General features: G+C 41.4%; 1 protein-coding gene and 3 long non-coding RNA genes across 15 annotated transcripts; 3 read left to right on the top strand and 1 right to left on the bottom strand.

The window, feature by feature from the left end:
- Positions 1 to 18,095: 18,095 nt before the first annotated feature.
- On the top strand, positions 18,096 to 23,876 carry LOC147367089 (uncharacterized). The gene is made up of 5 exons (XR_015169165.1): positions 18,096 to 18,222; positions 21,952 to 22,036; positions 22,142 to 22,251; positions 22,541 to 22,650; positions 22,958 to 23,876. It is a non-coding gene; the product is annotated as an uncharacterized LOC147367089 (long non-coding RNA).
- Positions 23,877 to 64,974: 41,098 nt separating this feature from the next.
- Positions 64,975 to 76,040, top strand: LOC147367088 (uncharacterized). The gene is made up of 3 exons (XR_015169164.1): positions 64,975 to 65,227; positions 67,437 to 67,567; positions 75,806 to 76,040. It is a non-coding gene; the product is annotated as an uncharacterized LOC147367088 (long non-coding RNA).
- Positions 76,041 to 95,937: 19,897 nt separating this feature from the next.
- LOC147367087 (uncharacterized) lies at positions 95,938 to 137,659 on the bottom strand. Its single transcript, XR_015169163.1, has 3 exons — positions 137,423 to 137,659; positions 99,876 to 99,967; positions 95,938 to 96,352 (listed from the first exon to the last, which is right to left on the bottom strand). It is a non-coding gene; the product is annotated as an uncharacterized LOC147367087 (long non-coding RNA).
- LOC147367086 (transducin-like enhancer protein 1) lies at positions 135,534 to 228,574 on the top strand. 12 transcript variants are annotated; one of them, XM_086414372.1, is made up of 20 exons: positions 135,534 to 136,876; positions 137,658 to 137,758; positions 139,197 to 139,260; positions 139,374 to 139,418; positions 165,544 to 165,606; positions 167,180 to 167,254; positions 182,490 to 182,691; positions 183,442 to 183,458; positions 194,805 to 194,921; positions 198,355 to 198,408; positions 198,903 to 199,055; positions 200,471 to 200,615; positions 201,674 to 201,861; positions 203,277 to 203,353; positions 219,370 to 219,619; positions 221,332 to 221,579; positions 224,998 to 225,145; positions 226,736 to 226,886; positions 227,765 to 227,841; positions 227,985 to 228,574. In XM_086414372.1, the coding sequence occupies exons 1-20, from the start codon at positions 136,853 to 136,855 to the stop codon at positions 228,090 to 228,092; spliced, it is 2,307 nt and encodes a 768-aa protein (XP_086270498.1). In that variant the 5' UTR covers positions 135,534 to 136,852; the 3' UTR covers positions 228,093 to 228,574. The 12 variants fall into 12 exon arrangements, with proteins under 12 accessions (XP_086270498.1, XP_086270490.1, XP_086270497.1 ...); XM_086414364.1 differs by having other exon boundaries at positions 201,671 to 201,861; XM_086414371.1 differs by having other exon boundaries at positions 182,487 to 182,691.
- The last annotated feature ends 59,784 nt before the right edge of the window (positions 228,575 to 288,358 follow it).

Below are 288,358 nucleotides of genomic sequence, written 5' to 3'. Positions count from 1 at the left end.
TTATCGACTAACAACATCTCTCCAATTCCCCAGTCCCCGACCCCTGATAACTACCCTTCTACTCTCTGGTCTTATGAGTTCAGCTTTTTTTTAGCTACCACATACAAGTGAAACCATGTAGTATTTGTCTTTCTCTGTTCAGCCTGTCAGACTCTTGGCTCATTGGAATGGTTTTAAAAATCAGAAAGGTAGGTGTTGCAGCTATGGTCAAGAAAATTGGGAAAATAGTCCTGATCCTTCTCTGCTATTCCAAAAGCACAGTTAAAACTGACTTCAAAGGAAACCGATATTTAGATCAGTTCTGAGAAGATGAGAATTCAATCCGGTTCAACTGCTGCTGGAAACTGTGGATAACATGAAAGTAATAGTCAACATATACCTAGTCTTCAAGAAAGTTTGTGAACATTAAAGGGATGATAAGAGGTCAAAAGCATTTGTAGTGAAGTATTTTCATTCTTCCAGAATTTCATTGTGGTTTCTTTTCTAAATTGTGTTGTTTCCCATTAATAGGTGCTTCCTGGACTTTGAAAGACTGTAATTAGTGGATAATTAAGCAATGTGTTTTCATTAATAAATAGATTTTTAAAAGCTTGTTATAGTCCTTTAGTGAAGAAATTCTTAATGAGAAAAAACTTTGTTTACTAAGTTTAACATTGTGGTACCAAAAAAAAAACTAGATCTTTCATAAAAAGACCTGAACTGACTTCATTTTCTGCGTTTCACTTACAGAAGAATATGGCAACTTCACATTCCTACAATTGGACATTGGTTCCTTTGTCACATGGTAAGATTCATAGAGGGTTTCAGCTCTTCAGATGCTAATTAATTGGAATTGTTTAGGCTGCATTTGCACAATTTCTTTGCATGTCCCACGTTTGTATCTAGTTTTTTTTCTACTTGTTGTTGCCTACTGTGAAAGTAATTTCATCCCCATATAAAAGTCTTCAAGTACCCAAATATATAATTTCACCCATCAGCAAACTTTCAGAAAATCTTCAGCTGTTCCATGTATTTCTAAAGACACGTTCCTTTGAAGTGTAGTGCTTTTGTGAAAGCCTGCCTCAGAGACTTTTCAAATTCTATGATGTTCTCCACTATTCTGAGGATGCTATTCAGGGTGACGGCTGTAACTTCAAAATATATTGGAACAGACACATGAGCTTGGGTTCAAGTCCCAGCTTCACTACTCAGCACCTGTGTGATCTATGAGATTTTATTCAATCCTTCTAAATCTCAGTTTCCTTGCCTATAAAGAGGGATATAACAGCAACCTCATGGGATTACTGAAAAAATTAAAGAAGATGATATATGTATATATAAGCTACTTTAAAGAATGTCAGCATATAGTAAGCACTCAATAAATGTGACTTGCTATTGTTACAATTGTTTGGTTGGTATAAAGTAACTTCTTCTCTTTAAGTCTTCTTGTCACATCAGTTTAAAAATACATCAACATTTTTTTTCCCAGAAATGGCTGATTCACATTACTCTGATACAACACACTGGCTAACACTTGTTCACCTACAAATTGATCTTCACTCATTCAGTGTATTTATGCAATATCCACTCCACAAGTACTTATTAAGTGCATAGTTTGTACTGGATTTGGCACCTGGGAAAGAGGGTAACTTTTCCCAGTAATATAAGAATGTCACCCTTGCTTGTTAAGAGCTCACAATTTCATGGAAAAAAAAAAAAGATAATTTTTAAAATCACAATTTGGTACAAAAGAATTAGGGAAGTAACAGAGAAATCTTTTTCAAAGAAGATATCTTGAAGGATGAAGAAGAGTTTGTCAGAAGGATGGAGGCTGGGGGAAAATGAGAATCTGTCAAAAGTATTGAAAAAGTCAAGTTATTAATCAGAAATTGACAAAAAAAATGGTAACAAAATCGGAACAAGAGAAAGAAAATAAATGGTGGAAGAAGTATTCCTGAATCTAAGTATTGAAGGGGGCACTGAGATATCTCTAACTGACCACAGAGAACAACAGCTCTCAGAGATTATATTACATCTATTACCAAAATCTTATGTCTCTTTACTTAAAAAACAATTCGCTTTGGAGCTTCCCCAGATGGCAGAGTAAGAAGACTCTGAACTCAGCTCCTCCCATGGGCACACCAAAATCAACTACTTACAGAGCAACAGCCTAAAAACTAGAAGAAAAGATTTCTACCATGAAAGATATAAAAGAGGAGTCACACCAGATGAGTATAAGGGGCAGAGACACAGTACAGTCTGGAGCAACACTCCTGAAGTCAGCGGCCCACAAACAGCAGGAATATCACAAACTGCAGAGGTTCTTCCCAAAGAGTGAGGTGTCTGATCTCACATCAGAATCCTGCATAGGGAAGATGAAACCACAGAGCATCATGCTTTGAAAATAAGCTTATGCTTAGGAGGCCAGAGAGCCATAGGAGACAGAGACTCTTCTCTTAAAGAATGTTTATAGAAACTCACCTGCTCTGTGACTCAGCAGAGAGGTAGCAGTTGGGAAGGAGCCTGGGTCACATCCACTTGCTGATCTTGAAAAACCTACTGGAGAATCAGGAGGCAACTGGGACTCCCCCTGGGGATGGTGACACTGGCAACAGAAATTTTGGGGGAGCTCATTCTCTATGACGTTACTGGTGCTGGCAAGCATCATTTTGGAATCCTCCTTCTAGCCTATTGGCAGCAGGGGCTTACCCTGCCTCCCAGTTGGTCTCCAGCAGCCATGTGCCTCCAGGCCGTGCAACCAGCTCTCTGGGACCCAGCAGGCCAGCAGATGAACATTCAGGTTGCACAGCCAACCATGCAGAAAGCCTACTCCAGCCCACAGCAGGCCTACAGCAACTCTATGAGGCTGGGCCTTATAGCCAACCAGGCCAAGAGCCAGCTCTGCCTGCTGGAGCACCCACAGTAGTCAGCCTGCACAGAAGAGCACATAGCCCATGTAGGGGGCACCACTAGAGCATACAGCTCTGCTGACCAGAGAGGAGTGTGACACTGGGCCCCGTAGGACATCTCCTACATAACACCACTTCTCTAAGGTCAGGAAACATAACTGACCTACCTAACACATAGAATTGGGCAAAGTGAGGAGATAGAGGAATATGTCTCAAACAAAGGAACAACCCATGACCTCAGAAAAAGAACTGAACAAGATGGAGACAAGTAATCTACCCAACATGAATTCAAGGAAATGATGATAAAGTTGCTCAAGGAACTTGGTAGAAGAATGGATAAACACAGTGAGAATTCCAACAGAGTTAGAAAATATAAAGAAGAAACAAACAGAACTGAACAAGACAATAAAATAAACAATATTATAGAAAGAAAAAAAATCAGCAGTAGATTAGATGATAGAGTAACAGATCAGCAATCAGGAAGACAGAGTAGTGGCAATCACTGAAGCTAAACAGCAAAAAGAAAAAAATGAGTTTTTAAAAATGAGGATGGTTTAAGAAACCTTGGGGACAATATCAAAGTAAGCATTTGCATTATTGGTGTCCCAGAAGGAGAAGAGAGAAAGAAAAAAAGGGCAGAGAACTTATTTGAAAAAATAATAGAATATAAGGGAACAACCCCATTTACAAAGAACTACAACAAAAAAATTTTTAATTTCTAATGAAAACACAAAAAAAACCCAAAAAGCTAAAGCAATCTTGAGAAAGACAAATGGAGCTGGATGAATCAGGCTCCTTGACTTCAGACTATACTACAAAGCAAGAGTAATAAAAAAAAAAATTGTATGGTACTGGCACAAAAAACAGAAATATAGAACAATGGAATAGGACAGAAAATCCAGAAATAAACTCACACACCTATGGTCAATTAATCTATAACAAAAGAGGCAAGAATATACAATGGGGAAAAGATAGTCTTTTCAATAAATGGTGCTGGGAACACAAAGAAGACATACAGATAGCCAGTAGACACATGAAAAGATGCTCAATATCATTATCAGCAGAGAAATGCAAATCAAAACTACAATGAGTTACTACCTGTCAGAATGGCTGTTATAAAAAAGACAACAAATAATAAGTGTTGGCAAGGATGTGGAGAAAATGGAACCTTTGCACTTTGGGAAGACTGTAAATCCCATGGACGGAGAAGCCTGGTAGGCTACAGCCCATGGGGTCGCAAAGAGTGGGACACGACTGAGCGACTTCACTTCTTCACTATGAAAACAGTATAAAGGCTCCTCAAAAACCTAAAAATAAACTACCATACCACCCAGTGATTTCCCTTTTGGATATTTATTCAATGAGAACAAAATCAATAATTTGAAAAAATATATACACCCAAATATGTGCACTTCTATGTTCATTGCAATATTATTCATAATAGCTTAAGATATGGAAGCAACCTAAGTATCTATCAATAGATGAATGGATAAAGAAGCTATGGTATATAAAAATACAATGGAATATTAGTCATTAAAAACAGAATGAAGTCTTTCCATTTACAACAACATGAGGATGGATCAAGAGGGTACCATGCTATGTGAAATAAATCAAACAGAGAAAGACAAATACCATATGATCTCACTTATACTGAAATCTAAAACACAAAGCAAACAAACCAAACAAAACCATACTCATAGAGACTTCCCTGTTGGTCCAGTGGCTAAGACTCCATGCTCCCAATGCAGGAGTCCTGGGTTCAATCCCTGGTCAGGGAACTAGATCCCACATGTCACAACTAAGAGTTCTCACGTTGCTACTAAAGATCCCACAAGCCACAACGAAGATTGACGATCTCATGTGCTGCAACTAAGACCTGGCACAGCTAAATACATAAATAGGTGTTTAAAATACCAACAATAAAAAACATTCTCATAGATACAGAGAATGAACTTGTGGTTGCCAGAGGGGGTTGGGTAAAGTAGGTGAAGGGGATTAAGTATAAACCTCCAGCTATACAAAAAATAATTTATAGAGATGTAATATGCAGCATAAGGAGTCAATATTATAATAACTTTGCATTGGGATAGATGATTACTAGACTTATCGTGGTGATCATTTTGTAATGTAATGTGCTGTGCTTAGTCACTTAGTCGAGTCTGACTCTTTGCAACCCCATGGACTGCAGCTCACCAGGCTACTCTGCCTATGGAGGTTCTCTAGGCAAGAATACTGGAGTGGGTTGCCATGCCCTCCTCCAGGGGATCTTCCCAACCCAGGGATTGAACCCAGGTCTCCCACATTGCAAGCGGATTCTTTACTGTCTGAGCCACCAGGAATGCCCTAACAATATGGCACGCCAGCTATATTTCAAGTAGGAAAAAAAGCAATAAGCTTTGCCTCTATGAACTCCATTTTCTATATTGGCTACCTCTACTTTCATAAGATATTGATTGTTTCTTTCAAATTTATACTCTTTATTTACTAAATGATTGCTTATAAGTATAAATGATAAAATTAGGTAATTTTAGCAAAAAAAAAAATTATGCTCTTCTAATGTCAGTTCTTTTAAAATCTCTGCTTTAACTCTGTATTCTATGCTCACAATGGTCCCCAGGGCTACGTCAGCCCTTTGATAACACCTGCCTAGTATTGCGCATTCATTATGCACCAATCAATTCCCACTACCTCATGTAATCCTCCCAGCAGCCTTATGAAGAGTATCACTCTTATCCATATTGTGCACGTGTGAAAATGGAAAATCAGGGAAATAACTTGCCCAAGGTGACACACCACTGGTGACAAGGCGCAGACTTGACCGTAGGTCATCTGATTTCACAGCTGATGCACTCAAATGCCCAGAGCAGCGTTTCTAGCACCAAGTTTTAAACTGGAGCCAGGCAGTAAGGACAAGTTCACTGTCTGCTCTAAAAGGAAGAAACAAAACCCCCAAAGTCTAGTATAGTGACACCGTACACAGAGATGGCTTTATTACAGAATGGTTTTCTGTGGGATTATGTCTCACTTTTTCTTTACATCATATTGTCCTTATTTCTTGGGATGAGGACATTGGAGATAGTAGTTACTTTCTTCATAATGCCCTATTTAGAAAATATAAAACCCCCAAAGTTGGCATCTGATGTCAGCTTGTAATTTAAAATTTTTGTTTTCATTCCCAGAAATTAGAAAACCAAAATTTCCTACTTGATGAGAAAATATCTTCCTTCCCATAAGGCACATGTTTATCTTCTGTTGTCCAAATGACTAGTCATTGTCATCTTGAACTTTCAAATTTTCATTGCCTGGTTTTAAAGTGCTGTCACCTCTCTTCCCCGAACTTGGACCCGACCCCAAATTAAACGCACTTCTATTTATATTTATAGGAGAAGAGTAAGACAATAGATAATCTAATAGCATTCTTCGGCTGTGGTTTCCACAAGAGTGAAAAATTCAGTCTTTTCTTATCATAACTGGCTGGAAACACTCCACATTAGAGATGTCAAGTCATAACAATGTGGGGTGGGGGGGAAGCCCACTTTCTCTCAGAATGACACAATTCTTCTATAGAAAAGACATTCTTAAAAGCTGTTTGCAATATCCTACATTAATTTCCTCTGGTACGGCATCTCATACAAAGGGGTCTTATAAATGGATTAAATGTGGTTGGGTGCAAAAGCACAGTAAGCCCTTGTCAGATGCTCTGGAGGGTGGACGCCACAAACAGGGGCCTCCTTCATCAGGGTTCTCTGCAAATAGCTGACTTGAAGTTTTGTGACCAGTAATAACCTCCTTAAAAATAAACCACTTATACCATCTGCTTAACAGTGCACTATAAATTATACCAAGAATGTGTGCCTTTTCTTCCCTGGCAAATGTCTTCCAAGTTGACAAAACGATAAACAGAGGAGGGAGGCAGGGTTGGGCCGTGTGCATGCTTTCATTGCCGTCAATGTGAACCACCATTCTGCCTCTGCATCTCCCTTGGCAGAAATAAGTTTGGGATGGGGAAGAACAGAATCCACTTCAGTATTTCCAAGACCAAACAAGTCAAGGTTGGAAGGGGTTAGGTTAGAATGGGCAGGATGATGAGCTAGAATGAGCCCTCAGAGCTGGAGTGGACAAAAAGTATTGGTTGTAGTCCAGGCTTTGATTGCTGAGCCAATTAAGACATACATGCATGACTGCAAGAGGGATCAAACTATTATTTTTAATATCTAATAAATATGTATTAGAAATAACTTCTTTGACCAGAGTCCAAAATGGTTTCTTTTTATTGTTCAGTTGCTAAGTCCTGACTCTGTGACCGAGTAGACTGCAGCATGCCAGGCTCCTCTGTTGTCCACTCTCTCCCAGAGTTTGCTCAGATTCATGTCCATTGAGTCAGTGATGCTATCTAGCCATCTCATCCTCTGCCACTCCCTTCTCTTTTTGCGTTCTATCTTTTCCAGCATCAGGGTCTTTTCCAATGAGTTGGCTCTTCACATTAGGTGGCCAAAGTATTGGAGCTTCAACATCAGTCTTTCCAAAGAATATTCAGGACTGATTTCCTTTAGGACTGACTGACTTGATCTCCTTGCAGTCTGAGGGACTCTCAAGAGTCTCCTCCAGCACTACAATTTGAAGGCATCAATTCTTCAGCACTCAGCCTTCTTCATGTTCCAACTCTCACATCTGTTCATGACTACTGGAAAAACCATAACTTAGACTATATGGACTTTTGTTGGCAAAGTGATGTCTCTGCTTTTTAATACACTGTCTAGGTTTACCATAGCTTACCTTCCAAGGAGCAAGTAGCTTTTAATTTTGTAGCTGCAGTTACCATCTTCAGTGATTTTAGACCCCAAGAAAATACTGTCACTGCTTCAACTTTTTCCCCTTCTATTTGACATGAAGTGATGCGACCAGATGCCATGATCTTAGTTTTTTAAATGTTGGGTTTTAAGTTATCTTTTTCACTATCCTCTTTCACCCTCATCAAGAGGCTCTTTGGTTCCTCTTCACTTTCTGCCATTAGAGTGGTATCATAGGCCTATCTGAAGTTATTGGTATTTCTTCTGGCAATCTTGATTCCACCTTGTGATTCATCCAGCCCAGCATTTCACATCATGGACTCTGCATATAAGTTAAATAAGCAGAGTGACAATATGCAGCCTTGACATACTCCTTTCCCAATTTTGAATCAGTTCATTATTCCATGTTCTAACTGCTGTTTCTTGATGCACATACAGGTATCTCAAGAGACAGGTAAAGTGGTCTGATATTTCCATCTCTTTAAGAATTTTCCAGTTTGTTGTGATCCACACAGTCAAAGGCATTTGTGTAGTCAATGAAGTAGAAGTAGATGCTTTTCTGGAACCCCCTTGCTTTCTCTATGATCCAACAAATGTTGGCAATTTGATCTCTGGTTCTTCTGCCTTTTCTAAACCCAGTTTGTACATCTGAAAGTTCTCAGTTCATGTACTGCTGAGGCCTAGTTTGAAGGATTTTGAATATAACCTTGCTAGCATGTGAAAAGAGTGCATCTCTACAGTAATTTGAACATTCTTTGGCATTTCCCTTATTTGGGATTGGAATGAAAACATATTCCCTTAAAACATAGACTTATGCAAACTTCCCTGATGGTCCAGTGGTTAAGAATTGCCTGCCAGTGCAGGAGACACAGGTTCAATCCCCAGTCCAGGAAGATCTCACATAAAGCAGGGCAACTAAGCCCATATGCCACAACTCCTGAGCTCGCTCACCCTAGAGCCTGTGCTCTGCAACAAGAGAAGCCAGCACAACGAGAAGCCTGCACACCGCAAGAGAGTGATCCCTGCTTGGGGCAACTAGAGAAAGCTCTTGCAGAGCAAAGAATATCCAGCAGAGGCAAAAATAAATAATTTTTTTTTTAATGTAGAGTTAGGTGAATCTTCAGGAGGAGAATGCTCTTCAGAAAGGAAAGTCTTTGGGAAGGGTGAGGCAGGCATGTGGGGAAAGGAACAAGGAAGAAATTGAAGCCTGTTTACCCCAGAGGATCTTTCTGGCAAGATCTATAAAGCAACAACTTCAAAATTCCTCCAAACGCAGAAGAGCTTGCTTGGGGTACCCCTCAGATCATAAGAGAAACAATTTTTCCTGACACTTATTCTATAAGTGCTGTGCCTTGAATCACAGAGTTATTTAGTTTTAGTTGGCTCTTTCTTAGTTGAGTAACACAAGCAATAGCCAGGCTAATATATAAAACTTAATTGAGCCTTTCTCTTAAATAATTTTTCACTCTACAAAATGAGGCCAAACATGACAACAACAGTGGGGGAAAAAAATCCTCAAAAAGAAAGCCCTATGTTCAGGAAATGAGAAAATGAAAAGAAAAATCCTTGTACTTACACCAAATAAACTGTATTACATTGGGTGTCATCCAAGTCAAGATTTTTCTCCAGAAAAGTGCAAACAAGCTCATCTGAAATTAAAGTCTTCATTCCTCTCCTAGTCAGCAGTCAGTCTCCCAGAAGGTCAGTCTCCATTATGCCCTAAAGTACTAAGAGAAGGAAGTTCCACTGCTGGTTCCAGCTGGCAGCATTCTCTCCAAGAGCAGACTTCTCAAAGGACTGCATTACACTCTCATATGTGTGTGTGTGTGGAAGGAGCCAACAGCATTCAGGAGCACCCAGGGAACATTTTGGGTGCTAGTCCTAAAAGGCAGGGAACAGCAGATTGTCACTCTGTGGACAAGCTTCTGATTGTGTGAGAGGTGAGTTGCTAGCTTGTCTTCAACCGCTTCTCCTTCCTCTCAGGCACACTCAGTTCTTCTTCAGATAAGAAAGGGAAAAGAAACCGGAGTGACGCTGAGACAGGCAAGCTGTATACTTTGCATAATAGAAGGAGGACATGTGTCTAGCTACTTCTAATTCCCAGCAGCATGTGTTGTTCTTCCCTTCAGAAGATCATTCAAGGCAAGTTGGGAGTTGTTGATTAGAAAATATAAATATCAGTGTGTATGTGTATACACACACACACACACACAATGGAATATTAGTCAGCCATTAAAAAGAATGAAATCAGGCGCCCTTTGAAGCAACATAGATGACCCAAGAGATTATCAGTTTATCAGAGAAAGACAAATATCTTATAACATCACTTATTGGTAGAATCTAAAATTTGACACAAATTAACTTGTTCTTGAAACAGACTCACAGACATATAAAACAAACTTATGGTTACCAAAGGGAGAAGAAGGGGATAAACTAGGAGTTTGGGATTAGCAGATACAAACTACTATGTAGAAAATAAACAAAAAGGCCCTACTGTATAACACACGGAACTGTATTCATATATCTTATAATAAACTATAATGGAAAAGAAAAAATGAAAAATCAGTGTCAAGGTACAGAGAACACACTAGTGGTTACCAGTGGAGAGGGCAGCGGGGAGAGGCAAGACAGGGCTTGGGGAGTAAGAAGTACAAACTATTACGTACAAAATAAATCACATACACGGATATACTGTGCAGCACAGGGAATAAAGCCAATATTTTATTATAAATATAAATGGAGTATAACCTTTAAAAGTTGTGAATCACTATGTTGTACACTTGAAACTTACATAATATTGTAAACCAACTGTATGTCAATAAAAAAAGAAAAATGTAAATGTCAGGATGTTGAGGAAAAGGTATGTAGTAGGGGAATGAATAGACATGAAGCAGAGTTCTTTGGATACTGCTAAATGCAAACTCAGACTCAGTGTTGTGCTCAGTCCTCAAACAGTGGCCTCTGGCTGATATTTTTCACACTTCCTGGGCTTTATCATACTGCAGATACTTATTTGGGTACTTGGGCTTCAGTCCTTTTCTAATGATTATTTTTTTTCTTTTTTAAGTATCATTTCATCCAGCTAGAGAACCACAAGCACAGAAAAACTCAAATTGTCTAGAAGTTTAATTGTGTTTTCCTCAAACTTATCACATGTTTATCCCCACCCTGACCTCCATCCTTTTTTAATTTTTCTGATAACTTATTCAAGCATATTTTCCCTGGAACCAACAGTGAATACATCCCTTACAAACCTAGAATTAACTAATGTTGAAAATTTCTCCAGGCAACATTCCTCTGATTCCAACAGTCATATAGCAAACTCCGATTATGAGCAAAGCATCCCGTTACACACTTTGGAGAACATGAACACATGCCAGCCCTACGTTTTAGTTATCTACTGCTGCACAACAAATTATTTCAAAACTTAGCAACCTATTACCTCATAGCTTCTGTGACTTTGGAATGGAGAAGAGGCTGAACTGGGTGGTTCTAGCTCAAGGTCCCTCACAAAACTGAAAATCAAAGTGTCTGTAGGAGCGGCAGTCGCTACAAAGTTCAGCTCGGGGAGGACCCACTTACAAGCTTACTCACAGGCGCCTTCCCACAGGGCTGGCTCTTCACTTCTCCATGTGGCGTCTCATTCTCCAGGGCCTCCCTGGCAGGACAGCCCAGGTTGGAATGAGCTTGTTTGCTGAAAGGGACCCCTTCCAGGGCCCACGAGTGGGCTCTTGTCTAACACTCGCAAATGAATTATCCGAGGAGACATACACACTGACAAAGCCAAAGACTTTGCTGAAAAGAGGCGCTAAATGGGACAGCAACAGACTAATGGAACCCAAAAGAATTGCTCTGCCTCAAGGCTGGCCATCTTAGGTTTTATGGAGGTGGGGTTAGTTTCACGTTGTCTGGCCAATCATCATGCCTGTGCCCATTCTGGTCCAACTCAGGGCCCTTCTGGTGGAGCACACGTGTCCTCACCCAGGGTGAGGGTTCCTGGGTGGTTGACAGGGCCAACAGGCTGGTGTCTCCACCCTCCTTTTGGCCCACCCTAATTCTTCTGGTCCTTTTTTTGGCGGCGACTTGTCAGTTCCTTGTTCTTTATTGGGACCTCATTATGAGCCAATTTATCACATGGTTCGGCTTCCCAGGTGGCACTAGTTGAAGAACCTGCCTGCCAATGCAGGAGACTTAAGAGATGCAGGTTTGATCCCTGGGTCGGGAAGATCCCCTGGAGGAGGGCACAGAAACCCACTCCAGTGTTCTTGCCTGGAGAATCCCATGGACAGAGGAGCCCGGCAGGCTATGGTCCATGGGGTGGCAAAGAGTCGGGCACGACAGAAGTACTGCAGCATGCCTGCATGCACGTGGTTATTTTCCTGCCTGGCCAGGGTAAGTGGTTTCGCCCTACAGTTCCCTAACATTTACATGGTGGTCAGACTGGGTAGAAGGGGTGATGAGGCAGGAAGAGAGAGGAGAAAGCTGAGAAGAAGAGGAGGGATGGAAGGAGTGAGAGAGAGAAAGAAGAGGGAGGCAAGACAAGAGAATATGACCAAGATGGATACCAGTCATTGTATAACCTTATCTTGGAATTGACATCCCATTGCTTCTGCCTCAGAAATAAGCCTTACTTAGACCAACTCACACTCAAGAGGAGGAAAACAAATGTGTATCATTGAGGGCCATTTTAGAGGCTGCTTACCACACCCTGCCAGACTCCACATCATGGACACACATACAGTTACAGCAGATGAGAAGACATTTGACAGAGGTAGAAGGGAAATGGTCCGAGGCAGTAGGAAAAGGAGAATTTAATTTCATTTGGGGGATGCTGGAAAGGCTTCTAGAAAAAAGAAGTATCTGACCTGGGTCTCAAACAGACCTCAAAAAAAGTCATGTCAGGCAGCTGGGACAGCTACAGCAAGTAAGTGGTCTGGGAACTGAGCAAGCATCAGAATTACTTGGAGGGCTGGTAAAAGTGCAGATCAGTTCAGTTCCGTTCAGTCGTTCAGTTGTGTCTGACTCTTTGCAACCCCATGGACCGCAGCACTCCAGGCGTCCCTGTCCATCACCAACCCCCAGAGTTTACCCAAACATCTCCACTGAGTCAGTGATGCCATCCAACAATCTCATCCTCTGTTGTCCCCTTCTCTTCCTGCCCTCAATCTTTCCCAGCATCAGGGTCTTTTCCAATGAGTCAGCTCTTCTTATCAGGTGGCCAAAGTATTGGAGTTTCAGCTTCAACATCAGTCCTTCCAATGAACACTCAGGACTGATCTTCAGAATGAACTGGTTGGATCTCCTTGCAGACCAAGCAACTCTCAAGAGTCTTCTCCAACACCACAGTTCAAAAGCATCAGTTCTTCAGCGCTCAGCTTTCTTTATAGTCCAACTCTCACATCCATACATGACCACTGGAAAAACCATAGCCTTGACTAGACGGACCTTTGTTGGCAAAGTAATGTCTCTGCTTTTCAATATGCTGTCTAGGTTGGTCATAACTTTCCTTCCAAGGAGCAAGTATCTTTTAATTTCATAGCTGCAGTCACCATCTGCTGTGATTTTGGAGCCCCCAAAAATAAAGTCTCTCACCATTTCCACTGCTTCTCCATCTATTTGCCATGATCTTCATTTTTTGAATGTTGAGATTTAAGCCAACATTTTCACTCTCCTCTTTCACTTTTATCAATAGGCTCTTTAATTCTTCACTTTCTGCCATAAGGGTGGTGTCATTTTCATATCTGAGGTTATTGATATTTCTCCTGGCAATCTTGATCCCAGCTTGTGTTTCATCCAGCCCAGCGTTTCTCATAATGTACTCTGCATATAAGTTAAATAAGCAGGGTGACAAGATACAGCCTTGATGTACTCCTTTTCCTATTTGGAACCAGTCCGTTGTTCCATGTCCAGTTCTAACTGTGCTTCCTGACCTGCATACAGATTTCTCAAGAGGCAGGTCAGGTGGTCTGATATTCCCATCTCTTTCAGAATTTCCCACAGTTTATTGTGATCCACACAGTCAAAGGCTTTGGTATAGTCAATAAAGCAGAAGTAGCTGTTCTTCTGTAACTCTCTTGCTTTTTCAATGATCTTGTGGATGCTGGAAATTTGATCTCTGGTTCCTCTGCCTTTTCTAAAACCAGCTGGAACATCTGGAAGTTCATGGTTCACATATTACTGAAGCCTGGCTTAGAGAATTTTGAGTATTACTTTACTAGCGGGTGATGAGTGCAATTGTGCAGTAGTTTGAGCATTCTTTGGCATTGCCTTTCTTTGGGATTGGAATGAAAACTGACTTTTTCCAGTCCTGTGGCCACTGCTGAGTTTTCCAAATTTGCTGGCATGTTGAGTGCAGCACTTTCACAGCATCATCTTTTAGGATTTGAAATAGCTCCACTGGAATTCCATTACCTCCACTAGCTTTGTTTGTAGTGATACTTCCTACATGCAGTAGGAAGTGCAGATGGCTGAGTCCTATTTCCAGTTTCTAATTCAGTAGGTGATGGAGGAGGCTTGATCATTTGCATTTCAGGTGAGGCTGATGCCCTACGTCCAGAGACCACACTTCAATAAACTCTAGCTTGAGTAAGGCTGGGAAGTGGAGCCTTTTAGGAAAGTAACAAATAGATCTTTTTATTTGTCAATTTGGTCTGATTCAATTAGTTTCAAGATCCTGTTAGAATCAGTAGGAATGAAAGGCATTAGCCTTCCAAAACTATCCACTTTTAGTGCTGAGAGGGATTCAGAGAATATAAAGCCATCATATTATAAATGAGGAAAGTGAGGTTAAGGGATGGGCTCAAACAGATAGTGAGAGTTTTCTTTAAAGTCAAGTGGATTTCTGTGGCTCTCTAATTCAATGGCTCCTGAAAGAAATAGGCTAGAGCCCTCTTCCTTTAGAGTGTGAGTGCTTTCTACATGAAATGAACTAATGAGTTTGTGATCCACTCTCCCAGTAGAATACTCACACTCTATAAAATGCATGTGCCCATACTTTGGTACGGAAGGAAGGCTAAAAGAACTCTCTGAACACCTCTGGGTCCATTATTTCTTGGGCAAAAGGATAATGTAACTCCTGCCTGACTTCTAGCAATGAGATGCCTTCCCCAACTTCTGCCCTCTCTTAGCCTTTGCAGTCCTTTTTCCTTCACAGGGCCACAGGTGTACGCATTTGGTGGCCAAAACTTCTTTGCAAAACTTGGGTTTGGTGTGCTGTTTTCTTTTTAAAGGCTAAATAATTAGTTAAAAAAAATCTAATGCAAACTGGGATGAATCTATCTCAGTTCTTGAAATATGCTTTCTTTGGAAAGAGGGTAATGAAACCCTGCAGTTTGTTCCATGTAATGTGTGCACAAAATTAGCTTGATGCCTTTGTTCTGCTGTCTGAGCTTTTGTTACCTTTTATTTGACTGTACTTAGGGAACAGTATGAAGACATTTAAAAGAAGGGAATCTCATTTCCACATCCAAACATAAGTGTTTTTTAATCACTATTCCCCTATACCTTCGACTTCCTTTACTCTCACTCTTCTCCCAGTTTCCAGCCCTCCACCCTACTCTGACATACATTCTTGCTCCAGAAGCAGAAACAAAGATCCTAAAGGTAACTTAACTGTAACCTCTTTGCACTTGTGGTTTTTGCACTTGCTTCAGCACAGGTGTCTCTTGAACTGTGACATTCTGAGAAGTCCTAAAGCTCATCAACCACATTTCCTCCTAAGAGTTGGACCTGCCCTCTGCTGTAACCCTGAATGAGAAGGTAATCTACAAAGAGACAGAGGTTAGCCAAAACCTCACAACAGCTTCAGTCACTCAAACTTGGTCTCTGAGCATGTGTTGGTTAACTGGCATCAAGGATACTGTGTAGCTCATGTCTTCTTGCAAAGCTTAGAGGTGAGAATGCAGCAGCTGCTGCTGCTGCTGCTGCTAAGTCGCTTCAGTCGTGTCTGACTCTGTGCGACCCCATAGATGGCAGCCCACCAGGCTCCACCGTCCCTGGGATTCTCCAGACAAGAACACTGGAGTGGGTTGCCATTTCCATCTCCAATGCATGCAAGTGAAAAGTGAAAGTGAAGTCTCTCAGTCGTGCCTGAGTCTTAGCAACCCCATGGACTGCAGCCTACCAGGCTCCTCCGTCCATGGGATTTTCCAGGCAAGAGTACTGGAGTGGGGTGCCATTGCCTTCTCTAAGAGGTGAGAATAGCAAACTGTAAATACACTTTATTTGTTGCCTTTACCAATTCAACCACAAATTGCTTCCTGTTCTCCCACTGAGCACCGTTTAATGAGCTCTATCAGGTGTACAATGGAAGCAGTCAACCTCAGAGGCAGAGACAGCACATCTCATGAGCAACCACATAGGTCCTACCCTGCCTTTCCCACTTCCCAAGTCTTTGGACTTGACCAAGTTATTGAACATCTCCAGGCCTCGGGTTCCTCCACGACCTTGGTTTCCTCAACTAAAATGGTGATGATAAAATGGAGTTTAAAGATCATGGCCACTATGTGAAAATTCTCACTGTGTGTATACTTTAGTTATCTGATACTAAGCAGGTATTCAATAAACAGTAGTCATGATGAACTGGACAGTAAATTAAACACATGATTTTTCTCTCAAAGAAGCTCACAGTCTTCATATACATTGTTATTGAGTAAAAAAAAAAAAAAAGTCAAAAATGGAGTGACTTATGCTACATCCTGCATCACCAAACCAAGATTTATTTACAGTTTTGGTCCCTCCCAGAGATAGAATCTTAAACCAGTCCATCAGGAATCACCTAAATAACCCTAGTGAGGTTACCTGCCTGACAGACCCCTTGTTGTTGTTCAGTCACTAAGTCCTATATAACTCTTTGCAACTGCATGGACTGCAGCACACCAGGCTCCTCTGTCCTCCACTATCTCCTAGAATTTGCTCAGATTCATCCATTGAGTAGGTAATACTATCTAACCACCTCGTCCTGACAGACCCCTGACATCCCCTAAAGGAAAGTGGCCTGGCCACAACCAATCCACTTTTTGTTCCTGCTTCCATCTGCTTACAAAAGTCTTTCATTGTGTGCAGCTCCTTGGAGCGCCTTTCTATCTGCTAGATTAGATGCTGCCCATTCCATAACTTCTTGAATAAATTTTTAAAATTTAATTGCTTAATTTTGTTTTTTTAACACTGGCATGATTTGAGTTTTCGTTGGCTCAGACCCACTTCTATGTATCATATTCTCATTCCAGGTAAACTAGAGAAATCCAAATTTACCAAAACATTACACTCGGGTCAGCCTCTGACGTAAAAAACCTGTGTTGCCCTGAAATACCCCATGTGCTTTTTCCAATCAACACCAAGTTGTTAACAACAACATTATTTTCTAAGTCATTAGTAAGGAACTGTCAGAAAGGAATTACTCCTATTTTCTGGGGGTTGATAGAAAAAAAAAAGAATTAAAAAATGTTGAAGGCTGAAGCATCCGTCACTGATATAAATTCATCTGAAACAAAGATGACTTAAACAAAAAAATCTGTGCTGCACATAGACAAGGAAAGAGACTTTGGCTGCAAAATACCACCCCTCCCCCCACCATCTTCTCTGGGGAGACTCATGCCTCTGCCTGCTGTTCATCAATCAGCCTTGATTTTGATGGTGTGATTTTTAGTCAGCTGCCTCGATCATTTTGGCACAGACAAAAATCCTTTAAAAAATGTTACACTTCATCAAAGTGTATCATGAGACTTCACGGTCATTATCTCAATGGCCGCTCTGATGTGCTACAATTGGCAGAGACACAAACGGTAGGGGGTGTGTGAGAAGAAAGCCAGCATTTCGTGTGGAAAGCTGGCAAGCCTCGCCAAGCTTCTGTCAACAACTCCGCGGTCTGATCCGATGCACTGAGCGTGCTGATGATGCTCTTGTTTCTGGAGGAAGTAAACAAGAAAATGAATTCCACCGTGCAACACAGCCTCTTTGTATCTTCAAAATGGTGTGACTGGACCAGGGCCAACCGCGTTGAAAGTTTGGCCATTTATGTCATCAAGGCCCCGGTACTGATGGAGGCTTTGATTACGAGTTGGACCAGCTCTAAGACCCTTCAGGGGCAGCCACGCAGCAAATAAAGGCATTGATTGGTTGTTGGGTCAATCTAGCCATAAGGGTACAGAGCATAGCTCTTTTGAAAAGCCTAATGGATTAGCTACACAACCAGTCCCACTATAGGCCTTATTTTTCAAGTAACTTCAGGCCAGTTTTCCAGCTTGGCAGGGAACAAACTCTTCCTCTAGAGCAAGCTTCAGGGCTGTTCTTGTTATCAATAGTGGGCTCCAAGGATTAGACACAGCGGGCTTTACAATTTAATGAAAACAGCTGTTGAAACAACAATTAAGGCAAACAATAGTTTGCCTGGAAAACTATTAATTATGTAAAGTTATGCAGAAAGTGGAATACGCTTTTATTCAGGGCCTTCTACAGCCACCGAGCTGCCTTCCATTCCAGGGCTCTCAAGTGTCAGGAAGTGGGGGTGCTGGTAGGAAGCGGCTACACTGCCTGTGGAGTGAAATGTAAGCAGAGTTCCAGGCTGCCAGTTTGCTGCAGAGCAAGTCAAGGGTAAAACATTCAGGCAAAGAGTATCAGTTAAACATATATTACCTTGGGTACCACGGATCTTTTCATATAAACTCAGAGCTGTGTTTTCACAGGTTATCTGAAATTCATTTTGAGCCTTGAGGTTGGGATCTCTACTTTTACTTTAAAACAAAACAAAACAACATATTTCTATCATATGCCTCTTTTGGGGCCTCACCCTGAGGAGTTATGAACAATGGCATTATTTTAAAAGTTGTTAGTAAGGACTGTCAGAAAGGAATCACTCTCCAGGAATTGGTGGAGTTCCTTGTCCTTAGGAAAAAGTAGGTTTTCCTTCCATTAGGATGGTCCAACTTGGACTCTCAATCACTCCCCATCTACCTCCTCCCCCAGAACAGCTCTCCTTCCACTTTCTCTGCTTGCTGGGGCTTTTAAATTCATTGCTTCTCTCTTTGCAATTTCCACCCTTGACTAACAGTGCTGGGAATTGACTTATGGCCCTTCGCCTACCCTGTGTTCCACATCTCACTTTCCTCCCCATACGGGAATCACCAAGCCAAGAAGTCCCATTAAGAAGGTTATTAACTGTACACATAAACATTGCCTCCTGCCTACAGTTAGATTTATTTCTCATCACTTCCAAGTAACTGGCTTTAACACTCTTTCCAGCACGCCCAACACCTTTTATTTGACTATACTATTTTAGAAAGGCCTTTGGGAATTTGGTTAATTTCATGCTGCAACTTATTAAGAGGGATTTGACACTCTTTGATAATTCCAATAAACCATTAGTCAAGTCTCACTCCCTTCAGGGAAAGAATGAACACTTTATTAGTCAAAGGGTCTCTATTCTAAACATGTCACCTGAATTTAGTAGGGCATCTGTGCTGAAATGAATGCAATTGACTTTGTGATTGAAAAGAACTTTCCTGGAAACTATAAGAAAGTTGTCATTGGCTATTATCAGTAAGATAGCATCTTTTATTTTCCTGAAATTCTCATGAGGTTCCCCTGTGTATTTTGAAACAATCCAGTGAATTTGATTTACTAACCTGTGAATGTTAATAAAATAAACAGCACACACACCAATACACACAAACTTTCTCTAAAGTTCTTGATTTAGCCCTTTCTTCCATCCAGGACAAGAAATAGAATACACAATAATCTCCTTTCCTTCTACAAATAGTTTAAAAAATCTTGAGAGATCTTTATCTCTAAAAGTCCCCAGAACATAATTGAGTGTGCAAATGAAATTCATTACTAGGGTCACAAACAATAATCCAATTAACATGTATTTGCGTAATGCTTTCAAAATCATTCTAAACCCCAAACCACCTTCATCTTCAAAGCAGAACTCAAAACAAGTACCACATCCCAGCATAATCCAGTTCACACGTTTGCACTGGAGAGTACAAAATAGCATCAAGATTGCAAAAATAATTATTCCAGTTATCCAGATGTGATTTTTCAATCATTCTAAGAAATTTTTTTTAGCAGTTCTTATTCCGTGGCACCACTCACAGCTCTCATGCTGGCGCGGGGCTTACATCTCTTCATTATTAATTCAGCTCATGGAGCTTAATTGGACAAGGCTAGAGCGAATTTGACAAACATCACAGCAGCAGAAAAAGCAATCACTCTTTCAAGATGAAAATTTGTTTGATGTCTTACTGTGTAACTCATTTACTCTCCTCAGGAGTCATGTGACCTGAATGTTAATCAGCCATTGATTGGTTTCTCTCCTTGGACAGTCACGTGACTCGAATATTAATGGGCTGGCACTCGCTAGCTGTACTGTTAGGCAACCTTGTGATTGGCTGCCAGGTTAAGATACGGAGATAAGTGGGTGCTTGATGAGCACTTGACAGAACTTCACAGAAAATTAAGGCCCTAAAATAGCATGAGAAAGTCTTGTCAAATCAAGCATGATTATCATTGAATGCTTAAGGAATTCATCATCTGCATGAAATTGATACACTTCAGCACCAGCAGGCCCTGTAGTCAGCAGGGACTCATCAGATTTTTATTTATATGTGTTCACCAAATCACATTAATTCTGAGAGCTAAAACATGCTAAGGATGAAGGTTATTTTCTGTTCAATCTAATTTATCTATGACAATAATCATCACTAATAATGTGTCAAATTGGATTGCAGTCATTTTATGCATGCATGCTGATTTGGAAAATAGTGTTAAACCATCCTGCAGTAATTAACAACCGGTAAAGGTATGCCAGGCCTGAAGTAATCAGCATATCTAGATGGAAAATTAAGTTTTATAGAATGGATTTATAGATACATATCCTTATTTAATTCAGAATATAAATTATTCCTGGTAAAAGCCGACATCATTTTTATAACACCATTAAGACCAATAACGATTGAGGGACTTGCATCCCTAATTTGCTCCATCCTTCATTTTTTCTCTCATTTTCTGTGGTTAACTTTCTAATGGGTGTCACTTCCTTCTTGGCAAGTCCTCATTTTAGTTGGGTTTGGTGGAGCTAAGAGATGAATGAATATGCATTGGTTTAAGTGTTAATCATGGATGAAGGACTCAGCATCATACCTCTTAACACACAAGGCTTTATAATTACTGGCGGGGGGGGGCGGGGTGTTTGGAGGGGTGTTGGGAGGTAGGCGTTAGGGAGAATACAAAGGGGATGGTGGGGAAAGACTTTGGCCTTTTTGCTGTTTCTCTATTATTTCTTCTGGCAAAGGGACAATGGGAAATTTTGCAGATTAACTCATAAGAGATTATTGGTTCTTGGGGAATCATTTAAGCCTAAATTGCTTTTGTGGAAATACCTTTTATGGATCAGAAGTTGTGTTGTTGTTGTTTTAAATAACCCCTTGGTTTATGGAGTATGGGGAGTAATGAAATCTTAAAGAAACATTTAAACCCTTTGATGAGTGTGGCTAAAATGTTTGAGAGAACCATCACACTTCCAAAAGAAGAGCAAAATAAATACAGATAAATTGTTATTTCTTTCCCACCACTGTCCCCAACCCCCATCTTAATCTCCTGAGCGACCAGGACTGCCCTGACTCTCTCCCCCCTCGCTCAGGAGGTCTCTTTATTGATTAAATGAATCTGCTCCAAAGGCTGGCTCCCAGGCTCTTTGATCTAATCCGATCTGATTTTATCCTATCGCTTCAGCAGGACATCGGGGAATTAACAATAAGCAGCTTTACCACAAGTGTTTAATAACTCAACACAATCTCCTTATGGCTCCGAGCTGCTCATGCTCCCATCCAGTCCAGGCAAACAGTGTAACAGATTGGCCATCCCCCCCTGAACCTGAGGAATTTTCATGCACTGTGAAACTAATCGCTTCAAGTTCCTTCATAAATCACATAAAGCAGATTTTAGCATCTTAACAAATTGAAAAAAAAAAAAAAAAAAACACAGCCAGTAGAGTGGGGTGGGGGTAGGGTGGCAGAGAGGATAGGCCCTCCAGCTAAAAGAGGGTGGGAGACTGGCAGGCAGTATTACAGTGGGGGAAGGGGCAGATGTAAAATAACTTGTCTTCTCCTGCAATATGTTTCTCATCTCCTTAAATTTGAACATGAATGAAATAATTTGAGCAGGCTCAACCCTAACAATGCTCCAAGCTCACAGTGACCTTATTACTTTTTTTTTCCCTCTGTGATGGAAACGATGTGGTTTCAACAACAGGCCTCTTATTGTTGTTCCTATGACAGCTCTTGAAGTATGCAAGAAGCACACTATTGAACAAGGATTGTACGTCCTGCGTGATGCAGACAGCTGAGATGTTAGGCTGAAACGGTATGTCCCCTGGCTTTCAAACCAGGGTACGTGCATAAAGGGGCGTCTTAAATGATCATTCAATTACAAAATGCTGTTCTTGAAATGCTTTTTTTTCCCACCCAGGGCTGTCCAGAAATATATCTCTTTCTGTAAATTGTAGCTGCAGAACGGAGCAATATCTTACTCCTCTCAAAAAGAAAAAAAGCATCGTATCACAAGCACAGATAGTAAAGGTGATTCTCTCCTTTTGTAAGGCAGAAATTTTGATTCAAGGGCTCACCCCCATGCCGGCATAGACAGAGCTCGTGAGGAGCTGGGAGGCGAAATGGGCTTGTGAAAGCTGCCAGATTATTAGTGCCATGGGGAAAATATCACTCTAGCAGTAATCTAAAATAAAACATCTTTCAGTTGCTCTATTTAATACCTACCGTACATCAGAATTGCCTATAAAAACATGTTTCATAACAGAGAAACAGCCCTAGCTCTCCACCTCAGTCACTGTTCTCTCCATTACCCTGGCAGTTCTGCGATTTCTCGCTACATCAGCAGAGTAACGAAGTACCCTCTAACTGAACATCTGGGGGCAGCAGGAATTTTATGACTCAGGTTCAGGCCAGCTTACTATTACTACGGTAAGATCTTTTTCCACATCCCCGGGGCCCAGGGTTCTAACACACTCACATACAACTGGATGATTCATTATTGCTTTCCTAAGTAAACGCATCTATTTTTATATACTTCTCCATCCATGCCCATTCATCAGCATTCATACAGATTTTCCCACCATTACATGAGTTCAATATTTTTGAGACACCCCCACCCCTGAAAACAATCTACTCCAATTTCATGATCTACTCAATATGGAATGGAACACTAGCATGAATAGTGTTATTTTTTCCTTTTGGGAAATGACTCTTGTGTTACTTTTTTTTTTTCCAGATAAACTATGTCATAACAGAAAAATCCCTGTGAAGTTCTCCAAAGAATGCTATGCTACTTCCAGACCCTGCAACTATAATTATGCCTTGCATAATTAAGCCAGAAAGAACATCCCCTGCCAACTCTAAGCACCCCTGTTTACATCAAAAAGCAATAGCAAAATGTACTCTAGAAGGTTCTGGCCAAAGTAATTGAGTGGGCTGCCTGAGCCTAGCGCTGCTTTCTAAATATTGTCCCTGGGTTAGGAACTGGAGGGACAAGGAGGGAGGGAAGCACGTAAGAGAATGCGCCAGAGGCCTATTGACTTTTCCTGCCTGGGAATGATGTCATGGAGTTCAGTGACATTGGGGGCTGGTGTTGACTGAAGTCTCATGGCACATTCGCCCAGGTGCTTCTACTGGGGAGCTTCAGACCTGTCGCTCCATTACGTGTTGGCCTTCATATGCTCTGAATCCCTGAACTCACATGAAAAGGTTCAGAGCGTTAGGCCAGGGTGTAGACACATTCTTGACATCGAGGAGTACAAAGAGGATTCTTCTGCTTGCAGTTCAATCAGTCTTTCTTTGGAGCTTTCTTTGTAGGTTGCTGCAGCTGGAACATGAAAAGAGAGACACAGACAAACAGAGAAAGACAGAGAGACAGAGAAAAAGAAAAAAATAGCAAGGCACCGAGGAAAAAGGGGAAAAAAAAACAAACCCAAAACCAAACCAAAGCCACAAACTGAAAAAAAAAATCCCTATAAAATAGAAGTGTATTATGTTTTTGTGTATTTTCGAAATGTAGCCAAACTAAACCATTAAATGAGGATTTTGTTTCACAGAGTCTGCAAACTATTCAACGCTAACCCACTACACCAAGAATGTGGTGCCAACCAAAATATGTCAAGATTAGTAGTACTCAATAAAATCTCAAAACCAAATGACATGCAAGCTGTATTTCATGATTAGAGTGCTTCCTTATGTCAAGAACATACATATTAACTTGTTTAAACACAGCGATGGGCTGTCACTCTGTTTGTCAAAAGCAGAGGAAGGAGAATCTAGCGCTTCCCAAACCCATCCAGATGATGCTTCACACTTTCTGTCTTCCTGGCAGACAGCATGGACCCCATCCAATTAATCTCTACATCTGAGATAAGAGGAACTGAAGGAGAAAAGGGAGAAAGAAGGGGAGAGAGAGAGGGAGAGAGACCACTTCCCACTTTACCAAGTCAGGCAGTAAAAGCAGGATTTGCAATTGCTCTGCTCAAGGCCCTAATACAGTAGAGAACTGGAATTAAAATAAAAAATGCTTACTCTTTTCTGTCAAATCACCAAAATTATAAAATACAAGCACCTTGAAGCTTTTTTTCCTTAATCCAGAGAATAAACATTAGCATAAAGCATTAAGGTCTACCAAGGGCTCTTTTCCCTCACTGAATCCTCAACACTCTCCTAGTCATATATATATTATTATCCCCATTTTGGGCTTTCCAGGGGGCACTCAGTGGTAAAGAATCTACCCATCAATGCAGGAGATGCGGGTTCGATCTCTGGATTGGGAAGATCCCCTGGAGAAGAAAATGGCAACCCACTCCAGTAACGTTGCCTGAAGAATCCCATGGACAGACAAGTCTGGTGGGCCACAGTACATGGGGTCACAAGTCTGTGACTCTTTGAGCGACTGGACATGCAAGTACATATCCCCATTTTACAAAAGAGAGATGCAGTGATATGACCAAGCAGCTACTCCAGAAACAAAGAAAACCAGAGCCTGCTCACACTCCTGTTTCAAGCCACTAATCCAAATGGGAACTACACAAAACACAGTGTCCCTTTCTGCCTTGAAATGTGTGAGTTTGAGCAGGATTCTCAAATGTAGAGGAGTAATTATCTCATTCTCTGTCACCAGCAACGAACTGCTGTGCGCTTCTACTTGGCAGGAGGATGAAAGGGAAGCTGTTCTCTCATTTACAAAATACAGTAGTAAGATATGTGATTATGTTAGGAACACTTGAGAGGCACCTTTTGGTTGAAAAGGAAACACTAAAGCCTGCTTCATTTGTTATTTGGGTGCTTTTTCACTTGTGTGAGCCTGGCAAACCCCCATCGGTGCTAACACAGCCAAAGGGGCTGCTCCCGCCACAGACTGGAAGCTACACCTGCCTCCATCTTCTGCACTCAGCTGTCCCCCTACACCCACACAGCCTTGTTCTCAGGGGCCCTCTTAGTGCCAGGGTATCGCTGCCACCTTGTACCTGCCTTGGGGCAGGGTGGAAGAGAACTGGAATCCAAACCAGTGTCTCCTCTGACATAACCACAGTCTGGCTCCTTCCAGTAAGTCTGCCCTGCACACTGCAACCTGAAGGGGCCAGGGTCACCGAAATGTGGTGGTGATGCCCATTTCTACGCACTCTGACGTCCTCCTTAGCCTGATGAGAAACCAAGCCTTTCAAGATCTGGGCACTGTCTGACATTCCGGCTTCATTTCCTGACGCTCATTCACATGCACTTGACTCCAGCCATGCTTAACAGATGACTTCTATTATGGGCTGAATTGCATCCCCCCTTCATATGGGGAAGCCCTAACCCCTCAGTGTATGAGAATGTGACTCATGTATTTAGAGACAGGGCCTTGAAAGAGGTAACTAAGGTAAATGAGGTCATATGAGTGGGCCCTAATCCAACATGACTAGTGGCCTTAAAAGAAAAAGAGATAAGGATACAGGGAAAAGACCATATGAGGACACAGTGAGAAGGCACCTGTCAAGCCAAGGAGAGATACCTCAGAAGAAACCAAACCTGCAGACTTCTGGACTTCAGGCCTCCAGAACTGTGAGCATATTAATTTCTGTTTGTTTTAAGCCACCCCATCTGTGGAATTTAGTCATGGCAGCCCTAACTAACTAATAGCTTTTCATTCAAAGCCCTGCCATGATCTCTCATATGGCCCTGGAGTCCTGAACTCAGGTCCCTCTGCCTGGAATGCGTGTCCATTGAATATTGGCCTCATGGACTCCTCTTCATCTCCAATGTTCAATTCAAATGACAGGTCTCCTCCTCCACGAGGCCTTCCCAAATAACCATGGGCACCCAATAAAGAGCTCCTGTGTGATTACACAGAGGCCGTGATGTACCTCTGTTATGTGGCCATCTCCCAAACTTATCTCATGGCTTGTCCCCTAGTAAACAGTGAGTCTCGTGGAAAAAGGACACCCTCTTACTCACCGCCCCAGCCTAGCACAATGCCCATTAGAGAGAAGTCATTCAATTAATGTTTGATGAAAGGACAAAGCAGGGAGTGGAAGGAAGCAGCAACAGCAGTAGCAAAAATAACTAAACCTTATTGAATATTTACTATGTGCTGGATGTTAGTCTAAATGCTACACTTGTATCAACTAGCTTTATCCTCCCAACAAACCTATGAGGTAAATAATACTGATATCCTTATTTTACTGGTAAGGACCAAGGCAGACCAAAATAAGTAACTTGCCCAAGGTCATGCACAGCCGGGGATTTAAAACTATCTGGCTTCAGATACATCTAGAATGTCCAGGGACATTCTTAAGAGAATGTCTTTCAAGGAGAACTGAAAGGAGAAAAGCAAGAAGATAGGAAAGGAACAAAAGAAGGAAAGAAATCACCAATTGTGTAAACTTGGGCTAGATACTTAAATTCTTTGGAACTCAGTTTCCTCACCTGCTTATCTCAGATAAGTCTCAAGTGAGATAATACAGGAGAATACATTCTAATTGCAGAGAGCTGCAGAACTACACAGCCTCTATTTTCAGTAGCCAGAAGTCAATGAAGTAACCCCACAGGCCTTTGACCTGAGAATTTTCAGGTAGAGACTTCTTCATGGATAATCCTGAAGAGATAAATGCAAGGCAGAGAAGAATGGGGTAGTCAAAGATGAGTGTTGCAAAGAAATACTTCTCTGCCTCCCACCAGGGACCAGAAGTTTCACCGCCTTTTTCCAGACCTCTAGGAGAACTGGTTGGATGAGATGGTTGGATGGCATCACCGACTCAATGGACATGAGTTTGGGTAGACTCCAGGAGTTGGTGATGGACAGGGAGGCCTGGCGTGCTGCAGTCCATGGGGTCACAAAGAATTGGACACAACTGAGCGACTGAACTGAACTGAACTGAAGGACAACTATTCCTCCCTGGTAATCTCTTTGCCTCCAGGGGCCATGCATTCCAACTGACCTGGTGGTGGAGGGTGGGGGAATGGGTGTGGTAGCGGGGGGCGGGGGGGTGGGAGGGGGGTGGAATCTCTCAGGATACCCTACAAAGGTGCTGCCTCTGATTCAGAAACCACAGATTACATCCTTGAGAGGCTTACAGATCAATGTTGTGTTGAAATTTCAGTTTAGTAATTTAGTTTGCTGAACTTAGTTTGCTGGATTCTGATGTTACATGTGGGGTGGAAGAAGTTCCTGTTTTATTTTCAAAGTGGACTTTTCCGTTTGGGGTTTGCTTGTTTTTTCAATACTGTCTTCAATGGAGCATCTTCATCTCTCTTTTTTTCTGTGATTTAGAAATGCACTGAGCATGAAATAAGGACAAATACAACCTGGTAAGGAAACAGGTTTTGTTGTTCTTCACCTGCAAAGACTCCTCTTCTTTGGTGGTTTTCAGATGACCTACTTACCTAGGCAGGGAGAAAAATGGTTAAAGCACTAGGAGGAAATCAACTGTAAATAGAAAGTCTATGTTTATAATCCCCTCCAGAAGATTCCGCCTTCTCCAGCCACTGTAATCAACCCTGTAGTATCAAGTGAAGGTTCTTGATTATCTCCCTGTGGCATTATGTCTCACCACATAGCTGATAATAAACGGATAGATTATCAAACAAGATTACAGCTTTAGCAAATAAATCATGTTTTGTGTTGAGAGAAAATGCTTACTATCCCTATCTACCTGGCTAAATATTTACATATTACAGGCTTTCTAGGGTCTCTGTTCTTTCAAATCTGATTTTTTAAAAACAAGACAAAGGTTAAGTTAACAAAAAGAGAACACGCTGTGCTTCAACACCAAGCTACATGCACCTCTGGGAGAAAACAGGTGCTGCCAGAAAAGTAGGAATAAATCCAAGGCCTCAGGGGCTGGTTAGATCAGTGGACACAAGTGACAAAAAACTGACCTGGCTGTGTTAGCACTGAATCACTTCAATCATGTCTGACTGTTTGTGACCCCATGGACTATAACCCATCAGGCTCCTCTGTCCATGGGGATTCTCCACGCAAAAATACTAGAGTGGGTTGCCATGACCTTCTCCAGAGGATCTTCCCAACCCAGGGGTCAAACCTAGGTCTCCCACATTGCAGGCAGATTCTTCACCAGGGACGCCCCTAGGAGGAATTCAGATACCTACTTTAAAGGGAACAGGGAATTCTCTGGTCCAGTGGTTAAGACTTTGCCTTCCAATGGATGGGGTGCCAGTTCGATCCCTGGTCGGGGAGCTAAGATTCCGCATGACTTGCAACCAAAAAAATCAAAGCATAAAACAGAAGCGAAAAAAAAAAAAAAGAATATATAATAGGCTTTATTTTAATCATGCATTTCTGAAGAGACTCTTGAAAACTAAATAATTTTGAATAAACTCATATGAAAGATAAAAAAAAAAAAACGGAATCAATCTTGTAACAAAGCCAAAAGACTTTAAAAATGATCCACATTAAGAAATAAGTAAATAAAATAATAAAAGGAACATAAATGAAAGAGAATAGAAATCCAAAGTGTGCTTGCAGCTGTGTGTGTGTGTGTGTGTGTGAAAGAGACAGAGAGAAGGGGAGAAATGGGCTTGTATAAAGTTTCACACTGGCCTGTTGCTTTATACTTTCCAAAGCCCTTTCTCCTTCATTGAATGTATTCTTCCTTTTGTCTCCCCACAACCCAGTTTCTCCCTGTTTTTCCCAATCTCTCCATTTACAACTGACACAAAGAGAGGCCTAGGAGAAGATATACGAGTTGCAAAAGGACCTGGAAAGCAGGCCTCAAACACAAATTTTCTGATTCCTGATTCCGATTTCCTCTCTACTCCAGGGATGTTCTCCTGAAGGACAGAAATAGCAGAGATTTTATTTTTTTTTTAATGCTTTGTGTAGCCATATTGCCAAATCTCAAGTTGAATTACTATTAGGTTTAAGACTTATAGACAGAAATGGATGTAATATAAAATAGGAAACAGGAATTTTAAAATGCCTATCTTTCAAGAGAGGGAGAAAGAAAGAGAAAGTGGCTTGGGAATTGTATACGGGGGTCAGTTTAAATTTGTTACCATGCCAGGGAAGAGGAGAAAGCATGGATAACCAACCTGACTAGTCGTGGAGCAAGTTATTCCAGATAATCTGACTTCCTTCTCTTAATGACAGATCTCACAAACCCAGCAGGGCAATGAGATGGGGCTTTCTGCATGTGAAATTCAGAGAAGTTCTGGGTTTCAGTGTCTTTCACCTGCCACACACAGAATAGCACTGGGCTGACCTTCATTGCAAAGGAATTTCTATTCAGCAGTCTGGGGAGGTCCACAAAAGCACGAGGGCAAGGTTGCTCTGCACATCTCCCACCACGTTGTCATGGGGCCTGTCATCTTCCAGGCAAACGGACCGGAGTGATCCTGGAGTGAGAACGCTGCCTTTCGGGCACTGCCCGGGGAACCAGTGTTCCACACACACACGTTCAATATATACACCGATGCTCCACACACATACATGCTACTAATGAAGATTCTCAAGTGACAAAATAATGAACATAACACAAAATAAAAATATAATAATATATTTCTCTTTTGTAATGGTATGTCATCTATGAAACTTATCAAATAGAAACTAGTGAAATCATGACTTTTCCCTTTTAAAAATTAGAAATGTGAAAGGAGATAGAAGTTTTAAAAATACACGGAATATGATAAACCATACATTTCAAATTATCTAGTTTTATATATAAATATCAACAGTGAAAATACATGTTACATCCCCCACAATCTTCCTTTCCCCATTTCCAGAAGGATTTCCTCTATAGTGTGTGTCTTTCTAGTTCTTTTTCTACTTTATATATATATATATGTGCATGCTCAGTAGTGTCCAGCTCTTTGCAACCCCATGGACTGTAGCCCACCAGGCTCTTCTGTCCATGGAATTCTCCAGGCAAGAATACCAGAGTGGGTTGCCATTCCCTCCTCCAGGGGGTCTTTCTAACCCAGGGATTGAACTTAGGTCTCCCCTATTGCAGGCAGATTCTTCACCATCTGAGCTAGCTAGGGAAGCCCATTCTTGCCTGGAGAATTCAAAGGACAGAGGAGCCTGGGAAACTACAGTCCATAGGGTCATAAAGAGTCAGACACAACTGAGTGACTAACACTTTCACTTTTATTATAAATGTTTAAGTATTACATGTATTTAAGAATAATTAAATAGATATATTTTATACATAGTTTTTGTCACTTTATTATTATTTGTTAATATTAAATATGAACGAGCTTCTCAAGTTAGTAGACAGAAGTCTACTTCATTCTTTCAATCTTAGCATTCGAGAATATGTACCACCATAAATATTAAGTATTCTCCTACTGATGGACATTTAGGTCATTTCCAGTTTGGGGATAATATAATCAACAATGTCATAAACATTCATGTGTGTACTATTTTGTGTACATTGTGGAAATGCTGAATTGAAAGAAATGTCTGGTTTTAACTGCAACTCGTTCAGTTGTTAAGTCATGTCTGACTCTTTGCAAACCCATGGACTGCAGCACACCAGGCTTCCCTGTCCTTCACTATATCCTGGAGATTGCTCAAACTCATGTCCATTGAGTCAGTGATGCCATCCAACCATCTCATCCTCTGTCACCCTTTTAAACTCCTGCCCTCAATCTTTCCCAGCATCAGGGTCTTTTCCAATGAGTCGACTCTTCACCTCAGGTGGCCAAAGGATTGGAGCTTCAGCTTCAGCATCAGTCCTTCTAATAAATATTCAGGACTGATTTCCTTTAGGATTGACTGGTTTGATCTCCTTGAAGTCCATGGGACTCTCAAGAGTCTTCTCCAGCACCACACTTTGAAAGCATCAAAACCTCAGTGATCAGCCTTCCTTATAGGCCAACTCTCACATCCATACATGACTACTGGAAAAACCATAGCTTTCACTATATGGACCTTTGTTGGCAAAGTGATGTCTGTGCTTTTTAATACACTGTCTAGGTTTGTCATAGCTTTTCTTCTAAGGAACAAGTGTCTTTTAATTTCATGGCTACAGTCATCATACTCAGTGATTTTGGAGCCCAGGAAAAGAAAATCTATCACTGATTCCACTTTTTCCCCATCTATTTGCCATGAAGTGATGGGATCAGATGCCATGATCTTCGTTTTTTGAATACTGAGTTTTAAGCCAGCTTTTTCACTCTCCTCTTTCACCTTCAAGAGGCTCTTTAGTTCCTATTTGCTTTCTGCCATTAGAGTGATATCAAATGCACATCTGAGGTGTAAATATTTCTCCTGGCAATTCTGATTCCAGTTTGTGATTCCTTCAGCCCAGCCAGGCTAGTACTGTTGTTCAAATAATTAGCTACTGACAATAGATAATGCTACCAACAAGTGAAACAGAGCATATGTATTTCTACTTCTTTAAACTTTGCTGTAAGGACCCTGCAGTTAATACAATAATTCATCACTAGAAATTATCATATTTTATCATTTAATAGCATTTTTAAAAGAAATATCTGTTTACGTTGAATTTTACCTTAATCTATGTTCTCAGTTACTCTGTTCAATGGAAAACTTAGTCATTGGCATTACAAAACTTAATCCCCAAAATACCATTCACCACATAAGCTTCATGGACTACTGTGATGAAGGAAATAAAAGTCTGAATGACTAGTTTTACACACTGATATCTGTAAGATGACAAGTAATATATTATCCTCTCTACTTTTCTCACCACCATCTCCTTCCCCTTAAAATTCCTTGTCATTGAAAAGGGAGAGAACTAACTTCACAGAATCATATTCAAACCAAGAAGAAGAATTCTTTGTTCATATTTCAAATCTTCTGCAGAAAACGTGTGCTTTTTAGATCACCCACACCATTTCTCACTAGCACAGCCTCTTGAATGACTAACAATATTCAAAATAGAATGTACAGATCGTAGCTGCTAAAAGGCCAAAAAGAAGCAACTGTGTATAGCAAAGTTTTATTAGACAAATTAATCAAAGAATGTTATGTGGGTAGTTATCTTTGTCTATAAAAGGGAGGGGGTGAGAGGGACAATGAATTAAGGGGACTCTACAGCCATTTTCTGTTCATTTGCATACTGTAGAAAACTTTTACACTGAGAATGTGATCATACATGATTGTATAATATTTAAAAATAGGACAAATACCACAAACAAACAAAACAGAATGTTAACAATGAAAGGACCATTAGAGATGATCTAGTCCCAAATTCCTCAGTTGGGGTGAAATTGAAATTTGAGAAAGTAACTGACACACTCAATTGCAGAGAAATTCAGTCTCCAACTCCTGAAAGTGTAAGTGTTAGTCACTTCAGTCATGTCCAACTCTTTGCAACCGCATGGACTGTAGCCTGTCAGGCTCCTCTGTCCGTGGAATTTTCCAGGGAAGAATACTGGAGTGGGTAGCCATTCCCTTCTCAAGAGGATCTTCCTGACCCAGGGATCTAACCCAAGGTCTCCTGCATTGCAGGCAGACTCTTTACCAGCTAAGTCAAGAGGTGGGAAGTAGTGCAGAACTGCTCTGACAGCAGGCAGCCTCTCTTGAAAGAAAAACAAGAGAAAGATGCCAGGGCTTGAAATACGAATTAATCCAGAAACCAAATAGGAAGACTTTTGTTCATATACTGGAGGAAATAAAGAAATATACCCACTATATTCCTATAACCTAGAAATATTATTTTCATGTGATAGGGACTGAATCCACAAGCAATCTTTCAGTCTGCTGTTTGGCAGAATCCAAAAAGCGTGAGTTGCAGGGGGAACCAAAAGAGATGAAAAAGATATAAGGATGTGAGCATGAACGATTCTGTGTTCACAGACTTCTCTTCGTGTGCCCATACTCTCCTTAGATAAAAATCAAAACGGTATCTAACAGAACAATAACATAATACCATCAAACTATAAATACCAAAGTTAACTAAAGTTTAAGTTTCACATTTACTGAAAATCTAAACAAACTCCTTGATAATTAATCTCCGAAATGTATAGCTCTGCTTCAGATATGGGCACATAAATTATAATAAAGAACGTTGGTATGAAATTTGATTCTAAGTGCTTTTTAGTAAAGTACATAATGATGCATGCTGAGGAGATGCAGGTATATTTAATTGGATATCATTAAAATAATGATGTGTGTTTAAAATAATGATATATTAAAAAATTTTAAATGTAAGTGACTGAAGAACATGTAATAAAAAGTCAAAGCAGTAACTACTTTTTGATTACCTGATTATTCACAGACCTAATACCTTTCACTTTAACAAGTAACACAGTAATGCTGTAATAGTGTCACACTGGAGGGATCCAGGGAGCCTGCCGACAACGTGGGCCTTTGCTTCCCCCACTGCAGAGTGTGCTTCCAGGTCTCTGCTTAGGCCAACTTCCTTCATCAAAAATGATTTCTTCCAAGAAAGGTATAATTGATAATTGGTGAAGCTGGAAAATGGGTTCATAAGGGTCAGTGTATTTCTCCTTTTCTATTTATTTTATCTGCATTGGGTCTTAGTTGTGGCACGTGGGCTCTTCATTGCATCATGTGGGGTCTCTTGCTGTGGTGTAAGGGCTCCCTAGTTGTGGAGTGTGGGCTCAATTCCTACGCAGCATGTGGGATCTTAGTTCCCAGACCAGGGATCAAACCTGCATTCCCTGCATTGCAAAGTGGTTTCCTAAACTCTGGACCACTAGAGAAGTCCTTTCTGAATATATTTGAAATGCTAATTAATGGGGGAAAAAGAAGTTTCTACATTGGAATATAGGTTCTATAATGTTTGATAATTTTGTTCCTTTCCTGATGCAAAGGACATCACTTATTAATGTATCTGTGCATATACTGGTTCTTCTGCATGATACTCCCTTCAAATAAGTGGACAAATGTACATTTCTAACTCTTCAGTTCAGTTCAGTCACTCAGTCATGTCCAACTCTTTGTGACCCCATGAATCGCACCAAGCCAGGCCTCCCTGTCCATCACCAACTCCTGGAATTCACTCAGACTCATGTCCATCGAGTCAGTGATGCCATCCAGCCATCTCATCCTCTGTCGTGCCCTTCTCCTCCTGCCCCCAATCCCTCCCAGCATCAGAGTCTTTTCCAATGAGTCAACTCTTCGCATGAGGTGGCCAAAGTACTCGAGTTTCAGCTTTAGCATCATTCCTTCCAAAGAAATCCCAGGGCTGATCTCCTTCAGAATGGACTGGTTGGATCTCCTTGCAGTCCAAGGGACTCTCAAGAGTCTTCTCCAACACCACAGTTCGAAAGCATCAATTCTTTGGCGCTCAGCCTTCTTCATAGTCCAACTCTCACATCCATACAAGACCACAGGAAAAACCATAGCCTTGACTAGATGAACCTTTGTTGGCAAAGTAATGTCTCTGCTTTTGAATATGCTATCTAGGTTGGTCATAACTTTCCTTCCAAGGAGTAAGCATCTTTCAATTTCATGGCTGCAGTCACCATCTACAGTGATTTTGGAGCCCCCCAAAATAAAGTCTGACACTGTTTCCACTATTTCCCCATCTATTTCCCATGAAGTGATGGAACCAGATGCCATGATCTTAGTTTTCTGAATGTTGAGTTTTAAGCCAACTTTTTCACTCTCCTCTTTCACCTTCATCAAGAGGCTTTTTAGTTCCTCTTCACTTTCTGCCATAAGGGTGGTGTCATCTGCATATCTGAGATTATTGATATTTCTCCTGGCAATCTTGATTCCAGCTTGTGCTTCTTCCAGCCCAGCATTTCTCATGATGTACTCTGCATATAAGTTAAATAAGCAGGGTGACAATATACAGCCTTGACGTACTACTTTTCCTATTCGGAACCAGTCTGTTGTTCCATGTCCAGTTCTAACTGTTGCTTCCTGACCTGCATACAGATTTCTCCAGAGGCAGGTCTGGTGGTCTGGAATTCCCATCTCTTTCAGAATTTCCCACAGTTTATTGTGATCCACACAGTCAAAGGCTTTGGCATGGTCAATAAAGCAGAAATAGCTGTTTTTCTGGAACTCTCTTGCTTTTTCAATGATCCAGCGGATGTTGGCAATTTGATCTCTGGTTCCTCTGCTTTTTCTAAAACCAGTTTGAACATCTGGAAGTTCACGGTTCACGTATTGCTAAAGCCTGGCTTGGAGAATTTTGAGCATTACTTTACTAGCGTGTGAGATGAGTCCAACTGTACGGTAGTTTGAGCATTCTTTGGCATTGCCTTTCTTTGGGACTGGAATGAAAACTGATCTTTTCCAGTCCTGGGGCCACTGCTGAGTTTTCCAAATTTGCTAGCATATTGAGTGCAGCACTTTCACAGCATCATCTTTAGGATTTGAAATAGCTCAACTGGAATTCCATCACCTCCACTAGTTTTGTTCGTAGTGATGCTTTCTAAGGCCCACTTGACTTCACATTCCAGGATGTCTGGCTGTAGGTGAGTGATCACACCATCATGATTATCTGGGACAAGAAGATCTTTTTTGTACAGTTCTTCTGTGTATTTTTGCCACCTCTGCTTAATATCTTCTGCTTCTGTTAGGTCCATAACATTTCTGTCCTTTATCGAGTCCATCTTTGCATGAAATGTTCCCTTGGTGTCTCTAATTTTCTTGAAGAGATCTCTAGTCTTTCCCATTCTGTTGTTTTTCTCTGTTTCTTTGCATTGATCGCTGAAGAAGGCTTTCTTATCTCTCCTTGCTATTCTTTGGAACTCTGCATTCAGATGCTTATATCTTTCCTTTTCTCCTTTGCTTTTCACTTCTCTTCTTTTCACAGCTATTTGTAAGGCCTCCCCAGACAGCCATTTTGCTTTTTTGCATTTCTTTTCCATGGGGCTGGTCTTGATCCCTGTCTCCTGTACAATGTCACGAACCTCAGTCCATAGCTCATCAGGCACTCTATGTATCAGATCTAGTCCCTTAAATCTAGTTCTCACTTCCACTGTATAATCATAAAGGATTTGATGTAGGTCATACCTGAATGGTCGAGTGGTTTTCCCTACTTTCTTAAATTTAAGTCTCAATTTGGCAATAAGGAGTTCATGATCTGAGCCACAATCAGCTAACTCTTACCCCTGGTTAAATAAGGCCATCCATAAAGATGGATGCTTGTTATTTCGATGTCTCCCACCATCTTGAGTTACTCTTTGATCTCCTTCCTTGATCACCGTGTTTCCTGCATCAGCTCGAACCAATGAGTCACGTGTGCCTCATGCAGGCTTTCTCAGATGAGCAGGTGATGAGCTACCCTACTGCCCAAACATCTCATTACCTTCTGTCCTCCTCATCCCTGCTGTGACCTAAAACTCAGCTCGGTTTAACTCCCTGCAGGATTGTATGGGCAATTAGTGTCCTTGAGCACCCCCTCAACTCTATAATTCATGATCTTGGAAAAGCCAAGTGGCTTGGTTAAACTTTTTTTTATTTCTGCTTACATGACTAAGCTTCTCACATTCAAAAGGGGAAACTACGCTTATGGTGCCATATAACATTTCTGAAAGATAAAAACAATATTATACATGCTCTCTATACTTCTTGCTTTACTTGTTATGTTTAATAATTGATAAATTATAACCATGCTCGTAAATAATGCTCAAAATTCTCCAAGCCAGGCTTCAGCAATACGTGAACCGTGAACTTCCTGACGTTCAAGCTGGTTTTAGAAAAGGCAGAGGAATCAGAGATCAAATTGCCAACATCCGCTGGATCATGGAAAGAGCAAGAGAGTTCCAGAAAATCATCTATTTCTGCTTTATTGACTATGACTAGCCTTTGACTGTGTGGATCACAATAAACTGTGGGAAATTCTGAAAGAGATGGGAATTCCAGACCACCAGACCTGCCTCTGGAGAAATCTGTATGCAGGTCAGGAAGCAACAACAGTTAGAACTGGACATGGAACAACAGACTGGTTCCAAATAGGAAAAGGAGTAAGTCAAGGCTGAACATTGTCACCCTGCTTATTTAACTTATATGCAGAGTACATCATGAGAAACGCTGGGCTGGAAGAAGCACAAGCTGGAATCAAGATTGCCAGGAGAAATATCAATAATCTCAGATATGCAGATGACACCACCCTTATGGCAGAAAGCAAAGAGGAACTAAAAAGTCTCTTGATCAAAACGAAAGAGGAGACTGAAAATGTTGGCTTAAAGCTCAACATTCAGAAAATGAAGATCATGGCATCTGGTCCCATCACTTCATGGGAAATAGATGGGGAAAGAGTGGAAACAGTGTCTCACTTTATTTTGGGGGGCTCCAAAACCACTGCAGATGGTGATTGCAGCCATGAAATTAAAAGACGCTTACTCCTTGGAAGGAAAGTTATGACCAACCTAGATAGCATATTGAAAAGCAGAGACATTACTTTGCCAACAAAGGTCCATCTAGTCAAGGCTATGGTTTTTCCAGCAGTCATGTATGGATGTGAGAATTGGACTGTGAAGAAAGCTGAATGCTGAAGAATTAATGCTTTTGAACTGTGGTGTTGGAGAAGACTCTTGAGAGTCTCTTGGACTGAAAGGAGATCCAACCAGTCCATCCTAAAGGAGATCAGTCCTGGGTGTTCATTGGAAGGACTGACGCTAAAGTTGAAACTCCAATACTTTGGCCACCTCACGCAGAGTTGACTCATTGGAAAAGACTCTGATGCTGGGAGGGATTGGGGGCAGGAGGAGAAGGGGATGACAGAAGATGAGATGGCTGGATGGCATCACCAACTCGATGGACATGAATTTGAGTGAACTCCGGGAGTTGGTGATGGACAGGGAGGCCTGGCGTGCTGCGATTCATGGGGTCGCAAAGAGTTGGACATGACTGAGCGACTGAACTGAACTGAACCATGTTTTCACTAGCTTGACACAGATAATCTGGACTTGGGAAAAATCATTTTCAAAAACGTCAATTCCTCTATCCGTTAAGTTTTATGGCTTCACCACTTGATCTTAAAAGTGACTGTGAGGTAGAAGCATCTTCTTTTCACAAGCTTGTATAGGACATCCAGCGAACAACATACCATGGTAATAAAGATTAGTAAACTTTTGGCATTATTTTGTCTTATAATAACTCAATATCAACTTATATGGACTACAATGTCAAGCTTTTGATTATTTAATGGTGATGATGCAATTTATAAATTGCATTCCCTTATTCCTGTTTTTGTTCACTCATCTTCTCTTTACTTTGTTGCTCAATATCATTATCAATGGGGCTTCCCCGGTGGCTCAGTATTGAAAACAATCCGCCTGCAATGCAGGAGACGTGAGTTCAATTCTTGGGTTGGGAAGATCCCCTGAAGAAGGGAATGGCTATCCACGCAAGTATTCTTGCCTGGGAAATCCCTGGGACAGAGGAGCCTTGCAGGCTACAGTCCATTGGGATGCAAGAGTCAGATAGAACTTAGCAACTAAACCATCACAACCATCATTATCAACTTTAGGAAACAAAAGGCAAAAAAATAAAGGCAGAAAAAAACACAAGCTAACCTATAGTATCCATTTTAGCATCTCTCCAATAAGATTGTTTGAAGGGAAACCTGAAACAATTGACTAAAATAAAATCTCTAGAGTTTGAAAACCCATGCACAATCACCCTTCTTCCGATGCTAAAAGCAATGAGGGAGTTGATTTTATATCCCAAGTTTAACAAGATAACCACGAAATCCAATTCCCAAATACTGTGACTGAATTTTTATAAGATTTTCCAGCTAACATGCTTATATAAACAAGTACCCTGAGAGTATCCAGGATTTGACTGGATGTCTGAAAAATCAGAGTCTACATCCCACAAGAGTGCTTGCATTTTGAGATCTTACAAAGGACAGTTAAAAATCTAATTAACTAAAACATAATTTTTTATCTTTAAAAATTAAAAATTTAAAAAGACGGAGAAGTCTCCTCTCTGCAAGTTTTAACATTGCCAACTCAGTTGTCTTCATATTTCTCCCTGTTCCTTCACTTCCTTCTTGCGTACCCACTATCACTGACCCAGATCTCCTCCACCAGATTTGTGCATGACAGAGAATGGGGAAACACAAGGAGAGCAACGAAGGGTGAGGATGGATGACAAGAGCCAACAGCAACTTTGAGGGCAGGATTTAGAGATTAAGCCACAGGCTAAACACAATGTGGCCAAACTATTTTGCAGTTAGTGGGATTTTCTTCATTGTCAAGAGGCAGGAGCCAAACTTTGGAACATCACAGTTTTCCCAAGACTTAAAAGAAAGATAGCCTTGATCACACACATTTTCTTGGAATGTTTGTAGGTTAGAACTGATGATCTTCCCCTGGATGGACTTACAGGCCAAAATGCAATCAAGCTTAGGAGCTTCTGGCTCCAGTCACAACTGCAAGTGAGGTAAATACAGATTTCTAAATTACATCTTAGATCTGCCAGTGTATTCTCTGCTCCCCACTTCCTCCTCTGCTCGAACTTTGAGATTCAAATGACAACTCCATATTCTTTGAGGTACTGTAATCTAAGATTTTCTAAATCTCTAAAGCACAAGAGAAAGTATGCATGGGTCAAAATATGTTATATGTTATGCAAAAAAAAAAAAAAAAACCTTTCCTTTAGGGAAAGCGATGAGAGGTTTTTAAGCAGGATAATCATAAGACCAGATTTGGTTTAGGAGGATAGTTCTACTGATGGCAAATTCTTCCAAAATAATGTATAAATTTAATACAATTAACATAAAAATCTCAACAAGTGTTTTTGAGACATGATACAATTATGCTCAATTTTATTTGAAAAATAAAATGTGGTGGGGGTCGGGGGGTAGGCAAATCTCTGCTACACAAAAAAGTAAATATATAAATAAAGGAGCCAAGAGGAGGACTTGGCCTGTCAAACATTAAAACTCATTAGAAAGCTACCAGATTCAAACCAACAGAGCATCTTTGCTAAATTTGTAGTCAAATTGAAGGAACAGAATAGAAAGCCCAGAAACAGACCCAAAATTAAATAAAAATTTAGTATATGACAGTGTTGTCACCTCAAATCATTGGAGAAAGGTTGGATTTAAGTATAAATAGTACTGAGGAAAGCTAGCCAACCATTTTAGGAAAAATAAAGTTCAAAACACTGTCTCACACCTCATGCCAAAGATTTTCCTTAAAAACAACTATACAAGAATTCCCAGGTGACCTCGTAGTTAGGATCCCAGGCTTTCACTGCTGCGGCCCAAGGTTCAATCCCTAGTCGGGGAACTGAGATCCTACAAGTCATGTGCCATGGCCCCCCCAAAAACAAACAAGCAAAAAGACACAACTATACATCGTGACGGAGAAGGCAATGGCACCCCACTCCAGTACTCTTGCCTGGAAAATCCCATGGACAGAGGAGCCTGGTAGGCTGCAGTCCATAGGGTCACTGAGAGTCGGACACGACTGAGCGACTTCACTTTCACTTTTCCCTTTCATGCATTGGAGAAGGAAATGGCAACCCACTCCAGTGTTCTTGCCTGGAGAATCCCAGGGACGGGGGAGCATGGTAGGCTGCCGTCTATAGGGTTGCACAGAGTTGGACACGACTGAAGCGACTTAGCAGCAGCAGCAGTATACATCGTGAAACCACAACAATTAAATGATACATGATCAAGGACTTACTTGGCAACTCAGCGGGAAAGAATCTGCGTGCCAATGCAGGAGTCATAATTTCAATCCCCGATGCAGAAAGATCCCACATGCCTTGGAGCAACTAAGCCCCTGCACCACAGCTACTGAGCTTGTACTCAAGAGCCTGGAGCCACAACTACCGAAGCCTGCTCATCCTAGAGCCTGTGCTCCACAACAAGAAAAGCCACAGCAATGAGAAACCTGCCCACCGCAACTAGAGAGTGGCTCCCACTTGCCACAAACTAAAGAAAATGCTGTGTAGCAAGGAAGACCCAGCATAGCCAAAAATAAATAAATAAATACAATGTTTACATAAAAAAATTATATGTGATAGAGAGCCCTATTTCAAGTGAATCCTTCAAAGAAAGTAACACAAAGAGATACAAGTAGAAAAATAATAGAAGGATGTTCAATATAATTTGTGAAAGCAAAATAACTTGAATGGCTTTCAAAAGAAAATTATATAAGCAAATTATAGTACATTCATATAACAGAATAATATAAAACCACCAAAAATGATGTCGCTGTGTATCTATTCATTCAGAAAAATAACATCTATTAAATAAAAAGGGATGTCACCAAACAGGATTATATTATAATCTAATTTGTATATATATGTGCATAATCATAGAAGAATATTTAGGAGGATACACACTGAATTTTCATTTGGTAATAGGATTGGGTTATTTAACAAAAAAGTATTACCTTTGTATTGGGAATAAAATATAAAAGAGTTTGCATTTAGGGATAAAAAAATAAGATCAGGTCAGTAGTAGTTTGAAATGACACTGGAATAAAGATGACTGATGCTAATTTAGGAAGTTGCTGCAAAATTTTTGGTGATAGCAGATGAAAACCTGAAGAGGGACAAGGATGATGAAACTGAATCTGAGAAATATTTGGGTGGTAGAAGATGTCAGAACATGGTGGTCAACTGGACTTTGTTACTTGGTTGTCATTTAGGATGCCTAGAACTTAGAAAATAAAAAAGGAGAATACCACTGTATGATAGGGTAGGTGGGCAAGTCAACAGATAGACCTAAATCGCAGATCTACATAAATTGCAGGACTCTATGGGTCAGCTGTCCAGCAAACAGTTGGAAATAAGAAGCTGGAAACTGAGACATGGAGTTTTTTAGTATAAGCATACTGGTGGAAACCATAATCAAGGTTTATAAAAGCACCTGTAATTCTCTAGGGAAAAGGACCTCTGGGTCTGCATTGCTTCTAGAGCTCTTATCCTACTAGACTACCTTTTCCATTACGTGGGCTTTTATTTCCTTACATCCTAATCATCCAGTTTTCTGTATCATTAGGATGCTCACTTTGTCACAGTCTGGCTTAAGTAACTGCCCATCTCTGCTCTTTAAATCTTTCATTGGCATCCCATTTCATTTAGAACAAAATCCAAACTCTTGGCCAGGATCTACCATCCTACATATCTAGACTCATGCTATTCCTATCATTTTCCCCACTACTCACTATGATCTTGCCATTCCAACCTTCTTTCTGATCCTTTAATACACTGAGTACTTTCCCATTTCAGAGCTTTGTCCATCATCTTCCCTTTGCCAGGAAGGTTTTTCTTTGCCTTGTCTCACGACTGACTCCCTATATTTCAGACCTCAGCTCAAACGTCATTTCCTCCAAGGGGCATTCCCTGACCTTCAACTCTAAAGAACTACTCTCTTCTACACGTGGTCACTCTACCACACCACCACATTGTATTTCCTTCACAGAACTTACCTCTACTGAACATTATTGTTACTTGTTTATTGTCAATCTTTCCTTCTAGAATGTAAGCTCCATTAGAGAGATCATGTCACTCCATCACCTGTAATAGAGCCCAACACACAGCCACACAGCAGGCTTTCAAGTCTGTGGAATAGCTATAGAATGACATAATGATAAATGAATGAAGGATTGAGGCATTTACAGTAAGTAGCATGTACAGTGGAGAAGGCGATGGCACCCCACTCCAGTACTCTTGCTTGGAAAATCCCATGGATGGAGGAGCTGGTGGGCTGCAGTTCCTGGTGTCGCTAGGAGTCGGAAACGACTGAGCAAATTCACTTTCACTTTTCCCTTTCATGCACTGGAGAAGGAAATGGCAGCCCACTCTAGTGTTCTTGCCTGGAGAATCCCAGGGACGGGGGAGCCTGGTGGGCCGCCGTCTATGGGGTCACGCAGAGTCGGACACGACTGAAGCGACTTAGCAGCAGCAGCAGCACGCACAGTAAGTAGATTTACTATAAATGCTCCGTGGGCACAAAAGCACTGGACACGACTTAGTGACTAAACAACAACAAACAACAAAAGGCACTAGAGCTGCAGTCAGAAGGCAACGTTACTTGGGCTCAGTCAACCTCAATTTCCACATCTCCAAAATGTAGCAACTTCAATTTCCATATCTCTAATACGTTTACCCTGCCTATGCGTTAGTGTTGTCATGAGACTTCAATTCTTCATTCATTCATCAATAAATATTTCCCAAGTACTTTCTACGTGATAAGCACTGTGTCCATCATTGTATTCACAGCTATGAAAAGAAGTTTAGTCTAGTGGCACAGAGAGTTAAGTTTGTAACTTAACTCTCTGTAATTTGTAAGAAAATTACAAATGGTACAGTTCAGTTCAGTTCAGTCCCTCAGTCATGTCCGACTCTTTGCGACCCCATGAATCACAGCATGCTAGGCCTCCCTGTTCATCACCAACTCCCGGAGTTCGCTAAACTCATGTCCGTTGAGTCAGTGATGCCATCCAGCCATCTCATCCTCTGTCGTCCCCTTCTCCTCCTGCCCCCAATCCCTCCCAGCATCAGAGTCTTTTCCAATGAGTCAACTCTTTGCATGAAGTGGCCAAAGTCTTGGAGTTTCAACTTTAGCATCAGTCCTTCCAATGAACATCCAGGACTGATCTCCTTTAGGATGGACTGGTTGGATCTCCTTGCAGTCCAAGGGACTCTCAAGAGTATTCTCCAACACCACAGTTCAAAAGCATCAATTCTTCAGCGCTCAGCCTTCTTCACAGTCCAACTCTCACATCCATACATGACCACTGGAAAAACCATAGCCTTGAATAGATGGACCTTTGTTGGCAGGGTAATGTCTCTGCTTTTCAATATGCTATCTAGGTTGGTCATAACTTTCCTTCCAAGGAGTAAGCATCTTTTAATTTCATGGCTGTAATCACCATCTGCAGTGATTTTGGAGCCCCCCAAAATAAAATCTGACACTGTTTCCACTGTTTCCCCATCTATTTGCCATGAAGTGATGGGACCAGATGCCATGATCTTCATTTTCTGAATATTGAGCTTTAAGCCAACTTTTTCACTCTCCACTTTCACTTTCATCAAGAGGCTTTTGAGTTCCTTTTCACTTTCTGCCATAAGGGTGGTGTCATCTGCATATCTGAGGTTATTGATATTTCTCCCAGCAATCTTGATTCCAGCTTGTGCTTCTTCCAGCCCAGCGTTTCTCATGATGTACTCTGCATAGAAGTTAAATAAGCAGGGTGACAATATACAGCCTTGACGTACTCCTTTTCCTATTTGGAACCAGTCTGTTGTTCCATGTCCAGTTCTAACTGTTGCTTCCTGACCTGCATACAGATTTCTCAAGAGGCAGATCAGGTGGTCTGCTATTCCCAACTCTTTCAGAATTTTCCACAGTTTATTGTGATCCACACAGTCAAAGGCTTTGGCATAGTCAATAAAGCAGAAATAGATGTTTTTCTGGAACTTCTTGCTTTTTCAATGATCCAGCAGATGTTGGCAATTTGATCTCTGGTTCTTCTGCCTTTTCTAAAACCAGCTTGAACATCTGGAAGTTCACAGTTCACGTATTGCTAAAGCCTGGCTTGGAGAATTTTGAGCATTATTTTACTAGCGTGTGAGACGAGTGCAATTGTACGGTAGTTTGAGCATTCTTTGGCATTGCCTTTCTTTGGGATTGGAATGAAAATGGACCTTTTCCAGTCCTGGGGCTACTGCTGAGTTTTCCAAATTTGCTGGCATATTGAGTGCAGCACTTTCACAGCATCATCTTTCAGGATTTGAAATAGCTCAACTGGAATTCCATCACCTCCACTAGCTTTGTTCATAGTGATGCTTTCTAAGGCCCACTTGACTTCACATTCCAGGATGTCCAGCTCTAGGCGAGTGATCACACCATCGTGATTATCTTGGTCGTGAAGAAAGTAGGTAAAACCACTAGACCATTAGGTATGACCTAAATCAGATCCCTTATGATTATACAGTGGAAGTGAGAAATAGATTTAAGGGACTAGATCTGATAAATAGAGTGCCTAATGAACTATGGATGGAGGTTTGTGACATTGTACAGGAGACAGGGATCAAGATCATGAGACAGCAAAAGAGACACAGATGTATAGAACAGTCTTTTGGACTCTGTGGGAGAGGGAGAGGGTGGGATGATTTGGGAGAATGGCATTGAAACATGTATAATATCATATATGAAACAAGTCACCAGTCCAGGTTCGATGCATGATACTGGATGCTTGGGGCTGGTGCACTGGGACGACCCAGAGGGATGGTACGGGAAGGGAGGAGGGAGGGGGTTTCGGGATGGGGAACATGTGTATACCTGTGGTGGATTCATGTTGATGTATGGCAAAACCAATACAATATTGTAAAGTAATTAACCTCCAATTAAAATAAATAAATTTATATTTTAAAAAAAAAGAAAGAAAAAGAAAAAAAAGATCATCCCCATGGAAAAGAAATGCAACAAAGCAAAATGGCTGTCTGGGGAGGCCTTACAATTGCTGTGAAAAGAAGAGAAGCAAAAAGCAAAGGAGAAAAGGAAAAATATAAGCATCTGAATGCAGAGTTCCAAAGAATAGCAAGGAGAGATAAAGAAAGCCTTCCTCAGTGATCAGTGCAAAGAAATAGAGGAAAACAACAGAATGGGAAAGACTAGAGATCTCTTCAAGAAAATTAGAGATACTAAGGGAACATTTCATGCAAAGATGGGCTCGATAAAGGACAGAAATGGTATGGACCTAACAGAAGCAGAAGATATTAAGAAGAGGTGGCAAGAATACACAGAAGAACTGTACAAAAAAAGATCTTCACGACCCAGATAATCACGACGGTGTGATCACAAATGTTATAGCTGTTATCAAAAAGACGACGCACAGAGTGCCAAAAGAGCACATGAGAGAGGCACCAAATTCATCCCCAGGTAATCAGAGAAGGGTGAGTATCAGTAGAAATCAACTTGGCAAGGCGAAGGCCAGGGAGATAGGTAGGCAAAGAAAGAGAAAATAGTTCAGAGCAGAAACATTTGCAAAGGCCCAGAGTCAAACAAGGTCAAGGCATATTGATGAACTACATGTCACTCAGGAAGGCTGAGACTAGAAAGTAAGAGCGGTGGCAAAATTCAAGGGTTGAGCTCTAAAGAGAATCTAGATCCTGATGGGCCTCAGCACCAGCATGGAGAATTCGGAGGACTTTGGCAGGACCAACACAAAGAGGTGGTGGTGAAGTGGGGAGGATGATTAGGGCATGCCAGAGATGAGTCTGGAAACAGGGAGAAGCCCAATCAGAGAGGGCTTTGGATGTCATGTTTAGGAGTTAGACTTTTTACTACGGGTGATGTGGAGCTACTAAAGAGCTTTAAGTGGGCCAATGGCCACTCCAGCATGGAGGAAAAATGGAGGAAGACAAAATAAGGGACTCAGAGTTGTTAATGAAACTGAGAGAAATAATGGGTGGCTTGAATTAAGAGTAATGAAGTTGATGAATCAAAGAGATGCTTAGGAGAGAGAACTGATTGAGTGTCAAACCATGTTTGGAGAGGGGCAGGGATCAGCATGTTGAGGGATTCCACTCTTAAGTCTTTAGTAATAGCAGTCTTTCTAACTCAGAAAAAAGAGAATTAATGGGGCAGATTTCCTTAATGGTCTATACATTTTCCCTAAATTTTAGATTCTGTCTCCGATTATTTGTAAATACCTGGCTCAATAGAATTCTATGCTTAGTGATTGTTTGAGATGGGGTTGTCCAGGAAGCAGACTCTAAGACAGTTTAGTGTGCAGGATGTTTATTAAGGAGTTTCCTTGGGATTAACGCCTGTGGAAGGGAAGTGGACTCAGGACTGAATGAGGCAGAAATCAAGCACAGTATAGGCTCCATGACAACCTTGGATAATCTCACAAGGAACTCTGGAGCTAAACTGGCCTGCCAGAGTTGTCCCATGTTGGACTGAAATGGCCAGACCTTTATGTCTGTCTCAATCAGTCACTGGAATGTTTGCTGCAGGTCAGGTAGTCCCTGAAGTGGTTAGTAACTAAGAGTGGGTGCAGCTGAGCAGCTGGGTCAGTAGGTTCTTCATTGAAGGGAGATGTGGGCAGGCACCTGCATGTCACAGGTGATTGTAAGTCTGTTATTTCAATCCATCAAGGCCCTCAGAGGACACCCTGACAGCTCAGAAATATGCCACCCTGAACAAGTATGAGAATTTCTTCCCTTCCTATACTCTTTGAATATGTATTTATTGAAGATACCGTTTGTGTCCGGCACAGTGTTAGGCATCAGTTCAGCAAGTGAAAAACACAGGAACAGCCTTCATGGAAGTGATAATGCAATGAGGGAAACAGTTTTTTAGTAAGAAAAATATTGTACAATTAGTGTACTTTTCCAAAGAGAATGGAAATGAAAGAAAGTGGAAAACATGGGTAACTGGAAGGAGTCTCATTACATGGAGGGGCCAGGGAAAGCCCCTCTACAGGTCACCTACATTCCTTGGTTTGTGGCCCTTTCATCTCAAGTCTCTGGTGTGGCCTTCTTACTTCTCTGACCTCCGCTTCTGTCCTGTTAGCTTCTTACTCTGACTCTATTTCTGTCCCATTCATATAAAGGCCCTGTAATTACCTCTAGCCCACACAGATAACCTTCCCATTGGAAAATCCTTAACCTAATTCCATCTGCAAAGTCTCTTTTGCTATGCAGTGTAACAGATTCACAGGTTCAGGGGTTAGAGTGTGGACAGGCTTGGGTGGGGGGCAGAGGGGGGCATTACTCTGCCTACCATACTCAACTTCCTCACCTTTAAAATGGGTATAATAATAGGACCACTTTAGACAATTGTTGAGGAAATGAAATTCATATCAAATGTTAAGGGCACTGCCTACAACAAAGAAAACTCTCAATAAATGGGAGTGGCTATTTGAATCATGCAGATTTCCTTATCTATGCTACCTTCTTCCTCCCTAGTGTTTCTGCCTTAGTTCAGCCCCTCCTCATTTTTACTTTCCATAATCATTTGCTGTGTTCAGTTCTGCCTTCTTATACATACATCCCAGGCATCCCTTGTGACTCAGACAGTAAATAATCCACCTGCAATGCAGGAGACCTGGGTTCAATACCTGAGTTGAGAAGATCCTCTGGAGGAAGGCATGGCAACCCACTTCAGTATTCTTGCCTGGAGAAGCCCCATAGACAGAGGAGCCTGGGGGGCTACAGTCCATGGGATCGCAAGGAGTCGGGCACGATTGAGCGACCAAGCACAGTATACATACATCACTACACACCCACAAATCCAAGCCATGCTTCAGCAGTACGTGAACTGTGAACTTCCAGATGTTCAAGCTGGATTTAGAAAAGGCAGAGGAACCAGAGATCAAATTGCCAGCATCAGTTGGATCATCAAAAAAGCAAGAGAATTCCAGAAAAACATCTACTTCTGCTTTATTAACTATGCCAAAGCCTTTGACTGTGTGGATCACAATAAACTGTGGAAAATTCCTAAAGAGATGGGAATACTGGACCACCTGACCTGTCTCCTGAGAAATCTGTATGCAGGTCAAGAAGCAACAGTGAGAACTGGACATGGAACAAAGATTGGTTCCAAATCTGGAAAAGGGTACGTCAAGGCTGTATATTGTCACCCTGCTTATTCAACTTACATGCAGAGTATATCATGCGAAATTCTGGCCTGGATGAAGCACAAGCTGGAATCAAGATTGCCGGGAGAAATATCAGTAACCTCAGATACGCAGATGACACCACCCTCATGGCAGAAAGCAAAGAAGAACTAAAGAGCCTCTTGATGAAAGTGAAAGAGGAGAGTGAAAAAGTTGGCTTAAAACTTAACATTCAGAAAACTAAGTTCATGTCATCTGGTCCCATCACTTCACGGCAAATAGATGGGGAAACAACGGAAACAATGAGAGACTTTATTTTTGGGGGCTCCAAAATCACTGTAGATGATGACTGCAGACATGAAATTAAAAGACACTTGCTCCTTGGAAGAAAAGCTATGACAAGCCTAGACAGCATATTGAAAAGCAGAGACATTACTTTGTCATCAAAGGTCTGTCTAGTCAAAGCTATGGTTTTTCCAGTAATCATGTATGGATGTGAGAGTTGGACTATAAAGAAAGCTGAGTGCCGAAGAATTGATGCTTTTGAACAGTGGTGTTGGAGAAGACTCTTGAGAGTCCCTTGGACTGCAAGGAGACCCAACCAGTCATTCCTAAAGGAAATCAGTCCTGAATATTATTGAAAGGACTGATGTTGAAGCTGAAACTCCAATACTTTGGCCACCTGATGTGAAGAACTGACTCATTGGAAAAGACCCTGATACTAGGAAAGATTGAGGGCAGGAGGAGAAGGGGACAACAGAGGATGAGATGGTTGGTTGGCATCATCAACTCCATGGACATGAGTTTTAGCAGGCTCCGGGAGTTGGTGATGGGCAGGGAACCAAAGCACACTGCAGTCCATTGGGTCACAAAGATTCGGACATGATTGAGTGACTGAACTGAAAACTGACTGACACACCCACACAGACCAGCCTCCATACCACCACCAGAAGAGAACCACAGTGATTGTATTTCATTGACTCATTCACTTAGTAGAGATGTATGGGGTATCCACTAAGAACCATGCACCTACCATCATTGTCTCTATGGCCAATTCCTATGTCAGCAGGACATCTTGAGCCAGGTATTGAGTCCTGTTTACCTATTTAATAGTCCTGGGCTGCCGCAGGTGCTCCCAAAGGCCTGTTGAGTTAATAGGCTCATCTAGTTAAAGCACTCTATAGTTCTATGATTCTTTAAGGATAGAAGTCCTATTAAATTCTCATCAGAGGAACATATTTGAATTATTTTTAAAGCTGTTGAGGTGCTGTAAAAATTTATGACTGTAGCTCAGTGCATCCCCAAGAAGCCTATACCTCCCCACCTCCAGAGGCCTCCTTAGCAGAAATGCACTGGGACAGTGGGGCGGAGAGGGCATGGGTAAACTGTCAGATAAGCAGGCTTCAGAGCAGATGCTTCTCTGCAGCTTTTAGAAAGGAAAATCAAGTGACCCCGTGATGTGGCTACTATTTTGGTTAAGATATATTTTCTTTCTTTCAATGTAATCTCATTTCCTCTCTACCACCAAAGGGGGAAATAAAAACCCACACAAGATACCAAGAAGGGCCCTTCTCTATGCTTCCCATTCAAGAGTGTCTGCCAAACCAATTAATACCTTCTGAATGTTATCTCCCTGCTATGTTAATGTTATGTTAATAAATGCAATTAAGATAACATTCAGGAGGTGTTAATTGGTTTGGCAGATGTACATGAATAAGAAGCACAGATATTTTGCTTTCCCTATTTATGGAGGCAGGAAGTGACACAAAGTTGGACAAAAGGAAACTTAATTTGCCTCCAGTCTCTTCTGATGCCACTTAGGCCTTTTCTGTTAAGTAATATATGGGACTCTTAAAAATGCTAATTTAGATGGCATTACAAAGATGAAGTGATTGTCAAATGTTGCAAAAACACTGAACTTGTCTTTGGCCACAGGAATTAACTACATGGTATTTACTCTCGGTAAAACATTGTATATGCCATATATGTTATATATATATGTATATATACATACTCTTTGTTTCGTGTGTCTATAGCATATATGCAAATAAGCTCTCATGTTAATCTATAAAGCAGATTGCTCCAGAGGACTAATGCCTAGACTATTCTTGATATAATTAGTTATTTAATATATTTCAGTGACTTAATGTTCTTTAATTTACAATAAGATGGTAGCTTTTACTTTCAATATACATATATATACATTAATGTACCTTACTTGGCAAAATAGAGGTTTTCTCTGAAATTTATATTTATATAAATTTATACAAGTATAATCCCTGGTGGCTCAGACCTGGGTTCGATCCCTGGGTTGGGAAGATTCCCTGGAGAAGGAAATAGCAACCCACTCCAGTACTCTTGCCTTGAAAATCCCATGGATGGAGGAGCTTGGTGCAGGCTACTATCCATGGGGTCACAAAGAGTCAGCATGACTGAGCGACTTCACTTTCACTTTCATACAAATATTTATATTTATTTATAAATTTGTACAGTCTTGAAGCAAAGAGATGTTCCCTTGTGTTACATTATATCACCATCAGGGTCTCTGTGTTCATTTCTGGAGCTTGGCATTTGCCAGCGCATCACACGGCCTTTGGCAGACTTAGTCTTCCCAGGACCTTATCAGGACACACCTCAGACAAGAGCCCTCTAAGAGCTGAGATCTGAGAGGATGTCAAAGCACATCAGGGTTTCCATTAGGGTTCCTTCCAGTCCCGAAGGGCAAATTATCAGAGTCTACTTTGTGAACCAATTGGGCAGAACTAAACTAAAACTAGTTTTCAACCTGGACTTCAAAACAAATTGGAGGTACATTACCTCCATTCTAAGGCATCATCTATAAAACGCACCAGCTCGTTAATAAGGATTTTCCAGAGAGGTGGGGAAAGGAAAAGAGGAAAGAAAATAAAAGGAAGAAGAAAGATTCCATAAAATTTTATATTTATTGCAAGACTGAAGTCCAATTCCAGAAATGCTAAAGTGTGCATCTCAAATTAGAGTGTCAGGTAACCTCTAGAAAAACAGATAACAGTAGGTAGCTAGAACATAGCCACTGCTTTGTTTCCAGTGGATTGTTTAGAGCCAATATCTGTTTCATACTTCCATGATTCTTTGCTATATGCCTATCTATAGTCCTTAATTGTCCCTTCATCACTTTTCTCAATGTAATTTTCTTGGATCTTACATATAGAATAATGGGACTGTTCCTAGCTTTCAATCTGTGAGTATGGGTAATTTCTTAAGCAATAAAGGGTCATGACTGTTCTCCAGTGAAAATAACTGAAGATTGTTATGAAATATGCTTCTAACCTGTGTGCATGTTGCAAAAATATGTTTGTGATAGAATCACTGTGGCTCAAATTCTCTAGGTTTTAAAATCTTGCCCCCTACCCCCGTCCTAAGGCTAAGGAGGTGGAGGAATACTCCTGACTGCAGTGACACCGACTCAGTGATTTGGGACAGTCTGGTGAGGGCCTAGGCTTTGGGTGACTCTGGAGTGGCAGTGAAGCCTCGACACAGATTTAACTAAGAAGTGATTTCTAGATGATTCTGCTGTACCTTTAAGGTGAGGGTTGCTCACAGTGGGCACCTTCAGGCACCTTCAGGCCTGAAGAGCTCAGAAGGCCGCTCAAAGATTCGATCCTGCAATAAAATCTCATTCTCAAAGCAGTGTACTCTGGTCCAGGGTTGACAAACATTTTCAGTTAAAAAAATAAAAGCAGATTATACTCACTTTAAATTATTTCTATGTAAAATTATTGCATTTATACTATGTGGCAGAGATTGCAAATACATTCTATCTGAGGATAATAGGCTGGATTGTGTCCTTCCAAAATTCATAGTTTGAAGCCTAACCCCCAATATCTCAAAATGTGACTGTTATTTGAAGATAGGGTCTTTAAAGAGATAATTAAGCTAAAATGAGGCTATTAGGGTAGACCCTAATCCAATCTGACTGGTGTCCCTGTAAAAGAGGAAATCTGAACCCACAAAAGAAGTACCAGGGATGTACATGCACAGATAGAAGGTCACATGAGGACACAGAAAGAAGGTAGCCATATGTGAGCCAAGGCAAGTGGTCTCAGAAGAAACCAAACTTGGACTTCATCTTGGACTTGCATTCTCCAGAACTGTGAGAAATAAACTTCTGTTGCTTAAGTCATGAAGTCAGTGGAACTTGTGATGGCTGCTCTAGCAAACTAACACGCTGAATGATTGCTATTGGCTGCCTTAAGCACAAAGTTAAAAAGGATTCTGGTGTGGCAAACATGGGCATGGGAAAGGGAAGAGTGGAACACATGCTAGATTTTTAGCCATCCTTACTCCATGGGGAGGAATTGAGACATTTGATTACCTGTAAAATACTTATCATCACTCATGACACATAGTAACCAATGAATAATTTTAACTATAATCATTATTATTTTAAGTTTAAACATTTTTTTAATGAATAGGTCATTCAATGAATAGCATGTAAATCTTCAACTCCAAGGCTACTTGGTCAGTGAGAAAAAAAACACACACACAGGCACACACTCATTCCTGCAGGCTGCCTGCTTTAGTCAACCATTCCACCACTAATCCTGAAAAATCACTGCTCTGTTCTCCATCGCTATAGCTTTAGCTTATAGCTTATCCAGAATGACATATATAAATGGAACCACATCATATGTAACTTCTTGAATTTGGCTTCTTTCACTTAGCAAAATGACTGCGATCCATCCAGGTTGTTGCATGTATTGCATGTATCAAATAGTTCATTCTTTTTATGCTCAGTAGTGTTCCATTGCATGAAATGTACCACAGTTTGATTATCCATTCACTCATTAAAGGATATTTGGGTTGTTTTAGATTTGATTAATTTTGAATAAGGCTGCAATAGGTTTTTGTGTGAACTTAAGTCTTCAGTTCTCTAGAGTAAATACCCAGGAGTGGGATAGCTGGATCATATGGTAAGTATATGTTTACTTTTATAAGAAACTGCCAAACTGTGTTTCAGAGGGGCTGTATCATTTTGCATTCTCATAGCAATGCAGGAAAGTTTCAGTTGCTCCATATAAGACCTAGTATTGTTAGTTGTTTGTTTTTAATTTTAGTAATTCTAATAGGTGTGCAGTTTATATCATGATTTTAATTTGTCTTTCTCTAATGACTAATGCCTAGTGATGCTGAGACTCTTTCCCTACACTTACCTGCCACCAATGTGTCTCTCTTCTGAAATATCTGTTGAAGTTTTTTGCTCTTTTGAAAACTAGCTTGCTCCTTTCTTATTGTTGACTTTGGAAAGTTCTTTATATATCCTCAGTCCAAGGTCTTTGTCAGACATATAATTTGCAAATATTTTTCTCCCAACCTGGGACTTGTCTTTTCATTCTCTTAACAGCAATTTGATAATGCATAAGTCTAAATTGTGATAAAGTCTACTTTAACAACTTTTCTTATGAAAATCTTGCTTTTAGTATCATATTTAAGAATTCTCTAGCTACCTTAAGCCTACAAAGATTTTTTTCCTAGGTTTTCTTTAAAAAGTTTTATAACTTTATGATTTGCATTTAGTTTTGTTACCCATTTTGGGTTAATTTTGTACAAAATGTGAAGTTTAGGTCAAGATTCAATTTTTTTGCACATGGGATTTCAGTTGTTCAGCACAATTTTTTGAAGAGACTATCTTTTCTCCATGGAATGGCCTTTGTATCTTTTTCAAAACTCAACTGATTACAATTCTATGAGTTCATTTCCAAAGTCTCTATTCCACTCCACTGATTTGTATATTTATATTTTCATCAACCTCTCATTGTTTTAATAACAGTAGCTTTACAGTAAGTATTGATATGAACGAAGTCTTCCAACTTTGTTCATTTGCAAATTTCACTGAATATGCTCCTTTGCCTTTCCATATAAAATTTAAAATCACTTTGCCAATAAATGCAAACATGCTTGCTAGGATTTTTTATTGGAATTGCTCCAAATATATAGATCAAATTAAGGAGAATTGACATCTTAAGTATATTGAGTCACTGAATCTTCTAATCCATGAATAGTCTTTTTATTCATTTTATCAGTTTTAAGCATACAGATCCTGATAAATTTATATATAAATATTTACTGATTGATTTGGGGTGCTATTCTAAATGGTACTAATTTTCAATTTTTGTTTATTGTCATTACAGGCATACCTCAGCAATATTGTGGGTTTTGTTCCAGACTAACCAAAGCCAATGTCAAAATAAACCAAGTCACATCATGGTTTTTTTTGTTTCCTAGTGTATATAAAAGTTATATTTACATTAAACTGTAATCTATGAGGTTGTCAATAACATTATGTTTAAAAAAAACAAGTATATACCTTAATTTAAAAATACATTTTGCTAAAGAAAGCCAACCATCATCTGCGCCTTCAGCAAGTCTTAACAGTGACATCAAAAATCACTTATCACAGATTGCCCTAACAAATACAATAATGAAAAAGTGTGAAATATTGTGAGAATTACAAAAATGAGACACAGAAACATGAAGTGAGCAAATGTTACTGGAAAATGGAGCTGATAGACTTGCTCAACACAGGGACGCCATAAACCTTCAATCTGTAGAAAACCCATCTGTGAAGCACAATTAAGTGAAGCCCAATAAAACAAAGTATTCCTGAATAGAAATACAATTGTTTTTGTATTTCAATCTCATAGCTTGAGACCTTATCAAATTCACTCTTAAGTTCTAGGAACACTTTTGTAGATTCTTTGAGACCTTCTTCTTAGGTAATAATTTCATCTAAAAAGTTTTATTTTCCATTCTGAATGCATTTTCTTTTTCTTGCCTTGTTACATTGACTAGGAGTTCCGTTATGAATGTTCAGTAGAAGTGGCAAGGCAGACATCCTTACCTCATTAAATATAAAGTTAGCTACAAGAACCTATGGCCCAGGTTAATCCCTCATCAGGGAACTAAGATACTGAAAGCCACGTGGTGCAGGAAAAAATAAATTAAAAAAAAAAAAATTTCCCCTTGAAAAAACAAAATCCTGTATTTTAAGTTATGTAGACAGGAAAAATGTAATTTCTAAAACCTTTCCACTAGTCAAGTTTAGTGTAATAAAAAAAATTTAATCTCCAGCACTGGAGACATCATGCTGCTATGCTGCTGTGTATGTGCTCAGTCATGTCCGACTCTTTGTAACGCTATGGGCTGTAGCCCACCAGGCTCCTCCATTCATGGCATTTTCCAGGCAAGCATACTGGAGTGCATAGCCATTTCCTTCTCCAGGGGATCTTCCTGACCCAGAGATTGAACCTGCATCTCCTGCATTGGCAGGCAGATTCTTGACCACTAGCACCACTGGGAAGCCCTGGAGCCATCATATTTTCATTTTGTAGTCAACTGGATAAATTTTCTTTCATTCCACCTCTCAGAATTTTGTCCTTTTGAAGCAAGCATACAACCCAGGCTTGACAATGTTGTCTCTCATTTAACAATCAATTTCAGACTTATTCTTGGCAGTTAACAATGACCTTGCATTGCTGACACATTTCAGTGTGTGTGGCTGTGTATGAAATATTGCTATTTTCCTATATTGCTCTCCCCCTTGATCATCAATCTTGTCTTGTCTCTTGCTCTGCCTTGCGGCTCTGATTGTTTTTACTCCTTTGAAACCAACTGAGAAAAGTAGGTCCTAAAAGAACAGTCTACCTTTCTAGTCCTTGTTGCCAACTTAGAAAATTTCCAGTTTCTTCCTACCTGAATATTTTGTTTTGTTTTGTTAAGATATTATTAATATTTTCTTCTGATCTAGCCTAGACTAATCAAGACAGATCCACCAAATCGTCTTCCAAGAGGAACACCCCAAAGTTTTTGAATGCCATAATGGAAGATAGCGCCTATGAGCTCAGTCATGTCCAATTCTTTGCAACCCCATGGACTATAGCCCGGCAGGTTCCTCTGTCCATGGGATTTTCCAGGCAAGAATACTGGAGTGGTTGCCATTTCCTACTCCAGGGGACCTTCCCAACCCAGGGATCGAAGCTGTCCCTTATGTCTCCTGCACTGACAGGTGGATTCTTTACCACTGTGCCCTGTGCCACCTAGGAAGCCCAATGGAAGAGCATGAGGTTTTAAATAAGAACCACTGCTCAACCCCAGCCCAGCCCACATTTTGCATCTGTCACACTGTGGTAGGCCCTAGAAATGCAAAGAAAAATATCTGGTGTGTGATGGATTTTGCAATGCACTGCCATACTCCCTTTCAGGAAAGGAGGTGCTGTCCCAGCTGTAGAAAGTGATGTCAGCAAATGGTCTTCAGCTGCCAGTCTCTGCAAGGACTGCTTCAGTGATGGAGCTGCCTCCTCCAATGTCATGCCCCTTCCTGGGGCAGCCCATGCCCAAAGACTCAAGAATCACCAGCAATTTGCTTCAAATAAAACTTACTAGAACTAAAAGAACCTAAAAGAACTAATAGAACTTAAATTGAAGACTTTTCTTCCTAGCTCTTTGGAACTTGTTCTTTCTTTCCTCCAACAAGGTAAAGGATACTCAGCCACCCCACGCCAATTGAGAACAACTCTGAAAGGGCATTCAGCCCCAGAGCTCTTCACGGTGTTGAATGAGGCAGCTGGGTTTGCAACAGGATTTCTCCCTTGACCCACTCCTGTTTCCTCCTCCTTTCCACAGGTGTTGATCCCAAGGATGCTCCTGAATACACATCTTGTACACTAAAAAGAAGACTCTTGACAGTCCCTTGGACTGCAAGAAGAGCAGACCAGTCAATCCTAAAGGAAATCAATCCTGAATATTCATTGGAAGGACTGATCCTGCAGCTGAAGCTCCAATACTTTGGCCACCTGATGCAAAGAATGGACTCATTGGAAAAGATCCTGATGCTGGGAAAGATTGAGGACAGGAGGAGAAGAGGGTGACAGATGATGAGATGGTTGGATGGCATCATCAACTCAATGGACATGAGTTTGAGCAAACTCCGGGGGATAGTAAAGGACAGGGAAGCCTGGTGTGCTGCAGTCCATGGGGTCACAAAGAGTCAGACACGACTGAGTGACTGAACAACAACAAAACTAAAAAAAGAAGTCTGTCTCAGAATCTGCTTCTTGGAGAATCCAACCTGTAGTACAATTCTTGAAGCCATGAAACAATTTTAAGGTACATTAGGTAGACAGATGATTTCAATATCATATGATAAACACTAGGATAAATATGGGCTTCCCTGGTGGTTCAGTGGTAAATACACCTGCCAGTGCAGGAGACACAGGAGACGTGGATTTGATCCCTGGGTTGGGAAGGTCCCCTGGAGGAGGAAATGGCAATCCATTCCCAGTGTTCTTGCCTGGGAAATTCCATGGAAGAGGAGCCTGGCAGGCTACAGTCCATAGGGTCACAAAGAGTCAGACATGACTTAGTGACTAAACAACACCTACACACAAAAGCTATGGAAAGGAAGGAGGGAAGGGACAGGTAGTTCAACCAAGTGGACTCAAGTCCTACCGGAGAAGAAAATCTCAAGATTATTTCTAAAGGCTAATTAGGCTGTAACCAAATATTGAAGAGGGAACAAATAATCCAGATAGAGAAAGAAAATGCTAAAAGCAAACAGCAGACAGATATCCAAGGAATCTGGATACCCAGGCACCCATGAAGAACCACCAGCAACTTCGATCTAATAAAACTAATAGAACCTAAGAGAACAAACAGAACTTACATTGTGAACTAGGGATTAGCATGAGATAAAGTTAGAGAGAAAGTAATTTAAGAGCTTGGTCTTGATCCAGTAGATAATGGAGATTTTTCTTCCTAGCTCTTTGGAACTTGTTCTATTCCTTCAACAAGCTTTACATGTTGGTCCTTCATGAAACTTACTTTCATTCAGTAGGAATGCCTTGAGAAACCTCGTGTCTTATCATAATTCAGAATCTAGATATGAACATCCAACTCAGCATCTCCACTCCAAATGGCCTACAGGAATCACAAACTCAGTGCGTCCAAAATTAAGTTCCACCTGACATTCTAACACCTCATATTTCTGAATTCTCTACCTTGGTGAATGTTAGCTCTGTCTACCCAGTTGCCCAAACTAGAGTTCTAGGCATCAGTCTTGATTTCTTTCTCTTCTTCATCCTCCTAGTTCAATTCTTCAATGTCTCCTATAAATAATATCACTTTAATACATTTTGGATCATTCTGTATCTACCACTACTTCCTGAGTTCAGTAACAACTGGCTAATCTGTCTCCAATCTTACCCCTTTCAAATCTATTTGCAAACAACTACAAGAGTAATCCTTCCAAAATGCAAATCTGCTCATGCCAATCCTTGGCTTAAAGTTCTCCGGGGTCCCCATAATCTTTGAGATGAAGTTCAAAGTCCTTAAAACTCTTCATCATCTGACCAGTGATTTCACAGTTTCTGCTTCACCCACACTAAGTTACTTTAAATTCTTCCAGCTCTTATACTCCGACTTGCTTTCAGAATGTGCACCGGGTTTCACTCAGAGCCTGTCTCATTTTCCTGTCTGTCTCTCCTCTTCTCCTTCCTTTTACCTGACCATCTTCTATCAGGTTTTTGGGGCTAAGCTAGGTGTTAATTTCTCCATGGACTTTCCTCTGCCACTCTTATTCCTATCATGAGATATGTGCCAGATTCACAATTCTATTAATTTGGTTCACAATTCTATCAACTCATACTTACTTCTCTCTATCACGAGATTATATTGAAGGCAGAGAACACGTTTTATTCATTTCGGAATTCCCAACATTTAGCATAATATATAGCACATAATGGGGCTTCCTGATTCCTAGGTTGGGACGCTCCTCTGGGAAGGGATAGGCTACCCACTCCACTATTCTTGGGCTTCCCTGGTGGCTCAGATGGTAAAGAATATGCCTCCAATGTGGAAGACCTGGGCTCCATCCCTGGGTTAGGAAGATTCCCTGGAGGAGGGCATGGCAACCCACTCCAGTATTCTTGCCTGGAGAATCCCCATGGACAGAGGAGCCTGGCGGCTTACAGTCCATGGGATCACAAAGAGTTGGACCCTACTGAGCCCAGCACAGCACAGCACAGCATGACACATAATAGTTCACAATAAATATTTTTCAAATGAATGAATGAAACAGAATTTGATTTTTAAATACACATTCTGATGGCAATGTGGGTTACAGTTTCAAGAGGGAACTTACTGGAGGCCAGGAGACAGGTTTCAAGAAGTAGTAATGACCTAAACCAGAAAAGTGGGAGCAGAAATTAAGAAAAAAGGAGCTAGAGAGAGAAACACCTTGGAGGCAGAATCAGGAGAATTGGTGATGGGGTGTTGGGGGTGAGAGAAAGAGTATGGTACAAAATGATGTCTAGATTTCTGACGTGGCCATTAAAATAGTGATATGTTAACTGATTTTATAAGATAATAAAGGGCATAAAGATGTGGGTGTGATAAATTCACTCAGGGTATGTTGAGGGTGAGATATCTAGGGGAAATTCAGGTGGAGTGGTGGAGTTATATGGACATCAACCTATAGGATGAGGGGAGGAGTAGAAAGCATACACGGGATGGCACATAGGAACAGTGCAGGCAAGGAGGTGGAGCAGAGTAGGAACTCCCATTTTGCTACAGATTGTGCCGAATCTCTTCCTTTTGCCCTTTCAGATCCACTCTCTGCCCAGTCCCAGGAGACTGACTTATATTGAGGACTCCAGTGGGCTTCTATGTCCTCTGGTTTTGTTTGGATTTAGTCAATATGGGAGCCCACTACTATATACAAGGCGAGAAGAGTGAAGGCTGGATATTCATTCTCCAGCTTGCTCCTTGCTTCATCACTCCACTAAATGTCACAGCAACTTTCAGGTAGCTTCCTTATACAACTACCTCACCAGGATCTAGGAGGTGCCCCTCACCCCATCAGACCCAGGAGTGCTAATAAGTCACATGTTCTTAGCACTGGCCATTCCTAGGCCACACACACTTTGTAAACAGCCCCTTCATTAAATTCTCCTCAATTACCAGCTTGAATGTGTCATCCATTTCCCAAACAGACCCTGAGTGATACACAGGAGATCCTAGGAAAGAAAAGGACAAACGAACTAATCTGATAAACTAACTAAATGCAAGTGATTTAGTGGATTACCTTTCTGAAAGAGTCTTCTCTGAAAACTAAAGGAATAACCCTAATAGCAGAAATTCAGGTACCTAAGGCAAATGAGTAAGTGGTTGGTAGCCAGGATGACTGGAATGGGAAAACAAGTCAGAGTCCCCCAAATTAAATTTCAAGGAGGCACCTTGCAAAAGGCTAAACAGCTGTACAGATGCATCCCTTGTAGGTGTCCCTGGTGACATGGGATCATATTATAATAAACTGTGAGACTTAATAATGGCAGGGGTTACAGATAAATGGATATAAAATGCTGGTGGGTTCAGGAATGGATCTAAATGCACTACATTCTTGCCGACTTAGTGACACCCACCCAACCTGAGTCCAATAGCTGGGCATCAAAATAGAGCAAAAGAAATGTAGAAATTTTAGGAGCAATTCAGTTGTCTACTCCTGTGGAACCACAGATTAATAACACATATACCTTGCATTAAAGAAGGGATTTTGATAAATACATATGGCTTCAACATTATTTTTTTGAAAGCCAGACAATGGCCTTTCTTGAGGCTCCTCAAATGTATAATACAGGCCACTTCCAACTCTGCCTCAGTTCTGTGGCATCTTCTTTCACGTCTGAATTCTCTTGGCCATCTTTACTGCTCCACAGTTCATGAGAACCCTCTGAAGCAATTCCACTTGACTCAAGGCAGCTATTGTCAAAACTGTAACCACTCAGCAGTCCTTACATGGCTAGCTTGTTTACAGAAAGTGGCCAGATTGCAAATTTAATTTTTTTTCTATGGTTTATCCAATCAATCCTGCCAAAATGCAGGGAGAAAGAAATAATGGTGGCTACTCAAGAACAATTAAAACATTAACAGGTTTGGAAAGAGACCTATTAGTAACACAAATATGAAATACTTTTGATATTGACATTCAGGTCGTTAGAACCTAATGTTAATCAGGCCATTAGAACTTTATATCAACTTACCAGTTAGGCAAAGAGGGACAGTAGACCCAGGGCTGTGGGTTGATTATCTCAAATCAACAATCTAAATAAAAAAGAAAAATTCCAAACTCAGCAATAACCCAAGAGTTCATCTCTTCTAAATAGGAAAAGGAGTACGTCAAGGCTGTATATTGTCACCCTGCTTATTTAACTTATATGCAGAGTACATCATGAGAAACGCTGGGCTGGAAGAAGCACAAGCTGGAATCAAGATTGCTGGGAGAAATATCAATAACCTCAGATATGCAGATGATACCATCCTTATGGCAGAAAGTGAAGAGGAACTAAAAAGCCTCTTGATGAAGGTGAAAGAGGAAAGTGAAAAAGTTGGCTTAAAACTCAACATTCAGAAAACGAAGATCATGGCATCTGGTCCCAACACTTCATGGGAAATAGATAGGGAAACAGTGGAAACAGTGTCAGACTTTATTTTTGGGGGCTCCAAAATCACTGCAGATGGTGACTGCAGCCATGAAATTAAAAGACGCTTACTCCTTGGAAAGAAAGTTATGACCAACCTAGATAGCATTTTGAAAAGCAGAGACGTTACTTTGCCAACAAAGGTTCGTCTAGTCAAGGCTATGGTTTTTCCAGTGGTCATGTATGGATGTGAGAGTTGGACTGTGAAGAAAGCTGAGCACTGAAGAATTGATGCTTTTGAACTGTGGTGTTGGAGAAGACTCTTGAGAGTCCCTTGGACTGCAAGGAGATCCAACCAGTCCATCCTAAAGGAGATCAGCCCTGGGATTTCTTTGGAAGGAATGATGCTAAAGCTGAAAGTACTCTAGTACTTTGGCCACCTCATGCGAAGAGTTGACTCATTGGAAAAGACTCTGATGCTGGGAGGGATTGGGGGCAGGAGGAGAAGGGGACGACAGAGGATGAGATGGCTGGATGGCATCACTGACTCTATGGACGTGAGTCTCAGTGAACTCTGGGAGTTGGTGATGGACATGGAGGCCTGGCATGCTGCGATTCATGGGGTTGCAAAGAGTCAGACACGACTGAGCGACTGAACTGAACTGAAACTGCTTCTTAATTCACTAATTTCTTACATGATGTCCCTGACAAAGTCACTTGTTAACACAGTCAACATAAACAAATTGAGCACCTGCCAAGCATCATTTAATTCCAAAGAACTTTGGTTGCTACTTCCGAGGAACTCACAACACGCCTGTTCTTGAATGCTGACTTTCTAACATAAATCGTTAACATCAAGGTCTCTTGAACAGGTGGCGCTAGTGGTAAAGAACCTGCCTGGCAAGGCAGGAGACATAAGAGACACAGGTTTGATCCCTGGGTTGGGAGGCTCTCCTGGAGAAAGAAATGACAACCCCCTCCGGTATTCTTGCCTGGAGAATCCCATGAACTGCGGAGCCCTGCGGCTGTGGTCCATAGGGTCGCAAAGAGTCAGACACGATTGAAGCGACTTAGCACACACTCTTGAACAAATCTGCCTCCATACAAGTTCCAAAAGAGAGAATAGTTCTGTTTTCGAATATTTTTCATAAGTAGTTATACTTCTGTGCCACCCATTTCAATCTAAGTCTCTCTTAGGCAAAATATACCAAGTTTTTCCATCACCTCTATGCCTCAGTGTCCAAACCACTCATGACCCTGGTGATACTCCTCTGTGCACGTGTGTTCATCATATCCCCACTTGGGACTTCCCTGGTAGTCCGGCGGTTAAGAGTCTGTGCTTCCATTGCAGGGAGCATGGGTTCAACCCTTGGTTGGGGAATTAGGATCTCACATACCTCAGGGTTCTGGAAAAAAAAAAAAATCCCCTCTAATGTGAAGAGCTCAAACTGGGAGATACTTCCAAGATTTCTTCGGCTACAGCATGGGCACTGTATTTTCACTAATGCAGCTACAACCCCTTGACTTTTAAAAAATTCTCCTGTGATTCTATTATATGAGTATGGCTTTGGAGTCAGACCCCAATTTATATTGATTGATAATTTTGCAATCTTAGATAAGTTACTTCACATCTCTAAACCCTAAAAAAAAAAATCACCTGTGAGACATATACAAGTACTTTTTTGTGGATGAAAATGTATGACATATGTAAAGTCCCTGGCACGGTATCCAATACCTAATAAATGCTCAAAAACCATTAACTAGCGCTTTTAACATGACTTCTACTCTCACAGATGCATTCACTGTTTTCCTTTTTTCCCCTAATAAACTGACACCAAATCTAGTACCATCTATCCTGTATTTAACTGATTTTCTTCCTGTAATTTGACTTCACAGTTTCCTATCATAACAATTCATGTTTTCATCTTCTTGTCCCAGTTTATTAAGATTTTCTCTAACTTTTGAATTCTATTGTGTTGCACGCAGATTGGATAAGCCTGACCTTTAAGTCGTCATCCAAGTCACTGATAAAGCTGTGACTAAAGAAGGACCAAGGACAAAGAGCCCTGTGACATGCGAGGAGCCTTTCATCCAGGTTTACATCCATTTCCACTTTTCATCAGTTGTTTAATGAGTTGTGAATAGAGCTTACTGCACTGACATCTGACACACATTCCTTCATCTTTCCACAAGAACATCCTGAGAGAAAAACTGAGCTGATAAATTTGTGCCTGGCATCCCCACATCTATTTGCCGAGTAACTCCATTAAATAAGAAAATGAAATTTGCTATGACTTAGTGAATTATTACTGGCTCTTGATGCTCATTTTCTTTCCCAATTATCTGTAAGTCGTGTCTTTAATAATCCATAATTTTTCTTTTTCTCTTTCTCCCTCTTTGTGGGAGGCCAAATAATGCCCCTCCCCACAAGTACGTGTGTGCGTGTTGTTACTCAGTGGTGTCAGTTACTCAGCGTTGTCTAGCTCTTTGTGACCGCATGGACTGTAGCCCGCCAGGCTCCTCTGTCCATGGAATTCTCCAGGCTAGAATACTGGAATGGGTAGCCATTCCCCTCTCTAGGGGACCTTCCTGACCCAGGGATCGAAATCAGGTCTCCTGCATTGCAAGCAGATTTTTACCATCTGAGCCACCAGGGAATCCCCTGCCCCCCAACCACCCCCTCCCCCACCCCAATCCCCCAAGTATGTCCATGTCCTAATCCCAGAACCTGTGAATTTGTTACTTTACATGGCAAAGGCGTGATTAAGGTTAAGGATCTTGAGATAAAGAGATAATCCTAGATTGACCTGGGTGTACCCAATCTAATCACATAAGTCCTTAAAAGCAGGGAACCTCTTTTTCTGGGTGTGGTCAGAGGGAGACCAGATTTCCTAATACTTAGATAAAGAGTCAGAGGAGTGCAATGTTGCTGGTTTTGAATATGGAGGAATGGGACCACAAGGCAGGAGAACAAGGCAGCCTCCAGAAGCTAGAAAAAGCAGGAAACAAGTGTTTCTCTGGAGTCTCCAAAAAGGATTTGTAGTTTAGCTAACACCTTGATTTTAGCCCGTTGAGAACTGTGTTGGACTTCAGACCTTGAGAAGTTTAAAACAGTACACTTGGTAAGTCAGATGTGTGTGGGAATTCATTACAGCTACAGTAGGAAGTGAATACCTCCTCCTTCTCTGTTGTAAATGTATACTTTGAGTCAACATAAATTTTTCTTCAAATTCACTTTTGGCCAGTTGGGGCTTAATCTGTCCAAGGCATTGGAGCTCAGTATGTTTGGTGAATTACAGGAAATCATAAATCTCCTAATAATGAACTATCTTTATAGCTTTATTAATGCAGGTAACAATGAAATGTCTCCACATCAAAACTCAGAATGCTTATCATCACCATAACTAGCAACTGTATCTCTTGTTGAAAAAAACCTAAAGTTCTTCTTGTCTTTACTCCCTTACTCCTCTAAAGTAATTTAACAAAATCAGGTGCAGTTTTACTGAACATATTCTATCCTTAAAACATGTATAATAGTGTTATCATGGAAACTACCTTTGTGAGCCCGAGCCCAACTCTCACTTAAGATTTTTGTGACTTTCAGGAAATTCCCTGGTGGTCTGACAGTTAGGACTCCATGCTTTCACTATGGAGGGCCTGGGTTCGATCCCTGGTTGGGAAACTAAGATTCCACAGACCACACCACCTAAAAAGAGTTTTGTAACTTTCAATAGTCACTTCCATCTCTCTGCACTCTGGTTCTCATATCTAGAAAAATAAGGACATTAGACAGGATAGTCTCTGAGGTCTCTTTCTTCCTCTCAATTGCTGTGTTCTATGAGAGTACAGACCCCCCCAAAAAAGAAGTCCCTGTTTCTTTGCTGAGGGATAAACTAATTGAAGTTCAGTACTTCAATCCTTTGTTCATGCCAGTCCTCTACATGAAATGCACTTTTTTCTCCTTTATTTTCTCTTACCATTTATATCTCCAGCTAGTACAATCCTACTCTGCTTTCAAGTTCAAAATCAAATGCCACTTCTCCTGAAGTCTTCCTTGATCACAGCATCAGGAGCTCATCTCGCTCTCCTCTCAAACGCCCCAGCACTCATTGCCTGCCAGCTTATCACAGAGTATTATTCTTTTCTGTTGCAATGTCTTGCCACTCCAACTGGACTGTCGCTTCTTGAGGATGGGGATCATGCTCCTTGTTGTTTCCTCACAGCAGGTGTTGAGTATATATCCTGCCTTCTCTCCTATCAGAACAGAAGCGGTAGCCTACTCTTTCTGAACCCTTTCTCCCCATCTTCCAATTCCACCCCTCTGACTTCTCACAGACTTAGTGACATCCATTATCCTCCATCTCTCTTTTTCCTTCAACTTCTCTTCCAGCCTCAGTCCATTAGCTCAACTATCTTCTACTTTTAAAAAAAAGAAAAAGTTCTTTTCTCAGCTCCATGTCCAACTCTAGTTACATCCTTGCCGAATTTCAGGAAGGAGTTAAGTCATTCACAATTACTGCCTCAGCTTCTTCCTCTCTCATGACTCTCTGTGTCCACTCCAGGCTTGTTTCCATCCCATCATTTCAATGAAGCATACTTCCCCCAAGGTTACCAATGTCCTCCAAGTCATTACAACCATTAGATACTATATTTATCTTCTAGGCAGCATTTATACTATTGACTCTGACCTCCTTTTTAAAACACTATCTTCCAATATCTTCCCATGATTTTATACTCCTCTTTCTGCTTAGATGTTCCTTTGGTCTGCACTGCCAGCTTCCTTCTATTATTCACCTCTTAAATACTTAACTCTCTTAGAGTTATGTCCTACACCCTCTTATGCACTTGGTCTACAAGGTCTCTGTAAATTCTTTCAATCCCCAAGATTCCAAATGTCATGAAAAAGCAAATTATAGAGAAGTAAAGTCTTTGCTCTCCAGAAGTTTATATTCTATTGTGAAAAAAAAAAACAGATAATAGATAAGCAGACTAATAAATTAGAAGATAATTTCATATGGTAAAAAACTAGACATAAAAAATGTTTGCTTACAGAGATCATACAACAATAATTTTGTGTGTGCATGTGTGGCCATGTCCCATGGCTTGTGGGATCATAGTTCCCCCACCAGGGATCAAACCTGGGGCCCTGGAAATGGAAGTATGGAATCCTACCCACTGGACCACCAGGGAATACCCATAAAAAAATAAAATTAAAATTAAGTTGCTAATCAACAAATGTAGGACTCCTAAAATTCAAATCGACAATTTTAATTTAATGGGACATGTACAGATCTCCACTCTATCCCACAACCTGAATGTGTTCTTGTGCAGGCTCCTCTGAGTCCAGTGTGTTGATGACCACATGCTGTGTAATGACTCAGTGCTTCCGCCTCTTGTCTCCATTCAACTACGCAGAGCCTTCCTTCATACATCCTGTGATGAAGTCATTTGGCCTTCACTTGGTGAGAACAATCTTCACATATTAACTGCCTCTATGTGTGTTTTCCAAATCATTTGTCTCCAACAATTAAAGTGGCACTCCCTGGCACCTACAGAAATCTCAAACACAGACAAAAATACAGGCCCTGATAGCACACAGCAGCTCTCTGTTAAGTTGATCATCCAAAGGAATGAAAATATGTTGATAGTCATTTATTATTATTACCAAAATGAAAACACAAAATTAAATTCTTGCAGAGAACTCAAGGCCCCTTGAAAATACAACTGCAGACTTTCAAGGATCTTCAGACCCTAATTTCAGAAATATGAATGATGAGAAAGGTCCTTGACTTAAAATCAAAAATTGCAAATACATATTCCAGCCTTGACATTTATAACGAGTGGGCCTAGGCTATTTACATTACAGATTTGTTAGAAAGATTAAATAAAATCATAGTACTAAGATTATTTGTGAAATCATGTTTACAGCATTTTAGAAAATATCTTAGCCAGGTCTTCTGAAGACAGGATGAGAGTAAGCAGTGGGCTAACACTGTATCGGGAGTGATGGAAAGCAGAGGAGGAAAGTAAAGCAGAAAGGTTATAGCCATTGTTTTGCAATAACTTTAAATAGAGTATCACCTATAAAAATACTGAATCACTATGTTGTACACTTGAAACTAATATAATAGTAAATCAACTATTCTTCAATTTAAAAAAAATAAAGAAAAGCAGAAAGGTCTGTTGTTCAGCAATCACAGATAGGAATCCTGCAACCTTCTTTGCCTTGTTAGCTGTTTAGGTTACAATCAGAAAATATTATACTACATTTTTGCATTTAAATTATTTCTTTATTTTTGGCTGCACTGAGTCTTCGTTGCTGTGTGGGGGTTACTCTCTGGTTTCAGCGCACAGGCTTCTCATTGCAGTGGCTTTTCTTGTTGAGAAGCACAGGCTCTAGAGCTTGATGGCTCTGTAGTTTCATCACACGGGCTTAACTGCCCAGTGACATGTGGGATCTTCCCAGACCAGGGACTGAACCTGTGTACCCCACATTGGCAGGTGGATTTTTAACCATTGGGCCACCAGGGAAGTCAGCTATATACTCAATTTTATTATTTTAAAAATAAAGCTATTCTCTCCCTCTCCCCAAATTCTTCCTATAAATAGAAAGCATAAAACCTTTTACTCTTAAAGACTATTTGGGGGGTTTGTTTTAGTATAGTCTTATATTCCAATTATGGTCATGTGTACACGAAAGTATATTTGCTAGAATTTGTTGCCTGACTTGACAGGCAAACCTTGAGAAATGCAAACATGATGGCACACACGTAATGCAAGACATCTTATGCAAATGGTCCCAATCGAGGCAAAGCCCCATTAAATTAAAGAAATAAAACAGGTTTTGGAAAAAGCTAAAAAATATAACATCTGAAGTGTCTAATTGCCCTGGGTTCACCATGTGTATTAATCTTATTTAACCTGGAAAAGATAACCACAGTGAAAAATATCAAAAGGCCTGCTCTGTGTCCCATCATTTTTTCCACCCAGCCATTTTGCAATTTTCACTTCCAGGCTCTGTGCCTATTTTTAGACATTTAATAACACCTAGTATAAGCCACTGCATGTTAGGCATGAATTAATGAACAGTAATATCTAGCCTGCTGGCAACATATTGTGGCAGGGAGAGTCAGGCAAGATGGGTGGTGGAAAGAAAGGAGTATTTTGTGCAGAAGACTACACCAGAGACCTGCGTAAAGGAGCAATCTCTTAATGTGATTTTCAGACACCAGTCAGGAGAAGAAGGCTCATCCTGCCTAAGGGGCTTAGAACGTTCCACCCACCATCAGCACCTGGAGAGGCAGTCACCTCAGCAGGATGACAATGATGCCCTTGAACCTGTACAGAGGGAACTCCATCAGGCCAGGGGGCCACTGTGAACACAGCTGTCCTAGTGGGTTAGCAGAGGCAACATTCAGAAATAAGAGCTTTAAGGTAAAAAGTGGATGTCTCACACCAAACCAAATAAAATGAAAACAGTGGAGAGTACGCAGAAAAAAATCCAGTCCAGACAAGCACAGAAAATTCCCTTAGACACATGAATTTACAGTGGTCACAGCATCTTCTAGGAGGAACCAGAGGTAAACAAAAAATTCACTAAAATCCCTTACACAATAATGTATATAAATAAGAGTGTAAACTACTATGTATTTGGTTTATTTAAGAATGTGAGTTGAGTCATTCTCAATATTTTGCGTTCTTAGGAGTCCCAAGTTAAAATGAATGAATGAATGAATCCTATGGTTTTTGCCATATATCCATATCTGGATTAGGTTTTTAATTTCTGGCTTATATCAAGACTCTGGTTGCCAAGAATCAGATAAGGATTCTTTTCAGATCTCTGTGGAGTTATATTATATATAATATAATTATATATATTATACGTATATATAATTGTAGGAGGGAGGCAACAGCATGGAAGACCCCTCTGCTGGGTTCCTTCCTGCCTCCCACCACCAAACCCACATATAATTAATTATATTATTGATTATAATAATGTTATATTAATATTATATAATATTAACCTCCCTTCCTCCTTCCAAGAAAGAAACTCCCTTCTTGAAACTGCTGCTTTCCACATTCCAAACATGGGGTTCAAGAGAGCTGAACCATGTTCTTAGCTGATCCCATCCCACTGACACAATTAACTGGACCAGGCTGGGTCCCTGCCTAAAGTCAGGACAATCCTCTCCTTCCCTAAAATATTTCTATCTGGAATTAAGAAATAAAGTCAAGGCCCCTTTCGTGCTCTATCCGACAACAGTGAAGCTCAAGGTCTACTCAGAGAGAGGGATATGGACACAACCACAGGGAGCAGAGAGGAAGGCAGAGGGAGGGAATTCCCATAGCACTTTGGCTCCCAGTTTTATTGTTTTGTTTTGCATTAAATTTGACTGCTTCCTTGTCTTTCCCAAAGGATGACTTTTGATCCTGCCTTCAATTTACTTAAAACACCTCAATATTCTCCCAATAAACCCTTCCTTTCTGCTATACAAGTTCAATTTGGATTTCGGTTGCCAGTAACCAAGGGGATCCTGAGTAACAAGACAATATATTATTATCTCATTCTTCAAAGGATGAACATGAAAATGTACAATAGCTAAAGGACTGGTGGTATTCCCAGTTACACCTTTCTTTTCTCTAACCTTGATAGGTGGCTTGCCGTAAGCTTAATCTCAAGAATTAGGCTGATATCAAAGTGAAAAAAAAAAAAACCCTTCACATTGTTATACCACACTAATGAAAGGATAATCGCTGTAGGCAATAGCAGGAAACAGTAAGGGCTTTCAGAGGTCTTCTTTCTTTCATTCTTTTTATATCATTATATTTTTAAAAATCCTTTGCTTCTGAACTTTTTGCTCCACAGGCAGTGCAGCTGGGAAGCCATGGGTGGTCCCTTCCCCTCTCCCCAGGACAGCCACAGATGACTTGTCTCTTGGTCAGTGCCCCTAACGAAGCAGGGTCCGAGGCTGGGAGAAATCAAAGGAGCTATTTTTACAAAACAGGGGGTTTTTGTGCATGCTGTGCAGAGACAATCTAGGACTGTCTGGCTGGAGCTGGGACATCTGAAACAATTGTAGGAGGGAGGCAACAGCATGGAAGACCCCTCTGCTGGGTTCCTTCCTGCCTCCCACCACCAAACCCACAAATCAGAGGAGCACAGAGACATCAGTGCCCAGCTGGTTCAGAACAGCCTTTGGATCTTCCCTGGGAGACAGATTTGGGAAGCAGAAAGTTTTTGCTTTATTGGTGGTAGCTGTTACTGTTGCTGTTGTTTTTAGGAAACCTTAAGACAACACAGCACCACTTGACACTCCCCACTGTGTCAGTGCTTGGGAGGTAAGGACAAAGCACCAACCAAGGTGAAAGTGTTAGTTGCTCAGTTGTGTCCAACTCTGACTCCTACGGACTGTGGCCCGCCAGGCTCCTCTGTCCATGGGATTTCCCAGGCTAGAATACTGGGGTGAATAGCCATTCCCTTCTCCAGGGAATCTTCCTGACCAAGGGATTGAACCCAGGTCTTCTGCATTGCAAGCGGATTCTTCACCGTCTGAGCCACCAGGGAAGACTTGGTTGACCTAGCATCCCCTGACCTGGCTCCTAACACAGAGACCCATCCATGGTGAATGGGTCTGTGGGACTAAGTGCCACCCAGCAGGGCAGCCACCACCCTATCTGCTGCTGAGGCCCACACAGCAAACTATTATTTAAAAAAAAAAATCTGAAATCTTCACCACTTCTCTAGCCAAGCCAGTCACATGCACCCCACCTCCTCCTCACAATCTATACCATTGTCCCTCCCTTGCTGTTTGGCGGGGAAGAAGTATAAAGGCATTGCAATTCAGTGCCTGTTCCCCTTTCTTTGTCCTTATTGGTGGGCGTTTTCGGCAGTCTGAAGACTGGCCTGAGGTTAGCCAAGTGAACTCTAGTGGGTGAGATTTCTAGCTGTTGTGTGTGTGTGTGTCGGGGCGGGGTGCGGGGGTGGTGGTTGGGGGTGGGGTGGGGCGGGGTGGTCCTTAACAAATACACACTAAGAATCATGGAAAGAAATGCCCAGAAAGAACCCCTTCACAAGCAGGCCCTCTCTTCTGCACCGTGGCAGAAAGCATGATGCCTACACAGACAGCGTGGCTGGGTTTACAGTTACACAAGCCAGGCTAATTTTACAATGTGTCACTGAGTTAGTAGAGTGAGGATTATGATTATTTTTTATCATTAAAAATACTTTTGCTGAGTATGAAAATCAGTGAAGGTGTTTTATTATTTGAGCTGTAGTTAGATCCACTGTGTATTGCTTTTCACTGCTTTTAAACCCTTAATCAAAGATTTCATAGCCTTTGGGCAGAATCTTGTGGGTTATTTCACAAATGGGCTCCTGGATATGTTAACTGTGACTTTTAAAAGCTGGAATTTATAGTCAGGTGTATATTGTTTCCCTTAAAGCAGTTTCCTGAGGAGACAACAGTAATGCTGAAATTGTTTAAAGTCTTCTGGTTCCTCCCTAAGCACTGCCTAGAGGAAGAGCATGTGCTTTAGAGAGAACTAGACCTAGGTTTGAATTCTCACTTTACCACTCACGTGCTGTCTTATCTGATAATTAACTTTTCAGCCTGTGCTTTCATCTGTAAAACAAGGTTACTAAAACCTACCTTTCAGGGTTGTTGAGAGATTTAAAGAAGATAGTTAATGCAAAGCCCTGGTATAACTTGGGAAACGTATAAAAGCTAAATAAATAGTTACTCTAAAGCTTGCCTTTACAGCTGGCAATGCTTTTAAAAATATCCCCAGTGGATACAACCTTGGTTTTCTGGATTTTGAAATGGACAAAACTTCTTTAAATTTTTTATTTATTTCCAAGTCTGTTCCCATGTGGAAGGTGATCACCCTCCATACCAATTTTGGTCAGACATAAAGTTGACCTCTTATGTAATAACGCTGCCTTGGTTGTATTACTTGAAAATTGGTTCTGAAGAAAACTGCCAAAGAGAATTTCTGAAAGTGGTGGCATGGCCTTCCATGGTGATTATTAGCTTCTACTTCAAGTCTACACAGCTTTATCTGCTATGGCCCCTTGATCCCACCTAGAGTCTCAGATGCACAGTCAGTCCAGTCAAGGCCACTTGGCTTACCATTCATTTGGAGGCCTAACATTCCATTTCCACATTTACAAGGGTTGGATTCCTGAATGGGCCCTGCAGTCACTCTGCTGGCAACCAGATCAGGTGCCCAAGAGTGATAAATGTTCCCTTCTTAAGAAGCTGCTCTTACCTTCCTCTCAACATTGACCCAATTTCAACCAGATTCTTCCCAGTTCCCTGTCCTGAGAACTCAACTTGCTGAGACCTTTCTGTTCCCCCCAGTTCCCTGATCTCCCTCATGCATGTCAATTCTCCTGCCATTTGAAATAGGTCCTGCTATATAGAGGGGAGAATTCCTGCATGGAAATTTACCAAGTTCTTTTTTTGCAAGCAGTAGAATCAAACTCTGGCTTGTTTCAACAGAGTAATTTATTAAAGGATATTGAGACTTGACAGGGGATCAGAGAAGGCTGGACAAACAGGCTCAAGAAATGGGAAAGAATAAGACATTGACCAAGACAGAGTCCTTCTGGTGGGAACACCGCTGCCACCATCACTGAATGCTGGACTTCATGGCTTGAACCCTACCTCAGCACGGAGTATCAGATGCTGACTTGCTCTAAGTGACTGTCACTATACACCCCAGAAGGATCTCCACTGTGCCCAATTCCTTGCATAAATGATTTCAGTCTCAGAGTCTGAAGGGGGGTCAATTTGACAGGTTAATCCCTGATTACAAGCTGATGGCTTAGCTTTGAAGAAGCCCGAGAAGGTATCTTTGGCATTTTCAGGTTTTACCACAGGTGCTGCTGCTGCTGCTAAGTCGCTTCAGTCATGTCCGACTCTGTGCGACCCCATAGACAGCAGCCCACCAGGCTCCCCCGTCCCTGGGATTCTCCAGGCAAGAACACTGGAGTGGGCCGCCATTTCCTTCTCCAATGCATGAAAGTGAAAAGTGAAAGTGAAGTCACTCAGTCGTGTCCGACTCTTAGCAACCCTGTGGACTGCAGCCTATCAGGCTCCTCCATCCATGGGATTTTCCAGGCAAGAGTACTGGAGTGGGGTGCTATTGCCTGCAAAGGACAATTATCCACTATAGGTGTATGGTAACTAATTATCCATAATAACTAAATATCTACAATAAGTAATTACCCATGCACTGTCTGCTTTGAAGAAGACATCCTTTCTAATGCCATAAGCTTTGACACATTGGGATTATTAACATTTGAAACACATTCCTGGAAAGCCTTAAAAGAGTTTATACCTTTAGTCTTAGAATGTTCATTTCTCAGCCACTATAACGAGCACATAATGTGAAACAGACTAAGATTTCTTCAAAATTCAGAAATAGATAAACATAACAGGAAGGTAGTAATGCTCACAATTGGTAGAAGGTAGAAAAGTATTTTTTCATTTCTACTTTCTAGCTTTTTCAGATTATTATTACAAATGAGATGTATTACTATATATTATATATATGTATATATATATACATATATAGTCATGTACATATACATATATATATATATATGTAACCTTTAAAATATCCATTTCATTTCCTTACGGTCACTCTTGATATAAGAGTATATCAATTAAGTTAGCTCATTCTAGATTTTGAAAGACTAAGAGCCACATAGTCAAATGCAATGACCCACACAGTTATCAAAGTCACCTTAGAAACAACTGTGGGTCTTTGAGTATGGGCTGGGTATTAAATGATATTAGGTGATTATTTGGAGAAATGTATACTGAAGTCACAATGTCTACAATTTAATTTTCAAAGATGAGCAAAAATTGTGTAAAGGAAATATAGTAAAATATTAAGGGGAGACATAAGTGAAGTATTAAAAAGATCAAGAATAAGCAGACAGAAAAGGGAAAAGGATGATATAAAGGATGCAAATATTAACCAGAAGAAACACAGCGTAGCTATATTAGTATCAAAGTAGTCTCTGAAGCTGGAGAAGGAAATGCCAACCCACTCCAGTATTCTTGCCTGGAGAACCCTGTGGACAGAGGAGCCTGGTGGGCTGCTGTCCTTGGGGTCGCACAGAATTGGACACAACTGAAGTGACTTAGCATGCATGCATGCATTGGAGAAGGAAGTGGCAACCCACTCCAGTATTCTTTTTTTTTTTTTTTTCTTTTTAGTCAATTAACATTTTATTACATATTTTGCCTGGAGAATAAATTTCTGATAATACTATTCTATGAGTGGAATAAAGCACCGAGAAAATACATACTTTCAAAGACAGAACTTAATATATTGCAAAATTCTAAATTATAGCAGGTAGCTCAGTGTGCTTTCTTAATGAGATGGCATGCATGTCTCTTAATGAAAGCATCAAAAAATAGAACTTTTCAATAAATGTAATTATTACTATTGTCACTGTTATTGTTACTTGTACTACTCCTCTCTGATCTCTTCTATTTCATCACTGGGTACTTCCACCCATATTCTACACTTCAGGCATGCAGCTCTAAAGTTGCTAAAATACCTTTAGTTCAATATCCTTCCCCATCTTAAGTGTTTGCAATATATAGTCTGTACTCTGGTGGGATCCTTCTTCATCTTCTTTCCTTCCTTCATCTATATTTTCAACTTAAATTCTGTTTCCTCAGGGAAGTTCAACCTTAAATGCCTGGAGAATCCCAGGGACAGAGGAGCCTGGTGGGCTGCCATCTATGAGGTCGCACAGAGTTGGACACGACTGAAGCGAACAGCAGCAGCAGCATTCTCTGAAGCAGAAAGAATTCCTAGAGACAAATGACACTTCATTATGAGAAAAAGGTTACATTCACAAAACAGAACAATTCTAAGTTTGTATACACCTAATAACTTTGCCTCCAAAAATATATACATAGCAAAAACTGAAGAGAGAAATGAATCCATACTTTTAGTGAGAGATTTTAGCACACATTTTAACCCTCGGGAAATAACAGGGTAAGCAAACAGTCAAGCCAAAAAAAATCAGCATATCAGCAAATACATATGATTTGAGCAAGATTAACACACAGTGTGACTGATATACAAGGAACATTCCCACCAACAACTACAGAAAACGATTCCTTCTTCAAGTGCACTTGTAGCACTTGTAAAATCAATGAATGCTGGACAGCAAAGCAAGTCTCAGCTGCTTTCCCAAGACTGAAATCTCACAGAATCTGTTCCCTGGATATTGCAAAGTTATGCTAAAACACCAGTAAGACTGTGGACATAGAGGGGGAAGGAGAAAGTGGGACAAATTGAGAGAGTAGCATTGGAATATATACATTACCTCATATAAAATAGATAGCTAGTGGGAAGCTGTTGCATAACGCAGGGAGCTCAGCCCAGTGCTCTGTGATGACCTAGAGGGGTGGGATGGGGGAGGGGGGTGGTGGGATAGAGACTCAAGAGGGAGGGGATATATGTTTACTTACAGCTGATTCATACGTTGTATGGCAGAAACCAATACAACACTGTAAAGTAATTATCCTCCAATAAAAAAAGAAAAACATTAATATGAATAGAAATATAGATACCATTAATAAGTTAACTAGAAAGTCCACAAATATTGGAAATTAAAAAATACAACTCTATCTTGGGATACAAAGAAGAAATCACAAAAGAAACTAGAAAATACCTTGAACTGAATAATAAAGAATAAATCAACTCCTCTAAGATGTTTCATGCTACACTAGGCTGCTAAACAAAAGATAGTCAGTTTTTGTTTAGAACAGTAATATTTCTCTTATCCGAAAGAGAGATATACATGACCAGGTAAAAAATATCAAGGTCAACACTAAGAAACATGAATTCAAACTGCTTCAAAAAACAAGGGCCTAAAATTAAAAAAAGAAAAAAAAATGCCTATCTTTGGACAAGTCCTTAATTTGCCTGATGTCAAACAGTACCAAAGAGCTGGACATGACTTAGTGACTAGACAGCAACGAGACAGTATTAGGAAGGAAATTAGTCTGGCTGAAAGGTTCAAATGCATTTTTAATATGCATCTGATGGTGTTAATTCAGATTCACTAACCAGTACTTCTCTCTGTCAGAGCAAAGAGCAAGGAATAACTAAAGCTCTTTGGCTGAGTAACACATGACAGTACCGGAAATGTCACCCAGTGTAGATAAAATACGACAGAAGAGACGCTGTAAGTCTGAAATAGACTCAGAGAGCTTTAAACTAAGCATTTCAATAACCTGCACCATAAGGAATGAGTCCCTTGGTCAGGAATTTAGAAAAGAGACATTTGGTGTCTGTTTCAGGCTGCACATTTTCAGGGAAGAAGTCTGTTCTACAATCGGAACTCCTAATTTGAGCTCCCCCACAGATTACATGGCTTCCCTTGTGGCTCAGCTGGTAAAGAATCTACCTGCAATGTGGGAGACCTGGGTTCGACCCCTGGGTTGGGAAGATCCCCTGGAGAAGGGAAGGGCTTACCCTCTCCAGTATTCTGCCCTGGAGAATTCTATGGACTACAGTATATGGGGTCGCAAAGAGTTGGACGTGACTGAGCGACTTTCACTTTCACTTTCACAGATTACACTGTGTCCTTGGGCAAAGCATTACACGCAGCTGATCTTCGTGAAAGAGGGTGTACATCAAACATAATAACGCATGTGGATGTGCTTTGTAAACTGTAAAGGGCTGCCTAAATGTTAGTGATTACTCTGTTATAGTACTGTCCCAGCTGAACTTTTATTTAGGTCACTGCACAAGCACAAACATTCTTAGAAAGTTTTTTGAAGTAACCGCTTAGAAACTGAACACTCCTCTCTTCTGTACTATACCACTTCCTGTCCCTTTTCAAATTCTCTCTTCTTTGCAAAGAATTCTCTCTCTCTCTTCTTTGCATTACTTCTGTAATGACACTAACAGTGGTGGGTGAACGGAGCATATAATAATGTGGCAGACTCTGTGCTGTGTACTTTATACATATTATTATCTTTATATACATTAAACATACATAATATTATATATCTCCAACTCTTAAGATAATCTTTCAAGATAGAGACTTCAATTGGTAGCATTTAAGCCTGGGGTAGGGGTGAGAAGGGTGGCCTGAAGAAAAGAGGTGGTATAAACTACTCCTCTTTTTAAAAAAATACCAGGGAGTGGAGAGGTGGGACAAGCACACACATTTCAAGAAGGTTCCTGGAGTGATCTGTCTTCTCTGGTCTTTCATGAAAGGTTAAATTACTAGGTTAGTTAATCTGATCAAACTGCTAGAGAGAATAAAATTTGCACTTATATCCAGGCCCCTGCTAGCAAACTCATGCTTTCTGTACTATATCTTAACAAATCATATAATATAAATTTAAATTTATTTCTACTTCTTCATCATTAGGTAAATGATCTTTGTAGAAAACTTCAACTAGATAGCACAATTCCATCTGTAAAACAAACGTTAAGATCTAACTCCCGAGACACTGATGTATAGAACAGTCTTATGGACTCTGTGGGAGAGGGAGAGGGTGGGAAGATTTGGGAGAATGGCATTGAAACATGTAAAATATCGTGTATGAAACGAGATGCCAGTCCAGGTTCGATGCACGATACTGGATGCCTGGGGCTAGTGCACTGGGACGACCCAGAGGGATGGTATGGGGAGGGAGGAGGGAGGAGGGTTCAGGACGGGGAACACATGTATACCTGTGGCGGATTCATTTTGATATTTGGCAAAACTAATACAATTATGTAAAGTTTAAAAATAAAATAAAATTAAAAAAAAAAGATCTAACTCCCAGATTACAATAAATAGGCAGAATAACAGAAATAAGTTACATGACACCATAAGGAATCAGACAAATCTATCAATAGAATTTTATATGTTCTATAAGATGATGAGCCTGTGCTTTTCAAAAAGTTGATGTCATTAAAAAAGAAAAATTAGGGGAAGAGTTCTATATTAAAAGAGACATGGGGGAATTCTTTGGCGGTCCAGAGGTTAGGACTCCTCACTCTCACTGCCAAGGGCCCAGGCTTACATATACCCTGATGTGGGAACTAAGATCCCACAAGCTGTGCATCGAGGCCAAAAAAAAGAAAGACAAAAATCAAATTAACGTGTGAACCTTTGTCTGGAGAACCAGGATTTGGTGAAGAGGGCATTAAAAGACATTCTTGGGGTAATTAAAGCAACCTGAATGTGAAACAGACATTGTATAATTCTATAGGATTGGTACTAATTTGGGGGCAGCTCAACTAAGTTAGGTGTGATAATGGTATTATGGTACCTATGAGAGTGCACTGATTCTTGGAGATGCACGTTCAGTTACTTAGAGGCGAAGCATGAAGTCTGCAACTTTTAAATGGTGCAGAAAAATGCATGTGTGTATACGTAAACATATGCACATATACACACACAGATATAATCACACAGAACAAAAAATGTTAACAGTTGGTAAATCTAGTAGATATGAATGTTCATGCTACTGTTCATTCATGTTCTATTGTAATTAGCCTCTAATTAAAATAAATAAATTTAAATTTTTTTAAAAAAGGAAAAAATAAATAGACAAAAAGACTATTAGCTTCATCAATGTAGGACTGAAATATGCCAGTGCCCAGGTAGAGTGCCTGGCTCATGGAAGATGCTATAAATAATTGTTGAAAGAAGAAGTAAGTGGGGAAGGAAGGAAAGAAGGGAAGGAGATGGGGAGGGAAGAAAAGAGGGAGAGACGGGGGAAAAAAGAATGCCCTCCCTCCTACCATCACCCTGGCACCCCCAGCATGAGTGTGATGGTATACATCTTTCAGGACTTTCTTCATCCCAGGGATAAATCCATTTTTTAAAGTGCTACATTTGTAGAATCATCAGGTTTTAAAACCCAAAGCACCCTGGGGACCATCCACACCCTAGTACAGTTGAATAAACTGAAGCCTCAAAGCAAAGTCACCAAGGTCACGTGGCAGGGCAGTCACCGAGCCAGAGTCCTTGGTCTCACGACCAAATTCACATTGCGCTGTCTTGCTCCCATCATTGGCAAGACTCTTAATTTGCCTATTACAGTTTAAATGCAAACCCTACAAAGAGCCGTACTTATTTACCTTTCATTTCACTAAAGGAGAAGTTTTACACAGAATAGCAGTTTTGAGGACCTATCAAGCTTGTGGAGGGCTTCCCAGGAAACCCTAATGGTAAAGAACCTGCCTGCTAATGCAGGAAACAAAAGAGACGTAAGTTCGATCCCTGGGTCAGGAAGACCCCCTGGAGGAGGTCATGGCAACTCATTCCTGTATTCTTGCCTAGAGAATCCCACAGACAGAGGAGCCTGGCAGGCCATAGTCCGTAGGGTCTCACAGAGTCAGACACGATGGAAGCAACTTAGCAGGAGCAGCAGCAAGCTTGTGGAAGTACAATTTCTTAAATGTTTAAAAAGTAAAAACTGATGTCATGCAGTGTGCTAAGAGCTTCCATATGCATTTTATTGTGTTTAGTTCTCCTAATCGTGCCATGAGGCAGGCATTATATTTTATAAAATTTATTCCCTATGACCTGCCTCTTAGGTTAAAAGGTAAAGATAATCTCAAAGTAGAAAAAGCAAGAAAAGAGAAGAGAAAGGAAAGAAAGAATAACAAACAATTGGATATGTCCATGAACCTATGAGCATTTAATAACTGTATCTTGGTAAAATAGAATAATTATGCATATAGTCTTGTGATGATGAAAATTAATAAAAAGAAAGGCAAATTCACATGTCCAATAATAAACTGGCTTAGTAAAGTGACAAATCCTATGATAAATTATTTGATATGAAAAGAAGTTTTGAACACCAATTAGAATGTAAGTATTCAGAAGTTAAAATTTTCTAATAGGTAAGCATATATATGCACCATAATTTATTAGATAAAAGATAGCAATGCTAATGTAATTCATTTTAGGCTCAATAATAATATGTGTTTCATTCATTATGTCTAGCACGCCCGTTAAAAAAAAAAAAAGAAAAACTCTCCTCTCGCAAAATGAGCAAAAGGGGAAAAATGACAATAAAAATTGAGAGGAATGCTTTCTAACTGGTTTCCTTTTTTAAAATACAAATATTGGGGCTTCTCTGGAGAGCCAGTGGTTAAGACTCCATGCTTCCACTGCAGGGGGCAGCAGCTGAATCCCTGGTCCGGAAACTAAGATCTTCATGCCATGCAGCATGGCCATGGCCAAAGAGATAATAATAATAAATAAAATAAAATGCAAGCATTCCTAAGAAAGGTAATGCAATGCAATCTTTCCCAAACAACTTTAAGGCAGATGAATTTATCAGAATTTCCTAACTACAGATACTAAAAATCATGGTTACAGTAGGGACTCATAGGACAAGTTACTAAAAGGTGAAGAGAAAGGGGGAGAGGCAGAAACAAAAGATAAATGTTATTTTCTTAGCAAAATTCACCTGGGGGCTCATGGGAGAAATGGTTAATTCCAGGCAGGGGGCAGAGGAAGCACAAGATGAGTCATTTGCTATAGAAAGTAAGGTAGTACTTCAAAGCATCATGAAAACATGTCAACAAAATAAAATAAAAACAGATCGAAGGGGCTGGCCAAATCAGAAAATTTGAGCATCAAAATCCAAAAGGACAGAAATAGATCATAACCCATTGAATACCATAAGAATCCATAAGTTTGGACTTAAATAAGGAAAAAAAGAAAATGTAAAGAAGGAAAGCTCTTCTTTATAGCAAAATGACAACTAATAAATCTAGAAGTAACATCACTAAACAGTGCAAAGTAGTCAAAGAGAAATTTTACAGACAGAATATTGACATAGTCTCAAAATACCTCCCCAAAAAACACTTGTAATTTACCAGGAGAAAAGCTGTAACTTCACAGTGGAGAAAGCACCTGAACCAAGTGATCAAAGTTAATATTAATGGACTTCGGTACCCCTGTTATGGTACATTGACAAGGACAGGGCTTCTTCACCTCAGTGGTATCTCTGCCAAAAATATATAACACAGGTCTAAACATGAAGATAAACCCAGTCAAACTCAGAATGAAGAGCCTTCCCCTGCACCCTGACAAGAAGGACAAAGAAAAATAATGGGGTATTGATCTGCTTTTTTTAAAGTGTCAAGTTAGGAAGACAAAGGCTTAGAAACTTTCCCAGATTACAGGAAACAAAGGAGATATTACAACTCAGTACAATGCACTCTCCTGGACTGGATCTTGGTCTGGGGAAAAAAAAATTAACTTGTAAAAAGTTATTGGGACATCACTGAGATAATTGAGAAAATCTGAATTAAAATTTGGACTATGGCTTTTATCATGTTAAAATATCTTATTTTGATAGCAACCATAGTTGTTAAAGAGAATGTTATTCTTAGACAAATACCAAAATATTTCAGAGTAAAGGGTAGGGTGTCTTCAATTTACTCTCAAATGGGTCAGGAAAGAAACAGAGCGTGCAATGTAAATAGATTTGTAGAAACAGAGGTAGTGAGTGCAGCAAGATGTAAATAAATGTGAATCTCAGTAAAGGGGATTTCTTGTACAATTCTTGAAACTTTTATAGAAATTTGAAACTATGTCAAAATAAAAGTTACCAAAATGCTAAAAGAAAAAGTTTTCTGGGATTGACTTGACCATACACAATTTCCTAAGTCTCAACTTAAGTGACTGATAGGACCAAGTAGGAAGTTGTTGTTGTTTAGTCACTAAGTTGTGTCCAAATCTTTTGTGACCCCATGGACTGTAGCCTGCCAGGTTCTTCTGTCCATAGGATTTCTCAGGCAAGAATACTGGATGCGTTGCCATTTCCTTCTCTAGGGGATCTTCCTGAACCAGGGATTGAACCTGCACCTCCTGCATTGGCAGGTGGGTTCTTTACCACTGATCCACCAGGGAAGCCCAAGTAGGAAGCACAGGATGTAAAAATAATGTCAGTTCAGTTCAGTCGCTCAGTCGTGTCCGACTCTTTGAGACCCCATGAATCGCAGCACGCCAGGCCTCCCTGTCCATCACCAACTCCTGGAGTTCACTCAGACTCACGTCCATCGAGTCAGTGATGCCATCCAGCCATCTCATCCTCTGTCGTCCCCTTCTCCTCCTGTGGCCAATCCCTCCCAGCATCAGAGTCTTTTCCAAAGAGTCAACTCTTCGCATGAGGTGGCCAAAGTACTGGAGTTTTAGCTTCAGCATCATTCCTTCCAAAGAAATCCCAGGGCTGATCTCCTTCAGAATGGACTGGTTGGATCTCCTTGCAGTCCACCTGCCAAACCAAACGCTGCTTGACAGATAAGGTAAAGCTGATGTTAACAGAAATACTGTTAAAAGTTCTAAGGTAGAACTTTAATAAAGTTAAAAGTTCTGTACTAACTTTTTAGACCCAGGTTTTCTTGACATGAAAGGGAATAACTGTTCCCGAACCATCACAATGAAATGGGTAGGAATAAATTCAGCCATGTTTCTTTTTGGCCTTCTAATTCAAAGTCAATATTTTAATAATTTCTTTGACTCTCCAGTTGGTTGCTCTCAAGCTACAAATGGATCACCACCAATATGTAATTAAAGGAGAATAACAAATAGTTTGAATATAGATCACACAGGTGCTGATTACAAAAGCAAATGTTGTAGCAGAAGATTAAGCTCCCAGGAGGCTGGAGGTGTGCGTCTCTGCTTATTGTCATCATAATTCATTAGTGGTTGAAGTAACACTGAGATCAATATTCCTGCAGTCACAGGAATGAGAAAAAATGATTAGCACCAAAATAAGCAACAAAGACAGTCTCAAAATATTTCTCCTTACATAATTAACTAACCAGTCATTGTCATGAATTTTAAAACTGAGATTTTCTTAGCTGTTCCATGTTTAAGAAGTGGCACAGCTTAAGGGATCTTGAAAAGAACTATTATTCCCCTAGATAAGATCATATGCAAAAAGAATGTGTGAGGTCATCTTTTATCCCTTCATCTTCGTGGTACAGAAGTGGAAGGGAGGATGCTGGGATATGGTAAATAGCACAGAAGGCCATACAGCATGTGATGGTTTCACAAGTTCAGTCCTGAAATACACCTGAAGAAGATGTACAAGTAAGCCTTTGGTAAGATCTGTGTCTCAACCACTGGTTCCAATGCAGATTCCTGGGTCCCAGTTGAGGGGCTCAAGTTCATTAGGACTGTGTTTGGAACGAGGGATTCTGCATTTGTAACAAGTATTGCAGGGACCAGTCCTTGAGAAATATTAAGAGAGACAACTAAAAGGAAAAAGAGAGAGAAAGAGACAACTGTAACTGTTTTTATGAATTTAATTACTGTAAAACAATACTTACCGTGTTAGGGTAGTAAATACACCTTCAATAAATTGACCAGTATAGATAAAACGATACAGAGAAGCTTATGGTGATTCCTAACCCCCACCCCCAATTCCACCTCTTAAGAAAGTTGTTTTAAAGATTTTTAAAAATTAATTAATTAATTTATTTATCTCTTTTTACTTTTGGCTGTGCTAGGTTTTTGTTGCGGTGTGGGCTTTTCATTGCAGTGGCTTCTCTTGTAGCAGAACATAGGCTCTAGGGTGTGGAGCTTCAGTATTTGAGGCATGCAGACTTAGTCGCTCTGTGGTATGTGAAATCTTCCTGGACAAGGGATCGAATATGTGTCCCTTGCATTGGCAGGCGGATTCTTAACCACTGGACCACCATGGAAGTCCTAAAGACTTTTGCTTTTAGTTCCTCTGGTTGTAAACACCCCCCTGACTTCCCCTAATTTAAAAAAGTAAATACTGTTCTTTTACAATATACTCATATTTTAGAAAAATTAGAATAATGCATATTTGAAGTAGTGTAATTGGCCTATTAGGTAAGTACCAATTTTGTGCAAAATTTGAAATAGTTTAAGACTTGCCAAGAGTAATCAAGAATTGCATAATTTAAAGCTAGCAAACAACGTGTATGGCAGCCGTGTTTATCTGTGTGGCCATGTGGCATGCCACTCTAGCCAGTAATCAGAAGAACAGTGGAACTTGTAATTACACACTCCTTGATAATGAAAATTTGTATATGACAATTTTGGTGATTGGCTCCTGTCTTCCTGCAGCCGGCTCACGTTGGTCATTTCATTAACTCTGCACTAAGTTGGTCCCACACATTACATGACGGGATGTTTTGTACCTCAGTTACGAAGTTACAGCAGAGTTTTACTTGCCTCTGCCATGTTTTAACAGGAGCCTGTAAACCATGCTGCTATACAAACGTCTAGAAGTAATTCAAGGGAATTTTATATTATTTTTAAGGATTAATTTAAAAATAGTTTTTATCCTATAACCAGGTCATCTAAGCTTTCATCCAGTGGGAGCAAAATCCCAATTCTGAGAATATATTCTTAGGGAAGAGAAATTAGATATAATAAAATACCATCAAGAGGCCACATGGCCATATACTATGCTATGACTTTTGGAAAGAGTACTCTGTGGAATAATAGAGATAATTCTGAGAAAAAACTTAAAAAGCATTAAAACAGATATGACTTTGTTTGCAAATATAATCTTATAACTGGACATGGATAATGGAATGGGAAAAAATGCCATGACTACAAGATCATCAGCACTATAATGTGTCCTTAAGATTATTGATGCCTATAAAAAATAACTCCTGAATTACTCATTCTTTGAATATATGGGGTGTTTGGAAATTGATTCCTCTTTTCAATTTCTTGGTTATGAATGGCCTCCAGTTACAAAAGGTAAACATTTAGCTCATTCACATTATCTTCTTCTTCCTGCCAACTCCTCCCAGTTTGGGGCAGTTGTCATTATTTTTAAGTTTTGTTTTGGTTACCCTTGTAACTTTAAATATTATGTCATGCCTCAATTTCTCTTTCTAAAAACTTAAATATCTTTGTCTTGTTCCTGATCTTAGGGGGAATGCTTTCAGTTTTTCACCATTAAGAATAAGGTTTGCTCTAGGCTTATCATATATGGCCTTTACTATGTTGAGGTAGGTTCCTCCTACCCTTGTCTTGTTATAGAAGACTTGACTTCTCGTTATAGAAGTTGAGGATGTCAGTGATACTATTCTTCTCTTCATATTTCCTTCAGTTTGCACTTCCCACTTTCTGTGAGCTTCATAGTATAAAGTTTAATGTTTGCATTTTTTTTGGCGGCATAACCAAGATCTTCCTTACTCTGTCCTTAGGTTGACTGCAAGGGTTTAAAGCCAAAATACTTACATTAAGATTATGTCAACACCATGCACTGCCAGGCTAAGGAGCATGTTAGAGTTATGAACATTGCCCTCCTGCTCTAAAATGGAAGATTTTGTATTATACTCTAATTCCATTTCCTGTATTAAGACCCTTTCCACCTTCTTTCTTGGATAATGTCCTCATTCTCTTTAATATATATTAAAGTAACTCTTAAGAAAGAAGTCCTGGGAAGTAAACTTTCCAAGTGCTGGTTTATGTGAAATTTCTATATTCTACTCTCACAGTTGAACGACAGGTTGGCTGAATATACAAATTATTTTAAATTCAACTTCCCCCAGAGTTAAAAGGACCACTCTATTGTCTTCTAGCAGCCAGAGATATTAATGAGAATGTGGCTGCTCAATTTTAATTCCTGAGTCGGTGGCCTAATTTTTCTCTCTAGAAACTTTTAGAAATTTAATTTATTCTTAGAGTTCTAAATTTTTACAATGCTGTGTCCGAGTTGGTTATCTTCTCCGTTGGCTGCAGTTGGTCCTCAGTGGGCTCTTTTAATGTAAACATATATGTCCTTTTATGGGAAATTTTTAAATATTTTATCTCTAGTCATTTTCCTGTTATCATTTTCTCCATTCCTGAATCTTATAAATATTTAGCTGCTGTATTTCCTAGACTGGTTTTTGTATCTCCTCTTTCTTTCATACTTCCCCTCTGTAGTGGAGAATGTTATTTGTATCTCAACACCTTCTTTACCACAGTCATCTTCTTTGTCCACATCAGCTGATTAAAATAAGAATACCTGTTACTAACGACTGTGTCAGCCTGGAGCAGAACCTTAGTTTTTACGACTCTGAGTGCCTCATTGGAATCATGTCCACCCAACTGTTGATCTAGGTGGCATCCTCTTGGAGTGTTGATGCTGAAAATGAGGGGATGGAATTTTTAAAAAAAGAAAAAAGAAAACAAACAAATACAAAAAATCTTAGTAAAGTCCAATTGTGGGTATTGCTTTCCCCTCTTCCGACGGGCTCATCACTCTCTGCTGGTAAAATTAAATTGGTCTAACATAATTTGCAGTTCACAAAATCATGTTGATTACTACGCAGAACCTTGTACTCTTCTAGATGTTTGCAAATTGATTGTTTGATGATTTGCTTCTGTATCTTCCCAGGTATCCAAGATAAACTGAATAGTCTATAATTACTACAGTTGTGCTTTTCTCTGTTTAAAAAAAAAAAAAAACTCCATCTGCAGATTCCACTTGTCAGGACTTTCTCCTGTCCAACCTTCGTTTTCTAAAATAAAGGCTAGTGGTCTTGCAATTACATTTGCCAATTCCTTAAGTGCCCTGGGTTGTAAGTAATCAGGCCCTGCTGATTTGAATGTACTGAGCTTTCTGAAGAGCTCTTCAATCACTTCTTTCCCCTTGTTTGCCTTTGTATCTCCAATAAGATAGCACTTAATCTGGTTTAGTTGTCTTATCATTGCTGATTAAAAAGGAAAAAAAAAAAAAGACTAAAAGCACAGTGAAAGCCTCTGCTATTACAGTTATTTGTTAATAGATTTTGTTTAGCAGTACTTGTTAATAGTTTCGCTAATAGTTCAGTGGTCCAATTTGCATCCTATACATTCCTCCTGTATTCTTCCTTCCTTTCAACCCTCCCTCCCTTGGTATTTCTTTCCTTCTTTCCTCCCTCTCTCTTCCCACCCTTCCATTAAACTCTCTTTTTCTTAAATTTCTTATAGAGGGTGAGGTAGGGGAAAGGAAAGGGAGGAAAAACAAAAAAGGCAAAGAACTCCACATAACTTTATGACAGAGACATTTACTAATCCCCACATATCCATGTGCTTACCCCAAATTTTCCAGCATCCTTACAGTTCGGGCAAGAGGCATATGACTAGTTCTGGCCACTAGGAACTTAAGAGTCATGAGTTCCCCTTGCCCTCTCTCCTCCTGCCCAGGTGATCTGGAAGCCAAATGTTCCTAATGACAGACCAACAAAACGCAAGTGGCCTATAAGTCATCACTTGGTGACCAAGACCGCTGAGTCATCACTGGAAGGCAGTGGTCCTGGAGAGCCATCAGCCCCCCAGAGGCTCACACATTAAGCTGCTAAGATTTGGGGAGGGGGGAGTATTTTTGCAGCACCATCTACCTTATCTTCACTAATACAGTACCAATTTCTGGATTAGTCAGATTAGGTTTTGCCAAGGGAACAAATTAACCCTGAAATCTAAGTGGCTTAACATAACAAAGGCTTACTTCTTACTTGTGGTATGTGATTAGCTAGTCTCCAAAGAGGGCTCCCACTGACTCTTACCTCCTGGTAGTCACACCCTTATCTTAGTCACCTGCTACTCCATCTCTGCACTGATCCCATGACACACTTTAAGCAAGAAAATGAAGCAGAAGCCTTAGGAAATCTTGACAGCCTCTGCATTTGAAGTCATTCATGATATAAGAACTCTGAGCATCCCACTGCAAAGAGAGGCCATGTGCAGATGGCTGGAGAATGCAACTCAATGTGGAGGTGCACTTAGGTGTTAGACCTTAGCAAGAAGGTCATTCTCAGTTCAATCCCAGTCAAGCTTTCCAAGGATTCCAGCCCTAGTCATCCCAGGTGGCACAGTGGTAAAGAATCCTCCTGCCAATGTAGAAATGCAAGAGATGTGTGTTCTATCCCTGGGCTGGAAAGATCCCCTGGAGTAGGAAATGGCAACCTACTCCAGTAGTCTTGTCTGGAGAATTCCATGGACAGAGGAGCCTGGAAGGCTACAGTCCATAGTCACAAAGAATGAGACACGACAGTGACTGAGCACAGCACACATGAAACCCTAAGTGAGAAGAACAGAACTGCCCACTTGGGAAGAATGGAGGGAAGAGACAGGGAGTTTGGGATGGACATGTATACATTTCTATGTTTAAAACGGATAACCAACAAGGTCCTACTGTATAGCACATGGAACTCTGCTCAATGTTATGTGGCAGCCTGGATCGGAGGGGAGTTTGGGGGAGAATGGATACTTGTATATGTGTGGCTGACTCCCTTTGCCATCCACCTGACGCTATCACAACATTGTTAACTGACTGCAGTGCTCAGTTGCTTGGTTGTGTCCAACTCTTGCAACCCAGGGACTTGTAGCCCACCAGGCTCCTCTGTCCATGGAAATTTCCAGGCAAGAATACTGGAGTGGGTTGCCATTTCCTCCTCCAGGGGATTTTCTGGACCCAGGGATAGAACCCTTGTTTCCTGTGTCTCTTGCATTGGCAGGCCGATATTTTACCACTGAGCCATCTGGGAAGTCCATACTCCAATGCAAAATAAAAAGTTTAAAAAAAAAAAAAACAAGAACTACCCACTGGAGCCCAACCAACTCATAGAAATGTGAGATACAACAATAAATTGTTTTAAGTCATCCTGTATAGGATGGTTTGCTGGGCATTAGTCACTAACAGAAGCAGGGCACACATCCAAGGTTGGTGTACAGGGGTTGAGCTCCACACAGCCCCTCATGGAACCATGTGGATACCAGTTCTACCGTCTTGTATCTGCACCACTGGGAACATGTGACCTCCTTTACCAGAGAGGTGCACAGGCAAGGGAAGAGAGGACTGGGGGTTGCATACCAACTTTTAAATGCTTCTTCCATCTCTTTTCCCAGTCCATTGGTCAATGAGGAATGTGGGGGAGTAAATGGAGAGTCAAAGGGCATTAAATATCTCTGCTGCAGATCTTACCACCAATATTTTTTAATTGATTTTATTGGAGTATAGTTGATTTACAATGTGTTGGATTCTGCTGTACAGCAAAATGAATCAATTATACATATATATATGTTGTTCTGGAGAAGGCCCTGGCACCCCACTCCACTACTCTTGCCTGGAAAATCCCATGGATGGAGGAGTCTGGTGGGCTACAGTCCATGGGGTCTCTAGGAGTTGGACACGACTGAGCGACTTCACTTTCACTTTTCACTTTCATGCATTGGAGAAGGAAATGGCAGCCCACTCCAGTGTTCTTGCCTGGAGAATCCCAGGGAAGGCGGAGCCTAGTGGGCTGCCGTCTATGGGGTTGCAGAGTCAGACACGACTGAAGTGACTTAGCATATGTTGTTCTTCAGTCACTAAGTTGTCTCCAATTCTTTGTGACCTCATAGACTGCAGCAAGCCAGGCCTCCCTGTCTATCACCAACTCTCAGAGTTTGCTCAGATTCATGTTCACTGAGTTGGTGATGCTGTCTAACCATCTCATCCTCCGTCACTATCTTTCCCAGCATCAGGGTTTTATCCAGTGAGTCAGCCCTTCTCATCAGGTGGCCAAAGTATTGGAGTTTCAGCTTCAGCATTAGTCCTTCAAATGAATATTCAGGCTTGATTTCCTCTAGCACTGAATGGTTTGATCTCCTTGCTGTCCAAGGGACTCTCAGAATGTACTCCAGCACCACAATTTGAAAGTATCAGTTCTTCAGTGCTCAGCCTTCTTTTCTGTCCAGCTCTCACATCCCTACATGACTAGTGGAGAAACTACTAGTTGTTGACAAAGTGATGTCTCTACTTTTTAAATACACTGTCTAGGTTTGTCATAACATTCCTTCCAAGGAGCAAGTGTCTTTTAATTTCATGGTTTCAGTCACCATTTACAGTGATTTTGGACCCCAGGAAAAGAAAATCTATTACTGCTTCCAGTTTTTTGCCATCTATTTGCCATGAAGTGATGGGACCAGATGCCATGATCTTAGTTTTGTGAATGCTGAGTTTTAAGCCAGCTTTTTCACTCTCCTCTTTCACCATCATCAAGAGGCTGTTTAGTTCCTCCTCACTTTCTGTCATTAGAGTTCTGCATATCTGAGGTTATTGATATTTCTCCCAGCAATCTTTTTTTAATTAATTTTTTTATTGAAGGATAATTGCTTTACAGAATTTTGTCGTTTTCTGTCAAACCTCAACATGGTTCAATTCAGTCGCTCAGTCGTGTCCGACTCTTTGTGACCCCATGAACTGCAGCATGCCAGGCCTCCCTGTCCATCACCAACTCCTGGAGTCCACCCAAACCCATGTCCATTGAGTTGGTGATGCCATCCAACCATCTCATCCTCTGTCATCCCCATCTCCTCCTGCCCTCAATGTTTCCCAGAATCAGGGTCTTTTCAAATGAGTCTGCTCTTCGCATCATGTGGCCCAAGTATTGGAGTTTCAGTTTCAACATCAGTCCTTCCAATGAACACTCAGGGCTGATCTCCTTTAGGATGGACTGGTTGGATCTCTTTGCAGTCCAAGGGACTCTCAGGAGTCTTCTCCAACACCACAGTTCAAAAGCATCAATTCTTCAGCACTCAGCTTTCTTTATAGTCCAACTCTCACATCCATACATGACCACAGGAAAAACCATAGCCTTGACTAGACATACCTTTGTTGACAAACAAATGTCTCTGCTTTTTAATATGTTGTCTAGGTTGGTCATAACTTTCCTTCCAAGGAGTAAGCATCTTCTAATTTCATGGCTGCAGTCACCATGTGCAGTGATTTTGGAGCCCAGAAAAATAAAGTTAGCCACTGTTTCCCCATCTATTTGCCATTAAGTGATGGGACCGGATGCCATGATCTTAGTTTTCTGAATGTTGAGCTTTAAGTCAACTTTTCCACTCTCCTCTTTCACTTTCATCAAGAGGCTCTTTAGTTGTTCTTCACTTTCTGCCATAAGGGTGGTGTCATCTGCATACCTGAGGTTATTGATATTTCTCCCGGCAGACTTATCTCCAGCTTGTGCTTCCTCCAGCCCAGCGTTTCTCATGATGTACTCTGCATTTAAGTTAAATAAGCAGGGTAACAATATACAGCCTTGACGTACTCCTTTTCCTATTTGGAACCAGTCTGTTGTTCCATGTCCAGTTCTAACTGTTGCTTCCTGACCTGCACAGAGGTTTCTCAAGAGGCAGATCAGGTGGTCTGGTATTCCCATCTCTTTCATATGAATTCTATGAATTTTCTTATGATTTTATGAATCAGTCATAGGTATACATATATCCCCTCCCTTTTGAACCTCCCTCCCATCTCCTGCCCCATCCCACCCCTCTAGGTTGATACAGAGCCCCTGTTTGAGTTTCCTGAGCCATACAGCAAACTCCCACGTTACGCTTTTCATATATCTCACCCTCTCATCCCCTCTCCCCATGTTCATAAGTCTGTCCTCTATGTCTGTTTCTCCATTGCTGCCCTGTAAATAAATTCTTCAGTGCCATTTTTCTAGATTCCATATGTGTATGTTAGAATACAATATTTATCTTTCTCTTTCTGACTCACTTCACTCTGTATAATAGGTTCTAGGTTTATCCACCTCATCAGAACTGACACAGGAGTGGGATTGCTGGGTCATATGGTGGTTTATTCCTAGTTTTTAAAGGAATCTCCATACTCTCTTCCATAGGGGCTGTATCAATTTACATTCCCACCAACAGTGCAAAGGCGTTCCCTTTGCTCCACATTGTCTCCAGCATTTATTGTTTGTAGACTTTTTGATGAGGGCCATTCTGACTGGTGAAAGGTGATATCTCATTGTAGTTTTGATTTGCATTTCTAAGCTAGTGGAGGTGATGGAATTCCAGTTGAGCTATTTCAAATCCTGAAAGATGATGCTGTGAAAGTGCTGCACTCAATATGCCAGCAAATTTGGAAAACTCAATAGTGGCCACAGGACTGGAAAAGGTTAGTTTTCATTCCAATCCCAAAGAAAGGCAATGACAAAAAATGCTCAAACTACCACACAATTGCACTCATCTCACATGCTAGTAAAATAATGCTCAAAATTCTCTAAGTCAGGCTTCAGCAATACGTGAACTGTGAACTTCCAGATATTCAAGCTGGTTTTAGAAAAGGCAGAGGAACCAGAGATCAAATTGCCAACATCCGCTGGATCATGGAAAAAGCAAGAGAGTTCCAGAAAAACATCTATTTCTGCTTTACTGACTATGCCAAAGCCTTCGACTGTGTGGATCACAATAAACTGTGGAAAATTCTTCAAGAGATGGGAATACCAGACCACCTAACCTGCCTCTTGAGAAATCTGTATGCAGGTTAGGAAGCAACAGTTAGAACTGGACATGGAACAACAGACTGGTTCCAAATAGGATAAGGAGTACATCAAGGCTGTATATTGTCACCCTGCTTATTTAACTTACATGCAGAGTACATCATGAGAAACGCTGGGCTGGAAGAAGCACAAGCTGGAATCAAGATTGCCAGGAGAAATATCGATAACCTCAGATATGCAGATGACACCACCCTTATGGCAGAAAGTGAAGAGGAACTAAAAAGCCTCTTGATGAAGGTGAAAAAGGAGTGTGAAAAAGTTGGCTTAAAACTCAACATGCAGAAAATTAAGATCATGGCATCTGGTCCCATCACTTCATGGGAAATAGATGGGGAAACAGTGGAAAGACTTTATTTTTCTGGGCTCCAAAATCACTGCAGATGGTGACTGTAGCCATGAAATTAAAAGACGTTTATTCCTTGGAAGAAAAGTTATGAGCAAACTAGATAGCATATTGAAAAGCAGAGACATTACTTTGCCAACAAAGGTCCGTCTAGTCAAGGCTATGGTTTTTCCTGTGGTCATGTATGGATGTGAGAGTTGGACTGTGAAGAAAGCTGAGTGCCGAAGAATTGATGCTTTTGAACTGTGGTGTTGGAGAAGACTCTTGAGAGTCCCTTGGACTGCAAGGAGATCCAACCAGTCCATTCTGAAGGAGATCAGTCCTGGGTGTTCTTTGGAAGGAATGATGCTAAAGCTGAAACTCCAGTACTTTGGCCACCTTATGTGAAGAGTTGGCTCATTGGAAAATACTCTGATGCTGGGAGGGATTGGGGGCAGGAGGAGAAGGGGACGACTGAGGATGAGATGGCTGGATGGCATCACTGATTCGATGGACGTGAGTCTGAGTGAACTCCAGGAGTTGGTGATGGACAGGGAGGCCTTGCATGCTGCGATTCACGGGGTTGCAAAGAATTGGACACAACTGAGTGAACTGAACTGAACTGAATAATGAGAGATGTTGAGCATCTTTTCATGTGTTTATTAGCCATCTGTATGTCTTCTTTGGAGAAATTTCTATATAGGTCTTTTCCCCATTTTTTGACTGGGTTGTTTGTTTTTCTGGCGTTGAGTAGTATGAGCTGCTTGTATATTTTGGAAATTAATCCTTTGTCAGTTGTTTCATTTGCTATTATTTTCTCCCATTCTGAGGGTTGTCCTTTCTGGTCTTACACTTAGGTCTTTAATCCATTTTGAGTTTATCTTTGTGTATGGTGTTAGGAAGTGTTCTAATTTCATTCTTTTACATGTAGCTTTTCAGTTTTCCCAGCACAATTTATTGAAGAGGCTGTCTTTGCCCATTGTATATTCTTGCCTCCTTTATCAAAAGTAATGTACCCATGGGTGCATGGGTCTATTTCTGGGCTTTCTATCTTGTTCCATTGCTCTATATTTGTTTTTGTGCCAGTACTATACTGTCTTGATGACTGTATCTTTGTATTATAATATGAAGTCAGGAAGGTTGATTCCTCTGGCTCCGTTCTTCTTTCTCAAGACTGCTTTGGCTATTCAGGGTCTTTTGTGCTTCCATATGAATTGTGAAATTTTTTGTTCTAGTTCTGTGAACAATGCCATTCGTAATTTGATAGGGGTTATTGACTCTGTAGATCGCTTTTGGTAGTACAGCCTTTCTCACAATATTGATTCTTCATACCCAGAAACATGGAATATCTCTCCATCTGTTTATGTCATCTTTGATTTCTTTCATTAGTGTCATAATTTTCTGTGTACAGTTCTTTTGTTGCCTTAGGTAAGTTTATTCCTACATATTTTATTCTTTTTGTTGCAATGGTGAGTGGGATTGATTCCTTAATTTCTCTTTCTGATTTTTCACTGTTCAGTTCAGTTCAGTCACTCAGTCATGTCTGACTCTTTGTGACCCCATGAATCGCAGCACGCCAGGCCTCCCTGTCCATCACCAACTCCCGGAGTTTCATTGTTAGTTTATAGAAATGCAAGTGATTTGTGTGTATTGATTTTGTATCTTGCAACTTTACTAAATTCACTGATTAGCTCTAATTCTCCCAGCAATCTTGATTCCAGCTTGTGATTCATCCAGGCTGGCATTTCACATGATGTACTCTGCATGATCCATGAAGGGGATATAGACATATAGTCACAATTTTTTTAGATTCTTTTCCCATATAGGTCATTACAGAGTACTGAGTAGAGTTCCCTGTGCTTAACAGTAGGTCCTTATTATCCCCCTAGGATTATAACAAGATTTATCCAGGAGTCAGCCAACTGGCTTTCCCAAAATTGTAACCAAGGGTGTGCAAGACCAGCTCATACAGCTCAGAGTGTGTGCTCACAATTCTGCATTCTGTGATGCCATGTTGGTAGCTTGAAATCAGCCATGGTGGAAATACTTACATCACAGAAATTGGCAAGTGCTATAAGTCAAAACCCTCCTACCCCCTGGATGAGCTGGTTGTTAAATATTTACCAGACCACTGGTCGTACATAATTCAAAATATACCTATTATTCAGGCTGCCCTATATTCACTTGTTATAGGAAGAAGTTTGAAAACTCACCATCAATGGTCTTATCATTTTATTTCACATATCAAATAACAGACTGAACCTATAAAGATTTTTGTACAAACCTCAGTAACCTTCATCAACAATAAAAAAAAGACAGCTTGAAGTTGTCTATACGTAATCAGAATGTGCATATTTTTATAGTTAACTTCATTCTGGTACAGTATTGAAAATGCTGCTATGTAGTAGGCATAGAACATACCTATTTTCAGCTAGCATCAACAAGGATTTTATCATTCCAGTAATTACTGTATCTAATAACACTATCTTAGGTACTGACTCATTCTGGAAGCTTCAGTATCTTTTAGGCTTTAGAGATTATAAAACCAAAATCTTTTCTTTTAAGTCTTGCTGAAAGAGTTGATTCAGCTTCCTGTTCCAGGTCATTGACTCATTCTCTCCCAGCCTTCACCCTGCACACACACAAAGAAAGGCCATCAATAAGGTTCAAGCTTCTATTATGGAATATAAAGCAATAACGTTTGAAATAGCACCTTGGAGGCCTGAAGGAGTTAACACATCTTTCAGTAGTGCCTACTTTACAGCTCTGGAGTATTTTGGACCCTGAAAACCTGGATTATTATTCATTCAAAAAAAAAAAAGAAGAATCCAGTTAGAGGAAAAACCTCATTCACTAAGCAATAAAGGATATGCTTGCAAATAACTTTTGAAAATAAGATGACCGGAAACTTTTTGCTATAAACAGCAGGGATTTGAACTTAATCCTCACCTAATTATGTGGCAAAATAAAAGATAAGATGGTTCCAGAATCAAGGACACAAGTCAACTTCAAAATGCTGTTTCCTGGGCAGAACCCAGTGAGATCCCCTATGGAAAAATTCGATCTTTGCTAATCAGAACAGGAAGAAAAAGAAAGAAGTCTCACTGTATCTACCAACCAGTGTATTTTTCATCACAACCCTGAGAATTTTCTGGGAACTCTGAAACCTTTCTGAGTTTTAGAGATTATTCCATATGTTAATCAAGGTTCTTTTGATTATAGTATGACTGATTTTGTTTTCTAAAAATGTCCACATTAATATGCATTCTGCTAACTGCTAAGTCACTTCAGTCATGTCTGACTCTGTGCGATCCCATAGATGGCAGCCCACCAGGCTTCCCCATCCCTGGGATTCTCCAGGCAAGAACACTGGAGTGGGTTGCCATTTCCTTCTCCAATGCATGAAAGTGAAAAGTGAAAGTGAAGTCACTCAGTTGTGTCCGACTCTAGCGACCTCATTGACTGCAGCCTACCAGGCTTCTCCGCCCATGGGATTTTCTAGGCAAAAGTACTGGAGTCTGGTCACATGTTATTCTCACTATGTGATGGTAACATTCCTTCATTGAGAGGCAGCAGCCTTTTGAGCATGGGTGGATCTTTGTATTGATAACTTCCTCCACAAATATTAATATGATAAGGTGGATATAACACCACATGACTTGGGAAACTAGGTTATAAAAAGTGATACAGCCTCCACCTGGTCCTCTCTCCTTGGGTCTGTGCCTTTGGAGCCCTAAGCCTCGAGGGGAAAGTCCACATACCTTGAAGCTACCATGATAAAGAGACCACAGATGGATAGAGAGATTTCTGCATAGCTCCAACTCTTGTAGTACCCAGCTGCTTGAGTCTTTCTAGGCCAGGCAGTGAAGAGTTCAGGCAATTTTAGCCCCTGGCCTGCAAGCTGCACTCACTGAAACCAAACTGTAGCGGAAACAAGCTGTCCATGCTAAGCTCTGCTCAGAGTGCAGGTTTTTAGGCAAAATAAGTGTTCTTATTGTAAGCCACTAAATTTGGGAATGTTTTAAAATCAATTATGTATTTATTTTTGGCTGTGTTGGGCCTTCATTGCTGCGTGGACTTTTCCCTAGTCGTGGCGAGTGGGGCTGCTCTTCATTACAGTGCGTGACCGTCTTATTGTGGTGGTTTCCCTTGTTGAGGAGCACAGTCTCTAAAGTGCGAGGGCTTCAGCAGTGGCAGCATGTGGGCTCAGCAGCTGTGGCACACGGGTTTTGGTGCTCTGAGGCATGTGGGATCTTCCCAGATTAGGGATCGAACTTGGTGTCTCCTGCAGTGACAGGTAGATTCTTTACCACTGAACCACACGGAAGCCCCTGGGGGGGTTTTTGTTACACAGCCATTGTAGCCAGAACAGCAAGTAAGAGAAGCCCCTCGAGTTAGCATTATCAAAATAGTGGAGGTTAGAGTATAAAGGTTCCAGAGCAGCCAATGGCTGCCCAGAAGAGGCATGGCAGGGTCTCTGGATGGGTTGAATAGGAACTCAATTAGAAAAGCAGCAGAAGCCAATCAGCTACTTTGCTCCAGCGTCATCTCTTTTTCTCCTTCTGTCTTCTTCTCTGGTCTCTTACTTCAGGGCCCTCACCTGTCGCCCAGAACACCTGCTTCCTTCTCTCTGCAGTCAGAGTTCTGACTGCCTAGGGTGCAATAGCACAGCTCTTGAGTTGTGCGTCCTTGATTTAAGAGACCAGCCCATGCTAACTAGCATCCTTTCATTCCAGTGGTAAATTCCTGGGAGAGAGGATCTAATTGGCTGGCCTTGAGTCACATGTCTGCTTCTGGTGCCTTCTGTCAACTGGGCAAGAGCCACATTGTACCAACGTGGCTGCTACTCCCAATCCCCAACCTCCTGGAGAATTCTTAGAAGGGAGGCGCAGAGGTTTCCACATATAATAGGCCTTTTTAAATTCTTGAGTCTTAGAAGGCACTTTGGGTGTTTTTTTGGTTGTTGCTGTTTAGTCACTATTTTTAGCTGTACATAAAACTCTACCATGGACTCCCTTTTAATTGGCTTGTTATTTCTTTACAGACCTGCTTAAACAGCCTCCTCCCCATTCTCATCCCAACCTCATGGTGATCTGAAAGGGTCCTTCCGGATCTCTACAACAACAAAGGAAGTGGAGGAGGTTGATGTGACCTCAAGGAGACGGGATTCAATAATTAATCTTTTCTATTTCATTTTTATTTTTTGAGGCACAATTTCTAATGTGAACTTAACTCCTTGCTTTCCTACTTTTAGCTGTTAGGCCTCTGAGCAACTGGGCTGATTAGACATTATGGAGGCACTCAGGGAAACTGAGGATACTTGATGAACTTTAAAAACTTTCCTTCCGTTAACAATTTCCCTTTACCAACTATGGTGTTAAAAAGTCAGGATAGAGGTTATCCCCCAGGAAAGGAAAGACTCCTTGGAACAGAGCCTGGCCCATAGGACACAATGTTAACTCTTATTGCTATCACTACCATTACTATAAGTGCTATTAGGCTGTAACAAAATAAAACGAAAAAGCATCTCTGTTCCTGCCTTTTACTATTCCATCCACTCCAGCTCAACAGCACCTACAACAATTCAGCAGGCATTGGCTGATGGCCTCTATGAGTCAGATCCACACACAAAGACCCTGGAGGCATATTTCTGGCCATTCTGGGTCCCCTACTGCAGAGACTGACAGTGTCTGATGGCCGCATCCTTGAAAGGTTCTGTGGTTCATTTCTTCCCTGGGTCACTGCTGGTGCTGTTCAGAGTTTTACACATTCCAATCCTGAGCCAGGGCGAACCTAGGGAACTCCCCTGGCTGGGTTTCCTTGGTAGAGCCTGGCCAGGCGGGGAGGTGAAGCAGGACTGATCTGCTCCGTGTTTGTGCTCTGTGGCAGTGGTTGTGTTGTGTTTTCTTTCACCGCGGCAGCAGTCAACTTTACCTGAATAGAAACACCCTGTGCGGCCCTTTGTAACACCAGTATTATTTTAAGGAAACATAAGGAGGTGGGACAAAAGAAAATGGCCATTAATCAGAACTCCAGTCCCACACAGCACTCTCCACAACAAGGTGCCTTTAGAACCATCCATGTTGAACAGTTGTCTAGGGGTCATTTGTAACCAAGGCACTGAGCAGTGGACAGGACCAAAAATGATTAGTTACCTCCTTTGGGATTCATGGTCACTGCCGTCCCCAGTAACTCCTGTTCTGCAGCTTGCTTCTGGCGCTGCACCGACAGACAAGCCAGGAACTCACTGAAATGAAATTGGTGAAAAACGTAAGGGAAACACTGCTTCTATGTAGGCACGCCTAATGCTGTAATGACGGTCTAAGCCCAAAATGAAAACAAAACAAAAACACCATGACACTGAAGCAGTGTTTTTTCATTTATTTTCTCCCTCCCTTCCTGAATAAGCAGCTTCCTGAGACCACCTTGATATATATTCCTCTTCCCTTTCAGATACACAATTGGGTGTTTCACAGCTTGGTTTCCTCCTGTCCTCACCTGGGCAGGTGCACAGCTAGGGAAAAGGACCAGGAGAGCCGGGAGAACAAGGGCTGCAATTTGGTAGGGAGCAGTAGATCCCCCATCCCCTTCCCACTGCACTGCAGCCTTGGCATGTGGGGGGGGAATCTTCCCACTTGGTTACTTCCAGGCAGGGTCATCAAGTGTTTAAGGGCATGAACGCCCAGTCAAAATGCTTGGGTTTGAATCCTGGCTCAGTCACTTTTCTTAAAGTTTGACCCCTCTATTGCCTCAATTTTCCCATCTATAAAATGGGAATAATAATACCACTATTACAAGTACTTCCTAGACTTGTGGTGAGATTAAATGAGTTAATATCTGTAAAACAAAACAGAGTCTTGCACATATTAACCACCCAATAAATGTGAGCTGTTACTATTATTATCACCTTGGAATATCTCCAGATCATGGCACAACATCATTATATTATATTATCTCCAAGCTGCATACCATAAAACCACCAATGGGCAATCATCAGCTTGTCCTTTTGCTAGTTTAGTTCCTAAACACTGTCATGTGATCCAAGGTGAGACACCTTGGGCTGACTTAAGTCAGTGAAGACTAACGTGAGGTTCCAGGATTCTATTTTGCCAGGAATCCTAAGAATACTTCCATGGGAATTTTCAGATACACAACTACAGACACTCACTGTAGCATTATTCATATGGCGGAAAACTGGACACAGGCTACATGCGGGATGATCTGAGGATGATTAGGTCAGGGACAACAAATACTCCAAGTACCACGTGGCCATTAAGAGGGGTGCTTTTGATGAATTTTTATGACAAGCAAATGCTCCTGAAATAAGTATTAAGTAAAAATGCAGGCTTCAAAACTGTGTGCACAGTAGGATCACATTTGGTAACTATATATGCACATTTGCAGAGAAAACAAACGTCTAGGGAAATGCACGAAGACGCTAACAGCGGGCTTCCCACAGGTGGAAGAACTCAGAGCGTGGTTTTTATTTATACTTTTCGGTGTTCCATGTTTTACACACAAATACAAATTATTTTTATATTTGGGGAAAACAGTAAGTCATGAAACCAAAAATTTAATAAAGACTCTTTCAGAAGACACACGGAGGACTAACAGGAACTGAACCCTTGTTTCCTAAACTCCTAATCTATATTATTTTTGTAAGCCCCACACACCACCATATAAAGAGATAGGTGTTGCTAACTCTTTATCTTAGTTTTGCTTTGAAAAGAAGGAAATCGCTCAGTTAAGAAGAGAGAGAGAGGTGGGTAGGAGCAGTTAGGGAGGATAGCAAGGGCCTCTTAAGCTATAGGATACAACCTGGCATTGACTAATCATGACCACTTGTTATCACCACATTGCGTAGAAACATCGTCGGCCCAAAGCAAAATGAGAGAGAGCCATCTATCCTCTTTCGGAAGAAGTTAAAAAGAAAAGAAAGGAAAAAACACCAAACTTCTGGGGTTAAAAAGAAAGAAAGAAAAGGAATACAAATGCAAATAGGACATCAAACAAATCCAAGCAGACGAGTAACAGAATTCCCATGCCTCTGCAGGCAGACTCTTGCCAATAAACTGCCCATTTTGAATCCTACACCTAACGAAAGATTATTAAGAAGAGCCTATTCTGGAAGCACTCAGAAAACATCAGGGAATGCCAGGGCATGGGTACTGCCCTCTGTCTGAGGGACCAGGCCCCCGCAGCTGTATTCCCAGGAGAGAGAGTCTTGCAGGAGCTGTGCCTTGGCCTCAGGGGCAAGATTAATAAAATTAGGATTATTTATGATGCAGTAGTGATTTAATAATATTTTTCAAGAACCTGAAGGATTTATGTAGAGGAACTGCTGTTTTAGTAACTAAACCCTTTTGGATGGACTCCAAGATAAACCAGACTTGTCTGGCTTCCGCCCCGAGTCCCTCCACCTCTCCCAGTTTCTCTTGGCAAATAATCTCTTCTACGTCGCTGGAGGGTGATGGTCAAGGGGATGACCTTCCTGGCTGCTTTATCAACCCTCACCTCCACCTCAAAATATCTCTTAGCTCCTCTTTTTTGTTCCTTCAAATCTCAGAGGAAGAATCAAGAGGGGAGGGGGTGCCTTCTGCATGCCAGGAGCTGGCAGACACATTACCTCATTTAATTCCCACAAACACTTTGTGAGGTAGTCATAATTATCCCTATTTCGCTTGTTAGTGGATAGAAGAAATTTATCCTCTTAGCAGCTGGTAGAATTCCTCTTGGGGACAGAAGCAGCTTTGTGAGGAAATGCCCTTGACTAGCCTCTTTTGGCTGAAGGGGGTGTATAGGGAAATGGGTGGAGAATGGTGGTGGGCAGGGGCACTGTGGGCCCTTCACTCAGAAAGAAGGGAGGTAGATGAGAGGAAGAGGCTTAGAAAAATACTGTGGGGCACAGAATGACCCTATTCCCAAAAGTATAGCTCTTCAAATCTCCAATAAATTTCCTCAATTCATGAAGTGCTTGCTGAAAGAATTTTCTGAATGTGCTGGGTGGCATAGCGTGAAACAGGAGCCCCATGCGTTTCACCTGAGATGGTGACAGGTGGCTCCATAAGGAAATGTTTCCTAAATCAAAGAGTAGGAAGGGCCCACTTGACATCTGAGTTACATAAAGGTTGGGGGAGGGGGTGGGGATGGTGGAACTGAGGCTCAGAGAAGTTAATCAACTTTCCTAGTATCACACAGCAGTAATGCATATATTAGCAGAGACAAAAGTGAACTCAGCTGTTTATCTCCGATGTCTTTTTTTTTTTTTTTTACACTATTCTACAGGCTGCAATGACATGGTTTCTCTTCACCAAAGCCACCTCTTCCACTGATAAAGTCCATCACATGTAGGAAGAGTGTTGTTGTTGTCGTTCAGTTGCTCACTTGTGTTTGACTCTTTTCTGACCTCATGGATGGTAGCCCACCAGGCTCCTCTGTCCTTGGGATTTCCCAGGTAAGAATACTGGAGTAGGTAGTCATCCCCTCCTCTAGGAGATCTTCCTGACCCAGGGACTGAACCCACGTTTCTTGCATTGGCAAGCAGATGCTTTACCACTGAGCCACCAAGGAAGCTCACAGTAAGAGTTGTTGTTGCTGTTCAGTTGCTCAGTCATGTCCAACTCTTTGTGACCCCATGGACTGCAGCAGGCCAGGCTTCCCTGTCCTTCACCATCTCCTGGAGCTTGCTCAAACTCATGTCCGTTGAGTCAGTGATGCCAACCAACCATCTCATCCTCTGTTGTCCCCTTCTCCTCCTGCCTTCAATCTTTCCCAGGATCAGGATGTTTTCTAATGAGTTAGCTCTTTGCATCAGGTGGCCAAAGTACTGGAGTTTCAGCTTCAGCATCAGTCCTTCCCATGAATATTCAGGATTGATTTCCTTTAAGATTGACTGGATGGATCTCCTTGTCGTTCAAGGGACTCTCAAGAGTCTTCTCCAACACCACAGCTCAAAAGCATCCATTATTTGGTGCTCAGCCTTCTTTATGGTCCAACTCTCACATCCATACATGACTACTGGAAAAAAACATAGCTTTGAATATACGGACCTTTGTTGGCAAAGTAATGTCTCTGCTTTTTAATATGCTGTCTAGGTTGGTCATAGCTTTTCTTCCAAGGAGCAAGCGTCTTTTAATATCATGGCAAGAAGTAGTGAGTATTTATTGAGTGTCTACTACATACCAGGCATTGTTGCAGGCATTAGCTCATTTGGTCTTCACCACATCACTGTGCATTTGAGAGTATAATTATTCACATTTTAAAACATGGGAACGGCTGCTTAGAGAAGGTAAGACACTGGCTCAAACTCCTACTATGCTATGTGGTGAAACCAGCCTTCGAACCAGACTGTTGTATTCTCTCATCTCCCATCCCTTCCCACCTCCTTCAGGAACGATTTCTCTAATGAACCCATCTAATTAACCCATTCTCTCCCTGTCACATCCTGGGCTGTACCCTGGGATGGGATCCGGTAGAGTTTGTAGAGGCCGTGCAACACTGAACACAGAAGAGGCTTTGATGAGCTCAAGGTAAAATCACTGTCCACAGCTCAGGCTAATTTCTCTAAAGGGCCAGTCAGTAAACATCCTTGGCTTTACAGTCTCTGATGCCACCTACTCTGCTGCTGTGACGTGAAAAGTAACCATAGATGTAAATAAAACACAGCACAGCTGTGTTCCAGTAAGAATTTATTTATGGACACTGAAATTTGGGTTTCATATACTTTTTATGTATCACAAAATATTCTTCTTTTGATTTTTTCCCCCCAACCATTTAAAAAGGCAAAACCCATTCTTCTTCTCACAGAAGAATGGGAGGCAGGCTGGATTTGGCTCATAGGTGACAGTTTGGTGACCCCCAGTTTTACTAACCCCGCTCCTTTTTGGCTCTGTACCAGCTGGGTCTGTGTTGAGGCTGAACAGCCTGCAGGCTGGGCTTTGATCCCTCCTGCCTCAGAATCACACGGGTTCAGTTCCCGAACCCTGTTCATTGCTCTCATGAGGAGCTCTTCTCCAATCCTACAGCTTCTCCTGCTAAAGCAGAAGAGAAGTTGTCTGCTATCCCTGAAGGAGGAGGCCATAAAATAAGATGAAACTGCCATCACATAGATGACCCTGGTGAAGCTAAGCCCTGGGGACAGATTAAAGGAGGGTCACCCTAAGGCTACAAGGTTTGAGAATAACATGCTTCAAAAAGATGGAACATTGTAGAAGAAAAATCTCTAGGAAGAGTGAAGACATTCCTAAGAATCTGAGACCAAGGAAAGAATCCTGGAGCCAGAAATAGAAGTACATGAGGCAAAAGCCAGAGGGCAAGAGACAGTGGAACTAGGGAAGGACTGGAATGTAACTCAGCCCAGGGCCAGGGGGCAGCTTATAGCCAGACCCCTAGAGAAGACCAACACGCGCTAAGAAAAGACTGAGAATTCATTAACAATCTGGTATGTTTCAGGCACTATTGCTGGGTTCTTTATATTTATTATCCTATTTAACCCTTCCAACACTCTAGTAAAAACAACATTTTTAAAAAATCTCCTTGCGTTTATTGATATTATTTTACTTTTTGGCTGTGCTAGGTCTTCATCACTGCACACAGGCTTTCTCTAGTTGTGTGCTTCTCATTGCAGTGGCTTCTCTTGTTGCAGAGCACAGCCTCTAGCTGTGAAGGCTTCAGTAGCTGTGGCACACAGGCTAAGTTGCCCTGTGGCATGTAGAATCTTCCACACCAGGGATTGAACCTGTGTTCCCCTGCATTGGCAGGCAGATTCTTAACCACTGGACCACCAGAGAAGTTTGCATTTATTATTATTGATTGATCGTGCATCGTTCATGTAACAGACATTGGGCCAGAAGCTGAAGATATGTCACTAAGCAAAAACAGGTCTTGTACCTGCTGTCATGGAGACTCTAGTCAAGTACAGGACTTGGTAAATTTTTTCTATGAAGGGCCACAGTAATTAGGCATTTTGAGCCATAAAGGCTGCTGCAACTCAACTCTGTGGCCGCAGATAATATGTAAATAAGTGGGCATGATTGTGCTTCAATAAAACTTAAAAATGTATATATTTATTTATTTCTTTGGCTGTACCAGGTCTTAGTTGAGGCATGCAGGATCTTCGATCTTCATTGCTGCATGAGGGATATTTTTAGTTTTGGCATGCAAATTAATTGTGGCATGCAGGATCTAGGTCCCCCTACCAGGGGTTGAACCTAGGCCCCTGCCCTGGAAGTGCAGAGTCTTAACCACTGGACCACCAGGGTCCCTCGATAAAACTTAATTTACAAAAACAGACTACAGGCCAAAGCTGGAGATAGTTTGCTGACCCCTGGTTTAGGAAAAGAGAAATATTAAGCAAAGAATGACACAAATAACAATATTAAGTGTTATCATATAAGTTCCTCATAGTGGAAAAAAAAAAAAAAAACCTATAAACAGGAGGGATTTTTACTTATTTAGAGAGATCAAGGATTTCCTAGAGGGAGTGGACCTTACATCTAGATCTAGGAATTATTGAAGAGGCAGACAAGACTATTCCAGACAGAAGACAGAGTATGTGCAAAGGCCCTGTGGTAGAAGGGAGCATGAAAAACAAATTGAAGCAGATTTATGCAGTTGGAGCAGAAAGAGTAAGATCAGTGGACACAAGATGAAGCTGAAAAAGGCAGGTAGGGGCCGGACTACTAAGACCTATGGATCTCGTCAAGGAATTAGACTCTATTTAAACACAGAAACTATGGCACAAGAAGTTAAGTAACGTGCAGTACACTGTATAGCTAGTGAAAGACAAGCTAGAGGAGTCTGTTTATCTCTAGACCCAAATTCTGTATTCTGTTCACTTTGGTTTTATGTTTGCCTAGTGTCTTTACAAATTTCCCTTTATGAAACTCCAAATGCTCGCAACTAAACTAAAAGGAAAGGAAATTTTGTTCACACATAGACTAGAAAGTTAGCAATTCCTCGACATCAGCTGCAAACCAGAGAAAGCCTCATAGAGAAGTCCTAACTGCAGAGAAAGAAGTACAAAGATTGGGGATATCTGTGTTCTGTACTCTCTTCTCATTTCCGAGGTTCATGGAGACTTATTAAATTGTTCTTTATATTCCATGTCAAATAATGGTCTTTAGAATATCGCCAGACTCCTTACCAACTCTGACGTTCCTTCTTCATCTAGCCCCTGCCTACCTCTGTGGTTGTCATCACCACCTCATCAGCCTCTCTCCCCTCTGAGAAAATCGGACAACTTGAAAATTTCCATGAAAACTCCTTCTTTAATTCCTTCTGCTGGAAAGCCCTCCCTTTGTCTGGATACCTGCCCTTTTTTAAGAGTCAATCCAGCAATTACTCCTCAGGCCTCCCTTTCTGCAGGAAGCCTTCCTAGCCTCTTCCCCACCTAGCCAGAACACTGTGCTCCTGTTTGCTCCCGCAGGTCCCTGTGTTAATGGCTAACATCCTGAACTACTGCTCATGGTCAGCCTTCCCCACTGGACTCTGCCTGACAGCAAAGAACTTATCTGATAGGCATTTAACATTTTCCATGTAGAGGTTAACTTGCTGTTACTCCACTTGTTTCTGCTTCTTAATTATCCTCATATTTCTCCTTTCGAGTTCCTAGAGTCAGCAGTTCTCAAAGTGGGATTCCTGGTCTGACAGCATCAGCATCACCTGGGAACCTGCTAGACATGCAAATTCTCCAGCTTTCCTCCTTCTCACGAATCAGAAACTCTGGAAGGCCAGCAATCTGGGCTTTTCAGAAGCCTGCAGGCAGGTCTGCTGTGCACTAACATTGGAGAATCACTGCCTTGGAGGAAGTTACTGTTCATTAAGCTGCTGCTGGTTCCCTGAGCATGGCACCCAGTTGTTTTCAATCTGGAAAAGAAAAAGCGGAACTGAGGAAATGACAATTTAAGCTTTTATTAGGCTGGTGTTTTAGAGAAGGAACGTTCTGACAGAGCATTTCAAATATGCGACTGGTTGAACGAAGGCTCTCCTTCATACGCCTTTAAAACAAGGCTGATTCTCCTCCAGTCTGGCTCAGTCCAGCCTGGGTGTAATTTTGCTGAAGGGCTGGGGTTTGGATGAGATAACCTCACCACCTACCTTCTAGTGCTCAGGTTCTCTGCTTCTAGGATATTCTATACACTATGAACGATAGACAAGTTAGGAAGCAGAGCATTATTGCTAGGGGACTTTAGGCTTTCAATCCACAAGGAAGTATCTGCTTATTTTTTCCCCCCTCATAAGGTGAGTCTGCCACTCTACACTCGTAAAAAGAGATGACCGGGACCTTTTGAGAAAGGTAATTGTTTGGTGTTAGGTCATAAAAATGAATCCTTGCTTTGTTTTCAAAGGAACACGCTCTTCATGCAACCTGTACAAACTGAATGACAAGCAGGTGAGGTCTAAGATTGGAAAGATAAAACTTCGTTTGTTGATTTTTGGCCTAGAGCTGAAACAATGGGACAAAGGAGCGGCTTGTTGGTATAAGCCCCATAAAACATAATAATATTAGTCATGTAAACAGAAGAAAACAGGAGAGGCTTAATGAGATAAATTACACCAGTCACCACAGTAGGGATTAAAATATTCTGATAAAGCAAACACTAAAAGGTCCAAAAGAAAGGATAAAGGGAAGAGTGATAACTTCGGATTGGCAAAACAATGGATCCTTCTATCTCTCACAAGAGGAGCTTTCAGAGGCTGCCTCGGCTGACTGGGAGTGCCCATTAAGATCCCACTTTTCATCCAAAAAAGAAAAAAAAAATCTCCCTCTACTCAAACCAATGGCAGACAAAGCCAACATGTTCTTTTCTTCTTTTCTATTCTTTTTTTTACCGCTTCACAATTGTGAAGCAATCTATTTTGTTCTGGAAGTCTGTGAACAGAAAAAAGGAGCTCACAGGTTTGCAACTCTCTATTAGCATTCTCGAGATTTGCTGGTCTGACTTCCAAAGTGTTCCCCAGCCTAGGGGAAAACAGACAACTTACGGATGCTTAAGACTGCCCATGTACACAAATGCAAGTTTTTCAACTGGTTTCATAAGGACATTTGAACAACTGAAGTACAGTGCATGGATTTGTGCTGTTTAATAGGGCTTGGTGTAGACAGTATATATCTATCTATACCTATTGGTTTGGCATAGATAGTATATATTTGTATAGTTATCTTTTTAAAGTGTATATCTCTATCTATGAAGAAACAGAACTTTTTCAAAAGTTAGAACAAGTAAACTCTCACTGGCTCACACTTCTGTAAATTTCTTGGCAATGGTAATGAACGAACACAAGGTTGCCAAAAGTCAGTGAACATTTTAAAAACAACAACAGCAACAACCAGGCTACCAGACTCAGTTTTAGGTCAAGAGCTGACAATACAACTGCTAGAGGAGGACTCCATCTGTGCTTTTCAGGAACATCCTTCCTGAGTGTCAAAAAACTGAACCTCGGTGTTTTCAAAATAAACTTTTGTGGGTATAGTTTTTAAAAGTAATATGTACTCATTGAAAAAGCCCCCGATGCTGGGAAAGACTGAAAGAAAAAGGAGAACGGGGCAGCAGAGGATGAGATGGTTAGATAGCATCATCAACTCAACAGGCATAAATTTGAGCAAACTCTGGGAGATAGTGAAGGACACAGGAGTCTGGCGTGCTGCAGTCCATGGGGTCGCAGAGGGTCAGACACGACTGAGCAACTGCACAACAACAACATGTACGCATTTGTTATGGAAGATATTGAAAATGCAGAGATATTAAAGAAAAAAATTAAAGCAGCTTTGATTATAAGACCTACATAAAGTCACATTTTGGTTTGTTTCCTTACAGGCTTTGTTCTGTGCATATATTAAGATGTACACACACACATATACACAAATATTATCTAACTCAATATCATACTATGATATACTACATTTACGATTACACATTTATTATATATGTGTATATATATATACATTTATTATATATGTATATATTATATATGTATATATATTTATTATATATATTTATTACTATATATTTACTACTACAGAACCTACTTTTTTCATGTAACAACTATAAACATTTTCTTGCCAACAAAAACTTGAAAGCAAAGGTTGTAAATTGGTGGCCAATGAAAACTAAGATCATGGCATCTGGTCCCATCACTTCATGGGAAATAGATGGGGAAACAGTGGAAACAGTGTCAGACTTTATTTTGGGGGGCTCCAAAATCACTGCAGATGGTGACTGCAGCCGTGAAATTAAAAGACGCCTACTCCTTGGAAGAAAAGTTATGACCAACCTAGATAGCATATTGAAAAGCAGAGACATTACTTTGCCAACAAAGGTCTGTCTAGTCAAGGCTATGGTTTTTGGATGTAAGAGTTGGACTGTGAAGAAAGCTGAGTGCTGAAGAATTGCTGCTTTTGAACTGTGGTGTTGGAGAAGACTCTTGCGAGTCCCTTGGACTGCAAGGAGATCCAACCAGTCCATTCTGAAGGAGACCAGTCCTGGGTGTTCATTGGAAGGACTGATGCTAAAGTTGAAACTCCAATACTTTGGCCACCTCATGTGAAGAGTTGACTCATTGGAAAAGACTCTGATGCTGGGAGGGATTGGGGGCAGGAGGAGAAGGGGACAACAGAGGATGAGATGGCTGGATGGCATCACTGACTTGATGGACGTGAGTTTGAGTGAACTCCGGAAGTTGGTGATGCACAGGGAGGCCTGGTGTGCTGTGATTCATGGGGTCGCAAAGAGTTGGACATGACTGAGCGACTGAACTGAACTGAAGTGAAATACATCTGATGGGCTCACAGGGTGTTCAGACATGTGGAACTCGGCTGATCCTGTGTGATAGGACTGTGCTTCCACTTTACTGCAGTTCTCACTGTGCCCTGTGGTTCTCCAACTTAGACTGTCAGTTGCTGTTTACAATTTCTCTTATACTCTTTGAAAAATTAGGAACATGAAATAGTTCTCTTCTCCATGTCTCCATTTTATAGCCAGACTACTTTACTCCTATTACTGTCTGGCATCCAAATGTGGAATCCTTTTACTAAAGGATGCTTTGCAAAGGCTTTTGAAAACACTGCATTATATGACTTCCATAATATATTGATCCAAAATTCTGTTATTGGACATTCAGTTTGTTGATATTACAAAAAATACTAAAAGGGACATCATTTTACATAATTTTGAAAAGATGAGTTCCTAGAAGCAGAATTGTTTTTGAAGGGTAAGAATATTTTCAAACTTTTGATCTATACTTCCAAGAGACTTTTAGAAAAATTGCCCAAATACATTATACTAACAGTGGAAGACTTTTCTTATTTCCCTCTCTATACCAAATCATTACTTTTTTTTTTTGGCCAATTTGAGTTAAAAATGGCATTTCAAGCAGTATATTAAGTGAAACAAATCAGACAGAGAAAGACAAATGCTACATGATCTCACTTATATAGGAAAACTAAAAAGAAAAAGGCATTTTATTTTTGCTTAATATGTATTTCATATTCATTTTTTCGTATGTATTGATAATTGTATTTCCTTTGGGAATTGTCTGTTCATGTGTTTGCTCATTTCTCTACTAAGATAGTCATAGTTTCCTGAACGGATTACATAAAGTTTATATATTAATGACATTACTTGATCATCTGTGCCACAGGATTACCTCATTTCTTTTTTTTTTAAGATTTTTTTAATGTGGATTATTTTTTAACAGTCATCATTGAATTTGTTACAATACCTCTTCTGTTTTATGTTTTAGTGTTTTGGCCACATGGCATATGGGATCTTAGCTCCCAGTTCAGGGGTCGAACCCTCACTCCCTGAATTGGAAGGCGAAGTCTTAACCACTGGACCATGAAGGAAGTCCCTCTACATTTCTTATATTAATGTTTTCTTATGATCTCTTTTGCCTGCTGAAGCATATAACATTCAAATGTGGCAATACTTTGTTTTTTCCCTTTGCTTTTATGCTTACAAAGTGCTCTATCTTGTGATCAGGTAAAATTTCACCTCTATTTTCTTCTGTTCTTTTATGGCTTCTTTTTTTACATTTATGCTTGTAGTAACTCTCTTGCCCTCTCAGCAACATGACACAGGGATCTGCAGTAAAACATTCTGTTTTTTGGTTCTGTGCATTTCATTATCCAGAGATACCTATTACTTCTCTATATTCTCAGACTTATAATGGCTTCTAGCATTTTTGCAATCTTTTAAACAAATATTTCTTACACTGATATGTGCACAAAGGGTAATTTAGAGAATACCTTAACATGCAGTTGTCCTGCTCCCTGAGGTAGGTCCCAGAAATATGCATGTTCACCAAGCATCTGAAAGATTTTTTCTGCAAAGTGGTGTAGGAACTATTCGGCCTTATTATCCATTTGCACATGTCTATATTTATACATGTATGTCTACACAGATCTATCTCCACAACCATGTCTGTGTAGCCTCCACTGAACATCTTCAGCTGTGTATCTCCCAGGTGCCCCAAACTCAAGCCAAAGGAGAATTCATTACCTCTTCATTCAAAACTCTTCATCCTTTGAGCACCATTTTACTTACTGACAGTGAAAGTGAGAGGTTTCCCTGCCCCAAATCTGAATGAGAGATTTTTCCCAGAAGCTCTGGTACCTATCTGTGGATAATAGTATTTAGAAACTAAGACCTGGGCACTAGGTATACTTATAATTATCTTGTCTTCCTTTTAACTCTTTCCTTGACCACCATCCCAGCAGTGGGATTATTGGATTAGAGAAGATGAAATATTTTATGGCTCTTGATTCAATATTGACAAAGGTATAACCAGTCCATTTGTGGGCTCTGTTGGGATACATACCATTGCCTGTCTTCCCCCAGACAGTGTCAGTTGCTAATATTAAAGCCTTAGCATTACCTAACAGTGTCCTCCTGATATTAGAACTTCAGGAAGAGGTTCTGAGGTATAGCTCCTGTCACTGCCCTCTCTATTCCTCCAGGGATCTTTGCCATAAGGGAGAACAGACACACACTGAACAACAGTCAAATGGGGAAAAGGAACCAGCTGGGCAAGTGCCATGTCCAGCTCCCATACCTACCCCCTTCCAAATCAGTGTGTCTCTGATTCATTTGGAGAGAAAGATGGGGCCAAGACCAGGACTCCTAAACAAATCTCCCTACTTTGCTTTGTTTCCTTAGTCTAAACATCCTCAGAAGGCACCGGGAAGGCAAGCCTGGCCCTTCACAATAGCAGGAAGCAAAAAAGAAAAAGGTTAAACAAAGTTTCTTGACTGCAATGAACAGTAACAGAACCCTTCAATAAATGTGTCCTAGATTATCATGTTGGGGGGAATGGAAAACACTGAGGGTGGTGGCCAAGAAAGGGGTAGAAAGGGGGCAGAAGTACAAGGGCAAAAGGGAGCCCCCAGAGTTACCATCTGTGATGAGACGGGGGCTGGGGGCAATCCTGTCTCCTAGAAGTGCCACCAGGCACATTATCCAGCCATGTCTGTCCTCCCTTCCCTGTGATGAAGCCCACATTTGCCCACTCAAACTAACTCTACAGGAGACCCAAGAAGCCCTGAGAAAGAACAAGTCTTACTACAGGCTGTTTCAATTTCCTTAAGGACTATAAGAAAAAAGATGCCAGGGAAGAATCAAAGCAGGTGTGGTTTGTCTTGACAAATCTTACACCAGTTCAAAAACATGCCATTTCTGTGTTGTTGCTGTCTGTGAGTTCAAGAGAGCACTCTTCTAAGACTTTTCTCACGCTCTGGGGTGACAGGAACTCTGACCATTTCCAAACTGGACTTCTCTAGGTCCATCTCCTTCAGTTAAACCCAGAGGTTAGGCTTTGGCTCAAAGTGGTAGTCAGTAACCCACCTGAGGGGTGGCAGCCCCCAGGTTGAGGAATGCTGACTACAGAGTATCTCTGCCACCCACTAGCTAGTGAGATTTGAGGAAAGCCAGCAACTCTCTGACAAACATAGACAATGTATTAAAAAGCAGAGACATTACTTTGCCAACAAAGGTCCATGTAGTCAAAGCTATGGTTTTTCCTGTAGTCTTGCATGCATGTGAGAGTTGGGCCACAAAGAAGGCTGAACACCGAAGAATTGACGCTTTTGAGCTGTGGTTCTGGAGAAGACTCTTGAGAGTCCCTTGGACTGAAAGGAGATCAAATCAGTCAGTCCTAAAGGAAATCAGTCCTGAATATTCATTGGAAGGACTGATGTTGAAGCTGAAACTCCAATACTTTGGCCACCTGATGTGAAGAGCTGACTCACTGGAAAAGACCCTGATGCTGGGAAAGATTGAAGGCAGGAGGAGCAGGGGACGACAGAGGATGAGATGGTTGGATGGCACCATTGACTCAACAGACATGAGTTTGAGCAAGCTCTGGGAGATGGTGAAGGACAGGGAAGCCTGGCATGCTGCAGTCCATGGGGTTGCAAAGAGTCAGACACAACTGAGTGACTGAACAACATCAACAACAAAGCAACTTTCTCTGCCTCATATTCCATATGTGAAATAGAGATCCTCTAGTCAGAGTTCTCTAGAGATAAACAGAGTCAATAGGATGAGTATATATGTGTGTGTGTGTGTGTGTGTGTGTGTGTGTGTGTGTGTACAGAGAGAGAGAGAGGAGAGGAGATTTATCAAAGGAACTGGTTCACATGACTGTGGAGGATGAGAAGCCACATGATCTGCAGTCTGCAAGCTGGAGAACCCGTGAAGCCAGTGTGTAGTTCAGTCCAAGTCCTAAGGCCTGAGAACCAGGAGCATGATGTTGGACGGCTTAAGATATTTGTCTCAGCTCAAGCAAAGAGCAAATTTGCCCTTCCACGTTGTTCTATCCATTGGATGATGCTCACCCATATTGGTAAAGACTATCTTTACTTCGTCTACTGATTCAAATGCTAACCTCTTGCAGAATAACCCTCAGATACAGCAGAAATAATGTTTTAACATCTATCTGAGCATCTCATAGCCTTGTCAAGATGACACACAAAATTAACCAGCACAGGAGGTGATAACATACTGACTTTAGAATCATTGTGAAGAATAAATGAATTCATACATAAAGTATTTAGACGAGTGAACTCAGGAATGATGGCTAGAAAATGAAGATAATGATAAGTAGGACTATAAAGCTGCCAAAAGGCATCTTCCTTCAACCTGCCATGGAACCTGAAGATTCCCTTTTGATCACTCTTACAATTTTCAATGGTCCCCAAAGTATGCTTCAGGGGGTGCAAGTATTTCAGGGGCTGGGCCAAAGTAACTCACTGCTAAAACTGAACAATGACAGCCTTCCCTGAACCCATTCTTCACTAGCTGCAGACCAAATTAAGCTAATGGATACAAATTTTAAACTTAAATTTTCATCCTACTTATAAGTTTTTATACCTTTGGTGCTATAAGTGTTTGGAAGGAATTAAGGGGTAGAAAATAAATATTATTGGCAAAACTCAAATGCTTGGTTGCCCAAGCCTAGCTCAATAGCCAGATGACTTTTCATGAAACTATACTCAATGGTTTTTACTTTAGACTGAAGATCTGTGAGTCATTTTTTGCTAGTAATATTAGTTTTTATGTATATGAGAGAATGTATTTGGTTGTGCCCTAGCATGAAATAGAATCAAGGCTCAGTGCCACCTGAAAGAATGAGTCCCTTGGTCAAGTATCAAAGGTCGTCATTGGTACCATCTCCAGGAACATGGCTCCACTAATCCCTACAGGGCTCACTGAGTGTAACAATCATTTGACCCTTAGCATGCAAGGGCGGCAACCGAGACGAGCTACCGCAAGACTGAGGTCAGGGGCGGCGGCCCAGAGGAGCAACCCTACGTCCAAGGAGCGGTGGCTGCGCAGGGCGCAGGAGGGCCGACAGGAGCTACTACACATTCAAGATCAGGAGGGGCGACCTTGTCCAAGGTAAGGAACAGCGCTTGCTTTGCTGGAGCAGCCGTGAAGAGATACCCCATGATCAAGGTAAGAGAAACCCAAGTAAGACGGTAGGTGTCGCAAGAGGGCATCAGAGTGCAGACACACTGAAACCATAATCACAGAAAACTAGCTAATCTGATCACATGGACCACAGCCTTGTCTAACTCAATGAAACTAAGCCATGCTGTGTGGGGCCACCCAAGATGGACAGGTCACGGTGGAGAGGTCTGAAAGAATGTGATCAATTGGAGAAAGGAATGGCAAACCACATCAGTATTCTTGCCTTGAGAACCCCATGAACAGTATGAAAAGGCAAAATGATAGGATACTGAAAGAGGAACTCCCCAGGTTGGTAGGTGCCCAATATGCTACTGGAGATCAGTGGAGAAATAACCCCAGAAAGAATGAAGGGATGGAGCCAAAGCAAAAACAATACCCAGCTGTGGATGTGACTGGTGATTGAAACAAGGTCCGATGCTGTAAACAGCAATATTGCATAGGAACCCGGAATGTCAGGTCCATGAATCAAGGCAAATTGGAAGTGGTCAAACAGGAGATGGCAAGAGTGACTATTGACATTCTAAGAATCAGCGAACTCAAATGGACTGGAATGGGTGAATTTAACTCAGATGACCATTATATCTACTACTGTGGGGAGGAATCCTTTAGAAGAAATGGAGTAGCCATCATGGTCAACAACAGAGTCTGAAATGCAGTACTTGGATGCAATCTCAAAAATGATAGAATGATCTCTGTTCGTTTCCAAGACAAACTATTCAATATCATAGTAATCCAAGTATATGCCTCAACCAGTAACACTGAAGAAGCTGAAGTTGAATGGTTCTATGAAGACCTACAAGACCTTTTAGAACTAACACCCAAAAAAAGATGTCCTTTTCATTACAGGGTACTGGAATGCAAAAGTCAGAAGTCAAGAAACACCTGGAGTAACAAGCAAATTTGGCCTTGGAGTGCAGAAGGAAGCAGGGCAAAGGCTAATAGAGTTTTGCCAAGAGAACACACTGGTCATAGCAAACACCCTCTTCCAGCAACACAAGAGAAGACTCTACACATGGACATCACCAGATGGTCAACACCGAAATCAGATTGATTATATTCTTTGCAGCCAAAGATGGAGAAGCTCTATAGAGTTAGCAAAAACAAGACCAGGAGCTGACTGTGGCTCAGATCATGAACTCCTTATTGCCAAATTCAGACTTAGATTGAACAAAGTAGGGAAAACCACTAGACCATTCAGGTATGACCTAAATCAGATCCCTTATGATTATACAGTGGAAGTGAGAAATAGATTTAAGGGACTAGATCTGATAGACAGAGTGTCTGATGAACTATGGACAGAGGTTTGTGACATTGTACAGGAGACAGGAATCAAGACCATCCTCATGGAAAAGAAATGCAAAAAAGCAAAATGGCTGTCTGAGGAGGCCTTACAATTGCTGTGAAAAGAAGAGAAGTGAAAAGCAAAGGAGAAAAGGAAAGATATAAGCATCTGAATGCAGAGTTCCAAAGAATAGCAAGGAGAGATAAGAAAGCCTTCCTCAGTGATCAATGCAAAGAAATAGAGGAAAACAACAGAATGGGAAAGACTAGAGATCTCTTCAAGAAAATAAGAGATACCAAATAAGAGATAAGATAACATTTCATGCAAAGATGGGCTCGATAAAGGACAGAAATGTTATGGACCTACCAGAAGCAGAAGATATTAAGAAGAGGTGGCAAGAATACACAGAAGGACTGTACAAAAAAGATCTTCACAACCCAGATAATCATGATGATGTGATCACTGACCTAGAGCCAGACATCCTAGAATGTGAAGTCAAGTGGGCCTTAGAAAGTATCACTATGAACAAAGCTAGTGGAGGTTATAGGATTCCAGTTGAGCTATTTCAAATCCTGAAAGATGATGCTGTGCAACTGCTGCGCTCAATATGCCAGCAAATTTGGAAAACTCAGCAGTGGCCACAGGACTGGAAAAGGTCAGTTTTCATTCCAATCCCAAAGGAAGGCAATGCCAAAGAATGCTCAAACTACCGCACAATTGCACTCATCTCACACACTAGTAAAGTAATGCTCAAAATTCTCCAAGCCAGGCTTCAGCAATACATGAACCGTGAACTTCCAGATGTTCAAGCTGGTTTTAGAAAAGGCAGAGGAACCAGAGATCAAATTGCCAACATCCGCTGGATCATCGAAAAAGCAAGAGAGTTCCAGAAAAACATCTATTTCTGCTTTACTGACTATGCCAAAGCCTTTGACTGTGTGGATCACAATAAACTGTGGAAAATTCTGAAGGAGATAGGAATACCAGACCACCTGACCTGCTTCTTGAGAAACCTCTATATAGGTCAGGAAGCAACAGTTAGAACTGGACATGGAACAACAGACTGGTTCCAAATAGGAAAAGGAGTACGTCAAGGCTGTATATTGTCACCCTGCTTATTTAACTTCTATGCAGAGTACATCATGAGAAACGCTGGGCTGGAAGAAGCACAAGCTGGAATCAAGATTGCCGGGAGAAATATCAATAACCTCAGATATGCAGATGACACCACCCTTATAGCAGAAATTGAAGAGGAACTAAAGATCCTCTTGATGAAAGTGAAAGAGGAGAGTGAAAAAGTTGGCTTAAAGCTCAACATTCAGAAAACTAAGATCATGGCATCTGGTCCCATCACTTCATGGCAAATAGATGGGGAAACAGTGGAAACAGTGTCAGACTCTTTTTTTTGGCGGGGGCGGGGGGGCAGTGCTCCAACATCACTGCAGATGGTGATTGCAGCCATGAAATTAAAAGATGCTTACTCCTTGGAAGGAAAGTTATAACCAACCTAGACAGTATATTAAAAAGCAGAGTTATTACTTTGTCAACAAAGGTCCATCTAGTCAAGGCTATGGTTTTTCCAGTGGTCATGTATGGATGTGAGAATTGGACCATAAAGAAGGCTGAGTACCAAAGAATGGATGCTTTTGAGCTGTGGTGTTAGAGAAGACTCTTGAGAGTCCCTTGGACTGCAAGGAGATCCAACCAGTCCACCCTAAAGGAGACTAGTCCTGGGTGTTCATTGGAAGGACTGATGCTGAGGCTGAAACTCCAATACTTTGGCCACCTCATGTGAAGAGTTGGCTCATTTGGAAAAGACTCTGATGTTGGGAGGGATCAGGGGCAGGAGGAGAAGGGGACGACAGAGGATGAGATGGCTGCATGGCATCATTGACTCGATGGATGTGAGTTTGAGTGAACTCCAGGAGTTGGTGATGGACAGGGAGGCCTTGTGTGCTGTGATTCATGGGATCGCATATAGTTGGACACGGCTGTGCGACTGAACTGAACTGATGCACTGTTTTAAAGTTGTTTTTTATTTTTTTTTTATTATTTGTTGTTGTTCATTCGCTAAGTTGTGTCAGACTGTTTGTGACCCCATTGACTGCAGCACACCAGGCTTCCCTGTTCTTCACCATCTCCCTGAGTTTGCTGAAATTCATGTTCTTGAGTCAGTGATGCTATCTAACCATTCATCCTCTGCTGCCCTCTTCTCCTTCTGCCTTCAATACACAGTTTGAAAGCATCAGTTCTTCAGTGCTCAGCGTTCTTTATGGTCCAACTCTCACATCCATACATGACTACTGGGAAAACCATAGGTTTGACTATGTGGACCTTTCTCGGCAAAGGGTTGTCTCTGCTTTTTAATACACTGTCTAGATTTGTCAAAGCTTTCCTTCCAAGGAGCAAGAGTTGTTTAATTTCATGGCTGCAGTCACCATATGCAGCGATCTTGGAGTCCAAGAAAAGAAAATCTATCACTCTTTCCACTTTTTTCCCTTCTGTTTCTCATGAAGTGATGGGACCGGATGCCATGATCTTAGCTTTTTGAATGCTGAGTTTTAAGCAAGCTTTTTCACTCTCCCCTTTCACCCTCATCAAGAGGCTCTCTAGTTCCTCTTCACTTTCTGCCATTAGAGTAGAATCATCTGCATATCTGAGGTTTTTGATATTTCTCCCAGCAATCTTGATTGCAGCTTGTGATTCATCCAGGCCGGCATTTCGCATGATGTACTCCACATATAAGTTAAATAAACAGGCTGACAATATACAGCCTTGTTTTACTCCTTTCCCAATTTTGAACCAGTCCATTGTTCCATGTAAGTGTCTAACTGTTACTTCTTGACCTGCATACAGGTTTCTCGGGAGACAAGTAAGGTATTCCTATCTCTCTAAGAATTTTCCAGTTTCTTGTGCTCCACACAGTCAAAGGCTTTAGCATAGTCAGTAAAGCAGAAGTAGATGTTTTTCTGGAATTCCCTTGCTTTCTCTATGATGCAATGAAAGTTGGCAATTTGACCTCTGGTCCTGTGCCTTTTCTGAACCCAGCATGTACATTTGGAATTTTTTGGTTAACATAATGCTGAAGCCTAGCTTGAAGGATTTTGAGCATAACTTTACTAGTATGTGAGATGAACCCAACTGTACGATAGTTTGAACATTCTTTGGTACTGTCCTTCTTCAGGATTGGAATGAATGAAAAATGATCTTTCCCAGTTCTGTGGCCACTGCTGAGTTTTCCAAATTTGCTGACATACTAAGTGCAGCACACTTTCACAGCATCATCTTTTAGGATTTTAAATAGCTCAAGCTGGAATTCCATCACATCCACTAGCTTTGTTTGTAGTAATGATTCCTAAGGCCCACTTGACTTCACACTCCAGATGTCTGGTTCTAAGTGAGGACCACACTATCTTGGTTATCCTGGTCATTAAGACCTTTTCTGTATAGTTCTTCTTGAATTCTTGCTACCTCTTAATCTCTTCTGCTCCTGTTAGTTCCTTACCATTTCTGTCCTTTATCATGCCCATCCTTGCATGAAATGTTCCCTTGATATTTCCAATTTTCTTGAAGGGATCTCTAGTCCTTTCCATTCTATTGTTTTCCTCTACTTCTTTGCATTGTTCACTTAAGAAGACCTTCTTATCTCTTCTTGCTATGCAACTCTGCATTCAGTTGGGTATATCTTTCCCTTTTTTATTAGTACTCATCATTTAAAATATAAGTTTGTAAAAACAGAGTTGCCATAAGATCCAACAATCCCATTCCTGGGCATATAGGCAGACAAAACTATGATTCAAAAAGATACATGCACGCCTATGTTCACAGCAGTGATATTCACAATAGCCAAGACATGGAAACAATATAAATGTCCATCAACAGGTGAATGAATAAAGAATATGTGATATATATTAATATCTACACATATATATATGCATGTATATATACAATGGACTATTACTCAGCCATTAGTAAGAATGAAATAATGCCATTTGTAGCAACATGGATGGACCTAGAGATTATCTTGCTAAGTGAAGTAAGTCAGAAAGAGAAAGACAATACCATATATCATTTATATGTAGAATATAAAATACAACACAAATGAACATACTTATAAAAGAGAAACCAACTCACAGACATAGAGAACAGACTTGTGGTTGCCAAGGGGCAGGGGGAAAAAGGAGGGGAGAATTGGGATTAACCGAGGCAAACTGTTATATATAGGCTGGATAAACAACAAGGTATATAGTATAGGATGGGGACCTATATCCAATACCTTGTGATACATCATAATAGAAAAGAATATGAAAATAGAATACATATATGTATATGTATTCATATATATTTTTGCTGTATAGCAGAAATTAAACAAAACATTGTAAATCAACTATACTTCAATAAAATTAAAACAAAGTATAAGCTAGATTTCCCAGCTATACTGCATGCTCTCTGAGAGAGGAATTAATGTTTATATAGCTCCTGATGTCCTCAAAGCCTAGGGCAGAAACTGTTTTTGGTATATCCAAATAAACATATTAGCTCATAACTTGTTACCTGGAATGAATTATGCTTCACAACTTTTAATTTTCATTTAATCCTCCGTTGGAATTGGAACATTGGGTAGCTAAGTCTTAATGGTTAAGACAGTAGAAAATGTCCACCTACTGAGGATCAACAGCCCAGTTCAACGGATCTAGATGGATCATGAAAAGGTCCATAACTGGAGCCTCACGAGTAGGGCATTAATCCTTATAAGAGTTATGGCTGGAAAAAACCCACTTCACCACAGAAATTCCATTCGCTTTAAAGGCTTGCTGGGTTGCAAAGGAATTGTACTTTTCTGGTTTCTAAAGTTAATATTTGAAGAAGCTGTTTCCCTACTGATTCCTTTTACATAGAGAAAAACTGTACAGACCACTGAGCTAAACCCAGTGAAACAAAATCCAGCTTGAGATTCCTCCTGGGTATCTGATGAAATTGTAGAACTATGCAGAATCCTTTCAAAACACTTTTCAAGAATATGAATGATAGGGTTCACAGAAGGAACATCTTAGGCTCTTTTTCACACTGGAAATAAAAAATTCCCATCATTAATGTCTTCCATCCACAACCAACACTCACACCCTGGTCTTTCCCCCAATCCATGTTTTTTTTCCATACTCAACCTAAAAGGATGTTGGAAATGAGAATACTTCATTCATTCCTAGAAAAAATTTCCTAATTTTAGCCCAATGTAACTGTGGATCTTCTAATCCATGCTGGTCCTAATGTCTGCTAATCTATTATTATGTGAACATGCTTATTGAAAAAGAGGGCTGTGTTTCCAGGGATTTGTCTGAAGACGGCAAATACGAGTTGACAGACTGCAAATTCTAGATATGCCTCCCAATTGACACTGAAGGAATTCTTACTAAGAAAAATTTAAGAACTAAGTACCACCTACTCCTTGTTCATTATCCCTTCCTCTTCTCCCCTCCCCCACAGCTGGGAACTCTGTACTGTTCACAGCTTTGTTCTTTCTTCCTAAATAGAACTCCTCCTTAAATGGCTGCAGTGGGGGAAGGGTGTAGCAGTGATGTAAAAGCTGCGAGAATTGGTCTATGGACACAGCAATGCTAAACATACAACCCTTTATAAATCATGAGGATTATGTTTTTCTGTTTTGTTTTTTTTAAAGCCTGATTTGGGTAGCCAAGCTTCTTTACCCAATGGTCTAATTGTTCCTTAATGTAAAAAGTGAAATCTAGAAAGAAAAATCCCTTCTCTTTTTCTTTGATTTACTCTCTTCACAAATGAATGTCTTGTATTTCAATTTTTTTATCTTTCTAGGGTAGCCCTGATTTCAAACAAAAGATGTCAAATGAAGAAAGACACATAGAAGAGGTCCTAAAGAGTTCCTTGGTTGACAGAGAATTGTTGGATTTAAAGATATTTGAGATTGACTTCTACCACAGAACAGCAATCCACGGCCATTAGGATTCTTACTTAGCCAGGGCCCATCAATTCTCACTAAACCCTATTCACAGAATGAGAGACCTCAGCCATTGCTAATTAAATAGATGATGTGGAAGGAAAGTGGAAGTTCCCAGTTCAAAAAGAATCCTAGGGCAGATCACATTCCTCAAAAGAATTAAGTTAATATCTAATCGACTTCCTAATTTCTATATGTGTTTCTCAAGGTCTTCTCAACACACAACTTCACATTCATAGGGTGAGATGGTATGACACTCGAGCGTATTTGAGACATAATTCCATTAACCTCTTGCTGGTAAGCCACATTTTTCTTGTTATATTATCTAAATGAGGGAATTCAGGGGATTTAGCCATCCAAAATAACCACTGTATGTAGCTCATGATTTGTTTTCACAGTACTACTCCCACACCAAATTGCATTTTCACTTCCACAAAGATTTATTTACTTATTTAATTTTTTGACTGTGGTGGGTCTTTGTTGCTGTGGGGGCTTTCTTAAGTTGCAGTGAGAAGGGGCTATTCTCTAGCTGCGGTGCGCAGGCTCCTCATTGCAGTGGCTTTCCTGGTTGCCAAGCACAGGCTCTGGGCACAAGGCTCTCAGTAGTTGCGGTTCCTGGGCTCTAGAGTGCAGGTTCAGTAGTTGTGATGCAGGGGCTTAGTTGCTCTGCAGCATGTGGGATCTTCCCAGACCAGGGATTAAACAGTATCCCATCCAGTATCCCTGGCATTGCAAGGCAGATTCTTAACCACTGGGCAACCAGGGAAGCCCCTTCACTTCCAAAAAGATATGTGTACCAGTGGCATTTTTTCTTGAGTATGAAACAGCCTATGAATGGGAGGGCATTCATGATCTATGGCTCCTGCCTTTTACAAGATCCATTTATCCTGCCTCCAAGAAACCCATAGTGATGTATTTCTGGGCTGCAGAGTATTCTTGGGCCCCAGACGTATTTCTTGGGGCCCCCACACAGGCCATGGCTGGACTAGAGTTCCTCAGATCACCCTTTTAGAATCTGTCCTGCTAGCTGATTTTCAAGGATGCATAATAGCAGGGGGGATAATCCCCCAGCTCTTTAGTGACCTAGGTTAGGGCCCTTCTTTCCAGGCAAAAAAGGGAAAGGAACAAGGTTCTTAGGGCCAAGCACTGAGTGGAATAGGATACTGTGTTATCTCAGCTTATCTCTTTCAGTCCAGGCAACCACCTTGAGAGACCTGTGCTTTTATCCTGGTTTTATGGGTGAGGAAACTGATGCTCAGAGAGGGGAGTAGTTTGCCCAGTGTCATACAGTAAGAGGCAGACAGGGATTCCATTTCAGGATCCTCTGTCTCTAGGCTTGGTGCACTTTTTGTTAAACTTCTCTAGGCTTCAGGGTTGGGTGGGGCAGGGAGGAGAATGAAGGATGTCACAGGATGTGGATGGGGATCCTGAGAGGGGAGATGGAAACAAGAGGCAGAAAAGGGCCCTCAAAGAAGAGAAGGACAAAAGAATTATGCAGGAAATTCTCTGAAGGCCTTTGAATCTTACTGATTTGGAACTTTGTAACTGAATGTAGGGCTTCCCTGTTGGCTCAGTGGTAAAGGATCTGCCTGTCGATGTAAGAGATGAATTCCATCCCTGGGTTCATCCCTGAATTGGGAATTTCCCCTAGATAAGGATATGGCAACCCAGTCCAGTATTCTTGCCTGGGAAATCCCATGGACAGAGGAGCCCGGCGGGCTACAGTACAGAGGTTTGCAAAAAGAGTCGGACAGTAGTGACTAAACAAGAACAACTGCATTTAAGGCACGGATTATGATTTATCGTTGCCAAAAGTGTAAAGAAAGGTCCTAATGTTATTGAGCAGACTTGTTTCACCATTTTTCGTGAATATGGTTTTGGGGTTAATGACTTTCCATAAGCTGAAGTTGTTAATAATCAAACTGAAAAATTCTATAGCTGTGATGGTTCATTTCAGGTGTCAACTGGGCTAAGGGATGCTCAAATAGCTGATAAAGCATTTCTGGGTGTGTCTGTGAGAGCGCTTCTGGAGATAAGCATTTGACTCAATAGACTAAATAAAGCTCACCATCACCAATGCCCAATGCAGGCGGGCATCATCCAATCCATGGGGGCTGGGGGGGCCCACACAGGACAAAAAGGAGGAAGGGTGAGCTCTCCACTCTTCTTGAGCTGGGATGTCAAGCTCCTGGTTCTCACACAAGTAGCCCTTGGTTCTCAGGCCTTTGGACTCAAAATGAATTATACCACTGGCTTTCCTGGTTCTCCGACTTACAGATGGCAGATTCACGGCTTCCATAACTTCAGGGGCCAATTCCTTTAATAAATCTCTCCTCTCTTTTTCTCTCCTATTGGTTCTGTTCCTCTGGAGAACCCTGACTAGAACAGTAACAGTAATAATTTAAAGTAATGTTTTAAAATCGTGGTGCAACCTGTTTATATGACCCCTGTGAATGTAAAAGAGAAAAGAACCGGACAGAGATTTTTTTTAATGTATTTCTTAGTGTGGTTCATGGTCAAAGATATTCAAAATCCATTTATTTTAGGAGAATTTGGAGGATAGAAACAATCCATTTACATTCAACAGGTCAAATGTTTCCAAACATATTATCAGGACCCAGACCATATGTCTACCATTACCAGGACACCCCAAACCATTATTAATTACAGAATTCTATATATCTCCCTGCCTTTTTTTTTTTTTTTTTATCATTTGTGACATTGTAAATCAGGACAGTTGCTTTGCTATCCTAGGTGAAATTAAGACTTGCTATCTTTGGCGTTCTTCTGCTTCATCTGGCTACTGAGTCCATCTTTTTTTTTTAACTGAACTGCAATTTAGGGCATGGATTGGGTGCTTCCAGAAAGCACATAACTGAAGGTAGCTGCCTTTCTCTGCTGGCAATGCACACGGTTCTAGAGCCCAGAGGCAACTCTGCAGGAATATAAGTCCTTAAAGTATCAACCTCACCTCCAAAGTACTAAGACAGCCTACCAAGCTTGTGAGCAAAATACATATAAATGTTTTCTATCAGGAGATCAATGAGGGATTTGATCAATGAAAGAGAACTCACTGTGGCCAGTGGCTGCTAGTGAGTTCTCTGGAGTACCAGGCTTCAAAAACCCAGCTCTCCTACAAGTGACTGAGAAAGTACTGGGCCTTGGGCTTCTGGTCAGTAAAATAGGTATAGTAATACAAATGCTTTGATGGTCAAATGAGGTAATACGAACAATAAAGCACTTAGAACAGTGCCTGACACACAGTAAGTGCTCAATAAACAATGGTATGCACATTCAGGAAATGAATAGGATGAGAATCCACTGTAAAACTGGTACATACCCAAAAAAGAAATCCTACTGACTTTAAACATATAACTAACAACATACACAAAATGTGTCATAAGCATTTTTAAAGGCATAATGCGGTGTCACTAAGTACATTCACACTGTTGTGCTGCCTTCACCACCATCCATCCAAGAACTCTATGCCTCTTGCAAAACTAAAACTCTGTACCTGTTAAGCAATAACTTCCTCTCCCAAGCCCCTGGCAACCTCTGTTCACTTTTCTGTCTATAAATTTGCCCAGTCTAGGTACTTCATATAAGTAGGATCATAAAGTCCTTGTCATTTTGTGTCTGGCTTATTTCACTAGCATAATGTCCTCCATACTATGGTATGTGTTAGAATTTCCTTTGCTTTTAAGGTCCATTGTTGTTATTTTTCAGTGGCTAAGTCATGTCCAACTCTTTTGTGACCCCATGGACTGTATCCCGTTAGGCTCCTCTGTCCATGAGATTTCCCAGGCAAGAATACTGGAGTGGTTGCCATTTCCTCCTCCAGGGGAATCTTCCAGACCCAGGGATCAAACCCGTGTCTCCTGCCTTGGCAAGCGGATTCTTTACCTCTGTGCCACCAGGGAAGCCTAAGGTCCATTGATTATTTAATTGTTTATATATTTTAAAGGTTACACTCCATTTACAATCATTACAAAGTACTGGCTATATTCCCCATGTTGTACAACCCAGCCTTGAGCCTATCTTATACCCAATGCTTTGTACCTCTCATTCCCCCACCCTTATATTGCCACTTTCCCCACCTCGTCTCCTAGCTGGTAACCACTACTTTGTTCTCTGTATCTGGAGTTTGCTTCTTTTTTGTTATATTCACTAGTTTGTTGTATTTTTTTATATTCTACATTAAGTAATAACATACGGTATTTGTCTTTCTCTGATTTATTTCACTTAGCATAATGCCCTCCAAGACCATCCAGGTAGCTGCAAATGGCAAAATTTGTTCTTTTTTATTGAAGCCCACTGACCTGTCAGACGGTAAAGAATCTGCTTGCAATGCAGGAGACCTGGGTTCAATCCCTGTGTCAGGAAGATTCCCTGGAGAAGGAAATGGCAACCCACTCCAGTATTCCTGCCTGGAGAATCCCATGGACAAATGAGCCTAACAGGCTACAGTCCATGGAGGTGCAAAGAGTCCGACACGACTGAGTGACTAACACACACACATACACACACACACACTGATCTTTTAACCTATCAAATTTTTGAAGTTTTCAGAAATTAAAGATATAAATATGAAAATGCCTCCTTTCACTAGCAAAGGCAAATAACTTCTTGAAACACTTCCTGGAGTTACCTAGAGATACCCATCTCCATAGAAATGCTAATTAGAAATCCAGTTTTCTTAAGAAAGGTATTATTCCTTGAGGCAGGCTGTTTACATTAATCAACATTTCTCTAATACTAGTCAGTGTTTTGTAACACTTTTTCAAGTGCCAATTGTAGCTTGCCAGTTCTTCTGAAGTGTGGAGAACGCCAATGGGGGAAATTAGAATGGTTAACTCTGTCCCCAAGGGATTTTTTTCTGTCATCGTGAAGGAGTTATTTTTATCGTTTTCACTTTACATAAGCATTATGTGGATGGTGGCTAGAAATATTGGACACTGTGTAGAAAGTCCTGGTTTTTCTGTATTTTCATATTTGCCTCCCTGTCAGGCACTCAAGTTTTTCAGTGGAAATTGTGGATTTAATCTGTTCACACACAAACTGGAATCTGTTTACTACTGTCACAGAAATGTTTCCTTTCAGTCAACATAATGGCAATGGGGAAAACAAAATTCATGCTAAATGGACACAATTAAAGGGAAAAAACTGATGGATGGGGCATTCCAATAGTCAATGCTCAGATTATGCTTTGTCACTTTTCACAACTTTTTGGAAAACTATTTACTTGCACATCATAAATATGTGCCTCTGTGATTCTAGATGAACATAACATCAGCATCCAAGATTTAGTGCTATTTTCATTCCTTTTCAAGATTAATATTTAAAGCCTAATACACAGAGCAATAATCAGTTTCAGTATTAAATTTAAAAATCTTCAGGAAGTTTCCAAATCAAACTAACAATTTATAAATTTCACTGCTGGGTTCAAGTGATGAAAAGGCCAGCAGAACACCTATTTATAATGGGAATTAAGAAACTGATATAAAATTTATTTGCTACAATCTTATTCTTAATATGTAAGTAGTTTTGTTCCTTATTTTATAGTAGATTTTCTGGTTATTCTGAACCTGATGGTCCACAAAACGATGCATTAGAGGATTGCTAATGTAATGCCCTAATTTGTTTAAAGATTTTCATTTTATGTTAATTGATAACTAAGGGACATTTGAGACAGCGGGGAAAAAATAAAATACCATTAATAATAAAAGAACTAAAAGATCCAGAGAAAAACACTGGGTAATACTTTGGATATTAGTACAAGAGCTTTAACATGATGGGGGGGCACTTTTTTCGTACTTTTAAAAACTGGAAACATCATAAGCCAATCTTTTAACTATGAAGGGAATTTCTATTACCATGTGAAGAAAAAGATGCAGACAATGAACCTAAAATGGCTTTCCCACTTTTTGTCATGAAAAATTTCAAACAGAAAACTTGAAAGGTTAGTAAAATGAAAAACGACAGACTCTGCTCCTAAACTCTACAGTTTCTGTTTACAGATTTGCTTTTCCTTTCTTTTCAGATTTGAAGATTTGGTTTCTCTTTCTCTACCTACACATTTTCTCTGCAGTTGAAGACTTCATTTGAAGTTGCATGCATCAGTTGCAAGCATCTTCTCAGAATATCCTTTGACATGATCACAATTTTTTAAAAAAATTAACCATAATCCCATATTACCTAATAACCAGTCCATATTAAAACTTGTGAAGAACATCTTTCACAGATACGTGATGGGTTTTTGTTCTTTGACCTAGGAACCAGTATAGATTCATATATTGCATTCTCATCATGCGTCTTTGCTTTTATGGAATAGTCCTTTCCATTTTTTTTCCCCTCTCATGACACTGAATTTTAGAGCAGAGGCCAGTTGTCTCATGAAATGTTCCAACATTCTGTAATTATGTCACTTGACTTGTTCATCTAGGTCTACACTTAGCATTCTAGAAGCCACGGAAGTATTTGAAATATTCACTTGCTACCTATCCCATTTTTCATCTCCAGGGCTCACCTGCCTTCAACCAGTGAGGAACATCAAGAGATCAGAGATTAGCTGAACTCAGCTTTAACCCTTCAAAGAAACTGTGTAGCTCCAGGAAGAAAAGTTATTTAAATGATACTCCCAAAGAAAAGGCAGAGGAAAAGTGCCCCTGTGTAATTTTTCCTAGTAAGTCCAAGGCCTGTGGTAAAGTGGGTCATTGAAGAGAATTATTAAATCAACAAAGTTTGCTCCTTTATGTGAATCCCTAGGAAGGAGCGTCAAAGGCACTTCCTTTAACTACTTTTTCTTTTGTCTATGAAATACCCTTCAGCTTCTCTTGAGCTAAATGCTAAACTGAAAAGTTAAAAAAAAAAGTGTGTATTATTCCAACTAGTACCAGGCCACATTAACAAATTAACACGTGCTCCATACACGGGCAAGAGATGTAAACAGGCCTAGAAGGGGCAGTGAGATGGAGAAGAACATTTGTATCTGCACTTCTAGGATGACTTATAAACACAGGCTATTTTGGACCTCCACCTCTCTAGAAGTTCAGACTTAAATAAACACAAGTTCGCCCTGGCTGAGGTGGTTTCTTCTGCAGGCGAGTGTTTTTTAAAACATGATTGGCCAGCTAAGAAGTTTATCCGCCTGGTGCCTCAAATTCTCAAACAGTTTATTTGAATACCGTGTGAATGGCTAATCTCCGACAAGTTTTGGGGCTTTAGCAAGGTAAACAAGTGGGTGGGCTCTGAAAGTAAACACTGCATTTCCTCCCAGTCTCATCCTCCTCTTCCAAATTCCGCTCCCTCATTCCTTTCAGCAGCCCCAGCCTCCCCCTTCCAAAGCTTGGTCTCTTGTACCCTGTAAATGTACTGAAATTGCAAAGGAGACATTTTTAATTATAAGTACTACAGTAATGAATTCAAGTACACTCGTTTATCATAAAGGGCTTTTCCATCTGTCTCTAAAGTATACTTAAAAAGACTGTGTATTTGATAACATTAGCACTGAGCATCTTCCACATGTTGATGTTCGGCGTTTTAGATATTCGCTCCCCCCACCCTCAAAGACAGCACGGCGGTGGTTCCAGAAACAGCACATTTATCTCTGTGTTTGGGAGTGCCTGTGTGGTCTCTTCCTAATTTATTTGCACTCCAATCCTCAGGGGTAGCATCGCAATCCCCCTAGGCAAAAGGAGATTAGGGACTGGGCTGTCTGCTTCTCCCCACCCTGACAGAGAAGGGAAAACAACTTCCCCAAGTCCCACAAGTTCTCTGGCCACTGTACAAATTGTTCTTGAGCATGGAGGGTTTCCAAAAGCCCTAATTAGCAACTCACAGCAAACATTTCTTTGCATTAGCTAATGATCCGGCTACACTTGTAAGCAAACAGAACCAACATATCTAATCAATGCTGAAAAACCAACCAAATGCCTATTAAACATCTGGATGTAATTTTCTAGTTAGAACAAAATGAAAACATATGCAGGTTCCTTTGATCTGTGTTTTAACAAAGAAATTGTTGATAAAAAAGCATACTGGTCAGTCAATGTGTCATTTTCATAAAGTCTGCTCATTTCTCTTCAAATGCTCCCAGTTTAATTTAGTTGGTTTCCTGCAATCTCTAATTTTACCATATTGTGTGAAACCGCAAGAGATTCTTTGGATGTGATTTTATTTGAGGTTTTACTGCTTCATGGATTTGCTACTGACTTTTTTTTCCCTTTCCTTCTCTGCTTTCTCCCTTCCAACCCCATGCCCATCCTGTTCTTTTCTTTGGTAAAATGCTGAGGGAAAAAGGTTATAAAGCAATGCTGGGAAGATTTCTTCTGGACCCTACATTCTTAGGTTTAAGAAAACTTCCAGTTTAAAAAAAAAAGTCAAATGAGAAAATGTGTAACAGCTGAAAGGAAGAGAAAATGACAAAAGTGATCTTTTTAAAATGTGTGTAATTAGTATTTATTTCAAATAAAAAAGTGACAGATTTAAAAGATGTATAATTTCCATGACCAGCATTCATAATTTTTCCTATTGTGTCTAGTACCTATACTACAGATAGCACCTAGTTTTTGTAATCACTTATACTATTAGTGAATTGAAAATCTGATAACTCAGCAACAAATGAATGGAAACATACATGCATCAATGATAAAGAGCAATCTTTTTGTTTTCTTGCAGAGGATAAAGAGGGAATTTTTTTCAGAGACAATTTCCTATGGAAGCAGAGTACTTAATATTTCATGTAAAAACATCATCAACATATGAATATGTTAAAGGTAAAGAAGATTATGGTTAACAGACTTTAAACAGAAGACCAAAATTACAGATTTCGTGAGTAGAACTATTTTCCTTTAAATAGGCTGTAGGCAATCTGCACATATATTATTTATTTAAAACATAAGATTAAAGCTACTTGATTGTTTAAACACCATCATTTGTAATGCAGTTTGATGAGAGTTTTGTAGTATAATTATTACAGCATGACAATCACATAGGAAAAATGACCTTGAAAGGGGGCCCAGCCTCCTCTCTCAAGGAGGATGCGCTGTAAGAGAAAGAAGCCATCGAAAACCAACCATCTTTATGCACGCAATTGAAGGCCTTTCAATTTTCAAATCAGTATTCTTTCTTTTCGCCAAATACTACATCAGAAGGAAATCAGAAGGCCTGGTGTATCAAACTCTACTGGTAAAGAAGCACGAGTTAAAAGAGAATTTCTTGTTGTTCACCTGAAACTGTCACAACATTGTTAATCAGCTATATCCCAATACAAAATAAAAAATTTAAATAAGCAAATAAAAGAAAATTTCTAATTTTCCCCTTTGGCAGACTAGGAAATATGGTTGAGTAGACATGTTCGCTGTGAAAAGTTATATTAGAGAACATTGGCCTGGCTGCAGTCCATGGGGTCACAAAGAGTCAGACACGATAGAGTGACTGAACTGACTGACTTACTGACTGACAATGTATTAGGGATTTCCACAGTGGTCCAGGGGTAAGACTCTGGGCTCCCAATACAAGGGGCCCAGGTTCCACCCTTGGTCTAGATCCCCCATGCTGCAACTAAAGACCCTGCGTACTGCAGCTAAGACCCGACACAGCCAAAACAAATACATATTAAAATTAAAGCAAACAAACAAAAATGTGTTAGAAGACATTTTGAAGGGGATGAGGAAGGGTGAGAAGTAGCAACATTTTTACTCCTGTTTTAACTTCTCTGAAAGTGAAATTGCTCAGTCGTGTCTGACTCTTTGTGACCCCATGGTCTGTAGCCTACTAGGATCCTCTGTCCATGGGATTTTCCAGGCAAGAGTACTGGAGTGGGTTGCCATTTCCTTCTCCAGGGGATCTTCCCAATCTAGGGATTGAACCTGGCCTCCCACATTGTAGGCAGACGCTTTACTGTCTGAGCCACCAGAGAAGTCTTAAACTTAACTACTAGCATGTGCCAGTAAATCAAAGTAAAGTTTGGGTAAAGCCATGAAGTCTTGGTTGCCCTAGTTGTCCCCACATGCAGAGGCATATTTGTGGAATCCAAGAACTTTCTACACAACCCTGGAGCTGATTACGGGATGAAGCAACCATAGACTGGTATAGGTGACCCAATACTATGTGATTTCAAGGCACATAGGTTGCCAATCCCAACTCAAGGAAGCTATGAACCAAGCCTCGCAGGGCCACGCAAGAAAGACAGGTCATGGTGGAGAGTTCTGACAAAATGTAGTCCACTGGAGAAGGGAATGGCAAACTACTTCAGTATGTTTGCCTCAAGAATCCCACAAACAGTATGAAAAAGCAAAAAGATATGACACTGGAAGATGAGCCCCCCAGGTCAGTAGGTGTCCAGTATGTCACTGGGGAAAAGTGGAGAAACAGCTCCAGAAAGAAAGACTCAATGGACATGAGTTTAAGCAAACTCTGGGAGACAGTGAAGGACAGGGAAACCTGGTGTGCTGCAGTTCATAGGGTTGCAAGACTCAGACACGACTGAGGGACTGAACAACTAACAGGTTGCCAACCCATGGTTGTATGATTCAAAAACTCCTGTATGTGGAGCAAGACTGCTCTCATCACTAAATATAACCAAGAAAAGGGGCAGTGCTTCCTTGCTATTCATTTCCAATGTCAGCAGAAATGAATAATAGAACCCACTCCTTTAACCCCACTTAATGAGCCACAATTCTGAATTTGTTTGAGAATTACTATGGCGTTGTACAGACTGGCTAAAATCGCTCCTTTAATTTTTCATTTATAATTGATATTTGGGATTGATCCAATTATAGACAAATCAATATCATACATATTTAAGAACTCCACCAGTGAAAGGTATTATCTAAAATGATTCTTTTAATATTTCAAGGAAAAGATCTCTGTAAAAGCAAATCTTCGAATAAATTGTATTTCTGTTTAAATAAATGCCTTTCCATAATTCTCTTGAAAGTAAAATAATGGGAACATGGGGGCCATTAACACCAAAAACTGAAGTATATTCCAACATTAGATGAATGCTTGTCAAAGATGTGTCTTTCTCATGGAAGAATTCACCCCTATTTGGCTAAAACAGCATTATTCACTTACCAATCATGTGGAAATAGCTCAACTGAACTGCTCTTTAACGTATAAAAGCAGCAATATTGAAGGTTTTCTGTGGGATGTATTTTAGAAAAACTGACAAAAACTGGAGATTTACGCAGTATGCTCCGTTTATTTAAAATCTTAAAATCCTTTTCAAGTCAAGTTCCAGCTCATAAGAATTTTTTTCGACGTCTTTTCCACAAAGCTTCCCATTTAGCTCCTTACATAGCTTAAGGGCGGGGGGGACCACCCGAACTATGGGGGTGAGGTGGGCAGGACAGGTTTTTCAGGTCTCAATGCTGTTTATCCCATTGTCTCCCTTTGTTTCTAGAAATTGGAAACAGACTCGTGGTCGTGTTCCTGAGAGGCCCCTGGAACTCTCAGTAGCCCTCTTCTACCCAGTACAGCGAAATCGGGACTTTAAAACAGAAGGACCCGAGATTTCTCGCGGCGGGCAAAACATCTCATCCTTGATCGGGACGCGCCAGCCTTACCCTGACATCTCCTCGGGTATCCCTCCCGCCCCAACTCAGGTCGATCTTTTTCCAAGGTGGTTTGAAATACTCCAATAAAAAACAATTCCTACCACCTTGAGTGCAAAAGGGGGCGTGGGCATTAGAAGCCTAGTCCTAAGCCGCTAGTGTATCTACGCAGCCAATGAGTTGCCTATTTATGCAGTTTCCATGAAGTGCACAGTCCACTCCTCGGGCATCCGCGTAAAGACAGCTCAAGGGAAAACAATCCTCACAGAAATTTTTTTTTTTTTTCAGAAATTTTGAATATGACCTCACTTTCTAGAGTAGCATCGAACAGGGGCCTCCGAAAGACACCTTTGGCTTGAACTACCAAAAAGCATCCACTCTCCCTCTTAAGAAACTACGCGGTTAGTCTCCGGGTTACTTTCACTGAGATCTGAGGATTTTCATTAAAGGGAAAAGTGAACAAGTGGTAGGATTTCTGCAAACTCGAACCCCCGGCTTCCGAGGCTGCACGCTCGCGTGTCCCTCCTGCTCGCGCGCTCCCGCGCGCTCCCTCGCCGACCCCACGTTACTTTGATTGACAGCCCGGCCCCGCCGCTCTCCTTCCTACCGACCTTCCCATCCACCGTGCCAATCTCCGCGTCTCGCTGCTTCCCATTGGCTGGTTTCGGCATCCCGCGGCTCCTCCAGGAACAGTTCCTCACCGAGCCCGGGAGGACGCGGCTGGCGGAGGAGTGGTGGGGGTGGATGGGAGGGGAGACGGGGGAGACGGCGGAGATGGAAGCAAGTGGGGTGGGAGAGGAGAGGGGGACCGGGTGAGACGGCCTGTCCGGTGCCGCGCTGCCATAGGCTCTGGGGAGGCTTCTCGTCAGCACCCCACGTTGGGCGCGCCGTAAGCGATTGGCTGACGAGGGCCTTCCCCCCACCCCCCTCCACCAGACAGGCTCACGTCCCCCGCCGGCTCCGCGCTCGCGCCCCCCGCCCGCGCGGTGCTGGGCGGGGCCGGCGCTGGTTAGCTCCGGAGTGTGAAACCGCGTGTTAATGTAACCGGCGCGAGAGGCGCGGGCGGCGGCAGCGGCTGGAGCGGCGGCTGCAGGAGCAGCGGCGGCGGCGGCGGGTACCCTGTGTCCTGCGTCCCCGAGGCAGCCGACTGCGCCACTCCCGCCTTCGCAGGACCGGGCGGGAACCGCGCCACCAACCGGGACCTCCGCCTGCCCTCGGCAACTTAACCGCCTCCGCGACTACTCCGGACTTGCCCCGCGGAGTTTGCCGGCCCGGGAGGGAGGCCGAGCGGCGGAGCGCACTCTTGGGCTTTTCCTCACCGTCTCTTGGATGTCTTTCTCCGGGTCGTGAGAGAACTTTGGAGCGGGCTGGAGCGTCCTTTGAGGAGAGGCAGACGAAGAGAAGGAAAGAAAGGGGATCAACGGAGAGGCTCTAAGAAAGGGTACGGAGAGGCTCTGAGAAAGGGTCCGGAGAGGTCTGGCCGGCGGTGCAGGACGAGTGCGCGCGGGCCGCGGCGCCCGGATGCGCCCAGGTCTGGAGGAGCAGCGGGCGGCTGCGGGATTGCCCTCGGCGGAGTAGACCCGTCGGCCCAGGAGGGTTTGTGCAACCTCGGAGAACACCCAGAGCCGGCTGCACTGGGCGTGCCAAGCCGCCTCCCGGCGCGCCCTCCGCACTTTCCCCGCCTCGTCGTCATCCCGCGCTCCTCGTCTCGGGTTAAAGCTGCGGAGCGCCGGGCGGGGAGCCTCCGCTGCCACCAGGACCTCGCACCCCGCCGCCTCACGGGAGCCTGCGAGCTCCCGGTCGTGAGCGCTGCCTGGGCCCGAGGGGGTCACCCCTGAACACAGTCAGGTTTGTTTGTGTGGGGTTAGCCGCGGGCGCCGCGCCACCTGCACCTCGCCGGCGGGCGCCTCGGGGAATACCCGAAGAAGAGGCGGGCCGGGAGAAGAGCAAAGGAGAGCAGTCCTTCTCTGGATTTGTTGCCCGGGACCGCTGCGGCGCACGCGGATTGCCGAGGGGAGCACCGAGTCACCGGGCTCGTCATCTCTCAGCCCGGGCGGCCGAGGCCCTCGGGTGGAAGCGCAGCCCCCGCGCCCTCCCCACGAGCACCAGCGGCGTCCCGCAGGTTCTTGGTGCGGCCAGGCCCGGAGTGCCCTGTGATGTGGCCCTGAGCGCGGGAGTCCGCACGGGCGGGAGCAGAGTGGCCTGTGCGTCCCGCCGAGCGCGCCTGCGTGCGTGGCCAGCGCGCTGCCCGCTTCTGCCTGGCTTCCCGGCTTAATTTTCCTCGGCGGGATTAAAGTTGGAAATTGAGCGGAGAATTGAGTTGCCCGGGAACAGAGCCGCGGCCGCCGCCAGAGCGATGTTCCCGCAGAGCCGGCACCCGGTGAGGCGCGGTGGTGGCGGAGTGGGGGGAAGGGAGGTGGCGGAGTGGTAGTTGTTCTTTCTGTGCGGTGAGGAGATGGGTGGCTGCTACAATCTGACCGAGCCCCCTGGCCTCCAAGGGTACAAGACTTGGGAGGTCCCGGGCCCTCTCCTCCTGTGTGGGAAGGGGGCTGAAACTCTCAATTCAACCCCTTTGCTCTAGGCTCCCTCCTACTTGACGTCTAGACTGGGCGGGCGGGGCGCTTGGGGAGACTGGGGTTTCTCCCGCGGCCGTATCCTCTCCCTTCCCCAGGCGGGTAGTGCGCCCCCGCTTTGTTTCTCGTCTCGCCTATTTACATATCAATGAGGCCCCGGTTCCGGCGCGCCTGGAGGTGGCCCCGGCGACTCTGGGAACGGGGAACATCAGGGAGTTTTCTCCTCTGGTCCCCCGGGTCATTATCGCCCCCTGAGGGAGGAGGCGGCGTCGTCGACGACAGTCTGGCCAGGTCCTCCACGGCCGCCGCCGGGAACCCTTGTCCCTTCAACCAGGTGACCCAGGCGCACTTACCGCGTCCCGCCCTGGAGGCTGGAAGAGGCTGCGAGCGTCATTTGAGGAGCTTCGGATCTGGGAAGGTCCACCTTCCCTCTCCCCAAGTGAAGCGCTAATTGGAGTTCGGGACTCCGTTTGGTGCCACTTCTAACTTTATTTTTCGTTTATGTCCCACCCACTCTTTGATACTCCGACTGCTTTATCCAACCGCCCGCATCCCCGTCGCTCGGTCCCCCTCGCTGGTCGCCCTTAGACGCCGCACCAGGCTGCAGGCCAGCCCTTCAAGTTCACTATCCCGGAATCCCTGGACCGGATTAAAGAGGAATTTCAGTTCCTGCAGGCGCAGTATCACAGGTGCGTGTCGCGCCGCGCCCGGTGAGTGGTCGCCCGGGCAGCGCTGTGCCCCGGGTCGCCCATCCTGGTGGTGGCGGCAGCTGTACTTAGTACTTGCGTCCAGGCGGTGGCGCGTGGAGTCACAGTTAAGACCTGTCATTCACGTTACCCCTTTCCCCTGCTCTTCCCGGGCCGCCTCTTCTCTTGTCTCCTCCTCCTCCCATTGTTTCCCCTTTGCCCGTTTGCTCCTGTTCCAAGGAGCCTTTTTTCGTGTATTTAGGAGTTGCATGAGAACTGTCAATATTTGCACTTCATGTATTTATTTTGCAACAGGCTGAGCTTGGTTCAGTCGATGCCCCAGCTCAGGAGTGCAGGTTCAGAGAGGCAAAGCCAGTGTTGAAATCGCTGTTTGCCATATTAGAATGGGTTCTTTGAGGCAAAGTCCATTATGGGAGGGCAGATGCTTTTAGCTGTGCCCATCCTTAGTGGGGGTGCTGTGGATGTGTTTAGGGGATAGCTCACCTGCTTTGGCTTCATTCTGGGTTGGTTTGGGTAGGGCACGGGATTGGAGTCACATTTGTAGTCATCTCACCTTTAGTCTCTTCATCTAATGAAAGCTGCTTCAGAAAATTTATAAAGAAAGCTATTTGTAAAGCACCCAGTCCATAGTAAATTTTCTAGAAATGTTAGTTTGTTCCCGTTTCTATGAAATCTTAGCTGATTAGAGCTAAGAAATAACTGTAATGACAGGTTTTGTTTTTGTCATGCCCCAGAGAAAGCACACAGCTGCTGGGGTGTGAACTTTCTTATTTTTGTCAGAGGCTTTCTGACTATTGACCTTTTGTCTACTTGAAGATAATAGTCTCTAGAGCTTGAAACATCCCTGCCCACACCATGTTTACCAGGAAGGGAGGACTTCAGCCCACTTTAATTGCAGAAGCTATATGACATATTTTGGCAGGGAATTAAAAAACAAAGGTATTAAAAGGGACCAACAATTGTAGAAGTAACTTTACAGGTACAGTTTTCAAACCAAGAGACTGAGTTGGCAGAGGTGACACAGCCTATGCCTGAGACTGAAGGTTATACAAAGGCCAGATTTTGGTTAAGTCCAGGGAAGCAAACTTTGATGCAGTGAAGCAAGTAGGAGTGAACAGATGACCATGAGGAGAAATCAGTCTTCTGAGTAGATCAGAGGTTTTGACAGATCTTTTGGTCTTGGCATCAGAGCAGGTATGCACGAAGGAGGAAAAGCTTAGTTTCTAAGTGGATACCTTGCACTGTTCCTCTTATTCCTTTTCCCCATTTCATGCAAGGACAAAGCTTTTGGGTGTTTACCTAGATAGTTTATGGCTTTTCCAAATTGGTCTGTGTTTTTACTTGAAGTGCAAATATGTGAGGCAGATGTTAAAACAAGTGACATAATGTTTACATTAAGTTGCCTGTTTTGTTTTCGTAGCCTTAAATTGGAATGTGAGAAACTGGCAAGTGAAAAGACAGAAATGCAGAGGCACTATGTGATGGTAGGTATCAAAGATGAGGTTTTTTCCCTTTTCATGTAATAGTAACAAATATGTGTTCTCGGCGTTACAGAACATGAGTTAATGAAATACTTGGTTCTTTTTTCTTTTTACAGTATTATGAAATGTCATATGGATTAAACATAGAAATGCATAAACAGGTAAGCTTTAGTGAAGTCTCAAGTTGAAATGAGAAATAAAGTCATGATTCTATAGTGCTGGCTTTGTCCTCTGTAGTGGGAGGTATCTGCATGCCATGTTTCAGCCGTGGTTTCCCTTCCTGGGAATTGGGGGGCGGTGTTCTGGAGCAAGAGCTGGTTCTTGACAGTTACAGAATGTTTAAGTTCCTAGGTGAGAGGTGCTTTGGAAGTGTAAACTAGCCTGTTTATAGGCAGGTTGGAATCGAGGCTTTGACTTGACTTTACTGCCTGGATACATTTATTCTCCTCTTGGAAGACGTGGATATCCTGTCAAGTTCTGAAGTTCAGAATAGCTAACGTTTTTGTGCTGATTTGGAAAGAAGTGTGGCCCTTTGGGAGAAAGATGGGTATTCAGGAGTTTCTTTACTCAGGTTAAACAAGGTATAAGATGAACTATGGAGTTTTGGGGGCTACATAAAGCGACACTCAGGATTAGTGGCATATTAGCAAACAATTTTTTTAAAAATGTCTCAGTTGATACAGGTTTGGAGGTGAAAAAACCATCCTTATATGTCCACAGCGTATGTTGGGAGTTGCTTCAGTCCTAGTGGTTTTAAAAGCACGAAAAGATTAGTGACTGGAAAGCTCAAGCTATGACTATGAGTTTGCAAGTTCCCATAAAATTCACACTTATGGCTACTATAATGGTGTATAAAAAGAGTATTGAGCTGGAACAAGGCACTAAGGACCTCATAAGAGAAGAAAAGCTAAATGATTGCTCAGCCCAAAGGACCCTCGATTGAGTAGTCATTGTCTGCCAAAGAAAGCATTAATGGCAGGGTGTAAGTATTCTGGAGATATGCTGACATTCACTTTTTCATCAAGACTCTGGTACAATAAGTCTTTTAGAAATCGATTGCCTCTTAAAAAATTATCATCAGATGAAGTTGCACAGTTGGACACATTTCAAAGTGCAACAATACAATTCTTACTTGATGTATATGTGCTATTTCATCTCAAACCCTTGTTTCATTAAATTAAAGAGCATGGCTGACCGGCTGGGGCACAGTGGAGAAATTGATTAGTTCAGCCTTCAGATCTTCCTTATATTCAAAGACTTTCATTAAGCAAGTGTATTTCAGAGTTGAATTCTGCTTTTGTAACTCTGCACTCTTTGATTTTTAATTCATCATAGATTTCATAATGTTATGTTATCATCGTGTACCTTAGATGTGTTCTCAGATACGTGTTTGGAAGGAGATGGTTAAGTTCAAGGCTTTTCATTAGCAGTGTAATGGGCCTTTAAAAATGCCAGTTCTGTTCCGATTTGCAAAGTTGGTAGCCTAGTTTCTGCTGGGTTTGTGTCTTTGTTTCTATGTGCTTAAAGGGGCCAGTGCCTGATTGAGGCAATTGTAACTTATTGATAGTAATTATACTGAGATATATGGTCATTTAAATGAATTATGCAAAAAAACTTGGTGGAGGATTCTAATGTGCCACCTTGTTTTTTTAAAGTTACCCTAAAGGCACATTTTTTTCCCCCAACAAATTTTCTGGAAGGGTAAGGAGGAGATTGAGCTTTCTCTTAAACTCATGAACTCAAAGGATGTATTAACCTCACTGACTCCGTACAGGGGAACGCCACCTCTGTGTGATGTGTATTGGTGCTGGATTTATTGGGGGAGCTACAGGAGGTGTGAAATTCTCCTCGGTTCCTGTAAGTTACTTGGTGGAGGACTTGTATCAAAAGGAAGAAGGGATAAGGAGGATCAGGAACCCCATGGTGTGAAAATAGTTTTCTAATGAGTTTCTGGACTCCATTGGGCATTTGTGGGTATATATTGTCTGTTCATGAGCCAGTGTGCGTTAATAATATGCTGTGTATAATTGGCTCAGTAATTTGAAAAATGTGAAAAGCTGAGAGATGTTGTGTTCTCCATAGTAGGATATTAAGCCCCCTGAAATTTGGTTTGTATTGTAAATGCTGACAGACCCTTAACTAGAGTAGTACGCAAAGCCGTGCTGTAATTCAGTTTAAAGTGGCCTTACATTTGAAAAACATCCTTCTGAATGTCACACATTAATAATAAGTTCTGAGGAGGCATTTGGTGCAGCTAGTAATCATAATTCTTATTAAAACTGGTGACGTCTGGCCCCCAGGGTGTAGCCAGGCTCAAATTGATGCTTTTTGCCGCCTGATCACCAGCATGGCCTAAGTGCTCATTATATTGTAGAGAGGGCCTTTGGAGCTCTCATTAGATTTGACAGGAATTCTCTCTAGGGGGAAACTGGGCATTAGCAAGACTCCTGACAGGCTGAAATTAGTCCTGCTTTATGGCTTATAACCAAATGCTAGCAAGGCATCATCAGGGGACACAAAAAATTGTCATTTCTGACAACATCTTTGTTACTGGAAAAAAAAAAATGCAGTGATGGGGAAACTTTCCATGGAGAGTCCTTTAATGTTGTTAAGATTTGTCTCCAGCGTGACGACCGCTCTCCTCCCCACCTTTCAGCAGCTTTGTTGAGGGGTGAGTTTGAGAGATTTCAGTGTCAAATCTCACCACCACCTTTTGCGTCTGGAAGTTTGAAAGTGGAAGTACATCCAGATCAAGAATGGCATAATTGTGGTTTCCTTAGCTGGTTTGGTGCCCGCAGTCCGTGTGTCAACACTTCCTGATAAGCCTTCCCCTTACTTTCTCTGCTGCCATCTGTGGCCAGTTACCAAAAAGTCAGTGAAATCAGGGTGGTCATGGATATTTAAATCTCTAATTGTAGCATGAAGACAAAATTTTTTTCCTTTGTGCTTTTTATAGCTTCCCACCTGTCTGTCTGTTTTCAGGTAGGTCATGTAAACTCTAGATATCTCTATACAGGAAGGTGGGGACTGTTCATGAAAGCTGGAGCAATTCTGATACCACCAGTGTTCAGGTACATGAAAAAATAGGTTAACGTGAGTCTAGCTGTTTTTGAGGTTAGGACTGTGCCTAGTGTATTTGGCAGCTTGATAAAGTTGTTTTTTTTTTTCCTGTCATGTGGCATGGTATTGTTTCATTTATATTTTGGGGAACAACATGCACTGTAAATCCTTACTTAGGGCTTATTTATCCCACTTGTGTAGCTGTTCAGCACACTGATAAAGCCATGCCATAAGTTGTCATTAGTGGCATGAATTTGTACAGCACTTAGTTTTCAAAAGCAAATTGGCCTTGTCCTCTGAAGAAAATTGGCTAGGTGTTAGATTGGGTAGGTGTTGTGCTCTGCCTTGTAATGTGGGGCCAAATGCTCAGAGTCTGCAACTTGTCAGGGCCAAGAATCTACTGAAACTTGAGTTTGGGTCACCTGGTTCCCCATTCAGTGCTGCTTCCGTGTCTCCTCCAACCCTGCTGCCTTTGGAGGATGAGGCCAGTAGTGGAATCACACTTGAGCCTGTGTTTAGCGACCTAAATCTACTTTGCTGCGTGCCTATGTTTGATCTTTATCTGTTTTGACCAATTTCACAATTTGCAAGACAGCTTGGGGCAAGGCACATATTGTAGAAATTAGGAATATCAGCAGTACTGACTGGTGGGTGGAGGCCACAGCTGTGGGCAAGTAGAAAGTTGTAACTAACTGAGCAACACTGTCCACAGGTTAAAATAGGCCTAAGAACCAAAAAAAAAAAAACCATGAAACGCGTTATCAGGATTCCTAGTTGAAACCCAGCAATGCAGTGAGTTTGATTGATTACTTTGCCTCTCTGTGCCTGTATTCTTTTGAAGAGCAGGCAGTGCTTAGGGCTCTCCAGGGTGGTGGAAGAATTTAAAAATAAATGAAAGGACTAGTAGGAAGGTTTTCTGCAGTCCTGATTGTGGGGTGGGGAAGGAGAGGAGAAGGAAGGAAAAAAAAAAGATGAGAGCTGAACATTTCAAAACTCTGTGTGATAATTCAGCAAGCACAGTGTCTCAGACCATATAAATTTTGGAGTTAAAACTGCTTTCACAGTTTTGGTAAGTGCTTTAAAGTTCCTCTCTAGAAAGAAATGTTCTTCAGTAGTGTTTTAAAAGTGTTGTGGTGGAACTTTTAGGGGTTCACTCGTGGGTTAATTCCTTAGATGTGACCCTTATTATTTTGTCTGTACGCTTTACCTTTCTTCCTGCTTTTAAACCATGTGGGTTTTCAGTCTACAGCTTCTCATTTTGAGATCTTTTTCTTTTTTTTCTAAGTCAGCATCTCCGAATGGAACTGATCAGCTGGAGTATAGGCACTTGGAGTTAAACCTCCATCTTGTAATACAAAGAAGACAGCTGTCATCAAGGTTGGAGTGGTCCCTCACTTCATTTCATTAGCCAGGCCTGTCCTTTACAAGTAGGAGTTAAGAGATAAAGCTCCCTGTGTGTAGAACCTAGATTCCGAGGTACAAGATTAGCCTTTGTGTTTTTTTTGTTTGTTTGTTTTTATCCTTCGCTCCTTACACAGCACCCTCCTGACCCCTTCCATAGCTGGGCTCGTTGTGGGTTTCTTTCCAGGGCCATGACTAGGGTAGGTGAGTAAGGCATTTGCCTTGGGCACAGAGTTTAAGGGAGGTATCAGAAAGCCTCATTGTTGTTCAGTCGCTCGGTTGTGTCCCACTCTTTGCAGCTCTATGGACTGCTGCACGCCAGGCTTCCCTGTCCTTTACTGTCTCCCGGAGTTTGCTCAAACTCATGCCCCTTGAGTCGATGATGCCATCCAACCATCAAGCTTTTTAAATATTTTTAAAGTTCGAGATCAAAGCCAAAAAACCCGTGAGGAACAAAATGCCAGCATTTTATGTAGGGGCAGAATCTAACAGGGTTGGGAATAGGGTGAGGTGAGGCCAGGGAGGCACATGTGGGGTCAGAGAGCCGCCCTCCCCTCCTCTTTGCTCTGCATCTCCAGAGGACAGGGCGAGGTGGAATGTCCCAGTGATGTGTGGGATCTATCTTGGTGTAAGATAGAGCTGACTGAAGTCACTTATTAGGGACCCTGTTAGCGATGGGGTGGGTCATTAACAAGTTGCCTGGACCCTGGTTTCCGGCTCTGAGAAGAGGGTGATGAGACTAGACAGACTCTGACGTAGACCTCTGCCCTGCAGAGGGGACTCACTCCTCCAGAGCAAGGAGCATCCTCCACCGGACTTCGAACCCAGCTCCGTGTATATGTCAGCTGAGGAGAATCTGTCTGGAGGCTTCAGAGGTCCCTTCAAACAGTGTTTATTAAGAAACACAGAAAGAAAATCTGTTCCTTTAGCAAATATTTAAATAAGTATCTTGTGTGATAGTTTCACTAAAGATATATTCAGTTACTGGCTCCTGGAACCATTTTGAGTTTCCCTAGATCTGAGTCTTTGACTCGTCTATTATTTAACTTTTGTGGTCTCCAGGCTTGGATTAAATTTGAGGAAACTAAGAAACTGACTGGGCTCTCATTAAGCCTTGACTGACTCAGTCATCTCCTATGCCCCCTGCCCCCTACCCTTCCCTTCCCTGGTACTTAGCTGTTGCTTCAGATTTTTTAAAATTGAAATTCTTAGGACCAGTACGTTTGATGTGGACTATTTGGTTTAATGGTCTTTAATTAAATTTTAGACAGCTGTTCTGGGAGGTTGGCTGATTTGACAAGATTAGGCATTTATAGCTTCAAAAATAGTGTTCGATAATGGAACTGGTGAATTCTGTAGTAAGAAATGTGCCATAGGATTGTTCCATGAATATGGCTTGGTGCTTGAAGTAGAGAGAGAGAGTGAGAGAGAGTGTGTGTGTGTGTAGGCATGAGTCCCTCAAGTGTGGGAGAGATTTTCTAACTTTTTTCTGAGGCATGGTTTGATTGGAAAAATGAAAAAAGTTTACACTGAAATTTTAACATAAATTAACAGATTCCTGTATTACTATTCACTTGGCTAAAGAAAAAAAAATGGTTTCTAAAATTGTTTGCAAGAGCACAGTGATTACAGAACTGTTCAATTTATAGATCACCCAGTCACCATAATGCTTTTTGTGAAACTACAAGAAATTTTGACACAAAGTTTTACCAACTAACCTGTGATTTCAAACAAGTCTGTATTTCATTATTTTACATTTCAACTTTTGGTACCTAGTAAATTTTTAATTCTATTTGCCTACTTTAAAGCAGCATAACAGTCATAACCATGAGAATATTGTTTACCTTCATCCCCGCCCCACCATGTTTTCATACTAGATATAACAAACACATTTTTCTAGTTTTTCTAGTTGCATTATTTGCTACTTGGTCATTCTTTGACCACAAAATATGTTTGCCGGAAAAGGGAAGGATGAAGGCTATTTTGAGTATAAGGAAAATCAAACCAGAAGAATTCTGTTCATTGAATCAGCTTTTCCACTTGCCAAATAGAGGAAAAATTGCTATTAAGTGTGGTGGGTGTGCATTGCTGTGCATGCTGAAAGGGGTGGTGTACCTATTTTCAGTAGATTCTCATTAGACAGGCGTTATTCATTTGATAGTGGAATCAGTTGTCTTTGAGAACATAGGTACATTTGAACTTGTATGTCCAAATCATGCTACTTGTTAAACCGCTGAAATAAATACAGGTGGTACTAGGTTGGGTTTTTTTTTTTTTCTTTTTTCCCCTCTGCTACATGACTTGAGGAATCTTAGTTCCCCAGCCAGGGATTGAACCTGCACCTTCAGCAATGAAAGCATGGAATCTTAACCATTGGACTTCCAGGAAATTGTCTAGGCTGGGTTTGACTGTACTGTCTTCAGTGATCTAACTAGCTTTGTACAGCCTGTCAGTAAAAAGTTAAAAAATGTATCCCCAGACTTGTTTACTTATGAATTGGTAAGTTCTGTAAATATGTTACTATACTGATTGTTGTATACATGTATAATAAATGGGAATTTTAATTGGAGGGGTTAACAGCAAACTTCTCACAGTCTCTGTGCTCCCTGTTGGCTTGTCCGGTGTGGCCCTTGGGCCCACGGTCAACATTAACCCACATTGTAAACAGTCTTGGAACACTCATCCTGGAAGGGAGCATCTTTAAGGGAGTGAATGGGGGGCTTGGGTCTTTTCGTCTCTTCGGTATGCCCAATTTTTCTAAATTTGACTTCCCACTCGGGTGGTTGCTTCTCTGCCCATCACTCACAGCCTCTGTGTCTGGCTCTGGTCACTGTCCCTGCCAGTCTTACCTGGTCACCTCCATCCTCTTCCCTCCAGGTCATTTAATCCAGCCAAATGGGTCCTTTCTTCATACCTAAAACATGCCTTGTGTTTTTCTGTTTTCTTAAATGTCCAGGCTCTTTTGTCAAAGTTCACATGGCCTTTTTCAGTATCCTTCAAGATCCAGTTCAAATACCAACACTACCTTTCTACTTCAAGGCCTTCCATGGCTACTCCCAACAGGAGGCTGTCACATCACTTATTTTTGCTCTGATTTTTGTAGTGGTGTTTGCATGTGCCTTTTTTCTGATACTTCAACTATGCTGCAGTCTGCTTGAGGCTTGAGTTTGAGATTTGCATCTTTCCCAGTGAGTTTGAGTAGGCATTTAAAAATTAAAAAAGAAAATAAGGAGTATTTATGTATCTATTTGGCTGTGCCAAGTCTTAGTTGTGGCATGCAGGACCTTTTTTCTTTTTTTTAATGCAGTGTGTGGGATCTTTAGTTGTGGCATGTGGGATTTGGTTCCTCAACCAAGAATTGAACCCAGGCCCCCTGCATTAGGATTGTGGCATCTTAGCCACTGGACCACCAGGAAAATCCCTGAGTAGGCATTTAAGAAGCATTTATTGTGCCCCTCAGAGCCTGTAGAGTAACAATTTTGGATCCTGAACCCATATGAAAATCAGGTAAAACCTGCTTGGCAAAAAACCATATGCATTTTGATACACATGCAGCTTTGCCAAACAATTTTGGCTCTTTGTGGACATCTTAAGATCCATCAGCAAGTCCATGGAATCTAGATTAAAAACTTGACTCTAGAGTACCAGTATGAGTCCTTATGATAAAATTAAGAGTGAAATCTGTTTGGTTTCACCAGATGTTTTGTAGGATTACAGTTCTAATCTCATCCAACCACTTTTGCTCAGATGTTTTTCTTTTGAAAAATGATTTATAGTCAAATATCTATAGAGGCTACTTAGAGAAGTTTAATTACAGTAATATATTTCAGTTTGTAGTAAAAAGGTAAAAAGAGAGAAAACAAAAGTAGTATGTTTCTGAGGTCTGGGTTTCCATGTGAATTGAGTGTGTGCATGCTTTACTGCCCTGGGAACCACCATTTATCTCCTAAGGATGACCACAGCCGCTAACAGAGCTGTGGATAAGTTGCATTACAAGCTTCTTCCAGGGCATTAGACTTGACTTAATCACCAGGTTTCTTAATAATTATACGATTGATTATTTACTTATAGAGGCTTCCCAGGTGGCTCAGTGGTAAAGAACCCACTTGCCAATGCAGGAGACGCGGGTTTAGTCCCTAAGTTGGGAAGATCCCCTGGAGAAGGAATGACAACCCACTGCAGTATTCTTGCCTGAAAAATTGCATGAACAGAGGAGCCTGGTGGGCTACAGTCCATGGGGTTGCAGAGAGTCAGACCCAACTGAGCATGGGCATGATTTACTTGTCTTTACAGAGTTCATTCCCCCACACCAAACATTTTGCTATGAAGAGTTTCAAATATACAGAAGAGGAGAAGGAAATGTAAAGTGAACACCCTGTATTATACCCACCTATTTGATCCCAGGAGTCTGTAAAGTAGCATTTTTGTAGTATCTCTGTCCCATATTTTGCATAGAGCGCTTGCCTTCTGCTCACCCTGAAAGATAAATAGGTAATTCAAGCCTTTCTTTAGCAACCTTTGAGTCTGGTGCACATGGAAGGGGAATTTCTCCAAGTATACACCATCTGAATAGGTGTTTATCGCATTTTGTAACATTTTCCTTCTAACTTGCCCTTTGTGTTTTTGGCGTGATTGTATTAGATGATCCACCATTATTTGGTGTTGGGGTGCTTGCTCTTATGCTCTCATCTGAGAGCAGAGGTTGGTACTTAAAAAAGCCCCTTCCCCTTTTGGTGCTTGATAATGCACCTTTCCGATGTGATCAGCAAATTCACCAGGGGAACAGCTTTAGTGTTGATAGGTAGGAAACTGGGAAGGACTCTGATCAGGACTCTGATTTTGAACTTTGTGTGAATGGAAGCTCTCCTGATGGAGAATTTAAGGTGGCCTCTCAGATGCTGTGGGTGTTACTAGGATGTGGATTGCCAGAGACCAAAACCTCTTTGAAGATCCTGGCCTGAGGAGGAGGCTCTCCATCGCTGGAGCCTCTAGGAGCACAGCCTTTGTCCTCTGTGCCCTCTTGATGCCTTGAGCAAATAGCTGGGCAGAGCCTCTTACAAGTAAGGTGACTGGCCAGTGTATTGACACTCACAGACACGATAAAAAACTGCATTAGGAGGTGAGCCACTGGGATTTGCAGTAAATATATTACAGAACACAAGTGACTTGCCGATACTGCTTGTTTAGCAGTTTGCAAGGGCAATGGCAGTATGGATTTTTGAATTAGAAGGGAAGGGCTGTTCTTTCTCTGTGCAGGAACATCTAGTTGATGGCTGGGGAGAAAATTGATTTAGAGAACAAAATGCAGCCGCCTTTATTTGTGCCATTTGAAAGGCTTCTATGGCTTAGTGAGTGTAAATAAAAAGGTTGCTTTTGGTTTAGGAAAGGGGGTCTTAAACATTGATCTGCATCTTGGTCTGGTATGGAAAGAAAAATGGTTGGGCCCCTGGGATGGAGGAAGGGCATCTGGTCCCCATGCAACCTGCAGCTACAGGTGCCCACTCAGTTCTCAGACATTTGTCTGTTTCAGCACTTTGGCTTTCAAAAGTCAGCTTCTTAGGTCTATTATTGTTGTTATTGTTTAGTCGCTAAGTCGTGTCAGACTCTTTGAAACCCCATGGACTGTATCCCTCCTGGCTCCTCTGTCTATGGGATTTCCCAGGCAAAATACTAGAGTGGGTTGCCATTTCCTTCTCCCAGGGATCTTCCCGACTCAGGGTTCGAACCTGTGTATCTTGCATTGGCAGGCAGATTCTTTACTACTGGGCCACCAGGAGTAAGCTTATTTGAGACACGAGAGTAAATATTCTTAGCTCCATGTATTGAGCCACATGTGCCCTAGAAATTGTACAGTATGTTGTTATTGAGTCACTAAGTCATAGCCGACTCCTTTTGCAACTCCATGGATTGTATCCCACCAGACTCTTCCGTTTATGAGATTTCCCAAGCAAGAGTACTGGAGTAGGTAGCCATTTCCTTCTCCCAGGGATCTTCCTGACCCAAGGAACAAACCCTTGTCTCCTGCATTGCAGGCAAATTCTTTACCACTAAGCCACCTAGGAACTCTCTGTAAATCCTTCCAGCCTCCCTTGGGTATTAATTATTCCCCCTTGCAAAGGAAAAAAACAGGCAAGAAGGTTAGGGGATGACAGTAGCATCTACTGTATAGGGTAGTTATCAGGATTGAGCGAGTTTCTGTGTGCAGGAGCCTGTACTTGGGCAGTCTCAGGACAGCTGTTCTCAGAATCTGTTATTGACTCTATTATTGATTCCTTTTAAACTATACACTGTATTTGGAATTCTAGGCCATGCTCCCTATTGTTTTTCCAAGTCCAGTTTCCTTCCTTCCTGCATCTGAACTGTTTGCTTTCCAGTATTTCCCCTCAAAGTTTTTATTGTTTGTTTACTTTTAAGATCAGGAGCATTTATCTGTAGGTTCAAAAGGGCATTTTTTTCCCTCTCTTTTTTTAATCTCCTGTTGGCAGCCTCTATGGTGGCTCAGTGGTAAACGAATCCACCTGGAGTCCAGGAGATGTAGGAGATGAGTGTTTGATCCTTGGGTTGGGAAGATCCCCTGGAGGAGGAAATGTCAACACACTCCAGTATTCTTGCCAGGAAAATCCCATGGACAGAGGAGCCTGGCAGGTTACAGTCTGTAGGGTTGAAAAGAGTCGGACACAACTGAGCACGCACATACGTACACACGCACACATATGTGCTCTAAAGGAATTAAGGTGCCTTATTTAAGTCAAACAGCAAAAGGTGCCCTTGGAAGGCAACAGTGCTAAGTAGTTAATACAGCTACCAGTGAGAATAGTTTTGTGTTGAGTTTTTTCATTTATGGGGATGGGTGAACAACAGAGAACAGATTTGGTTCATTTTTATTGAAGTGAGTTCTGGCAGAATAAAGGATGGGAGGTGTGTTTCCTATATTTTTTTTCTTTTTGATGTAACGTAGAAAATCAAATTTTGAATTGGAAGATAATTTTATTATCCTGAAAAAAAAAAGGTGTGTGGATGAATTAAAGACAGTTGTTGCTTTGTTGGAGAAAGGGAGAAAAAAAACGTGTGTCTTGATGACGTATACATACATACAGTTTTTTGGTTTTTTTTTTTATTGAAGGATAATTGCTTTACAATATTGTGTTGATTTCTGCCATACATCTACATGAATTAGCCACAGTTATACATATGTTCCCTCCCTCCTGAACCACCCCTGCCTTCGCCATCTACCTCCCCATCCCACCCCTCTGCTGCTGCTGCTAAGTCGCTTCAGTCATGCCCAACTCTGTGCAGTTCCATAGATGGCAGCCCACCAGGCTCCCCCGTCCCTGGGATTCTCCAGGCGAGAACACTGGAGTGGGTTGCCATTTCTTTCTCCAGTCCCACCCCTCTAGGTTGTCACAAAGCACTGGGTTGAGCTCCCAGTGTCACACAGCAAATGCCCACTTGCTGTCTGTTTTACATATGGTAATATATGTTTCCATGCTGTTCTCTCAATTTGTGCCACCCTTTCCTTTCCCCACTGTGTCCACAGCCTGTTCTCCGTGTCTCTGTCTCCATTGCTGCCCTGCAAATAGAATCATCAGTACCATCTTTCTAGATTTCATATGCATGCGTTAATATGCAATATTTGTGTTTCTCTTTCTGACTTACTTCACCCTATGTAATAGGCTCTAGGTTCATTCACCTCATTTAGGACTAATTGCCAATGAAACAACTGACGAAGGATTGATCTCCAAAATATACAAGCAACTCATGCAGTGCAATACCAGAAAAACAAACAACCCAGTCAAAAAGTGGGCAAAAGACCTGAACAGACATTTCTCCAAAGAAGACATACAGAGGGCCAACAGACACCTGAAAATATGCCCCTCATCACTCATTGTTAGAGAAATGCAAATCAAAAAAGTGCAGTGAGGTGTCATCTCACACCAGTCAGAATGGCCATCATTAAAAAATCTACAAAATTGCTGGAGAGAAAGTGGAGAAAAGGGAACCCTCTTACACTGTTGGTGGGAATGTAAATTGATATGTATAGTTTTCTTTGGCTATGAAAATTCTGGAGTGCATGCAAAAGTTTGAGTAGATGTGTTGCAGTATTTTCCATGTACTCCATGGGCTTGAGATTTTTGTAGACTGTCAGTTCACAATTGCTACTTAAGTGCTAGTATATGAGGAAGCAGGAAAACACACACACACCCACAAAACCCACAGGAGAGAGAGAAAAGCAGGGCCATTGGGATTAGATGGACTGGAAGTTAGACTGTTGACTCTTACTGCCAGGCATGATGCAGTAGCAACTTTTTGTAAGTATTTGGGTTAAAAGAGGTCACACCTGGACAAATTGTGCCAGTGCCTGCTCTCACGTTTGCTTAAAACCCCTGCTGCCTACTGACTTCAGTGTGCTGAGACGCCCCACGTTGTGGCTCTGTGTTTAGCTCAGGTCCTAAAGTCCTCCGAGTGTCTGTAGGCGAAGCATGAAGTTCTTGACAACCCCTTGGCCTGCCAGTTGGCCGGGGTTGTGGAGCCTTTTCGTTTTCTAAGCTGGCTGGCCCTCTTACAGTGCCTGGGCCCTGTGCTCCCTCGGAGCCAGTGTCCTTGTAGAGCTCCCGAGAAGATTGGAATTGGACCATTGAAATGTGTCCAACTCCTGTCCTTTTTAGCTCACCAAAGGCCAAAATTATACCACTAACTCAAGAGCGGCTGACTTTTGAATCTTACAAAAAAATCTCTATTTCATAATTGATTATTCTGAATGCTGTGACTGTTCTGAATTCATGAATTAAATTAATGGGGTGTCACATTTCAACTGGATTTCTCTAGGGATACAGAGATTTTTGAACTGGTTGCTAAATCTGTATTCATTCTTACTTTTTATAATGTACAGTGTCAGATGTGGCTTACCCAGAAAGAGCCCCAGACAGAGCAGTGGTGGTACACTCCTCTCATCTTGTGCAGCCATTGTTTTGCTCATGATTTTATCACAAGGTCAAGTACCCACCAAAAGCTGAGATTTTTATTTTATTATTACTTTTTCTGATAAACTCATTGGTTTCCCTCAAAATGCTGAAATTGCTCAAGATTAACATGGAATGGGTACCAACTGTTGCTTTGCAAATTAAAATAGTATAAAAGGGAAGGGGCTTTTGGGTAGACTTTGCACAGTGAGGATATTGGTGTTGACATCCTTAGAGTTTGGAGTGTAGTTTGAAGACCAGATTCTACTGTTTGTCGCATACTGGTTAATATGGCCGTAAAGAGGAGATGAATGTGGCTACTTTTCCAAGTCTATTACTCAGGAGGACTGTAAATTTGATTGGCTGTTACAATTCTAGCAGAATCATTCGATTTGAGAGCAATAGAAAGATAAGATATCCAATTACCCAAATGATTTGCAGGGTTAGCCAACGTTGTCATGGAGACACGAGTTGGAACAAATTAAATTTTAAGCAATAAAATAATCTTAAAGCCCGTCTGGGAACAAGAAAATTTGGCAGTGGCACTTACCTGAATTGAATCTTAGCTTGACACGATGTTGTTTGACATTGATATACTGTGGGGGCCTAAACTTACATATGGACCATCATTACCTTCACAAAGGAGCTTGACCAAACCAGGGAAGAGGAGTATTAGCGTAAAGTCAGGGTATTAACATTTATTCCGTGGCTTAAGTGATAATTAGGCTCTGGGTTCCCAGGAATATTTTGTATTTAATGATTGAAATGCTTTAATAATGATTAAGCAGCATTAATTGGACACTTGGAAGAAAAAAGATTCCTCAGCAGCACACAGCTTTTGGAACTGCTGTTCTCCTTTGTGTTAGCAGACGTAATAGAAATCGTGTGGATGTCTTTTGGTGGCGGGGCGGAGGTGTGTGAGCATGCATATATTTGCATGTACAAATAAGGAGATTTTTGGCACATGCCCTTGCACTGCAGACGATTCTCCATATTCGTTAGAATTTCTCCTTTGCAGTACTGCTCGCAGACTGGAAAATTGCTTTCCAAACTTGAGCTGATGCCCTAAAACCTGAGTAAGTGTCAGTCTGGGGCTTAGAAGGTTATTTCCCCTTATTAACGTATTGTTTAACTGGTTCCTGGCTTGTGCGGTGGATTTGAAAACAGCAGAGTGGCCCAGAAGGAGGGAGGCTTTTTATCCACATGTCTATTAGACAGATGGAGATGGAAATTGGTCTGAGGTCAAGCCATTTGCAGCGTTCTCACAGCCTTCGATTTTCCTCTCATCCTCACCACAGATCATCTCAAATGATTCAGTAATGACCAAAAGTGCAACATTGACCTTTATTCCCTGGTGGATTACTGTGTTTCACAGTCCAAATGGCAGGAAGTCTATTCTGTTCTTCCAGAAGAAGCTCGACATTATTGAGCCAGCCCAGCCCTGTGGGAACCATGCGAGTGCAGACCCGTGTAACACAATACGTGGGTTAAATTTGGTTTCTTGTGCTCTGGGAAACAAGAATTGACATGTCTTGAACCCACATAATTAATGGAAGAATATCTAGGATGCTTTCTAAAAACACACGAGCACAAAAATTGATTTGTCCACTTGTAAAATAACTGGTGAATGATAGGAGTGGTAACTTCTGATGACCCCTGGTTTATAAATTGTTCTCGCTTGGATTATCCAGTATTCTTTCAGTATTCTTTCATCCCTTCTTGTTTAATTCTTCCCTGGTAAATGTTAGACAACACATGACATTGATGTGTCATTTTAAAATTACAAGGTGATATGACGGCATAAGGGGGCTTTTCTTTAAATACTTTTAATTATATATATATTTGTGGTCAATCCATGTAGCCCTGACTAAATTATCTTCAGACAGCACACTTTTTACCCCCTGAAAGTAGCTTGATTGTTATGTTGGAGAAGTGATGATTATTTTTCTTACTGCTTAGATTTCTCTGTGGATCGTATTGTGATGCAATGTGATGAACAGGTGCTTTGTTTAAGAATTAACTTGTATTTATTTATGTGTGCTGGGTCTTAGTTGTGGCATGTGGGATCTAGTTCCTCAACCAGGGATTGACCCAGGCCTCCTACATTGGGAGTCTGAACCACTGGGCCACCATGGAAGTCCCTTAATTTGTGTTTAAAATGCTGTTTCTCTTTGCATCCACCTGCATAGCCAAGTTAATATCCTGTGGCTCTTGAGTGTACTAATGAAGTCTGACATCTAGGATCTTTGTGCTTACCATCTTATAAATACTTAAAAGTTTTTCCAAAAGGTGATGCTTTGAACACAATTTTCACCAGCCTATCAGATTTCATTTTTTGTAAATTAATACTGTATTTTTGGCTGCATTAGGTCTTTGTCTCTTTGAGTGGGCTTCCTTTAGTTGTGGTGAGTGGGGGCTACTCTCTAGATGCAGTGCACAGGCTTCTCTTGTGGCTCACAGGCTCTACAGCACTGGCTCATTCGTTGTGGTGCATGGACTTCGTTGTTCCACAGCATGTGGAATCTTTCCAGATCAGGGCTCACACCTGTGTCCCTTGCATTGGCAGGTGGATTCTTAACTACTGGACCACCAGGAAAGTCCCCAGATTTCATTTTAATTATGATCTAAGGTGCTTTTGAGAAAGTAATTTTTTCCTTGACTTTTGATGTCACTGTGCACATTTTTTTTTTTTCCCCCTCAAACTTTGATGCTTTTCTGGCACTGCTAGGTTCAGCAGAGGACTGTCCTGAGGCAGAACCCCAACCCCAGTCTGCAATAGAGCCCCTTCCCTTCAGATTCATCCTCTGGCCACTCTAGGGGGTAACTTGCATTCTGGAGTTTGTTGGTACATGATGTTGATGGAAAAGAGAGCCCCAGGTTTCAACTGGGAATGCCAGGAACCTTGTCTTCCTTCCCAAAGGACCACCTCTCCAGCAGTTCAACCTGTGAGGAGTCAGGCCCAGAGATGGGGCTTTCCACCTTAGACTTGAGTTTGGGACTCAAGGATGGCCTTACCAGTGCATACACACACACGTCTTTCTAACTTGGGCCATTCTCCTGCATGTCACATGGCTTTGATGGCGTAGACCTCTTGATGAAGTAGCTGCTTTTCCCAGGAAGTTGCTCTGGAACAAGAGTGGCAGCCATCCTTCATGTGTATGGGTCATTCAGCTGCAGCATGCTTATAAAATTAGTGAACCACTGTTCATGGTCCATTCAGGCAGGAGATTCCTTTCCCACCATCTAGACTGGCTGAAGATTCCAACCTTTTAGGGCAACATTCATACCTATCCAGTGATCTCCAGATAAGATGTGGGGAGAGGGTATGATGAGAAATACTAAAGCTGATGATAAATTGTGCTTTATAGTTGTGTGCACTGGATGTTTGCTTTATCGTGATGGGGGGCAGGGGCACAGTGATGCAGACTGTTGGAAGCCAGTACCATCCAGAAATGGGTTTGTTGTTGTTTAGTCACTAAGTCATGTCCAACTCTTTGTGACCCCATGACCTGTAGCCTGCCAGGCTCTGCTGTCCATAGGATTTCCCAGGCAAGAATACTGGGACCCTTTCCTTCACCAAGGGATCTTCCCAACCTAGGGATAGAACCCTCGTCTCCTAAATGGGCAGCTGGATTCTTCACCACTGAGCCACAGGGAAACAGACCTAAAAGGTTGCTCTGATGAAAAAGAAAGGGTTTAAGTGTTATTACAAAGAAAGTAACTTTCCAAGTTTTGAATCAAGACCATTCTCATAAACCCGGTTTTCAGAGGCTACTTGGTTTTTGCATATTCTTGTGCAGTCTTTGTCTTTACGTAGGTATATTTTATTTTCGTAATTGTAATTTTAGCCTTCGTGCCATGATGATGTAGCCCGTTCTTCCTCCCACTGATCTTCCTGCTGTTGTATGATACTATCTAATTTCTCATGAGCTCCCTAAACGACTAAGCCCTGTGAAGAGGGTGAAAGGTGTAGGCTTGCTCTCTTTCCATTCCCAGAACAATAAGTGATTAATTCATAGTATTGTTCTGTGGTTCACCCCATGGAGTTTGTCTTGAAACCCTTCTTGTGGCACAACAGAGCGCATTTTCCTCTGACACCACCAAATGCTGTCTTTTTGCATCATGGAACGAGTCAGAACGATTTCTTGTGAGCAGCACTTTCTGAACTCCGCAACAAGGGTTTCTGAATAATGGAAATGTGCTGTTTAGGCACTGAAACAGCTGCAATGCTTTTGTCAAGGATGCATCTTTACCAAAATGACAAATTAGAGCCCAAATGCTCTGCTTGGCAACAGTTGGGTCAAAACATTTAAGTCATTAATTAGAAGGAACTGAAGGGGGAAGAATTTACACAAATACACAGCTTTGCAGACTCAACTTCATCTTGGAAAATGCAACTGAATTCTTTAAAAAAAAAAAAAAGAGGGCAGCCTTCAAGTGGGGCCTGCCAAGCTTGTCATTTGCAAATAAATCAGAAAACTGTCATTGCAGGAAGGAGGACCAATGAATAGAGTTGCTTTGTCCTTCTTTGATGGGCCCCACACTCAAGCCTGCTATTAAAAATGAATGCATTCAAGAGGCTCTGCATTAAGGACATAAACAATTAAGGGCACTTGAGTTGCTCTGCTGAGAGCTGCTGCGAAGATCCGAGAGCTTTCTCCGAAGATGCAGGCCCCTGCGATCTGCCTCACAAGGAGCCAGAGAATGGGAGCAATTAGTGTTGCTATCTCCGCCCAGGCAGCCTTCAGCAGGTTTTTCTTTCCCTTTATTTTAACTCCTCCTTGCTCTGAGAGAAACTGTGAGTGTGAAAGGTGAGCAGTGGAAGGAGAGAGTCGGCGCCCTGTTGGAAAGGGCTGGGGTCTAGAATGTGCTTGTAGAAGCTGCCAGATGAGGAGGAGGCAGAATATGAAAGTTATGATCTTCCTGTAATTGGCGACTTTGTATTTTGATTAATTGAGCCACTGAAGGGGTTCTGTCATCTGGCCCTCTTTGTTTTGCTTTAATTATCGGGTTGAAGAAGGGACGAGATTACATTGCCATGGGTGGACTCATTTAAATGAATATAGTTTGAGCTTTCCCACAGTAGGCAAATGGCTTGCTCCAGCCTCGGTTTGTGTTCTTGCCTTGGTCTGATTTTCTAAAAAGGCATGGAGAAAGGCGATTGTCTCTCTCTGTGGCAAGGCTTTGGAGAGAGACAGATCTGATCTCCCGTCCTGCTTAATTCTGACCCTGGGCGAGTTATTTTAACCTTTCCGGTCCAGTCTCCAAGGGTACCTACACTAACTGACATTTAGAGCCTGTATGTAATTGGAGCTCAGGTGTGTTAAGCAGTAGACGCTGCCTCTGTCATGATTATTCAATTTCCAAGGTTCTCAAAGTGTGGTCCCTGGTCCAGAAATCTGCAGAGCACCTGGGACCTTGTTAGAAAGGCAGATGCTGGGGCCCCAGACCTCCTGGCTCAGAAATTCTTTGAGTGGGTCCAGCTGTCTGTTTTATCAAACCCTTCAAGTGAACCTGGGGCACTCTTATTAAACATGATAACCTCATGATCAGTATATCCTCAACTTAAAGAGATTGCAAGTCCTTTTCATTTGGATTTCCCCCAAATCGTGGCTAGTCATTTATCTCCGTCATTATATTTTAAACAGAAAAGCTACTCTGATGCATTAGAATTTCTGATAAAATTCCTCTTTATGAGTGTGCTGGTGAAGCAAGGTGTTAGTCTGATGCGTAGCTATTGTTCTGAAGGCAGTCTCTAGCCCAAGAAGCCTTTTCCCCTCCTAAAGGGGTGGGCAGAGTACTGGAAGATTATTTGCAGAGTTTTGCATAGATGATTTTGGGTATGCACTATCAGGCAAACATCTTGAATTATCTTTAGGTACATCAGAGACAATGTTCAGGAAATGAGAGATGTATTTGTGGCTTTGTTTTCGTGGATTCTGCTTCATTGGTGGGCCAGGTTGTCTGAAGTTAGTGCTGAGGCACTAATTCTCTTTGCCTCTGAAAGGTGAGACAGAGGTGTGTAGTTTGGCTGCTGTTGTTTATTTAAGGTTTGCAGTTTAGGACTGAGGCTCCTTGTGAAATGCCTCCTTTGCCTTGCACTGTACTTCTGCCCAAGGCAGCAGGAGTCCAGTGACCCTGTCACTGACATACGGTGGCCACGTGTTGTGGTCCTGTCGTTGGCTCAGCAGTGACATGGCCTTGTGCTGCTGTGGCCCTGTGTGGGCTCTATTGCTTTGCATACAAAGCTGAGTGTTTAAGCTTTGTTTCTGGTCTAGAGTATGTTCCAATTTCCCACTTCCACTTCCCTGGAGAAAGAACTAGGCAGTGAACGTGGCTTCTTATCTTTATGATCCTGGGCAAATCGTTTCATTTAGGTGTTTGCTTCCCCATGTGTGATAGGATGTTTGTGAGAGGGCTGGGCACCCAAAGGGTGTCAGGGTTTGTCAGCATCCTTATGACTCAGGGCCAGGGTCCATCACAGGAGTGGGGGGCCTGATCACCCTTCCCCATTGAATAATACATTCAAACGGTAAATCAAGGGCAGGCGACATCTGCAAAGTCACTCTTGGGGGAAACAAGGCATTGATAATGCTGCCATTGCAGGATAATCACTGGTTTTATTTGGGGTATCAAATTACAGTGCTTCGCCACATGCATATGTTGTTAAAAAAAAACAAAACACAAGCACATGAACACCACAGCTTTGTTCTCCTCCTGGTTCATCTAGTAAATATGTTGGCTATTTAAGCATCATTATCATAAATATGACTTTAAAATGGTTACCTGCCATGCCTTTGGGTTGATGTCGTGTATTTAACCATTCTCCTAGTACTAGACAACTGATTTATCAGGAGGGCAAATGTTAAGTTTTTCAAAAACTCTGCAGATGGTTGTGATGTGTCGAACTACTGTTATATCTTTACCTGACTTTTTCTCTTTTGCTTTGAAACTTATGCTGCAGTGAGCAGCTTCATGCATGGAATGCTTTTCATTTGAACTATTTCCTTAGGATAAATTCTTAGCTGTGGGAAGCCTTACCAAAAGGTTTGAATAATTTCATGCTCTTGAAACACATTGCCCAGTTGCTTTCCAAGATGACTGTACCAATTTACTCTGTCATCAGTAACGTATGATTGCTCCAGTTTCCCAGAAGACTCATCAGCTTTGGATTTCATTAATTTTTTAAAAAATAAGCTAACATAACTGGTGCAGAATGACCCACCTTACTTAGAACTACATTTGCATTTTATTTGGTTGCCGCTGAGGCTGAACATTTTTTCTGGATTGAAGGCTGTCATTTCACAGACTCTGAACCTTCTAGTCAGAAGGGATTTAGAGATTATTTATTTCCTTTTGTGTGCTTTGTTTTCATGTTCTTGCCCGTTTATCTTTTGCCAGATACTTATGACCAGCTCTCCACTGTGTTTTTCTCTTGGCCTCCCGCTTGGTTCGAGGAAACCAAAAGATCAGTTTGCCAGCCCTCAGCATAAGCGGCGTTTTTTATGATCCATCAATTTGCAATTTAATGGTGGTGGAGTTTCCCCTCCCTAAGCTGACTTTGGGCAGGGTGCCATTGGATTGCTTTGAGACCCATGGGCAATTTACTCTTAAGCAGCCCTCGCCCTGCTTTGAGCCTCCAACAACCCTCATTATATATTACTCGGTGTGTAGTGGAGATCAGTGGGCAGCCGTTGGAAAGCGGGCTGGCTCTTCAGTCTGGTAATTAGATGAGGTGGAAGGAATATGATAAGGTGGAGAGCTGAGCTTTTAGGAATCGTGAAGTCCAAAAATGTAAGTTCAGATGCTCAGAAGATCATATCTTCAGTTTAAAAGTTCGGTTCATTGCTGGCCTTTGAGATATTTGACCTCTTTAACTCTGTTAAAATATACATGTATCTGAATCTTGCAGGCTTCCCAGATGGCTCATTGGTAAAGAGTTCACCTGCAATGCAGGAGATGCAGGTTTGATGCCTGGGTCAGGGAGATCTGCTGGAGAAAGAAATGACAATCCATTCCAGTATACATTCCTGGAAAATCCCATGGATAGAGAGGAGCCTGGCAGGCTGCAGTCCATGGGGGTTGCAAAGAGTCAGACACGACAAAGCGGCTAAGCAACAACAGCAACCTGACTCTTGTACTGAGATGTGATTTCTTATTGTAAACAGAGCCTGTTCCTAACACTGGTTAGGAATGGTTTATGTAGTTCCATGTTGGTCATTGAGTTTAGGATGTATGGGGATTCTGTTTTGGTTCTGTAAGGCATTCCTTTGAAAGTTCCAAATGTGGAAAGGGTATCCTGTGGTCAGTTTTGATGGGGAGGGTTCAGCGAGGAGCTGAATCAGGAGTCTTCTCCTGCTTCCCTGTTAGGTTAAGATGCATGATGCCAGCCTTGATGCTGGAAGCTGTAGGAAACTGTCCAGAAGCTTCATGTCAGATGTGATTTTCAACATTTAATCTTAGTTTACTAAATAAAGTTAAATTGCTCTGGAGGATCTTGAAGGGCCTAGAGTTTGTTTATTGGTGTTACAGGGGAAAGGCAGCTTCTATTTGGATTTGAGGTCGTCCTTAAAAGACTGGGATGAGAGCACAGCACTTTATAATAGTGCAGCTGTAGTTTACATATTAGCTTATGTGATTCTGATAAATCACTGAAGTAGATTGGTGATAAGAGACCTGGCGCTCAGCCGTTGAAGTGACTTAACTCAGGACGCCTAGTACTATTTTGCTGAGATGCAAACCCAAGTTCTTGGATTATGAGGGCTGACTCTTATCACCATAAGCAAATCAGTGAGAAAGGAGTTGGCACTGATGAGAATAAAAGCTGGTTCTGGGGACTTCCCTGGTGGTCCAGTGGTTAGGAATCTGCTTGCCAGTGCAGGAGACAGAGGTCCAATCCCTGCTCTGGGAAGATCCCACGTGCTGCAGGGCAGCTAAGCCATGAGTTGCAGCTACCAAAGCATGAGCACAGCAATGAAGACTCAGTGTAGCCAAAAATAAAATAACTCATAATGCACTTTAAAAAAAGCTGGTTCTGAACAGACGAACTCCTGCTGCCTTGGTGGGTGCTTGCCGTCCCTGAGGCAAGGCCTGATGCCGGGGCCTTTACCAAGCTGGGTAAGTTTTTGGGCGCAGTGTTTCCATGCAGATCTGGTTTGGGTCTGGCTCTTGAGTGCTGACTTAGTGTTGTTGCCTTACATGGTGTCAGAAATACAGACACAGGGTAAGTTTACTTATAAACAGTATGTCTGTTAGCAGGTACCAAATACATCTTCATCTTGGGTCAGGAAAATGATTTCTAGGTGGAAAACACAGTTAGCCTGCAGTTTTGTTTTGTTTTTTCTTCCATTGGAGTTGTCTGGTCTTTGGAAGAGGTAGAAAGAAGGCAGTCTGAAAAGGTTATGGGACTTTCTCAACACCTGCTTAAGCAGGGTCAACTATCCAGTCTAACCTGCTTGTAAACTCTGTGGTCAGGAATAGAAGCACAGGTAGAAAACACTACTACTCATTAATTTGTGCTAAGTTCTTGTCAGAATATCCTTATGTTGAAGCAAGAGATGATGCTGGAGGATCGCTGTCAGTTGTCATCCAGACTGTTTGAAGGGCGGCAGTGGTGGTGATGTGTTAGACCTCCCAGAGCACTGTCAGGGAGATCAGATGCGTCCTCACGCTGCCAGGAGCAGGGACTCTACAGCTGGCTCAGAGAATTTCAAGGTAAACCAGAGGTGAGGTTGGAAGCTAGATTTCCTGGCTCAAGTCAAGCTCACTTGTCAGAGGATGGTTTTAAGATTAGGGATTAGAGACCTGGCAGAGGAAGGAGACAGCTGGGACAAGATCCTTCTCTGTTATTCTTGTTTCTGTTTCTTTTCCAAACCGTTTATTTAGAATTCCCAGGACAAATGGTATGGCTTTTGATGTTTCTGCATCAGTTTGAGCTTTGATCTTTAACACTCGTCCTCCTGTTGCAGTCTTAGCTGCTCTAACCCAATTTATGTGGTCTGTGCTCTTAATCCGTACTTCTTTTATTTTCCTCTTAATATTAAAGGATTAATATTAAAGGTTTATGAGTTCGTTTCATTCAGACCAGGTCTTAACTGTCCCCTGACAGTGAAGTTCACTTCTACCTTGAAGCCACTCTGTGTAATAACATATATAATTATTAATTAAAGAGGAGATCATCTTTCCTTCTTAAACTAAAATAAATTCCATGTAGGTCAAGTAATTAAATGTAGAAAGTACAGCTGTAGCAGCACTAGAGGAAAATTAAGAATGGCTTCTTTAATTTGGGAGTGTTCTAATCCTCACCCAAAGGCCAGGAACATAGGAAGGCTATTCTTTAGTCCAACCATGTAAAAATGTAGTTATGTATAGCAAAAAACCCATACTAAGCAAGGCTGAAAGACAGGTGACAAGGTGGAAAGACCGTGGAAAAGTCAGTATTTATCTTATAGAAGGAACTACTACAAGAAGACAAGGGTGAATAAATACCAAAGGAAAAATACAGTGGGCCAATCAATATATGAAAAGATGTTTAACTTCAGGAAGAATCGGAGTAATGCAAATAAAAATGAGATCATTTTTTAATCTATTAGATGGATAAAGATTATAAAAAGGTCAATGAAACGCAGTATTGACACTGGGTGGGGGAGCAAGCACCATCATAGACGGATGCTATAAATTGGTAAGCTTCTCTGCTGGGCAGTTTATCAGCATGCATTACAGTTTAAAATATGCAGACACTTTGACCTAGCAATTTCACTTCTAGAGATTCCTTTTAGAGATCTAGGGAAAGGGTTAGTTGATGTAGAGCGTGTAATTGTGGAATATTAGGTGAAAAATAAATATCCCCTGATGTTGGGAGTGTTCAGACACCTGACTGCTTGTGTAGTGGGATATATTGATGATGTTCTTACTTATATCTGTTTTTATGGAATGGAAGGGTGTCCATAACAGGTTTGAGTGGAAGGAACAAATTGCAGAAGAGCAGTATACCTCAGGGGATCCGTTGATGTCAAGGTGTCTCTCTCCACTCTGGGCTTGTGCACACACAGATAATGAGAGCTTGGGGGGTTGCTTCCCAGGATCACCACAGAGTTGTTGTCTGTGGGTGGCACAACCACAGTTGTGGTTGTCTCTGGGTGGCAGACTTAGTTCTTGTGTATTTCTGTGTAGTATACATCTGTGGATATGTACTCAGAGTGAGCAGATGTCATTTTTAACATAGGAAAACATGAAGAGAATTTTGGAGGCCGGGTAAGAACAGAATGCTGTTGGAATGTATGGCAGGTGGAAAGTGGGGAGCAAGGACCTCAGACCCCACAAAGGGCATCTCTGCCTCTTTATGTCTACCCAAACATACAGGGTAGAACCTTGTTGCAAAGGCAAGGGTAGCTGGCCCATGCTTTCCAGGAGAGCCATGACCTTGTGTTCACTTGAGTGGGTGGCTGTGATCAAACGAGCTAGGTGGGGCTGACCCAGTTTTGTGATTGCACCTGGTACAGCTGTGCCCTTTTTGCATATACGTATCTGTTAGCTCCACTTGTTCAAGCAAGGTCATGGGATTGTTCTCTATACCAGTGATTTCCCTTTCTAGTACATTTCTTCCAGTGCATGGTCTGTAACCCTGTCTCAGTGGTGGTCAGGGAGAATTGAGTTGGATTGGCATAAATCCAATCCCATAAAAGGAAAGGCTTGTTGCTCAGTTAACTGGAATCATCTCAGAGGACAAAAGGCAGCTCTTTTTTATGTACTTGATTATACAGTTCCTGAGGTTTCTACTTTATCTCACTTATTCCATTCTGTCTTTCTCAAGGGCATGGGCTGTGCTCTTCTAATTTTTTTCTCCCCATAGTCCTTTTCATTGCCTAGTTCAGTAATAGAGGTAGCATCAGTAAACATTGACACAGAAATGACGAAATATATACATAAGGTCAACCTGGGACTCTTCAGATGTCTTTCCCCCTCCACCCCCCAAAACAAAACTGTTCTTCAGAGTTAGAGGGAAGCAGGGTTCCTTTGCATAGCTGCAGGGTGTTGGAGGAGGGGTGGGCAGGGGGAGCCTTCCTAGTCTGGGAGCAGAGCACACTGTATTCCCTCCTTTGCCAATTTGTCCCTCTTCCAGAGGGACTCCTTTGCCCTTGGAACTGAGCAGGGACTATTCCTCCTTGCTCTAGAATAGCCTGTGCCACAGACACTCAGGACACATTTTCTTAAACTCAGTGGAACCGTGGGCTCCTGGCATTTGATGCTGAGTTGTGGTAAAACTTTACAGATATCTAGAACCCCTTGGCTTGACTGTCTGGATTTGAGTCTGTTTCAGCGGTGTTTTCTAGGCTTGTTTGAAATTTTGAAACTTGGTGAAGGCTTATTAACATTAAAGTTCAATTTCAGTTGTGCAGGAGTTGAAACAAGTGGAAGGAGGTCTTCCACTCTCACTCTGGACCTCAACTTGAGAGCCAGTCTGCTTTGGCAGTGCTTCTGCTCTCCAGGGTTCTGACTTTGGTTTGAATGAACTTGCTTCATAAAAGTGCTCTGGTATGCCATAATTGAATAAGTGTACAGAAGGGTTTGGAATCACCAGGTTAAGTGATTATGTAGCCTCAAACTGCATAGATTTTCTGACTCAATTAAACTACCCATTATCTCTTATTTAAGTGACCAATAAAACGTGCGATTATGTCTTTCTTTGCAAGTGGGATTAATATCTACTGTTTATCTCAAGATAAATATTGCTAACATAGCCTGGGAAAGCAATTTTATGCCCTTAAGAGTGAGGCAGTAGAGGACTCCACTGTTGTGTATGAAGTTTTATCTTCTGAACTGATTATGAAATATGCTAACCATTTATATGGCTTTGTCTTTATAGACTGAAATCGCCAAGAGATTGAATACGATTTGTGCACAAGTCATCCCATTTCTGTCTCAGGAAGTAAGTAAAACTGTTCAGCTGTTAAAGTGCAATTATGTTGCTTCTCTGTTTGCAAATTAGCTAGTTTTAAGATGTTAATTTTATCACAAGGAACAAGTGTGAAGAACATCTGTTACAGCTGAAGTGTGTAAACCCCCTGCTATTCCATCTCATAGATCTAAGGGCACACTGTGGAAGCAGTGACGATAGCTCAACCTTAAATTAATTCTTTTCTATGGAAAACTGCAAAATGACTATCAAGCATAAAGCTTTTCTTTTCTTCGAGGAGTAGTATAAGCTTGATCGCTTCTGATGATTAATGTGTCCTTTTACTGTTTCTTTTACTGCTTTTTAAAAATGGTTCCATCAGGGTTGACTTGATCATGGGAGCAGGTATTTCATTTGTCCTTGTACCTCAAGGCAGATTGACTTAATGCTGTCTGTGGAGGGAGTGGATGCCAATACTCTTAAGGTTAAGAGCATTCATGTTACATGTTCGTGTTACCTTGGCTTACAGAGTTATATCCATATATGAGCCATTTTATTGTTACAAAGTCATAGATAGTTTAACCTTAATATTTTGAGAGGGGAAAGCTCTTTGTGTGAGTAAACCTATGAAATTGACTCAAAACCAGTATGTTTTAGTTTTGCCTTAAAGTTTACTTTTGGATACAAGCTAATAAATGTAAAACTGTGTTTTAAGTGTGTACAAGATGCATATATCTTGAGACAGAGTGAAAAGCTTATGGGCCTTGGAGCTGGAATGCTGAGTGTCTGCTCTTATTGGCATCTACTGCTCCATGCTGGGTAGCACCATCCCTGCTATTACTATGGCAGCCTTTTCCAGTATAGCATTTACGTGATGTTACCATTTAGATTTGTTGGCCTTTTGAAGCCTGTTGTTAGTTAGACTTTAGTAATTCCGGGTCTCTGCTATATATAGTCTCCTTTCTCCCAAAGAGAGGTGCAACTTTGTTTTTATTTGTGAGTGGACCTGGGAGGTGTGTGGGCTATTTCCATATTTCCAGCCTGTGATCTCAGAGTGTGTGTGTGTGTGTGTGTGTGTGTGTCTTTCCTTTCTCCTGTGGCGGGTGAAACATCTAAGGACTAAAGGAGGAAAGGAATTCCCAGAGTCCAGAACCAACTGGTGGGTTGAGATTTGTTGACCAGAGAAGAGATTGCAGGTTTAATGTTTAAAATTTGAGTATCCAAAGGGGTGTTTTAAATGGTTGTAAATTTCTCCTGCTCAAATCTATCATAGCAAACCCTTTCTGAGAATCAGGATGATCTTCCAAATCCCATACTATTGATTTCTAAGGCTTTACATGAGCATTTTTGATATCTTTTTTTTGCCTTTCTACCATTCTGAACCCCAAATTCCCATCAGAAGTTAACTAGTGCTGTTTAGAAAGATGGGCAGCACCACTGTTTTCCTTTCCCTGGTTGTGTTCTGTGAAATATGTGCTCCAGCAAGTTCACATTTAAACTCATATTACACCTCAGTCTGTACCACATGCAGCATTTGTCTTGTTGTTGAAAGGTACAGTGAAGTTCTTGGCTGCCTCACTAATACTTTTTCTTCTTGTTTTCAAAGCATCAACAGCAGGTGGCCCAGGCTGTCGAACGTGCCAAACAGGTGACCATGGCAGAGCTGAATGCCATCATCGGGGTACGTGGCCTACCAGGTCTACCTCCTACAGTGTGTATAACCAGCTTTCATTTCTTCTAAATTTGTTGGCTTAATCTATATCTAATCTGTATATAATATGAAGTTAACCTTGACCTTTTTGATAAGTGGGAGAGGGGGAGGCAGTTTCAGGTACAGGGAAGTGGTTTCAGGTACACTGAGGTGTATAAGGGATGAACACTTGGCATAAGGGAGGTAATAGCAACCTTTTTTAGGATGGGAACAAAATAAATCTTCTTTTCAATGGAAAAATAAATATAGTTTATCCCCCTCCCTTAGGTTAAAACTTTAGGTAAAGGTTTTAAATACCTACTTTCCTTACTTCTGTCATATAACTTTAGATCCCAATTGGGGTCAAGACATCACTTGGAATTATTTCATTTTGTTATCTTTTGCTTCTTTTGCCTTTTGCTTTCCCAGGGTATTAGAACCTATGTATAACTGTTTTGATTTTCTTGTGGCTCTTTCATGAAGTTTTAAGTGGCACCCCAACGAAAAGAAAGCCCTCTTGCCGTTGAAGAAGTGATAATTGTCTGCCCTGGTGCCCTCTAGCCTTTCACGAGGTTTCTGCTCTTCTGGGTTGAGTTCAGTTAGTGCTCCTTGCTGGCAACTGGTTGTCAATCACAAGTCATTTGCTCTGCGTTAATGAGCCCGGTGAACCGTGGGGTCATCTCCTGCATGAGTTCATTCCCCACCCCCTGACCACGCCCCCTTCCTTTCCCTCAACTGCAGGATCCAGCACGGTTCTCATGTTTTCTGCCCTTCCAGACTAAGCGAGAGAAGTAGCTGAAACAAGGGACCGTCCTTTCTGATTTTATTCATACGTGAGTGCCTTGAGCGGATTCAAATCACTCATTTATCAATTTATGTTAATTGCTTGTGAGAAGATGCCCTGCTGGTCTTTATAGTTCCCTCAGACACTTTGTAATGATAATTAGACATGCTGCTCTACGGATTAAGAGTGCCATAGTGCAGTGACGGCCACAGACAATGGAACCAGTTAATCCATCAGGGTTTAAAATTACATCCCAACTGGAGATGGAGAAAAACATAAGAGCCAAGGAGGATTAAAGAATGAGCCTCAGCTTGAAAACTCTCCTTTCATCAGTTTCTCAATTGCAGATCTGCAGTCGGGTTGCCTGTGGTAAGCTATTGGCAGTCAATTAGGTGAAATAAACTGGGAGGGTGACCTTCATTTCCTTTTAATAGCTTTTTCCTCCCTGAAATGGGGAGCTTCAGTGGATTTTCAGCTTAAATTTTATTCAAGCTGCTTTATTACACTTGACAGCTTAGCTCTGCATAAACAATTCTCCCTCCTCCCCTTCACCCCAGATCCAGGCTCTGCATCTCTCCCCCTTCGTATCACATTTTTGACTGTTACTTAGTGGGCTCTCTAATCACATTCAACAAAAAACACAATTACATCTGCATTTGTCTGCTGCCTTCTGTACCCTTTTCTTGTGTAATGAATTGCTTTATTTCAGAGATCAAATCAAATATTCACTGGTACTTTTGCATGTACTGTGTTTGATTAGCAAAGACTAATAGCAAATTGTACTTGTAGCTCTAGCGCAGAATTTTTTAACCCAAATGAATGAGGATGGAAAAGCCTGTTTTGATTAAAGGAAAACATATGCAAAGCAGTTCTCAAGTACCCAGTTCAACTTTGTGGAACATGTTTGTTTTCTGATAGGCTCTAAATTTTTACATACCATTTCTTGATGGTAAAACTTTGTACTCTTTATGTCCTCAAAGCCACTGCCCAATTGTACCCATTAGAAAGGAGGAAATTGTGTTAACCACATGTTTATAGGTAATACTCATTTCACGTTGAATCAGAAAATAAAAATAACAGGTTGTTTTGCAAGGGCAGATGAATCGCTAATTTTATGAGTGGCTTTAGTCCAGGAAACATGTTGTTGAGATTATAAAGGCAGATTAGCTCTGATAGCTAGCAACAATAACCCAAATCAGTGAATTGGGCCCAGCACAAGACTTAACGCCAATTGTGAGTCTTCAGCATATTGGCATGTGCGGCTTTTATAATTGTAATGTTTGGATCAGTATATTAATTTATGTCGGCAGGCTCTTTTAAAGTTTGTAGTGATCAATAATTATCCTGCACCATAAGTTTCATGCTCTGGCATATGCTTGATTTTTGCTTGAAAGGAATTGTGTGCGTCCTGGAAAATCGAAGTAGCATTAAATTGGGTTGACAATTCAGTGGACCTTTGCACCCCTTCATTGAACATGCAGTGTGTCAACCTTTCTCCCCAGAGGGGAGGAGGCTCTGGGAGGCTGTCTGTTCCTACAAGCAGCAGCTGCGCGCAGAGTAAATGCAGCCTGGTTTGATAGCAGCTGTCAGTATTGTTCAGGGACCGACTTAGGGTAAAGAACAATGGGAGAGGCCACGGTCTTCGTCTGCATCGACTTTCAGGCTAAGAAAAGAAATAGTAATTTAACGGTTTAGACATCTATTACAAGTGTGAAAGATCATGAAAGAGTACCCTTTAAAATGCAGATGAACCAAAAATTTCTCATCCCCTTTAAGGTACAATCAAGGAACTTACTGCTTGCTTAACAGGGCTAAAGATTTCTCTTTAGCAAACCTGGAAAAAGTTATATCTTCCTAAGGACACCAGGCTTCTAAGTGAGATTAGCTGTGTCCTGGGACTGTGGATGCTCTTTTAGTAGGAAGAGAGAGGTTCTATTATTTTTTTTTCCATTTTTGTGAAGTGAATTAATGATACCTGTTTTGCACTGGCATAAAACACTTAGTTCTCATATCTGATGGGAAATACTGAATTTTAAATCTTTTCCACTGCAGCACCTGCCTTCAACTTACATAGATTACTGGTATTTAAGAAAGATAAACTTCTTAGATATTTGAGATATTTTTGGTTATACTTTTTAAAAATAACTTTGATGGTAAATTTTATAATTGTCAGAATAATAACTGCAACCCTAGATTTTGAATTTTTTTAAGCTCTCTTGCTATTAAACATATGTTCTTGTAACAATAAAAAGTAATAATGCAGAGATCCTAATAGGCACAGGGTTTATTCACTTTGACACAAGCTGACTTGTATTTTAGAAAACAAGTTCATTGTGGGAAGGGAACTTACTTGAACCTTGATTTCCCCCCCACCCCAAACATTGGGATAAACAACACAATTTAATCAGCATTCCTCAAATATTTTTTTAAAATTTGGAATGCTATTAAAAATGCTCAAAATGAAATAGTTTATTGACTTAATGTAACATTTTATTTGTGGAATAGCTAATGGCTACCTGAAGGAAAAGAAAATTGACCAAAGACCTCTTTAAGTTCATTACTCCCCATTGTAGTATTTGGGTAGTTGGAAACTTCTTCTCCTTTACCTGCTCTGACACTAAGTAATTGATTCTAAACTGAGATTAGGATTACAAATAATTAGTGTTGTCTTTTAACTGGATTTATTATATCACATATAATTGGTTTTATATCATATAAAATTAATATGTCATACAAATATAGATATGGCTATGTACATACCTGTACACACATGGATTTTTAAAATTTGATGTGTAATTTACACGTGAAATGCACAGTGTCCAGACTGACCCCTGGCACAGGCACACACCCTTTGGGCCACACTCTCTCTCAGGGTACAGATTGTCCCCACCACCATAGAAAGTCCCCTTGTCTTCTTGTCAGTCAAGATTTCCCACTCCCTGAAGAAACATGGTTACTTTTTGATTAAAAAGTGAAAGGATAATTAGCAGAGGGCAATTTCTTTTTTAAAGAAAACAATTGCATAGTTTACCTATTTCTAACCAAATACCTGCTGCCTAACTTCTCAGTGTTTCATTTATGCTCAAAAAGGCCATTTACATCATGTTCTAGAACTAACACCCCGAAAAGATGTCATTTTCATTATAGGGGACTGGAATGCAAAAGTAGGAAGTCAAGAACACCTAGAGTAATGGGCAAATTTGGCCTTGGAGTACAGAATGAAGAAGGGCAAAGGCTAATAGAGTTCTGCCAAGATAACGTACTGGTCATAGCAAACATCCTGTTCCAACAACACAAGAGAAGACTCTACACATGGACATCACCAGATGGTCAACACCAAAATCAGGTTGATTATATTCTTTGCAGCCAAAGACAGAGAAGTCCTATACGATCAGCAAAAACACGACTGGGAGCTGACTGTGGCTCAGAGCATGAACTCTTTATTGCCAAATTCAGACTTAAATTGAAGAAAGTCAGGAAGACCACTAGACCATTTAGATATGATCTAAATCAAATCCCTTATGATTATACAGTGGAAGTGAGAAATAGATTTAAGGGACTAGATCTGATAGGTGGAGTACCTGATGAACTATGGACGGAGGTTCGTGACATTGTACAGGAGACAGGAATCAAGACCATCCCCAAGAAAAAGAAATGCAAAAAAGCAAAATGGCTGTCTGAGGAGGCCTTACAAATAGCTGTGAAAAGAAGAGAAGCAAAAAGCAAAGGAGAAAAGGAAAGATAGATCCATTTGAATACAGAGTTCCAAAGAATAGCAAGGAGAGATAAGAAGGCCTTCCTCAGTGAACAACACAAAGAAATAGAATAAAGAAAATAGAGATCTCTTCAAGAAAATTAGAGATACCAAGGGAACATTTCATGCAAAAGTGAAGTCGCTTAGTCGTGTCCAGCTCTTTGCGACCCTGTGGACCTGTAGCTTACCGGGCTCCTCCAAGATGGGCTCAATAAAGGACAGAAATGGTATGGACCTAACAAGCAGAAGATATTAAGAAGAAGTGGCAAGAATACACAGACTGTACAAAAAAGATCTTCATGACCCAGATAATCACGATGATGCAATCACTCACACTCACCTAAAGCCAGACATCCTAGAATGTGAAGTCAAGTGGGCCTTAGGAAGCATCACTATGAACAAAGTTAGTGGAGGTGATGGAATTCCAGTTGAGCTATTTCAAATCCCAACAGATGATGCTGTGAAAGTGCTGCACTCAATATGCAAGCACATTTGGAAAATTCAGCAGTGGCCACAGGACTGGAAAAGGTCCGTTTTCATTCTAATCCCTAAGAAAGGCAATGCCAAAGAATGCTCAAACTACTGCACAATTGCACTCATCTCATATACTAGTAAGGTAAGGTAAGTCACTTCAGTCGTGTCCGACTCTGTGTGACCCCATAGACGGCAGCCCGCCAGGCTCCCCCATCCCTGGGATTCTCCAGGCAAGAACACTGGAGTGGGTTGCCATTAATCCTTCTCCAGTGCATGCAAGTGAAAAGTGAAAGTGAAGTCGCTCAGTCGTGTCCGACTCCTAGCGACCCCATGGACTGTAGCCTACCAGGCTCCTCCGTCCATGGGATTTTCCAGGCAAGAGTACTGGAGTGGGGTGCCATTGCCTTCTCCGCATATACTAGCAAAGTACTGCTCAAAATTTTCCAAGCCAAGCTTCAGCAATATGTGAACTGTGAACTTCCAGATGTTCTTGCTAGTTTTAGAAAAGGCAGAAGAACCAGAGATCAAATTGCCAACATCTGCTGGATCGTCAAAAAAGCAAGAGAGTTCCAGAAAAACATCTATTTCTGCTTCATTGACTATGCCAAAGCCTTTGACTGTGTGGATCACAATAAACTATGGAAAATTCTGAAGGAGATGGGGATACCAGACCACCTGACCTGCCTCTTGAGAAACCTGTATGCAGATCAGGAAGCAACAGTTAGAACTGGACATGAAACAACAGACTGGTTCCAATAGGAAAAGGAGTACGTCAAGGCTGTATATTTTCACCCTGCATATTTAACTTAAATGCAGAGTACATCATGAGAAATGCTGGGCTGGAGGAATTACAAGCTGGAATCAAGATTGCTGGGAGAAATATCAATAACCTCAGATATGCAGATGACACCACTCTTACGGCAGAAAGTGAAGAAGAACTAAAGAGCATCTGGATAAAAGTGAAAGAGGAGATTGGAAAAGTTGGCTTAAAGCTCAACATTCAGAAAACTAAGATCATGGCATCTGGTCCCATCACTTAATGGCAAATAGATGGGGGAGACAGTGGAAACAGTGACAGACTTTATTTTTGGGGGCTCCAAAATCACTGCAGATGGTGACTGCAGCCATGAAACTAAAAGACGCTTACTCCTTAGAAGGAAAGTTATGACCAACGTAGACAGCATATTAATAAGCAGAGACATTACTTTGTCAACAAAGGTCCGTCTAGTCAAGGCTATGGTTTTTCCAGTGGCCATGTATGGATGTGAGAGTTGGACTGTGGAGAAAGCTGAGCGCTGAAGAATTGATGCTTTTGAACTGTGGTGTTAGAGAAGACTCTTGAGAGTCCTTTGGACTGCAAGGAGATCCAACCAGTCCATCCTAAAGGAGATCAGTGCTGGGTGTTCATTGGAAGGACTGATGTTGAAGCTAAAACTCCAATACTTTGGCCACCTGATGTGAAGAGCTGACTCTTTGGAAAAGACCCTGATGCTGGGAAAGATTGAGGGCAGGAGGAGAAGGGGGCAACAGAGGATGAGATGGTTGGATGGCATCACTGACTCAGTGGACCTGGGTTTGGGTGGACTCCGGGAGTTGGTGATGGACAGGGAGGCCTGGCATGCTGCGGTTCATGGAGTCACAAAGAGTCGGACATGACTGAGTGACTGAACTGAACTGAATCTTGGATAACATGGTGCCCGTGTTGGTACCCATGTTACCTGGTCCTAGGATAAGGCTGGACTTTTTTGGGACACTTGGCACTATTATGCTTTGTGACCTCGTACAGCCAGTTTAGCTCCATCAGCATCCATCTTCAGGTGGACAATGCCATTTACCTTGTATGGCTTTTGTAGAGGGTAAGACTGACCAGCAGCCTTTGCCTGACATGTGGGTGAACTGACTGCCCTGAACTGCAGTTTTGCCTGCCTGGTTTCTCTCGGTGCCTGTAGCACATCTCTGGGTCCAGTTGACCAAGCTTCTTCAAGGGGTGATTACTCCAGGCAGTGGGTCACCTCCTCTTTTGTCTTTTCTGGTGGTTACGTGGATATTGTTATTTGAGATTAGACCCAGCCAGATGCTGTGCTTCTGCCATTAAGTCGTGTGCTTGAATGAGTTTTAATAAGGACACAGCAGTGTAGAAGCATTGCCATTTAACTTTTGGTGAACAAACTTAAAATTCAGAATCGAGGGAAAAGTTAACTTTGGGGAACAGATGGAGAGAAGTTTGAGAAGCAAACGTGTGAGGATCAGGCACTTTTGGCTTCCTTACTCAGCATAAAGCATGAGGGACCAGTTCTTTTGTTGGCACTGAGAAGTGGCAGGGATCCTTGAGATGGAATTAGAAGGAGGGCAGAATTAGAAGAGATGCCCAGATGACCAATTCCCCTACCACAAAATGCCAGATTTCTGATAGCTGCCTCCATGCTGATTGTTGGACATAAGAAAATGTAAACAATTTTCCATAGCAGTATATGAAGGTCAGGAACTCAAGGAAATTTGGAGTTAATATAAGCAACCTTGTTTATCCTTTCTCATTTATTTGGATGTGATCTAACTTACTTTCCCCAAATATAACTTCTGTCAAGGTCTGTGGGGCTCTGGTTTGGGGCTCCAGTTTTGGTCAGGTGTGTGTATTCTTGTTTCATAGGCAAATTTATAATTCTCTATACTTTAAAACAACTTAGTATGTAATAAAAGAAGCCTAGGGTGGTTTGTGGTATCTGACTATGTGTGTTTGTGTAGGTGATGGCTGTGAATACAGACTTCTGATGTGTCAGAAGGAGCCTTTCTGTCCTGAAGAGATTGAGTTGTAGACCTAAAGGACTCCCCATTGTTGCATGAGATGATTGGTTTAAGGATTAGCAAAAATGTTGGATTATTTTTCTCCTCCGGCTGTAGCTGTCAGCCATCTATAGGATTGTAGTGTGTGAAGTTTAAGAGGATGAGGTTAGCCTCTTATTCTTATGAGTATGCAGTTAATCCCTGGAAAGCCCATCAGTAACCCAGCTGTAAGTTTCTTTATAAAACAAAATCACCCTAGGAGAATAATGCATAGCCTGCTACCACAGGAAGTAACTAAAATGACAACAAACATGGATCTTCCAGTTCTACCAGCTTCTATTTTGTGACTTACCTGCCACTTAAATTCCAATAGTTCAGCCCATTTATTAATTTTCCAAAGGGATGGAGCAATACAGCCAAGAAGTCTTCTCTGCATCTGACTTTTTTTTTTTTTTTTTTTAACTGAGAGTACAGCTAGGTATCTCTAACAAATGCAGGGCTTGGTTTCAGTGTCTGAGTTCCTCTGAATAGGTAGTGTGCTTTTAATTTATTAGGAAACTTGCTGAAGCATTGTTTACTTGTTCATGTCCCCATATATTTTCATATGATTTTTATTTGGATTTATTAGAAGGCATTATAATATTTTCCCTCTTTTCAGGGGAAGAACTCCTCAGAATAGAAAGTAGAGCATCTCATTTTAATTATTAGATCTATGCAGGTTTTTTTAATTGATGGGTGATTTATGTACCGTATCATTCACCCTGCTTTTTTTTTTTAAAGAGTTTTTTAAAATGTGGACCATTTTTAAAGTCTCTACGGAATTTTTCACAATATTGATTCTATTTTATGTTTCTTTGGTTTTCTGGCTGTGACACATGTGGACTTTCAGCTCCCCAACTAGGGTTTGAACCTGCACCCCCCTGCATTGGAAGGCAAAGTCTTAACCACTAGATTGCCAGGGAAGTCCCTCACTCACCCTTTTAAAAGCACAGTGTTTTTAATATATTTACAAACATGTATAACTATCACTAATATGTAATTCTTGAACATTTTCATCACTCCAAAAATAAACCCATATTCATTAGCAGTCAAGACCCCCTTCTCCATCCCTTCAACTCCCTGGCAATGCTTAATCTTTCTATCTCTTATGGATTTTTCTGTTCTAAATATTTCCTGTAAATGGAATCACATAATACGTTCCTTTGTGTCTGGCTTATTTCACTTGGCATAATGTTTTCAAGGTTTTTGAGTCCTTTTTTTGATGAAAAATATTCTATTACGTCAGTATACTGCATTTGTTTATCTGTTCAGTCACTTGCTGGTCATTTAATTGTTTCTTTTTGGCTATTATAAATAATGCTGCTGTACATATTTGTATGAGGATGAGATGGTTGGATGGCATCACTGATTCAATGGACATGAGTTTGAGTAAATTCTGGGAGCTGGTGATGACAGGGAGGGCTAGCGTGCTGCAGTCCATGGGGTCGCAAAGAGTCAGACATGACTGAGAGACTGAACTGAAACATTTGTATAAAAATTTTTCTGTGGACATGTTTTCTTTTATCTGGTATTTATATCTAGGAATGGAGTCTCTGGGTCATATGGTAATTCCATCTAACTTTTTAAACAACCCAGTGGCTGTACGATTTTACATTCCCCCCTAGCAGTGGGTGAGAATTCCAGTTTCTCTGCTTCTTCTCCAACACTTGTTATTGTCCATTGTTTGATTCTAGTCCTCCTAGTGGGTGTGACATGCTGTCTGATTTGTGGTTTTGATTTATATTTCTCTGATGGCTGGTTATGGTGAGCATCTTTATATTGAAAATTATCTGGTTTTAGAAGTGGATCTACTTAAGTGCACATGACTTGTAAAAACTCACTCTAGTTTAGGTCTTTAAGTCATGATGGAAACAGGCACCCAGGGCAGGTAGAATGAGTAAGTCAGGGTGATGATGCAGAACAGGTTGGCCTGTGCAGGTTAGCCGAAAAACAGAAACAGAAGAGTTTCCATCCTTTTCAGAATTTTAGGCCTTCTTCTGGGTGCCTGCCTACATGTAAGTCAGCAGTTTTGTTTCTGTGTGCTCCTGCATCAAAATGGGGCCTTTCAGTGGATTCATTTATTTACTTACTTTTTATTGTCTTCAAGTGGCTTGTGAATTCTTGGCCCCAGCAAGCAGTTCCTGCCTGTTTATCACCCCTGCCCCTCTTCACACGAGAGGCCATCCACGTAATGGGAGGTTTTCAGAGAACTCCCAGAGTAGTGTCCTTGATGTTTCTGCTGCCACACAGCTCTTCCCCACTTCTCCCACTTATTTATCGTAGCGTACCAGTTTTCTTTTTATGCACTCTCCCAAGATAAGAACTGAGCGTTTTAAAGAACAGAGTAATAGCAGAAAATCAAGGAAGAGTGATTTGGAGAAAACTGTCAATAAATGCTACTTTTCACTCCCCCCTTCCCCACCTTTAAAAGTGTTTAAATACAAAGTGCTATAAATGCCACTTACTGTCACACTTTTAGCATTGGAGATGCTGTTTTGGGGCATCGTTTTAGTTCTGTTTGGGTTCAGTTTGTGGTCTGTGTGACAGTTTTCCCAAAGGTTGTAAAGTGGGTTAAATTTCAGAAATTCAAATTGAAAAAAAAAAAAAATTCAAATTGATTCAGTGGTTGGTGATGAGAAACTTACTAACATCTAGTGGGGATGAGGATATTGGTCTTCATTTTTCTGGTTTCCTTTCTACTTGTATAGGCAGCTTTGTGGTGATAAATCTTGTGCTATACCTGTTTTAGAAACAAAAATGTAAAAACCACCTCACTATTACATTAAAGCTCTGAATGTAAACAGCAAAGTCAGTTTCATTATAGCAACATAATTGACCTGGGCTGCACTAGGTAAAATGTGAATTAAAATTCTAAATGCATGGCTGTTGTTTGACATGGATGAGGTTATTTTATTCCTTGTGGGTTTTCAGTATCATTAACTCAGGGTTTGGTGTTTGTTTTCTTCATCTCATTCCCAGCCTATTCAAATTGTTTGGGTAAGAATGAGTGCATTTATCTCCTCATGCCCCAAACTAAACCTTTCCCTAATCATCTCTGCGGCACCAGAACAGTCCATAAAAGTTCCCAGTGTAGCTCTTTCTCCAAATTGTTTTGTAAAATGTGAAGTTTCTGTTTGTTTTAAATTGTTACTGGAGTCAGCATAAGCAGCTGCCCATTTTGGGGGGTCGTGACAAGGTACTTGATGGAGAAAGGACAGTGAAGAGTTGAATGCTGAAAAGTACTTTTGGGTTTTAAACAATTTGGCAAATCCTTTGGCATATAAGAACATGGATTCTAACATAATGGTACAGAATTCTAGCTTAGATCTAGACCAGAATTTCTCTGTTTCAGTGTTACTGACATTTTAGGCTTGTGAATTCTCTGTGATGAGGGCTGTTCTGTGCATTGTACGGCGTTGAACAGCATCCCCGGCCTCTACCTACTGGATGCCAGTAGCACTTCTCCTCCTCTCTGCCTCCCAGCTGTGACAACCATAAATGTCTCTAGATGTTGCCAAATGTCCCTGGGGTAGGGGAAAAGGGTGTCAAAATTGCTTTGTTTGAGAACCACCTGTTTAGATTGATACATATTGCCTCAGCCACCACTGTTCATCAAAAATGCCTTTTCTGATAGCTTTGTAAACTGTTTTGCTTGTGTGTTCTGTGGTTATAAATCTATAGCCAATCACTTAAAAAAAAAGTTTACTAATTAGTGCAAGCTAATGAATGGGTAGAAGGTTGAATTTTTCCAGCCTTGCTGTCATGTTGAGAAACATTTTAGTTTCCCCAATGATTTGGGCAGGTTTGGGTCTATGGAGGACTGATGCATGTAAATTCCCTTAATTGGCAGAGCCATTGGGTGTTTTGAGGTGTTGCTGGCTGTATAGTAGTGTCTTTTGTTCTAACACGTATTTTTGAGTAGCATTCATGTTTTTTTTCTTTTCGTAAAGGTGATGGGTATTAGGCTGTCTCAGGTAAACTGGGGGCGGGGGGGACACAAAACAACATGTTCTTTCAAGAACACATGGGACAGGTCAGCTGCTCTTTTGGAGTCAGCTGTTTTAATCTCCTGGATGTGGGCCCTCTATTCATTTCCATGAATATTTTATCTTACAACACTTCTTATTTATTAAGCGTCTTCTGAGAGAAGCCAGACTATCTCTGTTTCAGCTTGATTCTTCCTTATCAACTTCCTTGGAAGAGAGCTAGAGTGAAAGATGTTTTCATTTCTCATATGTAGGGTGTTGGGAAGTGGAGACTGGAGAGATGGCACTTGTGAGTTGTAAATCTCAGAACAAATTCCCATCTGTCACTGCTGCCGAGGCTGCATTGTGGAGATCATTTTATTTCCCAGTAAACATCCGACAGTGAAGTGGATTGTCTCTGGGTGTACAGTGTTGCGTGCCCTCAGGAGTATCTCCTTACCTGGGAAGGGAGAAATGTGAAGTCATCAGTGGAGAAAGAGCTTGTCTTCTTGCTTAGGCTGCTTGGGAACTCTGGGTCTGTCACTGACTCCTTATGAACATGCCTGGGCTGCTGGGGTCACAGGAGAGATGCTGTTGAAGGGAATGAAAGGTTTTCAATCATCATTCTGGCTGAGAACCTATGGCAAGCCACTCTTTCATCTGTGAAATGGGAGCCATGATTCCCACCCTCCCTCCCTCTGGTATGTTCTAAGCTGAGGCCAGATAAGGAAGCTGGAATTATGATCTAGGAGCTCTGCATGGCAGGATAAAGAAGTAGAATGTGAGGCAGCAGTGTTCATGTTTCCTGGGTCTGCAGCATCTTCAGTAGCTGTGATTCATCCTGTTGCTATCTACTTAAGTATTCCTTTCATTTTGTGAGAGAGTTATGCTTTTTTAAAAAAAGGTGGAAGAAGGCACTTTCAAGATGGCCAAGCTCAGGATGGAAGAACCTCATTGCCTCTAATAATAGACTGTCTTCATGGGCCTGAAACTCCAGAGCAGGATAGAGGTGGGGGTTACCTATGGCCAGTGTAAGCTGTTGGAGAGTTCTGTTGAGAGCCATTTGCCTAAATGTTGGGTTTAACCTTTCAGGTCTGCTTCACAGCTAAGGCAAAGCCCCTTTATTTTGTAAGCTTAGTCTTCTTTTTAGTAATGAGAATGCTTTCCAGTTCATCTTTCTAAAAACCAACTTGGCTTTGGCAGAAAATTCCCTTCCTTCTAGCGTCTTCAAATGTCACCTGAGACTGCCTTAACTCTGACATAAAATCCCACGTCTGGAGTCATTTTTTGGTAACTCCATTTGGGGGGGGAATTTTAGGGGGGTAACTGGGAGGGACGGGGTGCAGGGAAGGGTAATAGGATTGTATCCTCCACCCTGTAGTTAAAGTCCTTCCCCTCTGCTTAGCCTCGCTCATCCTCTTTTAATCAGTGCTGCTCTTAATTACCCCACTGCACCCACTTCTGTATGCATCACTGCCTTCCCCCCGCAGCAGCCGGACATAGCTCTCACTCTCCGAGTAATGATAGTAATCGCTGGTAGGGCAGACCTGTTCCTCATCCTTCTCTGAGCACATTTCTTATGGCAGGTGTCTAGTTCCTAATTAAGTGCTAATGAGCATGCCTAGTGGACCGTGATGCCTCTGCCAGCTTCTTCAGTTTTATGTCCTGCTATTGCTGAGCTCTTAAAAGGTGACAGAGCAGGAATTAGTGTCTTTGGGATGACAGGAAGGTGATTTTATGCATAAAGAAATTGTTATTATGATCTCAAATGGTGAATGAGTAGTTTATAAATACTTTCCAAGAATGCTATTAATGTTGCTCTCTGTGACCTCGCTCCCTTTTCCAATTTCCTTCTCATTAGAACTGTGCTCTCTTTGGAAGGAATGGAAGTTTAAAGAGGTTGGCTTCTAAAGATTTTTAAAAAGATACTAGGAGTGGTTGAAAATTCACTGTAAGATAACTGTAGACACTGATTTCTGCCTTTTAGCTGCCGCTTGCTCTTGAGGGCTGGAAACCTGTTTAGTATTCAATCAAATATCAGTAGTTGGGGTGGAAATTACTGAAGATCTGGCATAAAGATCTAATATATTCAGTACACGCAAGGGGGTAATAAATAAAACTAGTAATTGAGTCCCAGGGAAGTGAGCACAAATCAGAATCTTAAGAATTTCCTAACATTACACCTTAGAAATTGAGCTTTAATCGTTTTTACTATCTCATCAAAAATGAGTTTTATGTTGGACAGCTGAAATGCAGCCAGATTTATGGTGGAGGGGCCATTTCTGGGATACTTTTTCATTTCCTGTAGTGTGTCTTAAATATAATATATGAGAGCAATGGTACTTTTTAATATGAACCGATTTATAACTTCTGGAATGGGTTAAGCGATAGAGGTGAAGGCATTTAGGAACGAGGGACTTGGTCATCAAGAGTGTTTTCCTCAGCAGGCTTCTTAGCCTCACTGTATCCCGGTGTCTTCCTCTGTGACATGGAGAGGGGCTGGTTTGGGGCATGAAGCTCAGGAGAAAGGAAGGGATAATCAAAGTTCTGCCTCTGGTTTCTTTGAGTTGTCACATACATGTCTCCCTGAGGCCTCCCTCTGTGTGTGGTAGTACCATGACGGCCCTTCCTATGTTGACTTCACTCCCCTCCCACCTGGTGGGAGAAACTCAGTGCCTTGAACCTGGCCCCCTGTGAAATGGGAATATCAGTACTTCCTCATTTCTGTGAGGGTTTGATGAAGTAGAACTGACTTAAGATGAAGATAAACCTTGATGAAGTAAGGGCACACCAGTGCATAAGAGATGCTAGTTCTTCCTTCTTTCTGGGTATGTTAATATTTGGTTTTGTCTCATCCTACCATTGTGTTAGGTTAACACAAGAATGCTGGGGTAGAATGGAATCGCCTAGTAACCTGTGACTCGTTGAGAATATAGGTACTATATTGTAGGATGTATATCTGTGCCTCCCCTGTTGTAACCTTTCTGAAATCAGAATGAACCCAAAATCTGTGGCATCTTAGATTCAGTGACAGCACTGGATTTCAACCCTGGAGCTGCCTAGAGATGGGACTAATATGTGAGGGCTTACTTACCTATCCAAGCTTGCACAGCTATGCTCTCAGGGTGTGAGTTAGGCCAGAAAGTGACAATGTTAGTCTGAAGATTATGTTTTGGGAAGATTATATGATATCAGGTAACTAAGCAGATGCAGGCTTTTGATGGACTGAACGTACTAACCACATTTTTTTTTCTCCCTTTCCTCCCTCTCTCTCTCTCTCTTTGCTGTGTGTGTGTGTAACCTCCTGATCTGTCTCCTCCATCCTCTCATGTCATGTCTGGTTTCTACCCGGATGCCACCACCACCGCCGCCACCACCACTCTTTGTTTCTCTCTCCCTCTTCCTCTCAACCACCACCTCCAACAGCAGCAGCAGTTGCAAGCTCAGCATCTTTCTCACGGCCACGGACCTCCAGTGCCCCTCACCCCTCACCCTTCGGGACTTCAGCCTCCTGGAATCCCGCCCCTCGGCGGCAGTGCCGGCCTCCTGGCGCTGTCTAGTGCTCTGAGTGGCCAGTCTCACTTGGCAATTAAAGATGACAAGAAGCACCACGATGCAGAGCACCACAGAGGTGAGAGGCCGGGCAAGCCAGATTAGGACCTTGTCCTAACACTCTTACAGTGCTGCAAAGTTTGTGCACCGCTAAAGAAAGCCCCAACCCATACCGAGCGCAAACAATGAGCTAAGAGGAACTGTCTGTTGCAAAGCTTGGCCACTGAAACACAGTTCACCCTGGAGGTTTTCAGGGTTTAACGTGGGCATCTGTAGATTTCTCCATCTCTTTAGATGGCAGGCATCTTGACATCTTGGCAACTGCCTCGTTAATGCCAGTGGCCTGTACCATATTATGGAAAACTGTTAACTGCTTAATTGGGTAATTTTCAAAGAAAGTAATGTTGTTAAATGGGGCGAAATAAGAAGTTAAATTTGAAAGTGAATGTGTTCAAATGAAAGGTTTGATAATTGCATCTGTTACTACTTAGTTTCATAGGCTTTAATTCTAGTATGCATTAAATATTGGGCAAAATTGCACTTGACTAATTTTTTGAAAAAAAAAAAAAAAGAGTAATTTATTCTGTCAAGAAATTTTAAAAAAATAGGCTTTTGTGTATGGTTAAACTGTAAATCTTATGTTTACAAAATACTGTAATTTTCAGGAAATCACTGTATTAGGAATGTGCAATGACTTATATAAATAAAAGCCATTTTTAAAACTGTTTGGGGCTTGTGTTCTAATTATTCCCCCCTTTTTTTTATTTCTGTTCTTGCCTCTGTGTCTGAACGGGCATGTCTGTGCGTTTCTTGGTAACCTCGGGAGCAGACAGAGAACCAGGCACAGTAAGTACCCCGACTTTATGTGCCTGCTGCACATAAAAACACGTTCCTCCTCCCACCCCCACGGTGCACCCCAGCCGCCTTTCTGTACATATAGGCACAGACACGTGTATTCTACTCTATCTCTCTCAGCAACTTGTTTTTTTGTTTTTTTTTTTTTAGTATGTCTGTTCTCTCCCCCACCCCCCATCTTTTGTATAAAACTTTTTATCAGATGAGAGGGAGGCAAAGCTAAGATTACTCACTTGAAAATACACTTTGATCCTTATGTGCCCCATTTTAAAAATGTGTTTATCATTGCACTTCGAGTCCAGGTTTACCTCTAATGTAAGAGAGTATTCATTTTTTTCTTAAGTCAGTTCTGCAGGCAAGAGGTCATAATCCATATATGAAATTGGTTAGTGTTGTGTTATTTCTACCTAAACCATCATTATCCTCTGCAAATGCATCTTAGTTGCTAGGTTTCTATATCTGGTTTTCTTTTCATAATCGTCCTTGGAGTGTGAACTTGAACTTTATTTTAGTCCAAAGAACTGAGTCTTTGAGTAATCTCTCAAAACCAAGAAAATTGAGTTCACGGAGCTCTGTGCTTTTTGAGTTCATTTTTTCACCAGCCTAAATCTCAGTATATATTGAGTTTCCTGCATAATTATTATAGAAAACTCATGGTAATGGTTATATAAAATGGAGAAACCCACTTTATGTACTATTTGATCTGTTCACATATCTGCCAGTTACTTGTGGGGTTGCCTGTCTCTAGAATGCACCTCTCATGTTGTGGAGCAAACAGTGAGAAACTGGCCCCTTTTCAGCTAAGATAACCTGAAGTTTTTACCCCTTCCCTCCTTCCTTTTAACTTTCTGAACATGACAGTATTTTGATGATCTTCAATCTAAATATGGTTTAAAAATGAGATGAAGTGAAGTGAAGTGAGCTCGCTCAGTCGTGTCTGACTCTTTGCCACCCCATGGACTGTAGCCCACCAGGCTCTTCCATCCATGGGATTCTCCAGGCAAGAATACTGGAGTGGGTTGCCATTTCCTTCTCCAGGGGAACTTCTCGACCCAGGGATCGAACCCGGGTCTCCCGCATTGCAGGCAGGCGCTTTACCCTCTGAGCCACCGGGGAAGCCCTACTGAACTTTTAAATCACTCTGATACTTTCTTATGAATCTGGGGGGAAGATATGTAATTTTTTTCAGTTTGAAAAGTTTAGGTCCCCTCTCCCTCCACCTTCTGGGTAGAATAGTAACTGTTTTAAGAATTTTCTTTGGGACTAAGCTTGGTATACTTTATGTGTCAGAGTATATTAGGGGAATAGATAATGGTGAAAGGATGAGAAAGCTGGTTTTGAAATTCTTGTTCTGTAAGTTTTCTTTGGAAAATGTTAGGAAGGAAAAAGAGGGGAGAAAAAATTAGACCTAGGGAATAAAATCACCTTCTCCCAAAGTACAGACCTAAGTAAACTGATACATGGAGGAACTAACTTGATTGATGGGGAAGTTGTACCTTAAAGAAGTACAAAATAGTTCTTCAGTTTCAGGCAGCTGTGGATTGTTTTTAAGTCCAGCTAGTTTGGTTATTAGTAAGTCCATGTTGAGTTAGCAGTCAGTGAACTTTGAAGTCCAAATGTGGTAGATACATTGCATAAACCAATGTATGATAAAATACATAATTACTTAATGTTTTGTTTGCATGTCTCCTTTTTTACACCAAACTTCTGTCAAGTCTTAATTATAATTTCAACATTTTCAGAAGTATATATACTGAGTTTCCTGCATAATTATTATAGAAAACTCATGGTAATGATTGTATAAAATGGAGAAACTAGATTACTTTGTAACCTAAACATTTAATTCAGTCTGTAGAGAGGAATTAAATTGTTCACTGTCCATATAAGTGGGATTTTGCTGCAGTTATGTAAAATTAACTAACTCTCTTCAAACTTTATGTAAAATTAAATATGAGACTCAGTGGGTAATGAGATGATGTGTACTATTAACATCTAAAATATTATAATACTTAACTATTTAATAAAGTGGTTTGAATTATGAAGTTGAATTTTACTTGGCAGATAAAGTCAATTGATTATACAGGTGTTTTGTTTTTTCACTCAATGAGGGGTTAAGAGCAGTGGCTATCTAGGGCAATGATTTTCACACCTTGTGGTCTCAGAACCTTCATATCCTTAAAGTAATTGATGACCCCAGAGAACTTTTGTTTATGTATGTCACATATTTTGAAAATCTCTGGGTTAGAAATAAAACAGATTTTTAAATTACTTAAACAGATAGTTACTTAATTGTGTTAAATAACATTTTTAGTGAAAAATAACTAATTTCCAAAATAAAAAATTAGAGTGGGAAGAATGTCTTTGTTTTTTGCACATTTGCAAATGTCTTTATTGCCTGGTTTAAAGAGGGTAGCTGAGTTCTTGTCAATTTTTTGCATTCTGTTTGTTGACATATATTGTTTTGGTTTAAGTATTAAAATCTGCCCACAAAGAGACACCCTTGAGGTCCTTGGACCAAACTCTTGAGAATCTCTGCCATAAATAAGACCAAGGAGTTCTGAGAAATTCTAGGCTGGCATATAGTTTTATTTTTTTCCTACTCTTCTTTCTATGTTGAACAGACATTTTTTATATCCAGTGCAAAAATCAAGGACTTACAATAGATCCAGAGGGAACTGTTGAGTGTGTATGTATTGTTATCTGAGTCTAAACTATTCCATTCGCTAGTTGAAGGTTTTATGGTGGGAAAACAAATGAATTATAATGTAACCTGTTTTATGTAAAACCCAGGAAAGGAGAGAGCTAAGAGCAGAGAGGACACAATTTTTTAAGTTTCTCATTTCTGAAAGGGATGAGTGGTAAAGCTAGTAACTTAAGAGAGGTGTAATTTGCTGTTTGGCTATTGATTTTAAATTAAGATTTGACTACTGTTTTTCTAATTCACAAACCTTTTTTTATTTTAACATAAGCCTATTTATCAGAATGCTACTACTGAGCAAAGAAATGACCTGACAAAAGCCTTTATTTCTTCAAGAGTAATAAAATTTAGATACTCAAGTTAATTTAAAGATGAATTGCACCAAATTCATTTTGGCTGAAGAAAATCTCCTTTAAATTAAGTCTGCTTGAAAGACTTGGAGTTAGAGAATTGACAAGGAGCTGTATGGCTTTTAAGAAAATGTGATAGGATGTTTATTTAAGTACTCATTCATTAAACAAATATTTATTGACCGTTTACTATCTGCCAGGCACTGGCTGAGAGCACTGCATATACTTGCTGCCATTTTACAGTGATGTCTTGTGATGTCAGAGTCAAATTATGTGTTGAATGAAAAGCACTGAAATACCTCACTCGTGTGATCATTATTTGGAACATCTAGAAAAGGGAGGAGACTTGAGCAGGCTGTCTGGGAGAGACTCTAGAATGGGACGGTCTGTAAACTTAGGCAGGCTCCTGAGTGGACTTCAGAAGGCCCTTGAATACCCCTAAGATTGTATGTAGAGTACTGTGGGTGAGTGCTCTTATGTAATGCTGGGAAAAGATCATAACTCTCACTAAATTCTCCATGGGGGGGTTCCTGGCTCTGAAAAGTCTTAAGCACTTTTCACCTGCTTTAGGTCAGAATAGTGCATCACCATCATTTTCTTCCTAGGTGGTACTAGTAGTAAAGAACCCACTTGCAGGAAACATAAAAGATCCAGTTCAGTCCCTGGGTCCGGAAGATCTCCTGGAGGAGGGCACGGCAACCCACTCCAGTATTCTTGCCTGAAGAATCCCATGGACAGAGGAACCTGGCAGGCTACAGTCCATGGGGTCGCAAAGAGTCAGACATGACAGAAGTGACAGCACACATCTCTTTTCTCACACGCAAAGCACAAGGAGGTTGGGTGCTTCTGTTCATACAGATCATCTTTCTGAGGGACTCTATTACCACTCCTGTAACTGATTTCTACAGTTACCATGCTCACATTTAGAACTTATAATCAAGTGATTATGACAACCATCACTTGATGTTAAGATGGTGTCTTTATTTTTTTCTTCTCTAGCTGTTGTACTTGACTAGTTAATTGGCAGAGGCAGGACCAGAGCCTAGTTCTGGACCACCCACCCCTTCCCTTTTTCTGAAATGACACTGTGCAGAATAAAGGGCAAAGAGGGAATAAGCTACGAGGCTTGCTTTGGGAAGTACTTCACCCTTGGCTGTTTCTGAAATTTTATTTTTTTGAATGTCACATTGTCTCCTCATGGCTTTTTATGACCATGGCAGTGTGGGGGTGTGTGGGGGGGAAAGGAGCAGTGATAGAAAGAAGGTAGGTTTTGGACTAAGGCAGACCCAGTGGAATTCTGGCTGCACAGGCAGTATTCCTCATCCTTTTGGACCTTCTTGTCTCCTCTGTAAAATGGCGATGGTGGCTGCCTGCAGGGTAAGGGTTCAGGACCCACAAATGGAAAGTCGTCAGACCTGCCATTGCAGGCCTTTAGGCAGGTCCTCCCTGCATCTGCCTGCAGGGGAGCCAGACAACAGGAAACATGTCGTTGGTCACCTTCAGCATAGTTACTTGTGGTTTCCTTTCCTTCTCACACAATGTGTGAGGCTTCTGTGGCGATGAGGGCCCACTTGACTGAGCGGCTGGTCCTGATTATCTGTGTGTCAGCATCACGAAACACACCCCAGTCTCTTAGGAACTTGATCAGTTGAATGATGCTGGAATCCATCAAAGGTAAATGGGGGCTCAGAGGAGGTGTTTTCACCTAAACATTGATGACTTTATCTTGGCCTATGCCAAGGAATTGTGTGGAGACAAAGGATAAAACTAAGATGAATTACCTGAAATCTCTATATTTAAGGCACAGTAGGAAACACTTACATTTTCTGAAGCAGTGGCCTCAGTAGATTTTTCTTTTGGCAGAACTTAAAACACTGTACTTAAAAAAATAAAATAAATCCTCTGGGAAAACCAGCATCACTGCCGTGAGAAGGGTGAACCCCCAAGGGAAGGAGGACCCTGGCGGTTTCTTGCTTGTTGGGAATGGTGTGTTCCTGTGCCAGGTGAGGTGTCTGCTTATCATTTTCAACATCCCCTCCTTAACATAGTACAGCAAACTGTATCTTTTCGATGAGGAGAGATGGGTGTAAGTGCCGTCAGATACTAGATACCACAGTCCAGTCCTGACCCATTGCTTTCTAGTTTCAGGACCTTTTTCTTTGCAGTAGAAGCTTCTCACCAGGGGCTGGCAAATGAAGAGGGGCAGTAGCACCTAAGAGCGCTTTACAAACATGCTTCTAGAAAAGGTTTGAGATATAGCTTGATTTTTGCTGTGACCAAGGTCCTGATTAGGGGAATAAAGGTGTTATGAGGTCATTTAAAGATTATTTTTAAGTAGTTATGTTTCTTTTCAGCTTCATAGTTTTTATTGAAAACGTTTTATTTTGTTTTACCTGGAGAAGGAGGGTGGAAAAGCAAACTGTGGACCTAGAGAGTGACGCTGAAGGCATTTCATGGTTTAGCACTTTCAGCCCAGATGTCACTGGGTGTGTGTCTATAGCTCTTTTATCTTGAACATCCTCTCGAGTCACCCATCTGCATCCAACAGTGCTGAGTTCCTAAATGCAGGTGCACGAACATGTATTTTCTTTTAATTTTTTTTTATTGTTCTCCCCATATTTTGCCTTCAAACCATGTGAAAAATAGATGTTTACCCTTCAGACCTGCTTCACAGCCAATCTTCTGAGACATGTTTTCTATGTTTCCACACATCTCTATTTGCTTCCACATTTTGCCATTGACAAGTGGGGATTCTGTTAGTTTTATACGTTAAAAGTGCATTTGTCACACAGAATGCATGAATGACCAACTGGACCGCAGCACAAAGTACGCACAGAGTGACGGCTTAATTGGTACCAGGTGTGGATGAGGCGGTGCACAGATGTGATGGGGTGTGTCGTTACCTAATTGTTTTAATGTTCACTGAGAAGTTAATTGTCAGCGTAGAGTGTGCTAGCAAATTAGGTTCCCACTGCCTTAGTGTAACTGAGGATAAATGAGGTGTCATGAGTTTCCAATCTGTACCTCTGACACAAACACTTTTCCTGTGAGGAGGAGACTGTTCCCAAGGGGAATCAGCATGGCAGCTAAAGAAATCCATTTGAATAATGTGCATTATTTTCACATTAGGGAAACCTGTCTAGCTTTTGCTGTCTCCATAAACGGGTTTTCCTTTCACATTTGCTGCTGGTGGCTTCAAGCTTTAGATTTGGCTGGCAAAAGAATTGCTTTGAGGTCTCAGAGTAGATGAAGGTAGACGTGAATGCTCTTACAAAGTGTTCTGGCAACACTAACAGTGTAAACCAGCTCTCTTTCATATATCTGGAGTTTACCTTCCAAAATACCTCAGTGTATATGAACAGCCATTCTTGTTAAATTGCCCAAGAAAAGTAAAATTCTCAAAACAAGACTATAAAGACTGTTTATTATTCATATTAAAGCAGCTAAGTCTATGTTGGTCTTGAGTAGGTGGGTGTTCAGAGCATGAAATAGAAACATTATTTTCCAGAATGGTCAGAATAAAGGTAACACAAAGTCCAAATCTTGGCATTTTTTTCTGATTCGACTGAATGCTCTTTGAAATTCAAAAGATTCTTCTATTTAAATTGTAAGTTCTTATAGGAAGGTATGGTTTGTTATTTACATGTATGGATTTTAGTTTTACTTTAAGAGATTACATTGTCCACTTCTACCCACTAGTTCAAATACCACCAACTCTCTAGTTAACTTGGGCCCACTCATCTTGAGCAGGGAATGATCTGGTGTGTTTTTATGCAACATGTTTCCCCTATTTGGGAAATTGTGCTCTGAATCTGACCACAGGTTATAACATTTGAAGGCTTCCTATGCTTTCTGGGTAGCTTTTTTTGCTCACTCTCATTTCTGTTCTTAACCATCACATCACTGTTAGTGCAAGAAGGGACTCTCGGGAAGCACAGGGTAACCATAGTGAACAGTTCACCTGTTGTCAGTTCACATGCCCAATGAGGTTTTAGGTTCTCAGATATTCCAGATTTTAGAAGGGATGGGTCCCTTCTTGTGGTTCGTACCTTTTCTCTGTTCTTAGACCTCATCTAATCATTTCATGAGTAGTTTCTTTATATAGATGGAGAGAAAAGCATGCCAGTTGGGATAACGGGTCTTTTAGACACTCTGTCTCTGGGCTGAACATTCCAGGGGGATCTTGTTTTCTTTAGAGACTTGTTTCATCTGCCTCTCCCTTTATTGTTTTACTTGGCTCTATTCCCACCAGTGTGTGTAACTTGAAAGGTGCAGAAAATCACCACGGTTTTCAAATTTTAGCTTATTTTGAAAACAGTGTGTTTTTAGATCTTGATTTGCTCAGATTTGTAATATCCCCCGTGGGCTGTATGAAACTTCTATTTTTGAGTTCTTGTAGGAAAGACATAAGGTAAATAAGATGATTTTGTTTGGTTCTTAAGAAAATTTTTAAACAAACGAAAACTTATATACAGTCTGGAAATCCCAGCTCTCGGAACATTTGTAGTAGAAGTCTGCCCAGTAATTATAGTGTTTGAAAAATTCTGGCAGATAATTAAATTTTACCAGCTGCAAGGTGAAATAAAACATCAAGTTTCTTGGCTAGAATTCGAGTCTATCATTCAGTGTGGTAACACTAGTTTTCATGTTGATTAAAAAACTCTGATTCACAATTAAATATTTATTTGGCAAATAAATATTTGAAAAGTGAATTTTACTTGATGAATGCTGTTTGGGAGATAAATACCTTTCAAAATACAGACTCTAGGGGGAGAAGCAGTAAATAAGTATATGGAACCACTGTTGGCAGTAATTGATGGGGCATGAAACTGGGGCTGTGGATACCTGGGCTATTTTGTTGCTGTCTGCTGGGGTGTTTCTTTAGTGTGATTCTTGGGTTATAAATGGCAGGAATCGTGAGTGGAAAGCCAGGAATTTGGGATTGTTTTCAGGTCATTTAAAACTAAGCTGTAAAATGTTTTTGGTGTTTGATATTATGTTCACAATTTTGTTACGGTGGGCATATACCAAGTAAGGCAAGATGTGTCTGTGTTTAGGAGGTGGTGGAAATCCAAGAGAGCGTACATTAGTAGCTATTATATCACATTAGAATTTCAGGCTCACTAGGTTAAAGAGCCAATATGACTTTTAAGTGAGAGGTATTTGGGGGGGTCAAGTATTTGGGTACAAGTATTCAATGTACATAAACTGAGTTTAAAAATCACTCTTTTGAGAGTGCAACACTTTGACTTAATGGACAGAAGCTTCTTGACTTCAGGAAAATCACCTCCCCTTCTGGACGTCCTCTAGATAAAACAAGGGGGATAAAGACAATGAATATGTGTTAAGGTTGCTTTAACCTCATCAGAGGTTTGGTCCTAACTGTCTTCAGTAACTTGAAGCAACCTCAGTTTTATTCTTTTACAAACAGGCTCTTCTTAAATGTTGATTGAATATTAAACTTTAATGTTAAATATGATTCTCTCTTGTCCTCTTTCAAATCTAACAAATCAAAATAGAACCATAAATTTTGAAGGACCCAAAGGATATTCAGTCAGCACCCAGGTATAGTCTCTTCATTCTTAAAATGTGTGTAAAATGTCTCAGAACAGCCATCAGAATGACTATTCTGCTGCTGAGCCCTGAGGAACGTAAGACAATGTGTGAGAACAAAACATAGCACCAGGGAAGAAGACTTACGGTATCAGGAGACATCGAGCACTACCCATGTGGTCACTTGCGGGTTCTGAGGATCAAGTGAGGGAATTGTGAAAGATGAAGGTCACCTAGGCAGTAGTTAAGCAAAACTGTTGCTGCCAACAGTGCATTGAAGTTCATTAGGCTGGAACTATTTGCTTAAGTCAAGAACAACAATGAAAGCAATGTCAGAGCTCGAAGATGCTGGGGACAATTACAGCAAACAGGGCACATGGGAACCACAAGAAAGTGGTTTGTCACAGGTGGGGCTGCAGCGGGGGCCAGGCACCCCCTGGCTCCAGACTGCGGCTGTCCCAGGCCTCTCCAGCCCGCACTCCTTGCTGCCGTGTTTTGAATCAATTTTATACCATCAAAGGTATGATGAGACATTTCATTTCGTAACTTGTCTCAATCTTCCATCTGAATGGAGCCAATTTTCAGATAAGCAGGAGTGCTAATTACCAACCCCATCTAAATTTAGAAGTACTTTCAGAGCTTTGCAGAACTCATTCAGATTATAGGCCTCACTTAAGCTGCTCAAACAGGAATGAGAATTTAACTTCTGACATGGAAATGCAGAAGCCTCACAGCTCGCCAGGGTCCAGCCAGAGGAATGTTATTGTTTCTAGCAAAAATTGCGTTGTTCCTAGAAGGTACGTCATTTACTTTCATGATCACAGTCCCATTTGACGAGAAAAATCAGATCATTAGAAAGCTGTCTTTGAGTAGCTGAGTGGTTTGGATGCCCAGTGCTAGTTATAGCAGGAGAGCTGCTCAGGAGACCCTGGAGAAAGAGACTTTAAAATTGCCAGTGGACACCAACACTGCTGTGTTCTGCTGGGCGCATGCGTAGGTGTCCGGTTGAGAATGATGCAGCCTGGCCCTCACTGCTTCTGGTCAGAGTCTGGAGGAAGAGACTTGGGGGCTGATATAATCTAGAACACAGACAAGCGTGTTTGGACACTTTTTCCACGTGAGCACAAGCTGCTGCTCCCCTCCCCAGTGCGTGTGTTAGCTCTTCACAGGAGTTTTGTTAAGTCTCCTGCGTCCTGTCAGGCAATGGGTCTGGGTCAGAGGGGTTAGTTTTTAGCAGACGTTTGCCAAGGTAATTAGTTCAGGGATCCAGCCGGCTCACCTTTCAGCCCCACACTGTGCTCGCGACATTATTCTGAGCTTCTCTATATTGAATGGTGTTGGTTCCTACCACTGCTTTTATGTAAGCCTCCCGGCATTTGTGGAGCTTGAACAGTCATGAATGAAAGCTCAGCTGCTTCAGAGGCAGCCTCTGAAGTGGGCAGAGGGGCTTCAGCATGCCTTTTGATTTCCTCCTGAGTGTGGTTGAGCTGAGAATGTTCCCATGGTGGGGTCCCCAGTTTTCACAGGGCACAGAAGGGGGGTGGTTTGAGAGCAAGCCACCTGGCTAATTTCCTTGGGCTGGTTAGGACGGAAAACCCATCCACGGCCTCTAAAAATGGACCTTTATTTAAAGATTTGCTCCTAGTTTTTATTGCATTAGAGGTGGTCTTACTTCAAGGTTTTCCCAGGCCCCTTTGTATTTTAAATTGCAGCTTAGAAAGGTAGCATCACTGTTTGTTGGCCGCGGACTGAGTTCTCCAGCATTTTTCAGAAATTGGGGTTATCTGGGCTTTGAGAAAGGAAGTTTTTGCACAGCCAGTTCAGCATTGTTCAAGGCAGTAACACATCACTGAACAAATTGCCCTCTTGCATATGCTAATCCCACACTTAAAAGAACTCATTGTAACATGTTCTGATGCTTTAGCCCAAGGGGAGATGGGAATTGAAGGGATGTCAGATCGTGTCATGTGACCCTCAAATATCTAAAATGCCTGTTTTCTTTGGGTCAGCAGTTCATACTCAGCACATGTGAAGGAAAGTATCCTGTGTGGTTTGTGGAAAAGATTAGTCCTTGTTCCTGCTTTTGTGTGTGGGAGCTGGCCTTGCTGTTGAAGATTCACTGGCTGGAATTCCTGCTTTGGGTCTTAAATTTCAGTGCTCTTGGCAAGGAACACCAAATCTTATTTTCAACAATAAATTAAAAGAATTCAAAAGAGTTCCTTCATTGTGACTGTGGAAAATGTGATTTGCCTTTTAGGAAAGCATGCTGTTAATCCCACCCGCTCTCTTTGTGTCTTTTTAGAAAGGCCCACATTGACTCTTACAGTGACAGAATACGTCTAATAGAGTGATCTCAGGTTTTGCTCATAGACCATTCGTATTCCAGACCAGGGAGTCTCAGTGGGAAAGAATAAAAACACATCCACATATAAACAGCAGGTTCCCATTTCTCTTAAGAACAAACAGAACAGAGGAGCATTTTAAGTGAGTAGGGCCAGAAGGATCCACGAGGCTTTGGATGGCTTGATTGCATAATCAGGGTCTCCCTTTTAAGTGCTTAAATCTCTATAAATGTTTGCCATCTACGTCCTCAGATGAGATGAATTAAATGGAATGAAAGGCTATGTAGGTATCACTTTTCCAAATCGGCTGTCACATCCAGGTTGGGTTTTCATGTGTACAGAAAGACTTGGGAAGAAATCTTTGATTAATTTTTTTTTTTTTTTGGTCTTGCAGAGTAATTCCCTCTTGGTCCCAGACAGTCTAAGAGGCACAGATAAACGCAGAAATGGACCCGAGTTTTCTAATGACATCAAAAAAAGAAAGGTGGACGATAAGGACTCCAGCCACTATGTAAGTAAATAAAGGGCTTGAAATAATATTTTGTTTGTCTTCTTGCTCACCTTCTAAGTGAGTCTATAAAAGATCTGATAATTTCACATACCTTAAAATAATGTATCAAGAGGATAGATTCTTACATTGTAGGATATTATTTCCCTCTAGAGCTGTAAATTATGTATCTTCTAGGCTCAGTATTAAATTTTGGGCTTTCTTCTGCAGTTATTCATAAGAGGGGATACAGAAATGTAGGACTAGCTTCATGGTGTGTGGTCTGAGCCAGCTGCGCTGGCCCTGCTCTTAAAAGGAAACTGTCTCACCCTTAGTTTCATCCTCTGCTCTCCACCATCTTTAAATGCTCAATTTTTGAGCCAGGGCCTGTATTTTCATTTTGTCCCAGGCCTTGCAAAATTTGGTACCCTGTCATGCTGAGATAATGAGGATGAGAATTTGGTGTCACCAGCTGCCTTCTTGGATGCCACTGTGGTAATAGATTCAGGTCCAAATTAGGCCTTAAGTCAGAGTCTGTCCTCTGCTGCAGCGTGTGGTGCAGTGATAAAAGTCCGTGGTAAAAATGGAAGAAACACTGGGGGCATCTTGTTCAAACCCTACAGATGAGACCACACAGCTCGATATGAGGACTCTTGATTCAGATCTGGCTAAAACCACATTCATGAGGAGAGCAAACCAAGCCAAATGGCCATTGACTGTGGTCTCGGGGTCATAAACATTGCATCTGACAGATACCTTGTCATTCCCTTGTGTGTCCGTGAGTTTCTATTTCAGGATGGACACATTATCAGAAGTGTGAGAGCAGAGGGTGAGTTGAGCCATTCCCGGTTGCCCCTGGAGGAGAACGTGTCCACCTCCAGCTGGCTGCTGTGCAGAGGTTTCCACGCTAGGCCTCTGTCTCCTGCTAGCTGGCACAAGCTGAGGGCTAATGTAGTGTTTAGAAATGGGTAACAGTTCTTGAGCAGCACCTCAAGGTAGTGCCAGGTACCGTATCCTTCTGTGTGGCTTGTTTCACTTAACTCTCAAAACCACCCTGTGTATTTGGTACCATCCCTCCATTTCATAGATAAAGGAACTGCAGCACAGAGCTTTTAAGTGATTGGCCCAAGGCCAGCGTTAGTAGCAGAGCCTGGAGACAGCCTGACTCTAGAATCCATGCTCTTGGTAACCATGCTAGGATTCCCAAAGCAAGAGCCTAGGATTGGATGTTTTGGCGCAGAATATTGGTACCTACTTTGTTCCATAATAATACTCTAAGAACCCAAATTGCTGATCTCCCCACCCCAGCCCAAGCCTTTTTAGTATGTATTTGCCCCTTATCTTTTGCCCAGCACTTGTGTTGCACACAGATACTTTTATATATGACATTGATTGTTCGTCAGCCATGACATACTTGCACACTTGCCAATGATACAATTCTAAGTTGCTCTGTGCAAGGCTCGTGTGGATAAATTATTTAGTAGTGAGTGATGTAGAATCCATGGCTCTACATGACTTTTTCGTAACCTGCTGCTATTAGCTGTGTCTAGTTGTATTGGTAGTTGAGGGCAATGTATTGAGATGATGTTGGAGAAGGTGGAGCAAAGGACTCAGACCTTAGATGTTTGATGACAGATATGTACTGTACTGTGAAGGTTTATATTTGGGGGATGATCCGATACAAAGCTAACATTTACATTTCAGACTACTTAGGGATGCACTTCACAGTTCCATTTTAAATAAATGAATTGTCTGCTACTTCTTACCAGTTGGTCTGTACATTACATTAACCTTTTTTATTTTCCTACTTTTTTTTCCTAAAGGGAAACCCCTTCAGCTTGTATTTTGTCACTGTCACCTGGGTTCCTTTCTTTCTTTTTTTTAATCAGTGTTTTTTGTTGTTGTTGTTGTTTTGGTTGGCCGTACTGTGCAGCATGCGAATCTTAGTTCCCTGAAGAGGGATCAAATCCGTGCCCCCTGCAGTGAAAGGGTGGAGTACTAACTGCTGGACCACCAGGGAATTCCCATACCTTGGGTTTCTTAGTACCTGAAAACGTTTGTGATTTTCTGTGGGCTTTGTTAAGAGAAAGCAAATTTTTTTTAGTATTTTTTCTTTTATTGCATGAAAAAATACTTCTTTCAACAGACTTATTTTAAATTACCCAGGCTTCCTCATTGGTTGTAATTTCTTGATATTGCTAGTGAATTGCATGGGATTTTTATAACTATGACTAAAGCATATCTAGTCACACATTATTGAAGAAAGTCAATTGGGTCTCCCTCGTATAACACTTTAGGTATGACTAGATAAAACATTTAAGATGTGAATTTAGAGTTGGGGGTGTCTTTCTAGCTGGACTTGGGGTCCACAGAAAGTTAATGGGTTTGCACTTATACTGATATTTCTCAGGCATTATTAGTGTATTCTTATTTGACAATGACATCAGTATAAGAACTGTGTAGATCATAAACCGGGGGCCTGCTCCTTTTTGAGAATTAGGGCCCATTTGCGATAACCTGTTTTTTTGTATGTTGATTGTATGACTGTGAACTAAAGAGCATAGGCCTTTTGGCTAAGAAAGCTTCTTAACCTTAGTTCAGGGCTTCTTCAGCCTGCCCTGAACTTGATGTAAGAGTGATCACGTTATTAAATTGAACAGCTTTTTTCTGAAGCTTTTTCAAATTCAGTGCAACCATGGAGTTTCCTCTGATGAGCCAATTTTATGGCTTCATGTCAAGACCATAAAAGCTCTACTGTAGGATGCCAGTGCCCTCCAGATACTGCCATCCTATCTTCCTTCCATCACAAGAATATTCCAAGTTGATTGCTAAAGAGCCAATGTGAGGTTAGATTAGATCTAGGTAGTTATTTCAGCCAGTACTTAGCTTTGTTGTTTGTACTTTATTTTTGCTTTATTTATTTTTTTGCTTTATATAACTTTTTTTGCAGTAATTAGTAACCCCATGGGAACAAGGTCCAAATTTGTCTTTGTAATTATGAATTGCCCATGAACACTAGAATTGTTGACAGCCTTCAAGGTGATACATATAAAAGCAATGGTATGAAATTGTGTTCTTAGTTTGAAATCCGTTGGGGAAAGATCTCTTAAAGAGGGACATGTAGTTTTTGGATTATAAGAGATTCAGCTGTTGCAAACATTTATTGAGTCTTTACTGTGTGCCAAGTTTTACAGGATGCCATCACCTGTATACACACTGTGACTGTATGGCTGGTGTGCTATTGCAACAGAGTTCCTGCCCGGGGCTCTGCACCTCCCTGGGTCAGATGAGAAGGGTAGAAGGTGATCTTAGTTACCAGGGCGGGCATTCTATAAGGGAACCTGTAGGCATGTCCCAGGTCATTTTCTAGTCTGTCTGCTACCAAGAACTATAGGTATTTCATTGAGCCTCAATCCCTTTAGTAAATGGCATTAAAATCTCTTTTTTTTTTTTTCAGGATAGCGATGGTGACAAAAGCGATGACAACTTAGTTGTGGATGTTTCTAATGAGGTAACCATTCTCTTCATCAAACTTTATTTTTAGAGCAACTTGTGAGAGAAAGGACGTGGAGCCAACGTATGTTGGTCTTTTGCAACTTTACACATTAAGAATTTACTGAGTGTTCATAGAGCAGTAATGGTCTAAAAGCAACACAAACTGGTTTCTTTAAAAAAATAATCGGTCTCCCTAACCATTTTGGATTCCTAAGTTGGTGTCTGGTGCTCCTTTCTATCCTGTGCCCTCTGGGCAAAGTAGGTGAGCATGAGGGGAGACACAGTTGTTTCTAGATTTTTTTCTTTACAGTGTCTCCACCGGTGTGCTTGCAGACACCATCCTGTTCATTGTAACAACAATATTAGGTGCATGCCCTCAAATCGCCCAAATCTCAAGGACTTTGAGCACTCTCCTTTAATTTGGAGAATTGGTATGGAAACAGAGTGTGTAAAGGGAAAGATCCATCTGTTGTGAGTGAAATCATGAGACCTTTGCTTGTGCTTCTGGAGGACCCCTCATCTCCCCGCGCAAGCCCCGCCCATTCACCCAGGGAAAATGGGATTGACAAAACCCGCCTGCTGAAGAAAGACGCCTCCAGCAGCCCGGCGTCCACTGCCTCCTCGGGAAGTTCCACTTCTTTGAAATCCAAAGAAATGAGCTTGGTAGGTCATAAGAACTGTCACTTGCCTATTTAGCAGTTCGGTTTTCTTGGGGAACCAGAGGTTCCCTAATGTATTTGAAATATGGGGTTTTTAATGACTGAGTTATATTTTTAAGGGTTTTAAAGTGAAACTCATGGTTCTGTTCTCTGTCCCTGGGTGATTCCTTTTTCCCACTGGGTCATCTCTTCTGGGCCATGGTTAAGCAAGATAAGCTTCCGTGCCTATTGCCTGCTTTCTTGGGGGATGTGTCTGTGGCACAGACTCTCTGAAACTTCTTACTTGACAAATGGTTTGAATGCCTTAGGTCCTATGAAGTCCTTCACTTTCTTAAGCGGTGCATTTCCCCTGGTTTTAGACTGACCCGTCCTGTCAGGTCATGTTGTGACCGGGTTACTGGGCAAATGGTGATGTACTCAAGGTGGCACCAGAGGTAACCTGGACGTGGGGAGGGATGAGGGTGGTATCAGGCCCATTCATGCTCTCAGTCATTCACCAGACATTGTGGAGTGTCTCATCTCTCCACTCACCATAACTGCACCATAACAACCCTGCAGTTAATCCCTGTGTGGTCCCTCAAGGCATTATCCCGTTTCACTGATGGGGGGGCAGGCCTCAAGTTGGCAAGCTTGAGGAGCCTGCCAAGTTTATACAGCACATGGACTCCCAGGCCAGAAAGAGCTGGGGTCTGTCTAGCCTATGTTCTTTGCTATCCCAGAGCACTTCTCAGACTGGCTAAAAGGACACGAAGGGTTGAGATGCAGAAGAAGGTGCCCTGTGACCCTGTTACCATCTTGACTGCCGAAGGCCTCTTATACTAGTGGGTCCGCACTGTTTATGTAGGCAAATGGGTGCTGCTGCTGAATGCGAAAGAGTTATTTTTTTAGGTACATCTCTTAAAATGATAGGGCTAGTTCTAGGGCTTTTGCCTCTGAAATGCTAGTTTGCTTCTCATCAAGCTGATGGCTCAGCTGTCTCTCTCTGTCAGTCTCAATCCCACTGCTACTAAAAGGCAAGGGTGGAAAGGTTGGTAAGGGGGTTCCTCCCTCTGATATTCTCGGTGATGGAGGCATTTGTTTCTGAGTGACCGAGAACTTTCCTCTGGGTGGTCATCATTCTTACTTGGACTAGATCCAAAGTCCACAAGCCTGATGGAAAAATACTTTTTAAAATAAAATCTGCGGAGGAAGGCGTGTGATCATGTTCTGTGTCTCTAGCTAGAGTTTTAATTCTGGCAGGAAGAGGAAAGGTCAACATTTCTCACTCACAAGTTAATGCTGTCAACATTGTGTGGATTTATGAAAATTGGCCGAGGGAGTAGCTAGAAGGTGCCCAGTGTTCCAGCTGCTGTTGTGATAAATTGTGTAATATGGCTTGGATTAAAAATAATACTCATTTAATTTGTTTAATGATACCAGCATGAGAAAGCCAGCACGCCTGTGCTGAAATCCAGCACACCGACGCCTCGGAGTGACATGCCAACGCCGGGCACCAGCGCCACTCCAGGACTCCGTCCAGGCCTCGGCAAGCCTCCAGCCATGGACCCCCTCGTCAACCAGGCGGGTAAGGCATTGCCTCTCGTGGGCTGTGTTTTGTTTTTCTCTTTCCCAACTTGATTTGTCTGTTCATCTCATTGTGCATTTCCCCGTGAATATGAGAGGTGCTTTCTGCCTGCCTCCCTCCTGCTTATCTCTGAAAAGCTGTGATAAGAAACAGATGTTTGTCCTTGGGTTTCAGCAGCTGTACCCTGTTCAGTCTCCGACTGTTTACATTTGGCTTTTCTTTTATTTCCAAATAATCCAAATCCCAAGGACTTCAATAAAGTTTCTGATAATTATTCCGCGCGTAAGCTCCTTACCAAACTATCATTGTGTGTCTGAGATTGCTAATGTTGACTGAAACAGCCGGTCTGGCCGGCCCAAGTGTGTTTCTTGTGTGCTTTAGTTGGCCAGTGTTCTGCTGGTACATCCCTTAGGAATCAGTGGTCTCTCTTCCAGGAGAAATTGGGAGGGTTTCACTGAGACTCCAGCCCCTGAGCAAACTCATAACTTTTAACTATATCTTCCTCCCTGGGAAAGGGAGAATGTAATACCCTGGACCAGGCGGTAAAGAGGCCCCAGAATATTCCTCCTAAACCTGTGCTCTTGTTTACATAAATCTAGGATCAGGTTTTTATTTGAAATTGGTACCAGAAATGGAAAGTTCAAGCTGAAGGAAGAATTATGGATTTTTATCAGGAAAACGTTCTGAGTTTAAGTCAGAAGGTGGTGCTTTCTGTCAATTAGGTACAATAATGCTGCTTAATTCCCCTGGTTTCCCAGTGTTGTCAAGTGGAGGTACAGGGGGAAATGTGTGGGCAGTGCTCCCCTTGGAGTCCATTCTCTCCTGGAGAGGAGTTCAGCTGTAGGGAAGAAGGGACCAGGACCCTATGTAGGAATTGGAGGTGATACCTTCCCCTCCCAACAGCCCCCTAGACCCCCACACCCCACCCCTCACCCCCCACACCCCCAGCCTTCCCTCCATCTCTATAACAGGAGGCACTGAAGAGGGCCCTGAAATTGATGATCAGGCTGCTTTGAGTGGCCAGGTGAGTCACTGTGGCTTGTGCTTCCTTGCAGCAGCTGGCCTGAGGACACCCCTGGCGGTGCCCGGCCCATACCCCGCACCATTTGGGATGGTGCCCCACGCAGGCATGAATGGTGAGCTGACCAGCCCCAGCGCCGCCTACGCCAGCCTCCACAACATGTCACCGCAGATGAGTGCAGCTGCGGCCGCTGCCGCCGTGGTGGCTTATGGGCGCTCCCCAATGGTGAGGATAGCAGGGACTGAGGAAGGGTGTGGGTGGGGACCTGCGGAGCGCCAGCGGCTGGCAGCCCCCACACCTGCAGACAAAGACCCAGTGTCTTCACTGCTTCTTCTTGTCCACCTTCATCAACGTGCCGCTTCATTAAGTTAAGGCCAAACACTTTTTGTTTTACTGTTTTTGTGGATGAAAAAAGGCAGTGTTTAGGAGCTCCTTCCGTGGTTCAGGGGACATCTGGTTTTCTCCCACCAAGGTAGATTTTTTTTTCCTCTAGAAGGCGATGAAATGACTCAAGTAGCTCACAGAAGCCTTTTCATTCGTTTCTTGACATTTTTTTTTTCTCCTCTTTAATTCTTAGGAAAAAATATTTGAGAAGCCGTTATTTTCTCTTTCCGTGCTTATATTATTCTTTAAACCCAATTGCATGACTTTGGCGTAAGCGGTTATCTCAGCTCAACAGGGAGAAACACAGAGGGACTGAAGTTGTGGGGCAGGGTCTCCTTCTCGTCTGCCTTCTCCCACCCTGTAAATGAGTCCTGCTTGACCAGGAAGAGATAGAACTTTGAGTAAAGGAAAAAGTTGACCGTGTGGTCCTTGATTGCATCAGGAAAAGGGACTAAATTATAACTCATAGCAAATGAAAGTCCCCAAATCATTTCTGTTGACTGTTTGAAATATGGCATGTGCATTTCTCTCCTCTCCCTTCTTCATTACCTCCAATAACTGGAGATGATATTAAAGTGCATCGTTTTCCCCTTCCTTTTCACTCCTAGGAAAGGCTGTGTAGTGGAGGGCAAGATCATTTAAAGCAAAGGGGGCAGCCGAGGGACTAGGTGCACAAAAAAGAGAGTCCATGTGTGAATTTCTAAGCATTGACTTAGACCAGTGGCATGAAACTGGAGGTGATTTTGCCTCCTTGGGACATTCGATTGTATCTGGAGACACTTTTGTTCATCAGAACTGGGGGGTTGCTATGGGCACTTAGAGGATAGAGGCCAGTGATGCTGCTAATTATCCTGCCATTCCAGGCCAGCCCCCAGCCAAGAATTATCTGGCCCAAAACGTCAATAGTGCTGAAGTTGATAGTCACGTTGTCCTGGCTCAGACAGCGTATGTTCTTTGTACTTGTTTGAACAGGCAGAACATCCTAAGTCCACAGGACGTATTTACCATGGGAAGCTGGTTCTCAATACACAGATGGATCCTGTGCCATCCTACCTCCCAAAAAAGAAGTGTGTCTTGTGGTATTTAGTGAAGGCTGTATTATTTCTTGCATTATAATTTTTCTTTTGGGAAATGTTAACACGTGTCCCTGTTTCTGTTGCTTTGGGGATTTCTGAGTTTCTAGTAAAAAGTTTTTAGTGGTGTCACAAAGTGCCTACCCTGCATAAACTGAGTCTTATGCCTTATTTTGTTCCCAGGTTGGGTTTGATCCTCCCCCTCACATGCGTGTACCAACGATCCCTCCAAACCTGGCAGGAATCCCCGGGGGGAAGCCGTAAGTACCTCTAATTCTTGGGTTCTGTTTTAAAGGCGGTTATTTAGTCACAGGTATCAGTGCACTAGAATTCCAAAGGGAGCACAGGCTTGGGCGTTTCCAAGGAGATTTCCACTGTCTTTTCCTGAGGAGTGTTAACACTTTCTATAAATAGACACTGGGTAGGTGTCATGCCTCTGTCTTCTCACTGTGGGTGATCTCATGCATTTAGTTATTTCTGGAGAGAAGCTGTTGGAGACAGGGCCAAGGAGGGAGGTGAGAACCAGGGATGGTCGGTCCCCCTTGCTTGACCCGTCCTCAGAAAGCTGCTCTGCCTTGCCCCTGGGTTAGAGGGTGCCTGTTGGAGGTTTCCCACAGAACTGTGTTGTGGGCAGTAAGCTGTCACAGACTTGAAGTCTCAGAAAAATGAAATGTGCTATTTCTTTACCCAGCTCAGTGCTACCTCTTCCTTATTTTGGTGGAAGCAAGAGTTGTGTGAAAGGTGGGGGAGTTCCGCCCCCCACCCCCACCCCCCCGGCGCTCCAGTAAAGTTTTGCTGGGTGCCTTCCTCTGGGAGAGCCAGGATTATAAAGTGTAATATGGCATGATGGGAAGCAGTGAGAGGTAGGTTAAAGGGCAAAAGAGCATTCAGAATTTGAAAAGCCCTGTGGGTTATTCTTCCAGGGTCACTGAAAACCACCTGTTTTCCATAATATGTTAGTAATTAGAAATGTGATTTCAAATAATTCCTAAAGTTCTTCATTTTTGTACAAAGCAAGCTTGAAGTACCAGAGTCTGTCTGTCTTCTCAGCAAACATTCTTGTTTCCCTAGGTAGAAGATGGCAGAAAGCTGGTTCCAATTCACTGATTTTTTTTTTTTCCTCCCAAAAGAGGTGCATGTCACAGGCCTTCAGTTTTTTTTGTTTTTGTTTTTGTTTTGCTTATACCCTTCACTTTCGAACGGTTGCATTCAGCTGTTACTTACATGTCTGTTGCATACTGCATTATTTTGAGTGGTCCGTTCGACTATTTGGTCATCCTTGTGTGGTTTTTATTGCAGCCTTGCTTCAGAAGACGGGAATCCTTACTCTATCACCTGCTTTTAGAAGGCAGATTCACACTGCTCCTCTTTTCCTGCATTTTGATATCTATTTCATGATAATTTGACTCATGATGAACTGAAGCTTTGGTTTGTATTAGGAACTAGTAGAGACGTTAAGAATTTACAGTGACATCTTGGCCCAGGGAAGAGCAGAACTGGGAAGCGGGGCAGTGTTGCAAATACTTTCTTGGCTGGTAGATCTCTTCTGACTGAAAGGCTTCAGTGAACTACTGACCTGTGAACTACTATGTTGTGCTTTCTTAGGAAGGCCTCAGGGTGCCCATCGGTATTTCTTACCTGTGGTTGCTGGCAGAGTAGCTAGCTGTCATGTGTCCTTCTGCCTGGTGAATGGATAAGGGGCACATGAGTACTGTTGAGCTAAGAGACAGTCATTAATAGTAACTGATAAATCTTCAGAGAAATATTAGGTAACTAAGGCCAAGTTCAACTAACCATTAGGGAAAGCCAGTTTCTGCAGTCAGAGCTGTGGAGGGTGTGCCCAAGACCCCACCCTGGATGTGAAATGTGAGGAAGGAGACTGGAGGTGGGCAGAGCTGACAGCCATAGAGTTGGTCCTGAAGGCTGGTATGAGGGATGGTTAACTCAGACCCAGTTCCTAACAGTTGTGTGTGCAGTTAGACACCAAGTTTATACTTTCAGTGAACATGCTTCTTAGAGCCAAAAGAGTCATGTTCTTGACTTGCCAGCACCTTGGACTTCCCCGTGTTCATGGCTCAGACCGCAACAGCGGACTGAGAGGCAAAGCTGTGAGACTCATGTAACAGTGGTTTTCTCCCCTTGATCAAAAAGGGCACTGGTCTGTGGATCAGAGGTGTCACTGCTTTCTAAAACAGTTAAGATATTTTTTGGATTCTCTTTCAAGATTAAGGTATTCTCTTTTAAGATATTATGGGAGGAAGATCAAATTAATTGGTAGCAGAGGGAAAAATGAACTTGCCCACTGTCCAGGATCTGGGCTATGCAGTCTTACTCCATGTATTAATCCATTAATTAGTTTGAGAAGACATACTGTTCTCATCGTTTAGTAAAGTCATACTGCCTGAGGCAGTGCTGTTCAAACCAGCTATGATGACAGACCAGTTTTTCCCTGAAATGACAAAGATTGAGACTCCTGTAAAAGATAGATAAAGATGAGTAAGGAGGAAAAGATACAAAATACCAGTCCCAGGGTTTTATTACAAGAGACAGCAGTCGTGAGTTGACTTGAGTTGCTGTGTAAAAGTCTCTGGGAGAGTGGGCACCTCACCAGGGGCAGCAGTGAATGTTTGCCAACCACACTGAGCAGTGCCGTCTGAGGCTCATAAGAGTAATGGTGACAAGCCACCATGTCTAGGGGAGGGTGAACAAAGTGGTAAAAATTTTCCAGTGTCTTTCTCTGAGAAATTCCAATGGAAATAATAATTGGAATGGGCAAATGGAAGCTCTTTGTAGATGTTTGATGGAGAACTGTGTGTTAGGTACCCAGCAGGCTCCAGGAAAGACAGTGTTGGTCATCCCATCTCTGGGGGTGGCTACTGATGTTGGGTGGACCTTAAAGAAACAGTAAATACTTGAGTTACGTTTGTGACAAGTGCTGAGTGCTGTGAAGGCAGAACAATGGTGATAGACAGACAGGTAAAGAGTGACAGAGTTGGTAACGGCTTCCTTGGGGTAGGGTAGATATGCAGAAAGCTGAAGTTCACGCAAGAGGATAGGGCAGAGCTGGGCAGAGGGGGCTGGGAGGGTGGGCTGTTGCAGGTATAGGGGACAGCAGGCTCCCAGCACAGAGAAGCAGCTTGACAATTCACGGGCAGGTGGATGAGTGTCTGAGAAGTGTGGTACAGCCGGGAGAGTTCATTTAGGGTTGGAGGGACCTTAGAAGTGCCTCTAGTGTGAATGCTCATCTGTGGTTCAAGTTTCCTATAATGGCCTCACCAAGTGTCTGAGCATCTCTGACTGATTCTCTAGTGATATCAGCTCATTTTCCCTGGCCCTTTGAAAACTCTTTGAGCCCTTGAGTTGAACTCTGTCTCCCTGGAGCTTTTACCTGTCAATCCTGTTCTTATCCACTCCCTGGGACCACACAGTGCTCCACTAATCCAGCCTTCTCAAGACAGACAGCTCTTGAGATCTTTGGAGACCACCATCTCTCCACCACGTGTGTCTTCCAGCTGAGTGTGTCTGTAGCTTCAGCCTTGATTTATGGGATATGATTTCAGGTTCCTAGGCCATCTGTCAGTCACTCCACTTCCTTTCCTGTCTTCTACAGATGTCATCCAAATTTGCTGAATAGGCTAGAGGACCCTATTGGGAGCTCACAGCCTGATGATGGGGAGATGGTTTTAATCAAGTAATCACAAAAATAAATGTGTAATTAAATTGAGGTAGCTGTGACCATACCATACCAGTCAGGTATGACCTAAGTCAAATCCCTTATGATTATACAGTGGAGATGACAAATAGTTTCAAGGGATTAGATCTGGTAGATGGAGTGCCTAAAGAACTATGGACAGAGGTTCATGACATTGTACAGAAATCAGTGACCAAAATCATCCGAAAGAAAAAGAAATGCAAGAAGGCAAAGTGGTTGTCTGAGGAGGCTTTACAAATAGCTGAGAAAAGAAGAGATGTGAAAGGCAAGGGAGACAGGGAAAGATATACCAACTGAATGCAGAGTTCCAGAGAGTAGCAGGGAGAGATAAGAAAGGCTTCTTAAATGAACAGTGCAAAGAAATAGAGGAAAACAATAGAATGGGAAAGGCTAGAGATCTCTTCAAGAAAATTGGAAATATAAAGGGAACATTTCATGCAAAGATGGGCACAGTAAAGGACAGGAATGGCAAGAATCGAACAGAAGCAGAAGAGATTATGAAGAAGTAGGAAGAATACACAGAAAAAAAACTACACAAAAAAGGTCTTAATGACCTGAATAGCCACAATGGTGTGGTCACTTACCTAGAGCCAGATACCCTGGAGTGTGAAGTCAAGTGGGCCTTAGGAAGCATTACTATGAACAAAGCTAGTGAAAGTGATGGAATTCCATCTGAGCTATTTAAAATCCTAAAAGATGATGCTGCGAAAGTGCGGCACTCAATATTTGCTCAGCAAATTTGGAAAACTCAACCGTGACCACAGGACTGGAAAAGGTCAGTTTTCATTCCAGTCCCAAAGAAAGACAGTGCCAAAGAATATTCAAACTACCATACAATTATGCTCATTTCATGCTACCAAGGTTATACTCAAAATCCTTCAAGCTAGGCTTCAGCAGTACTTGAATCAAGAACTTCCATTTCTAGTAGCTGAGTTTAAAAAAGTCAGAGGAACCATAGATCAAATTGCCAGTATTCATTGGGTCATAGAAAAAGCAAGGGAATTCCAGAAAAATATCTACTTCTGCTTCATTGAGTACACTAAATCCTTTGACTGTGTGGATCACAACAAACTGGAAAATTCTTAAAGGGATGGGAGTACCAGACTGCTTTACCTATCTCTTGAGAAACCTGTATGCAGGTCAAATAGCAACAGTTAGAAACTTACATGGAAGAACTGGCTGGTTCAAAATTGGGAAAGGAGGTACAACAAGGCTGTATATTGTCATCGTGCTTATTTAACTTCTATGCAGAGTACATCATGCGAAATGTTGGGCAGGATGAATCACAAGCTGGGATCAAGATTGCCGGGAGAAATATCAACAACCTCAGATATGCAGATGATACCACTCTAGTGGCAGAAAGTGAAGAGGAACTAAATTGCCTCTTGCTGAAGTTAAAAGAGGCTTGAAACTCAACATTCAAAAAATTAAGATCAGGGCAGCCAGTCCCGTTACTTCATGACAAATAGAAGGGGAAAAAAGTGGAAACAGTGACAGATTTTATTTTCTTGGGCTCCAAAATCACTGTGGATGGTGACCGCAGCCATGAAATTAAAAGATGCTTGCTCCTTGGAAGGAAAGCTATGACAAACCTAGAGTGCATTTGAAAAAGCAGGGACATCACTTTGCCAACAAAGGTCCATATAGTCAAAACTATAGTTTTTCCAGTAGTCATGTATGAATGTGAGAGTTGGACCATAAAGAAAGCTGAGTGCCAAAGAATTGATACTTTTGGATTGTGGTGCTGGAGAGGACTCTTGAGAGTCATTTGGACTGCAAGGAGATCAAACCAGTCTATCCTAAGGAAATCAACCCTGAATATTCATTGGAAGGACTGATGCTGAAGCTGAAGCTCCAGTACTTTGGCCACCTGGTGCTAAGGGCTGACTCATTGGAAAAGACTCTGATGCTGGGAAAGATGGAATGCAAAAGGAAAAGGGGGTGGCAGAGGATAAGATTAGATAGCATCACCAACTCATTGGACATGAATCTGAGCAAACTCAGGGAGATAGTGAAGGACTGAGGAGCCTGTTGTGCTATAGTCAATAGTCCATGGGGTCTCGAAGAGTCAGACATGACTTAGCAACTGAACAACAATAACAAGAACTGTGATAGAGGAGTATTGTTTTCTGAAACTCTGAAAGCCTGATCCCATTTGGAGGGTTAAGGGAAAATTCTTGAAGAGTTTGAAGGGGAAGGGCAGAAGCCTCTAGGTGGAGAAACCAGCATATGCAAAGGCCCTGTGGCCTTTCATTGTTTCTTATCAAAGAGCATGACATTGCCACTATTCTGTACTTGTTCTGGTGTCAGCGTGATCTAAGATCTCAGTAGCTTTCCCAACCAACCTGGACATTTTTCTCTCTCTCCCACTTCTGACTTCTCTTGACTTCTTTTTGTTGAAGGCATCATCCCATTTCTTACATCTGTACTCAGACTTTAGGTTTGATGCTTTCCATTTTACCCAGTCTTATTATTTTTTAAAATCCTCACCAAGATTGTGGCAAGAGTTTTCTGTAATGAAATATTTATCTGATCTTATCTGTTTCTTGCTCAGAAATCTGCAAAAGGTGCATATAATCTCCTGATGTAATCCCTCTGATAGAGTCACCTCAGCTTGTTTTTCCAGCCTCATGTCCCATATGCATTGCATCTCATGCTCTGGCTGAATGGGATAACCTTGTATTCCGTGAATGGCTCTCCTCCTACTTGGAGCAACTTCCTCTCTAACTTGTCTCTACCTGTTCCTGCAGAAATATTTTCTTTAATTTAAAGACCACTTCAGGCTGCTGCCACCTCCCAGAAGCCTTTGCTGATGCCTGTCCCACATATGATCTCTCTCCACCAGCCCCTTGTAAGTCTTGTGACACTTTCCACACTTTGGCCTTGAATTATAACCATGTGTACAAGTCCTGTCTCTATTTGCTTCTTCCCCACTACAATTAAAGCTTCTGAAGTCCTCTTGTCCCCTTGAGCCTTGATAGCCAGTAAACAAATACTTGCCGCGTTGACAAGGTGGGGGATGAGCCCAGGATTGTGTAAGGCCGTATGATTCATCCTTTTCCAAGGGAGAATGCAGTTTGCATTTTAGAGACATGCAATGCTGATTTATAAGCGGTTGCTCTCACTGTGTTTCCAAATCCTCAAGGCGAAATTTAATTGTTGCGTTTTGTTGACTTAATTTGAACTTACTTTGAGTTTTAGGAAATTTATTCCCTGAACTCTGTGGAGCTCACTGATAAAAAAAGAAACCTAGAAGAAGTTTAGACAGATTGACATCTTTGTTATACTTTGTGCCTCCCTCCTCTCAAGATGTTTTTTTCCTGGCCTAAGGGCACCGCTTTCCTCCCCACAAATACTTGGGGCCAAGGTCTACTTGCCTCATACAGTAACATCTAGAGGTCAGTTGTAACTCACACTAATAATAGTTTGACTCAAGATTCCAGCTAAGTTCCAAGTTCCCTCACCCTGTGTTTTAATGCTAGACGTGTAATTGAGAAATCTTCCACCCACTTGTTTAGTGTTTAAATAAACCTTCTAAACTACCTTTCTGGAGTTGCAGCCTAATGGGAAGAGAAAATCTAAACTACATTTGGGGTAAAATTGCCTCTTAAGAAAATATGTTTTGCAGCATTGAAAAAGGCCATCCAGCTTCTAGCTGAGAAAACGTTTTTGTGGCCAGTCCCCTCTCCCTCCTGTCCATTCCTGATCTTGCTTCTGATCCCTGTGCTGACCATGTCTAGATTCCACACTTGGTTTATTTAGTGGATTTGGAAATCAATTCAGCCCCTGCCCTTTTTTACTTATTATGATATTTGGTGGTTTTTTTTTTTTTGTCTATTAAGTGCATAAAGGAACATGCTTATTTTGTGCTATATTGTCACCATGTGTGTTTGAGTTTAACTTCTCTTTTTCTACCTTTGAATGGTCTAGGACTGTGTCCCTAATTTCTTAGGTTTATATTGAAGTGTAAGTCCTTTCCTTTTGATCTGAGTTATGTTTAGCTGCTGGACAATCGTCCCTTCCTTTTCTCTCCCTTTTTACCTCTTCAGAAATGGCTTTCAGCTTACTAGACATAGCTTGTCTTATCTCTTAAGTGAATGCTGCTATTTACCTGCAGTGATTGGTTCCTTTGCTAGGACTTTTAAATGGAGCTTTGAAGTGGCTGTATTTTAAACTTGTCTTTGTCTTACTTTTTGTCCACGTGTCTCTTGGTTTGTATCTTGTCCTGCATAGGAGCCCTGTTGCTGCCCCAGCACATTTTCAGTTTGGAAAAATTTAATTGATGGAGAAAGTAGGGCCTTAGAATCATAAATGCAGACTTTGATCAGAGAACTTCTGGTGTATCAGCTAGACCATCTCTTCTTCATTACTTTGTCTAGTAATTTTTTTTTATATGTATTTTAAGAAGTTCTGCATTCCCCTTTTTAAAATAAGAGGATAGCTGTGTATTCAACTAAATAAGGGAAAAAGTCTCCCATCTTAATAGTTTAATGTCCTCTATTTGTATTTTGTTACTAAAGCCCTCCATTGATGTAGAAATGCTATCTTCAAGTGGGGTGAGGACTGCACCTTGATCTGCATGTTTACTGTTTGGGAGGATGCTCAGAGGCCAAACTGAGAAAATCCTGTGAAAGAAGTAAAGGATTTAACAGATGTTATAAGCTAGGCATGCAGACCCTAAAAAAAAAAATTAAAGGTAGAGCTTGTTAGATTGGCAAAGAAAGATTTTTATCATTAGTAGATGAATTATATACCTGAGGACTTCCCCCCCTCTGAATCTTAGAATAATATGGCTCTGATTTTCTTATGAGTCCACATCCCAACAGCCCCAGCCACCACCTTCACTCTACTAGTTCTTGTGGCTGGGAGCATCATCCAAAATCATAACTTAACATTGTTCTCATCTGTCTTAGAATGAGCTAGATGCCACAGCCCTCAGCCCTCAGGGCTCCTTCATGAAGCACGTGGATGATGCCTGGTGTTCTCTTTTTGTGTAAGGAAGGTGTCTCCATCCTGGTGGGCCCCACAATCCCTCTTGAGGCGAGAGTGTCAAAGGTGGTGACTTGGAAGTGAAGTAGAGGTTAGAGCCCCACTTCTGTGATTGGCTGGCCCGTCCTTTGTATGAGCTGAGTTGAACCTGTTATGCATGCTCTCTTGTCCTGCTTTCCCTCCTCTGTAAATAAGAAGGGATGGCGAGCTGTCTCCTGTGACATGGGAACCAAAGGTTGAATCTATATAATGCTTCCTACTTTCCTGCAAGTACTTTCCCACATGACATCATTCCCCCCACACCTCAGCAGTCACATTTACAGGGTATGTTTTGTCACAGCACGCTGTAAAAATAGGGAAATGCAACCCAGATAACTTCTATATGGTCTCCACATCTCACTAGTGACTAAACTGAAACTCTGGCCTGGGTCCCCTCACTTCCTAAGCTTCACCGTATGCTCTTCAGTACCCAGACTCAGGAACCAGCTTGTCACACGTGACCCACGGCAACTTCCGCCACAGCTGATGTCTGAGGGGTCTCTCATCCACCGGGTTCTGCTGATGGGGTGGCCTGTGGATTTCACAGTTACTGTTGTTCTCATTGCCTCTTGTTCTGCTCTTCATCAGCTCTGTATCTCTGGGACTACCTCTCCCCTTTGAGAAACCACCTCCTAGGCACATTTGGTATAAGTTTTATGGGAAAGTTGGCTGGCAGAGCCCAAGTGGACTCCCCACCTTTCTGTAGCTCACTTTCCTTACTGGAGCAGTCTTTCATGCCTCGATTCGTAAGTGATTAGGTAGCAATTAATGATTTGAGACATTCGGATTCTTCTACTGAGCACCAGCTGTATGCTCGCTGGTGCAGTCATCCCGCCTGTCCCCAGAGGACTCGGGAATGAGACAGATATAACTGTGGGCAGTCGTCCTCAGCATGATACCGATTTATATTGAATCAGGGCACTGGGAAGGGACTCATGGCACCTGGGGAGTCGAGGCAAGCCGCGAGAGTGGGGAGGAGACATGCACTGAAGGGGAGGCAGTGCTATTCCAAGCAGGAGGGAACAGTTTGTGCACTATGTGGGGATGTGACAGTGTGCGATATTTTAGGGGAATGGCCTGTTGTGCCACACGGCTAGGAATTTAGGCTACAAGATGGTCATATGAACTGAAGCTCATAGGCACTCAATTGTGAAGGCTTGGTGAGCCATAAAAAGTGAGTGAAGGTTTTGATCTGATCAGATTTTTTTTTGATACCTGTTAATACAGCAAGAAATTCTCGCTCAGGAGGGCCAAGTCCACAGGCAGCAGGGTCTTGGCCACAGCCTTCATCGCCAGGGTCCCTGGTTCTTCATTACTGTGTGCTGGACCCTGCCTACTTCCAGCAAGCCCACAACTCTAGCACTGACCACGGAACACAGTGTAGTTTTATGAACAGGGGCCAGTCTGCTAGGGAAACCACCTGCTTCCCGGAAACGCGCTGCCATTTCCCAGTTTGCAGCACCTGCAGGGACTCAGGGTGCCTCCATCTCTGCTGTGTGCCCCAGGAGTAAAGAGTCCCTGGTTCCAAAAGAGTTCAGTTTCATTCAGGTTTTAAATCTGTGATGTCCAGTGGGCCTTTTTCTGTTCAGTTCTGCCACCAGATTTCAGAATTAGATCCTGATCTGCAAGTGCTTGATTCAGACAGCCGGGTCTGGGGACTCAGCTCTGAGGCTCTGGGGTGTGGGTAGATGGCCCCTAACTGGGCCCCACCACCCAAGGCTCCTCATTTCCACCCCGCAGTTGGCCACAGTGCTTTCTCCAAACATCCTCCACTCGTCTTTGCCTGTGCTGTCTCCCCACATAGCCTTTTAGGATTTATGGGTATCCTGGTTTTCCTGGCCTCGCCATCACCACAAGCTTTCCTGGCTCCCACCCCACGCCTTCCTCCCTTTCCGCATTCCTGGCTGTCACACTTGTCCTCTGGTCAAGATAAGAGCCCTGGATTCAACATCGCCTCACTTTCCTCTTTTTAAGTCATGGGTATTTAGTATCTACGCTGTCATTTCCCGAAGGCCCCTGCAGGTGTCAAGCACAGTGTTAAGTGTTTTGCACTTTTGCAGCTGCTGGCCCTTTTTTTCCTTACTACCATCCCTGAGGCCCTTATGTTTCATTATTATTTCTATCTTGTCGATCAGGAAACAGATACGTAATAGGCTGCAGGTAGTTAAGCCCCTTAGGAAGACCATAGTCTGTGAGGCTGTGAACTGGGGCCCCTGAAGCTCATGTCCCTTTAAATCCAGGGTCTGGGCTCTCAACCTGGCTGTGGACCCAGCCTACAGTGGTCAGGAGTCCTCCTTTTCCCTCTTTCTTTCTTTTTAAAGATTTCTTTCTTCGTTTTTGGCTGTGCTGGATCTTCGTTGGTGTGTGTGGGCCTTCTTCAGTTGTGGCGAGTGGGGGCTGCTGTCTAGTTTCCGTGTTCAGGCTTCTCATTGCAGTGGTTTTTCTTGTCACTGAGCACAGCCTCTAGGTGCTCATGTTCAGGTAGTTCGGGCTCACGGGCTTGGTTGTGCTGCGGCACATAGGCTCTTCCTGTGTCCCCTGCATCAGCAGGTGGATTCTTTGCCACTGAGCCACCAGGAAAGCCCCTCCTCTTTTTCTTGAATAAACAAATCCAAGTTATTTTTTTTTTAATTTTATTTTTAATTGGAGGATAATTACAATATTGTGTTGGTTTCTGCCACAGGTCCCCTCCCTCTTGAGCCTCCCTCCCATGAATCCAAGCATTAAAAATAGAGGCACATGTATAGGAAAGTACACAAATCACGTGTGTATAGCCCAGTGACTTGCACAAAGAGCACCCAAGAAACCTTATCTATGCCTCTTCCAGTCTCAAGGGGAGCCACCACCCCAACTTCTAATACCAGAGGTAAATCCTGCCTGTGTGTGAACTTCTATAAATGCGGTCATGCCATATGCATTCTTTTGTGGCTGGTCTCTTTCTAAATTCAGGCATGAGAAGTATTTATAAATGTACACTATCTATTTATAAATACCCACTCCTAATTGATCTTACTTTTCCTAGTTTCTCAGTCAGTAAAAGGCAAAGTTTACTTCTGGGACCTTGTCAACATTGTTAGGATGTGCCATTGAAGTGGGCTTTCTCAAAGACACTCATGTTCTTCCTGGAGGTGAATAACAGATTCCAAGCTGTTTCATTTGCTTCCCTGGTTTTTCCTTTCCATCTTTCCCTCTGTGAGCCACACCTGCTCTGTGCCTCGTTGGGGTCTGTTCATTTGATTAGGCTCTCCAGCACAGCGGGCAGCGCCAGCTTCCTCTGAGGCCCCCTGTGACTGATGTATTAACATCCGTATGGGTTTCCCCTGGGATGGACGAATGTTCACAGCTTCTGGCAGCAGTTTACTGCACTGTGAATCAGTTTTAAAACTGCCTAAGTATGATGATCACAGACCTCCTGTGTGGTTTAAAGAAGAGGACACCTGGGAGAGAGGTGGGTATCTTCCAAAGATAAGCATACAGCTCTCCGTCTGTACTTTGTGCATCTGTTTTAATCTGGAACATTTAACTCTATAATAAGCCGAGTTCCAGGGGAAGCAGATAAAATTTCCTTCCCCTAAAAATCCAGATTACTGGGAGAAATATCAATAACCTCAGATATGCAGATTGGCACCACCCTTATGACAGAAACTGAAGAGGAACTAAAAAGCCTCTTGATGAAAGTGAAAAAGGAGAGTGAAAAAGTTGGCTTAAAGCTCAACATTCAGAAAACTAAGATCATGGCATCTGGTTCCATTACTTCATGGGAAATAGATGGGGAAACAGTGTCAGACTTTTTTTTTCTGGGCTCCAAAATCACTACAGATGGTGACTGCAACCATGAAATTAAAAGACGCTTACTCCTTGGAAGGAAAGTTATGACCAACCTAGATAGCATATTCAAAAGCAGAGACATTACTTTGCCAACAAAGGTCCACCTAGTCAAGGCTATGGTTTTTCCAGTGGTCATGTATGGATGTGAGAGTTGGACTGTGAAGAAAGCTGAGCGCTGAAGAATTGATGCCTTTGAACTGTGGTATTGGAGAAGACTCTTGAGAGTCCCTTGGACTGCAAGGAGATCCAACCAGTCCATTCTAAAGGAGATCAGCCCTGGGATTTCTTTGGAAGAAATGATGCTAAAGCTGAAACTCCAGTACTTTGGCCATCTGATGCGAAGAGTTGACTCATTGGAAAAGATTCTGATGCTGGGAGGGATTGGGAGCAGGAGGAGAAGGGGACGACAGAGGATGAGATGGCTGGATGGCATCACCGACTTGATAGATGTGAGTCTGAGTGAACCCCGGGAGTTGGTGATGGACAGGGAGGCCTGGTGTGCTGCAATTCATGGGGTTGCAAAGAGTTAGACACGACTGAGCAACTGAACTGAGCTGAACTGAACTGAAAAATCCAGAATTGCTAAAATGGCACCTGATAGAAACTGCCTACCTGGAAGTGCCCACCTTGATTTATGGCAAAAAGAAAAGCTAACCCTCACATCTGCCGTAACTCTTTAGAAATTACAGAAAGCTCTAAGAAGCAAGTTTTCTCCCCATGTTGACCACCGTTCATGTGTCATCTTCAGACCTAGATTGTGGTGCCTGGTATTTGGGTCACATAAGTTGGAATGTAGATAGACTTCAACCCCAGCTCTTGTGGTCTTATCTTCAAGGGCAGTAATACAATGCTTTTTGATTCCAACCCCAAATACCCTGTAATAAATGGCATGCTGCTGCTAAGTCGCTTCAGTCGTGTCCGACTCTGTGCGACGCCATAGACAGCAGCCCACCAGGTTCCCCTGTCCCTGGGATTCTCCAGGTAAGAACACTGGAGTGGGTTGCCATTTCCTTCTCCAATGCATGAAAGTGAAAAGTGAAAGTGAAGTCACTCAGTCGTGTCCGACTCTTAGTGACCCCATGGACTGCAGTCTACCAGGCTCCTCCGTCCATGGGATTTTCCAGGCAAGAGTACTGGAGTGGGGTGCCATTGCCTTCTCCAGAATAAATGGCATAGGTTCAACTAATTCTAACGTGCATGTATTGAAACATCATGTGGACCTGATAAGGACTAACAACACCAAAGGATACTGTGGGCTAAAAAATAGAAGATTTAATAATAAAAAAGAAACTGACTGATGTAGGAACAAACTAGTGGTTATCAGTGGGGAGAGGAAAGCGAGGAGGGACAAATGGGGTAGGGAGACACAACTATTATGTGTAAAATAAGCTACGAGGATATTTTGTACAACACAGAATATAGCCAATATTTTACAATAACTATAAATGAACTATAACCTTTAAAAGTTGTGACTCATTATGTTATATGCCTGTAACTTACATAATGCTATATTAGATTTCAATTAAAAAATACAGATTTAGTGGTCTAGTGACATAAGTGCCTTGATCTATAATTGTTTTATTTGCATATTTATTTCCTATGACATTCTGTGCAGTTCCCATCATGTGTATTCTGTCATTCAAATTAAGGGTAATGTTAAGGATTTGGGCCAAATAGCCATTTAATATTAGTTATTGGAACCAGTTTGCCCGGAGATAACATATCTAAGATTCCTTTTGCCTTTTTGTACTCTAAGATTCTTAGAGTCTAAGGAGAAATCTTTTCATATATTTGCTACTTTGTTTTTATAGAAGAAAAATAAGGACAGATATTTTATTTTCAAGCTTTCATAACTTTCAAGGAAGTTATATGGGTTTTATGTGCAAGCAGGTAGAAACCTGATATCTTGTATCAGTTTTCAGTTTTGTGCATGCTTAGTTATTTTTCAAACTTTGAGTTAGCATTGAAATGAAAATTTAAGTTCTATATTTAATACCCATGGTCTTTAGAATCTGTTAAGGGACTTCAAGGTGCCAATGATAAGTTCCAGAAGGAGCCCAGACTTACCCCAGAGCGTTATGGGAAGGAGAAAACCCTAATACTTCGTTTGTTGTTTATGTGTTCGGACTTATAGAGGTTTAATGTTGCACTTCTAGATTACCAAGTGATGCTCTGAATAAGAAGAAAGTGAAAGCGGTGGGCTTCAAAGTGCCTAGTTCAGATGTGGGTGGGAAATATTATCACTCCTATTTCTTCCATCCCCTACAGGGTCTTTACTTTGTAGAGATTTTATAGTATCTGTAATATATTAGTGCTTGGAGTTTAAGAGATTAGATTGTTAAAGAAAAAATATGCTTTAAGATTTTGGTTTAGAAACAAGTGTACATTGGGATTAGTGAAAGTGAAAGTGAAGTCGCTCGGTCGTGTCCAACCCTCAGCGACCCCACGGACTGCAGCCTTCCAGGCTCCTCTGTCCATGGGATTCTCCAGGCAAGAGTACTGGAGTGGGGTGCCAACATTGGGATTAGGTATTAACTAAATACAGGTATTTGTCTGTTTTTAACAGGGAAGAAAATAATAGCCAAAAAAACATAGAAGTTCATTTCCCTCTCCCATAAAACATACTGGCTGTCAGCCCAGGGCAGGTGTCGCAGCCCCATAGTGTCATCAGGGTTTGTGCACCCTATCATTTTGTTTTGTGCCCCTCAGCAACTGATTTCCATCTTCAAAGTCATGTTGTGACCCAAAAAGGCTACGGAAGCTCCAGTCATCATGCTTATAGTTCAGTTAGCAGAAAAGAGGGAAAGAAGAGAGAAGGCACACTCCCTTCCCTCTTTTTAAATTCTTTTTCTTTCTTTTTTTTTTAATTAATAAACTTATTTTTTAGAGCAATTTTAGGCTAACAGCAAAATTGTATGGAAAGTACAGACAGTTTCCATATCCCCCAGATTCCCTTTCTTTTAGGTTATGAACTAAGTGCTACCCAGCAGCTTCTGCCTACATCTCATCAGACAGAACGTGGGCATACCTGGCCAGAGCAAAGCTGAGAGGAGTCATCTTTTACTGGGAGCTTTGCTACCTTTGATAAAACTGTGTTTTGTGGCCAAAGTAGACAGGGAGGTAGTTGAGGAGGAAACTTGAAGTCTTTATTTAACTTAAGACATTCTCTTTTATTATTTTATGTCAATTATGCAGAAGAGTTTTAAGTCCAAACATTAAACTGGTACATTTAGAAAGCTGTTTTTGTTTGTTGATTTTGAAATATACTGTACCATGTGTAATTATTATGAGCTCGTAAGGGCTTCATCTTAAGCATCAAAAATAATCATTTTAAATTGTACTAAGAAATCATACAATTATACTAGGTACATAGAAGGAGGAATTTTATGGTAATTTGGAAATACATTTAGTGTTCTTTTGAAGGAATTTATTTTATGAAATAAAGCACAATTTAAAAATCTTTATAAAATTTTAAAATATTATTCAATATATATATTTTTTTAAACCCTAGACTTTGGCTATTATTTATTTCATTTGTTCCATCAATAAACACTTCAACTTCTATTGCTTTCAAAAGGAAAGCAGAGCAAGAATCTTTCCTTTGTCTTTTTCATAGAAGTATACTGTGGTAATGATTAATTGCTTTATGATAAATATTTTTTCTGTCTTCTCTCATGTTCTTCTCCCTAATCATCCCATCTCCAAAAGCGCATACTCCTTCCACGTTACCGCAGATGGTCAGATGCAGCCCGTCCCCTTCCCCCCAGATGCCCTCATCGGCCCTGGCATCCCCCGACACGCTCGCCAGATCAACACCCTGAGCCATGGAGAGGTGGTGTGTGCGGTGACCATCAGCAACCCCACGCGACACGTGTACACGGGTGGGAAGGGCTGCGTCAAGGTCTGGGACATCAGCCACCCCGGCAACAAGAGCCCCGTCTCTCAGCTCGATTGTCTGGTGAGTGAGAAGGAACCGGTGCACCAGGGTAATTTCCCCCTGGAGACGCAATAAGGAAATCGCTGTCGGGGCCTGGGTTTTATTCCCATTATGAGGAAATGGAAGCCCATTCTGTTTCCTGTGTTAGCCATTTAGCTCTCCCCACCCTCTCCCCTCAGCGTGAAGGTTTCATTTGTTGCTATTTCAGTGGTTAAATCCCAGAGTTGATGGATTTCTCTTAAAAAAATATTTCAACGGTAGTTTACAGAAGCTGTTCTTGTTTGAATGTGTGTTCAGAAGGGGGTGTCCCATTTAATGGATGGAGTGCAGCTAGGCCTGGACTCTGAGCCCTGTACTCCACTCCACTTTTAATTTCCCTGCAGCCTTTGGATAAATATTGAAGAGTAAACATTTGATAACATGACATAGAACCATTCTGAACAGGGGCTGTGTTTTCAGGGAGATCTGGCTGAGTTTTATGACCTTAACTTCAGGAAAGAGTTAATAGATCACACTGCACGAAATCAGGGCAGCCATCAGCAGAATGGGGGTGGTGGGGTGGGAGGGAGTGCTCCCTTCAAGCACCTATGCCACCTCCCCACCCCCACTCCCACAGTAAGAGAATACCATGTTGCATTTTTAGGGATCATAGAACATGTTGGGACATGTCCTTTACAGAGTACCCATGTACAGTACCCATTCATAGACCACGTACCATTGGCCTTGGGCAGACTATAGGCTACCTTGTGGTCCTTGACCCACAGCCTGCAGGGCACACAGCAAGGATTCTGGAGAGGGTGTTTCCAAAAAGAAGACAGACTATGGTTTTGAGATGAAAAGGATCTTTGGGATAGTCCTTGATTTATTTTTGTAATCAAATAACTTAAACATATATCTATTAATGAAACATGAGGAAACATACTTAAACAACTTAACATTCTGTGGTAGTAGGAGAGTTCTGTAACACTCATTTTTTTGAAATCACACTGGTTACAGTTTCTCTCCTCTTTGAACAATAGGCCATGGTTAAAGCACAGTAAAGACTTTGGCTGTTTCTGTTGGGGATGCGGTTACTTCTTTGTTGGTGGTGGCAGAGGCAGGGGGGTCATTTTAGGTTTCACCTTCCTTTCTAATGTATTGGTTTTGATAGATAGATGCCTTCTTTTGTTGATTTCTTTGGCCTCTGGATTGAAAGGCTTAAATATGACAGCAGCCAGGTTACAACTGGAGAAAGCAGCTGTGTTAAATTCCCAGACAAGGATACATCTGGCTAATGAAGACACGGTACAAGCCTTAGGCAGAGAGACTTAAGAGTAATGAAAACCAAAACCCAGGCAGCAAGTCTGCATTTTGCAAATAGTAAATAACAGGGTAATGAGGTCAAAGATTTCTAAACTAGCTTTGAAAAGTGGTTTTTTTCATAGAGAAGTACATGTATACCCACCTTCCATGTACTGATGGTCTCAGTTTCGTCTCTTCAGCAGGAAACTAGGCAGCAGTGGGAGTTATATGTGAGCCTTCACATGCACTGAGCAGTCCTTTGAGGTTGTTTTGTTTACTACTCTGAAGGAGCCAGTGGCCATCAGACCCGGATCTTTACTATAGACTGCTTGCTTTGCTAGTGTCCGTAAAATACCACTTTTTAAGTCAACAACCAAGATAGCCGTTAGAGAACATAGCATTGTTACTGCTTGGTCATGCATTATAACAATTGAATTATGTTTATTTCACAGAACAGGGATAACTACATCCGTTCCTGCAAATTGCTCCCTGATGGCTGCACTCTCATAGTGGGAGGGGAAGCTAGTACCCTGTCCATCTGGGACCTGGCGGCTCCCACCCCGCGCATCAAGGCAGAGCTGACGTCCTCGGCCCCCGCCTGCTACGCCCTGGCCATCAGCCCGGACTCCAAGGTCTGCTTCTCGTGCTGCAGCGATGGCAACATTGCTGTGTGGGACCTGCACAACCAGACGCTGGTGAGGTGAGTGGGGGTGGTTTCCTAAGTTGGGGCTCCTTGGGTCAGAAAGGCCCCCTCCCCCCATTTCTCCTACTTCTCTGCCTGCCCCCAAGTTCTCAGCCCACACAGGCCAGGCTTGGAACGGGGTGTCAGGACCGTGTCGCTGCCCTCAGGGGCTTACACTCTTGCTGCCATGCTTGGGTGTCACCCAGACTTTGTATTTACCTCCCTAATGTTCCTATTCTTCATGCCAGATTTGTTTAAAAAACATCCCTGGCCTTTGCCAAGGGGCAGAATACCATGGATTAGATGGAGGTACAAAAGGTCCTCAACGCTAGATGTTTTTGGCTTTGCCTGGAACCTCATATGTGCAAACAGGAACCAACTGATACAGGATAACAGAAAATCAACAAAAGAACATTAGAAGAGATTCCACGAATTTAACCCACAAAATGGTTTTAAAGTAGCAGTGTTTCTCAATAACTAAATAAGCCCTGTCCAGGGGTCATTTCCCCCAGGAACAAGCCTAGCTGCCTGGAATCTGCCACCTTTGTGTCCCTCCTCGGCTCTGGCCAGCTCCCTCCCTCTGGCCAAGTTGATGCTCATGTCAGAGATGTTAGAGAAAAGCCTTTTGAAAAGGAAGCACCGGACTTCCCTGGTGGTCCAGTGGTTAAGAATCTGACTGCCATTGCAGGGAACATGGGTTCAATCCCTGGTCTGGGAAGATCCCACACGCCATGGGGCAGCTAATAAGCCCATGCGCCACAACTACCGATCCTGTGCTCCGCAACAAGAGGTCACCACAATGAGAAGCCCATGCACCACAGCTAGGGAGTAGCCCCCAACTCACCCAAAAAATAAATGAATAAATAAATAAAGGAAGCAGTGATTAAACATCTAAAGCAGAATGGGCCTATGTTTTGCCCTTTCATGTCACAGTTCATCTTCACTTAGAAACATTGCGTGTGGTACATTTTTAGACTCATAGGTTACTTAAGCAGAACTCCCTCCATGCTTCCAGGCCACGGGCTGGAGGGAAGGAAGAGAGCATGGAACTCATTAAAGCGGCTCACTCTTCAGCCTTTTCTGTAGAAATCTACCAAGTCTTACCACACCAGGCTCTGTCCCTGCATGTGGGTGACAGTCTGCAGTTATTTTATTTTATTTTTGTCACTCTGGGCAGCTCAGAATGAGCAAAGTGAACAACTGGAGCCAGAGCCAACAGCCACTTCAAACTTCTAGCCTAGTGATTGTTAGTTATTTTTTCTTTGTTTTCTGCTTTTTTTTTTTTAACTTAATAAATACACTTTCAAAATATTCATTTGAAGTGCTTTTCAAGTATTCATCTGTTTAACCCCTGTCACTTGTGCACTGCTTTATCCTGATGTTATCATGGAGGCGCTGCAAAGGGGTTTGGGCACCCTGCCCTCTCGTGTGCTCTGAACTCCTGCTCTGTGCCAGCCCCTGGGGCTTAAGTACCTGTTGGATATGATGGGGTCATGCCTCACACATCTCTCTGTTTGGACTGGCCACATGCAGCTGGTGGCCACCCTGTGTGACAGGGCAGTGCAGAGTCTTTTGAATATCTGTGTATGTCTGTGACCCAGCACGTTCTGAACAGCCCTAAAAGCTGCTTTCTAGGAGCCTTAGTGCAGAGCTGAGATGGGTGGATGGAGGGATGGAGAAATGAGCACCAGCTACGTGCTTAGGTCCCCAGAGAAACAGTTGTTCTCAAGGAGTACAGGTATTTCATGAGTTCCAGAGATAAGAATTCAGAGGCTGAAATGAAAAGGAGGTCCTTGGGTTTCACAAGGTTTTTGAAGATGGAAAAGCAGCACTTTGGAAAGGTGGGGTAGGACTACAGTAGGCCTGGGGGACCAGTGGGGACACCTTGGATGCAGGCTGGGACTTTGAGGGACAGAGTTGGGGTGCATGGGGGAGAAGACCATGGTGGAAGTTCTGAGTAGTTTTCAGAAGAGAGACTTTTGAAATACTGCTTTGTATCTTGTCTCAGAATTCAGGGCAGCAGTGGAGCTCACATCCTCTCCTCCATGCCCTTTACATTCCAAGCTCAGCTTTAAAGTGTGAAGCTCTGTGGGAATAATAAGGTAACAGGAAGAAGAGGCAGTGGAAACTCTGCTCTGCGTGTTGAGTTCCCAAGCAGTTCTCTCATGGATTCTGCCTGGTTTGCCATCGTGATCGAGCCTTGGAACACCTCTCACCTATTCCAGTCACTCCCCTGCCTGCTCCCTCTTGGTCTGCAAAACCAGGCCCATGACCCCCCACACCATCAGCCCTGTGGTGGGTTACATCACCCTCCCTTCAGCAAGCCCCACTTGAGGCCTGGCAGAGCGTCTGTGCTCAGCAAACCCCTGTTGGTTGGTTATTCTTGGTGGTGATTCATTGTGTGTGTGTGTGTGTGTGTGTGTGTGTGTGTGTTTAAGTATAGTTGATTTACAATGTTGTGCTAATTTCTGCTGTACAGCAGAATGACTCAGTTAGATACATATATACATTTTTTTTAATATTCTTTTCCATTATGGTTTATCTCAGGAGATTGGATGAAGCTCCCTGTGCTGCAGAGTATGACCTTGTTGTTTATTCATTCTAAATGTAATAATTTGCATCTACTAACCCCAAACTCCCAGTCCATCCCTCTCCCTCTGCCCCATCCTATCCTTGGCAACCACAAATGTGTTCTCTGGGTCTTTGGTGGTGGTTATTGACTGAGGCATGAGATTCCCCTTCAAGAGAACAAAGGCCTTGTGCTGGAATTCCAGGCAGGACCATGCCCAGGGGTCAGTCAGCAATCAGCTCTCTCTGCCCCGTGCGTTTGAGTCAGGAGGCTGGCGTGCCCATTTGTCTCTGGGAGTCCAGATTTCCTAATGCAGGGCTTTTTCTAATAGAGAACGCGAGGTTGAGTCAATACATGAGCTCATGCTTTGCTGGCACGAAGGGCATCTCGGTGCTACTCACTCATGGAAATGGGTGTGCTCCTGGGCCCCGAGTCTGTGGTGTGGTGATACAGGCCTTTGCGGTTAGAGGCAAGGCCTGCCTCTTGTAAGGAATACACTTGGGATTCTATGTGTTTGTCTTTTTTTTTCCCCCTTCTTTTCACACTTAAACACTTTTCCAGACCTGGGAGGAATTTCACCTTCCAGACAGATTTGTAAAAATAGCTCTTGGAGCGTATTTAACTTCTCCTGTGTGGTGACCTAAAACAGCATTCCATTTCTTCAGCACTTGGATCATGAAAAAAGGAAAAGAAAATCTGCAGGTGCCGTTTCCTCTCCTCCTCGAGGGAAGAAGGTTGGTTTGATCTTGCACATCAGCAGACACCGAGGAGATGACACACGCCCGGCGAGTCCAAAACTAACAACACAACAGTGTTTACCTTGAGCTCTGGCAGGAAATCATTATTCAATCTGGTTTGTTTTATCAGGCAATTCCAGGGCCACACGGACGGGGCCAGCTGTATTGACATTTCTAACGATGGCACCAAGCTCTGGACGGGCGGCTTGGACAACACGGTCCGGTCCTGGGACCTGCGCGAGGGGCGGCAGCTGCAGCAGCACGACTTCACCTCCCAGGTGTGTGCTCGTCCCTCCCCGGGACCCACACGGTGCTCGGTGTGTGGCACCCTGCCCCCACCCTCACCCCCAGGAGAGTGGACACTAGACAAACAGACCAGACTTTCATTTGAGGTACACACACACACACACACACACCCCAAATCACCCTGAAACACTTAGACTGGCTTTTAAAATGCTGTAGGTAAAGACTTGTTAGTTGTTTTGTTTATCGGTGAATTCATTGCAGGAATTTGTGCCGTGAAGAAAGTACAGGGTCTGATGTGTTGTCCATCTTCTCACCATCTGATGTAGGGGTGAGAGATGATTTGATTCTCATATAAATAGACCTTTAAAAATATGCAGGGATGTCACAAGGAGTAGAGAAAAATCACAACAGCTCTACAAGTTAATTCATTTCACTTACATCAGGGAGCTTAAAAAATACAGTGGTATCTCAGTGGATGCCTGTTTTATTAGTCATCCCTTAGAAATTGGACTCATGGCTGACTAGATTTATGGAGTTTTGAAATGATAGGAAAATGGCAACTTTGATTGTGCATTGGGGAGATTATTTAGATGTCAAGTGTCTGAATCTAGGCCTGTTTGGGGAAAGACAGTGCATGCCATGTTAACTGTTTTCTGATGGTGGAATTGTTTTATTTTGTCATGACTTATTTACTTTTTTTTTTTTTTGGTAATAAAAATAATTCGACTCAGAAAAGTAGGACAGAAATGGAAAGCAACTATACGTTCAACTAAATTTCATGTCCCTGTCAAAATTTTGTTGAGTTCCTTATAGTCTTCCCTGTTCCCTTCCAGCCCTGTTTCCGTTATGGTTAGGATTCTATTTTCCGTCTACATTTTTTTATTAAAAAAAAAATTCTTATGAAAAATTTCAAATATATATGAGAACAGAGAATGTTCAAGCATATATGAAAGCACAGAGAATTATATGATAAACTCCATATGCCCATCATCCAACTTCAGTTCCTAACACATAACCCTTCTCATCTGTCATCCCTGCCTCCAAACACTGGATTATGTTTATTAAAGTAAATCCCAGACATTGTATCATTTCATCCATAAGTATTTCAGTTAGTATCTATAAAAGACAGGCTTTCAAGAATCCACGTGCAGTACAGGAGACATGGAGTTTGATCCCTGGGTCATTAAGATCCCCTGGAGGAGGAAATGGCAACCCACTCCAGTATTCTTCCCTGAAAAATCCCATGAATAGAGAAACCTGGAGGGCTATCGTCCATGGGGTCGCAAGAGTTGGTTATGACTTAGTGACTAAACCACCACCACTAACTATAAAAGACAACCCTTTCAGACAACACACATGAATACCTTTATTAGTTCCTGGGAATTTACTTCTTGGTTTTATCACACATGGAGTAAGTGTTGTTTTTCTTTCTCTCAAGTTGTTCCTTCAAGGTCTTTAACACTTGACTTATCTGGGTTGGGTTGCTTGTCCTGTAGACTTGGCCACAGCCTGCGCTTTACTTAATACATCCTCCTGTTCTTGCTAGTTTTCCCCTTTGTTGTCTGTTCACTTCCCAGGTCTATATGGGCAAACTACTCAGTGAGCCTCTCTGCTTCTTGTAGATATTCTCCCTTGGGTATTGCCCAACTGGGGAGTGGCTGGCTGTGGGCATGGAGAGCAGCAACGTGGAAGTCCTCCACGTGAACAAACCTGACAAGTACCAGCTGCATCTCCACGAGAGCTGTGTGCTGTCCCTAAAATTCGCTTATTGTGGTGAGTTCAGCTGAAAGGAAACTGGAGGATGCCGGTGGCTGAAATGGAAAATACTTCTAAAAAAACACAGTGGAGATCATATCTGGAAAAAATGTTGTTCTCTGAGCAGCTGGATGCAATCATTCTATTGTCTTAAAATTGTCCCTCAGAGCATAGTGATGTCTGTTTCGGTCTGTTTCCCTAATTTGAGAAAAGTCAGCAGGCGATAAAATTGCCTAATACAAGGTTTTGACGCATGTTTGTTTTTAGTAAAGAGAATCAGAAGTGTGGGTGGAGGGCAGTTAGGTACCCCTCTGAGGGGGATGGGTGGGAATTTGTAGGAGAATGGGGCAGGTCATTGTAGACTGACCAGGATGAGGAGCCCATGGTCAGAGAAGGGAGCATTTTGGGGCGCCCAGACCATTACAGTCTGCAGTGAGGAATATGAGAGAAGTTCATGGGGAATACTTATTCATGAGATGAAGGGTGGATTAATAGCTATCACATTATACTGACCACATTCTATGTGCCATATATCCTATCTGCCATTTAACTTAGATTCCTCATTCAATCCTTTCTAGTCCCATTTATCATAAGGAGACTAACAGAAAACAACTTCATTGATTGACAGAGGACCCACTGTGTGCTGGGTGTAAAGCTACTTGTCATGTTTCCAGTGGCTAATGGGACTGAAATGGTCCCTGCCACCGCTTTGATTAAACCCAAGATCACAGGTGGTTCACAATGGAGCCCATATTTAAAACCTGCCTTCTCTACTTATGTCACACCCTTGGGCATGATAGCTCATAATTAAACAATGCTCTGAGTTTGATTAAGTTCAGGTAGCTAATATATACCAGGAATTTTGATCTTATTACCTATTCCTTTGCTAATTCTAGGTAAATGGTTTGTGAGTACTGGAAAAGATAACCTCCTCAATGCTTGGAGGACCCCCTATGGAGCTAGTATATTCCAGGTAAGTCAGTGCTCCTCACCCAGAATGGCAACAGTTGGACTACAGTGTTCCTGATGATGCTGGAAGTGAAGGTGCCTTGGAGGGACAGGGCCTGGAGCATCTCTATTCCACACCAAACACACGTCCATTGTTTTCTCTTCCAGTCCAAAGAGTCCTCATCTGTGCTCAGCTGTGACATCTCTGTGGATGACAAATACATTGTCACTGGCTCAGGGGACAAGAAGGCTACAGTCTATGAAGTCATCTACTGAAAACATTATGTGGTTTAATGTTTATAGTTGAATTGGGCCAAAATGTTTTGAATTTGTAGAAATAGAAAAGTCGTAACTTTAAAAACACAAAAACCTGTTTCCAAACCTTGACACAAAACTACTTTGCGTCTACAAAGAGGAGGCAACGAGCACATCAAGAGAAGGTCACCTATCTACCTAGACCAAATGGAGCACCAAGGCAACATGGACAGAGGGGTGAGGGTTGGAGGCTCCAGGAACAGAGCCTGCCGGCCCAGGCAGAGTTCATCCTTTTCTTTCTGTGAGGTCTGCCGAGATTACCTTTCTGTTCCTTGTGGTTTCCCTCCTATCTGTCCTTGGTAGATCAGTGGTGTCTCCAATGAACTTGTTTCCTGGTTTTGCATCTTGTGAAATGTTTTTTTTGTATTTTTGTTGAAGGTTAAACATTTGTATAAATTGTAAATATATTTGGTTTATTACAGTAAAGGCTTTAGTACCAATAAGTGGTTTTTCCTTCTCCTCCATTATTGTTTTTAATCATTGGTGTGGGTTCTATAAGCAAAGTTCAGAAATTTGTACAGGAAGTTTTAAAATGCGCTTCTCGTTTTATAAATATATTTGGTCACAGACTCCTGCTGCACTAGGACCTAATTACCTCTTCTGAGTTAATCAGGAAGTCAAGAGGAAGAATAATAAGTAACCAAAGGTTTATTAATGATGATTTTATTTGGGAAGCTAACATAACATGACTTAAGCCAAGATTCATTCTTTTGTTTGGATACTCTTGTGATTCGAGGTTGTCAATTAAAACTTTACTTTTTCTTGGTGATTCACTGGGAGACAGAATACTCTTTTTTTATAGGAAAGCCTGGCACTTTCAAATCTATAGTCTCCCTTTACAGGCTTTACATTTCAAGAAATGAAGGTGACTTGGGTTTAGTGCTAAGACTGATGATATCCACAAAGCTGTGGAGTTCATTAAACTGTAGAAGAAAGGTGAGGTGCCCGCTGGTTTTATCTCATTAATACTTATTTGATCTATTATATTAATTGACTTAAGCCAACCACACCCAGCACTTTGCTCCATCCTTCTCATTAAGGCTTTCCCTACAGCTGCAGCCCTTCCTGCCTGTCATTAGTCTGGTCTTTATCTTCGTGGACAAGCTTCTACTAATTTGATTAGATGGAACCTGTAACCCTGGGCTTTTAATAAGTTGCCATGCATGATTCCTCCTGAAAAGGCCACATGGCTCATTCTTTATATACCTATTATTTACTGCTATATTTTAAAAAATCATGGTTAATAATTTCAAGCCAGGTTTTCTGGCTGTTTAAAAATAGCACCTAAGGAATTTTATAATGTCCTTATTTTCTTATGATCCAGCAAATTGTTGGCAATTTGTCTTAATATTTTTTATTTGTTATCCAGACCATTTTGTTTTTATATACTTAACAGTATTTTGTTTACTTTTTGCCAAAATAGTGTTTATGTACAGTTTGTTAAATATTTTCTCTTCTCATTAAGTGGATGGCAAAGGCCTAATTACTGAAGCTGATTTCTCTCTCATCCCTTCCCTGTATAATGAAGTAGGTTTCTATACTACAGACTCTGATGGGTTCATAACATACTGTTTACCTTTTCTGGTCTCTCTCCTTCCTGCCTCACCTTCCCTGTTTTCTGTAATAGTAGAGTAGAGGTTAAGTTGCTATAACAGCACCCAACAATACAGTGGCTCTGAGACCACAAAGGGTTTGTGTCTTACCCACTTATGACCCAGAGACCCAGGCCATTAGTCAGCTCTGGGCATCCACAGTTACTCCTGTGGTCTCTAGTCCCAGCCTCCAGAGGGACTGGAGTCCTCCTTCCCAGAGGGAAAGAGTGGGAGTCCAGGGGAAGGGTGTCCTCCCAGGCAGGTGACTAGGAATTTCTCTGTCATTTCCATTACCAATCCATTGGTGGAGACCTAGACACGGGGGAGTCTGGGGGTTATGGTCTCTTCCTGTGCAGTGGGTACCCATGGAGAAGGGAGAATATATTTGGAGGGATTCTGGGTTAAGGAAATAGTCCCATTTTCTGTTAGTGCATTTTCTCCCTTCATGCTTTATGGTTTCCCAAGCTCCCAATATTCTTTCTCTCATGGGATTTTCTGAGGGTCTAGATCTTTATCAGTTCATCAATTATCTTCAATTTGATGAAACCACTTCCATTTGCTTTTGGTTGAGACTCTAGTCTGGTCCCAGAAGAGGTGTTCTGTAGAGCTCATCCCTCTGTTCAAGGTTCGGAATCTTGGGGGACTGCCCAGTTGATTGTTTCTCCACTCGCAAAATGGGAATGATAAAATAGTCATGCCTATATCTCAGGGTCTTGAAGATCAGAATCTGGTGTGTGAAGCATGACTGGGAGCACCATCTATGAGTGGGAGATTTGCTCCCCAACTATGAAGTTAGGAGGCCCCACCCCTTTTCCCCAGGAAACATGGAATCATGTGATTGTTAAAATCTGGGTAAGCCAAATGGTTATGTACCTCTTGCTTTGAAAAATGGATTGTGAATTAGGATTCAACAGATTCAGATCCATCTAGAGAGCCATGCAAGGCAGGTTTGCATATAAAAATATCAAGAGATGATTGTCATTATCCCTATAGAAGTAACCAAGGTTCAGGGAAGCTGTGTCCTCCTGACCTCATGGGAGATAGAACCAAATTCAGGCTTATTCTTTTGAGTTTCATAAAGTGGCCTGTGATATTTCCAAGCTCTCCAAATTTCCTTTTCATTTCATTTGAAATATTTACAACTTGCACATTTCTCTGGTGTATATAGGTGTATGAAAGTGAAAGTGTTAGTTGCTCACTCATGTCTGACTCCTTGCAACCCCATGGACTGTAGCCCACCAGGCTGCTCTGTCCATGAAATTCTCCAGGCAAGAATACTGGAGTGAGTAGCCATTTCCTACTCCAGGGGATCTTCCTGACCGAGGGATCAAACCCACACTGTTTGTCTCAGTCTCCCACACTGCAGGCAGATTCTTTACTGTCTGAGCCACCAGGATTTATGACTAAATTTAAGCAAATGATTGTTTTCCCTATTCTTTTTAATAGGTTTTATTTAATATTTATTTAATCTTTTTTTTTTTCCTATCACTCACAGTCTTAACCTTGAATGTAGGTTTCTGTCATGTTCTCTTTCATGGCATTGAAGTTTGCTGGATAATAATTGAAGGCCTAGTAAGATTGGTTTTGTAATACCTTTTTCATTACCAGATGTTTCTAGTACTACTTATTTCATAATAACAAAATATTTCATCAATATGATAATTAAAAATTTCAAAGTTTCTGTTATTTGACAGATGATAGGGAACTGTTTTATAAATTGTAAAAATCCTCACAGTGGCCTAAGAGATGGGACTTTCTTTTTTTCTTGGCTGCATGGCATATGGAACTTCCCTGGCCAGGGATCAAATGCATGACCCCTGCATTGGAAGCATGGAGTCTTAGCCACTGGATCACCAGGGAAGTCCTGAGAGATTTTTCCATCTTTGAAGATTCTTTGAAGAGTTCATGACTGGTAAGTAGCAGCTGGCTCCAAAGCATTCATACAGGGATTTTAAAAATTGCAGTTTTGCTAATGGCACAATGAGGTAGTGACTTTCCCAAAAGTTTCCCAGCAAATCAGACAGAGGGGATCAAATTCTTAATTTCAGCATGCTGTTTAATTCCATCAAGGGACTGTTGCCTCTGCCATCAGCTTGAGCATGAGGAAGGATATTTCATACTTTCCACTGCTGTAGATCATGGCTTGTTTGTTTCTCAAGGATGTCTTCTCTGTACTCTTCCTTTGGCAATGAAATCATCAAATCACCACAGTTTCAGGCTTCCCTGAGCAAGATGAAGCTTGTGTGAGGCGCATTTTCTGCCCCAGGAAACTTACTCTCCAGATAGCCAAGGCTTCTCTGGCTATATAGTTGTCCTAGTACTTAAAGAGTTATATGGTTTGGTGTTAGTTGGATTCCTGTTTTTAGACACATTGTTTTCAAACTTTAGTCTGCATCAGAATCACTAGAGGACTAGTTAAAATTCATATTTCTGGGCCCCAGTCTCAGAGTTTTTGATTCACTAGGTCAGGGTAGGACCTGAGAATCAGCATTTATGACAAGTTCTAGTTGGTCTTGAGGCTGCTGGTCTGGAGACCACACTTTGAGCAGAGCTAATCTAGAATAATTACACATAACTGACAGAATGTGATCCACTGGAGAAGGGACTGGCAAACCACTTCAGTATTCTTGCCTTGAGAACCCCATGAAAGGTATGAAAAGGCAAAATGATAGGATGCTGAAAGGGGAACTCCCCAGGTTGGTAGGTGCCCAACATGCTACTGGAGATCAGTGGAGAAATAACTCCAGAAAGAATGAAGGGATGAGCCAAAGCAAAAACAATACGCAGTTGTGGATGTGACTGGTGATAGAAGCAAGGTCTGATGCTGTAAAGCAATATTGCATAGGAACCTGGAATGTTAGGTCCATGAATCAAGGCAAATTGGAATTGGTCAAACAGGAGATGGCAAGAGTGAACATTGACATTCTAGGAATCAGTGAACTGAAATGGACTGGAATGGGTGAATTTAACTCAAATGACCATTATATCTACTACTGTGGGTAGGAATCCCTTAGAAGAAATGGAGTAGCCATCATGGTCAACGAAAGAGTCTGAAATGCAGTACTTGGATGCAATCTCAAAAACAACAGAATGATCTGTGTTCATTCCCAAGGCAAACCATTCAATATCACAGTAATCCAAGTGTATACCCCAACCAGTAACGCTGAAGAAGCTGAAGTTGAACGGTCCTATGAAGACCTACAAGACCTTTTAGACCTAACACCCAAAAAAGATGTATTTTTCATTATAGGGGACTGGAATGCAAAAGTAGGAAGTCAAGAAACACCTGGGGTAACAGGCAAATTGGGCCTTGGAATACAGAATGAAGCAGGGCAAAGGCTAATAGAGTTTTGCCAAGAGAACACACTGGTCATAACAAACACCCTCTTCCAACAACACGAGAAGACTCTACACATGGAAATCACCAGATGGTCAACACTGAAATAAGACTGATTATATTCATTGCAGCCAAAGGTGGAGAAGCTCTATAGAGTTAGCAAAAACAAGACCAGGAGCTGACTGTGGCTCAGATCATGAACTCCTTATTGCCAAATTCAGACTGAAATTGAAGAAAGTAGGGGAAACCACTAGACCATTCAGGTATGACCTAAATCAAATCCCTTATGATTATACAGTGGAAGTGAGAAATAGATTTAAGGGACTAGATCTGATAGAGTGTCTGATGAACTATGGACGGAGGTTCGTGACATTGTACAGGAGACAGGGATCAAGACCATCCCCATGGAAAAGAAATGCAAAAAAGCAAAATGGCTGTCTGGGGAGGCCTTACAAACAGCTGTGAATAGAAGAGAAGAGAAAAGCAAAGGAGAAAAGGAAAGATATAAGCATCTGAATGCAGAGTTCCAAAGAAAAGCAAAGAGAGATAAGAAAGATTTCCTCAGCAATCAATGCAAAGAAATAGAGGAAAACAACAGAATGGGAAAGACTAGAGATCTCTTCAAGAAAATTAGAGATACCAAAGGAATATTTCATGCAAAGATGGGCTCGATAAAGGACAGAAATGGTATGGACCTAACAGAAGCAGAAGATACGAAGAAGAGGTGGCAAGAATGCACAAAAACTACACAAAAAAGATCTTCATGACCAAGATAATCACAATGGTGTGATCACTGACCTAGAGCCAGACATCCTGGAATGTGAAGTCAAGTGAGCCTTAGAAAGCATCACTATGAACAAAGCTAGTGGAGGTGATGGAATTCCAGTTGAGCTATTTCAAATCCTGAAAGATGATGCTGTGCAACTGCTGCGCTCAATATGCCAGCAAATTTGGAAAACTCAGCAGTGGCCACAGGACTGGAAAAGGTCATTTTCATTCCAGTCCCAAAGAAAGGCAATGCCAAAGAATGCTCAAACTACTGCACAATTGCACTCATCTCACATGCTAGTAAAGTAATGCTCAAAATTCTCCAAGCCAGGCTTCAGCAACACGTGAACCGTGAACTTCCTGATGTTCAAGCTGGTTTTAGAAAAGGCAGAAGAACCAGAGATCAAATTGCCAACATCCGCTGGATGATGGAAAAAGCAAGAAAGTTCCAGAAAAACATCTATTTCTGCTTTATTGACTATGCCAAAGCCTTTGACTGTGTGGATCACAATAAACTGTGGAAAATTCTGAAAGAGATGGGAATACGAGACCACCTGACCTGCCTCTTGAGAAACCTGTATGCAGGCTAGGAAGCAACAGTTAGAACTGGACATGGAACAACAGACTGGTTCCAAATAGGAAAAGGAGTACGTCAAGGCTGTATATTGTCACCCTGCTTATTTAACTTATGCAGAGTACATAATGAGAAACGCTGGGCTGGAAGAAGCACAAGCTGGAATCAAGATTGCTGGGAGAAATATCAATAACCTCAGATATGCAGATGACACCACCCTCATGGCAGAAAGTGAAGAGGAACTAAAAAGCCTCTTGATGAAAATGAAAGAGGAGAGTGAAAAACTTGGCTTAAAAGCTCAACATTCAGAAAACGAGATCATGGCATCTGGTCCCATTACTTCATGGGAAATAGATGGGGAAACAGTGTCAGACTTTATTTTTTGGGCTCCAGAATCACTGTAGATGGTGATTGCAACCATGAAATTAAAAGACGCTTACTCCTTGGAAGGAAAGTTATGACCAACCTAGATAGCATATTCAAAAGCAGAGACATTATTTTGCCAACAAAGGTCCATCTAGTCAAGGCTATGGTTTTTCCTGTGGTCACGTATTTATGTGAGAATTGGACTGTGAAGAAAGCTGAGCGCTGAAGAATTGATGCCTTTGAACTGTGGTGTTGGAGAAGACTCGTGGGAGTCCCTTGGACTGCAAGGAGATCCAACCAGTCCATTCTAAAGGAGATCAGCCCTGGGTGTTCTTTGGAAGAACTGATGCTAAAGCTGAAACTCCAGTACTTTGGCCACCTGATGCAAAGAGTTAACTCATTGGAAAAGACTCTGATGCTGGGAGGAATTGGAGGGAGGAGGAGAACGGGACAACAGAGGATGAGATGGCTGGATGGCATCACCAAGTCGATGGACATGAGTTTGAGTGAACTCCGGGAGTTGGTGATGGACAGGGAGGCCTGGCGTGCTGCAGTTCATGCGGTCGCAAAGAGTCGGACATGACTGAGTGGCTGAACTGAACTGAATCTAGATTAATAATCTTTACAATAGAGCTGTCAGTGTTTATCTAGAGAGCTATCAACTATTGGAGTATATTCATATTCTCTCATAATGCTGTATTTTTAACTTTGGGCTGAGAATTAAAAGCAAAATGGCATAAAATGTAGACATACTGTGGTGAAGTTGCTGTTTCATTAGTCTCTGTTCCCAAAACTAACTTTTGAAGTTGACTATTATAATAGGTCTAAACCAAAATTGAGCCCTTAAAGTTTTTTTTTTTTAACAACTTACCCATTTTTCAATGTGAACTGTGTGAGTGTTGTAAGGCTTGGAAAACCTACCATGATGACCTCATATAGTAGAAGAAGCCTTGAGAATGTACACAGTGTTTGATGGAAGTGGTGATGCATAATTAAGAGTTAGAAATCATTCTTTGAAAACTGGAATACTTACTATATGTAGGACAATAAGCTGCTGACTTTATCAAATGTCTTCATTCTTCAAATTATCATACTAGATTCAGTGAATCAGCAGTATTTATTGAATAGGTGACCTCAGCATGTGGCAAGGTGGTCACTGGGCTGACTAAGGTGAAATTATTCCATTAGGGGGCGCTGGAGAAGAATCTACTGGTGGTAATGGAGCAGGATGTGGGAGAGGCTTTGCCCTAAGGAGACCCACAGTAGGATGGGCAGGCAGCTTGCGGCAGTCTTGGATGTGAATTACTCATTTGACATTAGCTGGCGAGGGTAGCCAGTGGGTACCATTCCAGCAAGCATTTGGAAGAACATCCATGTGCCAGGCACTGGGCCAGATGTTTTCTCAGAAAAAAGTTTTTTATTCATGAGGGTATCCTGCATCTCTGACTTGGAAAATAGGGCAAGGTACAAAGAAGAAAATAAAAAATAAAAATAAAATACCACCTAGAAATAATACATTATCGTTTTTATGTCAATTATGTCAACTATAATATAGATGATTAATAATGGTGAGCAATTTGTTGAGTGTTTTCTATGTGCCAAGGACAGTTGAATATTTTGTATTATCTCACTGAATTTTCACGGAAGTCCAATGAACTAGTTACTGGTTTCATACTCATTTAACCAGTGAAGAAACTGAGATTCAATAACCAACTTGAGATCACACAGCTAATTGTTGGCAGAGTAAGATTTAACCCAGGCAGTCAGATTCCAAAGCCCATTGTCTTAATTCTACAGTTTAACCTCCTTGCCCAAGTGGTTTTGGAACCTGGTGCTCAGTTTTTCGTTTTCAGCTCGAGGTATAATTGACAAGTAAAACAGTAGGTATTTTTATTGTAAAGTAATTAGCCTCTAATTTAAATAAATAAATTTAAAAAAAAGTATTCGTTGCTGTTTTGATTGTTACTGTTTTCCCTTGAGATGGACGTGGGCCTTCTCAGCCTGAAGAGAGCTGGTTGCTTTAGAGCTATAGTTCTGTGTTGGCTAACTGAGGTTGCCCTGTACACACATTATTAAAATTATTTCCAGTTATGGATAGTTTAGCTCTTCAAAAAAAATAAAGAATAAAGTGTCCAACATGATGATATATGTATACACTGTGAGAGGATTCTCCACATCCAATTAATTAACCTGGGCTCTTTTTTTTTTCCACATACTTTTTTTTTTTTTAAGTGAGAACACAAGTTTATTTTCCTAGCAAATTTCAGTAATATGATACATTATTATTATCCTCAATGTTGTTCATCTTATATCTGTAAATCTGTACCTTTTACCAACCTCTCCCTATTTCTCTCACCCTCTTCAGCCTCTGGCAACTATTCAACTCTGAGTGACTTTTTTTTTAAGATTTCACATATAAATGATACCATGCAATATTTGTTTTTCTCTGTCTGGCTTATCTCACTTCACTTAATGCCCTCTAAGTTATTCTATGTTATCACAAATGCCAAGGTTTCCTTTTTAAATGCTGAATAATATTGTTTTATATATATGTATGTATATATATATTGGAGAAGGCAATGGCACTCCACTCCAGTACTCTTGCCTGGAAAATGCCATGGACGGAGGAGCCTGGTAGGCTGCAGACCATGGGGTCTCAAAGAGTCGGACACGACTGAGCGACTTCACTTTCACTTTTCCCTTTCATGCATTGGAGAAGGAAATGGCAACCCACTCTAGTGTTCTTGCCTGGAGAATCCCAGGGACGAGGGAGCCTGGTGGGCCACTGTCTATGGGGTCGCGCAGAGTCAGACACGACTGAAGCGACTTGGCAGCGGTAGCAGCAGCATGTATATATATACCCATATACATACATATGTCACATTTCCTTTAGCCATTTGTTGATGAACACAAGGTAGAATGTTTTTGTTATACCTTGGCTATTGTGGATGATGCTGCAGTGGGGGTGCACATATTTCTTTAAGATGATTTCATTTCCTTTGGATGTCTACAAAGAAGCAGGGTTGCTAGATCACACGGTAATTTTTATTTTTAAGATCTTGAGAAACCTCTATCGTATTTTCTGTAGTGGCTGAGCCAATTTACATTCCCACCAAGAGTTCCCTTTCTTCATGTTCTGGCCAGTGTTTGTCAGCTCTTGTCTTTTGGTTATTCTAACAGATATGAGATGGTACCTCCTTGTGGTTTTGATTTGCATATTCTGATAGTCAGTGATGTTGAAAACTTTTTCATGTATTTGTTGGCCTTTTGTATGTCTTTTGGGAAAATGGCTATTCAGGTCTTTTGCTCATTTTAAGAAAATTAGGTTATTTGAAGATTTTTTGTATTCAGTTAACTTTATTAAAATTTATTCACAAACAACTTACAGTGCTGAATTTACTATAACTTGCCCTACCACTTATTAGGCATATAAGCTATTCCAAACACTAAGATACAATTCTTATAAAGCAAATGTTTGTATATCATATTCTCACCTTATTTCTGTTCCTTTCCTTAAAATTAATCCCAACAAATGGAATTACTGCATCAAAAGATAGAATGATGTTTCAAATCTTTGATATTATTCACTGCCAAATTGCCTTCCAGAAATATTACTACTCCCAGCAAAGCATGGCAGTGGTAACTTGTTTCATGGCAAATAGATGGGGGAAAGTGGAAACAGTGATAGACTTTATTTTCATGGGCTTAAAGTCACTGTGGACAGTGACTGCAGCCATCAAAAGAGGCTTGCTCCTTGGAAGAAAAGCTATGGCAAAGTTAGTGTATTTAAAAGCAGAGACATCACTTTGATGACAAAGGTGCATCTTGTCAAAGCTATGGTTTTTCCAGTAGTCATGTATGGATGTGAGAGTTGGACTATAAAGAAAAGCTGAGCACTGAAGAATTGATGCTTTTGAACTGTGGTGTTGGAGAAGACTCTTGAGAGTGCTTTGGACTGCAAGAAGATCAAACTAGTCAATCCTAAAGGAAATCAACTCTGAATATTCATTGGAAGTTGTGATGCTGAAGCTCCAATACTTTGGTCACCTGATGTGAAGAGCTGACTCATCTGAAAAGACCCTGATGCTAGGAAAGATTGAGGGCAGGAGGAGAAGGAGGCAACAGAGGATGAGATGGTTGGATGGCATCATCAACTCAATGGAAATGAGTTTGAGCAAACTTGGGGAGATGGTGAAGGACAGGGAAGCCTGGCATGCTGCAGTCCATGGGGTAGCAAAGAGTTGGACACGACTGAGTGACTGAACAACAATATTGTTCTTATTCTAAAAAATATTTGCTAATAATAGGCCATAAATGACATTTCGTTTTCCCGTTTAGTTTTGTTCTAACTTAGATTCATTCTTTGAAAGGATCCTGAAGAGCTTCAGTCAGTTCAGTTCAGTTCAGTCACTCAGTCATGTCATTGATATCCTATCCCCATACTTAAGATGTCTGTTCTGTTAACGATTCCTAGAAAACCTTTCATAGACTCTGGAGAGTTTCTTTTGGCCATTTAAAGTAGATGTCCAGCTTTTTCAAGGTAGCTTTCTCTTGTATAAACTTGTAGGTTTTAGTTTTGATATTAAGGATCAATAGTTTTTAATAATTAACTGTGTTAATATTTTCCATCATTATTCTTTGCTGGCCTCAAGGAATGCATTTAGAAACCACAATGATGGTAAACCTTAGTAATGAATTAAAAGCAGGGGACTAGGATGTACTTCTGTACCATTTTTGTTGTTTTTGTTCTGTTGTTTCTGTAGTTGCATGAGTAATATCCCACTTGTAATGAGGACATAAACCTGGTACTGTTACCAGTATAACGCATTTGGAATCAACTCCCATCAGGTAAGGATCCCAGGGGTGATTCATAGTTATCATTTGTGTATGGCCTTGGGCAAGCTTCTCAGTCCCTCAGGGTCTTTCTTCAACTGTCAAATTGGAATAAAAACGCCTATGTCATAGGACTGTTGAAGAAATTAAATAAGTTGCCTTTTCTTTTTTTTTTATAAGAATTCAACATTGAACAATTTTAAGAAATTTGAGATTTTTAAAACAAAGTTTAAGAATTTTTATCAATTTTTGAGACTTTATGTTGAGAATTTAATATGATGCTGGTCACATTTTCTTTGAGAAACTGCCATTTGAATCTGAGTTGTGCTAACCACTGAAGTCACCTGCTAGTTATTACTTGTGATTACCTTGGGCAATGAAGAGGTGGTCTCAGAGTGAACTAAAGCTTGCACATCAGTGATTGGCATGGTCAGCAACCCCAGTTTAGTCTGTTCAAGTGCATCTGTGGATCTTGTAAAGTCAGGCCTTTGCATCCAGGATGCTCTGAACTGACATCTTTCCATAGAAATAACCAGACTGGAGTGTCAACTTTTGTAAAGGCAATTTCTTTTTTTTTTTTACTTAAAAAAAAATTAATTTATTTTGATTGGAGGCTAATTACTTTACAGTATTATGGTTTTTGCCATACATTGACATGAATCAGCCAATGGTGTACATGTGTCCTCCATCCTGAACCCCCCTCCCACCTCCCTCCCCATCCCATCCCTCAGGGTTGTCCCAGTGCCCTGGCTTTGAGTGCCCTGTTTCATGCATTGAACTTGGACTCATCATCTATTTCACATATGGTAATATACATGTTTCAGTGCTATTCTCTCAAATCATCCCACCCTTGCCTTCTCCCACAGAGTCCAAAAGTCTGTTCTTTTGCTGTCTTGCATATAGGGTCATTGTTACCATCTTTCTAAATTCCATATATGTGTGTTAATATACTGTATTGGTGTTTTTCTTTCTGACTTACTTCACTCTGTATAATAGGCTCCAGTTTCATCCACCTCATTAGAACTGATTCAAATGCATTCTTTCTAATAGCTGAGTAATATTCCATTGTGTATATGTACCACAGCTTTTTTATCCAGCCATCTGCCAATGGACATCTAGGTTGCTTCCATGTCCTAGTTATTGTAAACAGTGCTATGATGAACATTGGGGTACACATATCTCTTTCAATTCTGGTTTCCTCTGTGTATATGCCCAGCAGTGGGATTGCTGGATCATATGGCAGTTCTGTTTCCAGTTTTTTAAGGAATCTCCACACTGTTCTCCATAGTGGCTGTACTAGTTTGTATTCCCACCAAAAGTGTGAGAGGGTTCCCTTTTCTCCACACCCTCTCCAGCATTTATTGTTTGTAGACTTTTTGATAGCAGCCATTCTGACCAGCATGAGATGGTACCTCACTGTGGTTTTGATTTGCATTTCTCTGGTAATGAGTGATGTTGAGCATCTTTTCATGTGTTTGTTAGCCATCTGTATGTCTTCTTTGGAGAAATGTCCATTTAGTTCTTTGGCCCATTTTTTGATTGGGTCATTTATTTTTCTGGTATTGAGCTGCATAAGCTGTTTGTATATTTTCAAGATTAGTATGTCAGTTGCTTCGTTTGCTATTATTTTCTCCCATTCTGAAGGCTGTCTTTTCACCTTGCTTATAGTTTCCTTCATTGTGCAAAAGCTTTTAAGTTTAATTAGGTCCCATTTGTTTATTTTTGCTTTTATTTCCATTACTCTGGAAGGTAGGTCATAGAGGATCCTGCTGTGATTTATGTCAGAAAGTTTTTTGCCTATGTTTTCCTCTAGGAGTTTTAGTTTCTGGTCTTACGTTTAGATCTTTAATGCATTTTGAGTTTATTTTTGTGTACAGTGTTAGAAAGTGTTCAGAAGTGAAGTGAAGTCACTCAGTCGTGTCCGACTCTTTGCAACCCCATGGACTGTAGCCTACCATGCTCCTCCATCCATGGGATTTTCCAGGCAAGAGTACTGGAATGCATTGCCATTTCCTTCTCCAGAGGATCTTCCAGACCCAGGGATTGAACCCAGGTCTCCTGCATTGCAGGCAAACACTTTACCGTCTGAGCCACCAGGGATGTCCTGAAACACAATGAAACAAGAAAGTGTTCTAGTTTACAGGTGGTTGACCAGTTTTCCCAGCACCACTTGTTAAAGAGATTGTCTTTTCTCCATTGTATATTCTTGCCTCCTATGTCAAAGATAAGGTGTTCACAGGTGCGTGGATTTATCTCTGGGCTTTCTATTTTGTTCCATTGATCTATATTTCTGTCTTTTTGCCAGTACCATATTGTCTTGATGACTGTAGCTTTGTAGTATAGTCTGAAGTCAGGCAGGTTGATTCCTCCTCCAGTTCCATTCTTCTTTCTCAAGATTGCTTCAGCTATTTGATGTTTTTTTTTTATTTCCATACAAATTTTGAAATTATTTGTTCTAGTTCTGTGAAAAATACTGCTGGTAGCTTGATAGGGATTGCATTGAATCTATAGATTGCTTTGGATAGTATACTCATTTTCACTATATTGATTCTTCCAATCCATGAACATGGTATATTTATCTATCTATTTGTGTCATCTTTGATTTCTTTCATCACTGTTTTATAGTTTTCTATATATAGGTCTTTTGTTTCTTTAGGTAGATTTATTCCTAGGTATTTTATTCTTTTCATTGCAATGGTGAATGGAATTGTTTCCTTAATTTCTCTTTCTGTTTTCTCATTGTTAGTGTGTAGAAATGCAAGGGGTTTCTGTGTATTAATTTTATATCCTGCAACTTCACTATATTCATTGATTAGCTCTAGTAATTTTTCTGGTGGTATCTTTAGGGTTTTCTATGTAGAGGATTATGCCATCTGCAAACACTGAGAGTTTTACTTCTTCTTTTCCAATCTGGATTCCTTTTATTTCTTTTTCTTCTCTGATTGCTGTGGCTAAAACTTCCAAAACTATGTTGAATAGTAGTGGTGAGAGTGGGCACCCTTGTCTTGTTCCTGACTTTAGGGGAAATGCTTTCAATTTTTCACCATTGAGGATAATGTTTGCTGTGGGTTTGTCATATATGGCTTTTATTTATGTTGACGTATGTTCCTTCTATGCCTGCTTTCTGGGGGGTTCTTATCATAAATGGATGTTGAATTTTGTCAAAGGCTTTCTCTGCAGCTCTTGAGATAACCATATGGTTTTTATCTTTCAATTTGTTAATGTGGTATATCACATTGATTGAGTTGGAAATATTGAAGAATCCTTGCATCCCTGGGATAAAGCCCACTTGGTCATGATGTATGATCTTTTTAATGTTGTTGCATTCTGTTTGCTATAATTTTGTTGAGGATTTTTGAAATGGTAATTTCTAAAGAGACTTGGAATTGCTTAGCAATTCTCGTAGGGGTGCTGCAGACTTGTTTCAGTCCTGACACCATCTGCTGGCAACTGGCATACATCTACTCTACATAGCATCTCTCAGCTCTGGGAAAAAGATGCTGACAGTGCCAATAAGTGGATTTCACCTTAACAGGTTAGATTGGGAGGATACTGTTCATCTCTTACAACAGGGGTACCCAACCTCTGGGATCTAATACCTGATGATCTGAGGTGGAGCTGATGTAATAATAATAGAAATAAAGTACACAATAAATGCGCTTAAATCGTCCTGAAACCATCCTCTCCCCCATCACCTCCCCAGTCTTTGGAAAAATTGTCTTCCATGAAACCAGTCCCTGGTGCCAAAAAGTTTGGGGATCAGTGTAACACTGATTATTCAGACTGTTCTCTCTAGGAAGAAAATGTGTGTTTCAGTATCCCTTAGAGTTTGGGTGGTGTATATCTCTTGCAATTTTAAAGGCTGTATTATGCATTTTACCCAAAAGGGAGTGTGCTATAAGGCTTGCACAATTTCCACCTGTTCTGTTAATTGTCAGTGTTAGCATTTTTTGGATGCATGTGGCCATTGCCCTTGCTGTGAGCAAAGCATTATACTATTTCTTTATTTTATTCACTCTGTGTCTAGATGGAGAGGTAACCAGTGTAACAACCCAGCTTTACTGTATGCTATGGAACTGATAAGTAAGCAAGAGCCAACATGCAAAGCCACTTACAAAAGTGAGGCTGGAAGGTCCAGGAATCAAATTACTGTCTTATTTTATACATACAAATATCTTTATAGATCTATGTCATTAAGGGCTATAAAGCTTAAAAGAAACAACAACAACAAAGACGCTGCAAACCTCTTCATTCTAATATTTCTATTTTTGGTGTATTTCCGTTAAGTCTCTTTCTGAGTATATTCACATGTGAGCACAGCACTCATTTGACTCTAGTGTATTCCACTCTTCACATTTATCTATCACAAGTTCTTTCTCCCCACCTGCATAGTCTTCATTTATTTTTATTGGTTCCATCAAATGATACACCACCATTTATTAGACTACTTCTGCAATGTTGCATGGTTATTGTTTTAACCACATTGTCACTAATAACTACTACTGTATTAAGTATTTCTATAGGCAGAACCTTTTTCTTCTTTTGAACTATTTATTTGGTATAACCTTAAGGATAGGATTGTTAGATCATAGGGTGTGAATGTATTATAATTCTGTTTTTCACGTCTGTAATTGACTTTCTTATTTACATAAAAGTAAAATCTGTTCCCTCCACCCAACACAAGCATCTCAACCAAGAGTTTTATTTTTATCAAGCATTTCAGGTGTAATATTTCCTGAGAATGTTTTATATGGCAAAATGAAAGAAAGGAACACACTGTTTCCCTTTTCGTAATATGAACCATCAGCACTCAAGTGAGGCCTATGTGCCGAAACCTATGCCCTTCTGGTTTTCTTTCTGATATTGTATGAAGTGACCCGTATCTCACTTCTGCGTAAAAGACAGTTGATGAGAAAGACAAAGCTCTTGTTCTTTAGGTGAGTGATTCATTGGTTGATTGCCTAGAGTTTTCCACTTGGGAGCAAATTCCTTCGGTGGTTTCCAGAGCTTGAAGAGACATTAGTTTGCTTTTCAATTTATATGACCATTCTACTGAATCCAGTGAGCAGCACTCTGCAATTGTAATAGCTCTGATACATAACTTCACATTTGGAATGTAAAGTGCAACCATTCTTAATAGTTTGGTTTAATGGCCACTCTTTTCTTTTTCCTATGGTTTCTTGTATATTATTTTTTTTTAAGCAGACAGCCATTCCAATACCACCACCTTCTCCATTTAATGTACTCTCTACAGTGAAAATCCTTTTAAAAACAACTATAGTCCCTTGGAAAACAAATCACTCAGTATGAAAAAACATTGATCTATGGGAAAAAATGATCCAGTGAGCCCTAGTCTGGAATTTTTGTTTTGTTTTTTTTTTCTCCTCTAAGAAAAGTGAGCATGATGTATAAGAAAATGCATGAGTGAACGATCTGAGCCATCGGGGAAAGCTGTTGTGACCTCCAGGATGGCTGTTTGTAAGGTCCCTGGCAGACCATCACCTGTATATTTGTTTTACTTGAATGACTAGATTTTGAATTAAAAAAAAAAAAAAAAAACCCTTGTTTTATATTTTTTAATCCTTATGAAGTTTCAGGTCACTTCTAATTCCTTTTCGTCCTTCACCCCTTTGGCTCATCCCACGAACCATACCCTTCCTGAATCGCTCCTTCAGTGCTATCTAACAAGATCAGTAAAGTAAGAGTTCTTACTGTCAGCTCTTGGGGTAGAGGGGCAGCATCCCTGATTCTGTTACCAGGGAAACCAGTATCAGCTGGGTGCGAAAGGTAAAAGGTTCAAACATTTTATTTGAAATAATGAAATAACCAAACCCATTACTCCCCCTCCTCCCCCCACCACCTATCTAATGTCAATTTCCATGGAAACAGGAACAGAAAAGCCAGCAACTGACAGTAAACTCACATGTCTGTCAGTGGCAGACATCCTTTTGATATCCTCAAATGTCAATTTGCACAATCCCATGACATATCCTTGGGCTGGAAAGACTTTTATTTGAAGAGTGAATAAAATAGAATTCACTCAGCCAAGATGTCTGTTCTTCTAACCTTTTATCAAACAAATGATAATTCAGGAATATGGTTCAATTGATTATTATATTATTGCTTTCCATCATTGCCACTTTGACAACGTGCACACCTTGTCTACCATGTTTATCTTCCTAATTTCTGGACTAATGCTTAGCAGCAATGATGACTATCTCTAGTGGCTGTCATTTATTTTACCAGATATTTTGGCACTCAGAATATATGAGCTTTTCATACCCTCAGTACATACAGTGTAAATCTTAGTGTTGTTTTTAACTTTTGTCTGTACATTTGGTCATGCATACATTCATGCTCAGTCGCTTCCATCATGTCTGACTCTTTGAGAACCCATGGACTGTAGCCTGCCAAGCTCCTCTGTCCATGGGATTCTCCAGGCAAGAATACTGGAGTGGGTTGCCATGCCCTTCTCCAGGGGATCTTCCTGACTCAGGGATTGAACCTGTGTCTCCTGTATTGCAGGTGGATTCTTTACTACTGAGCTACCTGGGAAGTGCACATTTGATCATATTATCTACTAATTAATTCATATATATTTTAGATGTTTTCCCTTCTAGAAGATGTGGGCTCTTAGAATGAAGTAGTTGGAAATCTTAACATACACATCTAAATAATTGAAAAGTTCTAAGTTGTCCCTAACATCTGTGGAGCTGAATCCCCAGCAAGTAAGGGAACTACTGTTAAAAAAAAAAAATGCCTCATCACGGCTGCAGTTGGAGAAGGCAATGGCACCCCACTCCAGTATTCTTGCCTGGAAAATCCCATGGACAGAGGAGCCTGGTTGGCTGCAGTCCATGGGGTCGCTAAGAGTCAGACAGGACTGAGCGAATTCACTTTCACTTTTCACTTTCATGCATTGGAGAAGGAAATGGCAACCCACTCCAGTGTTCTTGCCTGGAGAATCCCAGGGACAGGGAAGCCTGGTGGGCTGCCGTCTATGGCATCACACAGAGTCGGACACGACTGAAGTGACTTAGCAGCAGCACCAGCAACACGGCTGCAGTTCAATTGAACATTTCAGCAGAGGATGGTTATTTGTTAGTAATGTGAAAAAATTAGTAGAAGGGACTCTTTAAAAGGAACAGTGCTTCAAAGTGATTTCAGCTCTCACTGTTGCCGTATAGAAATGTTGGATCACTCACAATATGAGTTTTTGCCTCTCCAGTTGGCTTTTGTTAAAAATATGCTTTAGTATCCCATCAACTCCAGGCTTCTCTACAAACATTGGTGGTGGTGGTGTAGTCACTGCGAACATTAGACTTACATTATTTAGATTAAATCGACTAGATGTTCACTATTTAAACTTTAAACCTCAACAGATTTTGTACTTGGTAAATATCAATTGCTACCTATTAATGGTGATATGAAATATGTAAACTTAAAATTCTTTAGCACAAACCTGCCTTATTTATAAAATGCATCTGCAGAGCAGTAACCCTTTACGACAAGTTCTGCTGGAGACCACTCTGCCCTCATCAGCCACGTTCCTCTCAGCATCCATGGCTGGGGGAAGCTTTCCTTCCTGTTAGCCACAACTCAACACGTTTTCTAGGGTAAGGTGTTGAAGAGTTGGTTGGTTGTTGGTTGAATGACTCACACAAGAAAAGTGCTGAAATGGATTTTGGTGCTGGCCCTCCACCCCCTCCTGAGGGCAGAGAAACATGAAGATAAATCACCAGTTACCCAATATTTTCACAAGCTAAAAGACATTAAACTTAACATTTTCTCTGCTCCTCCTTCTCTTCTTTCCTCAAATCGACTGTGCAGTGGGCGAGGATGACGTCCTACCTGGCTTGTCTAAAGCCCTTTAGATGCAATTACAACTTCTTTGAGGTAGACTGGGAGATACAGAGATGTGTATAAATAAGTCTTTGATTTGATTTAAACAGAAATTTCATTGTGTGTAGTGTGTGGTTCCTTATGTCGGCTCTTGACAGCCGTTCAGAAGCAGGTTATTAAATGTCTTGCCTTGCGTAAGTGCAAGAACTTTTGGAATAGCTTCTTGGCACAGTCACAAAAATATCAGTGACTATCCTGTTAGAATGGGAAAATTTTCTCCCGGTGTTTCCATAGGCTGTTTCACAAGATTTTCCTGTCATCACTGTCTGTATTCTGAACAACTCTAGTTTACGACTACTTTTGTTTTAGGAATTACAATTCTATAATTTGCCAGTGATTAAAATCCTTAGAGTCATTCAGATCCCCATGTCAAAGATTCTGGCATGTGAGGAAAATCATAGAAGAAATGAATGCTGATCAAACTCTAGTTGATAAAAATAAACATTAGAGTAAACCCTAAAGTCAGTAGTGAGTTATACTTTATTTTCTGAACTTTAGGAAAAAACACAGAGGCATGTAGTCATGTGTAAGCGACACTGCCTGGTGCACTTTTTATTGAATCGTAATGTTATTTTAATCACCAGTAAAATCCCAGAGCAAATGCATATCTGCATCACACTCCATAACAAGAGGGGCAAAGGAAACCAGCTTTCTTTTTTTTTCCCCCAGTTTGATTAGAAAGTTTTTCTCCATCCAGGCTTCAGTGGAAGCATTTGCTACCTAAAAGCACTAGACTTTTTAAAATGCAATGTTTGAAATATCAAAGGTGAAAATAAACATATGGACAGGCCCCCAAACTCCAAATTTGCTCAGCCTGACAAAACAGATAATAATGTGCCTTTTAAATATGTGAAAAGTAAGAGGATATTTGTAAAAAGCTATTTACTTCATTCAACAAACATTTACTATGTACAGGTCACTGAGGTGCTATTTGAGGGACATAACTGCACTATGGATAACATTTATTGAGGACATTTATTGACATACAGTGGTATGTCAGGTACTTCTTACTCTATTTGCCATATTTTATTTTAAAATAATAATAAGACATGGTATCTGTCCTGATGGAACTGCATCAAGGGCCAGGTTTAGGGTGAGGTGAAGACTGAAAGTTTAAGGTGATGCCAGAAATCTCAGTGATCAAGATAAGTCACACTTTACTACAGTATTTAAAATATCAAAATTGGAAGCAGCTTAAATGTCCATAAACAGGGGAATGGATAAGGAAGATGTGGTACATATATACAATGGACTATCACCCATAAAAAAGAATGAAATTGTGCCATTTGCAGAGATGTGGATGGACCTAGAAAGTGTCATACAGAGTGAAGTAAGTCGGAAAGAGAAAAATTATTATAGATTAATGCATATATGTGGAATCTAGAAAAATGGTATAGATGAAATTTGCAAGACAGAAATAGAGACACCTGAAACCTAACAGCTGTATGCTAATTACAGAATACTTGGTGCTGATTCAGATAACATTTGGAGGATTTACAGAATCTAGAATATGTACTCCTGATTGGGGTTCTTTGATTCCTAATTAACTGCTTCTGGATTAAGGGTTCTGAAGTAGAGTTCATGCTAACTCAGCAACCAGGGAGACTGACATTAACCTACATGCACATATGGAACACTGATTTTCTTGAAGTCTCTTCCTTCACCTCTTTAACCAGGCAGCAACCTTAAGCCCAAGTAGAACCCTGTTCTTTACAAGGTGCTATGTTGAAAGAGGGTAGGAGTCTCCAAGGGAGAAGGGCAGGGTTGACACTTGAGCTTGGGTGGACAACAGGGGCCCATCCAGGAGGAGTCAGGAAAAAAGCAAGAAGGCCTGCACTGACTTTTGACTCCCACTAAGTGTTTTTAAATCAGTATTTCCCAATCTTCCTCAGGTTGTGGCACATACAGAAAAGGAAAAATTCATTAGATGTAATGGGGGAACACAGAAGACTCTTGAGAGTCCCTTGGACAGCAAGGAGATTCAACCAGTCAGTCCTAAAGGAAATCACTGAAGCTCCAATACTTAGGCTACCTGATTCAAAGAGCCAGCTCATTGGAAAAGATCCTGATGCTGGGAAAAATTGAAGGTGGGAGAAAGGGACAACAGAGGATGAAGTGGTTGGATACCATTACTGACTCAATGAACATGGGTTTAAGCCAACTCTGGGAGACAGTGAAGGACAGGGAAGCCTTGCATGCTGCAGTCCATAGGGTCGCAAAGAATCAGACACGACTTAGCGACTGAACAATAGGGGTGCTGCTCCATTTGCCTTCTTATCACATCAGTTCTTTTCAGAATAATTTCATGCCAGTTGCCTCTGTTTCTTCACCTTCAGACTCAGCAGGCTTTTAATCCCAGCCACACCATAGAAACTGCTTTTGATGAGGTCACTGATACCCTCCTCACCAAATCCATTGGCCAATTCTTCATGTTTTTCTTGTTTGACCTCTCAGCAGCTTTTTAAGCCCATTGATTACTCTGTCCTAGAAACACTCTCTTGACTTTGGAGACAGACAAACAGGTTGCTTCCTGCCTCTCTGGAAGCCAGCTTCTCCTCACTGGCACTCCCTGTTCCTTTACTCCCTCCAGCCACACTTGCCTTCTTTCTGTTTCTGACACATGCCAAATGTGTTCCAGTTTGTCCAGTGCCTTTGTGCCAAACCATTCTGCCTCCTTGGTTGCCACATGCAGAATCCTGATCATCCAGTTCACATATCACTATCTCAGAGAGTCTCTGAGCTCATGATCTAAAGTTATCCTCCACCTCATCTACTTCTGTTAATTTTTTTATGCATGTATTTTTGTCTTCCTTAAGACTGTGAACTCCTTAAAAGCAAACTCAATATCTGCCAAACTGAAGATACCTGTGAAGGACTTCCCTGGTGGTCCAGTGGTTAAGAATCTGCCTTCCAGTGCAGGGGATGCAGGTTTGATCCCTGATCGGGGAACTAAGATCCCACAGGCTATTAAGCCTGTGTTCACCCTAACTACTGAGACTGTGAGCTCTGGAGCCCACACACCACAACAAGAGAAGCCTGGGTGCCCCACTGAAAGACCCTGTGTGCTGCAACTAAGACCTGACAGCCAAATAAATAAATATGAATATACAAGTGTGACAACTAGCCCCCACGATGGCTTCCAGTTATCTTTGCCTCCTGGTACTCAGGCCCTTGTGTTGCCAGGACTAACTTGTGTGACCAATAGAATACTAAGAAAGTGACAGTATGGGACTTCCTGCCTTGGCCTTTTGAGTGGCTTCCTTTGGCGGAAAGAGTTGGACACGACTGAGTGACTTCACTTTCACTTTCCACTTTCATGCATTGGAGAAGGAAATGGCAACCCACTCCAGTGTTCTTGCCTGGAGAATCCCAGAGAAGGGGGATCCTGGTGGGCTGCCGTCTATGGGGTCGCACAGAGTCAGACACGACTGAAGCGACTTAGCAGCAGCAGCAGCAGCAGCAGCTGCCATGTTGTGAGGTCACTCAAGTAGCCACCCCATGGAGTAATACTGAAGCTTCTTCTAACAACCAGCATCAGTTTGCTAGCCATGTGAGTGAGTCATCGTAGAAGCAGATCCATAAGGCCCAGTCCAACCTTTGGTTGACTTCAGCCTGCCAGTATCTGACTACAACCTCGTCAGAGACCCATATACCAAGCCAGAACTGCCCTGCGAAAAGAAAGAAAAGAAAGAAAGTGAAGTTGCTCAGTCATGTCCGACTCTTTGTGACCCCATTGAAGATAGACATCCATGGGATTTTCCAGGCAAGAATACTAGAGTGGGTTGCCATTTCCTTCTCCAGGGTATCTTCCCAACTCAGGGATCAAACCCAGGTCTCCCACATTGCAGGTAGACTCTACCATCTGAGTCTCCAGGTAAATAGTCAAGCCCCAAATTCCCAAAAAAACAATGAGAGATAATAAATGAGTATTGTTGTTTAAAAGCCATTACTTTTAAACAAAACATTTGGGGTAGTTTTTTATGCAGCATTAGATAATTAATGCAAATACTTATATTTTGGTTACTTGAGGAGCCTGCTCAACCTAGCAACTAAATTCCTGCTCCTCACTTAACCAAATTTGACTTCACTGTGAATCCACAAAACATCACCAGCCTGTCAACAAGTGTTTATTGATCACATGCTATATAGCAAACACTGCTAAAGCAGCTAGAGATGCAGAACTGAGCAAGTTATGTCCCGGCTCTCATAGCTCTTGGTATAGTTTGGAAGACAAAACCTCTTGATATAACTTAGGAGACAAATAAAAGCATGTGAAAAGTCAAGGACATAAAACAGATTTCAAGATGATGATTTCAGAGAAAAGCAATGGATCTCAGGGTCTGCTGACCATGAGAACTTTTCATGGTAGAGATGGTGGGGGACCTACATGAAAATATGGCCTAGATTTAGAATACTTGTGGTTCTCAAATGTGAGAGTGCATCAGAACCACCTGGAGAGCTTGTTAAAAACTCAGATTTCTATTCCCAGAGCCTCTAATTCAGTCAGTCTGGGATGGGGTCCACAAATTTACATTTCTAACCAGTTCTCAGATGCTGCTGCTGATGCCCGTCCAGGGACCACACACTTTGAGAAGCCATATTCCTCTAGATGCCTGCTACTCAGAGTGTGGTCCACACACCAGCAGCATCAGTATCTCCTGGGAGCTTGTTAGAAATATAGATTCTCAGACCCCACCCCATTCCTACTGAATCCGAATCCGCATGTTAACATGCTCCCCAGGTGTCTTGTGTGTACACTGAAGTTTAAGAAGCACTGCTGCAGAGGAAAGGTCATATTCCCTTCAACAAGCTGGGCGAGGGCTATATTTGCTGAGCACATGAGGTCGGGCACAGCCTGTGTATATGAGAGAATTCTTCTCTACGGTCAGCCCATTTTGGTTTCATTGATTTTCTCAGGCAGACCCTTTTTTTCACTCATTGATTTTTGCCGCAGCTGGAGTCTTCCTCATCAGTTCTCTGCAGATAATTTCAATTCATTTTGAGTCATTTCCTCACCAGCTTGGCATTTCTCCCTTGGCACTAGGCAGTGCAACTAATTGTGATTGCCTGAGACTGACTGGTTGTGAGACTACCGTGGAAAACTGCAAAAGGTCACAGGAATACTGCCCTGTGCAGAAGCCGAGAGGTTTGGATGCCTTCTGGAAAGCCAGGGAATTTGAACTTAGCAAGGCTTTGGGGCCCAGTGATATTCCTGCTGTTTGCTAAGTGAGAAGCTGGTGACAAAATGAGCATGTCTATGGCAATGCTTTAAACACAACTGAAAAATTCCATGCTAACTTGTAGAAGAATGGCTGTTTTCCACTGGTGATTATGAGATAGAGATGTGGTGACATCAGCTCCTCTAATGTTCAGCCCAAGAATTTTATCTTGTGCCTTGTGTGCTCACACTAAGGCCAAGCTGCTCCCACGAACTTAGGAGGCTGCTGTGTCTGCATTGTCATGCCAAGACACGAGAAAAAATGCTGCTCCTCAAATCTTCTGATACCAAAGTTTCCTCTTTTCTTCTGTTTTTTGTGAGTTTTCACATTTTATTCTATTAACTGAAATCACTTGTTAGCTTTATTCTTCTGGGAGTAACACGCTCTCTTTTATGAAGCTTGCTTTCCCCCTTTTGGTCTTGATGGTTTCCAAACTCATCAAATTGTATACTTTAAATATGTACAGCTCTTTATATGTCAATCTTATTTCAATAAAAGTGGCTTTAAAAATAAGCCTTTAAATCACAACAGTCATTTAGCAAACATTCTTTGTCTTTAGGTAGACAAACATGATCTCTTTAAGGAGGAGAGACACACTTATTTTCAAAAAATAAAACAGTGTGATGTGTTACATATAAATAGTGCTGAACTTATACAATCATTCAATTCTTTTAGGCAGAGCTTCCCAAATTTTCTCTGTTCACAGCACCACAGCCCCAAAAGAAATAAGAAATATCTAACATTTAAAGGCCACCTACTCCAGTATTCTGGCCTGGAGAATTCCATGAATTGTATAGTCCATGGGGTCACAAAGAGTCGGACATGACTGAGCAACTTTCACTTCACTTCCATTTATTTAATAGTTAGGATCAAACAACTTAATAATACTGTGTCCTATAGACTTGGCAGCCATTTAAACAAATACACATAAAAAAAAGAAAAAATTTTCCTTAGACGACCACACTTACTAGTGGGATGTGTACACCAGTGGGGAACTTCACAACTTCTTGTGTTTTGGAAGCAAGTTGAACATCACCACCCTTCATTTCCTATTCCATAGTGATTTTTCTGATCTAAAGTTAAAAACTATAAATGAGCTCAAGCTGGTAGTTCATACAATGTTTGAAAGTTGCTGGGTACCTCTGTTTTTCCCTTGAAAATGTAAAATATCTCATGGCATCCCAGTGATTTTGTTGGAGCACCCCAGGAGCCACAGCCATGAAGTCTTATATAAATGTGAAATATGCAACTCAAATAACCCTGGAGCCCCACATTGGCCAATTTCCTCAAGGACTCATAATTTAGGGACTCAAACTCCAATGAAAAAATATAGTTAAAAATAGAAAGTTTTTTCTGATGTTGTTGAGAGGCACTATCCCATTCAAACTTTCACTGATTTTAAAGTTTCTAATATCACAGATAAATAATTTTTATTTTTGTCATAAATGTATTGTGACATACAGTAAAGAGAACGTTATCAGTGAAGTCAGCTTGCTGATTCTTCACAAAGATGAACACTATTGACATTCATCTTTGGGCTGGATGATTCTTTGTCATGGGGACTTCCCTGTGCCATGTAGGATGTTTGGCAGCATCCCTGGCCTCTGCCTTCTAGGTACCAGTATCGAGGCCATCCAAGTCATGACAGCTGAAAAATGTCACCATATTTGTCTGCTGGGGCTAAATTACCCCCATTGGAGAAACACTGGTCTATACTTATGTAACTACCACCTTAGCATGGTCAGATTTAGCAAATACAAACACAAGACACACAGTTAAATGTGAATTTCAGATAACCTTTTTTTCTGATATGCATTGTCCCAAATATTTAACCTAGTTCTCTGTATTTTATCTGGCAAGCTTACACCCCCTCGATTAAGATATGGAATGTTTCCAGAACCCCAGAAGGCCCCTTTGTTCTCTTTCCCAGTCAATACCCACACCCACTGGCCAGCACTATTTTAACTGAAGTCAGCTCTCCTGAGATCCACAGTCACACCTGCCTGCCGCTTTCAGCGACCAACCTGTGTAGCTTTTCAGTTTCCCTCACCCTCCGCGACCCGCCAGCTCCTCCTTTAGCTCCCTTTCTGCCTTGCACGGCCCCCCTGCGCCCCCAGAAACGAGGTGCTGAAGGAGGGGCAGCAAGCGAATGGCATCTACTTTCCTCTCACCTTTCTCACCCTGTTCCTGCTGTAATATTCCTGCTACATGTTTTCTGGATTCTTCATCACCACTGAAGGCACAACTAGGCTGACAAAGACTTCTCTGGAGGGAAGAGAGGGGTTTGGAAGTCGTATTAGGACCAGAAGTAGACAAGCACTCCTTGCCAGTTGACCCAGTGGCTTTTGCGGCTGACTTCACCTCTAGAATCTTCTCAGTTCCTCCTAAGGCGGCCCCTTTGGGCTCTTGCATCTAACTATGGGATGAAAGCAAAACACAAAGCCTGTGTCTCATTCTGGCAAGGGGAATAAACTGCGAGTCTCCTCCATGGTTTTGCTTCTCTCTACCATGCTCATTTTTCTTTTCTTTTTGTAGTGTTTGTTCTCGTACAGGATTATTTTGTTTTTCTGTACTTAATACATAAGTGTCACATCAGTCACATTTTACAGCTGACTAATAGAACAATTTAGGTAGGGTTGAATTTGCAGAAATTGAGTGACTATTACTGGGAGCTGATACCATGAAAGGGGTAAGGTGTTTTTTTTTAAATTGAACTACAGTTGATTTACAATGTTAATTTCTGCTGTATAGCAAAGTGACTTAGTTACACATACATCAATATACAGTCTTTTTCATACTTTATTCCATTATGGTTTATCACAGGATATTGAACATAGTTCTTATACAGGAGAACCTTGTTGTTTATACATTTTGTATATAATAGTTTGCATCTGCTAATCCCAAACTTTCAAACCATCCCTTCCCACGTCTACCTTGCCAATCACAGGTCTGTTCTCTATAAATCTGTTTCTGTTTCATGGCTAAGTTCATTTATATCATATTTTAGTTTCCACATTAAGTGAGGTCATGTGATATTTCTCTTTCTGACTTCACTTAGTATGATAATCCCTAGGTCCATCCATGTTGCTTCAGATGGCATTATTTCCTTCTTTTTTTTTAATGGCTGAGTAGAACTCCATTGTATATCTACACCATATCTTCTTTATCATTTCATCTGTCAGTGGACATTTCGGTTGTTTCCATATCTTGGCTATTATGAACAGCACTGCTATGAACATAGGGGAGCATTGTGTCTTTCTGAGTTCAAGTTTTGTCTGGATATATGCCCAGGATTGGGATTGCTGGATCATATGGCAACTGTATTTTTTAGGGTTTTGTTTTGTTTTAGCTCACATCTTTTTAAAAAATTTATTTTTAATTGGAGTAGAATTGCTTTACAATGCTATGTTAGTTTCTGCTGTACAACAATGTGAATCAGTACAGGTATACATATATCTCCATCCTCTTGAGCCTCCTTCCCATCCCTATTTTTAGTCTTTTGAGGAACCTCCATACTGTTTTCCATTGTGGCTACACTATTTACATTCCCACCAACAGTGTAAGAGGGTTCCCTTTTCTCCATACCCTGTCCACATTTGTTGTTTGTAGATTTCTTAATGATGACCATTCTGACCAGTGTGAGGTGGTATGAGTTAAGATTCTGACACCAAGAAGTGAGCCATGACCTTTGTTGTGTGGATGTTAGTCAGGGAAGTTTCCAGAGAAGGTAAAGGTTTAACTCAGATTTTGCTAAATGGTTATAACTGAAGAAGTGTGTTCTGGGTTGAATTAAGAAAGTTCAGAGGAAAGTATGATTCTGTAATGGGAAGAGGGTGGAGCAAGGTTATCCTTGACTGAAACGGTGGGTATTTGGGTAGAATGGAGATGCGATGGAGTGAGGGTGAGAGCTTCCACATTTTCTGTGGATCACAGGGGAACAACACAACCTGGTCCAGTTTTTGTTTTAGACAGCTCTGTTTAGGTGGACTAGAGAGAAGGGTCAGTTTGGAGACTTACAATTTAGGTCAAAGGGGTCAGCTTTTCACCTCAAAGTATAAATTTGTGTACACCCATTGTTGTTGTTGTTCAGTCACTAAGTTGTGTCCAACTCTTTGCCACCCCATGAACCGCAGCATGCCAGGCCTCCCTGTCTCTCACTATCTCCCAGAGTTTGCCCAAGTTCATGTCTATTGAATTGGTAATGCTATCCAACAATCTCATCCTCTGCAGCCCTCTTCTCCTTTTGCCTTCTGTCTTTCCCAGCATCAGGGTCTTTTCCAGTGACTTGGTTCTTCACAGCAGGTGGCCAAAGTATTGGAGCTTCACCATCACCCAAAGCTCTAGTTGGCATTAGCTGTGTCGAGATAGGAGTTTTACTGAGGCAGTGAGGAAACAGCCTGACATTTTGAGGTAGTGGGTACTGCCAGGGAGTTCAGGCTTATTGGAAGGGGTGTGTGCCTCACAGCAGCGGGGTGGTGGGGGCTGCCTTTGGCAGCTTTCGGCCACTGAACACATGAAGTTGGAGCAGGGAGGCACGAGTGGGATTAAAGAAAGGGTGGAGAGGACAAAGATGGCTCACATCATGAATCAGCCTGGGGTTGGTGGCAGCCATATTGATGGGGGTTGTGCTACCGTGGGATTGTTGGGTAGTCTCAGAAACCAGAGTTACAAAGGTGTGGCATCTCCTGAACATTTGTCCTTGTTCTTATTCTCGTCAACGTGTCCAGGAAGGAGTCTGAGATTGAGAGAACAACTAGTTTGGAGATTAAGTAATCAAGCATTTATGATGGCAGTCCCCTGTGGTGCCTCGTTTGATTATAGAAGCAAGAGGCAGTAGTTTACAATCGCAAAGCACAAGGCTTCACTCCCAGAAAGGCCTGACTTCCTGGTAGGGGGAAAATGAGCTAGCAGGTTAGAGAGGTCACAAGGGAAGTTACCCCATAGCATGGAAAACTGAAAAATGGCTTGTTATATCCCTTGTCATAGGTCTAATTTGTTAAAAATCAAATCCATCTGTTCACTTCACACCCTTTGTCCTACCTCCTTGCTGCAGTCCATAGTGGATTACGCCATTACTTTAAAAACTGGCTGCCCTTACGACAAGCTAATAACTTATTTTGTGGTTAACTGTATCAGGATATTCTGGAACATGACCAATACTTATTTTCTCTCTCTCTGTCTCTCAGATGAACTTCTTGGTTCATTTAGCGTGGCACATTGGCTGAGAAAAAAGTTTTACATCTCCTTCACAAAGCACACTGTTTACAGGTTCTGAAGTGACGCAGGTAGGGGGAAAGATTTCTGTCACTCTACTGGCCTTCCTCTCCTGGTGTAACTACAGACGTTCATTTGCCTCCCACATGCCATACATTACAAAAGACTTCCTGGCTCAATTGATTCCATTTATGATCTCCAAATCTTAATTTCAAATGAAGCTTGCTCCTTTTCAGAAAAGAATTATCTTCTATGCAATAAACCAGAGTCCCCTGAGGCATGCATTTGAGATGTATTGATTCCCTTAAGGTCTTCTAACCCATTAAAATATGTACAGTATTTCTGGTTAACTAATGGATCATTGGAAAAATGGGATTGCATGCAAGACATAATTCAAAGAAATGAACTGGGGGTGGTTGGCCAATCCATTCATGGAACATTTGCTGATTGGGAAAATATTTTATTTTTTTTGGCTTAATCCTTTGCCAGACCACACAAACTAGTGAAAGTTGTTATTTTTGATTTGTTGGACCTAATTCTGAAGACACAGCAGCAATGGAATTTGTGATTTTGTCACTGCTCCTGATTAAGAAATGACTGGCTGGCATTTAAACTCAGTTGGATCTGCACAGTTTGTGGATATTCCTTCCTTGTTGAGTGCAAGCTATTGCTAGATGTTATCTTGCATTCACTCCTATCTTCTGAACGGCCAAACATTTTAGAAATGTAATATTTATGAAATCGGATATTAAAATGGCAAGTGGTTTAAAGCTAAGGAATGGGTGTTGAAAGATCCCAGCACAGACGCTCACAGTAATTTTAACATTTTTCATTACTGAGGTAATTAAAAAATTCCTTAGGGCTGAATTATAGTAAAATTTTATGTATCTTTCTACTAAGCATAAACTAATTTTCTTTCCCACTGGACAGCCTTAATTTAAGTAGGAAATATTTTTAATCCTATCTCATTTATTCATATTATGAAAAATTACAAGCCTTACTAATTTTATTCAACATTATTTCTTTCTAAATATTCTTAGATTCAGTAACTGATATGCATTTAGTATTAAAGTTTAAGCAGAAATGAAAGATGGAATTTTTGTCTCACCAGTGACCTTTCCTAGTTCGTTTCTAATTCTTGGGTATTCTCAGAAAAGTCATAGGTCTGAACACTGTATTTAAGTCCCTGAAAGTCATGAAAATATTTCCATACATTTTTAACTTTGTAATTGAGGAATATATGAAATTCTGTGTGATCTTGGACAAGTCCTTAACTTATCTAAAAAATTTAATGAACTATATTCTCTTCCTTACTTAATTCCTGAAGAAGCAAGTGAAATGCTGGGTCAAGCCCTTTGACTCTTTCAAGCCACAAGGTGCCATTTTGTATCTTATGGTTCTAGTGGTATGAATTTTAGGGTTCACTTTTCTCATACTTACGAAAACAGAGAAGTGAATGTAGCATACAAGAATTGGTGCAGAATCTGATTAAAAGCTGTTATGTCTGGCTCAGGTGGTAGAGAATCTGCCTGCAATGCATGAGACCAGGGTTCAATCCATTTTCAGGAAGATCCCCTGGAGAAGGGAATGGCAACCCACTCCAGTATTCTAGCCTGGAAAAACCCATGAACAGAGGAGGTTGGCAGGGTACAGTCCATGGGGTCGCAAAGAGTCAGACACGACTGAGTGACTAATACAATAACAATATGTCTAGAAATGACAAGAAGGAACGGAAGATATTCGCTCATGGAGCAATAATATTCCATTTATCCATTTGAAATTTATGCCCAAGAGAAGTGCAATGACAGAAGTAGGAAAGAGGGAGGTTGAAGAGAAAACACTATTCTCAGCGCTTGGGCTGAATCTTTGTGGAAACTTGAGACCTGGGAGAAGCTTTGAACTTCTGAGGTGGCTTGGGCAGCAGGGAATATAACATCCATTGCCAGCTTAGGAGGAGAAGGAAGAGCTGCCATTTCTTCCAAGCCTCCCCACTGCAAGGTGCTGGCCATTATGGGATGGGGGGGATGTTTTACAAGCATTACCTCCTGTGACTTCTACAATTGCTTGCACTACAACAGATAAGGAGATAGAGTGTTCTGACTAGGTTGCATGGTTCAGTTCCTATTGCTCATAAGATGTAAAGTGTGGTTATAAATGAAAGACCCTTTCTCTTGCTTTTTCCACTATGTATCATTGCTGTCCTTAGAGATTTGCTGTGGGTATGCATGTGGTGTCCATTCCACCCTTCTCACCCCATAACTATCCCAGGGGGTTTCAAAATTAGCTCTGCAGAATCTAATTAGCAGATGCTGGGGTCTTTGCTCATACCTGTTCAGTTGGAAACTTCTCTGGTGGGAACACATGGGTAATGTCTGGTTTCTACAAGGGGTTATTTGTATTTCATTTAAGGGGCCGAAGTCAATCAGTATATATGGAGGATTATTATGGGCTCACTCTGAATCCTTGAGATTAAAAACACATTCTGTCTTTAAGGCTCATGGTCATTGAAACAAGCCTTGGGGATAGGAACAAACACAGATAATGAAGTTTACAATTGCACAATCAGCAAGTGAAAGAGACAATTTAAAGCAGAGATCTTGCTTGAACCTTTCTGATTTCTATTTGGTGAATCTCTCCTTCCTGTCCTCCAGTACCATAGACTGTGTTCTGCTTAAATCAAATCCGAAAATCCCAGAATCCCAAAAGTTGCACACCAAAGAATATTCCTTTTCCCCATTAGAGGTCTTTCTTTTTGCTTACCTTTATGTATACCTGATGTGCTAATGAGCTGAAAAAGAAAGCATCATAACACTACTTCTGGAGGCACTGGGAAATTTTGTAGAGACTACACAGTCCTTCCAGCCTTAGCTAGCCCAGAGAAGTGGGAGGTGTTTCTGCTTCAGTTTTACTGATCTGTGAAGAGCAGGTGCTTCCTAATCTTTAGGAAGTGATTGGCAATTAGCCTTCCTGGAATATATTTTTTAAAACCATACCTAGCTTAAGCGTTTGGCAATAACTATCATTTAGGAATGAGATTCATTAACTAGGAATTCTGCTTGTGTCTCTGGCACTTACTCTGCTCAACACCCTTTGCTGTGTGGGCCCCTGTAACCCTAAGGCTGGTCCCAACCTTCTTAAGCTGAGGTGAGGCTGTAATGACCCTGATATTATGGTGCTATCAGTTTAATCATTACAATCTAGACTGTGTTGTCCAAGAATTTATACTTTCTGTCATTTTTTTTTCTGGGGTAGGGGGGCAGCTTATCCGATTTTAGTTCCCTGACCAGGAATGGAACCTAGACCCTTAGCCGTGAGAGTGCGGAGTCCTAAACACTGGACCACCAGGGAATTCCCTGTATCTTTTTCAAGTGATAGTCTCTAGATACAAGTGACAAGAGTACCCTGGTTCCTATTTCCATACTGATCTTCTCAATAGAACCACTTTTAGAAAGCAGAGCTGACTCTGACTCTCTGCTGTTTATCCACCTGCACTATTTAATTCCAACTGAGTTTTTCTGCTTCTCACCTCAGCTTACTTTTGCAGGCAGTCTGTTCCTCCTTTCTTCAAAAGTGCCATTCAGACAGCTGTGGAAAATTGTCTTCCAGTTTATCTGTTTGCATGTCTGGTTGCTAGACTATGAAATCCCCAGCAGCAAGGGATTTGCTGAGCAGTGGTCTCACTCACTTTTGTGCCACGCCTGGCACAGAGTAGGTCTTTTGTAAATTAATAAAAACAAAAATGTGTGAGTGGGTACAGTAACTAGTTGTTTCTCTAATCAGACTTTTAATTTCCTTCTCTTGTCTTTTCTCTTTTAGGTTGAACCTGTATGACTTAGTAATAAGGAAAAAAATATTTAAATTAAAATATGGGTGTTTATGTTTAATTCTATGAAAGTGTCAGGGGAAGCACACTGATTGAAACCTCCCACCCTGGCCAGGCACCATAGTAACCATTTGCATGAGTTGTTTTACAACAGGAGATTCTGGTAAGGAACATGGAACTAATAAGCCTCCACCAACTGGAAGAGTTCAGGAAAGGTCAAAATGAGACACCACGTGTCTGACCACCTCCCAGAATTCTCCTATCTGGATCCATCTTGGCTGAACAAGGCGTGCACCATGAGGAAGGACTCTGAGTCAGAATGATTGGCTAATGACAACCCAGAAACTAATCCCATCACCATAAACCCAAGACTGTAAGCCACATGGCAGAGCTGTTCTCCTGGGTTCCCTCACCCTACTGCTCTCCACCCGGGTGCCCTTTCCCAATAAAATCTCTTGCTTTGTCAGCACATGTGTCTCCTCTGACAATTCATTTCTGAGTGATAGACAAGAGCCCAGTTTCGGGCCCTGGAACGGGGTCCTCCTTCCTACAAAAAAAGCATTTCCACTGCTATATTAAACTACTAACTTTTTAAAAAGCAGTCTAGACAAAGCATAAAGCAGCCTTGTGGGCATGTTTTACAGATGTTTATATTATTTGTTGAAATACATTTGACTGTGCACAAGCACATGGGCCTGTTTGAAAGAAGAAATAGTCTCTCTCTGCTCGCCCAAAGATTTCAACCTGTTACCCATTCCTTTTTGATTTTTCTTTCCAACTTTCCTATCCCATCACTTAAAACTGTTTGGTGTAGCCCTAAACCCTTAAACAGAAATTACTGAATGCTAATAATTTCTGGTAAGAAATTTAGAAGATGTTTAAGTCACCCCTTTTTATTGCAATTTCCAGGGCAAGTGCTACAGAGTGATATGTGGCAATAACAAATTCAGAAGGAAGGGAATATGAAATTCAGCGAGCAGCGTGAATGATTTGCTGTTAGCATGGGGCCCAATAACACTACAAAGCTATAAACTCTGTCGATCTAGATTGCCCAGTTAGGTGGCAGAGATGCAATTTGTCTTTTCTGAAGCCGCCTGCTGTTTGCTAGCTCCATCTCCTGTCACAGCCTATTAGCTCCCCAAGAAAATTGGTGGGAAATTGCCTGCAGATTGTAGGAAATTGCATCTCCAGGCCCTGGAAAAAATGTAGGATAGCACAACACTGACCCTCCCAGAGCAGCTATTAATACAGCAAAGAGTGACCTTTGACTCGCCGGGAAACGACTTTGCTATTTGCTGAATAAAGTCTGTATTATGTGTGGCTGAAGGAAGGTGCAAATGATTATCCTGGGGAGGCTTGCAACCAACCTGCTTTTAAAAGTCTAACTATTAGTTAGAAGATTTGTTTTTTGTTTGTTTATTTGTTTGTTTTAGGTGCGGAGGGTTTGAGTGCTGTGGCTCTGCGGGGAGAAAACGGTCTAGTTGGCTTGTTTTTGAAAGCACCTTTTCCCTGAGTTAAAAAGAAGTAAATCATCTCCAGGAAATGCTCATGAAGCTCTCAGGCAAGAATCCAGGAAGTGAATCTTTCAAAGATAAGATTAAAAGACAAAGATGAGCCCATCAGGGTCCTGGTTTGTTTTCCCCTTGGTGCTGCTGCACATACACCTGGGGCTTCCCTGCCCCTCTTCCTAATTGCGTTTTACAGTTCCATCTATTTCCACTCACTTCTGAATTATTTTCTTTATAGACCATCCCCAGAAGTTCAGACATCAGGATAATTCAGTGTTCCACAGGGGTACATATTGTGCATATTTTAAGCATCATTAACGTTATGTTACAAAAAAAAAAATCAAGATCCTGACATGGTATTTACAGGCTTGCAGTTCTACCTAGAAGGATCTGAGCTCCCATTTACAAGCCATAGTTTTGGAGAGGAAGAACAGCAGGTTAGCTGCTTGGAGTGAGTCAGATCCCCTCACTACCTCCGAATCCTAAACATTGTCCCCTATTCCCACCCTCTCCCTCATCGCTGGGTTGGTCACATTTAGTGCCCTTGGGAGCAAAATGAGATGGCCCGACACAGATCATCATCGCTATAAAGATCTAAGCCATATTGACAAAGAGAAACCCCATACAGGGAGAAAGAACACCAATGATAACTCCAAACTTTTGCATGACATAACGCATTGCCCATTCACTCATGTGCTTTTAATTTAAGATCAAAATTGCTGTTTGACACCTTAGCTTCTCTTTCTTTGTAAACTGCATTGTTACTCCCTTTATGATTTGTGCAGATTAAAAAAAAAGAGTCTCCTCTCATCTCTTTGCAGGGTTGAAAGGTATTTTTTAGATCTGCTGCCTTTTTACATTTGGTTCTTACTTTTAGAGAGAAAAGTATTGAACACTAGGTCGTATCAGAGTGCACTGAATTTAGACTGAAAATTTCTGAGCATTTGAATGGGCTCTGATGCTCTACCTGTATGGGCTTGGGTGATTGTTTTTTAAGCTTCTTGGGTCTGAGTTTCACGATCTAAAAAACAACGGATGTTCTTTAAGAACCCTTTGAGGGTTCTTTAAATTTGAGATTTAAATTCTGTGGTAAAGGGTAAAGAACTGGAGATTGAAAACTGAGCTGCTGCTCTTCTTCCTGCCTACTTGTGGGCTTTTCTTTGACTGATTATTCTTGAAGAAGGGGTTCTGCTTGGACAAAGAATATATTTTGGAGTCTACTACTACTACTACTACTAAGTCACTTCAGTCATGTCTGACTCTGTGTGACCCCATAGATGGCAGCCCACCAGGCTCTCCCATCCCTGGGATTCTCCAGGCAAGAACACTGGAGTGGGTTGCCATTTCCTTCTCCAATGCAAGAAAGTGAAAAGTGAAAGTGAAGTTGCTCAGTTGTGTCCAACCCTCAGCGACCCCATGGACTGCAGCCTTCCAGGCTCCTCCATGGGATTTTCCAGGCAAGAGCACTGGAGTGGGGTGCCATTACCTTCTCCGATTTTGGAGTCTACAAGCACCTAATATACAACTGGCTAGCTTATCAAACATTGTATGTCAAGTGAATGCTTGCTATGACTATTAGAAGAGCCTGAAGAAGTTCTTAAGACATGATCCCTGGGGGCATACTGACTACCAGGGTGAGTGGATATTACGTGGCAGAAGGCCCATCACAGGACAACTGCTAGACAGTGGAACTTAGGTATAGAGTCCTTATGTATGTAGCCCCACATTATAGGATATGGGAAGGAATATCAACTGAAGTCCTGTTAACTTGAAAATATTACATTAAGTAAAAAAAAGAAAAGTTACATACTATAATACCATTTGTATGATGTATTTCATACATCCATAAAGACAAAAGCAGATTAGCGGTTGCCAGACACTTGATGATATGCAGGATGGGATAACAGGAGTGGCTGTGTAATGGTTTTGGGTTTTCACTTTAGGGAGATGAGCATGTTTTAGAACTAGATAGAGGTGATGGTTGAACAACTTTGTGAATGTACTTGGTAACACTGAATTGTGCATTTTTAAATGGTTGATTTTACGTTGTGTGAATTTTACCTCAATCAAAGAAAAAAGTCTATCTAAATTGAGAAATAAAGGAGCAAATGCAAGAGTATATAATTACTTAAAATTTAAAAGAGAGATTTTAGACCAGACAATATCTTGCCACAAAACAAATCACCCTATAACCCTTCTTATTGGCCTTTTCCCACTCTAATCTTTGATCATAATGATGATTTGAGAAATGACTGGAAGTTCTGATGTACCAGAACTCTAAATAACCCCATACTTCAAAAGCCAATGCTAGGACTGATTGTGCAATATTTCCACTCAGATAATTTGTGAACATCATTTTTCCTACATATTCTGTCAAACGAAATCCAATTCAGGTGCCATGACTTTTTTAAAAGGTTTCCATTTTGAGCTGAAAGAGATCTCTGCCTCCTCTGATGAATGGCATCTGCCAACCTTTTTAGGGCTTTACTCACTTCCTAGCTTGGATTATGATTGCTTATTTTTCCAACATGCTTTACCTCCCTTACTGGAGGCCAGAATCATAGCTCCCTCACTTTTATGTCCTCCCAGACAGCAGGGCAGTACGTACTCAGCAAACATTTGGGCTCTGGCTCTTATTTTCTTCTCTACCTGGAATGTGCTTTGTAGAATTCCACAGCAGTCTCTTCCTTCCTTCTACTTATCTGCTGGGTTTTTTAAGGGAGGCTCCCATTCCCTAGTCTCAGTTGAGATTCAGAGTGGGTGAAATGCCTTCTGGTATGATGCCACCCCTCCAGCCAGCTTCATGGGTGGTCCTATCTGCATATTCCATATCTGAGAATCCTTCTACAGAGATGGCAGATTTGGGCCCATGTAAACCTGAAGCCAAGGGCTTCCCAGGTGGCTCAGTGGTAAAGAATCCACCTGCCAAACAGGAGATGTGGGTTTAATCTCTGGGTAGGGAAGATCCCCTGGAGAAGGAAATGGCAACACCCACTCCAGTATTTTTGCCTGAAAATATCCCATGGACAGAGAGAGGAGCCTGGAAGGGTAAATCCCATGGGGTCGTAAAGAGTCAGACATGACTGAGTGACTAAACAACAAGACCTGAAGCTGAAGGTGACCATTTGCCATGATGTGGGGAGAGCTTGCCTGGGAATAAAGCTAACAAGAAGAAAAAGCAGGCCGGGCAGTGGAGAGAGACTGATTCGGGGAATGTTGTTTGGATACCAGGATTCCAGCAATGGGGAGCCAATTTTACCCCTGGACTTTTCAGTTCAATTAGCCAACTTTCCCCTCTTTTTTTGCTGAGACCATTAGAGTTGGGTTTCTTCCTCTTGTCTTTGAAAGACTCTTGTCTGATACATTCTTGGTATTTCTTCACTGTGTTCAAACCATCTTGCAAGGCTTGGGTAAAATCAGATGTTCTCTGGGAAGCCCTCACATCTCTTCTTCTATTTTTATTTATTAACCCTGCTATTTATTATACTACTTTGAACAGAGATTTATTGAACATTAGAACAAAAGTAGATATGTAAAAGAATAAGATTGTTTTTGCTTTTAGGGAGTGATATTTAAAGACAATCTTATATTTAGGCAATTTTATGTAGTTTATATCTCCCTTAACCCTTATATTAGTCTTTGGAGGTGTATACTGCCACCTGTATTTTATAGATGGTAAAACTGGGAATCAGAGGTTATACAATTACTTAGTTGCATAAGCCCATGGTTTGAACATTTAGACTCCAACTTGAAATTTTGTTTCCTTTGTCCTTCCAATGCAGTTTGTCTTACATTATGTATTTTTTGTCTTCTCCACTAGACTCTGGGTCCTGTAAGGGCAGGGACTGCGGCTTCCTTATTTTTCACCCATAAATTTTAGCAGAGTCTCTTGATGATAGAATTCAGTTTTGTTTTTTTTTTTTTTTGGTGTCTTGATGGATAGCTGAGTGAATAACGTGTGTTCTCTGAAACCCAAACCAGAATTCACATCTCCAGTTTCAAAGGAGCTGGAAATGCCATACTGCTGTTTCTGAAGCTCATCTATTTCCTCTGAGCGGTCACCCCCAACAACACAACCATCTGTGGAGCCACTAGGACTCACAATCAATGAAGATTTACCATTTTAACTTCAGGGCCATTCACTTGCAAAGTCATAGCTATAAAATTTTCAAAATGAAATATTTTAAACATATTGTTTGAGATTATGGTCCATTTCCATGCAAACATTCTTTCCACTGTTCTTTCTCTTGCATAGGGTCACATTGGAAAGGCCATAAGTGTTGTGGATCCAGCTAAGAGGAAGTTGAGTTGGGGGTAGAATTTAGTGAGATATATTTATTTGTTTCACAGTCACTTCCAGAAGTGTATAGTGGGTGTTTATTTAGAAGGAGAATTAGCCTAGGTGTTCAGCTGTGGGAAGCCTTCCAGGAACTCTCCTATTGCCAGTTGGCTACTTAGTGTTGTGCTGTGAAGCTGTGGGGAAGGAGCTACCTTGCAACAAGAATGCATTTCATAGCCCAGCACTGTAAGAATATGAGAAGTGGAGGAAAAACAAAATCAGAAGCATATAGAGTCAGAAATTGGTATGGAAAATGTGTCTCATCGTCAGCTCTTAATAGAAAATTTTATTCTCATCAGAGTCTAGTAATTTTTATGCAGGTCAAGAAGCAACAGTTAGAACTGGACATAGAACAATGGGCTGGTTCCAAATTGGGAAAGGAATACGTCAAGGCTGTATATTGTCACCCTGCTTATTTAACTTATATGCAGAGTACATCATGCAAAATGCCAAGCTGGATGAAGCACAAGCTGGAATCAAGATTGCTGGGAGATATATCATTAACCTCAGATATGCAGATGACACCACCCTTATGGCAGAAAGCAAAGAGGAACTAAAGAGCCTCTTGATTAAAGTGAAAGAGAAGAGTGAAAAAGCTGGCTTAAAACTCAACATTCAGAAAACTAAGATCATGGTATCCGGTCCCATCATTTCATGGCACATAGATGGGGAAACAATGGAAACAGTGACAGATTTTATTTTCTTGGGCTCCAAAATCACTGCAGATGGTCACTGCAGTCATGAAATTAAAAGATGCTTGCTCCTTGAAACAAAAGCTATGACCAACCTCAGTTCAGTCCAATTCAATCGCTCAGTCATGTCCGACTTTTTGAGACCCCATGGACTGCAGCATGCCAGCCCTCCTTATCCATCACCAACTCCCAGAGTTTACCCAAACTCATGTCCATTGAGTCGGTGATACCATCCAACCATCTCTGTGGTCCCCTTCTCCTCCTGCCATCAATCTTTCCCAGGATCAAGGTCTTTTCAAATGAGCCAGCTCTTCGCATCAGGTGGCCAAAGTATTGGAGTTTCAGTTTCAACATCAGTCCTTCCAATGAACATTCAGGACTGATTTCCTTAAGGATAGACTGGTTGGATCTCCTTGCAGTCCAAGGGACTCTCAAGAGTCTTCTCCAACACCACAGTTCAAAAGCATCAATTCTTCGGTGCTCAGCTTTCTTCACAGTCCAACTTTTGCATCCATACATGACTACTGGAAAAATGACAAACCTAGACACCATATTAAAAAACAGAGACATTACTTTGCCAACAAAGGTCTGTAGAGTCAAAGCTATGGTTTTTCCAGTAGTTGTGTATGGATGTGAGAGTTGGACTATAAAGAAAGCTGAGCGCTGAAGAATTGATGCTTTTGAACTGTGGTGTTGGGGAAGATTCTTGAGAATCCCTTGGACTGCATGGAGATCAAACTAGTCAATCCTAAAGGAGATCAGTCCTGAATATTCATTGGAAGGACTGATGCTGAAGCTGAACTCCAATACTTTGGCCACCTGATGTGAAGAGCTGACTCATTGGAAAAGACCCTGATTCTGGGAAAGATTGAAGGCAGGAGAAGAAGGGGACAACAGAGGATGAGATAGTTGAATAGCATTACCAACTCAATGGACATGAGTTTGAGCAAGCTCCGGGAGTTGGTGAAGGACAGGGAAGCCTGGCGTGCTGCAGTCCACGGGGTCACAAAGAGTGGGACACAACTGAGCGACTGAACTGACTGAAATCCTAGTAAATGGAAGTTCTTTCCTCTCAGGAATAACTGGATAATATAACATGCACAGTTACAAAGACATTGTAATTTTTTTTTCTTTTGTGAAGGGAACTGAGGAGAACACAAAATTGGTATAGGCCCTTGCAAGGGACCCATGGGAGTGAGGGACCTAAAGCTAAAGCTTCATTCCTTTCATGGTAAATCTGCCTCAGAAAATGCCTTTCAATATTGTTGTTGTGTGAACAGATGGTCAAGGGTGCAGACAAAAAATGTGGGAAAAAATATTATGGAAGTGTGGCATATAGGTTAAAATGTCAGTATTTTATGTGTTTTGTGACTTTGTGATGTTTTCCATTAAAAAATTAGCAATGTGTTGTGACCTTTTTTCATTCTAAAGAAATATGAAGTATGCCTTTTATTAAAGAGCACCATCTTCTCCCTGACAAAAATATTTTAAAATCTCCTGAGCTCCCCCAAATCTGAATTTGCCACTCCTGAGATTAACTATCCCAGTTTCTTTGGGTCAGTCATTTCCCTTGACTTTCATGAAATTCACCTCATAGTGTTTCACATCGATCTGGAGAGGCATTCACGTTCAGTTTTCTTCAGGAGACAGGGGATGTGGTCTCTTTGTGATTTCCGTGTTTGTAAATTCTAAAGCAATAAGATCCTCTTGCTTTCCAATTGTGCAGCAGTCATTTTGGGCTCTGTAGTAACCTAAGCTTCTGGATCTGGGAGAACATCGTTTCTTGCCAATAAGTAGTACACAAGGCAAGATGTTTTGGCTTAGCATAGAATAGGGTTGAATTGCATATGGTGGTAGAGTACCGTTAACTACCATTTATGTGCAAACAGGCCAAAGCCTAGGGGGAAAAAATGTTCTACCCAAGTTCATGGAATAATGAATATCAGAGCTGCAATTATAATTTTCCAACTCCCCAACTGTATATGCAATCTGCAGGTTTACAATCCCGCACAAAAAACTGACAGAGAACACAGATGGGCTTCTAACCCCTGCTAATGAGAGCATCACTCTTCATTGCTGGGATAATTAAGCAAATATTTAGTGGTCAGAAACCCACCCAGACTTTAAATAAAATCAATCAAACCCCAACCCCTTGGGAGGTGTTGATTTTGGATTTTTTTTTAACATTGAAATGTAACTCCGTGTGTGTTTGTGTGTGTGTGTGTGTGTCGTTCTTATTTTCATAATTTAAAGCAGAGGAGAGTTAATCCAATTGCATTATGCCTATTGAAGAGCCACATTCCCCAGAAAGGCCCTGCTCTGACATTCAAAAGGCACCAGGTCAGAAGAGTGTTTTGTCCTTGGTAATTGCTCTTTTCATCCTCAGAATTTTCCTTCTTTCTTATGGAATTAGGCGCTTTAAGTAAATTGCAAACAGTTTCCCCCGTGTGAGGCAATGTCTAGCCCACCATACTACATGACACAATCATCGACATTTCTTGTGTAAATAACAGCAGTTGGATTCAGCACTTTCAAGGATGGGAGCTTAAAAAAATAATGGACGGTTTTTTCCAAGATAAAATATACTGTATGTTCCAGAAATTCGAAGGGTCTGAGGAATGGAAGGAACAAATTAATACATAATTCCTGTGTTATTTTTGTTACAACTCATCCACTCCACCTATCTCTCCTAATTCTCTTTACTCAGCTATACTTTTTTTTTTTCTGTAGAATTTATCACTCTTGAACAAACTGCAGACTTTTATTTATTTATTTTGACTATAGTTTATTATCTGTCTGTGCCTGCTAGAATGTAAGATCTAAGGGGACAAGAATTTGTATCTGGGTGTATCCCAGGCACCTAAAATAGCACCTGGCATACAATAGGAGCTCAAGAAATAGTTGCTGGATGACCGTGGGCTGTGTGTCAGCACTTGGAGAGTAAAAAGTGAATATGATATTATACTTTCCTTTGAGGCACTTAATTGCTTTCTCTGTGGATTGAATTCTAGAATTTTGGCATTAAATATTTATACCATTCTTTCTTATCCTTCCTAGTAGAACCCTGATTTGTTTGAGGTGGCAACATGTCTAGTAAAAACACCCTATTATGTAGCCTGCCTTGCAGCTTTTCTTTTAATTCTGGCCAACATGACACAAATCAAATTCTATTAGGAATGTCTTGGAAAGTTTTGCTTTCCTGATTTAGACGTTTTCTTTTCCTCTTTGACACTTGTTTCTTCTTGTCTGGAATGTGGATGTGATGCCTGGAGGTATAGAGGCCATAATGAGGCCAGGAGGATGAAAGTAAAATGCTAAAGATGGCATAGTGATAAGATAGAAAAGGATATCTGGTTAAGCTTTTTTTTTTTTTTTAATGTGAATCTATATTACATTGAATCAAAGACAATCCTACAAAATATACCCATCTCAAATTGTGACTTAGCTAAATATCTTTCATAGTTTTCATGATCCCAGTCTTTGAGAGAGTTAAGCTTTTTGGATAAATTCTACATTTTCGTGCCTTTACTATCATGGACCCAGAGAGTCTCAGAGATAGAGGGGAAGGAAGATGACAGGAGGGCAGAAGATTCCTACTACAAGGAATACACTTACCAAATAAACCAAGTCATTTAAAGTGTTAGAGGGCAAAATATCTCTACTGTAACTGCTCTTCAGAAAATAACCACTTTTTAGCAGAGGCTTTATGTTTTTTTCCTTCCCTCTTGGGTCACTAGATTACAGTAAATTTATTGCTATCCATGTACAGGGACTAAGTAGAGATATTGAAAATAGGATATTGGATAGGACTGCTGAATCATCTGGAAAACCTTTGCACTAACACAGTGGTTACTGTGACTCACACACAACTGGATGCGTATAGGCATATGAACATGCATAATGTGTAAGCATGTCCTCCTTGCATCCCCAAACCAATCCAGTTTAGTTCTCTCTTTAGTTCTTTTAGCCAGAATAGCCATTCTTACCAGTTGCTGCCATTTTGATACTTGCAAAACAATAAATTTTATTTCATTTTTGGTAGATTAGCTGGCAGCACCATACAAAAAATAAAATATCTCCCTTATTTCTGGGACCTTTCACATGCCTCTATTATGGATTTTCAGATTTGTTGCTGTGATTTTTATTTAATTTTTATGTAAAGCTAATCCTACAAAGGGAAATTACAATTCTCTTCTGCAATGAACACTTAGAAACATTAGCTGTGTTTTTTTTTTTTAAAAGATGCTATCTTATTATAGAAAATATATCTTTTTAAACCTTTTAAAGATGCTGCTGCTGCTAAGTCGCTTCAGTCGTGTCCGACTCTGTGCGATCCCATAGACGGCAGCCCACCAGGCTCCTCCATCCCTGGGATTCTCCAGGCAAGAACACTGGAGTGGGTCGCCATTGCCTTCTCCTTTTAAAGATGAAAAAACCTAAAACAAACAAAAAGCCTTAAGACATTCTACCAAAAGGAAACCATCTATTCCCCTTTTTCTAGCTCTCCAGGAGGGCTTTGCTTCTATGCTATTTTGAAGAAATTTGCATTATGAGGAGCAAAATGAAAGCAAATAGGTATGAAATAAGTCCACTTCAGTTCTGAGCAGTTTTGTCTATCCTAGGAACTTCAATCTCCCTGAGAAAAAGAACTTTAATTGCAGTTTATATGATTTCATGCTCTTGGATTCTTCTTCCCTTTATTATTTAAGAAATTGATTTCCAATTTCAAATATATTTTTTTACCTAGTTATCTTTTTTTTTTAATGAAAATTTGAAGACAAGCAAAACCAATTTATTCTACAGTGAGACTGAAAAAACTCCATCTATTACTAAGCAGTAAGTCCAAGGATCATGTATTACCTTAATTGTCTCTTGGGAGTTGTCTCAGTATTTGAAGATAGAGGCAGGGCTCCCTACCTCCAGTATTTATTCATTCATTTCTCTCCATCAGTAGAAACTTGGAACCCAGAATAAAGACAGCATATACAGCTCGGTGTCGTCATATGAGTAAGCTGTGGCCAGAATTGGTGTGTACAGCTTCTGGGAAATGGAGGTGGCTTTGTTTCTCTTTTCTTCTTAGCATGTGGATATGATGTGGCTTGACCATTTAAAGAAATATTTTTTCTGTATGTATTTTTCTGGGAGTCACACAGACAGAGGGAATTCTTACATCCCACCCACACAAATGGGACTTGTGATTAGAAATTCTCAAGGCTTAATTTTCTTTTGACTTTTTCCAAATCTAAGGCCAAAGCCCAGTGAGGCATATATGCCCAATATCTCCCTCTGTAAATTGTAAGGAATGTTTTTCCGCCTATTCTCTGAGACTATATATATTTGGGTTTAGGAGGGCACTTTGTGTCAGAGCTTTTTAATCTGACCTGCTTGCTTGCTGGAGCCCCAAGTTTTACTGGGTGCAGCCAAGTACAAAATGAGCTATGGGCCTCTTGAGGATTTTTAGATAGTCCTAAGATAAGTGCTTTCTCTACTGCTTGCTTAGTTCTGAGATTCACATTCTTCATTTCTGGCCTCCGATCCATCCCTATATTTCCCTGCCAGCCATGCCATGCATTCAAATGACATTTTAAATATTTTATTCAGCATTTTAGCTATGCCTGAAGGGATTAGTCTGCCATGTTGCTGGAAATAGAATTCTAAATTCTGTTTTGTTTCATCTTTGAAAAATAGTGCTTACTTGATCACTTTACATTCATCAGCATTACTTCTTTTATTAGCCTGTCCTTCCTTATGTTAGACTCAGAGTTATGGGTTTTCCTTCATTTTTTCCTTTCCTTTGTTCTTCTGCTCCTTGCTTTTTATCTTTGATTTTATTTTCTTTCCTTCTCTCTCATTCTTTCCTTTTCCTCCTCTTCCTCCTCCCCTCTTCCCTCTCCTCCTTCTTCATCTTCTCTCATTTTTAAAAGGAGTCTAGGATCCGAGAGCCCAAGATATCAGTGGGTTCTAAGGAAGAAGTAACAGAATCACTGTCCACTTCCACATTTATTGAGTACCTACTGTGTGTCAAGCACTGTGCTGGGCACTGGTGCTCTATGTATGCACTAAGATCTATAGATGAATCTATGGATCCTTTCCTCAGATAACCAGCTGTGTGGGTGATTGTACAATGTTGAATACTATGACAAGGGGAAGTATAAGATGCTAAGTTGATACAGGAGAGGGCAGATGTAGAAAGTTTTCTGTGGGAGCCTATCATAAAAAGTGATCTATATATGGGAATTCCCTCTTAAGAGATCCACATGAGTAAATCAGGAGTGAGTGACTAATGTAGTACAGCCCCTGGAATTAGAATTTTATCTGGGAAACAAATACTATATTATTATTGCTTATATGACACAGGTATGAGTGTTTTTAGCCTCAGAAAAATCACAAACAATTTTTTCCATGGCAATGTAGTTAAACTTTCACACCCAGGAAGCACAGGAGGAGTCCTTTGCTCTTGAAAAGGTAGATAAAACAATCCAAGCTCCAAGTTCAAGAAACAGACCCTCATTAGTCAGACTGCAGACGTCAATCTCATAGGCTAACAGAACTGCCCGTGGTTTTTCTCCAACCACAGCATGGTGGCCTGAGATAATCCTTTGCAAAGAGTTGGCACAAACCATTACAAAAAGCATTATATTGCACTTCAATATTTGAACCTCCTAACTGAGATGGGTGAAATAATGACCTGCAGATAGGATTGTTTCCACAGGCTTATTTTCCAATTTCCATAATGTAAAGTGGAAATAATCACTTTGTTAAAATCCAGTTTATTAAGGTCATGTTTTACACCAGAATCCCCAGACATGTGGTTTTTATTAGTACAAAAGTGCAAAGTGAGAAAACAGACAATTCAAGGAACTGTAGGCTGCTGGGCATTTCTTTGTATGTAGTACCACCTGTTTTCTTGGTTACACCCATTGGCTAGAGTGGGGCCCAGTGGATGACAGACTGCATGTACTCTTGGTTGTAGATCACAGCTGAACAAATTGCTCTGGAGTGTGAAAGGTCAGCGCACTGTAAACAGAAATCAGCAGTGACCTATAGAGTCGTCGCGAGACATAATAAATACCGTCTTCGTGCCCCCTCCCGTCTTCTGCTGATTCAGGTCTTCTCCAGCGTCATGGGGCTTGACTCCGGAACAGTATTTCAAAGCCAGCAGATCATTGTATTTGGAGCAGATTTTCTAACTGCTTTAAACTTGGGGGAAATAGCTTTTAGCTCCTTCTGAAAATGTCATCATACACGTGGAACTTCATTGAGAAAGAGTAAAATACTTTTTAGAACACTCCATTAGCTTTAGCTACCATTAATTTTGCTATTCTGAAAGAATTTCTCCTAGGTTTAAGGGCTAAAAATAGGGTTCTTTTTTCAACCCAGAATATAATTTTGTGGCAGAATCGTTAACTTTTTGTATCCTTAAAATCCCCCCAGTGACCATTTAGTCCTTCTGTATGCCTTTATGAGGGCTATCCAGGCCAGTGCAACCTCTTGCCAAAGTAGGGATGGGCCCATACTCATCCTGTTCCTTTCCCTGGGACAACTGCGAATTAGTCAGGAGGGCCTATGCTAGTCGCTGCCCATGTTGGGCAAAAAGACCCTCTCAGATTCTGCTTTGCTATCAGCTGGCTCATACTCTCCTATGGAGGTATTTTAAGACAATATTATTCACCTGTGATTGGATCTGGTGAGAGTGGATCTTACAGTGTGTTCCCTGTGCACTCCAGGGAGGAAGAGAAATAACTTCAGGAGGCTGTATGAACATCCAGGAGAATGCTTTCCAATTTCCATCCTGTGCAAGATTCACATAGACTTGTTTGTCCAATGGGGTAGCCTTGCAGAAAACTTAAAGCCACTCATAGAATAATATCTGACTCTGTGTTGCTCGGCAAAAGTGTAAAACAGTGATAGGAGGGAAACTTTCCCACACTAAGCCAAACCAAACAGAAAGCTCAGTCTATAACTTAACCCAGATGGTCCTGTTTTCTTTAGGCTGCAAACTACTTCCAGTGAATTCACTAGTTTTAGTGTTTCTTGTTTTCTATTCTTACAGTTAAGGTTTGGCTTGCGAAGTTCTAGCCATCCAAGTAGAGGAGAGATGAGATGCTTAAGATTAAGCAGTTCAAAGTTAATGATATTTGGTTAAAATAAACAAATGGAATGAAACAGACTGCAGACTCACTGGTTCAAAAGTTAAAACTTGTTGATTCAGACTATGCTATGAGATGGTGGGTTTTATCTGAAAAGGAGGTGCTCATGAAAGATACATTTAATAACTGTGTCACCAAAGAGAAAAGAGGACTATTATGTTGAAGAAATGGTCCAGGCCCACCTGTTGTGTGGCCCCATTTTAAGTCCCAGCAAAATTTCCCAGTGAAATAAAATGACAAAAACAACAAGAAACTGAAATAGTGGGCTAGCATATTTTGGTCATTATCCTCTTCAACTTGGAGGCCTAGGATGACTCAGGGTGGGAAATCTGATGAGAAGAAACAAAATTAAAAGTTCAAAAGAACAAGAACCCAAAGAAATTTGACTTAGAGAATTATGTGCATGCATTTTTATTTTAGCATTTCTTCATCTTGTGTTGGATGCATTTAAAAATTAAAAGCAAGGGCTTATGACTGGCTAAAAATAACTTCAAGACCTTTCATCAGTCATTTTTACCCATCATCTCTTGGTTTCCAAACATACGGCTTTGCTTGGCAAATAAATATGTTCCTAGTCTATTCGAATATTATTTCTTTCATGGCCTTTGTGTCCACAATGTATATGTGACATTTTCCATGCTCAATCTCCTCTTTCTTCTTCATAGCACTGCTGAAGTCTGGCACCTGCCTAAAATTTTGCAAGGGCAAGATCCAGGTCTTTTGAAAGTTTGCATGGTTCCTACTCGTGTGCTGTGACCCATATGGGCATTCAATAAATGTTGAATTGAAGTGAATAGCTTCCCAGCGCATTTATTGGCACATGTACTTTGGTAGGTCAAGATCCATCTCTTTTTGCAGTGCTCAGTGGTCTTCTTTTTGAATGCATTCCCAACCAGGCCAGAGTTGTTGGATGTCTCTGAACACTGTTCACAGCTTCCTATACAAGGAAGCAGCATGACTGCATTGTTGTATTGTAGCTATGGCCCAGGTTTACAAATCAATTATATTGTACAAATGGTTGTGCTTTTCTCTCTTGTTCTTTACTTTTCTCCCTCCCTCCCTTCTTTCCTTCCTTTCTTCCTTCATCTCTCCCTCTTTCCTCCCCTCTCTTTTACTTTCCGTCTATCAAAGCTCTCTTGTGAAGCTCAAACACTGATAACAGGATCAACAGCCTTGAAGGGCTGTCTTTTTCAGCCTAGCCAAGCTAGACAAATGCATCTCCAGAAGCCTGGCCTCATACCTCCATTGAGGAAGGTGTCAGCAAGAATGAGCTGAATCAAGCCTGGCCCTGCTCTCTGCCTGGGGATGGCACTGGCCTCACCAGCGGGAACACTGAGTTTCTAGCTTCAGGCATTGAGTTCTCTCTATAGCTTAATGGCTCACAACCCTTTTATGAGACAGCTGGATAACAATGTGCCTTTATGACTGGCTGACTCTTTTTTCCCCTTTCAAATCTTAAACTGTACTGTATAAAACATTCTGTCTCCTATCGTTCCATCAACGAGACCTGAATAGCCGAGCCAACAGCACTCATTTATTCCCTTGGATTTTTTTTTTTTTTTAACAATAAAAGACTGAAGGGAAAAGAAGGCCCAAGATGTAAGAAGTGGCTGGTAAAGGCCTCTGTGTGAGGTCCTTGGTGAGATAATCTCATTCTAAAGATCTGGGTGACTGGAATTTCCCTTCCTCCCATCCCCCACAGAAATCCCCTCCCCAACATCTTTCTAATACAAATCCTTAAGCATTAAGTCAGGCGGAAAATGAGTCTACTCTACATTTATCTTCCTGAATGACAGTCAACTCCCGCTTAATCTTTCAACATATATTTGTTCAATGGATCAACAGATTGTGTAAGCAGCATGACGGTTGGGTTTAGAAATGTGTCTGCTCATGTTTGGTTTGTTCTGAACCATTGACCATTTTGTTTGTGAATCCATCATAAATTATATCTGTGAGTTACCCAGCACTAGGGATTGGGGACAGAGGAGAGAGCACATACAGGCTGAAAGACTTTTTTAGGCATTGTCATTTTCCGGCCTCGAGAATGCTGACTTGTTTTGGAGTGCTTTTTAATCTTTCAAACTAGGAAACTTCAAAGTTAATTCCTTCCTTATTTCCCCAAGATGTCTCCTACATATTCTTCTGCAATCCTTTCCCCATGAAAACAGAGCAGGCTCTGAAGATACCGAGGAAGTAATAAAATAGTATAATGTATCAATAATAAAGAATATAAAATCTTATAACTCTCCAATGTCTTATATGAACATATTGGTTCAAATCACCACTCCCTAAAAAAGATGAAAGTTTGTTTGGGTATTAGAATATTAGGATCAGTCAACTCATGACAAAACTGATTTGATTTAAAAAAAAAATTAAACTGTCAGTTTGTTTCACTCAATTTTCAAGTTATCATTCAACCAGTCAACCAACATTTATTGAGCATCTACCTCATTGAAGGCAATGGAGAGAATACAAAAAGGGAAAGACAAATTTCCTGAATTCAATAACAGATCAAGTTGAAAGAGTGAAAGTGTTTTGAGAATTCCTGAGTATAAGTGAAGGGAAGAGAGAATTTGGATTATCATAGTATAGTTTGTGCATAAGAAGGAATAGGTTTTGAAGAAATTTTATTCATTTATTTGAAAACTGTTCAACAGTGTTTATTGAACACCTAGTATGTTTTGAGCACTAAGCATATAGTGCAAAGTGAGATGGATTTATTTGATATGTTTATGATGCTTAAGTTAGAAATAGGTAGAGTGGAAGTATGGTGCAGATGAGGATGGAAAGTTGATGTCAGCCGTGATGTCCAGGGCAGGCCCAACTCATGTCCCAGTCAGGCCAAGGTCAGGAACGGCAGGAAGATTTCACGAGCTGGTTCTCCTAAGTATATTTTGGACATCATAGTGGAGATTTGTTAGATAAAAGGACATTTACTTGTTAGATATTTTGAATATCATATTCTTCCATTTCAAAATAGAAGTATAATCATTACTTTGAAATTATCAAGGCAGAATTTTATAACATACTATTTAATAATATATTGATAGATAACATTTTTAATAGTATGTATTGTTTTTTAAAACCTACTGTTGATGTAGCATTCTAGCTATTCCATCACCTCTGTGCAAATGTTGCCTTATTGACTCCCAGTAACAACTCTATCAGCTTGGGAAAGTGTTGTTGTCATCTTTAAAAAGATAAGAAAACTTCAAGTTCTCGTGGACAAATACTGTATGATATCACTTTATATGTGGAATCTAAAAATAACAACAAACTAGTGAATGTAATAAAAAAGAAGCAGCCCAGATATAGGAAATAAACTAGTGGTTACCAGTGGGAAGAAAGAAGAGAGGAGAGGCAATATAGAGACGAGGGAGTAAGAGTTATAAACTATTGGGTATGAAATAAGCCACAGGGATACATTGTACAACAGGGAATATAGCCAATATTTTATAATAACTCTCAATGGAGTATAACTTTTAAAAATTATAAATCACTATATTGTACACTTGCAATTTACATAATATACAGCAGCTATACTTCAATAAGGGAGAAGGTGATGGCACCCCACTCCAGTACCCTTGCCTGGAAAGTCCCATGGATGGAGGAGCCTGGTAAGCTGCAATCCATGGGGTCGCTAAGAGTCAGACACGACTGATCGACTTCACTTTCACTTTCATGCATTGGAGTAGGAAATGGCAACCCACTCCAGTGTTCTTGCCTGGAGAATCCCAGGGACGGGGGAGCCTGGTAGGCTGCCGTCTGTGGGGTCGCACAGAGTCGGACACGACTGAAGTGACTTAGCAGCATACTTCAATAAAAACTAAAACAAATGAAACAAAAAAGTTCTGGTGGACAAGTGCCTAAGGTTATAGAACTAGTTAGTGGGAGATTTTGACATCAGTGTCTAGGGCTCTTGAGTCCTAGCTCTGGGAATTTAAAACTCATCTATTGATTTTTTTTTCCTGCTGAGAAACATTAACCAATGTTTTGTTGCTTTTGTTTTGCTTTTTTTTTTTTTTTGCTCAAGATATGTTTTAATATTTATAGGTGAATTTGTCTTTAGTTCCCAAGACAAATTCTTTGTAAATGGTGATATCCTATTATGGTGATTCAATACCAACTGACTCATATCGCCACACACTTTGAATATGGTGTAACAGTAATAGAATAAGGACACATAACATCTAATAAGCAAAATACCAACAAAAAGTCCTTTAGGAGCTGTTAGACGAAGAGACATTCAGGCTTTGGAGGGTTTTTCTAGATTTAGGGGCATTGAAAGGCATAGAAAATCTGCAGTCTTAGATCCAAAATCAGTAGTGATGTTTCCCTTGATTGCAGAACAGAAGCTCACCCAAGCCAGCCCATGAAAGGAGAATGGTTTCTCATAAGGTTTCAGGAGGTTTATTAGGAAAAAGAGCTAAAAGATGGGCTTTAAGGGCCCTGTTGCTGGGAAGGCATGGGAACCATGGCCTTTCCTTAACTAATACAGATTTAGGCAATTTTGGGTTCAGTGTCCACCCTGGGTCCAGTGACCTGATCCCAGGGTGTTGCACACCACTGTGTCCATTCCAGAGATGGTACGGGCAGAGCTAGCAATGGTCTGTGTCTTTCATTAGGAATATTCTATTTATTCTGTTTATCTTACACCACAGCTAATGGATTCAGTAGACTCTAAATGTTCCTCCAATTTGATTAGGGTTGATCTGGTTATTTATAATTGCTGAGAAGCATAACATAGTTTTGTTTGGACTGTAGTTTATTATGCAATATTTGATTTCCTCTAAAAATAGAGGGAAATTTTAATATTCAAAATGACGATATCAGTCAATGGCAGGGACAGAAATTAGTATTCTGCATATTCTGGTCATATGGACAATGGTTATTCCAATGTTTCCTAATACAAGAGAAGAATAAAATTATACATTATTTGATTATCTCTTATAAATATAGAATCTTTGCTAATAAGGGCCTGAGAAAATATAAAAGCTCAGTTTTCTTTTTCACAGAGATGTTCCTGAAACAATGCTGCCTTGATTTGCCTTCTTTTTCTCCTCTCACCTTCTTTGTACATTTCAGTGCAGGAACTTCCGTCATGGAGTATGAAAACTCTGCGAATCCTTGAAATTTTTCAAGGGAGGGGTTACAGGGGACTGGATTTGTTGATGTGTTGAATCCCTAAACCTCAATGTGACCTTGTAGAGACAGGGCCTTTAAGAAGGTAATTAAGGTTAAGTGAGGTCCTAAGGGTAGAGCGTAAAATGATGAGGCTCGTGTCCTTATAAGAAGAGAAGACACAAGAGAACTCTCTAAAGTTCACACAGAGGAAAGGCCACATGAAGACAATATCAATAAAGCAACCATCTCCAAGTCAGGAAGTGAGGGCTCACCAAAATCAAACCTGCCAGCACCTTGATTGTGGACTTCCGGCCAACAGAACTGTGAGAAAATAATTTTTTTTTGTTTATCCTACCCAGTCTGTATTCTGTTACAGCAGCCTGAGGTGACTAATAGAGATACTTTCATATATGAGGAAGCTGAAATGCTCTAGAGGTGAAGTAACATAAGGCATGAAATAGGAGAAACCAGAATTTGAAAACTGAGTGTTCTAAATTCCATGATGATGGTCTGTCTCCTACCTGGTCTGCCTGCTTATTTCTCCCAAAGTCTTAGTGTCGAAAAGCCTTACTGTTGTCAAATTTACAGGTAGGTCCAAAAGTTTGCTAATTGTGAAACTCTGGACAGTCCCCTCTAGTAATTAAATAGGAGGTTGGCTGTGATGGGGAGCAAAGCAAAAGCCCTGGAGATGTGCTCCAGGTCAATACAAGATGCTGAGTTACACTAAGGAAGTCCATTCTTCCAAGGGAAGCGGAGCAACGGGTCTATTGTAATTATCAGCTGGAAAGGGAATTGGGGAAGATGAAAGGACACTGGCCAATCTGTAGGCTACCTCTTTGGATTAAGGCTGGGTGGAACTGAGACCACTTTAACAGTCCAGGAAAGCAGATCTCACATAGAGGGGGTTTGATCTGTATAGAACTGGCAGCAACATTCATTGCTAAGGGATTTCGAAATGCTGCCAGTTAATTTAACAACAGTCTGCCTCAAAAAAAAAAAAAAAATCACATGGATTTACACAGCCTTCATTTGTATTTGCCATGCAAAGCTTATCATCATACTTTCCTCTTAATTTTTTATCTTCCTCATACAATGTTCAATGTTGAATATCATCAGTATTTTCTTTTTATCTTTGGATGATGGAAACCCCTGATTTTTTCCCGTTTCCTCTTTACTTTAGAGAGAAGAGGCACACTTAGAATTTGCCCTGGAGATACAATGTCTTCCAAATATTAGCTCAGGGAATAGAAAGGCTCTGAGTTGCCGTGTGCTGTTGTTTGCTGGAATAAATAATCATACAAAGGCCTTGCGCTTTCTGCTCCTATCTCTTTCAGCAGAGTTCAAACCTGGGTTATTTGCAGGTATCCTTTTGAATCCAATTGAAACACTCTGAATATCTTGGCTTTTCAATCTTGTTTTTGCTTTTCCATCCCTCATTCCTTTTTATTTCTTTATAGGTTCTTGACATTATTTCTTTGTCTCAAACAATAGAAGCTGTTCTGCGTATGAGTGTACATGTGTGTGTTGTGTGCATGCCTTTGTGTCTGGGTGTAGATGTTTATGTATGTGCATGTAGATGTGTGCTATCTATGTGACTGTGGGTGTACGTGTGTGGGGGGATGGATATATGGTGTTTCTTTCCTCTAAGAGGAACGCTGATTGAACCATTGTTGAATTCCCAAGGCTCTGCCATCCATAATTATAATTGCTAAGTATTGATAGACTGAAAGTCACATAAATGGATGAACTATCACATGTGTATCTAATACAAATAAAGATCTTAAATGTCCACTTGCCACATCTATTGCTATTTAGAAAGTTAAACATACAAAATGACTTGAGGAATAAGGGTTATGATGACACTCTGGGCTAAGTTTTCGCCAATGTTCTCTGGTGCACCTGCTTTTAAAAACAGGTGTTTCCTTTCTGTTTTGAAAGAGTAAACACAAGCTGAAAGTATTCAAAATTCTACCTTTCCCTATTCATCATACATTACATTTGCCAAGTACAGATTAAGGCAGATTATTAACCTACTCAATTACAGTGGAACTCCTATGGAAATGTCTATTACAACTGCATTAATATCTCATTAGTTCATCATGTTAATGTTATTACAATGGTTATCAAAGGAATTGGCACTGATTGTTACCTAATTTTGAAGGGTTTTTGCCCCGAGCATCACTAGAGAGGGAGGCTCAATAGTAAAGATTAAAATCTGCTTTCTGTCTTCTCTGAAACAGAAAAGAAGAGAAAGAAGAACAAATGAATACTCCTGGCAAAAACATGCTATAGAGGCTGTCTGAGGCTCAAGATATAAATCTATTTTGACAGGCGTAGTCATGATTCTTCTCATCTAGGATAGCATTATTTTTTTTGTTTTAATGACAAGATAACAGGAAGACAAAATGCCTTCATGTGAATGCATAAAAATGTAATAACAATTAGCTAATATAATTAAATTATTACTAATAATACCATGTCTGTGTCTTCACAATGAGCGTGTAGCTCTGCTTATTTACATCTTTCCCCAAAGGAGTTCAAATAGATTTACAGAAAAGTTCAACCACTCCCACTTCCCCATTCATTTGCATGCATTAAAGGAAATTTAGCATAGAAGCTGATGGTGCCATTTTATAAGGAAAATGAGCTCTCTGCAGTTTCATGTCTTTAACTGAGTTGGCAATCCTTCCTGTTTGTGCAGGAAGTTTTGTGCAGCTGTAAAGTGGGTGGAACCAAGACTGGAGCGGAGGTTCCAAGACTGGACTGGATTCCATGACTTTGGGGGAGTGTTCATCTCCATATGCCCAGGGTCTCCGGCTGGTGGGTCCCACACAAAATCCAAAGCTAGCTTTTCAAGCAAATATAAAGAAGATAAAGTCTGTTGCTGATGTTGTCTTATTTACTAGACTTTTCCTACTCTTCTGTCAGAATCCACGGCTCTCATGGTCTTTTCAGTGCAATTCTGGGGTAGGTTGTCACAGCAGTTAACCTCTTAGTTTGTTTCTGTTTTCTTAGCAAAAAAGGAAAAAAGCCAGCTGAACATGACTAGGGAGGATCTGTTGGAGATGTGCAGAGAAAAGAGAAATTGTGCAATGGGCCTCCTAAGGAGGAGTGGGAAAGCAAATTATGCCCAAAATGTTGACTAAGACTTTCTGGCAGTGCTGAGGCCCCACTTGAAGTTTGCACAGACATTGAATGATGAGCCATCAGAGTGACTGTGAGCTTTCTCCTGCAGTGTTCAGTGGCTTGGAGGCAGGCGTTTGATCGAACTGGGATCCTGCTGGGTGTGTAGCAGGCATATGCAAGGAAAACATTATAATAATGGATTGTGAAATCTAACCAGGCTGAAGAGGCATATAAGAATGTACAACAGACAATGAAATGTGGTAGGGGGAGTCAAAGGAAGTCCCAAAGTGGTTGAAGAATTAGTGGATCAAAACTGTTGGAGGGATGCAAGAAGAATAGTGATGATGACCTAAATGGAAAATTTGGAGGCAGTATATTTGTTGGTAATGACAAGGTCTAGAACATTAATATGGGAGCCAGTAGAAGGTAGATTATTGCAGCAAGGGCAGGTGGCTCAGTGGTAAAGAATCTACCTGCCAATGTAGGAGACATGGCTTCCATCCCTGGGTCAGGAAGATCCCCTTGAGAAGGAAATGGCAACCCACTCCAGTATTCTTGCCTGAGAAATCCCATGGACAGAGAAGCCTGGCAGGCTACAGTCCATGGTGTTACAAAGAGCTGGACATGACCAAGTGACTAAACAACAAACAACAATGTGATAACCCATGTTTCCTTGTAACTGAAGGATTTTATTTATTTATTTATTTTTTTGATTATAACTGAAGGATTTTAGACATTGGGGGAAACAATAGTTTAGAAATAAAGATAAGGAGCAAGGGGGAATCCCTGCCCATTTCAAACTTTGTTGAATATTGGGTATGAGAATAAAAACAACCTCTACCTAAAAGCGCTGCTCTTGAAGTGGTCTCTGAGAGCTCCAGCTGGAGCACGAAGGTGAAGGCAGCTTTCCAGAGGCAAGGTCACAGCTCAAGGGATTTCAAGTTGCAGAGGGGACAGAGCAAGGTGTTAGGGAGTCAGGAGGGGTGGGAAATTGAGTCAGATTAGAGGAGGCACACACCCACACAGAGGTCAGTTTTAAGTGGTGAGAGATGATCAATATGTGGAGTGGAGGGAGAGAGAAAAGTAAATGTTGTAAGCATCTCGGAATTTGGAGTTTGTTGTCACAGCGTAATCTAGCATAACTTCATCAATGTAGTTCTTTAAAAGAAATGGCACATTCTTCTGTCCACCACTTTCTTCTTTGTGCTGTTTGGAATGTGGACAAGGAGACTGATGCTCTTAACTAGCATGGACCATGAGTACATGCTGAAGATCCCCGAAATGTAAGAGAAAAGACACTTGAGTCCTTGGTGACAGTGAAGCTGTATCTACTATGGGATAGCTATCTCTGGACTTCTTTTTTTGGATAAAGAAACTTCTATTAAATTTAACACAGTGAATAAAACAGTAACAGTCCTTCCTTAGACTTGTAGTCAAAGGGGAAGAGAGAGCCACAGTGAGCAAAAAGATTGTTAAAAGAAGCACCCTCTTGCTGTAAATGCATGCTTTTCTTTAAATTATATTGCACCATATTAAAAAAGAACTTGTAAATGAGATTGTTGAGTAATCTTGGCAAATGAGGTACATTGGAAGATCAGATATGGGCAAATATCTTTTTGCCATTCCAGTTTTCAAAAAGAGGAAGAGAGATTCTGCAAACTATTGAATTATGAGCTTTATTTTATTTCCTGGAGTTCCAAGAAGAGGAAGTGTTTGGGTCATCATTGCAGTAACCTCATTTCCTTCTTTGACAGATATATTGGACTATAGTACCAGGGAAAATGTGAAAGAGTGTACTTTTGAACTAAAGCAAGGCATCTTAAGGGCTTTCAAAATGTCCTCATAGATCAATTAGAGGAATATTGGTTGAATCAGAGATGGAAAGAGTGTATTAAGGGTAGTTCCTTTGAAACAACCTACATAGTTCCTACTTTGGCTCCACTATTATGTCAGCGACATCATAAGGGTTGGCTCCCCCTTGTGGTTAAAGGTGGCTTCACTGATGCTTGCTATGAAAAGGGAGAGGGTTCCTTCGTCTTCCTTCTGAGGAGTCAGGAAGCTTCTTTCCTGGGTTGTGACAATGAACCCATTCTTATATTTTATTGACTCCAACTGGATCAGGAGTCTATCTCTGAACTAATTACTCTGCCCAGAGAAAGGGGCACTCTGCTTGGTTTAGGGTTGACTGGGTAGGGGTGGGGTTGCCTTCCTTCAAAAGCACATTGGCTTCATGAGGCAGGAAGGGTGTGATTATGTACGGATATAGATATCTAAAGAGAATTGAATAGTTAACAAAAGAAGAGGGAGTGGATTATTTTTTAGGCAAACACAATATTTGCTATTCTTGGAAGATTTTGAGGGCACAGTTCTTCAGTTCTATAATGTGGAAGTTTAAATTTTGATAAGAGAGGCATTCTGATAGATCTGTCAGGATTACATTAGCCACAGAATACACTCTGATTAATCAGATGAGTAAACCCAAGCAGCAGAATTGTTCATCATGATTCATCTTGTGGCAGAGACATGTTGGCCAAAAATTATGAAAATGAAAGTCATTCAGTCATGTCTAGCTCTTTGCAACCCCATGGACTATAGCCCACCAGATTCTTCTGTCCATGAAATTATCCAGGCAAGAATACTGGAGTGGGTTACCATTCCCTTCTCCAGGAGATCTTTCCAACCCAGGGATCAAACCCAGGTCTCTTGCATTGCAGGTGGATTCTTCACCAGCTGAGCCACCAGGGAAGCCCAAGAATACTGGAGTGGGTAGCCTATCCTGTCTCCAGCAGATTTTCTTGACCCAGGAATTGAACCAGGATCTCCTGCATTGCAGGCAGATCCTTTACCAACTGAGCTACTAGGGAAGCCCCCAAATTATGATTTTGGTTTAATTATAATCAAGGTTAATGCTTCTACCTGATTATAATTAACTGATATTTTTACCTTCTTTAGAACATTACAGTAGTATTATGTTCTCCGAATGGATAAGAATAACAACCCATTCTTTTTTTTTTTTTAATTGCAGGGAGCATGTATCTAAAGATTTGCATAAAATTGTTCAGATATAAATTAAAAAGGAAGTGGCTCGAACATAGTCTTTTTCCCCCCATGCTATTTGAAATAGTGGTTTGAAATACTTAAACTTTGTTGTAATTTTAAAGGTGATATTGTAAAAAAAAAAAAAAAAGTCTCTCACAAGATCCTTAAGTGTCTTGGGTCACTTTATTGAGAGCACAGAGACAGATTTTTATTTTAAAAATGTTTAGAATGTCTAATACTTGCTGCTGTTTTCAATCAGTTCCTCTGTTAAGTGAAACAACATAAATCAAAGCTCCATGGTAAAAAGTTCATCCAGAAGCTAGTTTATTGGTTATGCTGCATAGTTATATGAGAAATCAATGTGTGCAATGTATTGAGGGGAAAATGGACCCCAGATTTTGGGTATACATTTGGTGACATGATAGGTCTGTAATTTGGGGGAGTTTAGAGGAATTCTTTTTAGTAGGAAATCATTCCATAGGGTATGTTCTGCAGGATATAAATCCAAGGTCTTTAAGAAAATTAAATAATTTTTAAAATGAGATCTTGTCATTCAAAACAATTTGATTGCCACCAGCAGACAATTGTCCCCGAAGACCATCTTCAGTTGAAAAGAGTTAA

This window comes from Bos grunniens, chromosome 8 (assembly GCF_055505025.1).
Source record: "Bos grunniens cultivar Pamir isolate PY7600 chromosome 8, Bosgru_T2T1.0, whole genome shotgun sequence".
Lineage (NCBI taxonomy): Eukaryota > Metazoa > Chordata > Mammalia > Artiodactyla > Bovidae > Bos > Bos grunniens.
This window is presented reverse-complemented; position numbering and strand designations above follow the sequence as displayed.

Excerpts from the sequence above, each read along its gene's own strand:
- LOC147367086 (XM_086414359.1), top strand. The coding sequence starts at position 136,853 with ATGTTCCCGCAGAGCCGGCACCCG. Across the intron at positions 167,285-182,486 it reads TACCAGGTCTACCTCCTACA|CAGCAGCAGTTGCAAGCTCA; the intron begins GTGTGTATAACC and ends CACCTCCAACAG. Across the intron at positions 225,146-226,735 it reads AGCACGACTTCACCTCCCAG|ATATTCTCCCTTGGGTATTG; the intron begins GTGTGTGCTCGT and ends TGCTTCTTGTAG.